General features: G+C 37.1%; 8 protein-coding genes across 19 annotated transcripts in view; 4 read left to right on the forward strand and 4 right to left on the reverse strand.

The window, feature by feature from the left end:
* Window positions 1-7201: 7201 nt before the first annotated feature.
* ADAMTS6 (ADAM metallopeptidase with thrombospondin type 1 motif 6) lies at window positions 7202-155833 on the reverse strand. Of its 5 annotated transcripts, none has more exons than XM_063180314.1 (25): window positions 155549-155833; window positions 150005-150374; window positions 148924-149072; window positions 140826-140994; window positions 135469-135686; window positions 134883-134966; window positions 134241-134386; window positions 97810-97853; window positions 94270-94375; window positions 75433-75579; window positions 66227-66368; window positions 56211-56318; window positions 51022-51167; window positions 48696-48759; window positions 41645-41747; window positions 40529-40662; window positions 38647-38770; window positions 37466-37546; window positions 35393-35556; window positions 33480-33618; window positions 24393-24522; window positions 20730-20934; window positions 17115-17291; window positions 15745-15901; window positions 7202-10643 (listed from the first exon to the last, which is right to left on the reverse strand). In XM_063180314.1, exons 2-25 carry the CDS (start codon window positions 150099-150101, stop codon window positions 10534-10536), a joined length of 3144 nt encoding a protein of 1047 aa, XP_063036384.1. In that variant the 5' UTR covers window positions 150102-150374; window positions 155549-155833; the 3' UTR covers window positions 7202-10533. The 5 variants fall into 5 exon arrangements, with proteins under 5 accessions (XP_063036384.1, XP_063036381.1, XP_063036382.1 ...); XM_063180311.1 differs by having other exon boundaries at window positions 148924-149288; XM_063180312.1 differs by lacking the exon at window positions 155549-155833 and adding an exon at window positions 154884-155020 and having other exon boundaries at window positions 148924-149288.
* A 17068-nt stretch (window positions 155834-172901) lies between these two features.
* Window positions 172902-195549, reverse strand: CENPK (centromere protein K). Its single transcript, XM_063181047.1, has 10 exons — window positions 195485-195549; window positions 192656-192754; window positions 191621-191677; window positions 188358-188430; window positions 184122-184168; window positions 181228-181310; window positions 181022-181120; window positions 180606-180747; window positions 177086-177139; window positions 172902-174186 (listed from the first exon to the last, which is right to left on the reverse strand). The coding sequence occupies exons 1-10, from the start codon at window positions 195485-195487 to the stop codon at window positions 174028-174030; spliced, it is 816 nt and encodes a 271-aa protein (XP_063037117.1). The 5' UTR covers window positions 195488-195549; the 3' UTR covers window positions 172902-174027.
* A 4-nt stretch (window positions 195550-195553) lies between these two features.
* PPWD1 (peptidylprolyl isomerase domain and WD repeat containing 1) lies at window positions 195554-208399 on the forward strand. Its single transcript, XM_063181046.1, has 11 exons — window positions 195554-195712; window positions 197040-197142; window positions 197745-197845; window positions 199057-199177; window positions 200986-201433; window positions 202025-202215; window positions 202700-202889; window positions 203883-204064; window positions 206227-206308; window positions 206880-207062; window positions 208033-208399. The coding sequence occupies exons 1-11, from the start codon at window positions 195565-195567 to the stop codon at window positions 208174-208176; spliced, it is 1893 nt and encodes a 630-aa protein (XP_063037116.1). The 5' UTR covers window positions 195554-195564; the 3' UTR covers window positions 208177-208399.
* Window positions 208400-212826: 4427 nt separating this feature from the next.
* Window positions 212827-235641, reverse strand: TRIM23 (tripartite motif containing 23). 2 transcript variants are annotated; one of them, XM_063181411.1, is made up of 11 exons: window positions 235536-235641; window positions 234717-234879; window positions 226818-226939; window positions 225696-225974; window positions 224889-225071; window positions 224162-224377; window positions 222973-223107; window positions 218014-218143; window positions 217801-217911; window positions 216263-216387; window positions 212827-215923 (listed from the first exon to the last, which is right to left on the reverse strand). In XM_063181411.1, the coding sequence occupies exons 1-11, from the start codon at window positions 235623-235625 to the stop codon at window positions 215744-215746; spliced, it is 1734 nt and encodes a 577-aa protein (XP_063037481.1). In that variant the 5' UTR covers window positions 235626-235641; the 3' UTR covers window positions 212827-215743. The 2 variants fall into 2 exon arrangements, with proteins under 2 accessions (XP_063037481.1, XP_063037482.1); XM_063181412.1 differs by lacking the exon at window positions 225696-225974.
* A 219-nt stretch (window positions 235642-235860) lies between these two features.
* On the forward strand, window positions 235861-239359 carry SHLD3 (shieldin complex subunit 3). Its single transcript, XM_063180628.1, has 2 exons — window positions 235861-235992; window positions 238161-239359. Exon 2 carries the CDS (start codon window positions 238287-238289, stop codon window positions 239034-239036), a length of 750 nt encoding a protein of 249 aa, XP_063036698.1. The 5' UTR covers window positions 235861-235992; window positions 238161-238286; the 3' UTR covers window positions 239037-239359.
* TRAPPC13 (trafficking protein particle complex subunit 13) lies at window positions 235882-262398 on the forward strand. 4 transcript variants are annotated; one of them, XM_063180621.1, is made up of 13 exons: window positions 235882-235992; window positions 242385-242453; window positions 243317-243416; window positions 243975-244059; window positions 245345-245472; window positions 245602-245674; window positions 248856-248900; window positions 251280-251297; window positions 253519-253652; window positions 254769-254967; window positions 258245-258345; window positions 259003-259153; window positions 259246-262398. In XM_063180621.1, the coding sequence occupies exons 1-13, from the start codon at window positions 235947-235949 to the stop codon at window positions 259348-259350; spliced, it is 1254 nt and encodes a 417-aa protein (XP_063036691.1). In that variant the 5' UTR covers window positions 235882-235946; the 3' UTR covers window positions 259351-262398. The 4 variants fall into 4 exon arrangements, with proteins under 4 accessions (XP_063036691.1, XP_063036692.1, XP_063036693.1 ...); XM_063180622.1 differs by having other exon boundaries at window positions 259006-259153; XM_063180623.1 differs by lacking the exon at window positions 251280-251297.
* Window positions 260717-284662, reverse strand: SGTB (small glutamine rich tetratricopeptide repeat co-chaperone beta). 2 transcript variants are annotated; one of them, XM_063180625.1, is made up of 11 exons: window positions 284563-284661; window positions 282933-283055; window positions 277758-277861; window positions 277263-277332; window positions 273671-273770; window positions 271254-271358; window positions 268131-268269; window positions 267982-268044; window positions 265915-265952; window positions 265575-265658; window positions 260717-264100 (listed from the first exon to the last, which is right to left on the reverse strand). In XM_063180625.1, exons 2-11 carry the CDS (start codon window positions 283030-283032, stop codon window positions 263989-263991), a joined length of 915 nt encoding a protein of 304 aa, XP_063036695.1. In that variant the 5' UTR covers window positions 283033-283055; window positions 284563-284661; the 3' UTR covers window positions 260717-263988. The 2 variants fall into 2 exon arrangements, with proteins under 2 accessions (XP_063036695.1, XP_063036697.1); XM_063180627.1 differs by lacking the exon at window positions 267982-268044 and having other exon boundaries at window positions 284563-284662.
* A 49-nt stretch (window positions 284663-284711) lies between these two features.
* The window catches only part of NLN (neurolysin), a 35773-nt gene continuing 32126 nt past the window's right edge, over window positions 284712-288358 (forward strand). For all 3 annotated transcript variants that reach the window (XM_063180618.1, XM_063180619.1, XM_063180620.1), the window contains exon 1: window positions 284712-284895. In XM_063180618.1, the coding sequence (XP_063036688.1) occupies window positions 284864-284895 (32 nt within the window). In that variant the 5' untranslated portion in view covers window positions 284712-284863. The remainder of the gene's footprint in view (window positions 284896-288358) is intronic.

Here is a 288358-nt window from a genome sequence, read left to right on the forward strand (position 1 = left end):
ACAGCCCAGACATTTTCAAACACAGCAGGCTATTGGCTTAGGCAGTGATGGAAACCCTAAAAAGAAGATAAATATTTTGAAATGCACTGTAAATCAAATTTGTGCACTGGACTAAGAATGGATTATCTGCCTCTAAATAGCAAAAGATGTTTTAGCTTGAGGGGTTTTTTCCATGCTTATTTACTAGAAATGATTTTAAATTGTGTCTGTGTGATTTATTTCCTTTTTTTTCTCAAGATTTTTAACAGCTGATTTGTAATAAATGCTCTACTATAATTAGTTCTACATACTTTACTCATTACATTTACTGATGCACAAGAATCCACTGTTTCTCAACCTTTTAATAAAAAGTACATTTTTCAGCTTAAGAACAGATTTGGAACAACACTCTGTTGGCCTAAACTGCTTTGCAAGTATTTATAGCAGATGTATCTAGAGTCTCAACTGGGCAAATTTTGATGATGTTTTTGATGCCTCTGACAACAGAGGCATTGATTAAGAACGAGATCTTGAGGAAGATTATTATATTGTGATCTACTATCTTTTGGTACTGTGTTACCAAGACAAAATTAGCCACTTTTTCTAACCTTCATTCCAGAAAGTATCTGGGAGGGGGAAAAAAAAGGCAGCCCAAATGGAAGCCAAAGGCACTGGTTTTGTGTATGTCCACTCCAACCTGGTTATGAATGATCAGTTTTCTGACTTTGAGCCAGATTCACCTCCTGTGGCACAGCAAGACTATTGCAGGGCAAAGACAGTGCTGCCTGTGTACCTTCTGAGGAATCCTTCAGCAGAGCACAAGCTCAGGTCCACTGTCTTGAAAAAAGCTACGTCAGTAAGATAGGATGATGCTAGATTGATGTTGATGGTTTACTAATTAGCACAGAGCTGGAATTGCAGCCTTCCTTTGCCTAGCAGATCACAAAGACAGCATGAGAAGTTTACCCTGGACTTTCAGAGTTTCCAGCTGGAAGACAATCCCTTGGAATGACCCAGAAGGAAGCAGCATTTTCCTAAGTCAGGTCATTATTTTTATTAAATGGGAGTGAAAGCCTAAAGTTTTACAAAATTTGCCTTCACAGAGAAAGATGCCTATCACTTTCTTATAAGTATCATGAATATTTTGTTCTTAATCAGAATGGGGTATTATCCTGTTAGCCCTTGTAATATGTTAAAGTATTTGTGTTTTCTAGTGAAAGACTTCAGTTGCATAAATCCAGCTGTTGAGTTTCCTACCTTTCCTTCTTCCCCTTAGAAAGTGATTTTCTGGCTTTTCACAGTATATAGAGCAGGAAAATATGAAACAAGCAAATCATAAGACTGGGAAAAAAAATAATAAGAGAATGGTAATTCAGAAGTTTGATTTTGGTTTGGTGGTTTCTTTCTCACAGACAGTTGCATGATTTTTTCTAAATCCTGGCTCAAGTGTTTTTTGCAGTAGGGCTGATCATTCATCTTCCAGCCCCTTTCAAACTTCTCTGCATTATATCCAGATAACAATGGGCCATACCTCCAAAACCAGCATGAACTCAATCAAAACAAAGATAAACATATATTGTTGAATGATATATATGTATAATAAGGAAAACATAATATACATGGTATAATAAGGAAAACATAAGCAAAATCAAGGTGAGACTTCACATGCAACCACAAGGCTCTGCTGCACAACTCTGGACACCCTATGCAAGGTCACTGCTTTTGTAATCAAGTTTCTCAAGCCAGACAGAGGAATTATCAAAATTTCAGTCCAAAGTTACCAAAATATGTCACTTCACTCTTTTATTTTTAAAGGACATTCAAGGTTCATTGTTTTGAAGTCTGTAAGTGTCATACTCTTAATGAGCAACATATCCCTTGGCAGCCCTTCACTATCTTGATTACCAGCTGGGACTCAACACACCCTGTAAGCATTCGTTCATCAGTTCAGCAGAATTACTCAGGACCCAGTGAGCATCTGGCATTCAAGAATGCAGCTGTCTTTGTGGCAGGCAAATTTACAGACATGATTTTTGCAACTGCTACTTTTTGTGCTCATTTGCAGTTCACTCATCTGCTAAATACAGCATGGCCAATTAAAACAGGTTATCCAAAGTGGTATAGAGTTCTGCTCACTGCTGTAACTCACTGAGAGACTCATAGCTTCTTTTGTTATTAGTATATATAGCATTCAGGAGTTCACCAAAGGGATTAAAATGACCCTATCTCTGCAGGCTCTGCAAGGACTCTCCACTCTCCACCCTGAAGACTGAGCTTCTGCAAGGATCGTCTCTGATCTCAAGGTGTTTCTGCATCTACCCACAGAAGCCATGTTCCTCTCCTCTGCAGGGGTACCTCTGGCTGGGACCTGTGGTCTTGACCTTTTTACCCAACTCTTGCTTCAGGATCCCCTTGCTGAGATTCCCTCAGCTCCTTACACATACATCCCCCAGCCCCATCTCATGGCCTCACTCTTTCTTTCTGGTCCTGGCCCCTCCACAGCTTTCCCAAACTAGCAGCCTCCACATAGCTCCCCCAAAACCACTGTCACTGGTCTTCCACCTCAGCACAAGCCATCCTGTGCCCGTGCAGAGCGCTCTCCCTTTGGAGCTGTCACGGCTGCTCACTGGGGCAGCCCTTCACCTCTCCAGCTGAGAGGCAGCTGTTGTGAGCTGCAGGCTCTGTGTTTGCAGCCCGGCCCAAGAGAGAGGCTGAACCATGTTCTCGGCCTCGCTTTGGGGGCCAGCTGCTCACAGGGCAGACTCACCGCAGCTCAGAGCTCAGTAGCTCTCCACACCAACATGGTTGACTAGGGATTGCTGGCTGCCATGGCAGAACTGCACATTCCAGCATTCCACACCCACCCTGGCTGCAGTTTGGAACAGCCACAAGCCACAGCTGAGCCCCAAGAGAGGGCTGAGGCACACCTGCTTCTGTAGACCTAGAGGTGGCTGCTGGCCAAATTTGAAAAATGCTCTGGAACCCTGTCCCCAGCAAGAAAGCCAGGTGACAAAAAGACCTCATTCCATGTGAACCAATTTTATGCAGTGCTGGTCCAAGGCACCTGTGATACCTGATGCCACAGCCATCCACTGAGTATCTGTATCTGCTGAGTATATGCCCATGCTGCAGATGAGCAGGCAGCAAGCCTGTGGCACCAGAAACCTGCTTTGCTCATACCGGGGAAAAAAAGGCCACATAGCAGTTTTCCAGCTAGAGGAGAAGAGAGTGAGGGGACACATCTACAGCCATGAGACCAAGGCCTCAAACCCATAATTCTTAGTCTTCCTCTCATTAAAATTTGTGATCATCGCAACTGCAAGAAGTGAGAAAAAAAAGCGTAGCAAATCTGCAAATCCGGGAGGGGGATGCTTCACAGAATGGTGCTTTCCTTAGATGGATTAGGATAACAGAGTTAAAAAGCCCCAAACCCTCCATGGAAATAGAATTCAGGTCATTTGTCTTCAGCTTTAAAAACATTTAATAGTGCAGTGAGCAACCAGTGCTGATCCAGCTCTTAAACCTCACTGAAAATCAAAATGGAATATTCTTAAGTTGCGTTTTCTTTTTGAAAAGCTTGTATAGAATGCAGTTTAATATCTTTTCCTCTTTTAATAATTTAGGCTGTTCTGCACTTTATTTCACAAGGACTCTGAGCAAGTTATAGTTAATTGATACATGTAATTATAGCCATCATACCTTCCCTTCTCTCTAGAAAATCAGTTACAAGCCCTATCCTTGACAAAATGCTTTTGAAGAATAATACATCTGAAGTCAAATGTTCTTGCAAATTGACAGGACAGTTTCAACAATGTAACCTTATCTTAGGTAAATAAACTTCCAAGGAAACTTTGAGCCAGAAAGGCCAAATGAGATGTTTGAGATTCTTTTTTGCTGCTGAAGATCTTGTTTTGATAGTGCATTTCAATACAAAGACTACATGTGAAAAAGAATCTGAGACTAAAAGAGAGGCTTGGTTCCTCCTCTTTGTATTTGCTCCTAACTCAGTATTTTTCATAATAGGAAAAAAGTTTATTACAGCGGTAGAAAAAATATTATTTTTACTTGAACTACCGTTTGAAAAAGAATTAATGCATTTTTGATTTTTTCTTTAAATTCTGATTTAAATTTTATATTTGTTTTTACACTTCAATAAATAACTCACAAAACCAGCCTAAAATGAGCATTTTAACAAAAAAACTGCATTAAATTACAGATATGAAAAATCCCAATAACATTCACATTAAAGTATCTGATCAAAGACAGCAGTACTGTACACCAAATATGACATGCATAGATGTGTAAAAGCTGTGAGAAAGAGGAGAAAATAGCCACCAGGGGAGATGATGGAGGGAAGAGATATCCTGTACCAGTGTGTGGATTCTGAGGAGTGGAGTCTGAGAAATGAAAGAGTGTCCTGGAAATGGATTGTAAACTTTTCAACCACATATTGTCATTCATACACAAGATCCTGCCCCTATTTCTGGTCAGTATTCAAAGATGTTAGAAGGCAGTGACCCTACTAAGCACACTGCACTTCTGTAAATTTATTTGCTTAATGAAACATAGTTGACCTCAGAACAAATGCGACAATAATAACTTAAAATGCATTCTCAACTGAAGTTTGTCTTCCGAAATCCCCAGAGTGGGTCTGGGTCTTTTCATAGAGATATAACTGGAAGATATTCGCACATGTCTAGAACTGTTATCTCACAGTTAATTTGGAGAGGAAATGTTACTCAGAAACATTACTCAGCATTGCTTCTCAGGGGTGGTAGATTCTATGCAGAAGAGTGATCTTCCTTGCAAAAAATAAATAATATTGCAAGATGGGTTTTTCAAACAATGTGAGCGATAATTTTGCTGTAAACACTGCATGAATATGCGCATTTGTAGACTTTGATGTCAAGGTGGGGTTGGGGAGAAGAATAAACAAGTATACTTGTCTTGATGCAGATGAAGAAATCCAATTTCCAAAATCCACAGCTTATTCCTTATCAGCCAGGCCAAATCTCATCTCTCTGTGTGGTCATAGCAACTGAAGCTTGGAGCACTCACTGGCTGAGTCTTCACTTCCAGCTTCCAAAACACTTCCTTTTCTATCTCAAGCTGTGATCTGATAAATTTATTTCCAACAGGATTACTAACGAAGTGAGATTATGTATTTACTGATCTTGATAGATCTACTCTGAAAAGGCCTTCCTGTTTGTAGAAATTTAAATTTCCAATCCTTAATGAAGAAATACATGTTATCTTTTCCAGGACAGATTTCAGTAATTTTCTGATGGGCAGCTACATGACATCATAACATAAACTGTGTCCTGTAGCCTGTCCAGCTCAATGAAAATGTCAGTCCCATGCAGAAACAGAAGAAAATAAATGGCATGTGGTGCTTAGGTGGTATGCCAGTTTAAGGGATGCAGTATCCTTAAATGTACAGCACCCCACATTTTGAGTGGCTTATTTCCCTAAACTGGACATGTACGTCCACTTTATACATTGGGAAATGACCAATTCATTAGTTTTGTAGTGAACCTTGTTCCATGGCTGATTGAGCCCTTAGAAATTTGTTTAGGGTTTTATCCTGATTACTGCATGGAAATGCTCTTACACCATTCTGTCTAGAACTTACATTGGAGGGACCACACAGAAGCAGTCATCTAACCCTTCCACCTAATTGTTCGTGGTGAAGGGAAAACAGCCAGATAGGGTGTCAATTCTTGCAGAATGATAGCCTCAGCTTAGTAATGGCCTTCTGCAAGACTCTTGGATTGATGACTGACTGCCTCCAGATAAGGCTCACAGGACTCATCCAAAGTCCATTGCAGTAAACCTCCACAGAAGGGGACCCAGAAGAGTCCTGGGTCTTAGTTCCAAGGAACAATAAAGAAATAATAAAGAAGTCAGGAGAATAATGAAAATCTCTTCAGAATTCTGCAGAGGATATGTAAAAATGCTTCTTGTACATCAGAGAGCTTCAGATAGAATAGCAAGTATCCTCAAGAAGGAACAGTATAGAAAGGGAAGTCAGGGAAAGGAAAAGGCAGTATCTCAGGTAAAAATAGTGTGAATTTCCTCAAGAAATAAACTGAAAAACTGTAACAGAGAATTATGATAGTAGGATTTTCCCCAGAATCAAATTCTGGTGAAAAAATGCATTTTAAAAAGACTGGAGGGAATATTTTGTGTCAGGAGCTCTACAGTCACTGTGGGTTATGTCAGATTTAAGGCAGCAGGAGAAAAGGAGGGAGAAATGCCTCTGTTTCAGTGCTCTCAGTCTGTCACTATAATACCAGTGGGGAAAAAAGCAACACTACAAACTGAACAATAATAGGAAATCTATCAGATTATAACTAGTGTGAATGTATGGGAAGAAAGTCAGTATCTTTACAATGACAGAGAAAATTGTCATGAAACTGTGTTATTTACTAAGACTACTCCATCTTTAACTTCTTTTCCAAAGGGCAATAAAATTTTGTGATCAAGCACAGATAGAAATACCCATATTTTTAAAACAGGCATTTGGTTTTTGAATCCTTATTTGTAAATAGAATAACAAAGAATAAACAAAATTAATAAATACCTCATCAATACATTTAAGGTTCTCTGTACTTTCTTTAACGTCTTATTCACAAGAATAGAGTGTTTATGTTCATCAAACCAGAAGCTAGATTTTAAACCAGAAATAAGAAATATTTCATAGGACTTGATCAGAGATTTCCATAGTGAGTTATTTACACTGTGCCAGTAAGAAAGAAAGCATCTCTTGGCAACAGTTACCCAAGCACCAAGTCTACTGAAATTACTTTCTTCTTTATATCTAAAAACACCATGGCTTCAGATAAACTTCAGATAAAACCTTAAAAGCTCAATGCAAGAAGGACATTTTATTGTTATTGACTGGCTGTAAACGAAATAATTCCAAGAAGTACAGAATATTTTTGCTGCCATTAATTTCATTCTTGATCTACATCACTGCTTAGGCTAAAATATTACTTAATAATGTACATGACCATATTCTTGATTTTTCCTTTTTGTTCTTTCCTTATTTGCTAATATATGACAAATATTGCTGCTGCCCAGGACAGGATTCTAGCATTACACAGATGTTGCTTCAAAGAAGACACCTTATATATATTTTGATGCATCGGATGAGGCAAACATTAAGCATATAGAATTCTAGTAACTGTAAGTCAGGGAAGAGACAACTGTACCATGGGTATCAATCTTAAAAGCTGCACTTTTATTTTACTAAATTATCTATGTTAAAAACAAATCTGTGCCTGGTGTGGAATTTCACTGCATCAAGTGTTACAATATTTTTGTTTTTATTACAAGCAGGAGAATGCATGTAGAACAAGTGTTAAGAAACATGACAATAAATTAGAATATAATTTACAAAAGCAAAAATAATAATAAAGTAACAGTGTACCACATTAATACTGAGTATAAAATAATAAGCAACTAATCACAATAATACAAAGGTAATTTCAGTCTGTATTATTAAGGATATCTATGTGACATTCACTCCTTTATAAAGTTCCTAACAAAATGGACTATTTTGGATGTATACACCTTGAAGGATTAATCTTAGATTTTTATTTCTGTTTTGATCTTTATCAGCTGATAGTATTGCTCAGTGGAAGTACTGGCACCAGGTTTCTGCATCTTGTATTTTACTATTTGATTCTAGGTCTGTTATATTTATAGCCTGCACAAAGACTCCTTTTGTCACTATTTAGGAATATAACACTATTTAGCTTAGATTATATAGATGGCTACAGTGTAGCAGCAGCAATGAACTGTGCTGTTGAAACCAATTATTTTTCTTTGAATTAGGTTTCATATTTCAGTCTTAGTGTGTAGTGTTGCTTAGTTTGCAAATCCATATACATTCTGTGTTTTGTTCCCTTTAACAATACAATTCAACCTTGCTCCAGGCAGTTCTTTAAATTCCAGCCTCAGTGCTGTTATATTGCAGAGTAAACATCAGAATCCCCGGTGTTCTAGCACCAGTAAGAGAGCAAAATGTGTCTTTGGAAACATTCCTTACAATTTGCATGTCCTAAGTGAGGTAAAAAAAAAGGGGTTTCTTTTCAATACAGAGAAAACCCTTTTCTCATTAGCTGAAATGACACATTAGCTGATAAAAAAAATCATGCCCTGGAGAAAACTGGACCTTGATACAAAAAGGCCTCATGCTTAGGGAATGTTGTAACAACCCCTTACCCTTTCATCATACTTCTGATCTAACCAGGGCATGTTAGCACCAAGGTGTTCTGTCAAAAGGATACAGGAAGTCAATTCACTTAACTGACAAGCACTATGTACTGCCCTTAATCTCTATGTGCAACTCCCAAAAATTTGGGATGTTTTTATCGACTGGTGTCAGTTTCAACAGGAGTTGTTTACATGGTGATGAGAGCAACAGATAACAAGCATATGTGAATACATGCAAGCCAACTGAAAATTAATTCCACTGGTCACAAGTGTACAGAAGTGGAAATACTGGCAAGAGGTAGCAGATGACAGAATTTGATGGTCATGAGTATAGACATGGGGCTACACAAAGCCCCCTGACAGATTGTCAATATGTTGGGAGAATTTCATAGTATGAGTCCTCTTAACATAATCTATTGTTCCATGTTAATTCACATTAGTAAGTAGTGTGCAACATATTTGGTTTGTTATTGGTAAAATACATTGGTACACTTCAATCTCGTATTTTGAAATTATTTTTCACTGAAAAGATTACCTTTTTTTTAAAAGTGCTATTTGAATTAGAATTTGTAACACATATTATTGTTCACATAATTTTAACTGCTTTACGACAAAGGAGTCATAGTTGGACACACAATCACATTCATGAAGGACCTGTTGCAAAATGCAAATGTTCAAGTACAATATATTATTATAAAGAAATACCTACTTTCCTCATCTCCTTGTTGAGACTGTTACTGAAAAGTGAAGGGGAAGAGGAGCATGACAATTAAGTTTTAAATGTTATATTCCTGATTGTGACTTGCCTAAGAAGTTTGGTTTTACTTTTAAAAACACAAAGTATTTGGTGAATATTAGAAATAGGGTAATATGAATGAGTGGAGCGTGGCAGTGAATAGTTAAGGCATCTAGCTTCTAATTTACTGGCATGAGTTTGTTCCAGTCTCATGCTGAAAGCTGTCCCTTGTTTAAATATGGTCCAGCTTCACACAGGTATGTGGCCATTTAGGTGAAGGTGGCCAGAATTCACTACAGCCATCCCTTTTCCAGTGTGCCTTACTCCTGATTGTCCTACAGGCCTCTTGGCTCAAGCACACTTTTGACTTCTTGTTTGAACAGAACCTAGATACCTGCATGAGTCACTTATTCTTTGGTTGCAATCCTTGCCACTCAGATGCAGTCTCCTGAATAGAACATTCACATATTCCTTCTCATAAACAGTACCTCTGCTATGGTATCAAAGGAGGGAACATCTGGAACCCATTTTAACTTTCAGCACTGCAAAGGATAGTTGCTATTACACAGTAGGCTTATCTTTTGCATTCAAATTCCTTACTTTTGGAGAATCAAAGCTAACATGTAAACCATGTCTAGAAGCCTACAAAGTTGTTTCTTCTTTGTGGCTGGTGTTGTAAACAAAAGTGAGCAGGAGTCAAAGTGTAAGTCCTAAACAACCTTTATGGTAGTAGTGAAGGAACTGGCAATCCAGTCTTCACCACTGCAGGGGTCTGCCTCCCCCATGATTCTGAAATATGTTCCTTTCAGTGGAGATCTGTTTCACTTGTACAATGGTAAGATGGCTATAAACCTGCAGTGAAGATTTCATTTTGTTTCATAGCACACTTGTATTTCATGCATCACTGCAATAACTGTTGCACTTCTTAAAACTAAGTCCCTCATGGTTGTTCTATTTAGTATAGTTTTATATATGGCTCACAGCAGTGTTCAGGAAATATGGATTAGTCCAAAGGGAAATAGGTGGAATGAAGGAAAAATACTTTTTTTTCTAAAAAATTTCTGCTCCTTAAATAACATTTCCAAGCTCATTTTATAATTTAAATTGTGGTGCTGAGTCAAGAGATAAAATAGTTAAGATTTTTAAGCTATGACTTAACTTTTTTTTGATTCTTCTTTACTTCCATAGTAAACCAACTCATAAGAACTACATTTTAAACAGTTTTAAATAGAAATTGATTCAGTGTCATTGCTAAGTCCATAATAAAAGTTATTTTAATGGTCCATGGATGTAAACAGACTATTGGATTTAGTCAAAAGAACACAAATGTTCCACAGTAAGCTATTCTATATGTGTTGTGTGAATTTTTCAAATTTGGGATCCCCTCATACTGTGTCCAGCACTTTGGATTAATAAATCCCACTTCACAGAAGTTAAAATAATATTGAAATCCTGTCAGCTGGGGCTGACCAGTGGTTATGTTTTCCACAGGGTAATGCATTTGCAAGGACGTCAATCTTATTCCATTGTGTGGCTCTCTTCGATGGACACTCTTCCACAAAGATAATAACAAGGCACATTCTTCTGCTTCCTGTGGGTCAGTGTCCTTGGCAGGTCTTGCAGCACATCTGTCTGAAGTATGCTCGACTGCAGAACTTGAACTTCAGCACCAGCGGGCAATAGGCCACTTTGTTCACATCTTTGCACTCTAATAATTAAGAACATTAAAGAGAAAAAAGTCAGATATATATAAATTAAAGTACAAAGAAAATCTGATGTTTAACATGCTTCTCATCTATCCATCTATCTTGCTTACTTTGTAACTACTCTTTCTAGTACAGTCTTGTGCATACAATATTGCAAATTTTAAAAGCCATAAAAATATTCGCAAGGTTTTCAGACATTTAGAAGTGCATAGTCTTTGCCTTGGAAGAGCTATCATTTATTGGGATAAGTGGTTACTTTACACAGTTAGAACATGTGAGTCCGTTTTTTTACATTACTTTTAACTTCCTTCTCAGCAGTTATTTTATTCACCCATAAGAGGTTATCATTATGATGATTCACACTATTTGATACCATGCCTGTTCATTTGTAAGAATCCTTAAAACAGAATGAGTTTCAGCTAACAGGGATGGAGAATATTACACAAGCGTTACGAATAATGGTACCAACAGGGTGAGTTCAGTGACCAAACTGAATGGTGGATTGTACTTTAGGCATGGTTCCACACATCCACAATTGATTTTATGCTAGAAGGAAAGCCACTTTTATGCCTGTAATACACATAAAAGCACTTTCTCAAGTTGTGTTTTCCTATATGCCGAGGCTTACTGCCTCAGCTGCCCTGTTGTGCCAGCATGCAGCTTTCCCAGGAAGGGAGAACAGAGCTCAACCCCATGGAGGAGGGTTAAATTCTTTAGCATCCCACACAGGTTGCATATAAAGTGACTTTGTGAGTACATTACAGGAGCTGGAATATGCTGTAGTTCTCTTCTGGCTCATTTTTTGCACTTGTAGAAAGAAGGTGGGAATGGGGAATGGAATAGTTTGATCCGTGCTCAGTTCTTATCCTGATACAGCTTGAGAAAGAGCTACATCTGTAAATTCAGTGACACACTTGGGTTCTACAGCTCTTCAGTCTCCATATAATCTCCTAGAACATGATTATTGCTGTGGAACAGGTTGTTACAGATAGTGGATTAACACTTGCAAGGATACTGTAGTAGCAAATTGAGTGCAGATGAGAATTTTTAGTATTTGAACTTAGGAAAACATTAATGAGGCTGAATTTCCAGGTCTGTACTGACCAGTATTTCTGATAATATGCATGCTTTTAGCTAAGCAAGAAGTGGTTAGGAAATTATTTAAATTTTCATTTCATTAACACAGACATAGTGCTTTCATTGCAATTCTTTCGCTCCATCTAAATGATGTTTGACATACCGCTTTTCTAGTTTTTTAATTCTTAATGGAAAAATAATTGAGTGACAGGGAAAAAGACATTGTGAGTAGCTGGTTGAAACAGATATATTTCTCTACCAGCAACCACACATGGTCACTTTATTTGACTGACTTTCAAAAACTCTTCACAAAAGAGGTCAAGACTCTTCCAGAAACATTTCAGGTACTCATGTTCATGAAGACTGGGAATGTAAGAGAGACAGATGGTGAATTATAAATGAGGTGAAAAGTCTAAGGTTCACTTCATCTGCACAAGACATAAAAAGTTCACTCAATCACAAAAATAACCCTCAAACACCGTGTTTGGTTAAATACAAGTAAAGCCACTAACTCAATTTTTCCTAAAAGTAGGATTTCAAATGATTCTTTTTCATGTTTCTTTTTTGTTATTGTTCCTCTTGAGTAAAACTGGACCCTGTTCAGCTGATGCCATTTGGACAGCAATGAGAGAATATTCTTGAAGTTTCCCAAAACTTCTGGTTTAGAAATCAGCTTTGAAATAGATAATGGTGGCTGATGAAATAGCCTATTCTTCATAGGATTGTGGTTGAATGGAGAAGGTTTACCAGAGTTCTTTTTGTTTCTAGCAACAAGTTTTAATGAGTTTCAGTATGCTACATGCAGAAGCTCTGCCTTGCTGAACTTTGTGACTAGATAAGGCGATAGTATGATATTAACCATCATTTTAAATTAAAAAATTCACAAAATGTCACTGTGCCTCCAGCTAAAGAAATTGAAAAGATGTATCATATAAAATACAAGAAAAAAATGAAATTATATAAAAATAGACAAAACAATTTTCAGGTAGATTTTTAGATGGGCTTTAGCAGCATAGATTCAGCAGACATATATGTATTTAAGAGAATAGAAAAATTCTGAATAGGCTTCAAGTGGTGTGGTAGATGATAGCAGTTCACTTCCAGCAGAAAATGCAACATTACCCTCATTAGTGGCAGCCCATCAAAACCACATCTACAATATTATAAATCACCAATGAAAAGTCTGAAAACCCCAGAGGTAAAGCACATGTAAAATATTACAAGATTCAATGTAACTTTCTTCTAGTAATTCTGTATCCCCAAAATTTTGACTCTTATTTTAAGCAAACAACATGTACTTTCCCAAAGAAAAATTTTCCAAGCTTCACCAACATGACCATTATACTGCGGAGCGGCTCAAGCTTCCTCAAAACCCTGTATGATTTTACCTTTGGGTAGCAAAATTAAATTGCTAAGAAATTGTTGAACAGGCTCCATAATCTGCAAGCACAAAATGGACAAACCCTTTCTCTGAGAGACCTGATTCCTTCCTTGAAACCCAAATACTGATAGTCAGATCACATCCCACTGTACCTGCAGAGTGACAGAAGTAAGCACAGAGGCACAGCATGCCCCTCTCACAAATATATTCACGACAAAATATCATTGCTCCAAAATTTCTCACAGAAGATGCTACTTTTCCAAAAATAGTTGTGGTTTTTAGGATTAGTTAGCTCTTGAAATCTTTTCATCATCTCCAGGATGGTGAAAAAGATAAGCCTCACTGTTTAAAGGCTGACACTTTACTGAACTAAAAGATGTCAGGACTTTTTGAAAGCAGAAAATGTGTCAAACCTGCACATTATTCTGCAAATTCTGTTTGTGCTTCTCCTATTCACTATTTAAGAGCAGCTGTAAAATGTATAAATTAGAATATATATATATATATATATATATATATATATATATATATATAAGAAATACTTGTACAAGTATTGAAAAAATACCTTGAAGATAGAATTTTTGCCTAATTTTGGAATAGGGCAACGTTAGTCTTTCACAGTTTGCAACAAAATTCTTCTGAAATGATCAAAGCATTCTAAACTGTTAAATGAACTTTGAGATAAACACCTCCAGCGTGGGACCTAAACAAAAATGGGATGCTAAGTGGCAATGTGTTGGGAACTATATCCTTCAGAAGATACTGTACTGTATCTTTTTCCCTTTGGTTCTCCTAAGTGTGCTAATGAGCCTGGATAGCTGTCAGTAAGGAGCTGGCTTGCACCTGGCTCTCTCAGAGTGCAGGCCAAAGAGCTTACAGCCATCTGGAATACAGTATAGGTGTTTTTCAATATTTTCTATTTGTGGACCCTAAAAATTTTCCAGTGAAGGTGTGGGTCCCTAAAAACATAATTACCAACAGACTCACTGTACATAGCTAGTCTGCACAGTTCTACTGTAGGAAAGTTCAGGCCACCCAGTGTACAGAGATCACACACAGAAAACCCCAACTGCCTTCTTCTACAAGAGATTATCATATTTTCTGAAAATATTGAAGAATTACTAGTGTAATTACTATAAATAACAATATGACCTTGTCATCTAGAAATTAAGAGGAGACTGGAACTTAATCGTGTCCACTTATAAGTAATTTATTACCTTCCTTACTTTGGACTGAAATCAACATCTGTGTTTGGAAACAAAATAACATGTAGCCTGTGAGATTTAAAAGGCAGAAATTTTCCTAGATTGATAGTTATCACTTAAAGATTTGATGAGAGCACTAAACAGAAATAATGCAAACTTTACCAAAAATAGTGAATTTCAGTGTTCATACATTGAAGCATAAGTGCATTTCTGGGACAATTTTAGTATGCTCCCATTTTATCACAGACTTTGCCATCTCTATTTGCCAGACTCTTATAACAATTTTGAATCTATGGCTTGGACATTGATGGATAGAGTAGACACTGAATGACCACCAAATCTGAGTAGACTACAGGACAAACTTGCCAATAAAAAAATTTTAATCAGAGCGTTTGTTCCACATAAACAGGACATTAAACCCCAATGTAGTAGGAGATTTTGTGTAAAAAATACTCAGTTATATACTGCACAGACATGAGTTGTGTTAAAAGCAGCAGTGCTAGCAACCTTGCGGTCATGTACTCAAAATTTAGGGAATATAAAAAATTTGGGAATAACTGTTTTAGAATGACTGCTTTTGCTGAGTAATCTCTTGATAGTTTGGAGAATTTTCTATTCCTTCTCCCCTTCCACACAAAATGAATTGTACTTATCTCATGAGCAACTATTCCCAATTTTATAATCGATGAGGAAACATATTTTTTACTGCCTAGAACTCCAAGTCTACTTTAAAGTCCACATTTTCTAACCTAGCTTGGCCTAGACCACTTACACGTTCAGATCTGAAGTATTTAATAAATATGAATAAGCTTATTTTCACAATATTATCTCATATATCCACTACCAAAAACACATTCTGATGAAGTTAGTTAATAGTCTGATTAAATTGGACTGTATAATGCAAAAAATACTATAATTATTTTGAACAGGCATTATAATTAAAAAAAAATTTACAAGTTAGTTAGAAGAAGCTGAAAGGATGTCAAAGTGTAAGAACAGACTTGTTCTTCCAAGAACCATGTAGCACAAAATCTATGGTCCCAGTCTTCAAATGAACAGGGAATTTACTATTTTTTGCCACTACATTGTTGTGTTTAACACTGATTAGGCAGACAGAAGGTCAGTGGATGAAAAGTGTATCATGCTCCCCCTGCTATTATGAACATTTCCATTGAACCAATAAAGAGATTAGAAAATCAATGACACCAACAATAGTATTTTTCCATTACTTAGGCTATGTATTTTTTTTTCAAACAAACAATGTGTATTTAGGTTTTCATTGACTTTACCATTGAGCTACAATGACTAAACAGAAAATAATTTTTAAAAAGTTATTCACAGCCTGAGAGATGATGTCATCTAGACTTTTACCAATGCAGCAATGCTCACTATGCCACTTTATTCTTTTCAGAATAAATTATATTAAGATGTCAGACTTACCCTCTGTGTTGGAAATGGGAGTACTGTCACATTTACTTTCACACTGCTGCATTGATGGAGGTCTGAGAGTTTCTGGACACTCACTGGATGCTTGTCCAGTATATGACAGGCACTGTACTGTTCTCATCTGTTGCCCAAGACCACACTGTGCAGAACACTAAAGAAGAAGAAAAAAAATTTAAAACCCCGCATCCAAATTTTAAATATAAAATAAAGCAACAGGAAGCAATCAGAAACACACTACATCCCCAAATTTTAAAGAAGACAGGCATCTGAAGATGTTTGATTAATAGAGAAAAGAATTATCACAAAATATTCCAGAATTTTTTACAATACATGTCAGTACTCATCTTTCAAAGAAGAGAAAATGCAATGCAATATTGACTCCCTGAAAAGTTCAGATCTGAGATATTAGAATATAATTTACTCAATTTCATGTGGCATACTAAGACTTTAGAATAAAGAAAGAAAAAACAAAGAAAACAAGAATCCAAATCTTCTACAGGACTTTTTTTAAGGGAAAAGTAAACGTCTTTCAAACAAATAGACTTTGCTGTTTCAAAATATTTTTAATTTCTGCAAATAAATAGTTAAAATTTTAGTACAATATTAGTTAAATATAAAAGTGGATCGGAAGAATCACCATGAAGAAAAAGCCAACTAGACTGTAATATTGCAAATGATTTTCCACTGGGTAATTAAACTAAAATGTTTCATTTTCATTAGAGGAAAATTGCTCAACAAACAGAAAATTATTCATTCATTTAATATTCTAAAAGCAGGCCATTGATCACAAACGAGAGGCAAAAACATCTTGTTTGTGATCAATGAAGAAGGAAACTTAGTAAATCAGATTTTGAAGGAAAGTTAGTAAATCATATTTTGAAGCACTGCATAAAGGTGGCATTATTCGGCCTGTCCTGGGGTAATTTAGCTCCCTGTCTGGCAACTCAATATCTTATGTAAAAAATCATATTGATCTCAAAGTGTGATTTTGTTGAGAGACAGATATATACACAGATCTGCTACTACAATAGGAATTGGCTTTATATTTCCACCATGTTTCTCAAAGAAGTTAAGCATGTTTTAAGGATAGTACACCCTGCAACACTGTTGTATCTCCAAAATACTCCAAAAATGTATGGATTTTTTTTCTTTAAAGTGCTTGCAGAAACTCATCCAGTAGAAACTAGATTGCTGTCAGAGAAGCATCATGAAGAATCACGTTTCTATCTGACACAAAAGGGGAGAATCTTTTTGTTTCCCTCAGCCATAGGAACCGTCTCTTATACACCTCCAAGGACACCCTAGGCTACGAGGTGCTAATGTGGGAGACTAACAGCAATGAGGATGTGCATGAAGTATCTCACCTGTCCCCAGTCTCCAGCAACCCAGCGAGGAGGAGGACATCGGCCTAAGCTACAGCGGATGCGCACTGGCGGCTTGTTCTCATCTTGGCATTGCGCAGCTGGAAAGGTTTTTAGAAGATCACTGCTTTTGCACAGGACAATTCGGTGTTTGAATCCTGGGCCACACTTTGGTGTGCACTGAAAAGAAATATTTATCCAAATAAATAATTAAAATCTCAGCAAAACAGCAATGAAACTCTCAGAAATGCTATTTGTAAAACAGGACATGATGATTTATGATCTTACAATTCAGCTATAATCACAATACAGTAATAATAATTTTTAAATGTTTAGAAACACAAACAAGCTCACTGAAGATTGTTTCATTATGTACAAGTTTTTCTAAGTTTTAAATTTCCTTTGCTGTTTATATTTAGACTACAACGTTACTATTTATGTCAGGCCTAAGAAAAACACTGTAAAGTAGAAAGGCCTGCCACACATAACGCTATTATGAAACCAGTCTGACTATTAAAATAATTAAAAATAAGACAGTCTGTTCTTAGTATCACCTTAGTACAGTCTTCATCCACTTCACTTTATCCACAGATAATGAATACATTTTTCATCAATACACAAAAGGAAAGAGAAATGCTGGATTTGATTTCATAGAAACCACATAATTTAAATACATAAAATATCATACCCTCTCCTACAGTGTATGCTTTCCTCTCCTTTCCTATTTAAATTTTAACACTTATTTCACAGTTTTCCCTTCTTTTATCACTCTTGTGCTATTCTGACAGCAAGCAGACAATAAAACAGCCACTTGAAAAAGGGTTGATGATCACTTTGGCTTTTCGCCATCTTCCTTCACCATGGTGCTGCTGCCATTCTCCTTCGGTTTTGCTACTGACCATTAACTGTCATACACAGTAGCTTAACTGCATAACGAGGAAGAGACGAGTGCTAGCAAAATTGAAACTCAAGAACTTTCCCAAATCAGTCCCTTTGTTGGCATGTTCACCTTTATTCCATAAGCATATCTGCAGTATTTGCATCAGAATCAGTGTTCAACAGCATAAACTTTACATGGAGATTACGCTAACCTGTTCAAGATTGGAAATGCCTTTAATAGGTAGAGACAAAACATTATTTGGGAAACAACATTATGTGGAACTGGAGAAATATTCAAGAAATCACACACCAACGGCTTTCCACACATCCAAAACAACTCACTATATCACTGGGAAAAAAAAGAAACATCCCTAAGATTAATATAAAAAAATTACTTGAGTGAGGTAAACTTAATAGTTTTATGCCTAATCCTGAAGCATCTTTGAGTAATTTATAGAAATTTTCAAACAGCTCCACATTATTATGTAAGGATATACCCTATGAATATGTAAAATTTTATATCTCTATCTACATATACCACAAAACAAGAAGAAAATCTCCAGAGGGAGGCACCTAAACTAGTCCATATAGAATGAAAAGGTTTATTCCAAATGTTATCTCCACTTGGATCTAGGATGTCAAACTGGCCTGCATAAAAAGGAGTCTTGCATTTGAAATTTATAATCCAGAATGCAAAATGCATATATAATCACTTTCCTCAAAATGTAACCTTTTCTACCCTATTCAATCTTTTTCTACCGAGGTACATCTCTTTATATACAGCAGTTCAGTATTCAGAATTTTGATACAGACTAAACATATAAAGTTTCAAAGGTCCTTATACTTCAACACTAAATCTTGTGCACACTGCCTACTAGAAAACCAGATGAAGGAGGGAAGTAAGAGATCTCTGGCAGAACTACACAAATTATACTAATGATAGAGACCAAAACCCAATTACAGTTAATATATGAGGTCTTTGAAGTCATGATCATGACTGATCAGTTGGGATTCAAATTCCAAGGAGTGTTATAAGTACATTCTCCCACATGTATTTTGTGCAAAACATTTGACTTTTTAAGTAGGATGTTGAAATATTCGCCCCTTCCCAGCTGAGTGCTTAAAAATCACATCAGTCTGTCAAAACAAACAGAAAAGTGACAATGTTGAAAGGACTGTGTCAAAATGTCAAAACGCAATGGACCTGTGAGGTTCCATAATCTATAGAGGATGTCAGCAAACAAGAAACAATGACTAAACTTTGAGTTTAGGAGCATCTTCCTTATAGTACTAATTGAAGACACAATCTTGAATCTAAATGTAGGATTCCATCTGAGAAGATCTTTCCAGCTGAGAAGAAAATTCCATCTTTCTCCAGCTACTGGTACCAGAAGAAAACAACACTCCCTTTTTGTGGAGTTATAGCAAACATTCTACCAAGATGGACTACACTGCATCCCAGAAATGCAAGTGAAAGAAGGAAATAAGTTGCCTTCAATAATACTGAATCACTAAAAATAATAAACCCCACAAAAATTTAACAAAAAGACTGTAAACTTCCAAAGAAAATGAAAAGAAAATACCCAGATAAGTCAAACAAGGAAAAATTATCTTCCATTACTAAATGCTTCTAGAATTTCATGCCTTTGTGGAAGTCATTAAGACAAGTTATATGTGCTTGTCTGAGACGGCTCTTCCCAAAAATTCCTTAAAATATTTTTTCAGGTTTTTTTAATAATTATTCTGAAAAATATAAAAGGAGTAGTTTAGAGAGGGTAGATTAATTCTGTCAAAGCTCAGTGGGAAAGACATCCTTAGTTTTCATTTCAATTTGATAAAAACCAGGCTTACATTTTCCTAAGGACTTCATCTAACCAATATGTTTGCAAAATGTTTTTGTTTCTCTGACCAAAAGGATACACAATTTCTTGTAAATAATCACTTAAAATATTAGGAATATGTAATTATATTGTGTGTCAACAAGTGTATAAGCAGATAAAACAGTTCTGTAATTGTTTTATTTGTAATATGCATTGTTTTGAGTATGAAATGAAAACTTCATATCTTGCATTCCACAGAAAATTAGCAAGGTTTGTCATTGGTTTAAATGGGAGGAATATTCAAGTCTTCATTTTTTAAGTTCACTCTTGTTTTCCTTTTCATGTTTCTGTCAAAAATTCATATAAACACATATATAAAAATGTTTATATTTATAGTACTACAAGGATTTTAATATATTATATTTCTGGAAAACATTAACAGGGAAAAAAAAAGGCAACTTTTTTCATTCTATTAAAATGGTATCATCAGTCAAAACAGTCTGCCAAGCTACACAAATAAAATTCATACCAGAAAGAAGCCTGGTAGTTTTTCACAACCCTGATTAATTATCACAACCAAAAGTTTAGCGGAGTTTGAGTCTTTAAATTAGAATGATTTTGTTCAAAATCATTACATGACCTTTCTGCATAAAAGCCTAGACATGATAACAGAGTGAGAAACCACTTTAGGTAACCAGTATGTGATACCTGGAGGAGAGAAGGAGCTAATTTAGGCTATAATGACACTGTAGGTCACGGGCAGGAAACAAAACAATGAGGCACAGCTGAAACATCCTCTGGGAAATTTTCCTACTAATCCTTTACTTAGCAAGCCCTGACAGAAAATGTACTACTATTCAGCAGTCAGAGGTCCTGCCTCCACTATCACCAGTGAGATAGCACAGTGAAATCTCCTTACCTCTGACCAGTCCAGAGCAACCCACTGTGGGGGGCAGGACTGGTTGTTGCAGGGCTCTTTCTCAACAGGCCGGTGTGTTAAGCAGTTGGCAGCATCCAGCGTCTCCTCCTCGGAGGGGCCAATCTTTCTGATGCAGAGAACTGTCCGCGAACGCATTCCTCCATCACACGTCTTAGTGCACTCGGACCAATCTCCTATAAACCATCTGGATAGTAAATGTTAGGAGGCTCAGTTAAACACATTTCAGAAACAGAGTTGATAACTACACAAACCAAGAATGCAAATAGTTTAAATCACTAAACCGAAGTAATTTTAACAATACACACATTCATGGTGAAATAAAGTAGAAATTTATGGGTCTTTTTACTAAATATTTTAATTTATGCCTCACTGCAATCATATCTTCCAATAATAACACCACTTTGCATTTTTCAAGAGCAGCAATTTCCATCCTAGCCCACAGTAGTTAGAAAGGAGTGCTTGAGCCTGACAAATCTGAAGCTATTTATGTAGGTTTGTATTGGACTTGCCTGAAATAATTTCTGTGAAAGTGGTTTGCAACTGGAAATGTTTGTGAACCATTGCTGAAAGTTACATCACAAGTTAAAAGCCAAGATGTTTGCCTCTTTGGTATCATTACAATAAAATAATTTGATCTCAAAATTGGGCTTTTTGAGAGTTAATTCTCATCAAATGATGAGACATTTGTAAACTTATTAATAAAAGGCTACACTGAAAAGTAAATATTCTCATCTTTTAAACTGAAGCAAACACTAGTAAGACATGAATTTATTTGATAAAAACAATCAACTCAACAAGCTCCTTTAAAATTTAAAGAATTGCACTGTAGGTTGTAGAGGGAACTTCTGAGTGCTTCTGCATACATAGTAGAAACCAAGAATTGTAAATAATATTAGATTGCTTTGTGTTGCTGCAGAGATTAAAGCGGCTTTTAATCTGGCTGTAATATTATATATTTCTACTTATGAATGACTAATGCAGCTCAATTAAATAGAAATATCTCTTCATATTGACGAGCACATTTGGTCTTCAGTACTTAATATGTAGGTTAGTTACTTGCCTGAGCCATCCTTGCAAAGGATGAAGTTGAAGTCTAGTATGCTATCAAATGTTGCCAAAATGCCAAAAATGCCAGGCATATCAGTCACTGTGGATGCTCCTGGAGGCATGCCTGGAGCTACCTCATAAGATGTCTTTTCTCAAGCTGCTGTCAAAAAAAAGTTCTGCTATCCTCTTTTGTGTTACATTATGTGTAATATATCCTACATTACGTGTAATATATCTTAACATGAAACTAGATCAACGCAGAGATGGAAACAATTATGTCACATTCTGTTGTTACTTTCCCAGCAAAAGGAAGTTAATTTGCGATTCTTAAGAGGCATAAGATCAAAAAATCTTATGCCTTTACCACAATAGGGAGAATCTGAAGCTATTCAGAGCTTTCAAGTGGCTGCAGAGTTAATTTTTAATTGATATTATAATTTGCTCTCAGGTACCTTTAATATTTATAGTGTATGATAAGACAGCACTATTCATAATTCATACAAATATGAAATTATATTTTCTTGAAATCTGAAATGTAAGAGTTACTTATTGTAATAACAAAGTATTGAAAATAAACATAGCCTTCTGCTGTTCAAAGACATCAAGTATAATGTAAGTGGCACTCAGCTAGAAAGGACATAATTTTCATTGCTTTTGGTATGCACCAAGAGAAGAGTAGAATTGTGCTAATTAAAAAGGGAAATATTTGGTCAGTCCATGTACACACAAAGTCTTACTGCATGATAAAACTTTCTGTCAAAACAGCCAGACTTCTTAGGATAACTATCTGTTACTTGAACAGCCTCCTACTAGACTACTTACAGAATCAGGAATTGAGAACTTTTCCTTAGTTTGGCACCACGTATTGATTCTGGAGGGAACATCATAATGGAGGCAGACATGGATTGAATTGCTCTGATATGTTGAAGCAGATGCTAATTAATACACTCTACCCATTTTCTGAACATTGATGTCTTGACTTTCATCATTTTAATCAATGTCCCTGTTGTACTGGATGGGGAATTCAAAAACTTCCCACTTTTACTCGGTTTAGTTAGTTTGTGGGGGTTTTTTAAGTAGTGTCAGTGAAAAACAAAAACAAAAAACCAAACCAAGCAAAACAACAAAAAGCCCCCCGAAATTAACCTAGTTTGGAATAACTTTGTTAACATTACTTTCTAAAACGCTAATTTGCTAATAGTTAAGCCACACAAAGGAATGTTTTTGGTAAAAAGGAACTGATCGAGCCTGACTGCTTTTTAAGTCCTGCTCTCAGGTGCACATAGTTGGTACACTCAAAGCCATGTCAAACAGTGTTATCTAAACAGAGGACAAATGCATACCCTTCCAGGACAAACACATTTTTACACATAGACTGTGGGGACAATGATTTGGACCTAATTTAGACCTGTCTGACAGAGCTTGTTCACACTCAAAGGCAACAGCAGTGCAGTGGCTTCACTTGGCTTTATGCCAAGTGAGTGTGTTAGGTGACACAGGGACATGAAGCGAAAGAAACACTGCTCTGCCATCCTGCAACCAGGCACCATGCCAGGAAAGCAGTGGGAAGTTCATAGACCTGCTGAGATTTAATCTTGTCTTGTTCTTCACAGTGTCCTCCATGCTACAATTTAGCAGTTTCTAAGAGACATTTACAGTTAACCACAATATTGTGCAGTATCCGCATTTAATTACCATTAAGGATTTTCATACCCATTTGGAAAACAGCTTCAGATTATCACCAAAATGAAATTAACCAGAGCTTGGGAATCAATGAACTGTTGTATTGGTTCCACCTTTTCCACAAGTTTTACTTGTCCCAAAGCATAAGGAAAGCTGTTGTCATATGTTGATACTATTTTCTAGTACAAAATATCACAACTGTTTCTAAACAGGTAAACTATGCTTTGTGTCTTTACCAAACTTCATTTTTGATCAAATGAGCTGCTGGGTTTTTAATTATCAATGCATAGCATACAGCTATCTTTAAAAATAAATCTAAACAGAATCTAAGCACCTAATCCTAAAGGCATACAGCATTACTCTTCAACACTGAATATGCTGGAGAAAAAGTTGACAAAACTATTGCCAGGAAATGGTTTGGTCCTCTTAGAAGTTTCTGTATTTTCCACTTCTCATGTGAACGCTTCAACACAAATGTAAACATAACATACTTTAGAATATGCCAAACATTTCAGATGCAATATTAATAACTAGAGTAAAGTTAAGTTTCACTGCAACATTTTTTTATCATTATTGCCTTAAGAATGGTCCCCAGTTCCACTCTGTGCATTACTCACTGCATATGACACTCATATCGTAAAAACTGTTTTGCTAGATTCTATTTACTTAGAGTGTTTGGTGCAGTTTCAAACATCACTATTGTTCCTCGGTCAAGCAGAGATTCTCAATGCATTTTTCAGAGCTGATTTTAGAGGAACAAGAAACTAAAAACCAAACCCAAATACCTTTTCTGATACGGCAGGCCACAAATACTAGATGAGAATCTTATTTCGTTAACAGGATTTATTACATATTATGAAGACTTATCTTTCTATGCAAAATGATGTCCATCTTAAATGACTAATGACTTACTCAGGTGGGCAAGGCTCAGTGTTGCAGGCTCTTTGGTTTTCTGGAGGCTTACTGTCAGGGTCACAGTAATTGTTTTGTACAATAGAGCTGTCATCCAGCCTTTTACACACCACTTCTTGTTTCTGTACACCTTGGGATAAAATGAAAGATCATTAATTAATCATTCTTGCTCTTCTAATTTTTGAGTATAATTGTACTTCACCTATTGATTATTAATTCTACCATCCCACTTTATTTGGCCAAAGTCCACAGCAGTGAGAATTTAAATTGACTGAATGCCCCCTAGCCACAATAATTTTTTCATTTCCTTCAATTTTAGGCTATCCCACTCAGAGATGAATTTAGAAATCTGTTGTTTTCTAAAAAAAAAAAAAGGAACATATTTATAGATTTACTAGAAGTTTGTTTTTATTTGCATATTGCACAAAATCCATTCTCTGTCTGCCATCCTCTCCTAGTAAAGACACTTAAATTTCCAAACAAAACACCACCAAATAGAATGTGGTCACCACACTTCAATGCAGAATTATTGTTTATATGCTCTGGTTTAAAACAAAACAGCAATACTGAGAAACAGTGTTGCATTTTCATATATTTTCCTACAATGTTTATTATTTTATTACATTTTTATTATAATTTGTTTTATTATATTATTTTTAAATAAAACAATAGAACTATAATTCATTCTGAAAGAGGCAGTTTGTTTCTGTGAATACTCATTTTGCCTGGCACTTCCAGTTCCTCTTTCATTGTTAACCATCAACACAGTAATTTGGAATTGATCATTATTGCCAAAACAGGGTATATCACTGCCAAGGCAACATTATAAGGTAGCTTATTAAGCATATTTTCTGAGGTTTTTTTTTTAAAAGCAGTAAAGAACTACTGATATGATGACAGTATATTGTTTCAATAACACTGCCTTCCTCCTCTCTTAAAAACATGCTGTAAGATGTTTATTAGAATTTTTAAAATGTATATTTGAAATTCGCGTGCAGTTCTTATTGAACATGCATTGTTATAAAACTGAAATAATGGCATTATCTGTACTTAAAAGCCTCAAAAAGTCCTGTACCTTTCTTAAAAAGAGAAGCAATTATTTCACTTATTCCAAAACGTGAAATGAATATAATTAAATGGGGATTAAAACCTCCTGCTTCAAATATTTGCTAACTTTACCTCACAGCCATCTCTTAGTTTTTAAGACATGAATAGAATCATAAAATGACTTGGTTGTAAGAGACATTAAAGACCACAGAGTTCCAAAACCCAGGCTGTGGGCAGGGACCCTTCTACTTGACCAGGTTATCCATCCTGGCCTTGAACACTACCAGGACATCCACTTCACTGGACAACTTGTTCTGTGCCTCACCGACCTCACAGTAAAGAACTATTTCCTAATATCTAATCTAAACCTGCTTTCTTTCTGTTTGAAGCCCTTCCCACCTTCCCCATCAGTAAATGCTCTTTAAAAAAGTCCTTCTCCATCTTTTTTGTAGGCTCCCTTTGAATCCCAGATGCCTGCAATTAGGTCACACCTAAGCTGTCTCTCTCTCAGGCTGAACAAATCTTATACTCTCAGCCTTCCCTTGTAGGAGGAAATAATATCCTCCTTTGGCTCTTGGAAAATAAGTGAAAGATCTAAATATACGAGAAGCTGTGACAAGATTCACCTTGAATACTATAATCAAAGCAAAAACTGCCAACAGAAGACAATAATTCAAATCAGACCTGACAACCTAAGCAGGAATATTTCTAGCAATTTTCTGCTCACATTTCACCACAATAAGAAATAGTATTTAACAAGTCAAGACAAGCAGCAATGCCAGTAATGTGCACAGCTAGGTGATGTACAATTCATGTTGAGTTCTGATTAATAATTTATCCTTTCTATTACAAACTGCCTTAATTCTCTTGGTTGAATAGGCTGAATGTGGACTTCATAATGATATTTTCCTCAGATATAATTGATTCAAAATAATTTATACACACTTTAGAATTAAGCATTATAATTATGCAGACCATTCTCACAAGTCTACTTATTGGATAGCAATGATATTAATGTTATATTTTTACTGCATTTCCTACTGGCATCAGACACGTTTCCTTCTCGAATTTGGCTAAAAACTGGCACTCCTAACAAATTCATTTTTGAGGAATTTTGTAATAAGAAAATATTCTAAACTTCTATGATTGCAAATTATCACTCAGCTTTAAAAAAATTTGCAAGTGTGTTATTAGCTGAATGTTGTTCAGGTAGCGCATCACCTGTAAGAGAGTACACACCCTATTCACTGACAGTGAAGAATCTTTAATTGATGCCAGGAGATACATCAATCCATTTTTTAAAAGTTCTGCAGCATCTTGTCACACAGTATATAAAATTAACATCATTGCTGTATAATTTAAATATTATTTATTAAAAATCTCAGATAAAAAACCCAGATAATAACTTTTAAGACAAGAAAAATAAATGGAAAAAGCTAGAAGTGCTGTTTTTATCCAGACAATAGATACAACTTGGTTTTGCCCCATATTGAGAAACTATTTTTAAATTATGAACTCTTCCCTGAGTATATAGTCTCTTTAAAAAGTAATCTAAATAGCGCAGATAAATATGTTCATTTAAATACTGGGGGGAATCATTACAAGCAGTTTGACAGAAACATTCTGCTTTCAAATCTACAGATTTTTAGTTTATAAAAAAAGACATAAAATGTCCTCATGACTGGTCAATGCAATCCTAAGAAAATAAAAACTCCAGTGGTTTAGTGACCATAATCTCCTGAGAACTGAAATGCTCTACAGATTTCAATTCACAAATAGTCTGCATTACTTTCAGCAGCCAAATTTTAAATTACATGGAGCACATTTTATTCTTGAATTAAAATTGCAGGCATGTAAATGCTGTAACTATTTTTAAAAGCAATCCCAAAAATTGTGGTTTGTGATTGCAACAGTTAATTATAAAGATGCCAGTACCAATACATAGTGAAACTTGCATCTCTAAAACTAGTGCATGCTGGTTAACCCAGACATACTTTCTGAGCTCACTCATCAGATCACAAGATGTTCACCTCAGAGCCAAACTTATATTTTCTTTGATGAGGAAAAGTATGTTTTATTTGCCTAAAGATAGTCTCACAATTCATCTGAGGGCATGAAAGAAAAATATAGTAGGCATCACTCTAGATGGGTTATGAGCAGCAAAGAAAACTGAGCAGCAATCAATTTACTTATGATAGTAATAGTATGCTATTTTATAAAAAACCTATGAATTTCTGAGATATTTAATCCATCTGAAGATAAACTCTAATAGAATTAATGAAATCCAAACCAATTCTTAGGACCACTGGCAAATTCCAGATAATAAATGCTGTCATTTATTGCCATAATTAAACATGAGAGAAATTAAAAAGGGAGTAGGCAGTTATCTGAGTTATTTTGAAATGTATAAAATATAAAAAACATAAAGAAAGACTTGCTAGATTTTTTAAAACAATACCACCAGAAGTTCACTGCCTTATTAAGAATACTTGTGGATCTTAACAGAGTAGTACTCTTTCTCTTGGGAAGTTACAAGACATAAGGAGAGTTAATAAACTATAATTCTGTGATCTACAAGTGATATAAGTGCCCTTTCCTTTCACTTTCCAGAATTTTCATTGTATCGCTGCATATCTTCTTTTTGATTTTCTCTGTGTTTCTCATTAAATACTATTCAGGTCCTTAAAGAAAATGTTCTGTTGTTGCCATTAATTTTTTTCTGATTTCCCTGTGTTGTCTCCTTTCCCACTCCTCTCTCTATAGAAAACTTAGCACTTAGTACATTGCAGTATTCTCTGGCATTGTCTTCACATCATCATGTCCAAGCTTGACACTGGCTATAAAGACCTACCTATATGAGATAAACCCTTACCTCAGAATAGAAGAGTTTTTACTGTACTTTAAGGAAAAAGGGGAATTAATATGAAGAATACATGTAGATCAGCTTCACATTATTATGTAATGTGTGTATATATATATATATATATATATATATATATATATATATATATAAAATGTATGTTATATAATTTTTTCCCCAGAAGAAAATACAGGTTCTAGTGCACAAAAAGAAGAGTTGCAATTCTGAATCCCGAAGCCTAAGAAAAATACTGATATTAAAAATCAGTGAAATTATATCCTCATTCTATATATGAGCATAGGAATCCTACATAAATAAGACTACTCTGTCATCAGACATGCCTTTTTAACTATCTGGTAAATCTGAAGATCCTCTTTTAAGGGAAAATAAAAGAAAATATAAAAATAGATCTCAGACTTTGGAGATTTGGTTCCTTCTTGGCTCCCTGTATAGCGAGCATCAAGGTGTCAGTGGCCGAAAAATTATGTGTACCTTTCTCCTTTAACTTAAGTGACACTACAAAATACATGATTTACAATCTCTCATAGAATGGGTCAGTTTGGGAGGGACCACAGTGAGTCATCTCTTGCCTACTCAAGCAGAGTCATCCTGGAGCACATGGCACAGGACTGTGTCCAAACACTTCTTGAATATCTGCAATGAGGGAGAATCTACAACCTCTCTGGGCAACCTGTTCCAGTGCATGGTCACCTGCACAGTAAAGAACTTCCCCATGTCCAGCTGGAATTTCCTGGGCATCAGTTTATGCCTCTTGTTCTATTGCCTCTTGTTCCATTGATTAGTACCACTGAGAAGAGCCTGGATCCGTCCTTTTGTCAGCATCCTCCAGCAGCTCCATGTCTCTGTTGTCCTGAGGAGCCCAGAACTGGACACAGCACTCCAGGTGAGGCCTCAGCATGGCTGACTAGAGGGGCAGGATCACGTCCCTCCACCTGCTGGCAATGCTCTTCCCAATGCCCCCAGGTTACCATTGGCCTTCTTGGCCACCAGGACACACTGCTGGCTCATGGAGAGCTTCTTGTCCACCAGGACCCCCAGGTCCTTCTCCACAGAGCTGCTCCCCAGCAGGGCAGCCCCAGCCTGTGCTGGTGCCTGGGGTTGTTCCTCCCCATGTGCAGGACCCTGCACTTGCCCTTGCTGAATTTCAGATGGTTCTTTGTCCATTTCTCCAACCTGCTGAGGTCCACCTGAAGGGCTGCACAGCACTCCCGGGTATTTGCCACTGCTCCCAGCTCTGTGCCCTCAATGAACTTGCTGAGGAGGCATCTGCCCTTCAGGTGAATAAGCTAAGTAAAACTGGGCCCAGTATTGATCCTTGGGTGACACCACCAGTGCCAGGCCTCTAACTAGACCCTCTGCCACCGATTATGACCCTCACAGGCTGTTCATCAAGCCCACACTTCCTGAGTTTGCCTATGAGAATGTTGTGAAAGGGTATGGAAAGCCTTGCTGGAGTTGAGGCAGACAATACCCACTGCTGCGCCCTCATCCATCCAGGTAGCTCTTTCATTGTAGAAGTCAATCAAACACCTGATCACCTTTAGTGAACTCTGACTAATCCTGATCACCTTCTTGTCTTCTATATGGACAGAGATGGCCTCCAGAATGAGGTGCTCCATCAACTTCCCAGGGATTCTGGCCTGTAGTTCCCTGGGTCCTATTTCTTGCCCATTTTGAAAACTGGGGTGACATTTCCTTTCTTCCAGTCCTCAGCATCTCTCCCAAGCTTCATGATATTTCAAAAGTGATCATGAGCAGCCTTGTTTATGCCTCCTGTTCCACTGCCTCTTGTTCCATTGATCGGTACCACTGAGAAGAGCCTGGATCTGTCCTTTTGTCAGAATCCTCCAGCAGCTCCATGTCTCTGTTGTCCTGAGGAGCCCAGAACAGTTACAGTGTGCACCAGCTCTCTCATCACTCATGGATCCATTCCATCAGGGCCCATGGACTTGAGCAGGTCTGTCTAATTGTTTCAGATGAAATCGTCCTTCCCTAAGAAAGTGTCTTCCTCCCAGCATTCCCTCACTCTGGTCTCCTCTGTCAGGGATCCCTGAGGCCTGGTCTTGCCAGGGAAGACTGATGCAAAGGCACTCAGGAAATCTGCCCTCTCATCTTCCCCTCTTATCAGGGCCCCATCTCCATTTAATAATGAGCCCACATTATCTTTTTTATTTTCTTCTGTTATTGAACTCCACAGTTATAATCTTTCTTGCTGGCCCATTGCCTCTTACTTCAATACAGAATACTACAATCTCATGGTCACTACAGCCAAAACTGCCTCTCATAAAAGATCTTCTTCCACTTTTTAGAGGCAATCTAAATGTAACTGTTTCTTTCATAAGCTCTAACTTACCTCCTAGATCATTCTATTGAGAATACAGGGGGATAGAAGGTATAATGTCTACTGTGAAGAGCCCATTGATTTCAGGTGTCTGGGTGAGTTTTCATATGAGATGATGAAATTCCTTGAATCCCTCAGAGGACAAAAATTCCAGAGAGCTATACATACAATAATGAACTCATAATAAGCTAGTAAGAGTGCAATATATGCTTTGAGTTGTTAAATACCATGAGAGAGGAGGCAGGAATGGAATCCAGAGTTCTGGCATTGTATTAAACTGTCACAAACAGGAAACCTTTCTTCTACTTCTTATGATTCCACTTACTATGCTCTTCCTATTTTTCAAAGTCAAGACAGGCCCTAGAAGAGAGGTCCTGTTTCAAAAGTTAAAGCATTTTTATTCTTCTGATGTGAATATTCAACACTGCAGAGATGAACATAATATAGAAGTCCAATGCAAAAGACAGCACGTTACTATTCAGTCAAAGACTGTAGGTTTCTCCCAGCTTGCTTTTAGCTCGTTCCTTGACTCCTGACTGCTCTAGTCACTAAGATAAGGCATACTAGTAGGTCTAGAAAGAGCTGAATGCAGTGGATTGCTCTTAAAACACTATGAAGAAGAAACAGCACAAAAATCAGACACTTCTGCAATATAAAGTACTCCAAAACTATATAAACTTTGCACTGTCACAATGTCTTCATGACATTCAACACATATGCTCAAGTTCACTTTGGTTACTTCATCAAGTAATACCCATGTTTCAGGAGTCACTAATTAATTAAGACACACTTCAGTCATTAAGCAATGAAGATACAGACAAACTGATTCAGAAAGAGCTGGACTTAAGCAGTGCACAGGGACATAAGGCAGCCTGTTAATATGGCCCCTGGTCAAGTCTCTGCTTAATAAAATATTTACATTAGCTAAATTTTCTAGTTAAAGTTTCTGCTCTTCAACCTTTGTTTCCCTTTTCTTTTTCCTGACTCAGGTCCTCTTTAGAATTGTGTCTTGTTTTGGCATACAGTGAAGTGCATTTCATAAATTGACAGAAATAGCAGGAGCAGGTTCTCTCATGGAGAAAGTAGATACATGTTTCAACATGAATTGTAGCTACAATGAAATATATGTTTATGAGTAGAGGGCTCAGTGAAAATAAATGATCACAATATATCCTTTTATTAAACTGAAAGAGAGAAGATGCCTGGTTCAGCCACCATGAGCTAGCAAAGAAAATCTCTCCTCCACTTCCTCTGAGTTTAAAGTAATAAACATATGCCACTTTAGGGATTCACAAATCTTCACTTGAAATCTAAATAATTACATGCAAATTTTTTAATCTCTACAAGTGGCTACTCATTCAGAGCCAATTATTTTTTTTCCACTGTATTTTGTCAAATGCATTAAATGACAATGACATTCATGACAGAATATCCATGGCGAAAATCTGGTCTCTACCAAAATCAATGGGAGTTTTCCCAGGATTTCGGAAAGATCATTAGCACATTACCATCACAAGAAACAGGATCTGACAATACATTTAAGGTTCTGATAATTGGAACTTAATTTCTCTATGAGCTAAGCACTTCTTTTCTTTATACTTCTCCTTTAAAATTGATTTTTCACTGCCACACTTACCATTACTAAAATTGTGTTTTAAAATCAGTCTGTTACCCAACAAAGGGAATCCAACAGAGGAATCCAACAGACAAATAATAAAAATACCGGAGAAAGTTGCCATCATTTATTTTGTTTCAAGACTTTCTCTAGTGGCACAGAAAATAATTCATGCTATTCTTTGTGTACTATGTGTGGTTAGGCTGTATTTAAACTGCATACAACTAGTAACAGCCACACCAGCTTCCAGCAGAAAGGTGAGGCGTGATGAATACCTCCCACAGACAGAAAAAAGAAGAAAGCAACAAGTATTTGGTCCAAAGGGTCTTTACAAAAACACGGTATCTTCTTCTTGATAAGGGCTGTCTATCGTGCTGTAGAAACCGAAATTCTGGGATACATTTAAAGCACTCTCCCATATCTTCTGGAACAGAGATGTGTTGGGGAGATGATTCATTCAGTCTCCAGAGAGAAGAAAGATACTGTTCACACAGCACTTCTACTCACCAGTTCTTGCAGCAGCAATGGTGTTGGCTTCGAAGGAAGCCAACTGTCCTGCTCTCCCAGCCAGAGGTAAAGAATTGCATTGGTGGCCACTAGAGGGAGGATTAGGAATATAGTAAGTTGTCGGCAAAAGCCACCCATGATGAACCACATGGGACAACCTACAAATCCCCCACTGCTGCCCAAGGGCAGCAATTCTCAGATTGCTAAGGGCTGGCAAGTAAAATCCAATTGTTATCATCTTCTACAGAGGAGCTGCCAGTGTGCATCCTAAACTTTGGTGGCTGGAGGATAGGAGGGCTGACTAGGATTGTGTGAAGGACACCTACAAACACACACAGACACATCTCTATTTACAGATGCCTATTTTGCCTTCTCGCTTTTTATCTCCTTTCTTAAAACTTCTGATGTCCTTTATCAACAAAGCTTCTGGGAAAAACAAACATACCAGCTTCAAGAGAGTCTCAGAAGTATCAGCAGAGAGAAACACTGTGCCAAGACATGCTGTATTTAACGAAAAGATCTGAACATATTAAAGGTACTTGAAAACAACAAAATCCGCTGTGATTAAAATAAATGTTCATTAAGATCTGAGGCATACCTGAAAGAAATGTTTTCAATTAGTCACCTAGACAATTATACAGTGAAGTGTATCTTGCAATTCAGTTTACCCTGTACCTTGACTGTCTGGTGTCTTACCTCCTGCACAAGTGGCAGAACATTCTGACCAAGGCAGATGATTCCATGCAAAGCCAACCTCATTGTCTCCACTGCCAGTGCGAGAGATCGGAACATTGAATTTATATTTTATCCCCAAATTCTGTTCCTGCAGCAGAATCTGTAGTTGAAAACAACTGGTTATACCATTAAAGCTGGCAAGCAGAGGGCAAACATAGTGATATTTATTCTAGGAATGTGTTATGTTCTGCTGAATGCGAAGAAAGTAATAAAGGAAGTCATGGTAGTTCTTTTTAGATATTCCCCAAAAGATTCTGTACCAGCTTTTAAAACACATGCAAAAGAAAATCATTATTGTCCAAGGTGAGGTTTATCCTTTTTTTTCTTCCTTAACACAACTTTATTATTTCTGTCAGTTCCTTATTCCTGACAAAATTTCATAATTCTGCTAGTTTCATAAATTTTATAAATTTTTAAAATTTTTCTTGTTTTCATAAAATTAATGTCTTCGTGGAAACTAACTTGAGAGCTGAATAATTATGGGAGGTCAAAGTTGGAAAAGCACATTACTATAGAAACATGCAGCAGTTCTAACTGAAGTCTTGTGAGCAGTACAGCCCACATAGTTTTGAAACTATCCCTTCCCTTGTTAGCACTTCTAGTGACTACAGTACAGTACATTACTTCTAGTAATAATAGTAACACCAACAGACTGTTGCTGAGGCCCTTGTTTTCCCCTTATGCAACAGCCAGCATCTTAAGGTGTGATTGGTGGAACCACACCAGTGATTCCTTTAAAAGAATAACAAAACTCTCACTGCAGCTATATCACTGCAGGCAACATAGGCAAAAGTGCATCACCATGAGTTTTTGCCTAGCTTCACTCTTGAACTGCATTCTACAGATTACCTGTCCAACACTAGCCTTTGATTCTCAACCAAACTTTTTTTTTCATTGCTAATAGCAAAAAATCAAGTTAGACGAAGCAATCTGAATGACCCTAGAGGTACTTTTCATGCATTTCTACTTTCTCTTACATATTACAGAGGCACATCTGCCTATTTCCACATGGCAAAAGAGCAGAGAACTTTCAGAAAGAAAGTCAGTGACACAGACTGAATGAAAGAAGGCATTATAATTGTATAACTTATTCCATATGGACTGTCTAGCTTATGCACAGCTACAGAAGAAAAAAAGATTATTCAAGAGTTTGAAGTGCTGCCTCAAATGTGGATATCCATGCAGCAATTATTCTCTACAAAATCATCCTATCTGGATGCAATCACTGAACTGCAAATCCGGCAGCTGACAGAATATACTGGGAAAATATCAATTTGTTCCCCTACTCCTTCTCAACATAGTAGTGAAACAGCATGCTCACCATTGCCTGTTGTCAGAGATGGCATCAGGATCCTGGTCATATCTTCTGTTACTTTCTCATACTTTCTCAATAAAATCTTTTGAGAGCAATGTATGTCACAGTGACATTCTTTAACATGGGTCATAACATTTCACTCGTTCTTTGGTTATATATATATATATATATATAAAAATATCACTCTCAGGCCAGGCTTTAAACTAAGGAAATGCACAGAACTGTCAGGGACTGTGAAGTGTCAGCAGTATGCAGAGATACGATACATTGCCCATTCACAATTTTCACTACCATTACTGTGGACCACTTTTAAAGAGATGTGGTTTATTTTTTGTGAGTTTTCCTGGCTCTTCTGACTTTATTCCCATTTCATCACTATGTTTGCCAATCAATTTTGAAATGTAAGAAATGTGCATTAAAACACTCATATAAAGTCCCAGCTAAACAAGTTGTATACTGTTTGTAAACCTAACCTATTTAATTTCATTCATGGCATTGTCCTTTCTCAGAACACAAATACATATTACAAATTTCAGAAATATATTTATTGTAACTTTACCATGACTATGAGGTTTTCTGAAGTAGGGCCTAGTGCTTCCAAAGACTCTGGTTCATCTGTTGGCCTCTTGTAATGGAAAGCTGTTCCAGCAACATCAAACTTTCTTGGCCAGTCAATAGTCCAGGCACCATTAATATAGTAGTCATCCTCTTCAGATTTTAAAGCTTAAAAAAAAATACAAGCCACCTAAAAATTGGAAGCAGCATTTATAATGGAGAAGCCATTGTAAATTAATCTACTAATCTGCTAGAAGTATGTGAGCTTCAGCTCTATATCACTGTTTTTTCAACCTATATAAAGCTTTTTCTTAAGCTCTGGTGAAAATATCCATCATGTAATTCAACAATTTTGCCTCAGCAATAATCTTCAATGTCCAGATTATTTTGCAGGTTTCAATATGCAGATGCTGCATGAAATGAACCAGAATGCCTCATGCAACTAGAACTATGACATATGCACATCTGAAATGCATAATCTATTATCAACCTCATCTTTACATTAAGAGGGTATGGAATAGGTACCACAGACAATGTTGCAGAGGAAAAACAAAAGAAGAAACGTTGAGTCTGACATATGGTACCAGTCAGCTGTTGTATTGTTGCCTATGTCCACTAGTTCTTTTTTGCCTTAAGAAAGCACAAATACAAGATATTTCTACTAGAAACTGAAATATTAGCTACTTAATCTGATAAAATTCTCTATCCTTCTTAGTTTACAGCCTTGAAACATGAAAGCGCTATAGACAAAATACAAACTTCTGAGCTAATCAACCATTAGGATAGGCAAGCACATCTTATTCAGGGATCTGAATTTGGTTTTTTATTAATAATATTACATTATGGTTCTAAATATGAAACTGACGTATCTTAAAGTGAATATTCAGTTAATTAAATATTGACTTCTTGATTTAACGTGAAGATTACCAAGTTTTACATATTTTATTTATTTTAAATAGATCATGTTTTTAAAGGAAAAATTATGGTAGGAGCCCCATGGTCAAAGAGTATGTAATTTTCCATTGAGACAAACAACTGATTTTACTGGATAGGGGAAAACTTCACATCATAATGCTAAGGAGTAAGACAACTTCAGTTATATGCCATTTTACTCTCAACTACATGTGTGTGGACAGTTGGTTTACCTTAAACAGTTAGGGAAAATGCCTCAGTGATGCTTAAGTTGTCTAAAACAGATCAGACAGCATTCATGTGAGCAGGAGATAGTGAGAGAGGCAGTACTGCTCTACTGGTGACAATGACATTCAGCAGAAATTGGTAACCATTTCCATTATCACCACAAGGTCTGAAAATTAACATACATATGCTATATATTCTTAAACTAATATACATCCAGAAGCAAAGCAGTTAATTTTTCACTTGTCTGCCAAAGAAAAATGGATTTTCATTCTTTAAGTACATTTGCCTAATGTCAGTTATGCACAGGTGAAGGCCACAGTCTGAAGGGCAGTCCAATTATTACATGACAATAATTATGCAGTCGCATAATGCTAGTAGCATATCAGACAGAAAGAACAAGTTCATGTTCCCAATGAAATCATTTTTGAGGACCTGAAATGCAGGAAGCCCACAGAAAATTAGCATAAGAAGAATATAAAGCCAGCTGTCACCCTGGATCAAGCCATTTAAGTGAAGTTAACAGCACTACTAAATATGCAGTTCTTTCTGCAGCTTTGAACACAGATAGTTTTGTTACTGCTGGATTATCTGTTGGAGTAATCAGTTAAAATACTGTAGTATTTGTGCAGCTGCAGAAGTGGGCTTTTGACCAATTTTGTCACATAACTAGGAGTGATACTGGTGAAAAAAATGATCAGCCAGATCAAGGTGAGAGAGGACAGGAGCTAGCTGAGCTAATTGAATTGCCTAACTGCACTCCAAACTTGAGGTCATGGATTTCAAAGGAACTCCATTCCAGTTTAAGGAACTATGTAATGGTTGCTGTGAGTTAGTTTGAAAGTCTTAGTTTGAATAAAGGAGTCAGTGTGACAACTACAGAGGAAGAGGGGTTTACTTTTTTTGGTATGTTAGAATGATATATAAAGAATGCCCTTACCAATGTAATTTTTTGACATTGCCACTTCTCTTATTTCAATGTGCACCGAACCTCTTGGAATTTGAATCACTTCCATATATCCTGTAAGATAAAGATAAATTTTATTTAGGAAGGAAAACTCTCTAAACTTCATACAAAAACTTTTAACTGATAGCAAGAACTTAAGTATTCAGGAATTCCTTTTTTTTAAGTGCTAATAAAGCATTTTCAACAGTGTATCTTAAGTAATTAAGCCATTTAAAAATGTCTTCAAGAACACAGGATAGTTCAAGTGTTAGAAGACTTCAGTCAATCATTTAGTCCACCTTCCTGCTACAAGTAGGAACAGCTAAGAGATCAGATTGAGTTACTCAGAGCTTTATCCTGCTGCTGGGTCATGAAAAACTCCGAAGATGGAAACTGTACAACCTTTCTAGGAAATCTGATCCACTGCTAGACTGTCCTCCTGAGGAAAAAGTTTTTTCATCTATTTGGTCAGTCACCCTCCTTCTACGAGTTTGTAGCTCCCACCATGTACCCACCAGTGCAGAGCCTGGCTCCTTTTTCCCGTGACCTCCTCATAGTATTGGAGGGCTCATACCAGATCCCTATAAACCGGGGGATTCTCCAGGCTGAGCAAGCCCAGATCTCTCAACCTCTCCTCACAGAGAGTCAAGACTTCCAGACCACCATAATCTTGCTGGTCCCCCACCAGACAGAACTAACTGCAGTGTTTCATTCATTTTCCTGAACTATGGAGTCTGAAATCTGGTAACTATAATACTACAAGATTAATATTTTTTGAGCTAAGCTTTAAAATAATAGCCTATATATATATTTCCTGAATTCTTAGTATTATGGACTTCTGAGATTTTTCTGTATTCTTGCTATTCTAAAATTTCATGCATGACTATCAGATTCTACCACACACAGTAAAATAACACAAAACATTACTCTTAATATACCACCATAACTAAATAATTACAAAAAACTTCACCAACAGACCTAAGCATTCAGTAATTAAACACATAGTTGTATTCAGGATAAATCCAAACTAATACACAAAACCAGGAAACAATAGGAAAACAGAGTCAAAATGAATGATGAGCAGCAATGCCACACTGGGAAAGAAGGCAGCATTGGTATTTGCTAAAGAGTGATCTAAAAGCACTGTGCAACAGAATGGACACATATGTACATACCTCCTCTGGGCAAGGAACCATTGAAGAAACCTTCAATGGCTTCACATGTACTCCCATCTCCTCCACAAACACGGCATCTATCTTCCTTAGCATCAGACCCCAAAATATTATCACAACCTACATGCTGAAAACAGATCAGAAGAAATATTTTTACAGGATGATGGTCATGCACCATTATTTCTAAAGTTTCTTTAAAGTGTTTCTTTAAAGTTTGAGATACTCAGTTCTTATTTTTATCTACCCTATTGTTGATAACTAGTACTTTAAGTGGGTTTTCACTTAACAATGAAAGAAGATAAAAAAAGAGAAGAATTTGCATTTTGGGTTGTTATCAAATCTTGATTAATAAGAACCTTGCATTTCTACTATGACTTTTAGGAAGGGACTTCACAGTGTTTTGCATATTATATAATAATTATACTTATCAAAAAGTGATTCCTGATGTTGTAACTTGATATTGCAACAGCTTCATGCCATCTATATTGCTTTTTTAAGGTCAAGATTTGCTGTGTGATCCTTAAATATTCAGACAGCATAAGTACTATTTTAAGGCATTACACCTTAATAGACCTTATTTCCATATGCTGCAGAGGAAACTTGTAATTTGTATAGGTATGAATGTAGAGTGTAAACACCTAAATGATTTCATAGTAAGAATAGATGCAGAATGAAACAGTGAAAAGCTGAATTGCATGCTGTATTAGATGAAAAAAAATTAAATTAAAATAAAGACAGGACCTCGGGGAAAAGAAAAAAAATAGGATGAAACAAGGAGGTTGTGAACAGAATAAAGACTGCAGCTTGCCAATATTTTTCTAGAACTCATACAAAGAAGAAGGTAGCTACTTAACTGTCCAGCTGTCTTTGTTTCCTGTCTAGCACTATTATTTGTCATCTTGTAAACAGCTAATACACAAATTACAAGAAAAGTTAAAATACATTCAATAACTGACAAAATATTATTATTTTAACTCTTTACATTTCAACTTACTGATTCCCTAAGATGACAGAAACCAAACTTTCTTCACAGTTCATTCTCAACTTGAGATTCTTTTTACTGGTTTACTAAAACATGGCAAAACTTTTGATCTCACTATGTCATTAGTGAGATAATATATAAACATACATGTTCAGGCCTCCATTTAGCAAAGCAATTCAGCATTAAGTTAAGCTTTAGTTATGTCAGTGGTTTTGTTGAAATCAAATAATTTTTAGAGTCAACAGTACTATTAAAATATCTAAACCTAAGTACATAACTAAACGCTTTGCTAAACTGAGGAAGAAATGGAATATTAATAACCAAAAAATATGGCACAGAACCCCAATCCTATTTAAATTCTTATAATGCAGTTCTATAGGTATCTTACAAGATAATCAGATTTTTAGTAAAAGGCAAATACTTACATCATTATTTATTTTTCCTAGAACCACAGGGCAATAGTGATGACTTTCTGTAGCAATTATATTAACAGCATGATTTTTTGCAATAGAATGAACTAGTTAAACAGATTAATATGTTCACATTTAGTGTTTTTCAGCCAGAGTAATGTTCTAACCAAAATGATGGAACAGGCCTTGGAGGAGTGCAAGGAGCCTGTTCACCTCCTGTTGCCATTTCCATCAACTCTTCAACAGAAACCATGAAGCAAGAAAAAAGATAAAATGGCAGATTCTACTAATGTCTCTGAGAAATTACTGAAATTCAAATTACTTGTCTATTTTATGCAATACTTTTTAAACTTTCTGTTTCAATCTTACATTTTTATTAACAACTTGACCTGTCAACACTCCCTTTCATGTAACATTCAAGTACCTTAACTAAACATAGGTAACAGCAGACACAACAAAGAAATCCAAAAGTACTTTATAAAACATTTGTAACCTTGCATTCTCCATTGATACAGATATCCAGTGAATCAGCATTGCACTGAGTCCCATCTATTACTGCAGGAGCACGTTCAGTGTAAAAATTATACCCTTCAGCCAAGCAGTTTAATGCACATGGTTTAACCCCACCTGGACAACAAAATCAAATGAAAGGGGGGAAAAAATTAACAGAAACCTTACAAATTTAAGGTTTAGTTAAAAATATTATACATAAACAGATCTGTAATTTACAATCTTATCTCATACCTGACATATACAATATATATACATTATTTAACTACTCCTTTAATGATTTGTCTACTTGACTCTTCTCTTCTGCAAAAAGAAGTTGTATGTTATTTCACACAGTAAGATATGAAAAGGTTGGCTGGGTCCATAATGATGCCATTATGCTAGTACAATCCTAATGGGTGTTAAACAATTTAAAACAAGGATACTACTTCACTATTTCAAAAGGAAGAATAGAAACAGAATACACTACAGCTCACACCAGATGATCATGACAACCTTTCTTAGGCTTTTAATCTAAAGACCTGTTTGTAAAACCATTCAGGCTGTTAAGCTAAAAATCACTGGTAAATCATTTTATTCAAGTCAATAAAATATAAAAACCACAAGTTATACCCTCTTTGAATAGGAAAAAAAATATTAAATTATGATCTTATAAATAATGCAATTATTGAAGTAGTCTTTAGAGACTCCTACAAATGCTTTTACTTCTTTCTCATTTTCTTAAGATGTTCCTGACTTTAGTAAAGGCAAACTTATTGTGAGATTACTTAATACTAAATTCATCAGTAGCATAAGAGGCACTTGCAGATCACCTATGGAATATTTAATTCTAGTACTAGCGCAGGTGTCTCCATATTTTTAAAGTGGCGTCTCTACCATGATGGTGACTCATGTTCAGACCAAAAGAAAAATTTACTAGAATAAAGAAATTTTGCTCTTCAGTACCACTTGCAGCAACGGACAAAAGTACAAGCTTAAAAATCTTAGCTCATGCTATTTTTGTCAAAACATAATATTTACAAACATTACCCTCTATAAAACATTTACATAATATCAAAATCTTCACATATGATAATGGTTTTGCAATGCTAACCATTACCTCCAGTGTAGGGTTTCCAGTTATAATACTTTCCCCGGAAAGGCATATTGTCAAAATCCGCACATTGCTTCTCTCTAAAATCACGAGCCCCTGAAGGACATGGCTAAAAAAGTAACACACAATAGTTAATTTATTCCAAATATGAACATGAAAGGAGATGCTTAGAAGCTTATACTGCAAACATAATCATGCAAGTGCTTAGAAGGTTTTGTCTTGTGGCTCTGACTCTGAAACTTGCTTTTTGTCTTGTGGCCCTGACTCTGAAATTTGCTTTATTACTTTACAGCTGAAGTGTCCATTTGCAATCCTAGGCTGGCATGAAATAGCTGAAGTAATTTAAAGAAAGGTAAGTGTTACATAACAGATTCCATAAAACTGGAAAATCAGGATCCTGTCAAATGACGTGTCATAATCAATCCATCAGCTACCTTCTTATAAATACATTTAAAACAGCTGGAAAAAAAATTTGGTTGGAGCTGTAGGTTCAATTATACTGTACTAAGCAGTTGTACTGAGACACATTATTAAGACATCAAGGAAAAAAATAAACATTTTCTACAGAACTATATCACTCCTGCTTACTTGTAGCCTTGACAAAAGTACTTTTTTAAGACTGAGAAAGAGAATAGATAGTATGTCTGGCTCTGATTACCAGCCTCTGTGGGTCAAGAAATAAAAATTTCCATTTAAATTTTCATTGCTTTGCATTAGCAATTACAAAACTATGAAGTAACTTTTTTTACTTGGAATGAGGGTAGATTTAAGTAAAATTTATCTTGGAAAGAATTACAGGAGAAATAGAATTCTTTTCTATTTATAACATTTTTATCAGCAGATTCAAAGTTATCTTGAATATACCCTCATCTCATTAAACATTGTTATCAATGTTTAACTACCTGCTGAAATTGAAAGCTTCATCAGAAAGTATTTAAAACACATTAAAATCCTGTTTAGAGTGATAGACAAAAGGATTTTTTGACAGACATCAGAGGTGTTAATAAACATTACTACTTTATGAGCAAAAGAAGAATCCATTTTATGGCATTTTGATTGTCTTCATGTATACCTAAGCCAGTTAGCTCTTCCCAGGAATCTGAAATGCATTCAAGTGAAAGGGACTCTATTAACATGGATGCTAAAAATTTATCACACAATGTAAATATAAACATAGCAATTATAAGTCCCTTTTTACATTAATCAAGATCTCATGATAGCCAGCCCATTGCCATATGATTCAGGAGCTTTAATTTTTTTTTTTCTGCTATTCTGGTGCAATATAAATTTTAAAAGTGAACATTAGACAGTACTTATATTTTTAATTTTCTGTATTACTCTATTAACTCTATTAATACAATTACTCAATTGTATTAAAAATACAATTTTAAATACAATTCATTAGCTGGTAAGAACAGAGCAGTGCTTTTATTACTTTTTATATGATATAAAAGTTTGTATTATTTATTTATTTATTTAAAACTATACTTTATATTATACTTTTATTCAAGAATTCTTTGGATTATAACAACAAGAATTCAAAATAACCACATAAAGTTTTAAAAAATTTATTTTGGGGGGTTCTTAATAGTAACTAAATTGCCTCTTTGCATCACATCCTCCAAGCAGTGGAAGGATCAGTCTTGACATCCCTCAAAGCTAGAGCCTGAATCTCTCAGGTACTGGTCACTTCACAGTCCTTCAGTCCCATTCGCTCAGCTCCTAATCTACACAACCGGTATTTTAATTGCACTGAATTATCCTTACAAGTTAAATAATGAAACCCTTTATCTAAATAGTTATACTACAACAAAATAATAAAATACGAAGATGAGTAAAGAAGGATCAAGATCTTCTTTTTTATACTCTAAAAAATATTCTTGCTACCTGGTCTTTGAGATGTAGTCTTGTTGCCTAATTTTCCTATCTTTTTTTAGTATCTCACCAATATCTGACAGGAGGTAAAATTCAAGGCCATGATCTCAGGAAATGCATTCAAAACTGTACTGGACAATCCTGGTTGCCTTCTATGACACAGTAACCTTCTTATTTGCTGTTGGGTGAGTGATGGACACTGCTTGTCTGGATTTCTCCAAGGCTCTCAGTGTGCTTCCCACAGCCTCCTTCTGCAGAAGCTGTTGTGTTATGGCCTGGACAAGGGGTCCCTAGGGTGGGTGGGGACCTGGCTGACCCAGGGCAGTGGTCAATCACTTCTCTCCAAACTGACAGCCTGGCTCAAGGGGTGTTCCCAGGGATTGATACAGGGCCCAGCACTGTTTATTTTTCAGAGTGATTGAGAAGATGGGATCAAGTGTAGTGATGCACTGGTGCAGTTTTCCAGTAATAATATACTGGTTGAGGAAGCAGATGCTTGTGAAGGGATCTGCAGAAAGACCTGGATTAGCTGGAACAGTGGGCTGATGAGAGCATTGTGAAGCCCAGTGAGGACAAGTTTTGCACCTGGAAAAGCAAAACCTTAGTCCAGGAGTGCAGCACAGACAGGGATCTCCCCAGCTTGGGAGCAGCTCTGTGGGAAGGAGCCTGGCGCTCCTGGTGGCCTCAGCTCCATCTGAGTGCCCGGTGTGTTCCTGCAGCACAGAAAGGGAGCAGATCCTGGGTGGCTCCAACAAGGGCCTCACCAGCAGAGATGAAGTCCTTATCCCACCCCACACAGTGCTTGTCAGGCCACACCTGCAATTCTGTGTCCAGTTTTGACTCTTGGTGGATGTAGATAGGTTGGAGAGGCCCCACAAAGGCGATCACAGGGCTGGGGAGCCTGGCACGTGAGGAATGGCTGAGGGAAATGGGTTTGTTCAGCACTGAGAAAAGAAGGCTTCAGGGAGGCCTTATCCCCATGTAACAGCATTTGTAGGGTGGCTACAGAGAAGATGCAGATTCCCTCTTTTACAAGGAGTCAGTGCATAGAGGAGATGTAATGTGTACAAGTAATTCCTGGGCAGATTCCGACTGAACACAGAATAGAAACTTTTCGCAATGAGAACAACTGGTCATTAGAATAATTTCCTCAGAACAGTGGTAATTTCCCAACCAGTGGACGCTTTTAAGTTTTGGCTGGACAGGGTGCTGGGCCATCTTGTCCAGACCATATTTCTGCAGAGAAATGTTGGACCAGATAGTCCTTGAGGTCCCTTCCAACCTAAGACTCTATGAAAATCCTAGGCATAGAAATGCAAAAAGATTACCACAAAGTAAGCCAAAAAATGAATTTACAAAATGTCATATCTTTGGCACCAGCTCTTTGTTTATGTGTTCTTTTCCTAATGTAAACATGTAATAACTGCTTTTCTTTACTGGGTAAGATATTTCACTTTTTTTCATCCAATTATAGTACATGGATAACTCCTCTCAAGCTAAAGACTGCTTGTGTCTCCAAATGCTCCTTTATGAGACTGCAAATTGTGAGGTAGGAATCCAGCAAGAATATGAGAACTTAAAATCATGTCTAAAGAAAGTCCTGAGAAGAAGATGTTTTGAGTTTAAAAAGTGTTAACAAATTATTAAATCAACTCTGACACACCTGTTCATCTTGGAGTTTGGGGTCAGGCAGATTTCAGCAATTGAATTTTGTTGTTTCTTATTAACAAAGGTCTATACAACCCGTCAGAGAAGACGAGAAACAAGCCAGAAGAGCAGCAGTTCGAACTCAGGTACTATTACATTACGTGGCTTCTCACATGAATTAATTTCAGGAAGAAAAAAGGCTTGAAAATACTAAAATTATGAAAGCAACATTCTGCTAAGAGAAAGGACTGAAAAACAATAAACTTTTAAAAGTATGTCTACACACATATATGCATAAAACATTTCCACAATTTGTAAGCAAACCATGTTTTTCATAATATATATTAAAAAGGATAGTTACAATTTTAGATGTATGTCAAATTAAGATTCACATCCTTATAAATACTTTAAATCAATTAGTTACTATAACTGAGAAATTATGTTTCTTGCCATTCTACTAGAATTTTGTACTTTTTTTTTTATTAAAAACACTTTGGTTGGAAAAATACATTTTTCTTTTAGAGATAATGTGGTTGGTGGTAGAAAACAATTTTCTGATTAGTGTGCTCTTTCTACTACCCTTATGCTTCCAGAACTTATTGGCTAATGTTATTTTCTGCTGATCTCAATGTTTCCATTAGCAGATGCCTTTTAAATTAAGAAGTCATATATGGCTTTGGAAGTGCTTGATGAGAAATAAGTCTAGTAGGAGTGTGTGCACTGCTTCCAAAGGATTAAAATGGTAAAAAAAAAAAAAAAAAGACAAGAGAACTAACTCATGTCTGCAAGAACACTGAAGTCAAAATGAGAGGGTTTTTGTGTTAGGAATGGTAGGCACTTTAGGCAGGGCTATGTTGAAAGTTACATATGGGCAATGAATGTTGATTCTACAAAAGAAACTTCAACAGAAAAAATGTACAAACAGCACATTACTCATTAAAAAAATAACAGATTTCCATGCTCTTCCACGCTCACTTACATTAATCAACATATTATTCCATTAAAACTATCAAGGACTAACTATCAAGCACTAAGGATTAACATAAATCTTGAAACAAGCATCTCACTAGTGTCTGCTAGGGTCTCTGATTCTTAGTGACGTAGAATCCTAAATATTGATATGAAAGAAATGGACTAGAATTGTCAAAACCATTAAGAATGTAAATTTAGACTTCTGTAAGTACCAAGACATTCACACACTGGCAAACCATACCAAAAAACATGTTAAAAAATGGATCACAAACTGTAAGAATGGCATTTTCAAACTGCCTGGCTTGAGTTTGCAATCAGTTGTTTTTCAGATCTAGGCAATGAAATTAAAAGCTCCCTTTCCTATTGAAATTACTGATTGAAATATGAGAATAGGTAGGAAACCAGTACCTCAGAATAGAGTGCTGTAATTTTTAAATATTTCAATAGATTGTTGCAGTGGTTTGAATGGATGCAAATTGCTACATTCAGGTATGAACAATTGGCTGTGAAGGCACAGCTGAAGAGTGACCTCCTAAACAGCCCTTTCAAGAAAGAGTTTTGGGCACTTGGAATCCACTTGGACTAAATGAACATTGCCACTGCCATAAGAAAAATTAACAAAATACTAAAATGAATGAACAGAATTCCATCACTAAGGTGACAAACTAAGTTTGAAATTGGAGTTATCTCTGACAGGCCTCAGCTAGTGGTTTGTGCACCGTGCCTCAAGGCGTGTGCTACTGGGATCTCGGTTACCAACACAGAGATGGTCTGGTGTAAAGAAAACTAACAGACATTATAGTAATCTGCAAACAAAGGAAATGTTACAATCTAGGGAATAATGCCAGTTATCTTCTTATTTGGGTTAGGGGGTAAGTAGGGATCTTAAAGGATTGAAAAACAAACATAATATTTTATGAAAATTGTACTGACTATAAGGATATTAAAAATTTTGAATGTTATTTCCTGAACTGGAGGTATTTCAAAACAGGTCAGGTGCCTAACAATCAGTTAAGAATGGTTTATTGAGAATTATTTTGGCTTATAACAGGTTTTTAGGGAATTATACACTTTCAACAGGCAAGGGATAACTTTTCTATTGGTTTACCTTCTGAGTTTCCAAAAGCTTTGTTTCTAAAGATAGCTGGAACTCATGTTCCATCTGCACCACATCAACTGCCACAAGTTAAAGTATCCTCCGTGAACCCACTTTTAAGCCCTCTTACACTTTTTATACCTTTGTAAAATTCAGTGCTAATGTGTTACACAGTCATCTTACACACTCTGTGCAAATGTATTCAAAACCTGCTGTTTTGCCACCAGGTATTTGCTAATTACTCTATTACCAGAATGATCCTGCAGCTCCACTTTAGAACTGAGCCCATTGGACAGGGACCCTGAAGGGGTGGGACACAGTATAAATGTATAAGGTCAAATTATGAACCTAAATTATAAATTCAACTAACTTAAAATTCAAACCAGGAAAAAAACACACATTATAAAGAATTTCACTAATAAGTTTCCAAGTCAAATTACAGGTCAGTTGCACTGCAAATATAAAAAAAAACCTCTCCTACTATTTTAGCTTTAAAATCATATTAATTTTCATCTTAAACCACGGAAGTTTGTAACACTGAAATAATCTAAACCTAGAGACATTATTTCACCTATTTATCTTTCAATATATTCAGGAAAAATAATAGTTTATATAATAATCCTTTGAAAAAAAATTGCATTTATGATCATTATTAATTTTTTTTCCAGCAAATTTCTCTGTGGAGGTAATTATCATTATTAGGCAGTATTAAAAATTTCCTAATTAAAAATTACTTTCTTCTTTTGATCACAGCTGCCCTGTTCACACAGCCAAGAAGTGGCCACGGTATAGCCAGAAAAACTGAAGTTTGATAGTGTCCAGTAGGAGCAGTAAAACTTCTCCAGTTATCCAACCTCTAAAATCCAGTGCACCATTCTGGAACCTTGACTGTTATTTTTTTTCTGTAGATGTGTATCTTTGCATTTGTCTGCCTTGCTACAATTTCAGTTTGAATGGATCTGGTTTATCAGATGATAATCAGTAATTAATTTACCTTTCTCTTTACTTTCACTCAGGTAGTATTTTGTAATAAGAATATTTCATAAACAAGAAATATTTTTGTAATTGTAGTTCACATAGGAAAATATTGAATTTTATCAGGTGTCTTTCTAATTCTTATGGCTGATAGGAAATGGGCTTTCAAATTTGGCAACCACATGATAACTGCTTACTGAAATCTGTCAGTCAATATTTAAAAAATTTCACATATGCTTTATTGAATTACCCTTGTTCACATTTTCCGGGGAAACTCAAGTGGAACTCACTCCAGGCCTTAATGCAAAGGCAGTCGCTAGACACCACATCAAGACAGGATCCTAACATTTACCAGAACACACAGGGTGCCTGCAATATAGATGTGCCTTACAGGACTATTCGCTAATTAAACATAGAATCCATACACTTTCTGAACTGGAGAAAAAATCATAAACCAGTAAAGCTGATCACAGTAGAATAAAAATTACTTACATCAGTATTACAGGAGCGATAACGTTTCCTTTCTCCAAGACAATATTTGCCTCCACCTGAAGGCCTGGAAAAACATGTTTATATGTTAGGATATGCACTAGAACAAATATAACCGCATGAGATATACTAATGCAGTTAATTAATTTAATTAATCCAAGTCCAAGAGATATCCATTACATAAATAAAAATAAAAATAAAAATATATTCAAGTTTTAAAATGAGATTTTGTTAAGAATTGTATCTTTGACATGCATTGGAGCAGACACAAAATATTACTTGGTACTTGAAAAATCATTACTCATAATATTAATGTAGTTTGCATAAGTTCCAAACAATAAAGTTTAATTGCATTTTGAACATTAAAAAAAATCCCTTTTGTTTTTAAGTATTTACTTGGTTTATAAAATTAAAATGAGAAATGTGTAAACAATCTATATGATACTTCTTTTTTCAAACATCTCATCTTACTTGAAAAGCAACAAGGACTTACTTGAAAACCAAGGTTTTATACTCAGAACCAGCAAACACGGTATATTCTAGTTCAGAAATTTGAATCTGATTTGAGTTAATCAGTATTAAATCTGAAGAAACTCCAGATTAAGCAGATTTGTATTAGTTTAGGTAATTGACTGTTAAATTCCCAAACTGCTCAAGAACATTATCTAACTTCCATACAGGTCAAATATTGAACTAACTTAGACTTATATGGAAGATTAATCAGACATCAGCTCTTTGGCTTGCAATTTAATAGCAAAAAGAAAAAAAATACTTTGTGAGGGTTTCATAATAAAAAATTTAAATATTTACAATTTAAAATTAACTATCAAATCAATACTATTTTTCATATTATAGTATTTAACCAGGAAATGTTATCCTTAATCAACAGGGTTGGTTTTTTTTCCTATCGCAGACATACCCTCTCCCAAATGCAATTGCCTGTTAAACACCGAAAATTTAATAATTTTAATCATACGAATCAAAATATATGGTGACAGAAGTTGGAAAAAATCTTAGGATAGTATTCAGGCTCCAAACAAACATTTCACTAGGCATTTTAAACACCGGTTTGGAAAAAAAAAAATTCTTATTCTCTCACTAACACAGTCTGACTGTGTTATTGATGCATACAGATAATTTCTGCTTTTGCATCCATTGAGTAAGTAGTGCTATTGGCCAGATTTGGTAGCTATTGCTAAAACAGGGGACAAACAGACCACCTTAAGTAAAAGCCATATGACATTATGGTAACTGTCTTGCAGAGTGCAGTGGAAAGCTGATGGACGGCCTGGCTTGGAAAACACAGATATAAGAAACAAATAACCCGAGCGAACAGAGAGCAGAAGACAAGAAAAGGAGTGACAAAAGACAAAGAATTAATTCCCATGAAAGAAACACAAATGACATTCAGAAAAAGTGGTCTTAAAAACCAGTAGTGGCAAAGGAGATAGTGATTATGAGAAATGACAAGAAGAGAACATGGAGTAATAGAACTATCCTGGGAAGGCCTATAGATGTGGTGAGGTAATCAGAACAGGTAAAAGCCAAAACAGAAAAGAGCAGCAATTCATTCAGCAATGAACAGCAATAGAAATAAGCATTCCACATTTGAGAAGAGAAAATGACAGAGAGAGGAGTTCTGACCTGAGAGAACTTCTCTGGAACAGTGCTCAGGGCATTGGAAAACAGACAGATTGTAAGACAAGTACAGAAATATACAACAGATCAAGCTGTAGTGGAGAAGCTGGCCCCTCTTCAGAGAGGGCAAATACACCCATAGAGAGTTGTGGCAGGCAAAAAAGATGTTGAATTGATTTTTAGGAGTCAGTAGGAAGTCACATGTGAAATGTGGGACAAGGCAGCATATAAATATATTGTATGCAATGCAATATTACTACCTGTGGTTTGTATGTAAGCAGTTATATTGAAAACCTTGGAAATACTGTGTTGGGTTTGGGGTTTATTTTTTTAATAAGTAACTGGCAATTGTTATTTTATATCTGAGACAAGCATTAAAGGAAATATGCCCTAAGAAAGAAACTTCTCCAAGGCATGATTTAAATATATTTTGATGAACAACACATCGCATAAAGAAAACCATTCTAGTTACTGCTAAATATAAATCCAGCTATCTTTACAGTACATAAGATACATAAAAAATGTTAGAAGCATGTCTAGTGAACTCCTGTTTAAGCATTTCTGTCTGCTATTTTGAAGACAAATGTTGGCAAACTAGCAAAACATTTTTACAGATAACAAGTGAAACCACAGTTTTGAATAATATCCAAATGTGTCCTTTTGTTGGCTCCGGCTTACTTTAGCTACTTACGCTGGACTGTCACAGTGTCTTATAGATGAGGAGACTCCTCCCCCGCAGGTCCTGCTGCACTCTCCCCATATTGACCATGGACCCCAACCCCCATCTATGCTCTGGGGCCAAGTGCCAAAAGGGACGCACTCTCCCTGATAACACCACTGAAAGATTTCACAAAAGAAACACAAAATTAGCTTGGAGGCTGACAGAGTTATCAGGACAGAAAAATATAAGGGTCAGACAATGACCAATTATAGGCATTAGCATTCCCTGTACAGATAACAAGGCTAGTATTTTACTTTTTCTAGCCATGTTTAGACATTGGTGAGGGTGTGTGTGATTTGTTAAATGTCTCCACTCAGTCCTGAATTACAGGTCCCTAACATACACCAGAAGTATTTTTTATTTCATCAGCCTCCTTAATGTTTCACAATTAAGGAACTACAAGTTGCTTACATTCTTTTAAACACTAAGATTCATTTCCAAGCCTGGTTTGGTAAAAAACCCTCTACTGAAGATTTATGTAGAGGCTTCATTACAGAAAATGAAAAATTCCTCTGATAACATTTTTAAGGAAGTATTTATTGTTATAAAAGAAAATCTGGAGAGCATTACAATGAAGGAAGAATTTTTCTCAGCATTTCATTCACTAACACTAATAATAAAAGTCATAATAAAAGTCATGCTGAAGCATTAGACATGACAGAAAATCACTTTATAATAGTAACTGGCCACTTGTTTGGGGCAGAATGGACACATGTACTTCATTCAAGCAAACATTTAAACTCTGCAATATTATTACTTAAATCAGAAATACAAAATGACAGACAAAATTCACTCAAATTATTAACTATTAATACAAGTTTATAATTTAGTTCATCAGAGACCTTTTCTAAACCATTCAGAAATAATTCTAGAGCCCGTATTTTGATTACATTCTGGTGTGTACCATATCACTGAGAATTTGAAACAGCTCAATTAGATACCATTTCCTCCTACTGCAGGCTTAGGTGACAGAGCAGAGCATGGACTCAGGTCTACCATGACCTGAATCTGCACATTTCCCTTCCAAAAGCTGAGCAAGTGCTGTTTTTAAACTCCCTCAAATTTCTGTAGTATTGATCATTTCCAAAAAAAAAGACAACTCCTGTGTCCACCCCTCATCACCACAGTGTTTTGCAATGCCTCTCATGACACAATAAGGATGGAGTATAAAGTGAGCTAGAAGAGTCCTAAAATCATATGGTTTTCTTCTCTTTACAGTGATAAATTGATAGAAATTTTATTAATAAATGCAAAAATCTCCTTGTTAAAATCTATTAGAGATGCCACAAAAGTACATGAACAGATATGCTAAAGTCAAAAGCTAAAAATGAAAATGCTTCTAAGAGTAAAACTGTAAGCAACTAATCTAACTTAAATTACACTACATACATAACAAACATATCAAGATCCAAGCTAAGAAATGCAAGCTACTCAGATTTAAACTCATAAGAATATCACAGATATAGAACTGAATAGGTAAACCATCATAATTCCATACTATTAGAACTATAGAGACAATAGACAGGTGCATTATTTTTCCAAAGCTGTATAAAATCCCTATAGTGTATCATTTTCACTGTCATGCAAACATTGTCTTCCACATTCCCATGCTCCCCTGTAAAACCTCTATAAACGCTGCGTTTTCTCATCTACTGAACTTAAATCTGATTTAATGCTCACCTCTCTGTCTCTTTATAATTTTCTAGTAAAAATGTATCTTTCACTAGAAGCCAGTGAAGCCAGCATACAATCTCTGTCATAGTAATTAAAATTACAAAAGTCTGTCATAGTAATTAAAAATTACAAAAGTCTTCATTACTTCTAATGGGACTGCAGAAATGTGTTTCCTTCAAGAATGACAGCAACTTCATCTCCTATAATGAGGTTAGGACTACTGAGTAATCACCATATGAAGAAAGAAGAGGATGTGACAGCTATTTTAAAAGACCAGTTCTACACAGAAGGTTTAGATATGAAATATTAATTCTTCTCTAATTGTTGAAAGAATAATTTTCCATTATTTCAGCAGAAAGATGACAGTGATGCATTCAAATACGTATAAAATATGCAAATCCTCTGTGAATAAAAGCTCTCTGAAATTTTTCCTAAAGAAATAACTAATGAAAATAAAATATGATACGTGGCACATTTGAGATACTTTTATGAGTATTAGCTGCTTTACAGAATTAACATTTATAACACTATGATTTCAGAAAAACCACACAATAAGTACTCTAACATAGAGAAAAAATTATTTACTATTTTGTATGAGGAAGAAAAATATTAGTGCAAATTTTAACTACTAATTTTCAATCATCGATTCAACAATTATTTTGCAAGGAAGTAATATTCAATCATAACGTACACTTATTTTATGTTAATGTCCAAAGACAAGTTAAATCATCCCACAATGTAGCTAGATAAACTATCCTTTCAGCACTGCACTGTGTTTGAATTTTTTGCATGGTTTGCCCCTCATTTCCATCCCTAGCATGGATGTAATCTATGATCTACAGAAAGGGTCACCTTTTTTATTACTTTAAATTAAAACACAGCATAAGTGTTCCTATCAGTTTTGTCTTATTGTTTTATACACACAATTTCTTAATGACTGTATTTTTAAAAAATCGATCAATTAATTTACCTTCACAGCCACATCTCTGGGAATACCACAGAGGAGCTTCATGCATATTTAAAATTCTTATTACAAATTATAAAAAGTGTACCTTTTTGAACCCAGCTGATATGTAAAACCCTTCCCCAGACCATGAATATATTAAAGTTTCAGAAGAGAACAGATAACAGTTCCATCAACAGCAAGAAACAATTCTATTTTTTTTCCCTGTATGCAGCTAACAGCTGAATAACTCTAATGGAAAACATTGCAAAAACCTTCCTGGGTAAGCAGATACCTACCACGGAAAATTTCAACCCAAAGGGTTAAAAGCTTGGCAAGTCTATAAAAACAACTGAAAGAAGGTTTTATTATAGAAGGTTACGCTGTTTTAATTGTAGAAATCCCTACACATTCTGCCAATAAGGTATTAATATATATTCCATCAAATTATGGTTTGGACTTTTTGGCACACAGAATACATAAGTAAATACACAAATACAATTAAATACTCTGAAATCTTCTTAGGCATTTAGAGCTGGAAATTTAATTCATTATATATTTGCACAGAATCCATCAAAATAGGGCTTAACTTGGTAGGGGCCTGTAGGCATGACTGCATACTAATAATAATAATAATAACAATAATAATAATAATAATAATAATAATAATAATAATAATAATAATAATAATAATAATAATAATAATAATACACTAAGAATGTGTTACAGCACAGTAACCTATTTATTTCACATTACTCTTCGGGAAAGGAAATTACATATTTGGAAAGAGCTGATGATTTCTGGTTTATTGTTACCAGGAACTATTAATTTACAGGAAGGTTTTTGGATACAGTTTATAGACACAATTCTCTGCTGTTAACAGGCATATTTGGTTAACAGGTTTATCTTTGTAAAATGGTATGGATTCTCTCACTTCCCTCTAAAATCTCACAATGGAACAAAATACTGGTGGCTGGAAAAAGATGTTTGGCAGAGAGCAAACTGATTAAAACTTCTTGACAAGGGAATAGATCCACAGTGTCTAAAAGAATCTCAACTTATAGTCTCATGGTTCAAAAAACATAAATTGAGGTAAATTACTCTTTGTCATCAAAAAGGAGGGTGGTTCCAAAATAAATCTAGACTGCTGATTTAAGAGCAGGGCTTCTAACATTTTCTATTACTCTAATATTGGGTAACATTTTTGGTAAAACTGTGAACGTCCCTCTATTTTTATTGGCTAATTCTATTCACTCTATTTTTTTAAACGATCAGTTCAATAAATTTATTTAACATGGCTTACCAATATTTCCAAACCCAGCATGGAAAAACCATCAGGAAAATACCAGGTCATGGGCCCTGAATGAAGCCGTCAACATGCATTAATAAACTGTGACAGCTGCCCAAAAGCCTTCATTCTTGTTGTTTAAACATCAGATTGCAAGTCAAAATGCACTGTTATCTTTGTTGAAACCAGCTCAGCTAGTATGACAAAAGTCAGAGTGAGAATAGATGTTCAGAAAAAAATCCAATCTGGATCACTGAATCTCATGAACAGATGCAACCACTCTCAGACAGAGACTGGAAGTGGTTTAATGTAACAAACTCTCTTCACTTTGTACAAACCTGCATAAAATAGATTATCTTGAAAAAAGGTACCTAGAATGCATTTTTTCCTCCCTAGTATGTATCTTTAATATCAATTAAAATATTTTTCTCTCGTTTTCAAGATCTGTATAGATTTTGCCTTGTAACTGAGAAACAGTCTTCTAATATTCTTGTCTGAAACTACTGATATACAGAGATTGTTTTAAAATCAAAATTCTCATATTCAGACAGATATTGTAGTGCTAAATGTATCTATTGCAACACTATCTTTCTGTACTTTTCTGTTAGGTGGAAGAGTTTATCTGACTCTACATCAGTCTGTTAAGCCAAACAGTTATGCAAGCATAACCAAATAATGAAAAAATAATTCAAAGTCAAAATAGAAAGGTCACTGGGAAATACAGGCTTTTATAAAATCCCTTTATGGATTCATTCTTTTTTCTATATGCTTGTATGATTTGGTATATACAGGGAAAAACAAAATTCTTTTCCCTTCTAACAGAATTACATAGTTCAGACTCTAGATTATGTTGCACATTTTCAAAGTCCATGGCAGGTCAAAAGTGTAACAATTCTTAATGGAGGAGTGGTATAAAATCAAATAAAGATTAAACTGGAAAAGTTGTTTTTTTTTTTTTTAAATTACAAAAATTACTCAAAAAGTTCAGAAGAAATAGAACATGTTTTGGGGTTGTTTTTTGATCCAGGCTCTAGAGTTTTACAGAAAGGAGAAATAATTCTATTAAATTACACATATAAAATAATGGTGAAAAAATTCTGTAGAACATTTTCCATTACAATGTACACATGATAAACTATGTTTTTGTTTGAACTGTTGTAATTGCTGTGAAATACTTTGACTTTCTAGTTCTTTTTTCTTGTAGTCTTTGAACAATAAATTCCTTCTTCAAACAATAAAACTTTATGTACTCACCCCCTTTTCAATGCTCCCTGTTTGGCAAAGAGTACCTTCTGCTGCTGGAATGCTGTTGGTAACACAGCGGTTACTTTTGCTGAGGCACCAGAGCTCTCTACACACTTCCTAGGAAAGAAGGCAGAAGCAAGTTGATCAGAATAAAAGCCTAAAATTTCTTCCAGTCCTCATAAACACATGTATGCACAAACTTGTTTTGAACAGAGAGAATTAAGACGTCGTCTGCAGAGAAACATCTAAAGATAGCTGTGATAGCAGCAATTTTGAAGCTACTATATTTTACCTAAGAAAACTCTGCCCAAAAAAATCATTTTGGAAGAATCAAAACTAGACAATAATATGTTTTTCACACCTGCAATGTAAGTAATGTTCTATAATTGCTTTTTTTCTTGACTTTTGCTAAGACTGGGCTTAGTATATTTTAGTGTTATAGAAGTAGTCTTCAGATGAGCTGTAGTGTCTCCATGAAGGCTGCTATCTGCCTCAAAATTACCTGCCAAAAAGGATACCAATAATCTTGAGATATGAAACAGCAACAATTATTTTTCTTTCCTTTATGTAAAAAGAAAGTTTTTGAGCTCAGACTAGTCACATTCCTCTTCTGCAACACTTGTTAAAGCAGTGCATGTTTAGTTAGAACTAACTAAGGTACACACTCAAATATTTCCTTAAGGCTTTTTAGATTTGCAGCTGCTCTTTCATACATGATTTATCCCACCCTATTTCCCTATGTTGTCAGTGTTAAACTAACTGAGATCTTCAAATAATCTTTTTGTTCCTACCATACTTTCTCATTTGGTTTTGCCCATTTATTAATTTAAATTAAGCCAGTTCTGCTGATATTGGAGATAAATTGTTAAAACTAGCAAAGGGTTGAAATTCATAGTGTGGGCATGATCCAAAATTGGGTGAACACCAGAAGTCTTCACAGTTGCTTCAGCTGCCCCTGGATTCAGCTCTGTACACATAAAAGAATGAAGAGATGTTTGCTTTTACAGTAAATTACTTACATAATAATATTTACTGTATTACTTTGGGATCTGTGCAAAAGTTCACAACTTCCTTACACATATTCTATATTTTAAAATATTATTTTAATATTTGGAATATAACAAGATCTTTAAAATGATCTTATGATAATCCTTACTGTTTCATTTTACTTAACTGCTGCTTGAAGTAATAGTCTACAAAAAACAGGTTCTATAGTGAAACTTGAAAGAAAAAGAAAGAGGAAAAGACAGTGTGAATGAATTAAAGTTATTGTCCACTCCCCTCCAGGTTCATTGTTTCTCTGAGGTAATGAATAATTTATCTGGCACCTATATACCCTATATGATGTGTTCTTTACACATTAACAGGAACAACTGCTATGTTTTACCCCAAGATTCATATTTCTTGCACTGTATTGCATATAAAAATTTATTTATTTATACATTAATCTCTAGTGGCTGCAGCAACAGTTCAACAGTAGAATCTTTTCTTGACGAATACAGAATTATTTACAAAGTTTAAAAACAGCTGGTGCCATTCTTGCAGGGATGTTAGTACAGTGTATTTAGTTTCATGATTGGCAGAAGCAAGGTATCTTCTGTACAGTCCATTAAAAAATAGACAATAGGAACGGTTTGAAATTAAACTGAATGAAAACTGGTGATTCCTGGACTTTCCATCTAATTTTTGACAATTAGGCCTAAGTTAATCAATCCTATTTAGTGTCTGACTCTATGAAAACTTAAAATTATTAAGCCTGTTTTGGGAGATTGACTGCTCCTTGTAAAAGTCCACCTGTAGCCAATGAAGAACTTTTCAAATTAGTTTTCTTTCAAGAAAGACATGTAAGCAGTATAAATATTTATGTAAAACTCTGAGCAAATTTGTTTTTCCTCACTCAGCTGAAAAATTTTCAAATTAAGATACAGATAAATAAATATACTAATTAAAATAAAACAGAGAAGTAACAGAAGATACATCACATACCTTCTTGAAAAATTTAGCTTAATTACAAATTTGACAGCAACCAACTAAGGTGCTAAAATTCAACACTAAATCAATTTCACATCTAAATCAACCATGAATCCAAACTTCAATACAGTACAGACTACAAAATTAAAATGTAAAATGAATTATTTTCAGACACAGCATGTGGTCCTCCTGTAATAATCCTGCCTTATTTCCATTAACTTTTAATTTACTTCCTCATTTTGATGAACTAATTGGGTGTAATTTACTCGCTCATTCTTCACATGTGGTTTATATTGTTAAAAAAAAAGAGTCAGACTGTGATAATTCTACTTGTGACCTTCTATTTTTTTAGATCTCACCAAGTTCAAATGTCTAAGTTAATAGCTGTTCTTACTCACAGAGTTTGCTCCAATGTTCTGAAAAGCAAAACATTCAACCGCATTAAGAAACAAAAGATTTTGAATAATCTGACATGGACAAAAGCAAAAAATCAGGTCTGGATAGCAGTCTGGAGTTTTAAAACATCTATGTTCCAGGATTATTTGAATCTAGAATTCTGGTTTTTGCTCCAGAGTTTATGTGCAGAATCCCCCTTCTGTCACACCTACACAAGTATACCTTCTATACTTCACATAAGTGGAAGTAATAATTAATGTCTTTGCCATTTTTCTCTACAAATGAGAGCATTTGACAACTTCCTTTCAATAGGATTCTTTCTATATATTTAGACTCCTCTGGTGCATTAGACGCTTCTAATTCACTGATCTAATATCAGCCTGACATTTTAATTCAACAGTGTGAAATAATGAATACAGCACTCCAAAACTATTTTAGTCATTCGTCTGTTTACCAGAAGATAGCAAGCAGGTCAACCCACCTCTCTACTTCACAAAATGAAAAAAACATTTATTCCTAAATTGTTTTGAGAAGCAGTACATCAAAACTAGATATTATTACTGACATATTCTGATAGTCCTTTTTCAGATGGTAATTTCAACAGGAATTTATCTTAGTAAATCCCTAAAGACAAAATGATAGCGTTGAAATATTACTATGGGCTTTATCATACTATTAATGTGTGAGCAGAAACCTCCACTTAAATCAGAAAGGAGTTCTGTTTGAGACAGATATACAATAGCCTAAAATCACCAGAATATTTCCTCACAGAGAAACTATTCAAAGCACCAAAGACCCACAAAAATAACAATGTATCAATTTGTAGATGTAATTTATATTAAACACAAGAAATGGAAGGATTTCTGTAATATCTTTTGAAGATAGCCGAATTTAAGATACTGTTTATTTTTCCCCACTGTACTGCATTTAAAAGAAAACACAGTCTCTGAAGTATACTCTCCATCACCCTGTACATTAAATGAAAGATAACATTAATAGCCATTTGAAAACAAATGAGATACCTAACAAGAAGTAAAAAATCCATCTGTGTTGTTTGATTAAATGAAGATGGATTTAGACCAGGTGTTCCTATGGCTAAGTCTTCTTTATTTTCAACTCACCTTGGAAAGTTAAACAAAGCAGTTCTGACTAAGATTCATAAAGCTTTCTCTTCTCCAGCTCAACCCCATGAACACTATACCTGCTCCTACTTTAGTTAGTGACAAAAGCTATTTCCTTACTACTACCATTATCTGTAACACCTCTAAGCAATGGTTTTTAATAAGCTGGCCATACAAGAAACTGCCCCGAAAAAGTCAGGCCCAAAATAACTAATAGAAAGTATAGCGCTTTTTTTCCACACACACACATGCACACAGGCACACAAACACACGCACCCACCCACACCCACCCACTAACAGGTGACCCTTTTAGGGTAGTCTTTTCTTCCTCAGAAAAGGATGAAGCTAATGTGTATTTGGCCAACATTATATTTGTTTGAATAATTCAATGAAACTAAGAGAAAGGAGCATAATCTGAAAATTAAAAAATGACTTGAAAGTCAGTCTCCAAATTTCTCGATTTAGAAACTACTAATTTGTAAAGTAAACAAGGGAAAAGTTTTAAAAATCCAGGAAACATAAACTGAAGCTGAGGCCTTTCACAAGATCAAGACAAGATAGATGACAACCTGTAACGGTGTATCTTAGGGTTCCATGACTTCAGTTTGGAATTCGGATGCTTGTATTTGCAGTAAATTAAACAAAGCTGAACCCATCTAGAGAAAAAAACACAGCAAATCAAATTACCTTCATTTTGCCTAAGTATTATAAATGATGGAGCCTCTTTCTGTTGCATCATGCAGAGTTACATATAGTCATTTCAAATTATGTAACATCTAAGCATCCTATATCATAATCATCATAAATTGTTATAATACAGCACAATGAAAACTCAGTAATATGAGCAAAGATCAAACTGCTGTGCTGTTCTTGTTTTCAAAACCAATGAAAGCTTCCAACAAATATTAGTAGTTCAGCCTATAAAATTGAAATTTAAAAAATTATGGTAAATACATTCATAAGGCATATTAAATTATGATAATTTGGGAGGTTCATTTTTTGCTCATAAAATTTTAAAAATCCTAAATAGGTTTGTCTGTTACTTCAGCATGTTTATTTATAATATGCTGCACCTCTTGATGAGCATTTGCTAAAAGAAAGCATAAAAACAATTAGCTTGAATTGCAATTCAGACCTGAAAATCATCAACAGAGTATTTTCAGGCTCATTGCTGAAATGAAGATGACAACTTGACTACAACTAAAAGACCCTAATTAATAAGTGAACTTCAGAAGGTTCAAAGTTTTATCCAGATAAGAACCCAAAAGTTACCATTTTAGTGCTTCACTACCAAAAGCTCCTTAAGTGGTGAATCACACCAAAGAATGTGAAATAGAATACAAAACTTAAGACCCACCCTGTATTATGTTTCCAACATGCTTTAAGAAACATTGGGTGCCTATGTGAACCTTAAGGAAACTAAAGGAACCCTACAAGGTCAATCACCTCCAAGTACAACATCTTCCCTTTCAAACCCATGCAACCTATCCATCTTTACTCAAACAACATTCTAGTATCTGGGATCTCATCCATTATTGCTTCTATGATCATCTAATGCATTTCTCCTGTTCTCATCATCAGCTTCTCTTTGCACTTTCTTAACAGCATTCATAAGAGGCAGGCACATTGGTGTTGGTATCTATGTCTCTAAGAGAGACAAAGAGAAAAACAAAGACAGAAAGGAAGGAAAAAGAGGGGGGTTTGAAGACAAGATAGTCATAATGAAGAAAAAAGGGGACTGCAGGAACTCGTTTGAAAAAGGATGCAGAACTGCTTTAGGTTCCTGAAAGAGGAAAACTTCTGGGACTTCCCTTTTCTATACACACCATAAACTTCGAAAAAAGAGTGAACAAAATTCATTTCATTTCAACCCAATCCTGTAAGTCCTTACACAAGAAAAGTTTGAAACTTTAATCATTTGCAATGCTGAAGGCCTGCCCAACAGCAGCAAGAGTTCTTTCAACTGACTAGAACAAAAAAATAAAAAGGTTGACAAAAATGACAGAGTATGATACCAGTATTTTCAATTCATCTCTTTGCTTACACGTACTTTTAACATCACTTTGTGAGCAATGCAAAATAAATCCAGCCGATGAAACTACATATGCTCAGCTAACAAGCATAACGGCAACTTAGTTATGGTATGATATATGAAACTGGGGTCAAAAAAGGCACTTTACAGAAAGTTATTATTATGCCGAAATTCAACTAAATGCATGATCCTAAGCATAGTATCAACAGTGAGGGAACAAAAGGAAAACAGTAGCTTTGGTGCAAAGATAGAACAGTGGCTTCTCTGCCTTTCCTTGTGAAAGATCACCAGCTTCCAGAATCTGCTTCTCTTCCTATAAAACCCCTACCTCAAGCTCAATGCTACTGCTCTTCCTTTAACTGGAGTAAACCACATCCATATTTCAAGAGAAAAGTGACAATTTAATTAATGAACGTTAAAATTTGTATCACCCAATCACTAGGGTCAATTGCAATTCAGGTTTCTTGGCCTAGTGGAAATTTTAGAACTATATAGTAATATATTTAGCCTCCTGGATTTTAAAGTCAGCTGATCAATGCCGGTAGAAAGGCATAAAATGCAAGAAAAATATACCAAATAATTGTAAGCTACTATCTCTGAAACCCTGCTGCTAGCAGCCAGCAGCTTCACAGATCGTAAAATGCAACACAGCAATATCAACCATATGCATAAAGTATTAACTGCTTTTAAAATGTCTGAGGTTTTAGCCTCTCTCCTAAAAATGTAGGGACCAGCTCTAAAGCACAGCATTATTTTGAACCACAAAATCAGTAAGTTAGGTATTTTTCAGGTATTATTTAAACTCATAAAGCAGAGAAATCAAAAGACAAGACTGGAATTGTTTGCTGAGTTAACCCAGGGACAGCCAACAGCCAACTGTTACTCGGCAGATGCTCAAAAGTTAAGGCAATCAGAAGTCAATGAAAAAGTTTCCCTTACCTAAACCAAATTACTAAAAAGGAGGTTCTGAACTATTAGTGGAATTAAAACGCAAACAGGGCAGAGAATTGACACACATCTGACAATCAGCAGAAGAAAATCCACACTGCATCATCCTAGAAGATGTAGGTTATCCAGCGGTTACATAATTGAAGAGGAACTAGCACTGTTTCTAACAACCTCAAAACTTTCCACTGCAGTGAATTCAATAAGATGCCTGAAAGCATGTATTGTCTTTAGGAAAAAGCTATACATCAGTATTGAATGGGGCAATTTCCATCATTAGAATTTGGATCACTGTAAGCCATAAATTTAACATTCTCCTGAGTGTGAAAATATACCCTAAAAATGAAATATTTTGAATAGATTGAGCCATTGCCTTTCACTTTTATATTCAAAATACCATTTCTTCACCTAAATTCTGAAACATTTTCCCTGTATCAAAAGGGACACAATATAGTACATAGATCAGTACAATATAGTATAGTATAAAGAACAATGCACAAGTAACACTAGAAAGAGCAGTGTCTACTTGCTAAAATACAGCTTTATTTTTTTCAGCTCAAACAGCTAAGACACCTTGACTTCTTGTCTCACTTAATATGCTAAACAACACAGAGAAATCTGACCAATAGCTGCAGTGCTTTTGCTACAAGAGTTCTGTCTGAATGCAACTAAACAGTTTTATTAGGAGTAGTCCTCAAAACAGTACCAAAACTGAAGAGCTCCCTTTCATGCCAGATTGTCCCCTCACCAGTAAACAAACACACACAAAAGCAGAAACTTGAAGTCCCTTTAGTAATTGAGTTCTGATGCTTTACTTGTTCAAACACCTCTCATGTTACTTAACTTCACATTCTTAAGTAAGAACAGCTCCAACTTTAACAGTGAAAAATTCATTGCAGAATGATGACAGGATATATGATCTAAAGCAACAGTTTAACTTAACACCCAGAGGAAGCAGATGAGGAAATAAGGGAGAAAAGGCAAGAAACACAGACTAGCATTAAAGCTATGTGGTTGAAAGAAGTACTTTTTCTAAAGGTGAGAAGAATGTGGCAGAATTCCTAAGCAGAAAGAATGTGAAGATTTTCTAAGTTATTTTAAAAACACCAATTATATCAACAGGTTCATCACAGGCCACAGAAGATTTTCTGCGTGCATGTATTTTGATTTGAGAGTTCAAATATGTCTCTTGCCATGGCTTGCCACTAAAAACCAGTAAAGAACATGAGCAAGAGAAAAATGCAAGCAGTTTTCTCTGAGACCTGGAATTTATTTCCTATTGGGTCATGAAACTCCCTGTTGGAAAACCTGCTCTCTACCTTTTTTTATAAGATGCTTTAAATAAAAAGGGCTAAAAGAAATGTTTCAAAGGAGCTGGTATATGAACTACATTCACTGTAAATAGGTGGTTTTTGCTGTCGTCTTCCATCATAGTTGCACATGTGTGTGTTCGAAAAAGATCCATGAACTATTAATGGCATCTTCATTGAATAGTACATTGAGAAGAAATAGCCAAAGCACTGACTGTTTACTCTTGATAATAAGAGAGTTGAGCAGAGTATTCAATTTAGCTTCTCCTGGAATTTAGATCCAGTTTCACTCTTCAGTCCCGAAACCCTTTCATACATAAAGAAATCATTTCTAACTAGGTTATTTTGTGCACTAACTAGGTTATTATTTGCACTACAATCTCCCAAAAGCTGTTTCCCCCCGCTTCAAAATTATCACTTCAAATCTCTAAAATATTAATCACCATGGTCACCTTGAAAGAGCATTATGGCCGTGGCAGATAATATTTTAAATGTATATATTATTTTAAATTCATATTATTTCTTAGAATGGATACTACCAGACTTTTACAATAACTTATATATTAATAGATGCAGTTTGAATCCTGTGATCAAAACAGTGTGGTTATTTTCTGAGACACTTGGAAGTTATGTTCATATTGATGGCATACGGATGGAACACCTCACCCTATATCAATTCAGAGGTCTGGTAATGAAGACATAGCTTCACTTCATGAAGACATTGCCTCAATTAAGTGTCAACATATTTTCCATAACTCTTAGGGAATCCCAAAAAAAATGTTTAAAAAAAAAAAGAAAGCAGAACGCAAAAAGCAAAGATAACCTATATGTCTTCATTACTTCCAGTTATTTCTGGTTTAGAAACTGGTTTAAGAAAGAAAATGCACTGTACAGTATGATCATCACAACAATGGTTACACAGTTTAACAGTGTTTAAAAAACCCTACAAATATGTGGAAAAGCCAGGTTTTGCACATTATGAACTTTCCAGTTTAATTTAGAATGCAATATGTCTCCAAAAACTGTGCTATAAATCATAGATTAAATAGATGCAGATTTCCCTAGTCTGCAAATAAAAGATTATGGTGAAAATTTGTAAGGAAAAAAGAAAAATAAAATGGTATAATTTAGATGAAGAGACAGGAAATAGGGCCATTAAGAATAGTGATGGGAAGTGAGAACCTAAAGAGGAACAATATAGGCCAAAAGAGGGTTGACGAGGAATCAGAAGACTCAGGGCTAGTTAGCCAGCTACATAGTTCTTAGAGCCTTTCCAAAATGCAAACTGCCAAAGAGGCATCCCAAATAATATTGTATTTATCACCCCAGAAATATTAAAAATGGAATTTCTTGTTTTATTTCATTATTTTATCTGAATAATCTAGAAATTTAAAATTATTAAAACTATTTCCTTTTAAACCATAAGATAAGTTCTCAATGTTTACTTGGTGAGCTCTCAGCTGATTATTTCATAACAAGCATAGCAGAATGCTTTTTTGCCTTTAACTGCATACTTTTGGCTGGAAGATTTTAAGTAAATATTTGTAACACAATGACCTACATGTGAAGGTTTTTATTTCTACTGTAAATTTATTTACTTTAATTATTGCAGACTGGTACTTGCAGCCAAATCTTTGCTAGTACTTTGCTACTCAGTATTTTATCCAGCTATCTAGCTTCATGTTCAACTATTTCCAGAACCATAATTTACCTTTCAAAATAGATATCTGAATAATGTGAGATGCAATAGACTCAATGTCAGGGGAAAAACAAACAAACAAGCAAGCAAACAAACAAGAAAATAAAATCATATCTGATAAATTAATACAAGTACAAAAGGAGCTCCAAAATGTCACTTTATATGGAAAGATTAAAGCCAAAAAACCAGACTTCACATTTCAAAATTAATACAATATAAACCTGATCTCAATCTAGTGAAATCAGTGAAAATTCTCAATTACACTCAACAAGGATTGGGTTCGAGTGTTCTGGGCTCTTTTCCTCCCTACAATTAAAGAACAGCTTACCCAGCTCATCGTTACCCACATTTAGTGTACAGCACACACAAAGGGCTCAAGCAAAAGATGCAGCATAAGGATTAAAATTAACCCTTTGCTTATAAATGATGGCACTGGACATGCTATTGGAAATCTGCAGCTCACTACTACAGCTAACTACAGATTTATGCTACAAAGGAATATATACAAATGACTAAGCAGAACACTCAGCATAAGGATTAAGACTTCTTACCCCATATTTACATTGGCGGGATGTTGCTCCATACTGGAAGCGACACTGTTCATCAGCATCATACACCTGACCTGGGGCCACAGCTGGATAAAGAAAGTCACGCTTGGGAGGCTCATTATCAAGGCAAGTACCACGGCCCGAACTGTTCAACATAAAGGACCAAATCAATTAGGAATTCTACTGACTGTAAATCACAGTAATGATATTATGTATGTATATTATACTTTTAACAGTGCTGGGTGTGAAACAAATATGATTGCAATAAACAGACACTAAGAAGGTACACCCATATAAACAAGAGAAAATATTTAGACGTAATTAGGAAGTTAAAATAATTTTTCATCATTATTATTTTTAAAAATGCTTATTTTAGATTGTGAAATAATTTTATATATTAACCTTTTTAAAAGTGTGATAATTTCTGAGCCACACAAGACTGATTTTCATTTTTGGTTTAGGATTCCTATTTGTTTTCACTGAAGAACAACTACATTTAGTCATAGAATGAAAAAAAAACAAATCAAGCAAATGCAAGAAATTCAGTTTACAATTTGAAATTACCCTTCTGATCCTTCAAACAGCAAAATATAATCTTATCGATAGAAGCAGCTCAACTGGTTTTCATAAAACTAAAACACATTCAAGTTTCAACATGACAAAATGTTTATCGGATCAGGACCTTAACATGCAAGCTTTTCTTCCATTCGAGGGAAGAAAATGGTTACGGAGGTAAAAATTCTGCAGGAACTTCAAGTTTAGCTATACTACGATAGTGAAAAGAATTGTATGGGTCCAAGATCTTTTTTTACTGTATTAATAGTTAGTCCTAAAAAATTCATGTTGGAACCAAAAGAATCATCTTTGCAAACTTCAATATTTTCTTCTTTTTATATTCACTGTTTTGTTCAGTGGTTGATGATTTTTTCCCAAAATATGCCCATATTCAACCACAATATTTTAGTGTAGTGGAATAAATGACAAAGAAAGCCAAAACCAGACTGAGCTCTGTTTAGAAAACTTTGTACTTTGCTAAATACAATTATTCAGTTTTATTGGGTCAGTGTGCATAAAAGAGGACAGATGCTTTTTTACTTTCATTTCACATGTGAATAAGTGAGGATTTTCAAAGAATTCTTATGGCAACACTTAAAATTTTTTTCCGACATTCCTACCAATTTTGCCAGCACTTATGTTCTGTTTTTTTCCAAATCTTTTCCATGCACCTTGCCAAAGGAACGTAATTTCAGAAGTGAATGTTCTACACTGTTTTTTGGAGATCTCCAATTTTCTATACTTTTCATCTGCAGATAAAAAAAGAGCAAAAAGCGTCCTTTAACTACACATTTTATGTTCTTATTTTAAATCTATTGTGATCAAGTCTTCGAAATACTAGAAAAGATCCTTTGGAGAAATAAAGGAACAACGTCTGCCAACCTTTAGAAGGTGGCAAATAGCAACTAATGCAAGAACCAGGTAAATACTGGGAAAAATATAGTATTTGATGAAAAATTCCAAGGATTTTGGTGTGATTCACCTGCATGCCTGCACACACACCACACCCACGCATCCACTCAGTTGAAATCTACTTTTAAAATATCAACTGTGTGGTTCTGGCATAAAAAAATCATGTACTTTCCCCTTTACCTCATGTAATTGCTGCAAGTATATATATTTTCTCGCAGCATAAACTGGGAAAATATCCTTCAATCTTTTCAAATATGTCAGTGTTGTATGTTGCATATATGAGGAATGCATGTTAATAATTCCAATATTAAAAGAACCGATATACAGCTGATTTTTCCGCATCTGGACTGAACTACAGATAGCATCTTTCCTTAAACAAGCAGTGAGAAGTTTAGCATTTGGCACAGCTTGAGCTAGTATTGCCATATAATGGGAACACTTCCATAGATTCCAATACTGTAGATTACAAGATGACTGTAAACTGCTATCTTGTAAACAGACAGCTGAGGGCACAGCATTTGAAAAAACTTCATTACCTTTGGTGACTTCCCTCCACAGGCATATGTACCCCTGCCCAAATTAGATTACAGAACCCATTCTAAATCTTTAAATTTGTAAATTCAAATCTACAAGACATACAATGGCAGAAAAGCAAGTCATAAATCCTTGCATTGAATACAAAAATATTACTCTTCTGCTCTAATTACCAGATTTGCAGCATAATGAAAAATTGTTGTAGTAATTGGGAAAGTACTACTGAGAAGTTGTTCTCTTACTAGTTACATTATATCACGACCTCTAGACTGAAAATTTATTTCTGACTTTCCCTCTGCTTCAGTTCTATTATTTATCTCAAGCAGTTGAGCAAAACTGACCCTTGATTCTGCATTGCAGGAACTGAAGTATTGTGGAAAAGAAATGGCATGGTCTTTATAAACACATTAATAAAACCAGAGACTTTCCATTGGTAATGAAAGGTCTGACCAAAGCTGTGCAAAGAATGAATACAGGCTGAGGATCATTTAACCTTTCCAGAAAACTTTTACAGGACTTGGGAATGGTCCAATACTCTTGTGCTCTTGTGTGTATGTCCCTGTTCTCTCTTTCTTTGTTCCATCAAACCAAAGCCCAGATACTTGAGAAAAAAAATTATGTTAAATCTAGGGGAACGAACCAAAAGGGTCCAAGAAGATTCATGGTTTTGGAGAACTTTATAAACAGAGATCTAATAGTTATTATCACTCAGGCATATAAAAGCGTAGATGTAAAAAAGGATTGGAAAGAATGCCCCAATTTTTAGAAAACTTCTACTTATAATTGCTTTTATGCTATGTGATTTTATCTTCTACTTTATCAGGTAGTATATACACCAAGTCAAAAAATCTACAGGATATCCCTGCAGAGCATTTGCATTTTTGAACATGGCATGGATAAGTCTTTAATGCCTACAACAGAAATAAGATGATCTCGAACTGACCATTACATTCTATTACTCTACGAGGTACTAATAGTACTCACAGTTTTTCTCATTTTCTAACTTTAGGTTAATTTTGTGAAGTTTTATGGGACATACTGGGACTTGTTTCAATTACAAAATAGCTAAGCTTGATGTCATTTCAGCCCAGTATTCCAGTGTAGTGTCTCCAGAGATCATTTTAAAATACTCTACAATATAATTTAAACTTTTTTTTTTTTTGTATTTTAATATCACATGACAGCAAATTACTCTTCTGTTTGAAAATATAACAAGGATACTAGAACATTCTAGGAAAGCTTAAGATTTCAGGCTGTGATCACTACTAACTGATCAACCAAATTAATATCAACCAGGGATTAAATCTTTACAGACTGAATACAAAACTCAGGATCACCACCTCAGCACAGATATCACAGTTGCATTAAAGACCAATAATGAGAAAAAGCAAAAATCATGGATGTAGATCTCTCAGGGTTTATGTTCCTATTACAGTATCTATTCCCAAATATTCCTACTTACATAGTATAACCCAACTCCTTCAATGGCTGAAGAAAATATCCCAGAACACTGGCTCTGAAAATTGGTTTTGAATGTCGCCCAATGACTTCATTCATAATAATTATGTGGACTATAATGCAAGCTACACTTAATGATCACAAATTAAATGTAATATTTGTGAATATTTGTGAATACCTGTTATAGCTAAACAATCATACACATAAATACATAAACTGCTATCATACATAATGATTTATTTAATTCTGATCCCAAATTAGTAATAAAATATGAAAAAAGCAATAGTGAAAATTATTAACAAAAACAGAGAGCATTTTTACATATACATACCATTAATTATTTACATGCCAATATATCTGACTCCAAACAGAATCCTTACTTCATATTTATAAGTATAAATTGATCTCTTAGAAGCACTAGGTTACAGTTCTCTACAGGTTACAAAAGCTGCTTTACTTGACATTAATGGGTCAACTCTGCACATTGCTCAGTAGTCTACAGATCTAGGCATAAATATTTGTAGAATCTGGACATAAGTAACAGACTGAGATTTGGATTTGGTGTACTTTCAATTAAATCAAGCCAAATGCAATTACTAAATAAAAACTTTCTTGAATGTTACGGAAATTCAGATTTACCTCTCACTCTTCTGATAAAATCTAGTTCTTTCCATTCTTTTATGCCAAGGTTGGCTCTGTCTTAGTATCTATTTTATACAAAAGACTCTGCAATTTTGCACAATCTTTTCATCACACTCAATGTTCCTTGGAGCTCCTTTGCTTGGAGGTAGTAATTTGCTGTTTCTTTAATGCATACTATCCCCCATGCTTTCCTGTGTTCCAAAGCTAAATTTTATTCATTGGAATATCCAGCAGCTGTACAAGGAAAAATCTCTTTCTTCATCTATCATAATCATCCTCCTACCAAAATCCAATTTTAAGAGTTCATGAGATACTAACATATAAAATACTGGACCAATCAATTATTTCATCAGATATTCTACAAATAAGTTAATGGAAATCTGAGGCTGATTCTGCCCTTTACAATTTCCTTCTATTTAAATAAATCAAAAGGTAGACAAAGAGTAATACTTGCAAAGTCAACACTCAAGGCCATACTGCTATCCCATAATTGCAGAAACTCTTAGATCATTTTATCAACTAAAGAGTCTTTTAAGTAAAACATAAGACTTTCAAAGTTTCAGAAATCTATACCAAAAGAGGGCACATTTTTTTTATTTCATTGCCTGTTAGCAAAAAATAATTTAGATCTTAGTATAATTTAAAGAAAATAAGCAAATTATAATCCAAAATATAGGTCAACACATGCAAATTTTGTCCACTGATTTGTAGAAAGAGATATTAAATTTTATAAGATTGATCTGATCTTATCTTTCAAAGCTATTCTTGGTTTATACTTTTTTTCAGAAGTTACTTTACATTTCTGGAGTATGAGGGAACTGGCCAGTGTGCCATAGATAATATAAGAAGTATATGTAGACATATCCTATATTTACTTTGCATATCCACTTGTACATTTAAGATTCTTGGGCAGATGATAACTGGACCAGAACACTGAATGATGGCTTTTTTTCTTTCCCTATATTGTCTGCATGGGCTTGCTTGGACCAAGATAGTTTTGGCTCCCTTCCAGAGTTAGAAAGTTGTAGTCTAAGATCTAAATCTTGCTGTATGGCAATCATAGAGTGTCTCCAAGAATTTCCTGTGATAGATCTTAATGAAATAATTTAAGATTGTTGGTTCTCCTCTATCTTCAAAAGACAACCCTGCCTTTGAAAGACAGAGCTGGCCATCTTGCTTCTCTTAACTCCTCTCCTATTACTGCACAAGAAAAACAAACTATGATTCCAGAAATCACACAGTTTTTTTATAACAAAATGTAGAAGTTATATACACACACACACATGTTGAACAGAATTAAATTCATACTAATTGTTTTTCAGCCACTAAAATTTCAGGCTTGGTTCTTTTCTCCTATGAATAGATATTACAGATTTCTACTCATTTCACAGAAATCTCTGTCCCCTGAGACTGCCCTCCGAGCCTCCAATTCTCAGACAGTACTACAGTAATTAGTTCCATATAATGTTAGTGAAATTAAAGCCATTGCAAAGCACTTATGAACAATCCAGTTGATAAACTGAATTATGTCAATCTTTCACTGTACCTAAAAGCCTGATAGACAACAGCTATTTTAAGCTTGGCAGACAAGAGCTTTTATGTGCTTCAAGGAATGTTTTATCCAGAAAAGAAGTACTTCCTTTCGCCATTTCAGTATCTGTGCTGGTTGATCATCCTTACTGAGAGTTTTGGTAGACCTATTAGCATTGCAAGTTTGTTTTGTCTTATGTCAGCCTTTGAGCCATATTCATCCTTTTTCCAGCACTCCTGAAAAATAATTTGCTTTCCCAACTACTATCTGACCGAACCCCCCAGGTGATACTTCATGGCTACTACTCAGTGTAAAACTGCTGTAGCAAGCAGTGACCTGAGCTGGTAACTAGTAAATTCGCATTAGCATTCCTTACCATAAAATACTGTGAATGTGTAATGAAATTCTATCAAAACTCATTCCAGTTGCATTAACATGGTACCATGACAGTATGGCCCAAACGTGGGCAAAGGTGCAAAGATATACACTTAAAAGGTCTCACAGACCTGGTTTCTGCTTGGTTATCTGCATTTAATACCCTCAAGTCCTACCTGTCTTGTTACACACAGCTAAATGAATTCCAAACCAGCTTGGCCTCTAAAGATCTAAATCAGCATTTTTCTCACCCGTTGCTAAGTCATCAAGAAAAATTAAGGGAAAAAAAAAATTCTGTGAGGATGCAGACTCTTCTAAAAGCAATCACAGATATGTTGCCACATGAAACTTGCTATTATTTTTTTTATTCTTGCTAACTGTTTACTACCTGCAACTGAAATATATCTGCTCTCAGAGCTGCCCTGTCTTAATGAAAGGTGTAAACGGGTAAAAAGAGATTTTGGGTTCTGGCAGTTGTCCTGAAGGTATGTTTTACTCTAACAGATGCCTGTTGTCATTGAGATTGTATAAAATCTGGTGAGTAAACTAGAAACTAGAGAAACAAAGTACAGTTTTAGAGACTATCTACCTTATGAAATAATAAATCAAATATTTTAAGGAAAAAACTATCAATTCATTTATAGAATATTAGATCCACAAACCAGAATAAGCACAGATTTATAATGAATAGATCATGTTTGAGAAATCTGACATTTTTGAAAACAGATTCCAGGATTAGTAGATGAAAGAAAAGTTATATTAAAGTCATATATAACACTGTATTCTATACAACAGAAAAATCTACAAAAATTGTGATGTGTAACATTATGTGTGTCCAAGGTGGCTTTGAAAAAAAATAGCATCTTTATTCCAGGTTACAAAAATACAGCTGACGTACTATGAAAAATAATTTATCATTGAATCTCCTATGCATAGGTTGTTGTTTTTCTCTAGTTCAAATATCACTTAGTAACTTCAGTAATGATTATTTTTGTGAAATTCATTTTTGGTAGTATTTTGAGTAGAGTTGCAAACACTGGCAATGATAGAGAAGTATCTCAAAAAATCTGAAGAGATTAGAACTATGGAACCAGACTCAACAGAGTACTTCTGGCTTTATAGCAATACAACTACAATTTCACTGCCACCCCACAGATTTCAAAATTAAACATAAATCAACCTATGGAATGGAAAAGAATAATAGAGATGCTAACAGTAAATAATAGACTAAATCAATTTTAAAAAACAGGGTAAAAATGCTCAACATAAAGATGTTTTTAATTGGCACTAAAAATTCAAAAGACTACTGCATGCATCAGGCTAAAATTTGAAACTGTGCAGGAGCATTCTGAACAAATCTTCAGCTCTATTATCTTTGCAGAATAACACACACACAGAATTTTATCATGTTCCTTTCCTTTAAGTCCATAGATAAGAAATAACTTCTTCACTTTATGTTGAATTATGTCCTCATTAACAGTCAAGTTATTGTCAGGACAATTATGGGATCAAAATTTAGTTTTTTGGCGAAAAGCAACAAATAGAAGTAAACAAGACAGAGAACAGCAGAAGTGTAACAAGAAGAACAAGCTCCCAAATACTACAAAGAAATACCTGAACAGTAAGCTTACAGTTAGAACTACAAAGCTGTGAAATAATCTTGGGAGATATATGAAAACCATATTCTTTTTCACAGTTAAAAAACCAGACTGCAATGACATTTTAGAAAGACTACTAATAGGAACAGCATTGAATTAACATAAGTAATTGGTAATTATAAAACAAAATAGCTATGTATATTTTTTTTAAATAATGCTAGAGTTAAATTAATACATATATATATATATATATATATATATATCCCCTTAGCAAATGAAATTATATTGTGAGAAATGTGTACCACACATATATGGTAAAGATGATTTACTCATTTACTGCTTTAGTTTAGACTAAAATATTCATCTTAAATATGCCAGTATATGAAACTGCGAAGGTGCAAGGTTCAGAGTTGTGATAAAAAATGCCTTAAACCTATTACAGTAACTGATAAGAAATTTTCTTCCTCTGAATAGCACCAATACTTAAATGTTAGTGTCTGCCCACTGACTCTACAGAAGTTCAAGCACCTTGACAGCCCAAGTCAGTGATTCTCTGCATCCTGTGGGAAACTACATTTGAACAAACCTAAAGGCTTGGGTCTAGATGAGTCCCTTCAGAAAAGATACAGAAGACAGCATCTTATTCTGAAGTTAGATCCCTAAAAGAAAAGGAGATGTTAATTTCTTTGTAGCCTCATGGTTAGACAATTGACTGGTTAAAGCCCCTCTCTTAAAATACAGAAAGTGTCTGAATTTCTGAACAACCTGTATTTCTAAAGGGCAGGATTGCACTAATGACACTGAAGCTGCCAACTAACTGTTATTTGCTTCCAATAAAGACTATCTTTCAGCATCTAAACAAATCTGCTAAGAATCTGTTCTCAGTGAACTCGTGGTAATATGTACTTGTCTTCAAAATTTAAAACACATACAAGGCTTCATTATGAATCATCAATAGATATAAATGTATATATTGATACATTTCTGTGAATGACATATTTTGATTGTCTGATTTTTTTCATACTGAAATTTCATGTAGCAAACTACTTCTGGATAAAATCACCACAGAAGTAGAGGTTTTCAGAATTTTAAGGTACTAATATAAAGATCTATGCCATCCTCTTCCATAATCTTTATATTCTCGCCCATAGTACCAAGGAACATTGATAGGTAAAAACCCACAAGATTGCATGAAAAATATCTGACAAATGAAATGCAAAACAAACAGGGCTATGACCATCTTCCCTTCATTAGATTCCCTCACATTATGTATGCTAACAAAACATGATCCATAGACAAATCCTGCCCTCTTTTATTTCCCACTCTCAGATTAATGAAGTAATGAGGTATGATCAGAACTTCAGAATCTTTTGAGAAGATTAAAAGCAGTGGAGAACTGTTAAGGTGGTGAATGGAGCAAAAGAAGCTTTTGCCATTATATTGAAATAATGCCCTACAGAAATAAAGAGTTTTAAATGACTCACTGTATTTCTGTCTATTCATTATAAAAACGTAAACCATCAGAACAGGTCAGTATATTGCTACAACTGATCCCAAACGGTGTCAATTTTTTGAAAACTCATTTTTCTTGAGAGATTACTTACTCTAAAAAGCTGGTGATGTAATCCCGACTGCAAGCTGACCAGGAGAAAGGATTGGTGTTTGCTGTAATATGAGCTGCCATTAGCTTTGCTGCTTCATGACCTTTGGTCCCACAGGAATTGCCAATTCCATCATGATTCATACCAAAACTGCCCAAAAGAATAGGAGAGAAACAGCCCATTACTTTTCTACAGCATCATATATAGCTTAAAACATAATGTCACCTTTACAGCAATCGCGTTGGACCTAAAAGAACACAGTGCAGGAGAACTCCTAAGTAGAAAGTCAGTTAAGTTCTGTTTAATTTATTCAGGTCTCATAATACAGCACAATGACATAACTGTCTTGCCTTTTATGGATTTTTGGAAGCATTTTATTGGTTTATTAAAGCTTTTAAAGAAAACATAACAGTATTATTGCAAGACAAATACAGAGCGCTCAAGCCTTTATTTGGTATGGTACCTGGATATGGAATATTTATTACAGTGCAGACTCTTGGATTAGTGAAAAAGGACTAAGAATAGGTACTGTTGCTGTAACAATACACTATATATAGGCACAGTGCTATCAATGATAATTCAAGTAGAACATGGGTTTTGCAGTTCCTAGGACCATCCTGTACAGACACTCCCTCTCTGTATCTACTCACAGAGGGACTTGAATCCCCCCTGTTAGAGCTTTGCTTTGTCAAAGAAGGTCAAAATGAAGACAATTAAAAATCAGCAGAAAATAAAATAAGAAACCTCTGGATGGAACTTGGCCAAAAGAGATTTTCAGGAAAGAAATTAACTTTCAAGAAAAATTATATGACCCTAGTAAAAAATTATCTTAAAGAATCCTTATTCTTGTTATTATAAAACTCTACGTTCTTAGTCTTTGATCAATTTCCATTCAATCACTTGGAGAGAAAAATGTATTCCCTCATTTCTTATTTTTTAAAATATTAAGCTTTATTCAAATTTACTCCTTCTCAAAAGCTTACAAAATCAGAGGGGCAGATAGTGAGAGACACAGGAACTTCCCTGATAATGAGACAGAGAAGTAATTAAAACAGTGCCAAAACTGAGATTCTGAACTCCCAGAATCATACAGAGAAGTCTGTCTTTGAAGTCTTCTGTATGCTAAAAGGACTGACTCTGATTTCTTACTCATCATTCAGGAAAACAAATGGATTGAGGCACTCAGGTTTGATTTTCTGTTAACATTTAGGGCTGATGCAAGAACATACAAGAAGTAGTAGCAAAGAAACTGACCTTTTTTCAGATGAAAATACCACTTCATACCAGCTCATGCCACTTTATTCACTGAAATCAGTGCAGTTGTGTTATATTAATCTGAACATATTGCTCAAGATCGTGGTATAATGCCCCAAGAATTTAATGTTACCCTGAATTTCAATATACTGAATACTATTTCACCTCTTCAGATGATCATAACAACCTACAAGTGAAAGGTGTTGGCAACCATTCCTTCCAAAAAAAAAAAGAACATCAGTGAAGGATGGATGATTCCTACAGGATCAGGATGGACTTCATGATCAAAAATGCATGGCTGCCTCACCTATGGGATATGTCCCTATGGAATAGATATTCAGCAGCAATGCCCGCATGTATCTGGCTCAGTTTGTGGTATCTCACAAATGCAGAAGCCATATACTGTATTATACACTGCAAAAGTCTAACTGACACCTTACACTATTATATAATCAAATAAAGGGTGTCCCTTGCTTATAAAAACATAGCTTTAATCAATTAATCTGAGAAATGTACATAATGCAATGAAACTTTCAGACCAGTGTTATTTCTTAAAATCTTATCAAAATCCATTTGTATTAGGAGATGAAAGAATTTAGATATCCTGTGCAACAAACTGAACCAGAATTTTACAATTAAAAACATGTTTTATTTACCTTTTCTCAGTGGCAATTATTTCCTAGAATTTAGGGTACTTCAAACAGAAACATTAATTCTTCAAATGTCTCTGTACCATTTCTGAAAACAGAGAACCTTATTTTTTAATAATCTCCATGAATTACTCTTTTATAGAAACTATTTGGATGATTCTTATATTCAGCTTATCTCTAGTTAGCATATTCCATTTGTTAAAAATCTTACAGACTTCAGTTCTCTGGGAAATGAAATTTTTATCTTTTGAGTGTATAAGTAAAAGAACAAACTTCATAGTTTAATAATCTTCCTTCTACCTGCTCTGCTTGTGAAAAAGACAATGTTGGTGACAGTGGCAGTGATATGCCTGATAAAAAGCATGTCTGTGAATGGAAGTCATAATTTCTGATGCACATGGGAACTCAATCAATGCCTTTCCAATGATCTTTACAAATATTCATTCTCCTAAATCATCCATCCCTTTCCAAGAAGGCTTTTCTACTTGTCCTTGCTTCTGAATTTAAGGGGAATGTGATCATGAGGTGCAGGTAACTTTTTCTGATGTTTGCAGAAGGGTTTTACAACTACTGTCATCATTTCCAAAGATGGTAGTGGCAGCATGCCATTACAGTCCAGTAACTTGCTCTCCTGTGGGCAGGATTGCAGATGGAAACACATTTCTGACTAAATTACCAGTTTTATTTCCACCAGAACAAGCTGGTCATATTTGGCCATCATTACATTAAAACTATGTCTTTACAAAAGCATGCTTGCAATTGGATTATCATGGAAAGGTAGGGAAGAAAGTAAGGAACATAAAATATTCTTTGTGGAGCCATTGTTATAATTTGCCTACCTTTTTCAATCTCACTAAAAAGACACAGACTTCTTCCTTTCATTGGCTTTAAAAGCCTGCCTAAAACTACCAGTATAATTTTGCAAGAACAGCCAGATGGGTGAGCAGAAACTGAAATCTCCTCAGCTGACACAGAAGTCATTCTATGAAGTTATCTTTCCACCTGCCCTGTCAAGGTAGGATGTTTAACCCAGAAGCTCTTGCATTTTCATGCATTAATGCTCCTCATTTCCAAGAGAGCACTTACAACACATTAAAGAATTGTGCAAAACAGGAACACTTAAGAACTTTAAAATTATAACTAAAACTATCCTGCAAATTATCTGTAGTTTGTATGTTTCTTAAAAAATTCTAAAGCAGCACATCCTAGCAGCGCTCACTGCCTTGTTTCACTTACTAACATCTGTAACTGAATAATTTTTTTCCTTTGGCAATATGTTTTACATTATATCTGAAAAAATTATCTGAGGGAATTATTTGTAATAAGCATCCAACTTACGATCCAACCCCAAAAATCACAGGGGAGATAACTAGTGTCAGCTGCATTGAATAAAAGGGCAATAGATAAGCAGAGGACCTGGAGTCTAAGCAGAGGGAAGGATGTGAATATAAACTTCTTGTCTAACCTTCCTTAATCTTGCAAGAAAACCATCACTGTAGGTAGGTCCCTACAGTTTCATTTGGTTACTGACATGTTTGGTAGTTCTAAACAATGATGGTTATGGCTGCCAAAACACTTATTGCTGATACATATGAAATTACAGCAGTCATTTTTGTGAGACAGCCAGAATGCTTCTGTCCTTATGTATTACTCAGACACTTCAGATCCAGAAAAGACAGATCCACACTAATCTGAATGCATCTCCATATTCTTCACTGAGATCTATTTTGTATTCCATGCACTTTATTAGCCACTAAGTTACCTCAAAAATGATACTCAGGTGAAATGTTATTTCTCAATCAATTATCTCTGCTATCCAGCTGAAGTATTAATTATCTTCATATCAAACAATTTCCTAGCTTTCTTAGGGCTTGGAGGACTCAGAAAAGCACAGATTGTTTCATTTCTTTAAATACAATAGAGAATGTTAGGATTTTTTGTTTCTTACCAATTCATGAGTTATATGAATTTGACCCTTCTTTTTTAAAGCAGCTTATGTTGCTCTGCCACTTAACAGCATTAGGAAGAAGAGCGCCAGACAGAATTGTGAGTCAGGTGATGGAAAAAAGTTACAGGAACACAAGCAAGAGAAATACTGTAAAGTCAAGCACTGGATCTTCCTGTCCTTTATCTGAAGCTGATTTACAGCTCCAAAAAATACATACCCTCACAACAAAGAATTGGCATCCTTCTCCTGAGAGAAAGAAAAGCAACTTACACCTAAAGAGGTTTGATGATACTAATCATCTGTACTAGGAGATGAACATACATGCTAAGAGTGAAATGGGCTATTTTCAAGTGAGTATCTTGACCCTAGGTACATTGCTAGTAATTACTCCAGTGTCTCACGCTGACCTAACATTTATGGAGATTGATATAAAGGATAGAGAGGAGTCATAAAGTCTATCAGTGAAAAATACTTTAAAAGTTTCTAAAGTAAAGCTCTGCCACAGTGTGGGCATGCTTATCAAGTATTCTTGTATTTGACAGAAGACCTAAATAGTGAATCATAATATGCTTGGAGAAACTGAGTTTATTATATTAGAGCCCAAAATTTTCAGAAAATTTGTATTTAAGCAATTTGCCATTGTATTGTACTTATTTTCGTAATAGTTTAGAAAGTGTAATTTAAATCTATATATGTATTTCATATAGCTTAGAATGTCTATTTAGGGCCTACATTGAAAAATTAGAACTGTTACCTTCCCTACTTCTGTAAATATAGGCATGGCTTTAAATATGCCTTTTCTTAGTGTCAGTAGAAAATACATGAGGGAAGAAAGGGAAAACTACCATTTAAATTCACCCACAGCAAAAGTGGGTGAATCTGAACATCAACTACTATTAAAGAATAGTTGAATTTTTTTCCCTACAGTATCAGAGCTATGAGCTACTTCGAACCAAGCACAATTTCTATGTGAACATGGTAATTTTATTAATTATTCTTGTGTCTACTAGGAGTGAAATATTTGTCAGTTTTTATGAGGTTATCGTAAATGTTGGAGACATTACAATCATCAGATTTTATGCTTTCCCAGTAAAGAAACTAAGCACTTTTTCTTTACTCTTGTAAATATTTTCCCCATACTGTCTCTTAAAAGAGAATTTTCCTCTTCCCATGTAGCCCTCCATATAATTTTAGCCAATGTTATAAAAGTGTTGGTTGTATCTACATAACAGCATGAAAATTAAAATTTACTGTTAAATGACATTACAAATGAAGGGAAAAATAATCAAAAAGTATTATCTTGAAAAATTGAAAAATCAATTTTCTTATTTTAGGATTCCAAACACTGATAGCATGTATTGAAACTACCTAACACTGCATATTCCTGAAGGGAGGAATAAAGGGTAATTAGTTACATCACTTTCTATTTCCATGTCTTAACATGGATTTTAACATTAACTACTGACCTCCTGCATTTGGACATCATTCTGAGGTTTGGAGTATCCCTAATGCTTTATTTTGAAGTAATGCAGAATTTTAAACTTGGGTGAAATACATTAGCGCCCTGAAAACTTAGGAAACAAACTAATTCAATAATAGGAGCTTTAAAAAAAGCATAGCTGCCATGAAATTCAACATAATTTTAGCACACTTCTATCATAATTTCTCCTACTTACTTCCTAAATATAGTTCTTCTCTTCAGTTATGGAGAATGACCAAACACCCCAACACAAACAATTTTTATAAAGGAGCATCATTTAGTATTAAATAACAAATGAGGCTCTTAAAAGCACAGCATTTCTAAATTACTAAAAAACAATGCAATTCATTCAGAAACCTGAACTTTTTTACAGGGAAATGACAAACTTCTGTGAGACTGTTACAAAAAAGCAGAGCACAAACTCTTCCTGGATTACACTGCCATAGCTTCACAGCCTTCATGGCACAACAGTAACATCAAGTAAGGCTTGTAAGCTACACAAAGCCAATAATGCAAATTCATCAGGTCTTTACGCTGTAGGCCAAAGTGCAAAGTATTTGCTCCAATCAGGAAGCAAACTTCTGAGATCAGATGTCCTTTGGAAATTCAAGAGGCCCTGAAGGTTATGATAACCTTTCACTTCATCCCCATTTATTCTTGCACTTTTGTTAAGACCTGTGAAGTGCTACAATGTTCAGTTTCCTTGATAAAAATGCTTTGATGTTAGAAAAATTATTTTAGTATTGCAAATTCTGAACTTCAAATAGTATTTCAGATATGCAGAGAAAGACTTTTAAAGAATTTTTAAAGTCTTTTAGAAAGACTTTTAAATAGAAAGGTATTTTAAATATAAACACGTCACAGAATTGGGGGGTTTTGCCATTTGTTTATGACATTTTATTTTATATGCCTGCCACTAAATCTGAAGTCTCAAAGAAAACTTTTTAAAACCTGCAACATTATAAAAGCAGGCATAAAACAGTGTTCCTTTAGCAACAAATGGAAGGGCAGGAGATGCAGGGTGGAGAGTGAGGGAGAGAAATATTTATGTATGGTCTTATGTGGCTTGTGGACACATTTTGCTTATGGTTTTTGTTGGTTTTGTTTCATTGGAGTTTTTGTTTCTGTGGTTGGTTTGGTTTCATTTTGTTTCATTTCATTTTGTTGGATTTTGTTTTGATTTGGTTCAGGGTTTTTAAACTAAAAAAGATAGTTAAGCTGTCCCTAAAAATACACACCATTTGAACTCCATCACTCTTAGACCTCTGGCAGGAATAAGCTTAATGCATTCTGTTTGCTGTTGAGGTGTTCATACATTGTAGATTTGAGAGAGACTGCTATAGTTTAAGACAGAAGACATCATCACCTGAGACAAAAAAATGACACCTGCATCAACCAGAGAAGTATAGGAGGTGACGTTAGTACAATTCATTCTAGCTGTGTTTCAACTAGTTTTGAAAAAGCCATTATCAAGTTTGGTATATGTGTCTCTAGTACCTCTGACTGGAGTATTTTCTTTCTAGTTGTCCAAAAAAGACACTCCTTGACATGCATTTCCTCTAGAAAACATCTCAGTGAAGGTTACTTTCACTAAAATGCAAGTCTTGTAATGCAGCTGAGGTTTGACTAATAGTAGTGAGTTGACCCTGGCTGAATGCCAGGTGCCTGCCCCTCTCTTCCTCAACTGGACAGGACAGAGAAAATATCAGGAAAGATTTGTGGGTTGAAATAGGGACAGGAAGAGACTGCTCATCAATTACGATCATGGGCTAAACAGATTTAACTTGCAGAATTCAGCTTTATTTTATTACCAATCAAATCAGAGTAGGAGTATGAAAAATAAAAAATAAATCTTAAAACAACTTTCCCCCATCCATCCCTTCTTCCCAGCCCCAAATTTACTCCTGAATGGAGAATGGGTGCTAGTCATTACACATCACTGCTGCTCCTTTTGCTTCACACTGTTCCCTTCTCCAGCATGGAGTCCCACCCACCCACTGTGGACAGTTCTCTACTAAATTCTTCAACATGAGGCCTTCCCATGGGCTGCAGTCCCTCATGAACTGCTCCAGTGTAGCTCCCGTCCTCCAGGCACAGCCAGCTCCTGTGTGGGTCCCCCACGGTGTCACAGGTCCTACAGCATGGGCTCCTCTCTCCAAAGGGTCACAAGTGCTGCCAGGACCCTGCTCCAGCACAGGCCTCCCACAGGGTCACAGCCTCCCTTCAGGCATCCACCTGCCCCAACAGAGTGCTCTCCATGGGCTGCAGGTGGATCTCTGCTTCCCTGTGCTCCTCCATGGCTGCAGGGGCACAGCTGCCTCACCATGGTCTGCACCAGGGGAATCTCAGCTCTGGTGCCTTCTCACTGACCTTGCTGTCTGCAGAATTGTTTACGACACATTGTCTCTCATTTTTTCTGGCTGTTGTTGTATAGCAATTTTCCTACCCCTTTCCTAAAATGTGTTATCCCAGAAGTCCTACCACTGATGAACCCACTGTCCTACCATTGTGACTCCATCCTGGAGTCTCTTGGCATTGTCTCTGTGGGACATGGAGGAAGCTTGTGGCAGCTTCTCACAAAAGACATCCTTGTAACCTGCCTGCTGCTAAAACCTGGCCATGCAAACCCAATGCACTGCTCAGACAGGAAGTTCACTGGTCACTGAAGAATGAGGTACAGAGAAGCACCTCCTGAAAGTACCACCAGATTACAAGTTTTACTCCAGCACTGAAAACCATCCTCCTCATATAGAAGGAGAGGTATTCATAATATTTTTCATTTTGTGTACAGACTGAAAAGAAACTTTGAAAAGTGCTAGAATTGCAGGCACACTTTAGCTGTATGAACTAATTAAGAACTAAATGTCTGCTTGAAAGTATTGCTGCTCTTCATTTTGAAGACAATTTAGTCAATCGGACTACATGTTCTTATTTCTCACATTTTTTGTCGAATTGTCAAATTTAAAGTTATTACATCATCTATAAGTCAAGACAATTCCAACTTTTCCAAAACTGTTTTAGCTACCAATCTTTTCTACCTGGTCCATTCCTACAGCCCTCAATGGTTGTCTGTCATTAGTAAATTATTTTCTTACTCCAAGTTTTATGGGCAACTTTCTGTCCTAAGCCTAGTCCACTACCCTCATATTTTGACACTTCCTTTGTTAACCCATTTTTATTCTGTTTATTCTTTCTCATTCTGTTTTTCACTTTCAAAATCTCAGCCAATTCCTGAACAAAACTGCAACAGTGAATGGTAAAATACCTTTCTTTTCCTGATACACCTCTTCCAGCAGAATCTGGAATTCCTTACCAGTTTAACTAAGTATGCTTTACAGCATGCACAGGACAAGCTAGACATTTTAGAATGTACCCAAATATAAAAGAATAGAGCAGAAGGCCACCTAAGCCACCTTCCTAAGATTTCCTCTCTTCACCAACAGAAAAAGTCAAACTTTGACAATTTAGGGGATACACACTCAATTCTCACTCCTGGTACAAGCAGTTACTGTTTGTGATTTTTGCTTACCAGACATCTTAAGCATCTTTGGTGTGAAATATATGATACTAGGAAAGGAGACATTCTGTATGTCAAATACCAAAATTCAGTTTGCTAGAGAAATTGTTCTGAAGTCTAAAGGGCCAACTTTGAATTTTATCTAATTCACAGAATTACTAAGAGTAATACAAGGCTGTTCTCTGAATCATGGCTAGGGAGAAACAATCATAAAATGTTAGTTTCTCCATTGTCTATGCCCTCAAGAAAGAAACTATCACTGTGTACCACCATCTTCAATAAAAACAGCTGGTTATGATCCTGAACTGCTCACACAGCTGAACAGTACCAAAACTGGTTTATATACATATGAACACTACAAGTGGTAAGGAATGGAAGCCAAACAAAATTTTTTTAAAAAACTGTAACTATTTAACAGAAAGCATGACTGACTATTACAATCAGACTACCCGTTCCTTTAAGGTTTCAAGAAGTACTTCCCTAGTATTCTTCAATCAAATTGAACTAATTTGAATCAATACAAGGTTAAAAGAGTTAAATTTAACACACTATGATATACAGGAATTCAGACTGAAGATCTAAAGCCTTCTCATCAGGGTATTCAATAAAGTACTAACAACAAGTTCCGCCACTTCCTCAGGGAAGCTTATAAATGGAATTTTGGAGAAATTGTGGATAATCTATCCAAAAAACTGTATTATCATAATTGTTCTCTTTTATTCACTAAACATTTTGATCTTCAATTCAAAAGTTTTTTTAAAAACTTGGTATTCCATAGCAACTATACAATTAATAAAAACATGATCTTTCAAAGTGCAATTGTCCCAATCTGAGCTAATTAGGAAGCTATCCAGAAAAGCATTTCTCCTTGAAAATTAAAAGACTGATAGTCTGATTATAATGTTCAGTCATACCTTCTATTACATATTTATGGGGGGAGAGAGGCATTAATTTCTTTTTGCTTACTTTTTGTTCCTCACTACTCTTACATTTTTTTTATGTGTATATTCATCAATCATATGGATGAAGAGGTGAATGAAGGGCAGATGCCTGCTCAGCAAGTTCATTGAGGACACAGAGCTGGAAGCAGTGGGCGATACCCCAGAGGGCCGTGCAGCCCTTTAGAAGAACCTCGGTACATTGGAGAGAGGGACAAAGAAGATGGAGGGATGGACATCTGAAATTCAGCAAGGGCAAGTGCAGGGTCCTGCAGCTGGGGAGGAACAACCCCAGGCACCAGCACAGGCTGGGGCTGCCCTGCTGGGGAGCAGCTCTGTGGAGAAGGACCTGGGGGTCCTGGTGGACAAGAAGCTCTCCATGAGCCAGCAGTGTGTCCTGGTGGCCAAGAAGGCCAATGGTAACCTGGGGGCATTGGGAAGAGCATTGCCAGCAGGTGGAGGGAGGTGATCCTGCCCCTCTACTCAGCCCTGCTGAGGCCTCACCTGAGTGCTGTGTCCAGTTCTGGGCTCCTCAGGACAACAGAGACATGGAGCTGCTGGAGTGGGTCCAGCAGAGGGGTGTGAAGATAATTACAGGTCTGGAGCATCTCTCTTATGAAGAAAGGCTTAGAGGGAGCTGGGTCCCTTCAGCCTTTCTTCAGAGAAGAGATGACTCAGAGGGGACCTCATCAGCGCCTGTACGTATAGGAATGGGAGGTACCCAGCCAGGCTCTTCTCAGAGATGCTGAGTGATAGGACAGAAACTGATGCCCAGGAAGTTTCACCTGGACATGAGAAAGAGCTTCTTAATCATGCAGAGTAAGCACTGGAACAGATTATCCAGAGAAGTTGTGAAGCCTCCCTTATTGGAGATATTCAAGAACAATTTGGGTACCACCTGTGCCATGTGCTCTAGGATGACCCTGCTTGAGCAGAGAGATCGGACCAGATGACCCACTGTGGTCCCTTCCATCCTGACCATTCTGTGATTCTGTGTAATTGAGCACTCTTTTGTTGTATGTTACGTAGTCAATGTAGATATGTCCTTAAAATGCTTCTATTTTTCACTTAACAATGAAATCAATTTCCTATTCTGAAAGGAGGTACAGCTAAAGAAAAATGTTTACAAGGCTCTCAGAAACAATTCTTTTACTCACACATGCAAATAATGTCTAGTAGGTACTGGAAACTAGGAGATTGAGAGGAAACAACAACTTTGACATTTGTAGAGGCATTCAGTCACCACATGGATAGAACGACAGGTGATGTGGCTATCACAAATCATAAATTCGAAGATCTTTTACCAAAAAAATTTGTATAAAAGATAAAGGAATATTATTTCTGCATCTTATCAAATTAGTATTTGACATATCATGCCATCTCAAGAATTAGCTGGAAGCCTCAAAGAGCTGAGATTTCAGAATTTTAAAATACCTTATATACAAGGAGCCAAAAGATATGAAACACAGAAAAAACAATGATAAAAACATTCCTATGATCACAGAAAATATGCTATCATTATATGTTGCTGCATATATTAAATACTTTTGTGTGGGAATATTATGTACAAAACATATACAAGTATATGAAATAAAGATGCCAAGTGGATGGTGCCAGACTCTCCCCAGTGGTGCCCAGGAACAGGACAAGGAGCCAAAAACTAAAACACAAGAAGTTTCACTCAAGATAGTTCCTTCCAACCCTAGTAATTCTGTGATTCCATGAATATGTAGATGAATGAGACAGGAATTGGAATGAAAATACTTTATTGGAACATTGGGGGTTTTGTTATATATGTGACAAATTCATAGCAAGGTCACCTACACAAAACAAAATTTCATTTACAGGAATTTGAGAACTATTAATATTTAGTGATTGAAGGAGCTCTTTCTTCAAGAAGGAAGGAAGGAAGTGTCGGAAGTGTCGGAAGTGTCGGAAGGAAGGAAGTGTCGGAAGGAAGTGTTGGAAGGAAGTGTCGGAAGGAAGGAAGGAAGTGTCGGAAGGAAGTGTCGGAAGGAAGGAAGTGTCGGAAGGAAGTGTCGGAAGGAAGTGTCGGAAGGAAGTGTCGGAAGGAAGTGTCGGAAGGAAGGAAGTGTCGGAAGGAAGGAAGTGTCGGAAGGAAGGAAGGAAGGAAGGAAGGAAGGAAGGAAGGAAGGAAGGAAGGAAGGAAGGAAGGAAGGAAGGAAGGAAGGAAGGAAGGAAGGAAGGAAGGAAGGAAGGAAGGAAGGAAGGAAGGAAGGAAGTGTCGGAAGGAAGTGTCGGAAGGAAGTGTCGGAAGGAAGTGTCGGAAGGAAGTGTCGGAAGTGTCGGAAGTGTCGGAAGTGTCGGAAGGAAGGAAGTGTCGGAAGGAAGTGTCGGAAGGAAGTGTCGGAAGGAAGGAAGGAAGTGTCGGAAGGAAGTGTCGGAAGGAAGGAAGTGTCGGAAGGAAGTGTCGGAAGGAAGTGTCGGAAGGAAGTGTCGGAAGGAAGTGTCGGAAGGAAGTGTCGGAAGGAAGGAAGGAAGGAAGGAAGGAAGGAAGGAAGGAAGGAAGGAAGGAAGGAAGGAAGGAAGGAAGGAAGGAAGGAAGGAAGGAAGGAAGGAAGGAAGGAAGGAAGGAAGGAAGGAAGGAAGGAAGGAAGGAAGGAAGGAAGCATCGGAAGGAAGTGTCGGAAGGAAGGAAGGAAGTGTCGGAAGGAAGTGTCGGAAGGAAGTGTCGGAAGGAAGGAAGGAAGTGTCGGAAGGAAGTGTCGGAAGGAAGGAAGGAAGTGTCGGAAGGAAGAGTCGGAAGGAAGTGTCGGAAGGAAGTGTCGGAAGGAAGGAAGGAAGAGTCGGAAGGAAGTGTCGGAAGTGTTGGAAGTGTCGGAAGGAAATGTCGGAAGGAAGTGTCGGAAGGAAGGAAGTGTCGGAAGGAAGGAAGTGTCGGAAGGAAGGAAGTGTCGGAAGTGTCGGAAGGAAGTGTCGGAAGGAAGTGTCGGAAGGAAGGAAGGAAGTGTCGGAAGGAAGTGCCGGAAGGAAGTGTCGGAAGGAAGTGTCGGAAGGAAGGAAGTGTCGGAAGGAAGGAAGTGTCGGAAGGAAGTGTCGGAAGGAAGTGTCGGAAGGAAGTGTCGGAAGGAAGTGTCGGAAGGAAGGAAGGAAGGAAGGAAGGAAGGAAGGAAGGAAGGAAGGAAGGAAGGAAGGAAGGAAGGAAGGAAGGAAGGAAGGAAGGAAGGAAGGAAGGAAGGAAGGAAGGAAGGAAGGAAGGAAGGAAGGAAGGAAGTGTCGGAAGGAAGTGTCGGAAGGAAGTGTCGGAAGGAAGTGTCGGAAGGAAGTGTCGGAAGGAAGTGTCGGAAGGAAGGAAGGAAGGAAGGAAGGAAGGAAGGAAGGAAGGAAGGAAGGAAGGAAGGAAGGAAGGAAGGAAGGAAGGAAGGAAGGAAGGAAGGAAGGAAGGAAGGAAGGAAGGAAGGAAGGAAGGAAGGAAGGAAGGAAGGAAGGAAGTGTCGGAAGGAAGTGTCGGAAGGAAGGAAGGAAGTGTCGGAAGGAAGGAAGGAAGTGTTGGAAGGAAGTGTCGGAAGGAAGTGTTGGAAGGAAGTGTCGGAAGGAAGGAAGTGTCGGAAGGAAGTGTCGGAAGTGTCGGAAGGAAGTGTCAGAAGGAAGTGTCGGAAGGAAGGAAGTGTCGGAAGGAAGTGTCGGAAGGAAGTGTCGGAAGGAAGGAAGGAAGTGTCGGAAGGAAGGGTCGGAAGGAAGTGTCGGAAGGAAGTGTCGGAAGGAAGGAAGTGTCGGAAGGAAGGAAGTGTCGGAAGGAAGGAAGTGTCGGAAGGAAGGAAGTGTCGGAAGGAAGGAAGGAAGAGTCGGAAGGAAGTGTCGGAAGTGTTGGAAGTGTCGGAAGGAAATGTCGGAAGGAAGTGTCGGAAGGAAGGAAGTGTCGGAAGGAAGGAAGTGTCGGAAGGAAGGAAGTGTCGGAAGTGTCGGAAGGAAGTGTCGGAAGGAAGGAAGGAAGTGTCGGAAGGAAGTGCCGGAAGGAAGTGTCGGAAGGAAGTGTCGGAAGGAAGGAAGTGTCGGAAGGAAGTGTCGGAAGGAAGTGTCGGAAGGAAGTGTCGGAAGGAAGTGTCGGAAGGAAGGAAGGAAGTGTCGGAAGGAAGGGTCGGAAGGAAGTGTCGGAAGGAAGTGTCGGAAGGAAGGAAGTGTCGGAAGGAAGGAAGTGTCGGAAGGAAGGAAGGAAGAGTCGGAAGGAAGTGTCGGAAGTGTTGGAAGTGTCGGAAGGAAATGTCGGAAGGAAGTGTCGGAAGGAAGGAAGTGTCGGAAGGAAGGAAGTGTCGGAAGGAAGGAAGTGTCGGAAGTGTCGGAAGGAAGTGTCGGAAGGAAGTGTCGGAAGGAAGGAAGGAAGTGTCGGAAGGAAGTGCCGGAAGGAAGTGTCGGAAGGAAGTGTCGGAAGGAAGGAAGTGTCGGAAGGAAGGAAGTGTCGGAAGGAAGTGTCGGAAGGAAGTGTCGGAAGGAAGGAAGGAAGGAAGGAAGGAAGGAAGGAAGGAAGGAAGGAAGGAAGGAAGGAAGGAAGGAAGGAAGGAAGGAAGGAAGGAAGGAAGGAAGGAAGGAAGGAAGGAAGTGTCGGAAGGAAGGAAGGAAGTGTCGGAAGGAAGTGTCGGAAGGAAGTGTCGGAAGGAAGGAAGGAAGTGTCGGAAGGAAGTGTCGGAAGGAAGTGTCGGAAGGAAGGAAGGAAGTGTCGGAAGGAAGGAAGGAAGTGTCGGAAGGAAGGAAGTGTCGGAAGGAAGGAAGTGTCGGAAGGAAGGAAGTGTCGGAAGGAAGTGTCGGAAGGAAGTGTCGGAAGGAAGTGTCGGAAGGAAGTGTCGGAAGTGTCGGAAGTGTCGGAAGTGTCGGAAGTGTCGGAAGTGTCGGAAGTGTCGGAAGTGTCGGAAGGAAGGAAGGAAGGAAGGAAGGAAGGAAGGAAGGAAGGAAGGAAGGAAGGAAGGAAGGAAGTGTCGGAAGGAAGTGTCGGAAGGAAGTGTCGGAAGGAAGGAAGTGTCGGAAGGAAGGAAGTGTCGGAAGGAAGGAAGTGTCGGAAGGAAGGAAGGAAGAGTCGGAAGGAAGTGTCGGAAGTGTTGGAAGTGTCGGAAGGAAATGTCGGAAGGAAGGAAGTGTCGGAAGGAAGGAAGTGTCGGAAGTGTCGGAAGGAAGTGCCGGAAGGAAGTGTCGGAAGGAAGTGTCGGAAGGAAGGAAGTGTCGGAAGGAAGTGTCGGAAGGAAGGAAGGAAGGAAGGAAGGAAGGAAGGAAGGAAGGAAGGAAGGAAGTGTCGGAAGGAAGGAAGGAAGTGTTGGAAGGACGTGTCGGAAGGAAGTGTTGGAAGGAAGTGTCGGAAGGAAGGAAGTGTCGGAAGGAAGGAAGTGTCGGAAGGAAGTGTCGGAAGTGTCGGAAGGAAGTGTCAGAAGGAAGTGTCGGAAGGAAGGAAGTGTCGGAAGGAAGTGTCGGAAGGAAGTGTCGGAAGGAAGTGTCGGAAGGAAGGAAGGAAGTGTCGGAAGGAAGGGTCGGAAGGAAGTGTCAGAAGGAAGTGTCGGAAGGAAGGAAGTGTCGGAAGGAAGGAAGTGTCGGAAGGAAGGAAGTGTCGGAAGGAAGGAAGTGTCGGAAGGAAGTGTCGGAAGGAAGTGTCGGAAGGAAGTGTCGGAAGGAAGTGTCGGAAGGAAGAAAGGAAGTGTCGGAAGGAAGGAAGGAAGTGTCGGAAGGAAGTGTCGGAAGGAAGTGTCGGAAGGAAGGAAGGAAGTGTCGGAAGGAAGTGTCGGAAGGAAGTGTCGGAAGGAAGTGTCGGAAGGAAGGAAGGAAGGAAGGAAGGAAGGAAGGAAGGAAGGAAGGAAGGAAGGAAGGAAGGAAGGAAGGAAGGAAGGAAGGAAGGAAGGAAGGAAGGAAGGAAGGAAGGAAGGAAGGAAGGAAGGAAGGAAGGAAGGAAGGAAGGAAGTGTCGAAGGAAGTGTCGGAAGGAAGGAAGTGTCGGAAGGAAGGAAGTGTCGGAAGGAAGGAAGGAAGAGTCGGAAGGAAGTGTCGGAAGTGTTGGAAGTGTCGGAAGGAAATGTCGGAAGGAAGTGTCGGAAGGAAGGAAGTGTCGGAAGGAAGGAAGTGTCGGAAGGAAGGAAGTGTCGGAAGTGTCGGAAGGAAGTGTCGGAAGGAAGTGTCGGAAGGAAGGAAGGAAGTGTCGGAAGGAAGTGCCGGAAGGAAGTGTCGGAAGGAAGTGTCGGAAGGAAGGAAGTGTCGGAAGGAAGGAAGTGTCGGAAGGAAGTGTCGGAAGGAAGTGTCGGAAGGAAGTGTCGGAAGGAAGGAAGGAAGGAAGGAAGGAAGGAAGGAAGGAAGGAAGGAAGGAAGGAAGGAAGGAAGGAAGGAAGGAAGGAAGGAAGGAAGGAAGGAAGGAAGGAAGGAAGGAAGGAAGGAAGGAAGTGTCGGAAGGAAGGAAGGAAGGAAGTGTCGGAAGGAAGGAAGGAAGGAAGGAAGGAAGGAAGGAAGGAAGGAAGGAAGGAAGGAAGGAAGGAAGGAAGGAAGGAAGGAAGGAAGGAAGGAAGGAAGGAAGGAAGGAAGGAAGGAAGGAAGGAAGGAAGGAAGGAAGGAAGGAAGGAAGGAAGTGTCGGAAGGAAGTGTCGGAAGGAAGTGTCGGAAGGAAGGAAGTGTCGGAAGGAAGGAAGTGTCGGAAGGAAGGAAGTGTCGGAAGGAAGGAAGGAAGAGTCGGAAGGAAGTGTCGGAAGTGTTGGAAGTGTCGGAAGGAAATGTCGGAAGGAAGTGTCGGAAGGAAGGAAGTGTCGGAAGGAAGGAAGTGTCGGAAGGAAGGAAGTGTCGGAAGGAAGTGTCGGAAGGAAGTGTCGGAAGGAAGGAAGGAAGTGTCGGAAGGAAGTGCCGGAAGGAAGTGTCGGAAGGAAGGAAGGAAGGAAGGAAGGAAGGAAGGAAGGAAGGAAGGAAGGAAGGAAGGAAGGAAGGAAGGAAGGAAGGAAGGAAGGAAGGAAGGAAGGAAGGAAGGAAGGAAGGAAGGAAGGAAGGAAGGAAGGAAGGAAGGAAGGAAGGAAGGAAGGAAGGAAGGAAGGAAGGAAGGAAGGAAGGAAGTGTCGGAAGGAAGTGTCGGAAGGAAGGAAGGAAGTGTCGGAAGGAAGGAAGGAAGTGTTGGAAGGACGTGTCGGAAGGAAGTGTTGGAAGGAAGGAAGTGTCGGAAGGAAGGAAGTGTCGGAAGGAAGGAAGTGTCGGAAGGAAGTGTCGGAAGTGTCGGAAGGAAGTGTCAGAAGGAAGTGTCGGAAGGAAGGAAGTGTCGGAAGGAAGTGTCGGAAGGAAGTGTCGGAAGGAAGTGTCGGAAGGAAGGAAGGAAGTGTCGGAAGGAAGGGTCGGAAGGAAGTGTCAGAAGGAAGTGTCGGAAGGAAGGAAGTGTCGGAAGGAAGGAAGTGTCGGAAGGAAGGAAGTGTCGGAAGGAAGGAAGTGTCGGAAGGAAGTGTCGGAAGGAAGTGTCGGAAGGAAGTGTCGGAAGGAAGTGTCGGAAGGAAGAAAGGAAGTGTCGGAAGGAAGGAAGGAAGTGTCGGAAGGAAGTGTCGGAAGGAAGTGTCGGAAGGAAGGAAGGAAGTGTCGGAAGGAAGTGTCGGAAGGAAGTGTCGGAAGGAAGTGTCGGAAGGAAGTGTCGGAAGGAAGTGTCGGAAGGAAGTGTCGGAAGGAAGGAAGGAAGGAAGGAAGGAAGGAAGGAAGGAAGGAAGGAAGGAAGGAAGGAAGGAAGGAAGGAAGGAAGGAAGGAAGGAAGGAAGTGTCGGAAGGAAGTGTCGGAAGGAAGTGTCGGAAGGAAGGAAGGAAGTGTCGGAAGGAAGTGTCGGAAGGAAGTGTCGGAAGGAAGTGTCGGAAGGAAGGAAGGAAGTGTCGGAAGGAAGGAAGGAAGTGTCGGAAGGAAGGAAGTGTCGGAAGGAAGGAAGTGTCGGAAGGAAGGAAGTGTCGGAAGGAAGTGTCGGAAGGAAGTGTCGGAAGGAAGTGTCGGAAGGAAGTGTCGGAAGTGTCGGAAGTGTCGGAAGTGTCGGAAGTGTCGGAAGTGTCGGAAGTGTCGGAAGTGTCGGAAGGAAGGAAGGAAGGAAGGAAGGAAGGAAGGAAGGAAGGAAGGAAGGAAGGAAGGAAGGAAGGAAGGAAGGAAGGAAGGAAGGAAGGAAGGAAGGAAGGCATTGCTTTTGAATTCCAAAACTCATCTATACTACATGTGTATGGGCCTTTTAATACATAATATAAATGAGAGGATAGTTGCCTGGTCATTATCAAATATAATAGGTGGGCTAAAAATAACTGTTTACTTCCAACTCCTTTTTTTGATCAGCAGATTGCTAGCTTTCATTTCAGTCCACACCGGATCTTTCAACAGTTCCATCCTCTAATGGGTGGAAAAGCATGTCAACCATAACTCTGTATTGTTCAACCCATGTACATAAAAAAGAAAACCTCTTGGAAAAGAAGGTGTCCAGTCTTTTTAGAATCATCACATGGTACTATGAGTGCTGCCTTTTGACAGAAGGCCTGAAGTATTTCCAGACCAAAGACTACTCAGATTTTATCAGTGTCATAACAACATACTCTTTAAAACTATACGCTAATACTTTAAATGTAAAAAGTGATGCTGAGTTCTCTATGCCTGTTTTATACAAATCATGCTTGAGTGAAAGAGGACTTAAAGTATATGAATATTGAGAACAGAATCAATGTTTCAATTATAGAAGTTTGACTTATATTAAAGACAAAATAAAAATAGAAAAAAAATCTACCTTTTAACCACTTCTCTTTCATAAAGAAAGGCAAAAAAAAGTAATGGGGGAGAAAATATTTTCAAAGCCAAATATTTAAAAATATGAAACAGAGTAGGAAGGTAGTGAATCAAGTCTCAGAAGGACAGATTTAACTGGAATCTGAAATCAAAGGGTATATAATGAGTCTTCAGTTCTAAATTTAAAGCCCCTGGTAATACATACTAAATAAAATGAAATGATACTCATGAATAACATATACAGAATCATAGAACATCAGAATAGAGGATGATGCAGGAGAAAAAATTATATTGATTATTAACTAATATTAAAAAGGTGGTAAATTAAAATGTATTCTTATTTTAAACTCACTCACTTGTGACCAATCTCATGTGCAATGGTAAAAGCTGAACCTAGGCCAATATCTTCATTAATGCTGCAGCTCCTTTCAGGCTCACACATTCCAGCCACAGAGGCCAAGCCTGAATAAACAGAAGGAGACACAAAGGGTCATGCCAAGGTGTTTCAGTCTTAAAAGCCCTAGTTATAAATGCCTGGATTCCTTTTAATAACTTCTATGCACAGAAGGAGCAGTTGGCAAAAGGTTAACTTTCTAGTCATTTGCAAAATCACTGGGGGGAATTTCACTTTGCCGGCTAGACATTAATATTTTTTGAACTGCAGTCAGTGCTGGAAAATGTCTAGACTAGGGGTTAGATTTATAAATTTTACTTCTGGTAACTTGGGACCACCTAGTAACTTGAGCCAGGAGAGGGAATTCAAGAAAGCATTTCTATTTTAACATTCTTGTGCCTGAAGAAAGCAAAATGTATCCACATTATTTTTCTAAAGAAATCTGTTTAAGTTTAGTGGGTTCATAAAAACATAGAAGGAACTTTTTCAGCTATGAAAAACCTCACATGGTACATTAAAAAAATTTAAAAAACAAAACTGAATGCATCAGTGAAAAGAGAGGAGACGTTAATAACAAGCAAGCATTTAAGCATGGAAGTCTTTTCCATTTATCACCCATTATCTTCTGGCATTAAAACCTTATTGTGTTACAAGGGCTTTTAAAAACTTTCTTCAGAGAGAGGACACCACTGGCACTTACTGACTATGGCTCTTATGTATCTTACACATTTTGCAGCAACAGATTATTACAGAACATACTGCAGTCATAATTTAGTGCCATTAGAGAAAGCTTTAAATATCAGGTTTATTTAACATATTTCCCCCCTAGAATTTCTGATCTGAAAGAAGCAGCAAACCTTTCTTTAAGGAAGTTACCTGATGAGTTAACTACATTACCAAAGAAAAAAAAAAAAAAAAAAAAAACACCAGAAAAAAGAATATTTATAAATAAACAAACAAAGAAAATCCAAACAACCCCAAATATAAGAATTTTAAAAATTGAAAAAGCTTAACTTTGGGGAATGGAACAGGGAGTGGGGAAGAGAGAAAGCAAACTATTTATATGAATAGGGACTTCAAATTATTCTATTTAGCCTAACAGTAAGGAAGTCATAATATGAAAAGTGCTCCCTGTTGCGTCCACATTAGCAATTAATTTGAAGACATAGGAGTGGATCAGCACAGTGAAGCACAGAAGTTGGGGCTCTTCACATATCTTTGCATGCTGATTTGGCCATTCTGGACTAGCTGAATCCTGTAGGCAGAACATTACTACACATCTGACTCAAAGCTTCCTGAAGGGAAAAATTATTGCAGAGGTATCATGCGAACACACCCCATGGGCAATCTCAGGTTTCCTGTAGGCACACATAGAGCATTTGGGGGGTATGTCTTCTATGTTTTCTCCCAAACAAATCTAGCTGGGACACAGCAAAACTCTGATAGCCAAATTGACATGGGCAAAAGCTGACAATGTGTGTCTGGAGGGTTTGCAGTGTAGAACATGCAAAAAATGCAATAATTATACTTCACCCGTGGTGTTCAAATTGAAGAATTCTGAAGACAACATGGCAATACATATATATACAACTATCATGCTCCCCTGCAAAGTCCACCATATTTGAATAAATGATAAAGTCCTCTCTATCTTCATGTCTTATAACTGAGGACTTGCTTCAGCAAATGAGAAGACCACAGTAAAATAACTCCATACCATGCTTGCAGAAAGTGACAAGAGATCAAGCTAAGAACTCAGTCAGTGACTCAGACTTGAAAAGGACTTGTCCTTCACTGGAGCCACAGACACACTGCACAGATGTCTGAGATCTTTTCTAAGGGGTTCCATGAAAGGTTCCCTGCCTCAGGTGTCTGAAATAGGATACAGATGTTCACGCCACATGAAATCTCTTACATCTGTCTTTTCCTAGAATATCAATTATTCAGGTTTCTTTTGACCTTCTGAGACCTCTCTGTGGCTTTTTTCACAGAGTCCTTTATATATATGATTAACTTTAGTTATTGGATGTCAGTACAACTTAAGCATATCAAATGCCTTGCAAAAGAGGACTACAGGGCCTAGTCTCTTCTCCAATTCAATGCCTATAATGCAGAAAAATTGTCATGGTTTAGTTGCCAAGACCCCTATAACAGTAAGTTGGAACTGATACCATATGTGACTCTTATTTTTAATTTGTTTTTAATTAAACTTCTTGTTTTATAAAATATTTGCCAAATCTATCCTCTGTTACACTGGATTCAAGTGAAGCAAAATTTGCCTTTATGTCAAAATCTGATAGGGTAAGAGTTAGTACATTTAGTATCTGTGTCAAGAGTAAAAATATCAAATAGTTCATGCATGAATTTATTCTCTTTCAACCTTTCCTTTTTAACACTTGCAAAGCCACTTCTAAGGCATCATCTCTTCAGTTTCATGATTTCCAATGTCAAATAAAATCAATTACATTTGGAAATTCATGATCATGATTTGCCTTTTACTAAAGCATGCTGTGGGTTTTGTTATGTTTATAGCAGGCAAAAATTCTGATACCTTTCCCCATGTAAACTACACTCCTTTGCCAGAAGCAACGTACTGACTTGTGAGAAACTTACAGAAAAAAATTAACATGGGTTAAGGCTATCAGTAATAGTGATATACAGTAATACAGGGAAAGACAAAGCAAATAAAATCATGAATTCTGAATGAGAAAAGTATTAATAATATGAAGTAGCTGAATTAGAATTTTGTCTTTAATCACCTTCAAGAAAGAGGCTTATGAAAGGATGCAAACTGAAAACAAAATCTAAACAAGTGTTATGTTAATCTTTGAATAATGTTCCCTTTATCTGTTAGAGCACCATTGGAGGCCACAACCTATACTAACTATCTGTAGTTATTTATATTTACTGGCGACATATTGAGGAATGGAGAGAACAATAGCTCTCCATCCTTAATCTAAGGTTGACGTGCACTTCTCCATTGTCAAAGCACTGTTTTAAGTAGTTTCAATGTTATTGTATTTTCTAGCACTGTACTTTTTTTTTCTAAGTCTGTGAAAGGAAAAACATGAAGCTGTACTTGCTGTGTACAGCATAGCAACAGTGTAAACCTCAGAGTCCATTCCTTTTGTAAGGTTTATGGGGTAGTTTTATAACCTTCCTGAGGATTTTTACTTCTGTTTTTTTTAACTAGATTATGGACACCAGTAAATGGAAGCAAACAGCAAGTTCTCTTCTGTAAGAAGTAAAATTGAGTCATCTGCTAGGTTTTATCAGTTTTACAGCTGTCAGTGATGAAATGCACAGCACCAGCTCACACAATTCAAACTCCCAGCAATGTATCAAATCCAAAATCCACCTAGATTATTTTTATTTTTCATGTTTATAAAACTGCAAAACCTTGAAAGTAGAAACTTAAAAAGATCTAATCAGTCAATAAACCAATAGTTAAGTATAAAGCCAGGAAACAGCAAATATGAGCTGAAATTTCTCTTTATAATCTTACCCAGTGTTCCACAAGGCTTGTTTTTATAAGTGCAGATATCATATCTGTTAAGAAAAAAAAAGTAGATAAAGTATGTCAGTGAATCAGGTTGTAAGATACTTTGTATATTTATCACATATCTGTATCATAGTCCAAGTTGTCAGACCACAATCAGTTTAATTATGTGCAGCCAGCTGGTGTCGGCCTTTTCTACACTCTGGTGTAAACCACAAGCTGCAGTACACTCACAGCCGCTGGCCTCAGGCCAGTGGGACACCTGCCAGCAAGAAAAAAATGGTTAAAGTGGATCTTTGTAATCACCAGTTCCATAAAGCAGTCTACCATTCTCTTATGAAGTTACAGCAGCATGGCTACAGACTGCTACTGATTCTTAAACTCTAAGTTTTACTGATCCAGCATAATTGGAAACCTCCTATGGTCTCACACTTATCAACGAAACAATATTAAGTGTAAGTTGTACTACTTAGTCTTTGGTTCTATTTAAAAAACTTAATTATTATACCATTTTTAAAAAACATCTTATGAACTGTTATTATAGTGCCATTCTCATTACCCTTCCGTAATTACAGTGTATCTTAAGAATACTTGCTAACAACATAAAATGAAAACCAATGCTGCAAAAAGCTAAAATATTTCCTTAAAGGAAAAGTTTTGTCATTGTAGATACAATCTTTGAAGCACAGAAGCTAATGATTTTTTGTGTAGTTAATATGTAAATATGTGGAGCTAGCAATGAAATTAAAATGTTTTCTGTGGCATAGTTTTTAAAATAGCAGTGGTCATGCAGTCAATTCATTAATTACACCTTCATATTTTAAATATGCAGTCCAATAATATGGATAGTGATAAAAGTACACTCCCATAATGCTATTTATTTTCAAGGTTTTAAACTGACTTCCCTTATTTCTGAAGCATACTATGCTTCAGAATAATTTCTACTCTTTAGAAAGCCAAATAAAAAAAAAAGAAAAGATACCATCTTTATGCTTTAATTTTAAACCCAAATAGTTACTAATTTTCGGCCACCAGACATTGTCTGTAAAAAATACCATAAGGACTGCTATCACATAGGAGTCTGATCACAAGATATATACCTTTCACTGCTAAAAGAGTTATGGTCTGTCTGCAAGCCAAATCCATGGACAAAATAACAAAGCTTAAAATTTGGAACAAATCCAGTAAACTCTCTATGCATGCAGACTGCTGTGACCACATGGAATTCCTTTGATTTTTAAAGGGTACTGAATGTGGAGCAGTTTGTGGGATTAAGCTATAATTTTGAACTTAAATGTTCATGTGCATTAATTTCATCAAGGTGGTTCAAATGTGCACTGATTTCCTGTTTGCTGTCTGGAGGAGGGGAAGGTAACCAAATCAGCATTCTTATAGACAACATTCTTATAAAAAAGCATTCTTATTTCTCTTGAAATGTCCCTAAGTTCCAAGATGACACGTATTCAAGTAATAGAAGGATTTTTACTGAACATTTCCTGCCTTCTACATAATTAAGGAACCAAACTTATTCCTGTGCTCAGGAGAGTGTCCGAACCTAATCCTATTGAAGTTCAAGCAAAATCTGTTGCTCAGAGAAAGCAGATGGCTCAGTCTTGTTTAGTGAGAAAAACCCTAACTAAATTCTTTAGAACATAGTTGAGAACTGAATGGAAAAAAGTCTCTGAAATACACAAGTTTTCTGCTTTTAAATATCCAATGGCAGTAAGGAAAAACAATTGAAGACATACATCCTTAGATAAAATGGATGCTTGAGAATAAAGCCAATTCCACTCAACTCAAGTAAATTGTTGTCCCTGACTTCAGCAGAGCTCAAAACTTTCCTGATGTCTGAATCAATATATTTTCCTACAGGAAAGAACCTGAAGTTACTCCTCACCTTAGGCTGAGTTTCACAAAGAACTGTGACAGGAGAGAATTATATAAATTAAGTCCCTTGCTTCTGTTATATTTTTGAAAAACAAAGACCACGGTATTCTTCAGTTTCTGCTGGGAACTGTGTGTTCTTCATTGTGCATAACCTAGCATTTTTAAGAAAATGTGATTATAATGAAACTTTAATTAGATAATAAAACTATGGAAAAGATAACTTTTTTTTCTAATACACCAATTATTTCTGCAAGAACATACCTGGGTAGTAACATATTCTAAATACACCATCACTAAATATTCAAATTTTATAGACAATGATTAATTTCCTGTAAGGGTATTCATACACTCTCCTAGCCCCCAGTTCACCAAGAACAAATTTTTTGAACTTTTGAAAAAGATTTCAGTCTAATGACTTACTTTATCTACATCATCTTCCAGCTCCATTTCTTCACCATATTACTTTCATATGAATGGTTGTGATTTGTCTGAAAGCTCTCAGCATTCTTATGAACCAAATTGCTTGCTCTCTCATTTGCTTCTCTATATGATTTAAAAACAGACTAACTTATCTTTTTTTTTTTTTGTTTTGACACCACTTCTTCCAACTTTATTTTGAACCTTCAAGGAATCCACTTAGTTCTCAGATGTTGGGTTCCAAATGCAGAAGACTACAGATGTAACACTTGACAGCTAGTAATTTTAAGATAAGAAACCCCTGAAAATACAAATAATCAAGACTGCTCATGAGATTAGCTAGGTCTAGTTGCTATTGGAAATAAAAAAATAAAAAGGCAACCCACAAACAAACAAAATCAAACAAAAAGCCCACACTCAAAAAAGCAGCACAAAGATGCAGTTTAATCACCAGGAGCCTAGTAAATACTAAAGGAGCTAAAGAGACCCAAAAGGTAGAGTCTCAAGCAACAACTATCTCAACCAACCATTAAAGATTATGAAAACAGTCACAATTGTGACAATTGCAAAAATGTTGGTTCAATTCACTGACAGATAGTGTAAAAGGGATACCACGCAAAAGTTGAATGAAAGAACACAGTTACATAGGTAAATAACTTGGGATAAGATGGCAGCCAGACCATTTTGAGACAGACAAGAAAAATCTGTGCCCAAGCCAAAAAGGAAGATAATATAACTCCTAATAAAGTGGGTGCAGTGCCCCTGAAATGTGACCACACTGGGGAAGTGGAATGGAAAAGAGGTAGGAGGGAAGATGGTTGATTACATGGCCATGCCTGCCCTGAAGAAATCAGAAGATGTTTCATGAGGCAGATGGCGAAGTGGTCTGGGACTGCTGGGCATTCCTGTGGGGCTGATGAAGAGCTGCACAGACAGACAGGAAATGCATGATGAATGTACAACTGTCACTGACAACTCTGACTGACACATCAGCCAGAAGGAAACTGCACAGACAGACCTTTATCTGTTCAACAGGCTGGTCAAGGACTGGAGCAGCAGTACACTCCTGTCATGCCATGGATCAAACAGCAAGAGTTAGTGCACCATACAGGGAGACCATAAAAAGAAAAAATCCTGGTCTTTTTTGGCAGGATATACAGGCACCATGCTAAAATATACTTGCGCACTGTATTAAAAAGTGAAAGGGATCACACTGGAGACTGAAATTCTACTACCCGCATTATCAAGCTGTTTTAAAACTCTATCACAAGTTTTTAAGAAACTCCTTGTGCAGATTTGACTCATGAGAACAACTGATCTCAAAGAACTCCCACGAGAAGTTGTGGAGATGGTCATTATTCTTAACAGGCAAAACACAGAAAACTAATCCATTTTGGAGACACCAGCTTAGTAGTGTGTCCACAAGATCTGTGCCAGTGGTACTCAGTGCAATAAAAAAGCCACTGATGTGTTTATTTAATGTATTAGTGCAGATGTAAGCTACAGACTATCTTTTCAAGGAGTCTCTCTTATCTGTAACTCTAACCTGAAAAAAAGTCCATTTCCTTTGCAAATCTGACGACTGGCATGACACTGATTATTTAAGCAGGACACTTAAGTCAAACAGGTAAGAAAGACAAATCCTCTGTGAACATTGTAAGCACTGCTCAAACTTGTCATTTAAATTATCTACAGTTACAGCCAATCTCAGGCACCTTAGGGGAATACAGCCATTTGTCTCCTGCAGAGAAAGGAGAGAAAGTTCTTCCTGATCCCTGCAAAGTGTCCATTTTCAGGCCTGATGCATGCAGTTGTGCAACTATGTACCTCACAGAGAGTTCCATGATTGCAAGTGTATTCCCACATTAAAAAATAAAAATAAACTTTAAAAAAGAGACATACTAATTCACAGATTTGATTATATGAAAGCATCACAATGATTCAATTGTACCTCCACCTACCCTTAGCATAAAAATGTAAATAATCTATTCTAGAAGCTAGAGAAGTTAAAAAATACTCCTTAAAAGCTATTCAGTCTCACATTAAGAATTATTTAGAGCATAATTTGAGAGCAACTGGATAACTGGGGTTTTCCAGTTATCTGCCCTTCCCTGCACAGCAGTCATTTGCGAGTGTTTGCAAAGGTAACAGGACAGCTCATACTGATGCCTCCCCTGATAGAAGTCCCCAGCTCTGTGGCTTAGAGTACTTCACAGACAAAGATTGCATCTTATCATTTAATTGATTTTTCTTTTATTGTCATCAGCCCTTTGTTAAATCCTCTTTATTCTGAAAAAAAAATTGTTTCAGTGTCTGTCTGGGGGATATGGTCATGCCTTTATCAGCAAAGCTGAGTCCCACTGATTCAGTAGAGCTTCTTCCCTTTGAAATCACTATTTAATTTTTTTTTTAAATCAGATTAATATATGGGATTTCTCAGAATTGTGCCATTACACTGGGGCCCTTCTGTCACCACCATGTGCACTCACGGGACTTTCCAACTTTCTGAAGTGTGCGTATTACAGTCTCTAGTATTAGATACAATTTAAAGAATTTCATTGATCAACAAGAATAACTCACACAATGTCTTTGATTTAAGTACAGTAAATGAGTAAAGAATGAAAACTCTTATTAGAAGGGCAAACTGTTCAAAATCAGTATGAAACACCAGCTGTTTGCTTACACATACATCAGACTATTCCAAAACTACTCTGAGAGCCACCAATAAGTATGAATAACATTTAAGATACATATTGACATAAATAACCAAGACTTTTGAAGGAATATTTCTTAATGAAAAATATTTTACGAGACCAAAATACAGTCACAGTGAATGAGGGAAAACCTACCAAGACGGATGGAATTCAAATGTAAAAAAAAAAAAAAAGTAAGAATATTCAGGTTAGGCAAAACCAAAAAAATATGTATGATTGGACATGCAGCTCTTTATAAAAGTTTCAGATAGGTGAACACATACTTCATGTATATAATACTAGACACTTTGCCAGTTAATCTGCTTGAAAGGGTTGTCAGAAAATGAAATTAACTAAAATATAGATAACTGATTCTCTCCCAACTAAAAGTAAACAGAGCCAAATACTACCAATTATTAATATTTCATTTTTAGGGAATATTTCCAAATGTTATCTCTGAAAGCAAGGTTCTATTTTTTACTTTTAAACCAAATTATACTTTTTGACACTCACTTTTTAATTATTATAGGTTTTATGAACAAGCTCTTTAAATAAGGACTATCCTTCTCACACATTCATGCTCAACAATAAACCTAACAAGTTTATTAGGTTGCATATTTTTTATTTTTTATTCTTCATGCTGTGCAACATGATTTATCTATGCACCCAATCATAGTTGTCCCATTTTTGAACAAAGGTAAAAGACCAGGCAAAAAGGTACCTCTTACAAAAAATTAAATTAACCTGGTTCCAAAACCTATGACTATAAACTGAACAGATCAGACTGAATCAGACTGAATCTCAGATTTCCCTTGAATGGATCAAAACCTTCAGACTATCTGACAACTCCAACTTGTATTTCTGAGGCATGGAAGATCTAAAAAAGGGAAAAAAAGCAGTGACTGTCATATACTTTCACCTTTTTTGGTTTTTTGGCGTGGCTATATTAAAAAAGTGGTCATTTTGCAAGAGCAGAAAATGTCACTAATGCTAGAGAACTGGATGTTACTAATACTAGAGAACTGCAATGGAATTAATAAGTCCTAAGAGAATTTGGTCATTCATTAGATTTGCACAGGTTACCAATAGTAATACTCTCTACTACACAGACAGTAGCTTTTTTATGTCTTTTTAAAGGTTTACTTCAGCACATCCTTTGCCTTACAGAAAGTGGTACACCAAAACAGCATTCTGCCCTAAAATAAAGAACATGTCTTATTTGGTTCCTTCCTCAAAAACCTCAAACCAAAAAGAGCTATTTAAACCAAGGAAGGAAAAGAATAACATACATGTTACACATCACTCATCAAAAATAGCTTTTTCTATTATTAGTTTTCCATGTCTTTAATGCTGCCATAGACAACCAAAGTCTGTCTCTATTGGACTTTATTCTGATACTTAGCTTGGGTGGATAAATTCTGAGTTACAGCCAGAAATACTATTGCTGCCATAAGTTCTAGTTCTCCTGATTTATATAAATATTTCAAATAATTGCACTGTAAATGAAACACTTCCATACTACTTTTTCTAAACGGCAAACTGCAAATGCAGTCAAAAATGCAAAAATAAACACAGTTGTGGAAAAAAAAATTAAGCTGCCATTTGTATTCATCAGTTTCGGCAATATGATAATAGAACAGCAGTTGCAAGTTTATCATAATCAGTAGTATTATTAGTGCCCTTAGGACATTCAGAATAACTCCTGATCCACATAAAAATACTATGAAAGTGCATCAGAAATATAGAGCCACCTACCTGTGTGACAATGCTGATTTCAATAATATTCAGGGGTAACGTAGAGATTTGGCATTTGCACTATCGCCAGAGTGTAGGAAATACTTGATGATTTGTCGCATTCTGAACCTCAGAAGCATTTTAAACTTTTATTGCATTCTCAGTGTTGAGCCAAAATTTAGATGGAGTTATACAGACGTAGCTAGCTCAAACTGAACTAGAGAATAAACTAGAAACTTCTACATATCTGCTCTAAGTACACTGTTAGTAATTTCTCTATCAGTACATTCAGGATAAGTCCAGCAACTAGCACATAAAACTGTTTTTCAAAGGACATTGATACTGAACAGCTTAAGCAGCTTTTAGGGCAACGGTTTTTTTAGAGTGTGCTAATGTAACCGAGTCTGGGGAAAAGGAAAGCTAGCAAAACTAATTACATAAGTGTGGTTGGGGGCATCCTGCCACACAGCAGAAAATAGGAAGCAACTAGTCTAGACCTCTGGCAGAAGGGAAACACAGCTAACAGCTATGATTACTAACCAAGTTTTAGCTCTGTTGTATGGAAACAAATTAGGTAAGTTAGAGCAATAACATATTGCACATATACTTCTAGGTTCTTCTATTATTTCTGTGATTTTAATGTGGGTATGCCTTTTTCCTAAATTTCTGAACATTGTAAGCAATTAGTTTACAATCTCTGAGAAGACCACATATCTTTACACACAAAATGTTCACTTTATTTACCCTTACTCACATTGCATATGGCATAAAAGGCTAAGCCTTGGCTGTAAAGAGTATCAGTTCATTAGGATGACAGACCACACCTGGTACAGAAGAACCTAAGAATTGCAACATGGGCCAGACCACAGATTCCACTATCCAATAGCTTGCCTTCACAACGAACTCAGAGAAGGCCCAAGAAAGAATAACACCACTGCAAGCATAAAACGTCAATTATACCAGTACTCTCCCAACTATTTTTGGCCCAGACATTTTGAGACAGATGTGCTTCTGTGTATTTAGTACTTTCAATGGATTTTTCTTCTGTGAACATGCCTAGCCAACCTTTCAACCTATACATATGTCCAGCTTCCATAAAGTGACTTGCCAAGAAGTTTCAACATTAGCTAAACCTTGCATTAAGAAGGGCTGCCTCTCTTCTCCTGGTTTTGAGTCTTCTATATTTTCTGGACAGCCTCAAGTTCTTGTGGTGAAAGATGCTATGAACGATTTTTTCCTCACTTATGCCCCCCTCACAATCATGTAACTGGTTAGATCATTGTAGTACTGTCCCAGATTTGCCTTTTCCAAAAGTTGACTTCTTCAAGTAAAAGTCCTCAATTTAGTCATTCCTTGTAAAGAAAGTCAGATTTTGCAGTCATCCTTGCTCCCCTTCTCCAATTCTCTGAAAACCTTTTGAGAGGAGCAGGCCAGAGTGATACAAACTATGCAAGAAGTAGGCATACCATGCCCAGTTTAACCAACTGCATAATAAGGTTCTTTATTCTTTTCCCAATAATCTTTAATAGATTTAATTTGCTGGATTAACAATGTATACTTGACAAGTAGTCCAAATGTTCTCAGGAAAATAATAATATTATCTAATAATAGGAGCAGTGGTTGTGTTTTGCTACTTCTGGTTGATATTTGTACAAAATTTCTAAGAAAAAGATTGAAACTCTTACATATACACTGTCACAACTTATTTTTCCTGAAAATAATGAGAACCCTGTTCTTGGACTCAGTTAAAGAATCACAAAATTATATTTACACGAAGAGCTAAATTTCAGTATTAATTAATTAATTAAAACCTTCTTCAGTCAATGCAATAATGTTTATTTGCGGACTTCTTCTAAAGGTCAAAAACAAAGACAGTTACTGCACCCAAATGATTTTTAACCCGGAGTAGAATCAAAATAATTTTTTGTCTTAAGAGCATACTCACAGCAATACATTTTACAAGTTTAGTGGGTTTTTCCATAAGCAGTGTTACAATAAGTTACAATAAAGGATTTCTTCTCTTCAAAAAATGTCAGCAAACAATTTGATCTGATTGCTTAAAGAACAATACAAAGCCAATTGAGTGCTGGACAATTGAGTGGTAGTTTTCCAGATGACATGCAAAATACAGCTAACAAAGTCTGAAGGTAGCACATTCTTTGGTCTGCTTGTGAACGGAAAAGAAAAGAAATACGTAGAATTAAATGGCAGCAGAGGCAAAGACTGCTCTAACAAAGAGGATCCATTTAAAAGAAATACACAAGTTTACAAGTAAAGAAATATGTCGGAGATCTTGTCTGAGTTTGTTAGAGCACACCAGCCTGTCATGTTAAGACCAGAAGGAACTTAATTTGATTTTCTGTGTTTTTTAAAAGGGGCTGGCAAATGGAATACCTGCGCTTCACATGAATCTTTGAAGTGTGTCTGTATGAAAAGCAGAATCCATACAATTCAGAACTGCTTGCAAATCTTTCTTTAATCTTCTTTTCCATGTAATACAAGCCAGGAAGAAATATTAGCTCTATTGAAGACAAAAAAGTTTGTGTAGTATCTACTATCATTTATCATTATCATTTTCATTTCAGGAAAAATAACTTATTTTTTACAAATCATTTAAATGTCAACAGCAACTAACTGTTGTGAATGAAGGGCTGCATACCATGAGAACATAAACTGACTTTACAGCAGTCACTGCTCATAAACCACACCATTCTTATTGTATACAGGTTAGGATTAATCAACTGTATTTATCCAGACTGCAGGCATCTGTCCTTGCTTCCTCTTACCTTAAAGAAAGTAAGAGATAAGCTGGTGCAATTTATTTTATTACTCCTGACAAAAAGAAAAACAATCACAGAACTAGATAGGAAAGTGAATGGGCTTCAGAAACCATGATCTATCCTGCAAAGGGACGCATGTGTCAGGGTGCTCTGTAGATGAATTCTTCAACCTAAGCTATTAAATCCGTATTAAAACTACATGATTTGTCAAAAGGAACTTATTAGTGATTCCTTGGGTTTAAAACTTCCATACATGATTCAAGCCTTCACTTTGAAAACTAGTCTTTCAAAGCTAACCTATCTTGAGGTGGGAAAATAAGTTAATAAATTCCTCTTTATTACATTTATTAGGCCCACCAAGTGTTTAGCCACTTTTGTCTTTTGTGAAAACTTTTACAGTTATATTTCCAAAATTAGTTTGGTTCCCCCCACAGATGTTATGAAAGAAAAGTTCCATTACTTTTTTAAATTGACAATCCACTCCTTCATATTAAAATTGACCTGAACTTCTGTTTTATTTTTTACCACATACTGCATATTACCATGAGACTATTAAAATAATTATTCCCATGAGTTTTATAAAATTTTAAATGCTGAACAGAAATTTTGGCTGGCTCCAAGGAGACTTTATTCCCATGTGGGCAGTCAAGCACTAAAGTGGTCTGCCCAAAAAGGTTTTGCAAGATTTGACTAAGTAAAGTCTTGTGAAACCTAGTTTGATCTCATAGCTCGCTCTGCTCAGAGGATAACATTGGACTGAAGACCTCCAGAGGTTCCTTTCAGACTGAATCCAACAGATTCTAAGTAAGAGTTACCTAAAAATCTTCATATCATTTAATTAATAATGATGAAAAAACAAATATTACATTTTAACACAACTCTTCAGAATATTCATTGGAAAGTAAATTACATTTAAATTACATTACTCAAAATAGAAGCAGCATTAAACCATAGTTATTGCAGTATAGTATAGTACAATATAGTATTAATATATTAATAATAAATATAGATATAACTTTTTCAGCAGTACAGAAAACTGGGGGAAGAGGTTCCCTCTCCCTTCCACTCTGAGTTGGAATAATACTATATCTTCCTAATAACCACACATGAAAGCTCTTGAACTTCATTCCCCAATTAGTTGACTGCGAAGTTTTAACCTGACATTGTTCTGTAAAGCACATTCTCTTCTGCAATGCCAACACAGTCACCCAAAACACTAACTGTAAGAAATCCAGGAAGTTGAAGCTGAAAGAAAAATAAGCACGCCTGATTTCTTTTTGCCTCATTAAATTTTAGAAATTAATGTAGCTAAACCATAATAAATAATGCCAGGTAAATACCATAAGATCTACAAACAAGATCACATCCAAGAAAATATTTCTTTCAATTGTGGCTGAAGAAATGGGGAGAATTTCACTGTATTAAGGTCACAAAATTATTATTTTTTAATTATTAATTTCATTTATGTAAAGTTATTGAACTAAAACACTTAAATTCTCTCAGATTTATAGAAAAGGAAGGCTCAATTTAGAAGTTTAATAAAGTAAGGACGATTTAAAAGAGGTTGGATAGCATGTAGGAACTACCACTATTTGATTTTCTTTTTAATATATTAACTGTAATTTCTGCTTTATAAAGTACTCTGGTTCTCATTTGCTCAGCTTAAGTTATTTTAATGTTTCCATTATTGTCAGGCATAGCTTTATTCAACAAATACAAGTCATTTACAAATGTAAATACTTTAATCAAATTCCCACTTTTGCCTGGAACCTGTAAAAAAACGTGGTGTTCCTCAGAACTGTGTTGGGGCCAGTCCTGTTTAACATCTTCATCAATTATGTGTATAAACCTCTGCAAATTCACAGGTGACACCAAGCTGGGTGGGAGTGCTGATCTGCTGGAGGGCAGGGAGGCTCTGCAGAGGGATCTGGGCAGGCTGGATCATGGCTGAGGCCAATGGTGTGAGGTCAAGCAAGGCAAAATGCCAAGTTTTACTCTTGGGTCACAACAACCCCAGGCAGCTCCACAGGCTGGGGCAGAGTGGCTGGAAAGGAGCTGGGGGTGCTGGTGACAGCAGCTGCCCATGAGCCAGGCTGTGCCCAGGGGGCCAAGAAGGCCAATGGCATCCTGGCCTGGATCAGCAATGCTGTGGCCAGCAGGGCCAGGGCAGGGATTGTCCCCCTGTGCTGGGCCCTGCTGAGGCCACACCTCCAGTGCTGTGTCCAGGGCTGGGCCCTCACTGCAGGAAAGGCCCTGAGGGGCTGGAGAGAGCCCAGAGAAGGGCAATGGAGCTGGGGCAGGCTCTGGGGCACAAGTGCTGTGAGGAGCAGCTGAGGGAGCTGGGGGTGTCTAGCCCAGAAAAAAGGAGGCTCAGGGGAGACCTTGTCAACCTCTACAACTGCCTGAAAGGAGGCTGTAGAAAGGTGAGGGTCAGCCTCTTCTTCCAGGCAACAAGTGACATGATGAAGGGAAATGGCCTTAAATTGTGCCAGGGGAGGTTTGGTTTACATATTAGGAAACATTTTTTTACAGAAAGGGTTGTAAAGCATTGGAACTGGCTGCTCAAGGAAGTGGTGGAATCACCATCTCTGGAAATGTTCAAAACACATGTGAATATGACACTTGAAAATATGGTCTATTGGTGGTGATGCTGGGTTGACAGCTGGTCTTGATAATCTTAAATGCCTTTTGAACCTTAATGATTCTATTATTCTATGATTCTAACTTGTAAAAGCCTAAAGGAAAAAAATCTGAATTAAAATGTTATTTTTATTAGTTAAAATTTTATATAATTAAGAGTTCTGAATCTGTTTAAGTTCTTGAGCTACTTACGAGAATATGCAAGAAAAGAATTTCCTTCCAGTAATGATGGGAGAGATGGTAATTTCAGCAGTGCACAGACTATAAAGAAGACCCACATGTTTCAGTGAAGTTACTACCTCTAGCACTGCATCATACTCTTTAGAATGCCATTTTTAGGAAGGGACACATACAGGAACAAAGTTTTTTGGACTGCCAAACAATCTGCTTAATTGACTCAAGACATAACCAAAAATAGAATTGCAAAACATCACAATTCTCCTGATCAAGTGCATCTCATACTATTGTTATTGTTTTATGCTTGTTTTTTTTAACCACTAAATAATTAGCAATCATAACCAAAATTACTAAAATGGAATAGCTTCAAAACCAGTCTTGGTCAAAGACCCATAAATGCTTCCATGGCCTAATATACTGCATCTCACATATCTGAAAAATTCCTTGGTTTTTGAAGTACAATTTCTTGTTCTTAACTGATTTCAAACACACTGTTCACAATTGCATAACATATCACTCTGCTTTGGCAGGTGGTTGAAAGAGCTCATAGGGTAGAATTTTCTTCTGAAAGAATCTGGACAATGAGCATTTGTCAGCATTACTTATGACCTTGCAATTTCTAAGCAGGACTAACTGTCCTAAAATAACAATATAAGCAAATACCTTTCATTACAGCTAAATTAATGTGCAAGCTAAGGAACTGCCTGTACCTCTTCCTGCCTATTTATCCAATAACTTAGCACTCCCTTTTTCAAGCTGCTGAGAGTAATAAATGAGAGATTTACATGGGTCTGGCTGAAGTAGTGAGTAGGGAATCCAAATGCAACCTCAGTGCTATCCAAAGAGCCATCTTAAAAGGTCTAAAAAAGAATCACATACATTTGGAAGCTGAATCTTATCAGCTCCAAAAACACAAGTTCTACAGTTTTCAGAACACAACCTGAACAAAATGTTCAGAAATAACAAAAATATTAACTTTAATAATTTACACCTGATGTCCTAACATAATGTTACAAATACCTACAGCAGCAATTTGATTCAAACAGCAGTATTGGATAGTCATTCATTCTGTAACTCACTACAAAGCTAATTTTAAAACAAGGTTTTGTTACTTGCCATATGGAAAAGAAAAAATTAATTTTGGCAGTTTCTATCCTTCCTGCCCTGACCTTAAGGCATCTTGTCCTCCAAGATCGTAACTGCATTAACTCTCAGCTTATTGACAGTGAAACAGTCAGCCTCATGGACTAAGCTAACTTGTATTATCTTGTTGCTTATATGTCTAACTATTACACAGACTCAAATTTCTCTGGCATGAGCCTTACTCTATGCAGATCTAGGAGTCTTCCCATAAAAGTCATGTTGGTCAACATGTAGTTAAAACACCAAAACATGCAAAACTGTAAGTTATTTATGAACTATGTCTCAACTTCAGAAAGAATCCAAACAAAAACATGAAAAAATATTTTTTGTTAAATGATCTGAATATTTTTTCTTCTCCATTAGACTGACCACGATTTGACACTCCAGTTAGTCTTATACCAAATCTAAAGCCATTACTAAGAGTTCCAAAATTTCATCACTTGTGAATGAGTAACAAGTCTGGTTACACAAATTCCAGACTACCAAATAAAATCTCACTGCTAAGATATGCTACTGAATACATTTTAATTTTTTTAAAACAACAAAAGATCAGAAATTTTGTTGGTCTTCTGAAAAACACTTGAGGAGGTCAAGTGGGGGGAGGAGGCAGGCAGCAGGGGTCAGAATTAAAAAAAAAAAAAAAAAACAACAGGTAAAAATTAAAGAAGTATTTGACTTGAAACAATTTAATATTTCATGGGGTTTTTTTGTTTCTAGATATGTAAGTATTTTTAATGAAATCTCTTATTCCTAAGGACTTGCTTTTACAAGGGAAAAACATCTCTCCATTTATTCACAGACTTGCTTTAGTACCTGTTATGAACAAGAACAGGTGTTTTCGCAGCATCCCTCCAAAACTGATACAAAACTCAAAGATCATTAATAGATTAATGCAGTTTAATTGCTAAAAAATTATGTCAGTCCCTGTAGCAACTTCTCTAACATGGACACATTTCTTCTTCTACTTGGAGAAGTACTAATTATGTTAATTACAAAAAAAATAAATAAAAAAAATTAATTAAAAAAAAATATATCTATATAGTGCACATGAGTAGAAACATCCTTTTATCCTTTTTATGCAGTACCCAGGACACAAGTGTACCTTGCCAGCAAACTGCAATACCACATGCCCAAAAACTCAGACTGCAGACTAATAGTAAACTGTCAAACTCTGAAAACTCATTAAGGTACTGATTCAAAATGATTGTGGACTTAAGCTGTGGGGACATATTCAGGATAGTCTGTTTGCCCAAGAAAGGCTTGGGCAGAAAAAACAAGTAATTAACTATTTCAAGTAATGTGAAGATTTCTTTGGCAGGGGGCAGGCAGGCAGTAATCTAGAAACCTAGAATCTAGAAATCACATCTAAAAGTCTAAATCTAATCTAAAATTCTATAGAAAGAAAGATGGTCCACCATCCAAATTGAAGAAAAATGCAAAGTGTAACTGGTAGTGCATTAAAAGAGCATTAAAGGAGGAAAGGGCACAAAATAACAATTCTGCTTTCAAAGTCACCACAGAAAGAAATTTGATTCTGGGAGAATCTACTCCTCAGTGCTTGTCACCACCTAACAGATCACCAGTCCCAGGGGCAGAGAGCTGATAGCTTATAGTAAAGCAACCACAGATTGCTGGTTGAGAATATATCACAGGTGTAAGGAACAAAACATCACAAAACATCAGAGGAGCACACTGTAGTTGTCTTTTCTGTTTGGGAGGCTGAAGAGCATTTATCTTTTCATTTTACTGGATTACAAAGAGAAAGAAAAACTCCAATTAAAAAATAAAACTAAATCCATGAGGAACAGCAGAAGATAAATCAAAGCACAATTATAAACAGTAAGCATATATCATTCTTTTCTGCTTTGTGGAAGCTCTCACTGAATACTATAAAAAGCTTGTCTTTCCTGATTTAACTGTCCTCTCAAAAAAATAAACCAACCCCCCCCCCCAAAAACCCAGCCAAACCAAAATCAAACCAAACAAACAAAAAACACAAATGAGCAAGCAAAAAAAACCAAAAAAAACACCACAAACCAAAAATCCTTGGATGTGTCCAATAATGCTACTTCAAATCTGTATCATAAAACAGAATGAGCAGCATTACAATATGGGCATATTTCTAAACCTGGTTCTTATTTCATCTGTAACTTGCTAAATTCTCTTACTGTGGAAAGTACAGAAAAAGTATGAAAAAGGTGTGGATACTGTTTTTCAATGACCAGGCTGCACAAAAACAGAAGAATCCAGACTACCCTAATCTGCTATATAAAGTGCTAAAAGAAAAAGCACGTGGTGTAGAAGTCTGTGGATGGTATAAAAGTACAGTATCTTTGGCATAAGTACTAAGAATAATGAAGAGATAATAAGACTTTTTCTTGTTGCCATGGGTTCAGGGAATGCAGACATCTGCAGCATGGCATGGACAAAGGTACTAACATTCAAAACTGTAAGACTGTAACTTTATATGACCCAAGCATACTTGCAGTAAAATTCAATTTCCAAGTGAATTTCAATAACATGCATGTGAAAAGCATGCATTTAAATACTATACTTCATATTCAAAAGGATTTACAGTTTTTTTCCATTTATGCCTGTATACCTTTTAGCAGATAAGAACCCATAGTAAGAGATCCTGTTTGGATACAGCAAGTGGAGAGTATCAACACAACTGAACGTGTATGTTTCACACAGATAATTTTCACCTTGGCATGAACACAACTCTATCAAAATCATAAGACTTAGGTGACTAAAGATTTGGCAATCAGGCCCTGTTAGATGCAAGCTGAGGGGTGAAGGGTGGAGGAGTGTATGTATGAGGGGGCTTAACAAGTATTTTAATACCAACACACACAGCAGTCCACAGAAGAAAAATGTTATCAAGCAGCCAGAGCAAAGTCTGAGACAAGGAAGAATGTAAGAGTTAAACAGAAATTGTGTCAGAATATGACAACTGATACTCATGTTCTAATGAGCAGTGGGAGTCAGGATCAATTCCATACTGTAAAAAAAGGGAACCTTACATACAGATGACCCAGCACCTTGGTGACTCAGAGGGAAGAGTGCCATCTACTGAGGCAATAACTTAATTATAATACAACCAGCAAATCCTATTTTTGTTGTGAAACAGAAAAGAAGTTTTAAAGGCAATATTTAAGTGTCTTCTATATCCTATTGAAAATCCAAGCTTTTTATTTTGAAATATTACTACAATTTATATGATGGTGGTTCTGTGTTCTTAGTAGGCTAGTGTTTTAGCTGAATTAATACTTATAATATGCCTGAATAACTTCTAAGGGCTCTATTTCTAAACAACCTAGGAGCTTTAGTTTCCAAGTAAAAGATGTCACTTTCTGAATATTCTGCCTCTTAAAAAAGCCTCATATTTGGACACAGAAACATGAAGATACTCAAAGGGACAACTGAAAAAGGACTTTATGCCTTTTTATTTTCCTTCATATAAGAGTGTGGTGTTGAGTATTACTGTGCTGGAGGACAAAAAATAAAAAATAAAAACATAAAGAACCAGTTACAGAAGATATTCTGAATTTATTTGACCTTTGGGTTAATAAACTTGTTGATAATCAATCTGAAGCATACTTCTCAGCAAAATTTACTTCTAGAAACATGCAGTAGTCAAAGAATAGTACATAACCTCTTAGTGTGTTCTGTTTGACACTCTTTGCCAAGTATAGCAGAATATTATTTGTGTACAGATTTCAAATTCTTTAACTCAAATTGTATAAAGCAAGTGATTAGTTCTGGATGGTTGTGAACCAATTCCTCCTGTGTTTTATATATTTGCTAAGTATACAATACAGTCTGAAATCTGGTCAGTGAAAAGTACTAGAAATGGATCACAAATTGCGGAGTCAATGTTTCTTTAAAGGTCATAGGTATATGTTAAATTTTGTTCTCCCATACAGCATAGTAAAACTATAGCATAGCAAACTGTCCTACTGGAGCCCTTGCCAAACTTAAAATCTGCATGAAGACCATTACAGTACTTGTAAAATGTTCAATTTCTTTTTTTCACCTCCCTGGTTTCATTTTTCAAATAGCTTGCCTCACTTGTGTTTTACTATCTTAATGGGAAAACACATTCAAATGCATACACATGGTAGTTTACTCAAGTACAATAAACCACAGCTTTATGATGGCTATTTAAAAAAAATTTCAAAAAAATTTTATCTGTGGAAAGCAAAACTTCAGAAATCTGACCATGTTTCTACAGTTACCTAAAAAAAGCTGTATTTGAAATATGAAGCAATCATGAGCTGGCATTCTTGGACTTAACCTCACCAAATGTAACAGGAAATTACTTGGTAACTATTTGGAAAAAAACAGATGCATTGAGTAGGAGATCATCAAGAATTTGGGTTGAGAGCAACAATAAAATTATATCTCCTATAGTGCTCAGGGAGTCTATAGCACTGAAAAACTAGAATTCTCTGAGGTGCATCTCATCAAATCCTATAGATTTATGTATGTTCAGGTTCTCCAGATTGTCACAAACTTGCATTTCTCTTAGAGTGGGCAGAACTTTGCTACCCCAGTCCTTGTTCTGCAGTCCATGACAGGCATGAAAATATTTTTCAACAGAGCTACCATAGCATACATGCATGATAGAATGAGTTCTGAAATGGAAGGCAAGGTCTTCCTTAGCAGACCACTATCCATTTGGTAATTTTAACTAAATTACTGTTATTCCAGATCTTTCAGTTGTAAAGGCAAGTACAAAGAAATTTGTTTGGTTTTAGTAAATTTAGTCATATATAAGCGGAACTCTTCACACCAATTACATAAAAAGACATTACAACAAATACATAGCAAGCTAAGAGAGGGTAGGCGTGCCCTTTTAGAAGAAGAAAATGGCCTGTCTCAGCCTAGGGTAATTAAAAGGAAAGGAGACAGACTGCTCTTAATGAGTGGGGAGGTCGTAGACGTGGGTTAGGGCAATACCATGCACAAATATGGCTGGGTGAAGAATGAATTGAGTAGCCCTGAGAAGCACTTGGGGGTGCTGGTGGCTGAGAGGCTGGACATGCCCCAGCCATGGGCACTGCCAGCCCAGAGAGCCACACGTGTCCTGGGCTGCATCCAGAGCAGGGTGGGCAGCAGGGCAGGGAGGGGATTCTGCCCCTCTGCTCTGCTCTGCTGAGACCCCACCTGCAGGGCTGCATCCGCTCTGGGGGCACAGCACAGCAAGGACAGGGACCTGCTGGAGGGAGTCCAGAGGAGGCCACAGAAACGATCAGAGGGATGGAGCACCTCTCCTGTGAGGAAAGGCTGAGAGAGTGGGACTGTTCAGCCTGGGAAAGAAAAGGCTTTGTGAACACTTTACTGCAGCCCTTCAGTATGTAAAAAGAAAGCTGGAGAAAGACTTTTCACAAGAGCTTGTTGTGATAGGAGAAGAGGTAATGTATGAAATCGCCTCAAATGTATGAGATAGTCATGACCTTTTCTCTGTTGTGTCTTTATAATCCCCTTTGTTCAAAATACTACACTAAACTGCCACATACATATATATATATCTTTGATATTGTGTTACCAGACACAAAATCTTTGGGTTTTTATTATACCCTTTTCTTTAATTTCTACCTATTTCTAGTTTTTAATCTAGCATCTTACACACAGTAGTTTACCTAACAGTATATGACACAATGGAAACAGCAATTCCAGAACCAAAGTGTTTTACTGCGAGCTAGAAGAAACCACGCACACTGAAACAGTAAAGGTAAAAGATAACTTGGGAAAACAGGTCCACTTAAACTGATTAAGTGTCAAGTGATGAAGTGAAAAAGTCGTCTCTGAAAACACACACTGATAAATTTCATCATATACCTGTCATTTACAAAAATCAAATACATTTACCAGAGTGTCTGAAATCCAAAATTCAGGCACTCATGTGAAGGAAGTTCACACACTGAGGACTGTACATTGTCTTAGTATAAAAACATTTTTCCTCTGAGCCTCTGAACAGACTTTACAGACTGCATACTTCTAACTATGTAGAATCAAGGGACAACACTATTTCCAAAGTTGAAGACATACAGACTGAATACTTCTAACTATGTAGAATCAAGGGACAACACTATTTCCAAAGTTGAAGACGATATAACAACAGAGAGGTCGAAATTCCTTAATGAAATACCCTATGGGAATGGAAAGAATTTTAAATGAGAAAAATCTGTCCCAGTTGAACATGACTTCTCACTGCCAAATCTTCCACAAGACTACAGAGTAGCACAGGAACTAAAACCTTAGCCAAAGGACCTTGATGAACCTTTCAGTTTTGTGAGTTTTTATTATGTACCTATTGTCTCTAGACTTTAAAAACAAAATTCCAAAGTACACATTTATTTTACACTGCCATGGGTGTATGACTCCAAATAACTGTTTAACAATAGAGCAATTCTCTTTCTACAGATGAGGTGATTTTAGAAACAGGACACTCAAACACATCTGTATTACCAGTCCCACAAAACATTGCTCCAGACTACCTCACAGAAAATACTTTCATACAGCTGCACCAGACACTTGGGACACAAGTGATTTAAGATTTGTATGGGAGAAGACTCTCTTCAACACACAATGAGAGAGCAAAGGATACATCTGAATCTCTAGGATGGCGGAAGAGCTTATGACATACAGTATTTGCAAGATACAAGAAGGTCAGTAACAATGACCTCTAACAAAAGAAGGCACAGTGAAATAGCATCACTGAAATAGCAGATATAATTTTGCAGGCTTAATACCATTAACATTTTTATTCCCTTTCCTCGTTCTACAGAAGTCATATAACTTGAACTCAAGCATGGCAAGGGAAAAAACCTGTCAAGGTGGGAGACATGTTTTTAAAAATAACACTATACATTGTAAAAGAAGTCCTAATTATTACATTTTGTTTTTAGAGTGACACTTTGGTGATTCAGGCTGAGGAATCTGCATGGTTTTGTTTGGTTTAAAGTGTGGAAGGAAAAAGTGGGTTTGGTGTCATTCCCCACACATGCACACACACAAAATGTTCTTTTGTTCCTCCCCCTCCCTTCCATACACTAAATCTAGCTGTTATCACCTATAAGCAAGAAGAAAGTACTCTGCCCTCTAAATGGCCTAAATCTTTCAATATGATATACTCATGCAGAGTTAGTTTCTAGATATATATAGTTGTGCAGAGCCAAGTTAATATTTAAGGCACTTGGCATAAGTATTAGAGTTTGACTTAGAGATCAAAATACAGGACTGCAGCCACAGTAAACACTCTTCCTGATAACTCACTAAGCAGGAACACTTAAAGAGAAGTTACATGTATAGAGGTCACAAAGGATGATAAAATTATGCATTATAATTATATAATTACATATTATTCTGATGGCAGAAAGGCCTTTTGGATGAGATTGAGAAAGATTAAAATCTTCTTTTACAGCCAAAGCAGCCACACTGCATTTGTGTGTCTCTAACAGCTCAATGTTTTAATATATTCTTGATTCTTTTAATGGTCAAAGCAATTTCAATTTATCCATTACACATAAATAGATATATTAAATTTATTGAAATAAAACTGCTGCATGTAACAAATAATGATTTTTATCCAACTAGAACACAATATATTTCACTGCACTGTGCTACCACAAAAAAATCATACGGTGGTATAAAGGAAATTAAAGGAAATTTTAATCTTCAGGCAGGAAAATACATATTGAAAATAAGTACCTCTCCTCTCTCTGAAAGAATGCAAGTTCTCCACTACACCCTTCCACACTAAAACACTTCATATATTCAGTGCTTGCCTGAGTAAGTTTCAAGTAAAAGCTTCTATAAACCATTAAGAAAAGCATATGTCAGTTTGCAAGGATGTACAGTGATAACACCGTTCAAAGTAGAGTAAAAATAGAGAATAATACAGAATAAACAGACAAGGTACAGAAGGAATTCTAGTCAAAATTAAAGAATACTTTCATAACCATGCATGATGAAAGTAGATGAGAAGAGAGAGAGGCAAAGGTGACGAAAAAGTTCTTTGGTTTTTAGCTGGTTAAGACTGGTCTTTGCAGATTACTTATTTTGTATACAAAAGTAAGAACAACACATTTTAGGAATTGCTCTGAAGATACAAATAAGGTATTTAAAATAATTTTTAATCATGGATTAAGGCTTGGGTCCACAAATCAGAGAGAAAGAGAAACAATTCTCACATAAAACCAGAATGGGAAAATTACTATTGCAATATGTTCTGAAAAATTAGTGATTGTTGGGTCAATTTTGCAAGTCAAATAATCAGAAACACCTTCATGGCAGTTTGAGTTGACAAGGGTTCCCTGTGCTAGATCGAATATTTTCCATTATTTACCCAAGGGTTCCCTGCCCTAAGTCTAATGTTTTCTATTGTTAATTGCCACATTGCTGGAATTTACCATCCTAGCTGTGTACAAAAATAAATGTTAAAATAAAACATGGACGCCCCTACTTATTTTAGTATTCGTTCCACTTATATAAGACCTTAAGTTTATAGGTACTATGCAAACCCTAAATATAAAAACCTCCTTGAGCATAAAAGCACTTTTCACACAAAGCAGCATTTTCCTATTTGTGATAGTTGATGCTGATCATGACCAGTGTTCCAAGTCTAGTTCAACAGCATCTATAACTTAAATTCTCTCTGGATATAAAATATTCACAAAATGCAACAGAGCAAAAGTACATGAAACATTCAGTACAAAGGATCTAAGCACAATGTGGTGCCATATTATCAAATATTAGAATACCCATCACTGTTGAGAAACTAACACTTTGATTCAATAAACCATTCTAAATTGTTTGAATGTAACTGTTGCCTATTCATGAAGTGACCAGTCATTACTCAAAAGAATATACATGCATATAATTTTTTTTTAATTAATTCAAATTATTGATTACATGTATTAGCTTGAGGTATCACTACCACATGTGTCAATGGTGGCAAGCCTTGGCAATGCACACACAACAACTTTGGGCTGTCTCCACAGGGTTCACAGAATCTCAGACGCTATGGATCATCCAGTTCCAACACCCCTGTCATCACCAGGGAGACCTTCCACTGGACCAGATGCTCAAAGCTCCATCCAACCTAGCCTTGAACACTTTCAGGTATGAGGCATTCACAGCTTTGATGAGGAACATCTAACAGCGCCTCACCACCCACACAGTGAAGAATTTCTTTCTAGTAACTAATCTAAATCATAGAATCATAAAATGGATGGGATATATAAGGATCATTGAGACCAGCTCCAGGCTCTGCACAGAACTCCCCAAAAATTACACCATGTGCCTAAGAGCATTCATTGTCCAAATACTTTCTGAGCTCTGACAGACTTGGTACTATGATCACTTCCTTGGAGATCCTGTGCAAGTGTCCAACCATCCTCTGGTTGAGGAAACTTTTTCTAATACCCAATCTAAGCCTTCTCTTTAATGCCATTTTTCCCTTGGGTCCTATCACTAGTCATCAGAGAGAAGAAATCAGTGCCAGTCCTTCTGTTTCCCCCTGGGAGGAAGCTGTATACCACGATGAGTGTCCCTCAGTCTCCTCCAAACCAAGTGACCTCAGCCACTCCTCATATGGCTTTTCCTCTATATCCTTCACCATCTTTGTAGAACTCATTTAGACTCTTTCTAATAGTTTAATAACTTTCTTATACTGTAGCACCCAAAAGTGCCCCCCGCACTCGAGGTGAAGCTGCCCCAGTGCAGAGCAGAGCAGGACAATCCCTCCCTTTTCTGGCTGGTGATGCTGTCCCTGAAGGCCCCAGGACACACATGGCCCTCCTGGAGGCCAGGTCACACTGCTCATTCCTGTACCTACCTTCTGTCAGTTTAGAGAAACACAGAATAATAAAGCCTGAAAGAGGTCTTCAAGATCATCTGTTCAACCACCAACCCAGCACAACCACTGTCACCTCTAAACCATATCCCTAAGTTCATATTGAGAACACTTCCAGAAATGAGGACTACCTCCCTGAGCAACTTATTCTAATGCTTATTCCACACTTGCAGTGAAAAAATATCAATATTTTTGATAATATCTAATCTGAACCTCCTTTGCCACAACTTGAGACCATTTCCTCTTGTCCTTTTACTTGACACTTAGCAGAAGAGATTGGCCCCCACCCCAATACAACCTCCTTTCATGTAGTTGTAGAGAGCCATGAGGTCTCACCTGAGCCTCTCTTCTCCAAACTAAACAGCTCTAATGTGCTCCAGCCCTCTGACTTACTTTGTGGCCCTCCTCTGGACCAAATTCAAATATGATAGAGGCTCCAGAGCTGGATGCAGGACTGCAGGTGGGGTCTCACGAGAGTAGAGGAGAAGTACCTCCTTGCCCCACTGGCCACATTTCTTTGGATGCTGCCCATGAAAAAATTGGCTTTCTGGGCTGTCAATGCACATTGATAGGTCATGTCCAGCATCTCATCTGCTGATCCCCCAAGATCCCTTTTGTAGGGCTGCTCTCAATCCATTCTCCATTCAGCCTGTGTCCATGTCTGGGACAGCCCTAACCCATGTGTAAGATCTTATACTTTGCTTTGTTGACCACCATGAGGTTTGCCCCGCTCCAGTTCTCGAGCCTGTCCAGGTCCCTCTGGATGCCATCCCTTCCCTCCAGCTGTGTCGACTGCCCCACACAGCCTGGTGCTGTCAGTGACCTCCTGAGGTGTGCTCAATCCCACTGCCCACGCCAGAGAAGTTAAAATGTTCCGGTCCCAGTATTGACCCCTGAAGAATGCCACTTGTCACTGATCTCCATGTGTTCACAAAGCAGTTGACTAGTCATCTTTTTGAGTGCAAGCCATCCAAGATCATTCCTCATCCACTGGGTAGGCCATCCATCAGATCCATGTGTCCAGTTTAGAGATAAGGATGTCGTGGGGGACAGTAGTAAATGCTTTGGAGAAGTCCAGGTAGATGACATCACTCACTCTTCCCTTATCTATCAAAACCATAACTCAGTCACAGAAGGCCACCAAATAGGTCTGGCACAATTTCCCCTTGGTGAAGTTATGTTGGCTGTCAACAATGACCTCCTTATTTTCCTTGTGTCCCAGTATAGTTTCCAGGAGCATTCAATCAATGATCTTGCTGAGCACAGAGGTGAGACTCACTAGCCTGTACTTCTCCAGATATTTTCTTTTTCCTTTTCTAAAAATGAGGGTTATGTTTCCCCTTCTCAGTCACAGGAAACTTTACTGAGCTATCATGGTTTCAAAAATGCAATGAATAGTGGCTCAACCATTTTCTCTACCAGTTCCCTCAGGACAGCTGGATACATCCCAGCAGGCGCCATGGACTCATGTACCTTCAAGTTCCTTAAATGGTCTCAAACCTGATCTTCTCCTACAGCCAGTGATTCTACATTCTATAATGATAGTCACTGATATTTATAGCCAGCAATATACAATTCTATATGGCCTCCTGCAATTCAAGCAGTGTTGGCTGGAGGACTTGACACTGAAGACTCAGAAAAAAAATAATTGAGTACTTTGGCCTTCTCCATATCCCAGGTAACCAAGTCTCCTGCTTCCTTCTGGAGAGAACTCACATTTTCCCAAGTTTTCCTTTTATCTTTGACATACTGAGAGAAGCTTCCCTTGTTGCCTTTGACAGCCCTCAGCAAGTTTCATTTTATCAGAGCTTTAGCTTTCCTAATCTGATCCCTGCCTGCTCACACAATCTCTCTGAATTCCTCGCAGGCTGGTTTTGCCTGCTTCCACCCTCTGCAAGCTTACATTTTTGCGTCTGAATTTGTCCAGAAACTCCTTGTTGATCTTTGAAGGCCTCCTGGCATTTCTGTCTGACTTCTTCTTTGTTAGGATGCATTGCTTCTGACCTAGAGGAGATGACACTTGAATATTAACCAGATTTCTTGGACCCCTCTTCCCTGTGCAAGTCTTTATCCCACAGTACTCTACCACTATGCTGTCCCTTCAACAGCTCTCTTAGTGGCTGAAGTCTCCATGAAGACCAGTGCTCAGGAACATAAAGCTGCTCCTATCTGTCTATAGAGGGCCTCACCCACCTGGTCTTCCTGTTCAGACCCCCCACTATAATGTCACCTGCCTTCCCTTAAATCCTAATCTGTAAACTCACAGTTGGCTCTCCACAGATGATCAGGCAGAGCTCTGTGCATTCTGTGTCTGGTCACTGACACAGAAGGCAACACCCTCTGCTTGTCTCCTCTGTCTTTGTGAAACAGCCTCATCATTCCATTCCAGCACTGAGTCAAAGGAGTCATCCCACAACATCTCTGCGACACTGGTAAGACCACAACCCTGCAAGCATGCACAGGACTTGGTTTTGTTTACTCTTCATGCTACTTGTGTTAGCACAGAGGTACTTATATGGGTTCTTGGTGAAGGATGAACTTAATTTACTGGCTTGAGCAGCTGGAATTCCTTCATGCTGCTCTTCACGTGTTCTCCTCCTGACCTCTGGTCTCTCTCCAAACTCTAGGCATGTCTTGTTGGCCCTGGGATCAAACTGGTAGGAGTGGAATGAATTGACGTTTCTTTCCTCCAGCAACTTTTGCCTAAAGCCCTCTTCACCAGCCTAGCAAGTCTATGACTGAAGATGCTCTTCTCCCTCTTTGACAGATCAACCCATCAGCCCACATGAGAGCAGGTGCCATGGATTGCTTCAATACAGACTTGAAATACTATATATAGTGCATATTAATAGTTTAAATTAGAAGTATCTAGAATTTGGCATAAGTGCATGTTTGGGTGTTTAATAAGTGACTAATGATTTAAGAATGACACTCGATTATGCAGTATTAGAAGAGATTTTTTAATTCACAGTGTTGATAATGTTATTGCGAGCCCCCATTAGATTGATGAGAAGCCATACAGCAAGGAAAGGACAAATCAGAAGTTCAAAGATTTACAAGTCTAGAAATCAGTAAGAATTACAGCATTAAAAAACCCAAAAATTGTTGCAACAATGGAGCATATTCCCACTTAGAATACTCCCACTGCCACAATTTCACTTGCTGATAATAGGTCAATGTGGCAGCAATAAAAGTGAACTGAAAAAAATAATGGTAGGAGGAACTAGAATATAGTGTATGAAAGAGTAAATCTACACAAGACTTCTAGTCATTACAATTGCACATGTAATTCTTTACAGTTTGCCAGACCACTGCTTTTTCCCAGGCTGTGACAATATAAATTGTTTTGACCAGAATTTCAGTTAGTTCTCAGCATTATCCCAGTCTTCGTATTCCAGCAACCATATTTTCCAGAGTTAACTTTATATAGTAAAGACGGTATAGCATGTGTCTTACACTTAATTCATACAGTAATGACTATAAAACATGTATCTTTAGAAAAGTAGAAATGCCAGTCAAGGAAATAACTGAGAATGCATATTCACAAATAACTGGGAATGCAGTTGTTTGTGAATTTTTAACATAGGCAGTAATTTAATTCTGAATATACCACATGTAAACAAATGTGGTTTCTTATTTTCTATATCAAATTTCTCATTCATTAAAATATTTGTATTTGAGCTGAAAACAAAAGACTTTGATTTTATATGAGTTTAGAGAAAAAAAATTTCTCTTGTTTAGCAAATCTGATTTCAAAATCAACTTCAGTACCAATTAGCCCTGCACATGTGGTTAGTCCAGCATAGCAATTACAAAATATTCAAGTATATATACGTTTAACTGCAGATTTTTACTTTACTTCCACCATCCAGGTCTGGAAGAATTTTAATAGCTATTAAAGTTACATTTCATCATACACTATGAAAGTGAAACAGAAGAGTTACAATTGCAAATAAATTCAATTTATTTCTTTATTTGAGATGACTCTGTAATATCCTGCTCCTGCCTATTCACACCTGTTCTTTGAAAATAACTACAAAATCTCCAGACACTTCCCTTGAAGTGTCACTTCTTTGCTGTAGATTCACTGAGAGCAAGCAAGCAAGGGAAAAATAATCACCAAAAAACCCACTGTAAATAGTGGTAATCACTTTGGAAAGTACACTTAACACATTGAATATGCTTAAAAATTAGATGAGAAGTTTATAAAAGCTATTAATTTAATACAGAAATGGGTAGCTCTTTAGAGAAAATACCATACCTAATTTAAAAAAGGTTGAGACACTCATGCACATTACTTCATTATTCCACTGCAATGTTTTTCAGAAAGTTTTAAGCAGCATGGAACACAGTGCTCAGTTTAGGTTTTACTTCACTATTTGCATAATTAAAATGAAATAGCCATAAACTCAAATTGAAATCTTATCCAGATCCTACTAAAATAATGGTCATGCTGCAAGTGATCTCAAAGCATAAAGAATCATGCCCTCGATTAGAAAGATTGGAGTAAATTATCAAAAACTAGAGAATAGTGAATACTAAAATTAAATAGATATGATGTTGCCACTAGAAGAATGAATTTACAACCAATGTCCTAATTAAAACCACATTTTTAATGTACTCATACATAACCAATCTAATCAAAGGTAGCTGTAAAGTTGAGCTAAATAGTCCAGACTCATGTTTAAAATGTGAAGAAAACATGAAATTGTAATACATACATATTCATGTGCGGCAAGAGACAGAATTTATGCAACAGATCAAAATCCAAAACTGGTCAAAATCCAGGGAATAAACTGGCCTAATATGTTTTCCTGGATTGTTAAGAATGAGAAAAAAAAAAACTCAAATACTGGCAAATGTATTATTCTGCCAGTCATTGTAGGTTATGAAAATAATAACATCCCCAAGAGAAGGGAAAAACATAGAAGAAGGTAAGTATTCTACTTGGACTACTAAGAAAACTTAAAAATAAGATGTTTTTAAACAAGTGTATGTACTTCATTAAAAAAAAAAAAAAAAAGCAAAATACAACATTTGAAACTGCTAGAAAGGCCTTTGTCAGATATCTGGCCAAGCAGTAACTGAGTGTTCTAGCAGATATCCCAAACTATTACCACCAAACATTTCCTGGAAAAACTATAATTTGAATAGTTTTATGACCCTTTGTGCAACTCAGAAGGTGAATGCCTGGATGAAAAAAAAAAGGGGGGGAAGGGGAATAGGCATAAAAAGGTATTTTTTTTTTTGGTTTTTTTTCTTTCTCTAGTAAGTCTAGTGTACAAATGGAAACGTTTATTTATAAACTACAGAAAGCATTAACATACATTACTATCAACAGCACATGTAGTTTGGTATTTTATAGGTTTATCCTGATGCATTATTAATTGCCAAAAGTTTCACTGCCACATTTAGAGGAAGACTTTAACTGGGACAGTTATGAGTTGCATTGCTCATCATGTGTGCTGGTAGATATTCTCAAATCTTCCAATTCAGAAAATCACCAGGTGTCTAACCAGCTCCCCTCAGTGAGCACATCTTAAGATAAATTTGTGGGATTACACACAAAATTTCTGTCTCTCCTATTTCAGTTGAGATAGGAGAACATTATTTTTATTGATTTTTATTGAGTATTTTTATTTGGTACTATTTATTTTAATCAATCTAACAACAACAACCAAAAAAAGAAAAGAGCTTTCAGACTTCAAGTCAGAGCATGAAAATCTGAGCTTAACTCCATGACATTAGTCACTTTTCTGGATTTGGTATTAAATAAAGCACAGTTTGAACACATTTTGTCCATCTGGAATGGATTAGGCAAACTCTGGGTGTACCTTATACCTTTTCCATCCTTTCACCCTCACAGACTAAAATTTTATGAACTAAATCAGAATACACATCTTGTAACTAACCAGCTGTACACTAAGAGTCAACTAATGGCATCAGAAATTAAAAACAACAGCCTTTTTATTAATTAGAAAACATTCCACTCACACGTTGTGCTTGTTAATTAGCTGCAAATAACCTGCTGGTTGACATTTGCCATGCAATAAGCAGTTTTTCAGATTCACATTCTAGCTACTTTATTGTTCCACATGAGCTCCCTCAAATCCCAGAGAGTCTATTTGATTCCCTTCAGCTGCAAAATCTAGGAATAAAGTTTAAAGACAAATTTACCCCCATCTACCCCTCAAAAAAATCCAACCAATTAACCAACCAAACAAAAAAGCACTCATAAAAAAAATTCTCAGCCATGAGTGGACACCTGAACAATATTTCCAAACTTATCCTAAGAAACATGAGATGGGGGAATAAAAAAACCCACCCAACATGTTTATAACTGCCACAGAAAGAGGAATTACATAATATGCCAAGGGATTTCATCCATTTTCAACTACTTCCTATTTTCTTCTATTGCCTGTTTTATCTACTGATTTCTATCATGTCACAGCCTACAGACTCTCACCTCACAAAAAGACAGAAATGGGTAATAGAGAATTCTTCACTGAGGTCTTTGAGTAGGTTTCCCCCTCACACGGAATACACAATGCTTGCAATCGTGGAACCTGGCTCCAGACCCAGGTTTACCTGAAGTGAATCATCTACACACTAGATCACAGTTGTTATGCCACATGTCTCAGTCACAATTTCTCTTTTATCAATCTCTCATTATTCCAAAGAATATGCCTCAGCAGAGATAGTAAAGACCCCCAACATGTTTTTGACACGGAAGTAAGAATACAAAAGCTATGACAGTGGTGCCATATCTAGCAACATGACTGATTCAAGTGGTCAATAGCAGGTCTCTAAAATGGAGTGTAAGGAATGCATCCTGTAGAGAAACCCTGGAATAAACATTCCTACATGAAACACTGTACACAACATAAAATGCCTCACTTTCCTCAGTCTGCTGAGCAAAGCCCTAGAAGACTTCAATTTTGTTTGGGGTTTTTCCCCAAATACATCATTTTAAATATGCAAATACATTTTTTCCTCTTAGAACCCTTCAACTCCCTGTAAACAAAGTTACATGGGAATTTAGTACTACTATTTGGAAGCTGGGTCCTTACATTTTATATATCTGCAGAGACAGACACTAGGGGCAATATATGCCTCTCTGCTTTTCAAACCTCTCCCTCAATCTTACACGTGGTCACAAGAAAACCAGGTCAATGGACACTGTTGTGATTTTTGCACAAAAATCAAATCAGGAAACATATTCTCCTGTCAGGGGCTTAAATTCAACTCAATGAACTCCAGTAGAAAAAGCTAAAAGGTTACACAAAAAACAAGGATGAAAACTGCCTAATGGACTTCAGAGTCAAGTAAGTAAGAAACAAGGCACAGAATTAGTGCTTGAAATTGGAGCTCTTCTTACAAACAGAGGAACTAGCCACAGGATGAGGATCCAAGACAAGGCTACATGAGAACAGAAATGCTTTTGATCTGCAGATTTATTGGACAAAGCTAGGACATTGTGCTCATGGAGCTTGATAAGAGTACCTTGTATAAAAGAGGAATCTTGCAACAACTTAAGAAGCCCAGAAGAAAAGTGGAAAATGCCTCAGAAAAGAAGCATAACAATCTTGGACCTGCAGGAGTAAAGGAATGTGCAGAGTCCTAGCTGGCTGGCCTTACCAAATGCCTTAACTAGTACAGAACCTGATGGGGCAATGCTACTTACTATTACATAACAAAAATATACTACTAACCTATAAGTTTGCAACTGACATGCAAAAGGAAAAGAGTATCCATTAAACAAATTTTCTTTTAGGACTGTTATCTGGCCAATGCAACTACAAAACCATCCCTGGCTGCCTAAAAACTCTAATGTTATTAAAGGCGTGATTGTGGTCAGCTCTATACAGGTATGCAAAATGAAACAAGAAATATTTTGTTCCTCTTGAGTATCTACAGCAATGTCAGAAACGTTTCTGTTCTTAGATTATGAACCACAAGAATTACAAGGGTTTAGGATTGCTGCCATTTAAATATACTTTCTGTATCCTAAGAGAAACTGGCAGCACTGGCCTGCACATTGGTTGCATCTCACAGACAAATGGAAGTGCCCCTTACCCATAAGGACACATGAATGAGCAAACAACTGATTGAAGCATCATGAAATTAATGTTATGCATATACAATAAACATAAACCAGGTCTGTAAAATTCTGTCCTTGAAACACTCAAAAAATCCACCATGTAATAATGCTAATGCCTCCCATATGGGCTTCAATAGTGTTGCTAGAGAAATGCTGCATACTCATACTGGTGTTAATGCCAATAGCAGCCATATCACACTGCTTAGCAATACACCTACTTAACTAGTTACAAGTACCCAGCAAAAATACAACTGTCTGTTAAGAGAGAGCTCATTTACAGTCTCAAAATATTAACATATACAAACCCACTTAGGACCCAGACAAATAGAAAAAATATACCATCTGGGATACTGAGCATTTTTACTCTCATCAGTACAACCTGCAAATCGAGATGTATTTGACTTAATCAATTATCAAAATTTATATTATATCAATTATATAGCTTACATCAAAATGAAAACATCTATAGCTGTCATTCTTTATTCAATCAAATAAGGATCCTTCCAACAGAGCGTATCAGTTCAGTGGAGCTGTGGAATTAATTGTTGCTAAAGCAGTAAACCACTTGAGAACTTAGGCCAAGTGGATTTCAATCCAAGTAAAAGATTTTTGTATTTCAAGGTATTTTAAGTCAAGAATTTCAGAAGGTGTATCTACATAAAACCACACAGGTTTACAGTCTTTAAATTAAGCCTAGTAAGTTTTCTGCAAGAAATTTTTCCATAAAAGCGCCCTAGCTGCAAAGAGATCTCAATGTTTTTGTCAAGCATAGTGAATTTGTTTTCGTTTTAAAATGTAAAACAAACTCATGGTGTGTGAACTACTAACAGTAGTGACATTTCATTCAGCAATTACTGAGAAGTACTGTTTCCTTAAGTGACTGAGGTTTCAAATATTTCTCTGTTTAAAACAATTGCATCTCACAGACTAGATTCTGTCCCTTTAGAGATACACACCTCAAATTCCCACCAAAACCTTCCTTTCTATGGTACATCCGGTACACGTTTTTACTTGATCTACTAGCACACCAGGAGGCAAAGTAATCTTCCATCTCAGCAGCAAAGCACTCCATTGCTGCAATGTTTAGACAGTCAGCCACACATCGTTTGGATAAACAACTACTTAGTACCTGGACAAATCAAACTAACCCTCTTGAGCTATAGAGAAATGTAGCACTGGAGAACACTTCCAGGGTAAAGGAAAAACAAAATTTAAAAAAATTTTTCACCTTCTCAATACTGTTCCAGAGTGTAAACTAGAATCCAACCTTCTGGCCATGCAGGTACACAGGAAAAGGAATGGTTCTGTTCACAATGTTTGGTTAACAAAGGCATTCTTAAGGAATGCCACAATTCCTACTTCATGATCTTTAAGATCAAGAGAAGGAAGCAACTAATCAAAATGGAAGGAAGCTTAGTTCAAAAATATAAATCAAAATAAAATAATAGCTTTACACTATAGCTTTTAAGTTTTGTGGGTTTGCAATTTATGGAGACCCTATTTCTTAAAGAGTTTCTGAAGAAACAAAAAGAGGAAGCAGCTTACCAAGGAAGGCTCAAAAAACAAATCACCAAACAAGAACTAACTTCAAAAAGGCAAATTGATACCTCTACATTGGGGTGGGATGCACAAGCCTCAAAATTTACACTGGCTTTTAAAATTAAATATCTGACATTGTGCTAAAAAGCAACATTATCATAATGCAAGAATGCATTATCAAGATGCAAGAATACAGAAACCAAATGCAAGAGCTCTGTCTTTATCAAAGGACTTGACATTAGACATCCATTCAAGTTTTTCTCCTATTTTTATTATTTTTTAGTACAAAATAATTTTAAGGATTCACTAGGTTTATCTAAAATCTTCATGAAAAAAAAGGCGACATTGTCTTAACAGCATTACACCAACTATCAACCTCATAGTCCAAGTCTGTGTGCTTAGTATTTTACTTCCACCGGCCTCCAAGAACCCAACTTGGACAATTTCAGCAGAAAACATTGAATTCTGACACCTAAATATATTCTCTTACAGGAAAAATCTAGGTGATATACAATATAAGGACTTACTTAGACCAGCCTCTGGCCTGTGTATTTTTAATTAGCAAACAAGAAGTTTTCTGCAAATTCCCTACCCACTTAGCAGACTGCAGGGTGGCTGCAGCACCACAACCCATAGACCAGGCACACCAAACACAGGTAGGCTCTTGTCCAAAGACTGGTGGCTTAGCAGGCATGGCAACGCCTCTGTGGGACTTAAGAGATCAGTTTGACATACCTCCACTCTAGTGAGGCTACCTGGTTTTAGCACACAGCTTAGTTAGCATACAAAAGTCTTTCTGCATCGGTCAAGCAGATACTCCTAGAGAATGTGCTGCCTTAATACTGTTTTTCCCAAATCAGACCATGACATCTTTAAAAGCAACATGAAGGGACATCAAAGAAAAGGTGAAGTGCTGTCTTAATTTACATGGTTGAAAAGAATGACTCATTTTCTTAAATCCTCTGCCCCACATTTCAGATAAAGATTGTTGTAGTTGCAAACTTAAATACTTAGATAGGACTCAGTAATATTTTCAAATGCATCAATACTTACTAAAAAATCTGGTTTTAATCAACACGAAACTATTCATAATGTTGAATTGAAACTTTCCTACTTTCCATAAAGTAGAAGTACACACAATGAGCAAAAAATTTATTCCAGTGTCAAAGTCAATAAAAATGTAATTACTCCATGCAAAGCAGAGCATCATCAGTTGGACAAATTCAGGAAACTGCTTTCAAAATACTAGTGGAGTGGCTAATAAGTATTCTAATTTTTGTGGTAGTATAGGCTCAAATTCCTTTGGATAGACGTGGTCATTAAAGACCTTTCCAGTATATTATGATTTTAAAGAACCATAGCCATATCCTTTTCTTTCTCATACAATGTCTTAAATCTGATTTGTCAAGTGAAAGATAGACAAGAGAATGAAAACTAGTGTATCAACATTTCAGCAATTCATTTAGAATTATTAAAGTAGTGGATTACATGTTAATATGAATATAAATTTGTCCTTACTCATTCCAACCCCAAAAAGAACTATTGATTCTTCACATAACCTGATTCATTTTATTAATAACAGCTGGGATAGCTAGTTCTCAGTAAAAGCTGAATTTATCCACTCAAATTGATTAGTGCAGCCCTTGTGATTATATTAGGGAATCACAATTATTATATTACTATATAATATATTACTATATAATTACTATATATTACTATATAATATAAATAAATATTATTTACTATATTATATACTATATACTAATATATACTATATATTATTTACTATAATATATAAATAAATTATTATAAGAATTTTGGTGTCTGGAAACACAGATCTATTCGGAACTACACTAGGAACATCCCACTGGAACACTCTACCGCATCAGGCAAGCCAGTACGGAATACAGAGTAATCAAACACATTAAAGCACAGCTGCAAAAGACAACAACTGTGATTTGTAATGCCAGAAAACCACCAACAAAGTGTCAGGTTAGTCAGCTGTAGCAGTAAAAATACAGAGTTGCCAATACAACTTATCCATACCTACATTAAAGAGCTTCAACTGACACAACAATACCACCCAAGGATTACCCTTTTTCATTTCTCTAAATTATACCAGTGAAAGTCTCACGTGCAGCAAAACTGTGATCACATAGTCTGGTTCAAAAGTCCTAGTGAAGGTAGTACTTATAGGCACAAAACTGATCATTAAAAAAAAGCCTCTGTGAAAAATTAAGACCTTAGAATGCAACTATTTTCTTTTTCATTGCATTTGATTTATTTGTATCAGAGTTTAGTCTTTTTTTTACACTTCTTGAAATCTAAAAGCTTTCTGAATTACTCTAGCATTTAATCACTCTGATTTTTACTATGTACTATTTAGGATCATAAGTAATTATATTGTAATCATATGTATTATATTATACACAATTAATACAAAATACATGCAAGTGATTCACTAGGTTCTATTTCCTCTCAAAAATAAAAAGATTTGTGCATTATGCAAAACAAAACCAGAAAAAACACCACCTCCCTCAGAAAAAAAACCAACTTCCACAAATGCTATTCAAAATTATACAAAAGATACATTATTTTAATCACTATTTCAATTTTTCTGCAGTGAATGCAGAAAAAAAATAGGTTACATACAAAGCAGTACAGAATTTGTCCTGGAAAGCAGAAATCACAATTAAAAGATCCTAATCAAAATAAGAACATATGAACCTGCTGCTACTTAAACAAAACAAAAAAGAATAAATAGTATCCTTAAATAACAATGAGAATTATCTTCTATTAAAGTACAGTTGCCTACACCAAACTGCAAAGGGAGAGACACAAATGCCTTTATCAGGATCACAGGATTACAGTGCAGGTTATGTTGAATTTATCAGAGTAACAGGGAAATAGAAGCAAACAAATAGGCACATATGCAGGCTTTGAAACTACCTATTAAAATTGTCAGTTCTCATCTTAATTAAACATAATAAATCAAACCAGCTACAAAGCAGAGTCTCATATTGCTGGAATCTGCAAGAACCTGTTTTAAGAGAAATACTATTACACCAGTTGAAGTTCTGGCTTGAAATTCTTACAAAAACACTTCACATAGTTAACAATACATTTTTCATTCTCTTTTTTTCTCTGCGATCTTATGAATTCTTTTCAATTATTAAAGTATAAAATGTTCAATAGGATTCATCTTTTCTACTGTAATACTTCGTATTGGCAATTATGAAGTGAAAATAACAGCAGAAGCAAGTGATTTGCAGATCTTACTTTTCCAAATTCTTAATCTAAACTTTTATAATCTGATATATTTAAGACAACCCATCCATTAATTTTCCTCCTTTAAAGGTTACCTACCAGATATATTATTTTGCAACTAGCCTCTAGACATATATATGCTAAGAACAAGAAAGCTACAAGAAATAAAATAAACACAATACTTATAATGACCATACCTAGTAATAAGAACCGCATTATCATGGTGGGCAATCCCATTTTCTGGAATGGTGTTTCCATCACTTTGGTGGGAGAGAATGGATTTCTGCCACTTACAGAAGCTATCGAGGGACTTGTCTGCATGGTGGTTTATCTCCAAGTTTGGCTGCAATACAACATGCATACCAGAAATGTTCCAAACAAATTACTAAGGTCAGTTGTTAAGCCTTTTGAAAACTAAAATGGGACTATAATTAGAAGCAGTGGTTTCTAGGAATAAAATCTTCTTGCCATATTTTATTTCTGTAAAATCTGACCCCCAAGTTCAGCTGTGTATTACTGAACCATCATTCTTTCTGCTCCAACTTTAATAATCATTTTGTCAATACAGAAAAAAAATAAATCAAAATACAAATCTAAAAATAAAATTGACATCCCCGAAGGTGTAATAATAGTCACCTGAAGTAAGAATACATATCTTTGAGATGATACGCGAGGAATATTCCTTTGAACTGCTTCATCTTGATTAAAGCAGTGAAAAATTACGTGATAGGTTTTGAACTCAGAGGCAGCCACTTCAATCTATAATTAAATAACTCTACATTCTATAATAACATAACTTGTATTTCACAAGGTATAAAGCTTAGCACAATAGCTCTTACCTGATCTTCAGTGAGGACAATCAAACGTGTCACTATAATATTCACAACGTTTCCTAGACTGGAATCACGATAAAGTTTGGCAACCTGACCTCCAGAAAATAAGAAAAGGCACAAAGTCAGACAAGAAACACTACTTGCTTCCTAAATGGTTAAAAATTAGCCCAATTTCCTCATGTAGTTCCATAAAGCACATCACCTAAATATAAGTTATTAGACCCAAATATAAGACCCCCAAAAAATGACCATTCTGTTATTGAGTCACGTTTTTCAATTGAAACTCTTTATACCTTGTTTCATAATTCATCCAGCACAATGAGCATTTAGTGTTGATATAAGCAGAATAAAACTGTATAATCTGAATGTAATTATTTGAATTCAAAATTAAAGACAACAATTTAAAAGTGATCACAACACACTTCTTGACATTTTCCCAAAATGCCAACATTTCCAGTATTTAAACTATTCATTTCTGCAAGCTAGTACTTATATTAAAGCATCATTCATGGCAATAAATAAACACTTGGCAGGTCCATTATCATTTCCATACAGAGGCATTGATACGAACACAGAGAAGGATGAAACTTACAATATTCATTACACTCAAAATGTAGTGTTCAATGTCTTTGCGACCATGGTATCCCACCATCATTTTGTCTGCTACTACCAGCGTTTCCACAAACCGTTCAAGGCTCACAGATCTCTTCTGTCGACTGTGACTACTTCCTGTGCCATTGACGGGACGTGAAGCTGGAAGAGCAGATGCATCATTCATCCACCAAGGTTTGCCACTTCTTGTGTGGTCTTCTAGGAACCAAAACAATTGTAACACTTAAGAGGGAGTCACTAGTAAAACTCATGCAAATGCAGCTGGTTTATGTTGAGATTGCCATCTCCAAGTTTCTAGCAAATAAGTCTTTCTTGAGGCAAAGAAAAATTAAATTTCTTTCTTTTCAAAATTATTTTTAACTAACTTATATATTGGAAAGGCAAATTTGAGCACCAATAATCTCAATTCCCCTTAAATTTGAATTAGCATGATAAAGCAAAAATCCTCTCTTAATATGTCTGATCTTGCACGTTCATGTTATTATTAAAGATTAGTTATAATTAACCACAAGAACACGTCAGAATTTTAAAAATAAGAACAAGACAGCTGTAACCTGTGGAAGAAAAATACTAGAAACCAAAAATTCAAAATAATTATAAAAGTTATCTAATTACTAAGGACGAAACATGCTCATAACACACTAAAAAGCTTTTTCCCTCCTGCAAAAGTCTGTAATTTTTAGACAAATAGGCTTACATGCCTAAAATGAATAAATTTTCACTTCAGAAACTTATCTTTTATCTGCCTTGTGAATTAACTGTAATAGAAAGTTTTAAATGGTCTGACATGGGATACTTGCCATAGTCATTTCAACACAAATTTCAGTTTAAATATGTTGGGTTTTGGGTTTTTTTCAGGTAAATATATAGAAAAATATTTCTTGTGTGCAAAAGATAAATTATTAAAAATTCAAAGAGCTGTAATTATCAGCAAAACAAACATTACAAGATGACTTTGAATTCTAATTCCTGTCCTCAGAGAGGACAAAGGAAGGGAAGGATGGATTCAATTTTTTGGCTTTTTTAGTGTGTATCATATATCCCTTTTCCACAAGAGCCAGCAAAGATCTCAAGCTAAAATTTAGCAAAGTATATTGTTAGTCTGGTTTTATCCAAATAGGATCTCAACATATCTAAGTTATTCTTGGTATTTACAGATGAGCACAACAACATTAACAGATACATTTATAGCTGTCTGAACAGGACTGCTGAAAAGAGTATTTTCTTGCATCATTACTTCTACTAAAACAGGGTCAGCTAAGGATGAATAGAGATAGAAACAGTACCTCCCATAAAAAACCAATGCTTTATGCAAGTCAGCTAAGCACACTGATTTCAAAGAGAAAAACTACACCACAAAGAATGTATGTTCAGGTCAAAACCAAGAATACAAACCTTCAGCATTCCTACTGTTGCACTGTTTCATAATTTTTGAGGCTATGGTATTGGCTCTAAAAGGTGCATATTTTAGAAAAGTCAAAAATTTAAGTAAACCTGGTAGTTATAAAAACACCAGTAACAAAATGGTCCTCATTCTCCAATGGTTATAATTCATTCTAAAAAAATCCTGTACAGAGTATTAAAAGCCCAGTTTGGATTCTATAATGACTATTAAGCTTTCTCCTGGTTTTCACCTCTATTCTAGAAAATTCAAAATTGCTTGAATTGTTCAAAGACTTTCATCACACCTATTTGTCTTAGAAATGTCTGGAATTCTCTCTGACAGCTACTGTACTAAATTTTTTTTAAATTCATTCTTTTTCAAATAACAAATGCTGATAGTTTCTGATGCTCTTGGAGTGCTAGAAGTATTTTAGAAAGTACTGCTTCCACATTAATTCAACGTTTTCACTCAAAATTCATGCAAACTATTCCAAAGATTTAAAACCTACCGATTTCAAACATAAAACTTTCAGAGGAAAAAAAATATTATTTTGGAATCATTGTCATACTATCTTTCAAACAAAGGTCTCAGAGGGCTCCATAAGAACAACCATATCTCATTTTCTTATCAGATGAGAAGCTTAGGCTTTAGCTGATCTCAAAATTGTATAACTGCTAAAATATATCAATAAATAAAGATATACTATTTATTTAGTGAAAATAGTTATGTGGCAACTTACATCATTCTTTCAACACATAAGTTAAAAAAGAAAAAAATTAAGCTCCACTAACATTGAACATAATTATAAGGAAGTAAAAAAAGGCAAAAATAAATGGAAAAATAAAGAAAAAAAACCACAGAAAAATACTACAATTGATCCCAAAATAATTATTGCAGAAATGTGGAATTCAGTTTTACACTGCAACTGAAAAGAAATCCAAACCCATGTAAACATGGAGTTCACAACTACTGTACACAAGTTTCCCTAAGTCAGTCATCTAAGATATTGGGTGGTGGTCAAGGTAGAAAGAAAGAAGCACAAATGGAAAAATATCCTAAAATGTAATAGCAAACTTATGTTAAATGCAACTATGAAAATATTTTGAAACAAAACATTATGCTGGGTTTTTTTCTAAATATTTTAGCACCATTATTTCATGCTTTTAACAAGCTTTTATTCCATATTTTAGAATATACCAACTGTAAAGTCTGACATGAGTGAAATCACTACATAAATCAAAAAAATAGGACATAGGACAACTATCCAGAAATAATCTGTCACACTGCAGCTTTCATATGACAATTTTTGTTGTTTCTCAATCGCAAGATAATCCAGTGATCGCAAACCCCACTGAAGCAATTGGAATTTGGCAGTGGAAAACCTCTTACCAAGGCCTAAGTGATTTCAGCTATATTTAATTAAACATAATTAATTGGTGACAATATATCATGAAACACAAATTCAACATTTTATATTTTGAACATTTTTATGTTTAAATGCTTAAAATCTAATTTAAATTATGAAAATGTATCCTGTGCTCTCATCTGATTCTTCATGCCTCTCCAATTCTCCTCTTGTATTACCTACCACAATTCTACCATTGATTATACAGTGGCTCATTACTTACTGATCCGAATCAATTCTGATCATGCTTTCACCAAATTCTGTACTCCACCTTCTATTCTATTATTGTCATTCTTCTCAGAAAGGTCAGAAACTACACTCCCCTTGTCTCTATCAACACTTCAAAATCCTGACTATTTCCCTGATGGAGAAGAGGTACAAAATAAACTCGGTTACAGTAGGGGAAACTTGACAAACAATGAATAGTGGCACAGTTTCTCAAGCAGATTCCTCCTTGCATAGAGTGCTAGGAAAACTGTTCTGAAGGTAAAGTTAAAATCAGTCTCCAGACAAAATAAATCATATACTGCCAAAAGGTACTTACAGCTTTGTGACGTTTGCATTTTAAAAGACAAAATTGGACTATTCAAAACTTCCAAAACCAGTCAAATTCCCTAAACATCACTGAACACCTGGATTTAATCCTTGGGTGTGAAAGCTGCAAAACTGAAAATTAATATTTGACTTTATTTTTTAGCCTTTTCTTTTAGGTATTTCAGGATGCTTTGTATGCTATTTCCCTTTAAGATAAAGCTGCAACAATGGTCAGAAAATGAGTTTTAAATGCTTTGGTACCCATGAGGGTAAAACAGAACATCGTCTGGAAAAGCAAGACCTTGCAATCTTGGCAGAGAGTGAATTTTTTTGGACATTTTAATGGAGTGGAAATAGTGTACAGAACAACAGGAAAAGGAGAAACTGAGATGAATTAGCATCATAATATTCTCAGGCTTGTAAAAAGCAATACTTTAGTACTTCAATAATTAAGGACTTCAGGCTATGAAAGCTGAGGCAATCCACAGGAGCTTCCAAGAAAAAAGGTACCATCAGTTATACTAAGTAATAAACGATAAATATTATACCATGTTTTACAAAAAATGCAGGCAAAATGTATACCTCTGATCAACCTGTGATCCATGTAACAGATACGACCAGAATAACTGAACACAACCTGACAAAAGCAGCTGCCTCTGCTTCATGGCTTGCAGAAGAATGACTTCTAAGCATTACTCTAGAAGATAAGACCCAACAGAAGCCAAGATCCTTTCTTTTTGTAGGGATATAATAATGGTAAAAATTACATGTCTCTACATTTCAAAACCTTCCACTTATTTCAAGCGGCTTAAGTGAGAGCTCTCCCAGTAAAATGAACACATACTAGTACCCTTATTTCACAATCAGTTAGCAGGCAGTAATATTTAAGAGATTTGTTTTGCAATACTCTAAGCATGTATATTGAATAATGCTCTCAAACTAAAACAGAAGTTACACACATGAAGTCTGACATTCCATAAACACAATTAACAGAAACTCTCAAAAAAAAGCCATCTCCCAAGAATGGATCTTGCAGACAATCTGTACTGTAAGCTTAGACAGCTGGTGCCACTAAACATTATAAACTCCAAAAGAAGCTAAAATAAATTACATCAATGAACAATTATCTTATTTTATTTTAAGATTAGTTATTGTCAGTCTGCTCGATGCACTGAATCTCATGGAATACAACTGCTTGATTGAACTTTTGAGAATGACTGAACTTTTAAGAATAAGCTATTACTGAAATATAAACAATTGACAAGGTTAAAACATTTTTCTAGCACGTTAAAAAATTACTTTTGTGTTTAAAAAAAAATTGTCAGATTTACTCCATGCTGTCTTCAAGAAGTTAGTTTTCAGTTTAATCAAGGGTTATGTCAGAGTACTCAAAACCTGTATCTATAGAGGTTAAAACTACTTTACAAAGAAAATGCCTCTCCATCAAAACTATATAATCCTGCCTATAAGGCACAGGTAAATCACATACTTGACTATAATGGAATAATGTCAACCAACTGGACCAAAAACAAGCACCAAAACACTATAAACCTCTGTAAACAGAAAAGATATGGACTCAGTTCCAAATGTATTGATAATCATAATGCTGACATATTTATTGCATATCAAGTTTCTTCAAATGAGATTGAACACATACTAAACACTGAGCTGTAACATGCAGTCATTCAAGCATGCTTTCCTGCTGGGAAGTGAAGTACATTTATTGACATTTTGCGGAAGCCTGTGCTCATTTCTACCACTGTACACAATATAGGCATTAAACAAGACTTATTCCTGCTGTCTTAGTTTTTGAAATACACTATATTCTCAATCGGAATCTGAAAAAAAAAGAAAAAAAAAATCAAAACTACTTTTCAACAAGACATTACATCACCCAAAATGAATATTCTCATAGCTACACTCTTCACTATGTCTTAAATGTGAAACAAGCAAGATCTTAAAATATATCTCAAATTACCATTTTTTAAAAGGAATGACACTCATTCTTGTTTACCTGAGACTCCACAGTGACTGTGATCATAGAGGTGCTGCTGGTGCATGGTAGATTTTTTGTATATAACATGAGGATGACCATTCTCATAATTATAGTTACTAGAATCTTCTGTTATATTTCTTAAAGGCTCAATAAAATATTCATCATCTTCTGTAGCAATGACTCCATGCTTAAAGAAGCAAATAAGAAAACAAAAGCTTACAATAGACAATATGGAACTACTATCACAAATTTTAGCTTTAAAAAACATTCTCTGTGGAGAAATCCACAGCTAGAAGCTAATACATAAAACAGTGCATGAGCCAGCTCTCGTCTGCTGATTTAGTATGAGCAGAGTAGGTGCCTATAAACAATACAGTGAGAAAAAATAAAACTATCATTGTCCTATTTGTGGAGAACTTTCACCTTTTTTTGGTAGATGCAGTTAAAAAAAACAGGAGATAGTCTCAGAATATTACAAATAATCTCTTCACCAAGATGTTCTGAAATGACATGATTGATATCCATTAAAAATTCAACAATCCCAAAATGGTATAAATGGCAAGTCCAATATCCCTCTGTGATGCCACACTGCTAGATGCTTAAAGCCAAATACTTCATCAAAGACAAACACGAGGAAGGATTAATTTTAGAACACATATTCAAAGAAACCAATTTTTACTTTACATCCAGACACAACCCCAAAACTGAGCTGGTTAACAGAAATCAAATTATTTATATTAACTTAAGTTACATTGTCTACATAGCGTTTATTCCATAAAAACTGTTGCCATAAATCTAGCAAACAAGAGCTATGGCAGACTGTACTAGATCTCATTCTCCATAACAAATGAATATTGTTTTTCCTCATACTGCAGTGCAGAATAGTAGATATTCTATTCTCATAACTTTCACATTTGTGAACTTAGCTTCTTCCAAACAGGAAATGGTTTATGGAAGAAAGGGGAGACTTCAGGCCAACTATGCAATTTCCTGAACCTTCAGCAATTAAAACTGAACTTTAGCAGAAAATCCAGGTTTTGGATCCTTTCAGATATAGAAATATTGGGGAATAAGCCCTGACAGACTCTACACCAATGTTCACTAAATAAAAAATTCTGATACCCCATATGTAGAAAATTCTGAATGTACAGACTTTCTACACAGGGAAGAGCTACCCATCAGACAGAAGCAGGAACTTCTACATTCGTATCCTGACTTGATGAATCACAAATTTCTACCACACCTTTTATCTATGAAACAAATACTACACATGAATCTTTTTTTAAGACCTCTATGATCAGTCTTAAGACCACTTGCTCTGTATCTGCTCTACAAATCCTAAAGCTATTTTCAAATATCAGTTTGTCTTTTTACTCTTGGTCAAAGCTCTTGTCCTGTTACTGTTTTGTACATAAAATGCCTACAGTTCTTTACTTCTGAAACAACATATAAAACTTACAAAATAAAAAATCCTATGCAATACATCAGAAACAATGGTTTTCCAAATAGAACTCTATTATAAATGGTGAAAATATATGTATGAACAGACTGCAGCTTTCAATTACTCCTTCCTTACATTGTGAATGCAAAAATAAGCGTTTCTCTTCAGTGGTATTTTTCATTATGAATTCAATTATTAACTCAGAAGGCAACATCAGGGTCTAAATTCACCTGGAAGATGCCAGTATCAAATTCCTCTTACAATGCCTCCTTGTAACTTGAAGTCTAGGATTTTACTAGAAAATAAATCATTTACTGGTATACTGCTGCTTAAACAGTATTGAAAATATAAAACAAATTGTAACTGGGCTTGCCAGATGTGCAGAAAGAACCTTGACAGTTTGGACTGCATCCAGTCTGCATGTCAGACATCTGGGTTCAAGTGAATCCTGAGCCATTGTAAGCTCTGGTATTATGTTCCCACAGGAAGAGAGTCCTGTGGAGCGGTTCAGCCCATCAGGCTGTCTGCCTCATGCCAAGCCTGAGAAGACAGAGATACCATCCAATCAGTGGCACTGTCTCTGAGACACAGTGGGTCCTAATTTAAATTCCTCCAAAGCATACATCCTTCCTGTCTGTACTCAAGTCCAACCATGTTTGCAAATCTAAGCATAAATGAGATTATTATATCAGATACTGAAACTAAGTGGCAAGACTACCTCAACAGAACTAAGTTAATTAAAATAGCATAAACTCTTAATTGCAGCACTAATTCTCTACACAAATCGCATATTTGTTCCTGCAAATAACTAAAGAATATCTGCAAACAATGGTCACAGTTCCTTCAGGTACCAGCTATGACAATGGTAATGACAGCATCACCACTTTTTCCAATGCCTAGCTGATATCTGATGTCATTTGCCCAAATGCTAGGGTGCATAAGAAAAGACATTTCAATAACACTTTGTTAAGGAAATACAAATAAATTTTAACATAGAACTACAAGGAGGAAGTGAAAACATTTGTGGTCAGTTGCTGCAGTCAGACAAGTGATTCAATTAGCACTGGAAATACAACGACCCTGCATATGCTCTTCCCAAAAGCCTGCTTAGGTAGACCATTTTAAGCCTAACAGTATTTTTGCTTGCAAACAAAATTCTTCCAGTGCTAAATTAATGCAACCAGTCTTGATGAATCACCATGATTCAACAGTGAAATGACTGATTTTTAAGAAGCACTCTAAATACTGCAACTAAAAAGTACCTTGGTGATGGCCAGCATATCTTCTAAGTTTCAAAAATTCATTTGGCTAGAGATAGTGGCATTGTTTATGTATTCAGAAAGCCTGATTGATACATAGTGGGAAGTATACTATTATATCCAAATCAACATTCTAAATACCAGCTTCGATTTATAATCCACTATCTGAGGAAAACAAAACTTCATTTGAAAAAGGAGTTTGAAATAATGCCCATTTAAAGCATTAAATAATATGAATTAATAAAATGAATAAATTTTAATTTTCTTTTTAAGTGTTGCTATTGTATTTTAAGAGTTCATAAATTTAACTTCTGCTCCAAAGCATCAAAAATATCATTAAGACATAAGAATGATCACAAAAGGTTTTGACATAATACCATGGATATAAGAAACAAGCTGAATGCACCAAGTATGTTACTACAAGGAACATTCCCAAGATTATTATCTAAAACAGATTGTTTGAGGTCCTGTGTTATCCAATCTCACTACAGATTGCCAACTCATGCTAACATATACAAGGTCTGGTTCCAGCAGTTTGACATGCTCAGACAAATCTGTGAATCCACATGGAGTTCGCCTGAATTTGTGAAAAAGAATCTTTCTCTGTCAGGCTGTCCAGCCAGGGCCTTAACCTCCTTCAGATAGGGGACATCCCTCAGTTGCAAAAACAAACTGAATTATGGGGGACAAGTAAGCACATGCCTCTTCCACACAGCACTATAGTTTCACAGTTTTTCCATGCCTTGAATCTCTTTAGGCTTTATGTTTATCCATCTCTAATATAAAGTACTATTAATGGAAACGTCTGAAAACAAGTCAGTGTTGTTCAGTATGTCAACAGCGGCTATACTACCGAGGAAGATTGCATTAACTTACTGCACTCTCAAAGATGGAAAAAATAATGATCTGGCCTGAGACAGCACATCATGGAATCTAACAAAAACTTAAAACCTTAAAACTAGGAGAGGGACAGTTGGTATATAATTTTCTAAATACTGATGTACTGCAAAAATATATGAGTATCAAAGATAGCCTTAAAGACCCTGATGTAGAATTATTTCACATACAGTGAAAAATATCATAGTATACGTAAACTATGATCCACAAAAGTAGATGCATTCTTTAGAGTAAAAATGGCATTCAAATGAACTAACTCTTAAGAAAAATATTAGTAATTTATAAATATATGTATTTAGGAATAAACAAAGCAAACATTAAGTCTTCCAGCAAAATAATTCCCCACTGAAAAAGTAAGCTCATGCTCTTAATCCACAGTCACCTACCTGCTTCTTCTTTATCATTTCTGTTTGGATGGAGATAACTGTGCTGTCCAGCACAAACACTGGAATGCGTGAACTTCACATACATGGAAATACTGCATGTTTTAAATTAACCATTTACTTGGGACCACAGTAGCCTCAGAATAGTTCCTACTACAGACCTTTTCAGCCCAAAATTACAAAATTTTCTACCATGCAAAAGTTGTTTGAGCACTCAGTTAAGAGCTTTGACACATGGCAGAAGACAAAGATGAGTCAAAATACAAAGTCTGGGGTTGCGGTGTGCTGTATTGTCCCATTTTGGCCTTCCAGGTCACTTTCCCAGGTGTGCCTATACTCTCTCCTTTCCCCCTTGCCCCCATGCTGAGTGAGTCCTGTCAATCAGGCTAAACGTTCCAGCAAGGCGTCGTGTGGTTGGTCAAGTTTAAAGGATGCCACTCAGGCCCAGAGGTCATTGGCCTGACTGGGTGTCATCTTCCCCTGAGACCCTGCCCCTCTCACCTGGTTGGTGGCTCACCTGTACCTCCCCTCCCCCTGTCCCTGAGCTTAAAAAGGTGATCAGACCATGCGGTCAGGATTCTGTTGGAGCAGTTGCTCACGTTCAGACCTCTGTAACCATGGAATAAACCTCTGGACATTAAACCCTCCAGCAGAATCCATCCTTTTTCTCTTCACCATCGCCTGAAGTTCTCCTCCTGAGGTAACGGGGTTCCTAACAAGCCTGGACTTGTTCAGTGCCCAGCTGCAACCACCAAGGTATCTCTGGGGTGATACACCACAGTTGCTGCCTTTGGCCCAGCAGCGAGGGTCAGACCGGCCCAGGCACAATCTAACTGGTAATATTGGGAGCTTTATTCCAATAGTCTGGGTTTTGCTTGATTCCATTACTGAAGGCTCCAGAACTCCTCTGAGATTTGCTCCTCCCAAAGTCAGTCCATGGAGTCCTCCCAAACTCCATTCCCCCAAGGCGAAGTTTCTCTCTCCAGCTATTCTACCACCATTTCTTTTCCTCTTTCCTTCAGTATGAAATAGTCAGCTTAGAAAATGCCTCAGTCTGCTGCCTTGTATCCAACATCCAAACTCTCTAAAATGCTGTTCATTGTAGGCTCTTTCATGATGCACCCAACCTACAATCCACCCACAAGTGTAGCATCCACTACAGTAAACATGAGTTTGGAAGCCAGCAAGCTTGTGGACAAGACCTTCAATTTCCTCACATGAATGCTCCCTGGATTATAGAGCATTACTCACAACTTCAGACAATTTATACCACATCCAGGACCCAGCAGATGGAAGCTGCTGGACTGAAACTTCAGTAAGTAGCAGGCTGTAACTCTAGGGCACTTGGTAATGAGAAATATAGAGGGAGAGGCTGAAACAAGAAACAGTGATAGGAAAATCAACTGAATGCTTGTCACTTTTATTATAATGAAACTGTGAGAAAGCCCTCCTCACTTTTATCTCAAATGTAAGTGTTCTTCAAAGACATACAACATATGTTATTTAAATCATGTTCTCACAAAACCACTCTGAATAACTAATAAGAATAATTAAAGACATTCACTAAGGGGAAGAAATTTAACCTATTTGTCAACAGTGAAACCTAACAGAACAACTGGAGTAAATATATTGCATACATTTTGTTTGTGAGCAACATCCGCTATTAAATACTACTTACTACCTGCAGAAGAGACAAAGAGTTAAACTTACAATGACTGGCTTTAATACAGATGTTAATCAAGGACTATTAGACTATGATTGGCAGTCATTAACAGACTAATCAAACTGGAAAATACAACAAATGCCTTAAGTACAATGCATTCTGAGCTATTGCTAACTCTAAAACAAGTAATATTGTCTTCAATATTCACTGCCAATTGCCTTATTAAACATGTTCTAACCAGCAGCTGTATAACAAAACATTCATTAGTAGAATCATCATTTAAAAATAACTTTGTGATGCATTTATCTGAATGGAGTGGTAACTCCCATACACTGTGCTCTGGAAGGCAATGCCAACACTGCAGAGTTTCCATACAGTAGAGCATGGTACCAAGTCAAGACTACTGCTGCACCCTCTGCTGGATTTATGTCTCTGAGATAGAGCCATGCATCATCCTGCTGATGTTTCTGGAGCAACACAGGAGCCTCACAAGCTTGTGACCAAATCTTCCTAAGAGATGCTATGCACACCTGATACGTGAAGTCCCGAGTAAAGAGGCATGACCATGAAGAATTTGTGTGCCCAAAGACTAGATTAAGACTGCCTTAACACCTGAAAGACACACATAAGGACTGACAACAGCCACAGCCACTGATGATAATGATTTCAGCGGGAAACACTCTACACAGAAGTTAACTTACAAAGACAAAGCTAAAACATACTGACACCTAGAACTACAGGCAGCCTCACTCCAGCAAAATAGACAGCCTGAGGGCAAAGGGAAAACATGCAAAATGTCACCTCAGGGTGTTGGGCACAAAAGAAAAAAAAACCCCAAAGATTCTGCTTCCTCATGACATCTTCCATGCTTTTCAGAAGAAAAGAAGTGCCATTAGGAGCAACAGATGGGAAAAGACAATGGGAACATACAGGCTTTTTTGTGCTTCATCCCACCTTTATTTTCCTACCATGAAAGGAAAACAAGAGTCAGCTATAGCAAAGGCAGGAGTTCTTGGCTCACTCCCTAAGCCAAGGTAAAAGAGAAACTGAAATGGGATACCATGGCACTTATTGCAGTCTCCACGGGGACCAACTAGTCTGTGCAGCAATTAGCATAAAGAGGCTTGCAGCCTCTTTTAAAGAAATGAGTCCTGAAAGAAGGGACTTTGTCTCCATCATATTTTGAGCTGAAAAGAACTCAAGCAAAGATGGAGTATACTTAGCTTTGAAGCCTCAATGCGACCAGAACTGTGACCAGAAACAAAATGCCATTAGATGGAAACTGCAATCAAAGAGAAAATTGTACTAAATTCAGACCTATCTGCTATAAGTCTACATCAACCAAACTGTATTACCACACTCAATGGAACATCATTTTAACTCCATTTCTTTGAAAGTGTTCACTTAGCGCTGGAAATCCCCATTAAATACTTTTCTTCAGGAACACTCTGAAATGGCATATCACAAGTAGTTGGGTGTAATGTAACCTATTTGGGTCTGGAACAGCTGGCTTTTTTTGAAAGTAACATTTCAAGAGGCATTGTTCAATAGTGCTTCCAAGGACAAATGGGAATTAGTCTAGCAAGTCTGTGTAAATTTTTTTTTGAACAGCAATTAGCTAGATCACCTATTCCTAACAAGGCCGACCAGCATTCTACCATAATAAAAACCAGAATGTGTATTTTTACTACAGATAACACTGGTTCTTGATTTAATGTTTCAGAGTCATGCCTTGCTATTTTAGTATTTTTTACTCAATAGCCTGCTTTTTTACTTTTTTGTGTTCATTTTCTAATTTTTTTTTCCATGCATGTACTATTGTCATGTGATCACAAGATCATGAGTAAGAGAAGAGATGAGAATAAATTAGGTAAGAACTTATAATTCTACTTCTAAATGCAAAAATTTACGATCTGTAAACAAAATCTTTCTGGTAAAATAATTATATAATTGTTTTCTAATGCTGTTACTTGCTAAAGACTTCTCACATTTTGAATTCACAGCAATGATGATGTCTACACCAAGCAATTCCTCTTCTTTTACTTACTTAGTTTTTAAACCCAAATACTCAAAGTGGGTGTTCAGTGCAATCAACATCTCCCTGCAGAGATTCAGTACCCCAGAGGATCCAGTGTTTCCTCCTCCCTGCCCCTTGAGCTTGGAAGGCTTTTATAACTGTAAAGATCTCATCATAGACATAGTCCTGTAACCCTAGCATGGACACTATGAACACTACAGAGGTTGCCTGCTAGAAGACTGCAGAATTGAGTCTCAGTACTTAAATTAAGCTTGAGAAACTGACACCTATTTTTCCCCAGGACCTAGATCAGGTTTTAGGGGGTTTCTACACCTTCCCGTCTACTTGCTTCCCACAGGGACTCAAAAAACTGCAAGATACACCAATTTAACTCTTCTTCTGTAATTGAAAAGGGACAAGCACACTATTAGACTATAACATGTAATAATGACTTACCAGACCATTGCAGTTGCTTAAGGCCACTTTAGTTGTACTGTGTTGGTCTTGCAAATATCCTGTGTAATGACAGTGGTCTAAGAAATCATGCTTCCATTGCGGTCCATCTTTCCCCCAGTACTCTACTGTAAAATGTCTGGACACCAAATCTGTGTTGAGAGTCAGGTTTAAATGAAAGTGCTTGCCATAGGCAGAAAGTTTAAAAAATAATTTAGATGCTGCCAGTTCTTGGTCATAAGGGTCTGTGCTCCTCCTCCTTCTTGAGGGTTTAGGATTTTTCACAGTAAAGCTGAGGAAGGCTCCATTTTGGTCAACCCTTATTGGGATTGTTAGTTGGTAGTGTTCAAGGTAAGACAGGAATTCCTCTTTGTAATCAATCACAAGGTAAGACAGTCCAGGGAGTGGGCATAGAAGAGAAGAAAATATAACAGGAAACAAAAAGTAGCATAAACATAGACCATTTTTGGGTAAATTTCATCACTCTCATGAGTAAAAGTCACCTTCAGGTAAGTGAACAATGCAGCATTTTACTAAATAAAAAAAAAAAACATTATTTTCTTTCTTTGTAAGTCAAGAAAATGTGTTTGATTTCCTATTAATTTGCTTATCACTTTGGAAATAGAAAAGCTATTTAATACCTTTTCCTCTTGACCAAAAATATGTAAATAATTTGGGCTAACTTAAGAAGGGCATATTTTTCCCAGTGCTACCATTCAAAGACAAAAGCTATAAAATCCACTTGCAAGAATACAAACAGTAGTAATGAAAAGGATTATATTGTAAAAACAAGATTAGATTCTTACTTCCTAGTCTAAAAGCATGTTAATTTTATTATGGCAAGTCTCTCAAATATTATCAAGTACATTTTATGAGATTTAATTTGCAAGGCTTTCCTACAGCTAAAAGTAGACAGAGAGAAATTAGAACAAGGAAATTTTATCTGTATGACAATTAATCATGATAAAACTAAGAGCAGAGCCCAGAGGAGCTCATGAATTATATAAACACGGTTTAGAAAATATTACACAAATACAATGCAAAAATACACACTTCTTGCCAACTACAGAGATCAGACCCCTACCTTGAGAACTGTATGAAAGCCTGCTGTTACTGAGAAATTCCGATGAAACCATGACTAGGCTCAAAATCCATGTCCACGTCTTCCAAAAAATTTCCATAATTTAGAAAAAACAGAAAAGTTCTTTTCTTCTTTCTCCTTGGACAGCTACCTGTGTGCTATAGAGTTAACTTCACTCCAGAATCGCACCATAACAGGTATATTTATTTTATGCCTCTTTCAAATTAACTATAGGATGTTCCACTTTCTGGACAGGTACTTTCTTCTATAGCTGCAGTCATTTTCTCAATTCAAAGCAAGTATTTGTAAGATTCCTTAAGATATGAGACAGATGTTAGATTGGATAGTTACTGAAATTGTTCCATTTCTTTTCCTGAAAAACAGAAGAATATGAGTCAAGGCAAATTCTTTCTATTAAAATAGATCTATGCTGCAAAATATTAGGCCATGACAGTGAATTACATAGGGCAATATTTTGAAATAATATTCAGTGTCAGTTTTACGGTCACATCCAAGGTCACATCTTACAGAAAGAAAAAAAGAGAAAAAGAGTTGCGATTAACCTTGAAAAGCAGATCCATACAGCCTATGATGCACTTATTAACTTCATGTTATTTTTATGAATTCTTACACCTATTTAGTGTTTCTCATAGCTCAAATATTGTGTTCAGACTTGTTCCATCTATAACCAATGCTACACGCTCATTTATTTCAACTGCTAATAACATATCCCAATATACTGGTAGGTAAAGGAAGAACCTGGAAAGGAATCCAGAGTAGTTATCTGATCTTTCTGAAACATGTATTTTGTTATTACTAGGGCGAGGGTTCTGCTTATGCAGGCCGAATTCCCATTCACTTAGATAGGAATGCTGTGTGTTAGAATACTAAAGAACAAATTTCAGTATCTAAAGCTATTCATCATACACATTCTAATATTTCAAATATTTGTTGTCAGGGTTTTTTTTCATTTACAACACTATTGCAATAATAGTCTTTATTTTACTAGAGCTACAGCTCTAGGTGCAGCCGGGGATTAAATGGAAGATCTGTGCAGTCAACTAACAATCCAGTACCATGGGATACCAAACTATGTGTTGTGTCAGCTGGTACTCATCAGTCCACTTAAACACTCTCAGCACACCTGTGCACAAACTCTGCTGAAGCAGACAATGGAGAAACAGAACACCTAAGAAGGCGAGCTTGTTTAAAAACCAATTTCCACAAGCATACAGAGTCACTTACACATGCACCAGATAAATCTGCCTTTCTAAAACTCTGGGAATGATTTACAACATTCATTCAGACAGGTAATAGAGCTGGAGCTAATGGACTATTTATGAAGGTTTTATAAAGAGCTGTAACATAAAATATTAAGAAAAAATCATCACCCAAATCCTATTTACCAACACTGCAAAGAATATTTAGATAACATCTTAGCCAGTTTCAAACCCATCTAATGGGCAAATGAGGTTAATCTGACCTTTTAAAAATATTTGAAGGCAGCATGCAGGATTTATTCAGGTTTGTATAGAGACTAAAAGACACTTTGCAAATATGTTTTGTGCTTAGTAGTATTTTTTTCCCAGGGAAGCATAAAGAGTTTGTGATGCCATTTACATGTGGCAAGGCCTCAAAGCACATTATTAAAAAAGTTCTCTGTTTGCATTGCTATGTAAAACCTTTATTTCTGAGCTAATATTTAGTTACATTTCTTAGAATTTTGCAAGTTTTGAAGATACATATTAACCCCATACTCTTTCAACTACATTAGTACAATAAGTAATGTGCCTTATTTCTAATCTGAGAATGTATAGTTTCAAATTCTTGTCACTGAATCTTGCTTTATCCCCATTTGCTAATGAGCTGGTTTCTTTTCCTTGTGTGCACAGTTAAAATCTGATACAAGCATCTCTGGACACTTCCTGATAAGCAGCTCAACCTATTTGGTTTATCTCATTCTGTATAATCCAATTTCCAGATGACTGAATACTTCTGCAGTTTTTCTCTGAATCGCTTCCAGTTTGCCAGCATCCCTTTTTATCTGCAGACACTGGAACTGGGAACTGTAGTCCAGTAATGGCTTGTTACCACCATATATAGAGGTAATATTGCCTTACAGCTTCTACTTAGCCAAAATATCCTAACAGGGAGCTCATGTTCAGACTATTAGGCTGATAAAAAAGTTATTCTAAAATAAGGATCTCCTGAAACTGCAGTACCTAAGGAGCTAGATAGATCAGAATATTGGACACAAATTAACAGTACCCATTATTTAGTATCATTATTTATTATTTACCCATCCATGGCCCACATGATGGACCATAACCATATGTTAGCCAACAGTGTCAACCAGTCACTCATGTCTAGTGTTCTTGCAGAGGTCTCTGAAGTGGTCTCCCTCATTTCAAGCTTCACACAAGACCAATCTCCTTTCATATCAAGCATTCTGAAAGTTTCAGCAGAAATTTTTACCTCTTCTTGGTAAATATTTATTGCCAGCTTGACCATGGATACAAGCGGACCATATAAAGCTATATTAATGTTTCCAATTAAAGAGTGGTAATGGGTGCGAATGATAAAGCACTCAGGTAACTTCAAGATAAAATAAGTATGATGTTTGGTAGGAACATCAAAGTCTGGACTCTATGCCCTTTTTGTTTTATCTGCACCTTATTCGGCAACCTATTTTCATGGCAGCCTGTAGACTGTTGTTAAGATGCAAGATTTGGTCAATATTAAGCTTACAACAAGAAACTTCTAGTGTGTCATGTGGTGAACTACACATTCACCCACTGGTTAACATAGGTGTGGCTCCGTGTCCTCAAGCACCACCTAAAACCACAGATCCCATCTAACTCTAAGAGTTCTGCCAAACAGGAAAGGAATAGTACAAGATGTTTTCTGATGACAATGATGAAACAGCTGCATGGCACTGGCCTTTCTGTGAAAGCACAGATAACCATGTCAGTGGTGTCATGAGGTTCCCACCCAGTGACACCCAGTGAGGAGAAAAAAGGTCACAGTTATCGTGAGGTGGAAGTCCTGTGTGAGGTGGCTGAGGGAGGTGGGGGTGTTTAACCTGGAGAAAAGGTGGCTCAGGGATGACCTTATCACTACCTACAACTGAAAGCGTAGACAGGTGGGGGTCGGTCTCTCGTGACAAGCAACAAGTGACAGGAGAAAACATAGCCTCAAGCTGCAGCAGGGGTAGTTTAGGTTGGACATAAGGAAGAGTATCTTCACGGAAAGGGTAATTAGACACTGGAACGGGGTGCTCAGAAAGGTGGTGGTCACAGTCCCTAGAGGTGTTTAAGAAAGGCCTGGATGGCACTGGTTTAGTGCCATGGTCTAGTTGACAGGGTAGTGTTCGGTCATAGGTTGGACTCAATGACCTTAGAAGTCCTCTTCAACCTATAGAATTCCATGATAAAGTGGACTACGAAGAGGCGACTAGCCCAACTGCTCAGAGCAGCCACCATGGAAGCCTCCATCTAAACAAATGCCTTGGGCAACTAAGGCATCACTTAACCTGAAGGTAGCTCAAGATTTACGACAGGGCAGCATGTGAGACCGATGTCCCGGGACAACCGGCACACCAGGGGCGCCCACCGCAGAACCGAGGGGTTCCGGCGCGTTCGGCGGCGGCAGCGCCGAGCTTTCCAGTTAGCAGCCGCGGCGCCAGAAAACCCACGGCACGGCACGGCACGGCACGGCACGGCGCCGCCGGACCGCAGTGCCCGCACCGCAGCTACGCCTCGGGGCGGGGTCGAGGAAAGCGACGACCGGGAAAGGGACCCGCCGGCGCGGCGGGCGGGACAGGGGGTTGTCCTCCAGGCCCCCGCCCCGGCGGCTCGGCCCCCGCCGCCTTCCCGCCCTCAGCGGCCGGGCCGGGCCGGGCCGAGCGGGCGGCGGGAGCCCGCGGTGAGGCGCGGGCAGGGGCGGCCGTGCGCCCGCCCGGCACTACGAGTGGTTGCTAAGGAAATGGGGAGGGCGGCGGGAGGGGACGGGGCGGGGGACGGGCATCAATCACACAAATTCAATTACAGGTATCGCGGCTGGCCGTGAAAAACTTCGCAGGGCTTCAAAAGCCGGGGATTAGCCGTGCTCCCGGGGGCTTCCCCGGGCGAGAGCTGCGACGCGCAGACCGCGCCGGGAAGAGCTCGGTGAAAAAGAAGGGGGGCCGGGAGTGGCGGGGAGAGGGACACGTACAAAGGGAAAAGATCGAACCCTCCTCCCCGGGAATTAACCAGAAGCCGAGGCGTGAGGAGTAAAATCACTGCTGTGCGGGTCCCCGGTACGACGGGGCCGCCACCATATGACCCCCCCGCCAGCCCCCAGGCTCCCCGCCGGCCGTACCGAGGGGGCAGCTGTCACTGCACCTACCGAAAAAGCAACATCCAGCCCCCCAAAACGAAAAGTCAACAGGCTAGGAAAATACACGGCTACACACACAGTTAAACACGTACACACATGCACATTATCTGTACACGTCTGCACACACAGAAAGTTAAAAACACTGGTACTGCGGAAAATTGGAAGTCGCCAGACACACATCCCTCAAAAAAAATTCAGAAGGAAAAATCAAAAAAAATCCGTCCTCCCTAGAGAGGCTGAAGGGGAGAGTCTGGTTGCTGTGGTGGAGCTGATCCTAAAGTTAACTTTCAGCAGCCCATTTCCAGACAGCAGCGCTGAATCTATTTGGATAAAACGCGTGTGACCCAGACACTTGGCGTTTGGCCCAAACGCGTTGCACCGGCAGCCCAAATAAAAACAAGAGTCTGACTCTCCCTCTCTCTCCCTTCTCTCATGTACAACAATGAAAGAAAGTAGCGAAGACAAAATCCGCACACACATCGCCGGGGAGCGAGAGCCCACTTACCTCCTCCCACCAAACAAAGTCCCTTTGAACCCTGGGCGACTGCGGAGACAGACATACACCGACAAACACGAGTCCGCGGGGTTAAGAGTCTGGCAAATCCCAAGCGGCTCGAAGTAAATCAAAACCACACGCTTCCATCTTCCTGATGAGCCCAGCGAGAGCCCGACATCCCCGCCAGCATCGCTGCGGGACGGCGGCCGCTCCGACCCTCCAAGCCCCGGTACAAAGTGTGCACTTGTCTGACCGCGGCAGCGGACACCGCCGGACACGGCACGGCCGAGAGCGGGGCGTCCTCGACTCAGCAGCAATCCGGAATAGCCCTGGGTTGTCGCTGGGGTTTGGGGGCTGCTTTGGTTTTCATCTGTTGTTTGGTTTGGTTTTGTTTTTCCTTTTCTGCTTCTACCAACGACTGAGTATTCAAAGTATAAGAAATCTTTTTAAAAGTGCACTATTCGAGATGGTACTTCATCAATCACCTCTCTTATCGGTTGAAAAATCCTCGCACCCCCTTCCCCCATCTCAAGGTTCCTCTCTGAAATTACTCCAAATGCACCTCGCCTAATGCAATATAAATCTCCCCCCGCTCCCCAAAGCCCTGCACGCACCATTATTCGGGACACAAGAAAAGCAAAAAGTTTCATTGAATAGCGTGAAATCTTCCTTACCGTTTTCATCTTCAATTTCTGATATAAAGTAAGTTTCAAACAATAGAGATTGCACAGGACGATTCCCGTATTCCTCTCTGCTTTTCCCCTCTGTGCAAGCAACCATCAGGGTTCTATTCTCCAACAGAATAAAATTCTCTAGCCTTCCTAAAGGGGTTTTTAGAAAACGGGTTGGCTTGGCAGGAGGAAGGATGCCATCAATTCACCGAAGCTATCACCCTGCACATTTTGTCTTTCCAACAAAAAAGGGGGGGAGAGGAGGAAGGAGGGAAAAACAGGCTTATATTGGGGTGGGGGTGGGTGCCCTCCTCTTGAGCAGCCTCCTCTGTGCAAAATACCATGTGAATATCATCTGAGTTGGGGGGGGAGGGGGGACCGGGAGACAGAAAGGGGGGAAAGAGAGGGGGAGCAGAGGGGAGGCAGGCAGAGCAGGAAGGACTCAGGAAAGTTTGGTTGAAGTAGCCCCAGACCTCCTCTGGCTGCCGGCGCCGGGCCAAGCCGAGCGCGGCGGCAGCGGGGGAGCCTTGGCAGCCTCGCCCGGGGGACGGCGCGGGGCCCGCTGACGTCAGCCTGCAGATGTGCCCCGCACCGCCGCGCATGCGCCCCCGTCACGTGGCGGCGGGGGGGCAGGGGCGCAGCCGGGGGCGCGGGCGCGGGAGGGGCGGCGGGACCCTCGCGCGGAGCCGCCTGAGGGGAGCCCGGCCCGGCGCGGACCGGCCCGCCGGGGGAGCCGCAGCCGCAGCCTCGGGGTGCCGGCGGCAGGCGCCGGGCACGGGCGCTGCCGATGGGCGGCGAGCTGGGGCGACCCCCTGCTGCCATGGCCCTGCTGCCGTCGCGCTGCTCGTCCTGCTCCCCGTTAGAGGCGTTAATAAAAGGAAAGCTCTTAAACGCCATCCCCAGCGGAGCGGAGGCGGTGTCTGAAGCCCGCGCAGCCGGGGCCGGGGGTCCCGGGCCTGCTCGCACAGCGCTTTCCGTTTAATTTGCGGCGGGGGTCGGTGTCGCCTCGCAGCCCGGCAGGGCAGGAGGGTGCGCATGGGGCGGGCAGCTGGCGGCCTGCGAGCCGCCCCTGCTCCGGGAAGCCAGCGCTGCCGGAGAGAGGGTCACAGGGAGAGTGGGCTGCAACTCCCACTCGCCCTCTAAGTTAATTTCCGATTGACGAAAAAAGAGAAAAAAGGGGGAAAAAATATATCCTTCCTAAACCTAGGTTCTAAGGTTTCAAGCTTCTGCTAACTGTATTTCCCAAATGGTGCGAGCGCGGGTTTTCCTCCCCAGCCGGAGGTAGTAGGTGTAATTGCAACTTCTGGTGAATCTTTAATAACTGGCTGGACTGTAAAACGATTGCAGAGAAAAGTCCAAGAGCACAGCTACTCCGGGACTTCTCCGAGCATCGAAACAGCAGGATCGGCCTGCAAAGTCAAACAGTCAGCAGGAGTCTGATGGTCAGCAGGGGCTGGCTTTGTGCCCTCTGAGATGGTGAAATCAGAGCCGTGGCTGGCATTCATCGTTTCAAATAAACTCTACACAATTACATTTGAATATGAAGCAATACTATAGGTAAATTGCATTTCGCATACAAGTATGTGAAAATGCTTTTAACTGCAGGTCTAACAAAATAAGCATAACATCCTAAATAGTTAGTCGTCTTTGTCACTATTCATTCTGAAACAGCACAGTGAACACTTACTTGAGAGATGCTTTTACCGTCGCCGGGCAAATTAATGTAACAATGGTTAGGGGAGTAGTAGAATGTATCCCTGCATTGAAAACCGGAGCTATGAAATCAATGCTCTTTGGGAATAGGGGCATTCGGAAAGAAACGCTTTATTCTGGAAATGCATCTCCAACCTGCTCCCCCCGGGTTAATTGCTCATACGGAGAGCGCCATCCTGCGTCGGCGAGCGGGGCGAGCGCCCGGGGCGTGCAGGGATGCTGGCTGCGCCCGGGGAGGCAGTTCCGCCCTACTTCCTCCTCATCCTGTACGTGCAGGAGAAGCTGCCCTTTCATGAGTACGTCTGGGTACATCCACTTCATTAAAACAGCTATTTCTAACCTTGAGAAGAGTATTTTTTGTTAACATTCCACAGTTCCTGCTCCTGTAGCAAATCATTGTGTGCGATGTCCGCATGGAAAAGCCGCAGGGCACGGCCTGCTCAGATTGCAGCCAGTTGTACCTGAGTCACATCACCTGTCCATGGGCAGGCATTGTAACAGGTTCTGCTCAACCTTTTCTGCAAACTCAGTGGTTCGTACAGAGAACTAGGACAGCCTCCATTGAAAGGACAGACCGTGAAGAAACTTTTTTTTACACATTCTTCATCAGAACCAAATAACCTTTTGAACAGACAGACACGCATCACAGCCAATTGCCTCATGGCTATGGTATCCTCGGGGGATTTAGGAGACCTGCCTTCAAATCAGACCCTGCCTGAATCACACTCAGGAATGTTCACGTTGCTGTCTGACGGCTGAGCTGTGGACTATTCTGGTGTTAAAGACTGGCCTCTTCGTGGTTGGATCTGCTCCATTGTGTATAGCTGAATAAATACTCATCAAGCTAAAAAGAAAGACAGCTTATCACTGTCTGGTTAGGGTCCTCACGTGGATTCAGCTCCCTGCTCTAAATCCAGCAAAGCAAAGAAGAGATATATGGACTTCACAAAACCCAGCTGCTTGCTCAGACCAACAAGTTATTTATTCCCTGTTCCAGACAACTACATTTTCTTGCCTAAGCCCACTGGTGTATATATACCAGTCAAAACTGGTCTATTACCAGGAAGAGCTTTGGCTCATCTTTAGAAATTCCTGTCTGTGATTAGAATTTCTGACAGAACTACCATTGCAGTTTGACTTAACTTCTTTGCTTTATTGTATAAAACAATATTTCAGAGTGAACCTCATTCAGATAAAAATAGTGAGCCCATTTGGTGACTTTTTTTAGTGTCCTCGCCCCAAATATTATCCATATATATACATTTTTATGAACTGCAACTTTTTAGAAAAGAAACTTACACAGGAAGTCGTACACAGATTCTTAGTATAAAATTTTCTTTGCTGCAATTAGAAGTGTTTCTCTGAGAGATAGTAATTTTTCTCTGAATTCTAGTACTATGTATAAACCATTTGGACAACTGGCAACTCTCAGGAACTCTGGCAGGATTAGAAACTTACTGAGCACAAAGCATATTACTCTATGTCTTAACCAGTTTCTTAGTGTTTGCTGACCATGGACATAAGTAGCTAAAGCAGTCTTGGCTTCAAGCTTTTGAATCCTTTAACTTGTTAGCCAATAACTTTTAAGACTGGGAAGCACTTTCTTTTGTTTAAAGAAATACTCATATTGAACTTGAATTTAGAATTGTGAGATGTATTTGGAGGTATTTGGGGTTAATTCCAGAAATCTTGCTTTTTACTGAAATACATATAGAAGACAAAGAAAGAAGTTACCAATGTTTCTGTAATATGAGCATTTTATTACCTGAACATTTGGACGTATATGCCTGAAAGTGTGTTTGTTTTGGTTTGGTGGGTTTTTTTCAAGTAGTTTTACCTGATCAGTTAAGATCTGAAGACTGTAACCTATCTTACTTTGAAATATCCCAGCAGGGTTAGTGGAGAGAATAAACCTGTTTAAGAATTATATATATAATCGTGTTATAAATCACATAAATACTGTAAAATTTAAATGCTGTATAATTAAAATACTTCAATTGACCATAGGGTTGAAAAAGTAGTAATGATGAACTTGCATTTGTATGTGCTATACTTTCTGTGCTTGTACGGAGAAAAGTTTTTTATGTGCATAAGGGCTTAATTTTTAGTCCCCTGAAATAAAAGATTCTAGGGGTACTTAAAGGTAATAGTGCTATTGGCATCCAGTGTCTTTCACTGACTCTTCTTTGTAAATAGTCCGAATTCAGACTGCTTACAAATCCCACCTTCCCTTGCAGGAGGAGATCTAACAGCATCTCTAGAAACGACCCGAGGCTATGTATGTTCAATTGTGCCTGGTACATTGCATTTCAGAGGGAGAATGCATATCAAAGTGTACTTTCAGTTGGAAAATGCATCCCTTTTGAGTTGAGCTCTTCTTGATGACCCTCTAAAACAAAATTCACAGTGATGCATTTGGTTTCAAGTAGGGCTTTGAGGCTACCTCTGCCCAGCAAAGCAGTATTGCCAGGAATGTCTTCATTTAAATAAGAAGAGCCGTGCCAAACACAGCACCCCCACAAGCAGCTCTGTGTGTTGTATTGATGTGGGCTTATATAGTCACACAAGCCCCTTTATGTTTCCAAGACCCTGTGAAACTGACTACCCGATTATTTTAGTTTTAGATTTAGAAATAAAACTAGAAAACTTAATGTGAGCTTGACATCCTCCATAATGTCCAGGCCAGTTTCCTCCCTGTTGAACACAGATGAGACAGAGCAGAGAGATCAGAGAATATGAATGCAGTGAGAGTAACACCCCAAACTTGCTCAAAACTTGGGAGGGATGGACAGTGAGAAGGGTAAGATTAATTATCTATTAAACCTGAGATAAGAAATCTTAGACTCATCAAATTGGTTAGGGAAATGCTATAGCAGAATGGATCGCCTCAAATTTTGCAGGCAAATAAGATGAAACAGATGCTATCCTCATTAAAATTAACGTAGAAAATAAAGAACGCAAATCCAATAAAGTTCCACACAAGAACAGGAACAATAGTAAACAGAAAAAAATAGATAAAGCAGATGAGGGAGTTAGGGGTTTTTCTGAGTTTTTCCTGTTTTGTCTATTTCCAAATTTCCAAGTCAAGAGAGAGATACCAGGAAGATTAGGTCAGTAGGCATGTTTAAAGGGAGCATTTCCCAGCTATATGTATTATAGTTTTTCTGTGTATTCTCGTTTTGCTATTTTTCTATTTCCAGAGAAAGTTGTTCATAAGATCTGAACAATCTGTGAGACTTAGAGAGAGCAAAGCTGAGACAAATTATACAATATGTGGAAAATGTGTATGTGGAAAATCTCTATGAAAAAAATTGGCAAATGGTATTCCTCAAAGATTCATGTACACAGAAACATATAAAAGCTGTGCAGAAAATCTTAGGAAATACATAAGAATTCAGTTATTTTGGTTTTAGAATGAAAAATCTGGAATTAACTCACAGGAAAACCTGGCTATTAATGTGCAACATTTTGCAGTCTGGCACTCAGCTCCAGGAATGACACTCCTAGTGCAGAATTAGGCATCTTGGTCTCTGGTGCCTGAGTGACTTGTTTAGTTTCTGAATTGAAGGAGAGCACTGATGAGCATCACAGACTTCTCATTTAGTATCTACTGAACCATGTGGTGATTCCCCTTTTCTTGATATGCTTCATATAAAAATGTGGACACATACACCAATGTCAGAGATGGTAAAACTGGATCATGAAATGAGCACAGATTTATTTTGAATGGAAAAATTTTGGAGTTTCCATATTCCTGGACTGTATAGGTGGAAAAGATTTATTAAAGATTCTGGAGCATACTGTGCATACTGCTTTGGACACAGATTACAACTTTGTCTAATTTAGGTGGTTTTCTGGCATTCTTTTTATCACACTGTCTTGCAATAGTTTATAAATGGAAATATCTTTCATACATTATGTTAAGACAATGGCTTGAGAAAAGAATTGAAAAAAATCCCAGTACCCACTGCTTCTCTTGTAACTTTTCTGTGTCACTCCAAAATGCAAAAACTTATTTTGAATACTGTAAGGTACTATGTTAATGTGGTTAGTAAATGTGTTTCTTCCCTCTTACCTCTCAAGTAATTTCATTTTTCATTTTACAGGATTATCACAGCACTAACATCTTGTGTTTAAGGAAAATAGTGTTCTGCTTTGAAGGAGTTTATTAAAGCCTCTTCAAAAAGTCTGACATTTCCCTTTTGTGACTTATTTAGGATTGGCTGGTTTTGCATAAGGTGGTCTGTGCAGTAGTAAGTGCTCTGACCCTCGTCTATGTGTCTAACCTGGAAGTGATTAGGCACTGCAGATTGGTGAATAGAAAGGAGAACTGCCATATATGCTTGTCCCATTTTTTGTCCAGATAACTCAAGTTATCTCCTTGTAGGTGCTGTTGGAGTCAAAATCCAGGGCCAGATGAATCTTTTGGTATGACCTAGTAGTTGGTCTTACGTTAAAAGCAATCCTCAACTCCTTCAGCACAAGTGTAAGACCAATAGCATAAAACCACCTACCACTTCCACTAGTTCCCACTGCAATCCACAGGCATTCACACACACAGAAAAGAATCCACTGTGCTGTTGACTTTCATACTGGAGCAGCTCAGGAGCGTGCATATATTGTATTTAGCTGCTCTGCTGTGAGACCAGTGATCTCCCATGAGAGCACAGCTATAAAAAGAAGTTGTAGAAAAGATAGCTACTGGTCCAGTAATGACCACTGCTATTTGTCAAATGAACCTCTCAAAGACCTCTGACATTTATACGAAGCTTGAGAGAAGGAGCAAATACCACGATGCTTGAGATTTAACATCTTCATAGTAATTATTGCTATATTTTGTTATTCCTCTAAGTATTCTTGAAGTACACTCAGTGTTACATATATTTCTCTTTGCTATTTAGTAAAAGGATACAGCTACAGTCTAAATATAAAACGAGAAGACTTGAAATAAAGATCAAAGGTCACAATGTAAGTTTTTCAGCATCAAAAATATCTCTTTCACATTGACTGAAAACTCAGCTGTACATTAAAATCACAAATAAAATTTTGTTTCTAAGGAGTGGAAAGATTACCTTTCTTAGCTATAGGCTTAAATTCTGGGCACCATCTACGAACTGAAATATGAACTGGGTTTGGCATACTTCTGTTCCTGCTAGAGCCATCAGGGGACTATTAACATCAATATGCAAATTACACTGCAAAAGGATAATATTCAAGTTTTCTCAAAAGTTTTCAAGATGCCTAATATTGTGATTAAAGTGATTTGTAGAGTCTATGCTATCAGTTTGGTATTTTAACATGAAATAACCATAAAACCATTCAGAGATATGAAAATAATGGTGTGGGACTGTTCAAAGATGCTTGGGGCAAAGGAAGAGCAACTTGATCCTGTGCTTGTACATACACATACTTACATGATTAATCCAGATCAAAAGAGGCCTCATCCTCTATGTGGTCATCACTGCAAACTCTGGAATGGATTCACATGATTCTTGCATCAACCTTCTGAGTTCTTGGAAGATTAGTTTCTTCTAACTTCAGTTTTTCTTTTATTCAAAACCAAACAAACAAGCAAAAAAAAAATCTACCAACACCCCTTCTCTGTATTCCCACTATGCCTGAAACTCAATCAATGGTAATAACTTCTGTGTATTATTTTTGTAAACTTTAAAATTAATATTATATCAGGAGATTTCTCAGCCATAAAAGTACTCAAAGAAAATGGAGTAACAGCTAAAAAAATCTACGAGTGTGGAGAAAATTCTGCACATTTATTTTTAGCTCATTGCATCCACAGTTGCATCTACACAATTTCACTCACAGATTATGTTATCTGACAATAAATTCTGTGTTAATTATTGCAAGAACAGTTTTCTGCATAGATTTAATTGTACACTTTACACAACTCTTCCCAGACTGATCTTCTGTATAAAGTTTGTCTATTTTGCCAACTTAACATTGTATTTACAAAAAAAATCAGGTAAACACATAAAGAGCACAAATACAGAGATATCCTACCTGCAGCTGTGTATCTATGATGATTTTTTTCCTGCTGTCTTTAAAAGCTGATCTTCAAGTTTGCCTATATCCCATGCCAACTACTGTTTGAGTAGTGCAGAAATGAAAGTTTAGTTTTGTGCTTTACCAGATATCATTGGTGTTTCGTAGCAGATTAAGGGAGGTGTAATTAAGCTTTTTTTCATAATCCAAGGATCTGCATAACTCAGTTTAAATTCATGCAATAACCCATATTCATTACAGGTGGTACAAATTTTAAGGCCAAAGTATCTTTTGATAAATTTACAAAAATGTTGTACAATTTGTAAAAATATATTTTACAGCTATTTTCTCCACTGCAGGGCTGCTTATTCCCTTAACATTGGCTCATACTTCTGATGTATTATTTTTAAGCATCACTAGTGGGTATAGCCTGTCCTTTCTATATAAAGTCTAGACACAGGATGTTTCTATTTCTTATCCTCCAAAAGCTGTCCCTGGGCCATTCTCTTTCTCTGTCCCCAGACAGTATATCTGACTTTCAGAGGTGAGAATTGGGATTCTCTCTGAATAGGCTTGGGGGAGGGTAAAGGGGTAACCTTTGCTCTTGCTCTGTCCCAGAATCTCGGCTTTGCACATGAATGAATACTTTTCTATTGGGGTCCTTCTTTTGGGGGATGAAACAAAAGAAAGAATACCAGGGATTTCACTTTGTGCACTGTCTCTGCAAAGGTTTGCTCTGTGACTTCATGAAAAAGAGAAATTCAGGAGCTTGAAACGCCCATGTAAAACTTTTTGAACAAGCAGCTTTTCAGCCCAACATTTGTCATACTGTACTCTACATTAAATCACGAAAATAAGTTCCAAATGAAAATTGCTTACTAGCTACATGGTTTCTTACCAAAGATGGGATGTAATGTGCCTTAGTGTAATTCTTCTGAAATACAACTATAGTTTTGAAGATTAAAAATTGTCTGTTGGTTGCTGCTCTCTAAGAAGGATGGAACCAGGTGGGGTTTTTTGTTGTTTTGGGTTTGTTTTTGTTGTAGTCTTGGTTGGTTGGTTGGTTGGTTGGTTGGTTTTGGGGTTTTTTTCAAATCAAGAATTTGGGGACTTGACTGAACTGTGATGTGCAGAAAAGAATACTTTTGTCTTGAGAACAGGACTCTGGATGACTAAATGAACATTCCGTTAAGTATAATAAGATACTATGATTGTTTTAAGCAAAAAAATCCTCCTTGTGCTTGTGCTATAAACATGACATATGTCCTAGTAAATGTGCCCGGATGCATGCATTGCTACTGAAGTGTCTTCTGCCCCGTGTAACATTTAGGCCTCTAAGCCTCAGAAGCTCCTCCAGTTTTTTCATTACATATTTTACGTGAAAGAGAGGAATTAATCTTGTATGACTCAATATGAAGAAGCTGTAGAAAAGGATACCATTTTGTTTGTGTTTTCTTGGCTATAAAGTATTAATACTATACTAATGAAATCTTACAGTAGTCTCAGATGAGCCAGTGACACTCTTCAGCAATACCAACAATAAACACCCATCAGCTGTGGGATCAGCAATATATCATGGCTATTCTCATTCTGGCTCTCTCTCTGAACCTGGTTGAGGAGAAAGTGAATTCTTCCCCTGACCTCTGAGACATATTAAGAATATGAATGGTAAATACGTGCATTACTAGTGGTATGTGTATCTAATCCAGCTCTCAGCTTGTTAAAAAACTTTGCGCACACAAAAAACCAGTTTGCTGTAGATGAGCTGGCAAGATCTTGTGGGCTTAGTGACTTCAATATAATGAACTCATATATTAAAAGAATTATACTCTTTTAGTCAGGTGTACTTACACAGATTTAAATATAGATTTTTTTAGTGAAATGATATATAGGTAAAAATGTAATCTGTACTAATGCTGGTATTGGAAAGGTAAGCAAGGCTACTGTTTAATTACTTTATTTTCTATAAAATACTGCTTTGCTATATTAAAAAATCTACTAAACCTGACCCTATCTTATGGCTAAAGTACTGTCTTAAAATTCAGATTCCTCGCTTTTCTCATCTTTGTTTTTGGACAGGCTTTTCCCGAAACATTCAGATAGTTTCTAAGCAGTGTGTATTTGCAATCAACAAGTTCTTACAGCTGAGAATGGGGAAAGGGCTCTCCTCTTGCTGCTTATGCATTAAGATTCAACTTTTCTGACAGGTGCACAGGACTTTGAGATCTAGATTACCCACATTATTTTTTTAACCCAAATTATTTTTTTTAAACACAGTCAAATGTAACTTGAACTAATTAACTGTATGGTTGGATACTGCTTTTTACCCATTTTGGAAAATATAAAAGTAATTAAAAGCAATTACCTTTTAAAATACAGGAAGGGTGTGTGTGATGTACTTCTTATCCATCTTTATTCCTGTTATTTTACTAAATTAAACATGCCTGACTGTTTTTTTCATAATACTGGTAACAAGATCAGAATCTCTGTACAAATATTACTACTTTGTCAGAATAGGTAATTTTTATTTCCCAACTTCACACTTGGTCATCAGGCAATCATCCCACATCAGGCAGCATAATATTTTAAACCTCTGAGCTATAAAGTCATAGACTAGCCAGCTGGAAGCAAAATAGGTTTCCCCTTACCCATTGCCAATGCTTCTGGACTCAACCAATTCCCTGAAGAAAAATGACTATATACTTGGCACAGAGCAGCTGCTAAATTTAAATTCCTCCTGCCTCTATATACTAAGTTTTCTATCTGATTAAACACTAAACTCCTATGATTTGGCCAGCTTTTATTCAGAAAGGGATCTTAGCCATAAATAAATTTACCAAAAATGATTCTTTGCTTTTCTTTCCTTCATAGGACTAAAAAGAAGTGTCAGTGAAATAGAAAAAGTGGCAGATGCAACCAACCTAACATCATGCCATCAAGAAAAATTTTGGCTGTTACCTGCACCACTCCACATCTGATTGCACTGCTTCATTTCTCTTATGAACTACAGGTGTCTGTAGCAGTGTGCATATTTAACCAGCAAATCTGAACTGAACGCAATTTTTATAGAAAGGTTTGGAAGAGGAAAGTAGTCTGACTAGTCACTTTTATTAAATGAAAACAATTTTATTGAGGGTCTCAGCTATTTCTGGGACTACATAAGATCCATCCAATATCTTGTGAAAGATTGTTGTACCTTTCTCTTGTGATTCTTTAAAGTGCCACTAAAATTAGGAAATATTGTCTGTGTGATTCAGTAGACATTTATTTAACCCACACATTTAAGATTTTTCTGAGATCCACACTCTAGAGAAAATTTAGTTGCAGGATTAGTATCTTTATCTCAGATTATGTTATAAACTAGCCATGCATGTTGCAACCCTGATGGAAACTGGATAGCAGGTGAATAAATATCAATAACTTTGGCTGAAGAAATCCATACTAAAATGCGACTGTTATAGAAGCAGAAGTATATTTCTCTGATATTGTACACGAGTTCTTTCTCTATTAATTACTGTGTGTGCAATACACAGACTGAGATTTTAACATCATAGAAACATAATTTTAAAAAAATTAATTTACTAAAAGATATGGAAGTGCTTCTGTGTATTGAGTAACATATAAAAACAGTATCATGCTCTTTGTATTTCATTGTGTATCGCCATGCCAAAAAGGAGAAAACAACTTTCTAAAAATGATCACATCATGTCTTATCCTTTGTTGATTTTTATTAAAAAATTAGTGATCATAATAAAAAACAATCTACTTTAATATCTACTTGTCATATATAACATTAATAAATAATTGCAATGATTACTTACTGCTTAAGTTTAGTTGAAACAACCTCTATAAAAAATAAAATTTTGAACTCTTTTGCTTGTCAGGAAATCAAAGGATTGCCTTAGCTATGGAAAACATAGATCTTTGAAACAAAATTATTTTGTGGGAAAATACATCACTCTCATTAATATATTAAAAATATTCTCTTTGGTCTGAATAAGCTGAGTTTTGTCTTACAGGCAACTGTGTAGTTTGCTGATAATTTGCCAAACACCCATATCTGAAAATGTTTTTTCCTATAAGACTAATCCCTGTCATACATATGCATGCTCACTGGAAAGCCTCACATTCATATTATTCATTTTTGCTTCTTAATTTGAGTTCTGAACTGCAACCACATGTCAGTTGTTGGAGATGGTAACACATCAACTTGAGTTCAATTATTTCAGTGTCTATCTTTTTCCTAGGCACTCTTGCTTTTTAGAATTGGCACTGGGTTTGTGTTCTCTTGAGGAATTATGTGCATGTTGGCAACCATCCAGATTTTATTTTTTTAATAGAAGCAGCTTCAAAACAACCTTGCTAAAATGTTGCAAAGATGACTTTGTTCAGCAGTTATGATAATGCTTCTTTGATGCTGCAGTAGTACAGGGGGATGGTTTCATCCCTGGTATAGCCCCACAGACAGTCTTATCTCCAGTGGAAAAGAACTTCAGCAGGAATTAATTTGTCTTGAGTAAAATAACTCTCGCTTGATTTAAGGTGAAGGCATACATCTAATTCCTGGTAGTTCTACATGGAGTTAACTGATTTGGTTTAGGACGTTCCTGGAACAGTATAGGAGATTTCTTCTTTAAGCTCAATTCCTATTGTACATCATTCTGGGGCTCTGTCTGTCCTCCCCCAGTTTATTTTGGTTTATGTGGCTTGGCTTTCTGAGAAGTGCTGCTTCTCTCACAGTAACTCACAGTTGATGTAGTGATGTAATATTTCATGAAATTAATATCTGTGTTACATTATAAAATTTGAATGCTGCTGCAGCTACACTCCTCTTGATGTAGAGCAGACACTGTTTGACTAACAGTCAAGACGCAGTTGTTATTCTCAGCTTCAGTGTTCTTGAACTGTAACCCATACATGAGAGCTTGCTTTCTTAATCATCTCTTAAATTAGCAGTCCAGAGACTTGAAAATGTTTCTTAAAATCAGCTTTGTTGTTACGGCCCACTTCAGTTCTAGCTGTAAAGGGAAATTTACATTCAAATTTTTGTTGTTCTTAGCAGAATTCTGCTGGTACCTTCACATATGCAATTATGGTATTATTTTTATACTTTTGCCAGTTCTTCAATATTTTGTCTTCCCAAATAATAGATTACATGCAATGTTGCCAGAACCCTGTCATATACAAGGAACTTTGATCCAGTTACAGAATTTTGTCAAGCTTGCACTAAGTCAAAGAATGTATTGACTGCGCAACCTTAGCCTTCATAAGCAAAGAGCATTAAAACTAAGCTCCTGTTTGCAATCAGGGCTTCTCCTGCATTTCGAGCCATCTGGCAACTACCCAATAAAGTCTAGATGGATTTTTAATATGCAAAACAGGTAGGAGAACTATTCTGAATAGACTAACTAACTTTAAATTCAGCTCAGCTGAAGAGTTTCACCTCTCCATTGTGAAACACACATTTGCTCCATTTCTGTTAAGCAGCTTAATTCACATCAACCCCAGTCTTTGGATTCTTCTTTTAAATAAAACAAAACATTCATCTTGTTTTCTAGTGCTGCAGTTCACTTTTGCAGGACTAGAAGTAACACATTCCCAAATCTAAAAAAACTTTCATTGCAATGAGTTGGACAAAACAAAACCTTTTAAGAGTGCAATAGACAAAAATTCAGAAAGAAATTATACTGAAATAGAAGCATGCTGCCCATTCAAATAAAAACTTACACATCACTGCAATTGGTTACACATACAGAGTAGCATTGTAAGCTTGTTCTTTTACAAAATTTAATTTAAACTGATAACTGTAAGAGTTTTATAGTTAGTGTAAATAGTAAAAAAACTGATCAGTCTGTTAAATAAAAGCAACAGAAGTAGCAAAGATTAACCTTTATGACAGTTGTCAGCTTTGAGCACTGTGATTTGTTTCTGTGGATAAGTTGGTGTTTTAGTAAAGATGTGTCTAGATCTTGTAAGAGGCAAGAATAATTGCTTGCCTCATCACCAATCAAAATGGTCCAGTGTTCTATTAAAAGAAATAAAACACAACCACTGTATAATCTTAAGGAAACTTGACCAAACAATTGTCAAGGAAATGAACGGACTAGTTGTTTATCAAGTAAACAACACTAATCTAGTTTAGTTTGTATTTTAAGTTTTTCTGCTTGAAACTATCTCAAGCAACTAATTTAATGCAAGCTAAATTAAAACTAGAATAGGAATACCACCAAAATTACATTTGTCTTGGCTAGCTATAATCAAAAGCTCATTTGCAAGCACCTGCAAGCAGCATCTGTTGCCAAATAGAGAAGGAAATATTATGTTTCATTTGACACAATAAATTTTCTGAAGTACAGAATTTGAAACGTTTGCAGAACAAAGAACTTCTTATAACCATGACTGATTATGAGTAGTTCGGCACTGCTGAGGTACCTTGGAATGCTCATTGTTTAACCTGGAAACAATCTACAAAAACATGGCGTATTACCTGACAATATGCACAAAATAAAGAGTCTCATTGTCTTAATCACTAGAATGTCTTGCTTGGAAATAAATAGAAGTATTGTGATCAAACTATTTTGTGCTAAAACAGTTTGAAGCAAAAAAAAAAAAAAAAGCCAATAAAGTAAAAATGCAACAAGAACAAAATCCCCTCCTCCAAAAAAACCCCCAAAAAACAAACAAAAAAACCAAACTAAAAACCCCAGAAAACCAAAGACCCAACTCCCCCAAAACAGCAAATAAAACAAAACCAAAACCAAAACAAATACAAACAGAAAATCCCCACAACCCTCTCCCCCAAAAACCATACACCAAACCAACAACAAAAAAACCAACTGACCAACCAACCAACCAACCAACCAAAAAACACAAAAACCCTACCCAGAATAAATCCAGTAAACTAAACTGAAACCAATAACTTTCTCTCAGAAAATACAAGAACTGGTTATCTCTTGTGAATACGTAACTATAGAAGATGACTTCAAGACTTAAACAGCTACTAAACTGCTATCACATGCTTTCATTGGAGTTTTTAAAAAAAAGCCTCAAATACAATCTAAGATACAGAAAATATAGCATCATTTTACCAAAATACTAACGAACATTCAGGAATTCAATATAGGCTTACTTTTCCATGGTTATCTGTCTGTAACTAGCTACAGTTACAGACAGATTAGTATCACCTACACTGTCTCAAACCCCAAACAAATCTCACGTATATTTCTGCCAAAACTCTACATCCAGAAACTTTTATGCCAAACTCTCAAAATCAGATTTTTTTCAATACAGCAAAATGCAGATAAATACAGCAGTTGCATTTAATGCCACAATCAAAAGTTGAAAATCTGCAGAACAATTTAGTTATTTCACTAGAAAATCACATCAGTAAGTTTGACCCAACAGTCCTTTGCAGAGTTTGTGAAGGCAGGTGTGGTTTGCTCTTAACCTCTTAATACTATGTGCAAGAAGGTCTTCCTGTTGCTAGATCAATTTCCTCACAATAAGAAGTTTGCTGTACTGATGTATTCCAAAAAGCAAGAAGAGATGGGGGCTCTGCACAGCATGCACATTCCAGAAGAATCGTTACTGTATAATGAATTTTTTTCCTCTTCATGTAAATGCACATCTGATGTCTAGACCACAGAGTGGCAAGTAATGCTCCCATGGGGTGAGATTTTCTACTGAAACAGTCACAGAGGAAAGCACCACTCCCAAGGTTTGGCCTCTGATTCAGCAGGTGACTGCTGGTCCATGAATTATGCCCTGGCTGGTGACACAGTTGTGACTAACATCTCACTCTTAACCATACTAAAACCACCAGCTCTATACTGGGAGAATATGGCATGTGGTAGATGGAGAAGCTGCCTGTTTATCTGGTGAGGAGGCAGAGCTGTGAGAGGCAGTGCCAATATTCCAGAGATATGGGCCTAATCAAACAGACCCAGCCAAGTTCAATACTTCCATACTGAGCAATGACTGAAATCAGACATCTGTCCTTTTGCAGGTTGTTATCCTGACATCTGTCTTGACCTGCATGGGTTATAACACACAGATTTAGGTTTACCTGATTCTCTCTAGACAGGCATGGCTGAGTAGGGAACCGCTGGTCAACTAAAGGGAAAGAAGCAAAGGCACAGGCAGACAGGCACTGATCTTCGTATTTGCACCTGGGATATCATTGGCCTTCTTGGCAAAAAGGACACACTGCCTGCTCACAGATCAGTTTGTCATCTTACTCAGGCTTGGTAGCTCCAAATGTTCATTTAACATTCTGGCTTTTTTTTTTACATTACCTTTGTAGAGTTAAAAATTGACAGTAAGCTAAACAATTTCACAGAATGCACACAGAGTCACAATATTAGCATTTAATAGAGGTGTTAATTCCAAACAAACGACTGTTACTTAGACATGCAAGGAGACAAAAAATGGAGAAATTATCCTACTGCTTCAACATACACCCCAACGTTCCTGATTGTTGAAAGTACTGATGAAAGAGCTTACTCCTAGCTTTTTTTCATAAGGAAGATCTGTTCTTCATCACTGCCTTGATTTGCTTCAATTTACTTGTCAGGATTTTTCTAGGAGCTACAGCTTTCAGCTAGCTCTGTTTCAGTCTAAACCAGCTTCTCTTAAAAACTGGCAATGCATTTTAGGCCATGAGAGAAAATGTATTGTCTCTTTCTACAACTTTTCTTCTGCTGCACTGATTCAATCCCTCCTTAGGAAAAAGCTCTACACCGAACCTTTGGGTTCTGAGCATATCCAGGGCCTAAGCAGAAAGGCTTCAGAGAATGCTGAAGATACTGTGGAGCCGCAGGAGGATCTCAGGGAATATCTATGTATCTCCTCAGGGTCCAACAATTAGTAGGATAGAGAATTCTGGACCTGCAGACTGCCAATTTTCTTACATAATCACAAATCTGAATTCTGTAATATTTTTTTGCAAGTTCATATATAATCTTACAACATATTTTATGAGTGAGTGAGTGAGTGAGTTCAATAATTTAATGTAAAGCTTTATGTGAAGTACTTTCATTTAAATCTGTTCTGGTATTTTACTTGGATGAGATTTGATTTTGGTATGAAGAATAATGAATATTGCATCTTCTTTAGAGGACTTGTTTATAGACGGTCCTATCTCCTCAATTCTTTGGTTCGGGTTTGGATTTGGGAAGTGGGTGGTATGGGTTAGTATTCTCCTTTTTAAACACAAGAGGCTACTGAGTGTTTAACATTTCCTCTTCTACTTATTCATGTCAAGACAGAAGCAGTCATCCAGTGTCAATGAAGCATTTGAGCAGTGTTAATAAATAAGCTGAAAGGATAGCAGAATACAAAGCATTTAAACACAAAGCAAGGAAAAAACCCTAAAGAGACAATGCTATAAATGTAAACCAAAAAATGCAGTTATTAAAATTCTTAATTAAAAATACTGTAAGGTAAATGTGTATAGATTAGTCAGACTCTAGAGCTCATAAGAGAAGATAAACCACAACAGAAGGGTAGTTACACAAGGAATATGAACCAAAAAGAAGTCAATGCTCATGCACAACACCACACACCACATTATATACTTATGCTTAATCACCAATTGGAAGGGTAAAATGAACAGCATTCACTCAAAACTACACAAGATGAATGATTGTTTTTTGCTTAACTTTTAATTGGTCTAAAAAGAGCAATTCTACTGGAACTTAGACTGGTGCCCCTTACTTCTCCCATGCATCCTGACATCATCTTTACAAGTCATCACACCAAATCACATGAACACCATTCTAAAAACAATCACACAAAAACATTATATGATAGTACAAAACTCTGTATTTTTCCATCAATTAAAAAATCACCCAAGCTCCTCCTTTAATAAACAACAAACTGGTTAATAAAGGATAATTTAGTCACTACAGATAAGCAAGAGTAAAATTTTTGTACTCAATACAATACAATAAAAATGGCTACAGAAAAGACTGAGATTGCAAAAAATGCCAGCATTGAATCAGAAGGTAACTCTCAACTGACATAACTTAGAAGCTGTAGAGATCAACAGAACAGAGACCCATTAAAAGCCTTGATCAACTAGGTCTGGAAAAGTGAAGACAGATACTCTATGGCAATATAGCATAACACAAAGTAGGCCATTTGGGAAGTGTGCAGTGAAAGGCACAGACTCAACTTCTGCTGCACCTTGCACAGAAAGATGTGTCAGCTTTCCCCGGTGTTTATCATGGAGCCAGCAAAACTGTTTGCAAAGGCTCTGAGAAACAAACAAGGCATAACACATTCTTGACAGGATACCTCCCTGTTAGTTCCAAATGTTTGTAAGGCCATGTACAGGAGTGGTGTTATTCTGAATTTTGCCTCTACAGAATACAAGAAAATAGTAAAGGAAATAGAGACAACTTCGAGCAATCTAAGAAGTCTAATCTAAAAAGTAATGTATAAAGTATGGTTTTTAAAGTAAATAAGACTGTTAAACATATTTGTCTGTTACATGAATTGGCATCTTACAGAAGCAGTGATAAAAAGCTTCCATAATGTAAATCTTGATCTAACACTGAAGGCCAACTGTAAGCAGTTAAAATAGATTATTATTTTTTCTTTTCCTATGTTTTATGCTCTTAAATATCCATTTTAATGTAAAAGAAAAAGATCATTCAACAAGAAGTGATGCTTGATACTAAGAAAGCCTAGTAGGAAACCTAAGTATGTCCTAGCCCCGAATTAAGAGACTGGTGTTGTTTTGTTTTCAAGTGCACATGTAGGTCACACTACTCGTGATAAGCTTGGAGGCGTATTCTGTTTGGATCCTCTGGATGTCTCAGGACCACTCCATATCGCAGCAGCAGCTCAACATAAGGTGGCCAAAATGACTGATTAATTGTTATATAAGGTTCATGTGGTATGGTCATTAATGTGTTTATCAGCATCTGGAAGACGAAAAGGGTAAGATTTAGGAAATTAACAAAACAGCTAGATTTTATCTCCTTTAACCAAATTTTTACAAATTACTGTGATCTAGGCAATATAAGATATAAAGGACTATACAGAAGAAATATGAGACCTATACAAAGTAGAAGTAAAGCAAAGGACTTCCAATTAGCTACATAACATCTTTTTTGACGTAAAAATTAGAACCAGAATCCTCTTTTATTCCAGAATAAATGTAGATTAAATGCTGTATCTAGATACAGAATTAGTTAATGGAGTTAAAAACAAAATCAGTTTTGTCATTTTGTTTCAGTTCATGGAGATCATATTCAGGCCCTCACGATATTGCTCATGGGGAGTACTGCACACATTACAGATTAAATAATCTTACCCATCCCATGGTGCTCTTTCTATTTAACCTAGATATTTAATCTTTCTTCTCAGAGCTTTTAAATGTTATACTGTCCCAATTTCAGTAAGTACAAAATATTTTTTGCCCTTTAGTGCTAAAGTCAAATTCAAAATACTTGCTACCAGATTTTATATTTTTGCATCCAGTGCTGCTAATAAAAGACCCAAATGAATGACTACTCTTATTTTTCAGAACATTCTGAAGAAGAATTGTTCCAGTTAATATATTTTGTACTTCCAATTATGAGAATTTACTCCAAATGCATTATTCTAGACAAATTTTTACTGGTTTTTTTTCTGACATCTGATACTCCAAAATAGCTTTCATGGCTGTAGCTTATGTGTACCTCAGAAAACATTTTTCACATTTAACATTAGGGTCTTGGGTCAGCTGTTGATACTCTCTGCCTTGAGATGTGTAGGTTGTCTCTGCTTCAGCCCGTGCAACTGAAGAATGAGACTGGACTCTTCACTTTTCAGTCTTCAGGTTGTTTATTAATTCTTATCTACAAAATTTTCTTTCTGCCCAGCCAAGATTTGAACAGCAAGGCAGCCAAAGGCACTCTGACCACCCCCGAGGCGGTGTTGTCTTTTCATACTACAAACTATGTATATCATATTTACTCTTAATTCCCAATACCTATCACTTATGTTAGACAGTGCACTTCTACTCTAAACCAATCCCAAAGTGCCAACATCACTGCAGAAAACGGAGAACAAGAAGAAGAAAGAAGGACTAGACACGCCCTGATTCCTCCATCTTGTCCCCATAACCCCTATACCAAAAATCCTAAAATCTATATTTCACCCATTTTATTATTACACTATTCAAACCTGTGTGACTTTCATGTCCTCATACAAAGCTGGTAACTTGCTCCAGGGGTTAAAATCAAATCCCCAGGTGTTCTGGGCAGCATGCCAGGGTCTCTGAGCCCCTTGATGGGGTCCTTGGCAACTCTGGACATCCAGAGGGATGTACTGAGTTCCAATAAACAGGGACTTGAAGCTAGAACAACATGACTCAACAAAGAAAAACCTTCCGGAATACAAAGATAAGGGACATTGACACTTTAGGTCAGGATGTTGAAATTCAAAATGAGTCTAAATTTTTCAAATAGTGTGTTCTTCCAAACAGAAGTCAGATATTACATGAATATGTTCCCATTTTTAGGAGATTAACAATATCAGAAAAATATGAAGGGCAATTTTAAAGCATTAGAAGAACTTCAAAATTCTTTTTCCATAAGGACTGTGTCCACTCTGAATTCTGATCTGTTTTCAAGCTCTGCCTAATTTGGCATTAAAAGGTATGCTGAGATATTTGAAGCATGTAAAATGATTTTGATGATGTAAGCCCAAAGCCTGGGCTTTAAACTGTAGTACATAGTGATTAGATAATAGCATCTTAATACCAGCAAATTTTTATACATCACATTTGGCATCAAGAAAAAAATTTTCCCCAGGGACATCTTACATATAGAACTTAGAACTATCTAAGGAGGGGGAACAGAAAATTTCACTTCATATGCTACATTTAAGACAAGAAGAAAAATTATGCTTTGCAATTCACATTCATAAACTGCACTGTAATTAAAAATTCGCACTAAGCAATGCTTCTATACTGATAAAATCAATCAGAAATGCATTAATCGGATTAACTGATTTCCTTGTATGAGTTAATAATCCAGTTAATGCACAAGACTATTGGTCTGAGGCTACATATTTAGTCCTTCTGTTAATGTATATTTCAGAAATATTTTTCTTGAAACAGTATAAAATAGATCATGAAATTTTTTTTTTTGTTAAACACAGTATTTGTCTCTCCCAACATGAGCCACTAACGCACATAAAAAATGTCTTTGAACCAAATATTGTAAAATCAAGAAATAAGAGACAGCCATTCTCCAGCCTAAACTGAACCAGTTAATTATTGCCACACCTCTTGTAATAATGTGGGGTTTACTTTGATAGGAATTAAAATAGAAAACTGACCTAGATTCACAGAATGGTTTGGGTTGGAACGTACTTTAAGATCATCTCATTCCAAGCACCTGCCATGGGCAGGTGCACCTTGCACTAGATCAGATTGCTCCAAGCCCCATCCAACCCGGGCTTGATCACTGCCAGGGATGGAGTATCCACAGCTTCTCAGGACAGCCTGTTCCACTGCCTCACCACCCTCACAGTAAAGAATTTATTCCTGAAAGCTAATCTAAATATCTATTCTTGTAATTTAAAACTATTCCCCCATGCAAAAAGTTGCTCTGCATCTTTTTATAAGCCCCCTTTTAGAACCAGAAGGCCACAATGAGGTCTCCCTGCACTCTTCTTGTAGACACAACATTCTTAATCGTTCTAGATTAACGGTCTTAACTAAATACCACATACTGTTATTTATATTAGTAATAAACACTTTATCATCATCACCATCACTACATCTGAATATTTAAAAATTCCTCAAATCTCTACATAGTGAAAACGTCTTACCTCTAAAAATTCTTGCAATGATATCCGTTCTACAGCTGGCTCTGCCAAAGAGTTCTGGAAAGATAAACATCCCCCAGCCAAATTAACAAAACCCCAAACCAGTTAAGAAAAACTTTAATTGACAAAATAATTACACAATTATTTGATTGCATAGTACACAAAAGATGAAAACTTTTAGTTAGATTTAAATCTACCAGTTCAAAATCCTACACTTCAAATGTAACATTTTTTGAATTATCAAGAGAGATTTATCTAAAGTGATCATAATGTTTTCATCTGTGTTTACATTTAAATAAAACCAAATACATCAAATTTATAATGTAGTGCAGAATTTGTTCTGTGAAGAAATTTGTTGGAGGAAAAAATATTTTTCATGAGCTTTAAATAAATGTTTATAATAGAAATTTGAAAAAACTCAAGACTTAATTTCATAGTGCCTCAATATTTTTTTTTCATAATTTGACAATGAATACTTACTTGCTTTGAATTCAACTAAAACATTTATCTTATCAAGGCTGAGAAATAGAATAATTAAAAATTTTGGTGGAATAAAAGGCAATGATAAAATACCACTAAAAGATTACTTCTTTTCCTTTGTAGCAAGCAAATCAAGCCATTTGTCTATAGAGATTCCTTTGGCAGCAATGTCAATGGATCTGCTTGTACTGTTGCAAGGTAAACGTGATTCTTTAATTTTCCAGTTTTATTCTTTTCCCCCATGCACTTCAGTTTCAACAAAATAAAGGAGATAATATTCCACTGGCTTTCTCAGCATTGCTGTTGAATACATGAATTTAAGACCCAAGATATTACCAGCTGTGCAGCACCTTATACAAACTTCACTTCTGGAAGAGAGGAAGAATACAAGCAAGAAAGAAGACTATTCTGAAAGGCAAGTTCTGGATCCTTTTTCCCAGTCACAGTTTGTAATAGTCTCACCTGCAGACAGTCAGAAGTTTCAGTTTCCAGGGAGAGCCTGCTCCATGGAAGCTCTGCAAATCCTCGTGCTATGACCCAATAACATCTATCTATATGCCCTTATCTCAATATTTAGCTGAGGAAATAGAATCGACATTACCTATCAGCAAAAAGTTCCTTAGAGCAAACATGAAACTTCACAACCTTTACTGATATATTTCCCTTGTCAAAATTACAACTTAGTGGTCCAATTAAGGACCACTAATCACTTAATGCTTATAAAGTTGTTAAGCAGGATGCTCAGCATTTCATTATTTAGCCTGAAAGGCACCTTCTTCACCCTTCCTATCACACAGATTTGCATAAAGAATATTCCTCAGCCTCTGATTTTTCGTATTATTATCTTGAAAAAAAAAGTAGATTTTTATCCTAGATTTAAAATGCAAGATCATTGTTACTACAGTCACTACCTACATTGAAGGTGTTGGGCCATGGCAATGGAAGCCAACATGAGCTGTTATGATGCAGTCTTCACTCCCATTCCCACTCCCAATCCCACATGCATGTCGCCAGGTGAAAGGAGGGTGGAACCAGACCAGTGAGGCTTGGAGCAGTTCAAACTATATTGCAGCCATGTCCTACAGACATCAACCCTGCACATTTGCCCTCACACAGAACCACTGTGAACACAACATCCTTCCACAAAGTGAAGCAAAATTGCTGATGTGCAGAGTTTGGTGCTGCTAGACTGCTGAACCAAGCTGATAGGAGAAGTGAATAATGTGTTCTCATGAACCAACATAACAGCTAATTTCATTGCTAATTCATTTCAGTGATTACAATTTGTATTTTTTACACCCAATAAATGTAGGCAAAAATTGCTTGCTGTCCTGCTTTCCCAGTCAATTACTTAGATGTAGATTAAGAGGTACCTGTAGTTAAGCCAAGTGATCCAAGTGAGTCAAAAGGTATAGAAAAGCTATGAATTCACAAAGAGTGAAAAGAAAGAAAAAGACTGTCAGAAAACAGACTCTGTTTAAGAGTTCAGGAAATGTATAAATAAAATTTAAGCTAAGAAAACATAAAACCTTGTGTTGAAATTAATCAAAGTAGTTTTTTTTGTTTAAGTAAAGTGATAGGTAACAGCCAACATGGTTTCACTATAGACCATTTACACCCAACAAATTTAGTGGCCTTCTACAAGAGTTACAGTATTTGTGGAAAAGGAAGAACAACTGATGACATCTACCTGGACTTTTACAAATCATTTGACACTGTCCCACATTCAACTGTTTCTAAAACAGAGAGACTTAGACCAAAATATGTCACATTTACTAACAACAGGAAAGGAAAGCATTGGTATGAAGGAAAACTAAGATTCAACAAAATAAGATATTTGAATAATACTTTGAAAATGAACACCATGTCTTGACAAATCCACTGGTATTTTTATATGCAAAATATGCACTTATGTGCAAAACAATTTTTTAATTAAAAGATCAGGATTCATTAGCTGCAAATTACAGAGAGAAAAGACAAGGGTGTACTTTGTTGCTTTGGTGATGGGTGTGAGCTAGTACTTTTGTTTATAATATTGTTTCTTAGCAGGTTGTAAAAAAGATGAATCCAAGTGAAAACGAACAGACAATGGTTATTACTAGGATAAGCTAGAGAATTGAAAAATATTATCTTGCAGGAGAACATAAAGGTGTTCCTAGTTCAATTAGCAAAACAAAGAAAGAGAGGATATGAGATTGCTGCTGTAAATATATCAGGAGGAATAAACACAAGAAAGAAAAAGAGCTATTCTGAGGTGCAAGAAGAAAAAACACAGGAGAAACAGTAGTAAAAAAATTATTTGTTCTAAAATGGAGCTCAATGATAATATTGAAGAAATTTTTATATTATGTAGTTACCCAAAATAATAGGGAACTGGATTAAAGAAATAATTTCAGCTTCTGTAATGTTAAGTGTTCCTGAAATCAAAATCAAACCCTGCCTTTTTTTCATAGCTTTTTTAAATCTATCAAATACTAATGGTAATAGTTTTATTTTTACTGCACACTTTGAATTTATTATGTAAAATACTCCCTGGCTGCCTATTCTCCCTGAGGTTTTACGATAATTTTTGACCCAGTTTGCCTGAACAAAATCTGATGGTTAACATTCCAAACTACTCTGTAATTATAAACACTTTTCCTTTTTGTTCCAAAAACATTGTTAAACAATTAAAATTTGCTTTGCCAAGGAAAACAGGAATCTACTTGCCCAGTCAATTAAAAAAAAAAAAAGAGCAAATTTGGACTGAACCTCACACCATTTCCAAATGTGGCATAGCTTGCAGTTCAGTAAGAAATACAATATATTGCTATGTATCTCATTGGGTAAGGGATATATGCATTAAGAAAATACCCAGCTGGAAACAGCCTTAAATAATATAAAACAACCTGAAAATATAAATTAAACCTAGAGGATCAGCTGTAAAAATTATGCTTATTTCAAATACAACTGCAGGTTCAATGCTAGAGACTTCAAACAGGTACTGAATCTAATTAAATATAAACTCAACATTTCAAATTTAATAGGTAAAGAAAAGTCTTACCTTTTTTTTAATATTTTCATCTTCCTCTGGAGGGGGAAAATGTTCATCCAGAAATTCACCCAAAGCACTCAAGAGTTCTTTCTTATAGGTTTCTAATTTCAGTAGTTTATTTTTCAGCTCATTGAGTTCTCTAGTTTTCAAACTAACAGTAAAAACACAGCAACAAAACAAGGGATCAAATAAAGTAACTAAAAAATCCCTCCTAAGTAAAAAACCCCCTTATTATCTGTTGTTAGAAATTTATCATCTTTAATCAAAGGATATAGTAGCATTACTTTCATGTTTCAAATATGGATTACTGAGCAATTATCTGATCCATTAAATAAAACAAAGAATAAATTTTAAGAGTTTGCTTGCTCATTTGCTCCTGTTGATATTTAAATTCTTGAATTTGTAACTCAAAAATGTAGAAATACCTTTTCTTGGAAGGATGTTCAACTTCGGTATTTGCCTCTTCTTCCATTTTATTAAGAGTCTCTACCATCTGTTTCTGTTCCTCATTCCACTGCTGCTCTCTTTGAAACATGAAAGGTATGAAATGGCACAACAGATAAATAGTTTCCCTGGGTAATCAAAAAAGAAAAAAGCTCACAGCGTTCCAAAGTCCAAATTACTGTATTACCTTTTCAGATCTTCTTCCAGTCGTTTATTCTTTGACTGAACTGTTGACAGCACCATTTCAAGATCATTTTTTACTTTCTGCACCTATAAAAGAATAGAAATTAAACTGTTTGCAGGTAGCCTGGACTGTAGTATTTGTTCTATGTAAGGCTACATTTGTAAATCTGATAAAAGGGAAGAAAATCATCTGCAATTCCTTAGTAAACATTAAAATCCAGTTTAAAATGCAGGAGCTATTGAAAACGTCACTGTGACCAGTTGCTCATTAGTGTCTTCTTGAAGCTCACAGAGCTTAACAAAATACTTAATTTTACCTGAAGTACACACATGAACTGCTCAGCGAATGAATGGCTGAGGAGACAATGTCTACAGCACCAGGGCTCTATTGTCTAAACTATTGCAGCTGCTGGCAAGAATGAATCCATGCTACTTGCACCACATAAAATGTACAGAAAATGAAGATGCATCAAAGAAAGACTAACTGCATCCATTAATTAAATGATCCCCAGTGCTATGACATATCTGGGACAGGAAATACAGAGAAATAAAACTACTACAGTCAGAAGCTATAGGCATTGCTGAATCTAGGGAACAGTGGACTCTCAGTGGGCTGGGTCTTCCATTATAGAAATCACAGAATAGGTAGTGTTGAGGAACACATTCAGTGCAGGTGGCTCAGGGTGCAGCTGCAGCAGAACTGCAGGTTGAGCTCTGGGCTGACCTCTGGCAAGAGCCCCAGGCAAGAGGCCGTGAACTGCTGGCTCTGTAGAGCAGGGGACCTGGGGGCCTGTGGCCCTGCCAGGGGAGGGGACATGGAGACACAGCAGAAGCTGATGACATCTGGATTTTTCTGTGTTTACACTGTGAGGACATAAAGCCTTTTGGCTTTGAGGGTATAAAATATGCCTCTGGGTCCTTCCTCAGAGGCACCCAGCTCAAGCTGTTATTCTGTTATTATGCCATGATTAAATTATTTTAAGGATCAGGATGTGTGAGCCTAGGAGAAGAAGGAAACCTAGGATTGAGCTGGTAAGGACACCTGATCTGTGTGAGTGTGGGTAGCTGTGAATGGGCTTAGTAACTGATACCACTGCTCCTGGACTGTTGGATGTGGAAGTTTCCTTAACCATTGTGACAGGCCACAGTGGGTCATGTGGACCAACCTCCCTGGTCAGGCAGGGGTCATCCAAGAGCACATGGCACAGGTTGCATCCAGACAGTTCTTGACAAACTCCAGCAAGGGAGACTACACAATCTCTCTGGGCAATCTGTTCCAGTGCACAGTAAAGAAGCTCTTCCTTGTGCTCTTGTGCATCCCATGGCCTCTTGTCCTACCGCTTGTCATCAATGAGAAGAGCCTGGCTCCATTCTCTTCAGACACTTGTATAAATTTATGAGATCCCCTGTTACAGCACTATGGTCTTGTACAAAATAATGTTTCTTATATAAGCCTATGATCTGGATGTATTTTCTCTGCTTCCATACAAAATAAGAGCACCTAGGAATTTAGCTCAAAGAAATATACATTCTGAAAATATGCTACAAATATGCTCGATACATATAACATCTGGAAAAAACGCTGTAATCCTCAAATATCAGATCAACATGCCAATCAAAGTGTGTAACCTAACAACTTTTTGATAGTGACTCTTAACAGCAGTCAGATTTGCTGTTGTGAGTGATACTAGAAGGCATTACACCCAGGAATATTCTCAAGTCACACAGCATTCCTATGTGCCATCGATCTAGTATAATGTTACCCACAAGACATTATTGATTTGCTCTTTCTTCCAATGGAGGAACTCAACAAAATATTTGCAAATTATTGCCACAGAACTCAATGTCTAAGGTAACTGACTCTTCCATGTAACACATAATATTACATCATTTTCTATTAAGTATGAAATGCAATGTATTATAACATTTTGTTTAAAAAAACACACACAAATATCTTAAAGGCAGGTGTCTTTTCCATGGTACAAAGTGATAGCACAAGGAGCAAGAGGCCCAAACTCAAATATAGGAATTTCCATCTGAAAATTAGGAAAAACTGCTTTACTGGAGGGTGACTGAGTACTGGAACAGGCTGCCCAGAGAGGCTGTGGAGTGTCCTTTTTTGAAGATATTCAAAAGCCACCTCGACACAATCCTGTGAGGCACTTAGGGACAGGGTTTAGTTGTGGATTTGGATGGTTGGACTCGATCATCTTAGAGGCCTTTTCCAATCTAAACTATCCTATGATTCTATCTCCAGAGGTCCCTTCTAACTCCAGCCATTCTGTGACAGATTAGCAATTAAAATTCAGCCACAGACAGATTAGCAATTAAAATTCAGCCACAGATCACTTGAAGACACAATTCTGAGTGGATCTTCTTGCCCTTGAGCCATGTTAACTGAAAGTAATCTTGAAAAGTACAGTGTGAAGGCTTCAGGCCTAGAAATGGATGCTGCTGCACAATGTTACAGATGACGGTTAAGTCTTTGCAAGGCATGGTCATCAGTCAAGATTTCTGTCTCCTGGTAGCATCCAGCACAATGGGACTCCAATCCTAAGTGAGGCCTTGGAGCATTAATGTAGCAGGGATGTCGATTGTCACATCATTTTCATTGCACACAGATAAGTTTGCTGAGCTACTGTGATTAGATGGTGTGTCCAGAGGCAAAATACTGTTTGTTGTGCACTACTCAGTTACTTGTGCAGTAAGTCAGTTTAAAACCTCACTCATTAAAACTAGGAAATTTTACTAGTTATACTAGAGGGGGAAAAAAGCATTAGAACAACATAAATGGCTGAAGGAAAATACACAGCATTTTAGCACCCTAGGAACTGTCATAGGAAAACACAGCAATTGCATGTATTGTTTTTTTTCCCAACACAATTTTATTAGACTTACCTCTTCTTTTCCCAATTCTAACAGTACATCTGGATTGGTAGAAATTACTGAAAAATAAAATGAATTGTTTATTTTTTCCATTGGATGATAAAGATTTATTTATACTGAAAAGCAGCTTGGCTAGAGAGAAATTTGTGCAGCTTCTGAAAAACAGTTTGGCTCTCAGTAGGAGTTTAACCACATGCTGTGGTGTCCTGCCGGGCTAACCTACTGTCATTATTAAGCAAATTAAATTAGACTGAAAAAAGTGCAGTGTTAATGCTTGTGTGTTATTTTTATACCTGAACTGGCTGCAAATACATTGGTGAGGGTGCATAATGAATAAATAGCGTATGTCTATACATTTCAAGACAATCAAGCCTGATTTTTTCAGCTGAAGGCATTCCATCAACATTACCAATGTGGGCAATCAAATTCTTCCAGTCCTCCAATTCCTTGTTAAATAGCCTCCTAGCTGCTTGATCAGGACTACAGAACCTAGTTTTAATAACTTCAGAAGCATGTCACCACCCTTACTGTTCACAAAAACAGTAGGGAGATGAATGACCCAGCAAGGCCAATACCCAAACTCAAAACACTGAGCAACAGCAATATCTAAGTGAAACCAAAGTACAATTCAAGAAGATGAAAATTTTTCTCCAGAATGCTTCTACAAAATGCAGTGATTTTTGACTCATGCATTTTCAGAATAAAAAGTTAAATTCTTGTTTTTTACAGTGCTCAACAGACTCCAGTCAATTCTCAGATCCATGTCCACTTGCAGCTTGCGCATAAACATATGACTATTTTGAACTATTTCAATTCATTCAATACAATGAATGATGTTTCATTCTCAACAGGAGAAATGAAAGCTATTCTAACAGACTAAAATCTTTATAGGCAGATTTTTTGGTGGAAGTTTGGGCTTGAAATCTCTAATCTTACAAATAATTACTTAAATAAAAATTCCTTAATCAAAAAGGAAATCCTTAAACCTCTCATGACAGCATTAAACATCTCCTAAATACACACAATCCATTTAATAAATTCAGAAAAGTACTTTCTTTGGTAATGTTATAGTACTTACCTGAAAAATTTTAAGGAGCTTAAGATTAGTAGTTTTAAAAGCACTGTTAGTTCTGAGATGAAAATCAGAAAAACTACTGAAGCATCAAAAAATGCATTAAATTCTTCAATAAAACTCCTTTCAGTTCCAAAAAAATTGGAAAATTGCTGTTTCTAAATCTTGACACAAAATTTAAGTACTGTCCTCCCACTTAAGCGTAAGAGCTGCAGGAGACGGTAGTCTGTGTTTCATCAGAGTAAGATTTCTTTATAGTATATAGTATATATATAGTATATATATATATACTTTCTTTATTTCTTTATATGAATATACTACCTACATGTGATAAAATTAATTGGTGAGCTTTTATTCACATTCACTAGTATATTTGAAAAAAACCCATCCAATTCTTCCTCCTGCCACTTCCTGCTGACATGATCTTTATAAGCCTTCCCTTACCAAATATTACCATTTTTTACAACTGCCTCATAATGCTTCTTTATTTCAAGATACCTAATCCTGAGTTCATGCTTGCCATTCACTGTTCATATTGTGTGAGTATCAGAATAGAAGGCCCTGTGTTCCTGGGAAAGAAATCACTAGCCATAATTTAGTGAAGGAACAATGCAGATCTAAAACACTGGGACAACACACTTATGCCAGCTGCTGCTGTAAATTCACTGCTTGCTCAATCCACAATCAATTAAATCTTTTTCAGTTTTGTTGAATCACTGCACTTGCAAAAAATCAAATGTGTGAGAGAATTGCCTAGTGATACACAGTACAATTACTAAGAAAAATACTACCAGATGCTAGGAATGTAAAAGCAACTACTATGCACATGTTTATACAGAAACTCATATTAAAATAAAACAAAAAGGTATTTGGCAGAATACTGCTATTTTGCAAAGAAAAACAGAATTTATGCAGAGACCACAACTGTTTGAAATGGTTTAAAATATGGTTGCTTTCACTTCCTGATTTTGCAAAGGTAAAAGTTAAATTTTATTTTTATAAGCCAAAAGCTTTTTTAGAAGTTTTAATTCAGCTGATTTAGCAGATCTAGAGCTACATAAATAATACCAGAATTTGAGAAAGAAAAAGACATTAAAGCAAAAGCTTTGCAAAAATAAAATTTGCATTGTGAATTCGAGTCTGTTTGCCAATATTGTGCTCAAAAAAATGTAGAACTGCCAAGCTATAACCTCTGAAATGCTGACAGGTCCTCATTTACAGGAAATGAACTGGCCACTACTAAAAGCTAAAACAAAAGTTACAAGACAGCCTGACTCTATTAGTTAATTGTATTAAATAAGTATTTCTGCTGTTTTTATTTAGATATAATCAGATAATGTTTTCAATTAAGTAATTCCTCCTTTAAAACAAATAATAGGTAGAAAGGAGCCAAGACAGAGAAGTAAGCAAAGGGGATTCCTCATTTCCATACAAGCACCATAACTCTATTCAAATTCTTAGCAGGATTTTTTTCTTCCACTGGAAAGGGAGCCAAAAAAGGCAGAGATCTGGTTGTAAAGTACTAATTATAGACAATTCTCTATTAAAAAATTAGGATTTCTAATAAGAAATATTATCATCTGGGAAGAAGTAAGAATGGTTGAACAAAGCAAGTCAGCAAGCCAAAAAAATAGGCCAAGGACATTTTTAAGCCAATAGCTTGAAGTTTAATATACATATTTTAGTATGGAAATCTAACAGCCTCGGGTATTTTACCCAGATAAAAACTAAGTTCTTTCAATTAATTTGCTTTAAGCCCACAACTTATTCATGAACAGCAGCCAGGAACCAGTATGTTCCAAATTCATTCAATGACATACCTTTGGTCTACATACCTCAGTAGCACTGGAGGCTGACAGTTCTTGGAGTGAGGCTTACAACACTGAACTATGAATTTATTCTAATACAGCAACAGTATCTCTTTATACAAGAAAAAAAAATCCTAGCTTCTCTTATTTAGTGATGAGATGCAGCAAATACGTAGACTTTGAAAAAAGTTGGAGAACTGCTTCTGATATTGATCTGAAAAGGCATTTCCATTTGGCTAAATGACAAAACATTGGAAATCACCACATGCTGTCTATAAGACATTCCTATAATGTTGCAAATATTATAAAACCAAGCCTTTACTGACATAAAAATATTCAATTTAGTCAATTTATTAATTTAAAGATTAACTAGAAGTTTTACTGGATTGAAAGGTGCTAACAGGTCCTTGAAAGGAGACATAACCATGAGTACTACCAGAATATTAATGATAGTGTAGTGTGAACTGTTTCAGGAATGTCCACATGGGACATCTGGAAACAAAGATTACTTTAGTCACACTTAGATCCTGAATGCTTTTATTTCCAGTGTCTGGCCACATCAGCCTTGCAAGAGGGTGGTGCTTATGTACAAAGAGAACTTTGAAGAACTGAGGAATTGATACCTTTTGACTGATAATGCCTAACAAATATAAGAACTACCACTAGTCTCAGTGGCTTGTGCTTCTCAGAATCAGTAAGTGTTCTGGATTCCTGCATTTTTAAAAAATTCTAGTTGCTCTTACCACTTTATCTTGACTTGAAATCTCTAATCCCTGTTAATTCAAAATAGGTATTTCACTACAGTGTATAGGGCTTAGCACTAAAGGTCTATTTTAAAGTTTCAACTGTCACATCATAATACTACACACCTTTAATCAGAAAAACAATCAGAAGATGTATAGTTAATGTATCAGCTTCTTAAAAGACAAAATTATTTGCCAAAATATTTCTGTTCTAAAAACTAAATACAAATAAAAGATAGAGAAAAAACAATCACTCAGAAAAGAATATGAAGGAGGGTAACAGGATAATTAACTTTTTTTATTTGGTTAGGAGATCTGCTAATAGTGGTTTTTCCATTTAATTGACTGATGAATTGTGACATGAATCATGCACTTATTTGTCCAGAATCATAGGATTAAGTTTTAGTGGAATTCACTTTTAATTTCAAGTTGACTTAGAACTGAAGTGCAAAAATAATGAAGAAATGAAACATACATGCTACTTTTTAAAGTAGCATTATTTTAATTTTTAAGTAGTTACGGAATGAAAATACAATCAGCAGACATTCAACATACTCATGGCCTAGATGAAAGAAACTTTGCAGAAGGTTATACAAACATTCTTTACAAGGAAACAGTTACTCACCTTCAGGATTTCTTGCTTGCCACTGATGAAAATCTACTTTTAAAGCTTTGCATTGCAGCATTAACAAGGAAAGCTGTGTAACAAGAAAAGAAGGATCTCTTGAAGTGTGCTGAGTTGCATTGGCATAAAATGAGGTGGAACAGGATAGAAATCGAATTGTTAACTTAATACAGCAGAAAACAAAAGAGCATCTATTACAATAGAACACTACTTTCTTCAAAATATTTTACAGTAATTCACAGGGATCATGGAACGTTTGTATTATTTTTTCAAAAGGGGGAACTGAGGAGTCAGAATTGGCAGAGTTGTGAAGGCCCTTCAGAGGAAGGTTCATACAGGTAAAGAAATACTTTCTAATGTCATTTCTGATCCACCCTTTGCATATCTTTGAACCATTCCCACACATAATATCACTGGATATCACGGAGAAGATATCAGCATCTCCATCTCCACTTCCCTGAGGAAGATGTTGAACATAATCAGAAAAAAACCCTCAGCTCCTTCTCTACAAAGTAGAGAAGCCCAGAGTCCCCAGCAGTTCCTCACAGGACATGCCTTCCAGCCTCTCACCAGCTTTGTTGCCCTCCTCTGGATGCACTCAAGGGCCTTCACAACCTTCTTAAACCGTGGGGCACAGAACTGCACTGAGCCCTGCAGGTGAGGCTGCACAGCCCTGAACACAGGGACAATCCCCTCTCCTGCGGCTGGCAGTGCCACGCTCCAGGCTCCCGGGATGCCGTGTGCCCTCCGGGCTGCCAGGGCACGCTGTGGGCTCTGTCCCCTCTCCTGTGGCTGGCAGTGCCACGCTCCAGGCTCCCGGGAGGCCGTGTGCCCTCCGGGCTGCCAGGGCACGCTGTGGGCTCTGTCCCCTCTCCTGTGGCTGGCAGTGCCACGCTCCAGGCTCCCGGGATGCCGTGTGCCCTCCGGGCTGCCAGGGCACGCTGTGGGCTCTGTCCCCTCTCCTGTGGCTGGCAGTGCCACGCTCCAGGCTCCCGGGATGCCGTGTGCCCTCCGGGCTGCCAGGGCACGCTGTGGGCTCTGTCCCCTCTCCTGTGGCTGGCAGTGCCACGCTCCAGGCTCCCGGGAGGCCGTGTGCCCTCCGGGCTGCCAGGGCACGCTGTGGGCTCGCCCTGAGCCGCTGTCAGCCAGCGCCCTCAGAGCCCTTCCTGCAGGGCTGCCCAGCAGCCACTCCTCTCCCGCTGGCTTGCTGGTATTAGATGTCAAGCCACTGAGGACTGCCCAATGTTCTAAGCTAGCTCCATCCCTCTGCAAGGCCTCTGGTCCCTCCAGAGTGCCAACCATCGTCCAGTTTGGAGTCATCAGCCAGCGTGCTCACGGTGCATTCCAACCTTCATCCAGGTCACTGATAAACACGTGGAACAGAGCTGAGCTGCACCCTGAGGAGCACCGCTGGTGGCTGGTGACCAGCCAGATACAGCCCCATCGCTGCACCCCACTGAGCTCTGTGCTTCAGACAGGTCTTTACCCAGCACACTGCGAACCTGCTCATCCCACAGCTGCAGTCCCCAAGGATACTGCAAGGGATAGCACAACAATGACATTTAACAAGAAGAAATTACATATGCACTGATTAGGAAAAAGTCCAAACACGTATTAAGTTACACCCCCTTCTCCTCCCATTTTGCTGCCTATGTTAGTTATTTATTGGTTGCATTTTTCAAACTTAGTAAGAGAAAACCTGTCCTGATCTTGATTCCTGAAGCTTCAGTTATATTTCCTCTCCCCTGCCCAGATGAAGAGGGGAGTGAACAGCTAAGATGGCCAGATAGGATTAAACCCAAAAAGTCATGGCAGTCTGGTGAAGAACCCACCAACTGGAAAAGGAGACACACAACCCATATTATTAAGAAGACAAAAACAAGTATCCGTAAACTACAGATTGATCAGTCTCGCCTCTGTGCCCAGCAAGACCAAGGAGCATATCCTCCTTGAAATTATGCTAAGGCATGTGGAAAATTAAGAGGCAATTGTTGTTAATAAGCAACATGAATTTAAGGGCAAATCACACCTGACAAATTGGGTGGCTTCCTATAACAGGATTAGGGCATTGGCGCATAAGGTAAGAGTGACTGATGTCATCTATCTGGGAGCTGTGCAAAGCATTTGACACTGTTTGGAACAACATGCTTGTCACTAAACTCTTGAGACACAGATGTGACAGACTGCTCAGTGGGTAAGGAATTGGCTGGATGGTGACACTCAGGTACAGTCAACAGTTCAGCATTCAGGTGAAGATCCGTGATGAGGGGGCATTGCATAGGCCATGTTTCTGAGACAGGCACTATGTAACATCTTTGTCAGGGACATGGACAGGGGGATCAAGGGCACCCTCAGCGAGTCACTGACAGCAGCAGGCTGTGTGGGACAACTGACACACTGCCGGGAAGGGATGGCATCCAGAGGGACCTGGACAGGCTTGAGAGCTGCACTAGTATGAAACTTATGAAGTTTAACAAGACCAAGCACAACGTTCCATGCCTGGGTCAGGGCAACCAACCCCCAGTATCAATACAGGCCGAGTGAGAACAGCCCTGAGAAGAAAGATCTGGGAATCTTGCTGGATGAGAAGTTGGACACATGCACTTGCAGTCCAGAAAGCCAGTCATAACCCTGCATCAAATACAGCATGGCCAGCAGGTAGGTCAAGGAAGGGGATTCTGCCCCTCCACTCTGCTCTGGTGAGACCCCACCTTGAGTGCTGCCTCCAGCTCTGGGGTTCCCAGTATAAGAAGGATGTGAACTTGCTCAAGTAAGTCTGGAGGAGAACCACAAAGATGATTGGAGGGCTGGAATACCACTCCTATAAAGACAGGTGAGGTGAGTTGAGTTTGTTCAGCCTGGAGAAGGCTCCAGGGAAACACTATAGGACCTTCCAGTACCTGAATGGGGCCTAAAAGATAGAAGAGAGACTGTTCACAAGTGCATGTAGTGATAGGGCACGGGGAAATGGCCTTAAGATGATAGAGGGCAGGTTTAGATTAGATACTGGGAAGAAATTCTTTATTGTGTAAGCACAGAGACACTGGAACTGGTTGCCCAGAAAAGCTGCAGACGCCCCATCCCTAAAAGGGTTCAAGGCCAGGCTGGAAAGGGGCTTAAACCAACCTAATTTAGTTGAAGGTGTCTCTGCCTATGCCTGGATTAGAACTGGATCATCTTTAAGGGCTTTTCTAAGGCAGGCCATTCTCTGATTCTATGGTCTTAGCAGAAAATGGAGCATTTTTAAAAACCCACTTTCTTACCTTGGCATCTGATGGTGGCAGTGTCTCTGTTCCTAGAAGCATTAGCTTGCTCTGAAACTTGGTAGAAACAAAAAGAAATAAAACACAAAGAAAGTTGTTTACTCTTCTCTTTTGTAAGAACAAAATGCAATTCTTAGAAATTTAAACACAACTTTTTAAATATAGAAATAAATTAATTTTAACTTGGATCCTTCCACATCCCCTATACCCTAACCCAGAAGAGCAACTTAAGAAAAGTTTTGAAATCACAGCACAGTAAAGTAACACTTAATTAACTCTGAAGGAGAGAAGTAGCACCTAAAGAAAGATGTATTCTTTGAGTAAAAAGGCAAGTTATGAGGGAAAAGTTCATATGGGGAAAGGCATTGAACAGATGAAGAACATGAGAAACTGAGAAGAGAGTCATGGACAAGGCTGAACAGTATTCCCTAAGAACTGACAGAAGTTTATCTTTTCTGGGAATCCAGAAAATAAAAATAACCACCCCTAAACTGTTATTTGTTAACATATTGTGCTATGTCCGAGAGAAGTTCTAACCATGACAATGTAACTGTGAGTTTGCAAGGGAGTAAGCATAGGGAGACATCACTGTCCTCCTCTGCCTCTCTCTCATCCTATTCTCTCTCTCCTCTAAGATCCAAAGGACGTGTAAAATGGAATCCCACCTTTTGTGAGGATAAAGAGAGAAGGGTCTCTTTACGCTGGTTCTACCGCAACACAAATAGATTCCTTCATTTTCCATAATTTTAATATACAGTCCCACACTAAATAAATAGTAACATCAGCACATTGACTTTACAAAGCATTCTCCACCCCTCCAAGAACTTCTACATTTGACCTAACTGAAGATACTATTTCCTTTTTTTTTCTGTTTGTTTATTTCTGATTTTTTGCTTGTGTGGGTTTTTTCATTGGTTGCTTGGTTTGGTTTTATCAGAGTGGTTTCTTTGGAGAGGGTGGGGCAAGCATGTGGTGAATAAAATAATTCTGAAAAAGCACTATAATAAACCTTGTCTATCATTGATATTTGCATACCTCTTCAATCTGCTTCCACACACTCTCACATTCATCCAAGACTTCTACCTTGGCTTCGACAGGACCAGCTGTGTTACTGATTTCTGATGCACATTCAGCCTATTAACAAGCAAAGAGAACCTGTTATCATGCAGATCTACAATAACTGATTACTTAATCATCCTTGCCATTTCAGATCAACTATGCAACAGAAAAAAATTCTCTTAATCCAAATCTTTTAGCTAACTCCTCCATAGTTTTAGAAAGCACCCAGCCATTAAGTAAAATCTGCTAACTATATAACTAAGTAGAATCAGTGTCTAAGAAGAGACTAATAATTTACTTTTAAAATTGAATGACAAAATCTTAAATTTTCATAACTGCTTTGATTATTTGCAATGGCTTCTTTATTTTCCAACAACTTTATTATAGAAACAATAAGGGAGTCTCACATCTACAAAGCCACGCTCTACCTCCATTTATGTGCAATATTTATTATGTATTTTATATATATGTTTCTTTTCAGGCACTAACTTCTGTTCTGTCAATAAACATGGTAATCTATTTCTCTTTCATTTGAATTCAGAATATTTTTGATTAACAAATTAAGCACCCACAAAGTTACTAGAAAAACAAACAAAAGAACCTGAAAGAACATACAGACAACCAAGGAAAGAGAGCACCTGGGAAGCCAAAATAAAAATCAATCCAAGTTAAATTAAAAACTTTGAGAAATTGTTGGGTCAGAAAGAAACAACTGGAATTAATTTATGAATTTCTATGCTTCTCACTTAAGAGATACCAAAATGACAGCAGCAATTAACAGGGGAAAAATAAGAAGGAGTAAAATTTTTTTCCCAGGGAAAACAATCAACAGGCTAGATACCAGATGCAGGAGGCCTTTAAAAATGCCTTAATGGGTCACTAGACCCACCAAACACAGAAACAGAAATGTTAAAAATAGATAATGATCTAGAGAGGAATTACACTTTTCTACCTTCTGATTGAAGCATAAATTACTAACTCAATCTTTTGTTCTTTTTCAGTACAAAAACACAGCATCAGAGAAAATTATTATTATTCTTTAAAAGGAGTGAAATATTCTACTAGTACTTGTGAAGTTCAAGGACCTCATAGCAAAGTGGATGAGGAAAGAAAATCAGAACATCTCACTGAATGCTGGAACTACACTAGAGAACTCACACACAGCCAATACTTCTACTAAGTCTTCCTGGCAAATTTCTTGCATTTAAAACAGAGCTCTACAAAATCTAGGTTACCATGATCTTATAAGAACTAATGAGCATAGATTTTGGAAAGCAAGATCATTATCTTCTTAAGAGTCTTGGAATGGCTCCATAATATAAAACAGAACCAGTTCCCATAATTTATTAAGACTTCTGAAATGCCTCCAGCAAAGACTGCCCAGAAGGAAGAAACTAAGAAAGAAACTAAGCAGTCTTAGTTTTTTCTCAGACAAAAAAAAAAAAAAAAAAAGAGACAAAGAGAGTTTGGGGGGATAGTGGGGAGACACAAGAATAAAAGGGAGAAAAAGAACCCCATGCTTTGGAAATTTAAAGGGGTCATGGGGTGGGATAAAAACCTATTCTGCCCATATGCCCTGCAATACTATAAGTCATCACTATTAAAGCATTATGTGGAATAATAATGCTTTCTTTTCTCTGAAGAGAAAGACAGAAAACCTCTATCGCACAAAAATGATGAAATGATTCTGTTGATAACTTTAAATTTCTGGGTCAATTTCATACAACATTTCAAAATATACATATTGTAAGACATGACAGGGCTCTCACAAGCCAAACTGACTTGCCATCCTTAATGCTGTGCTCTTATCTACCTTACACAGTACACACAATGAAATGTCACTTTCAGATCTTATTTTCTTGTAGCTTGCAGTTTTCCCCATTTCAGTATGGTTAAAATACATTTTTATTTCCACACCATACCTGAAAACTTAAAGTTTTTTTGGCATTAATACTAATGTCTTCCATTTTCAACAAGTTATTCCTTCTTACTTTGTTTCAGGACTATATAATTAGGTAAGAAATACACACATGTGCAAGTGTAGGCTCTATGCTAGCCAAGGCTTTACAAAAAAAAATTACAGGATGGGTCAGGTTGGAAGGGACCACAGGGGGTCATCTGGTCCAACCTCCCGTTTGAAGCAGGGTCATCCCAGAGTACATGGCACAGGATTGTGTCCAGATGGTGCTTGAGTATCTCCAGTGAGGGAGACTCCACACCCTCTCTGAGCAATCTGTTCCAGTGCATGGTCATCTGCACCGTAAAGCTCTTCCTCATGTCGAGGCGGAGCTTCCTGGGCATCAGTTTCTGCCCATTGCCTCTCGTCCTACTGCTGGGCACAGCGGAGCAGAGCCTGCATCCATTCTCTTGGCACTGTCCCTTTCATACCCGTACACACACATGAGGAAGGCGAAATGCGTCCTGTGACCCAGCACACAAACACCAGCTGCGGGCAGACGGCGAGGGAGGGGAGAGCAAAGCGACGGAAGGTTTGTGAAAGAGACACGAAAGCACCTTAGGAAGCAAAATATCGGCAAGGTACAAACAACTCTCAAAAGCGGTGAGACAGGGAGCCCCCACCGCCAACCCCCGCAGCACAACGGCGGCAGGACGTGAGGCGGGACATTCCCGCTCACAGCCCAGGCATGAACCTCGCCCCTTCCCAGCCGGGAAGCCAGCGCCCTCCCCGCAAAGCAGCCCCGCGGCCGAGACCGCCTCCCGGCGCCGAGGTGTCGGAGCGCCGGGGTGCCCTGAGCGCCGGGGGCCGCCCGGGGCTCGCCCGCCGCCCCTCCCGCCCGTTACTACCATGGCCGCTTCCCGCCGTCCGAGCCGCGGCGCGTACGTCACTCGCAGAGCGCCCGGCGCGGGGCACTGACGTCAGCGCCATGGCGTCCACCGAGCCGGAGCGCAAGCGAAAGCCGCCAGAGGTGGAGGCGGGTGGCGGCTATTCGGCGGCAGCGGACGAGGACGATGAGGAGGAACGCTGGGTCGGGCCGCTCCCGGGGGAAGCCGCGCAGGCGAAGAAAAGGAGAGGTAAGGGGAGGAGTGAAGCTCTGCCCCGACTGGGGTCGGGGCGGTGGGATCGCGTCCGGGCCACGCCGTGCGGGAGGGGCCGCGGGGTGAGGGCAGCTGTCGGGAGCCCGGCTCCTGAGGCTGCGTCTCGTATGTAAAATGAGCACACTGGGGGGAAACCTTCAGATGCGGAATTACAGAGCGAGGGTGCCTGGTGCTGAGAAACTTGTTCAGTCTGCAGAGGAGGAAGTTACGTGGAGACCTCTTAGCAACCCTCCAGTACCTAAAGGGACTTAGAAGGAAGCTGGAGATGGACTCTTCGACAGGAACTGCAGTGATAGCATCAAGACTAGTTGGTGCAAACTGAAAAAAGGAAAATTCAGGTTAGCTATTAGAAAAAAATTCTTTACTGTGAGGTGCTGGCACAGGTTGCCCAGTGATTTTTTTGGGTACTCCAACCCTGGTAGTATTTAAAACCAGGCTGAATAAGGCTTGGAGCAGCTTCGTCTAGTAGGAGGGGGCTAGATGGTATTTAAGGCTTATTCTAGCCCTTTAACATTCAGCACAGCCGGCTGAAGCTGTGCTGTTAATTGTTGTGGAGTTAATCCATCTTTCAGATCACCACCCTAAGCTGCAGCAGCAGGAGAAGCCTCCGGGCTGTGTTTTGGCATGAGGTGTTGATGTGGGCAGCAACTTCCAGCTCTCTGGGTATCACTTAAAGTTTTCTTTAAGTATAAAAAACAATGATCATCAGATGTAAACATGCAAGTTCAGTAAAAAATACTGTTGCAAGGGTGTTAACAAGTAGGATCTAAAGATCAGAAACAAAACTCAAAATCAGATTATTTTAGATTGGCCAGTTAAACAATGAAATAGCTGTATATGCTTAAAATTTAGACTACAGGACCTGTGTGGGATCACAAATCTTGTAAAAACAAAAGGCATTCATGTGGTTTTAAAATGAAATGAGGTTCAGATGACCTTCTGTTTTCTGGCAGTAACTTAAAAACTGCTGATTGATTGTTTCTTTTTGAAACAGCAAGACAGTTACTGTAACAGTTGCCTTAAGAGGATGGAGCAATATGAGTTAAAGCAGCATTTGAGTGGCTTTATTCCACAGAAAATGTGTAAGTCTGGGTGCAATGCCAGACCTAAAAGCTCTTTAATTATGTTTGCACAAAATCCTGCATATTTTTGACTAAACATGAGTAAGCAATAAAAGGATAAGTAAAAGAAAACAGAATGTAGACTAAACATGAGTAAGCAATAAAAGGATAAGTAAAAGAAAACAAAATGTAGATGTAACTTCATGAAAAAAAATCCTGACTTATCTTTCTATTCTGTGTAGTTCTTGAATTCGAACATGTTTATCTTGAAAATCTTCCATCAGCTTCAATGTATGAGCGCAGTTACATGCACAGGGATGTTATTACACACGTGGCATGTACAAAGTAAGTATTTTTGTTCTCCATTGTATTTCTTCATCTGGGGTGTATTTTTGTGTTAGCTAAGAAGTTTTCACTGTAGAAGCTTTATAACAGAAAGTTGCAGTGTCCTGAGGTGGTTTTTTAAAGATGGTGGGTTTTTAAAAAAAAAAAGTTATATCTTGCTTACCTAGAAGCAAGATTCAAGTTGTTTTTATAGACTAAAAGAGAATCTTAAAATCCTTGTTAAAATATGCAGGAAATGCAGGAGTAAGTAATAACTTACTCCCTCTGAAAAAATACCGTTCACCAGAATTGCAGAGATCTCACTCACAGACATTGTAACTACCATGAAACCAGACTTAAAATAGGAGTTATATTTACATATTCAAAAAGGATAGTGTTATATTTTTCTTCATTTTGACTTTTCATGGATTAATCCAGAATGCACTAAAATACCTGTTGTGTTTTTCCAGGAGTTAAAGTACCTATTCAGACAGTCTTTCACAGTAATTTCTTGAGATTTATTCTCTGCACAATGTTAATTCTAGTGCAAATTACTGACCAGTGGGAAGGTGCATAGTGTGTGCATCTGTTTTCTTTATTTTATTTTTCTTTTCTAATTGTAGGACAGATTTTATCATAACAGCCAGTCATGATGGACATGTAAAATTCTGGAAGAAAATAGAAGAAGGGATTGAGTTTGTTAAACACTTCCGAAGTCACTTGGGTGAGAAGTTGCTCTTTCTTATCTAAAGGAGTTTACTTTTTCCTCTCCCTTGCTCTTTGTTGTTTGAAGAGAGAGTGCAAATAGAGAGAGAGCTTCTGGGGTTCCTTTAGTGCAGTCAGAGATTAAATGATACCTACCAATATTCCTTTTATTCCTCTGTCCTGTTACATTTTGCTCCCAAGCTGTAGCAGGGATAGGATGAAAATGAAACATGAAAATGAAAAATGAGGCCTTTGTATTGCTTTGTGCCTGATTGTGGGAGAATATCTGGAACATAAGTGAACAAGATATACAAAAGTGTTCATAAAATCCAGAGAAGTTTAAAAATATGTTACTTTAAATAAGGATACCTCAGTCTTTTTCTTCCCCCTTGCAGTGTGGAAAAAAAGTAGTTATTTTCATCTGGAGTACTGTAACTGTAAATTCTGTCTTATTGTTGTAATTATCAGAAGAATTGCAGTTAAGAGAAACTTTGACCCAATTTTCTGAGCTAATAAGTACGCAAAGGTTTTCAACACTATGCTAAGCATTAAATAGGCTGGACAGAAAATCATATTCTCAACAGTATTAGAAACTATGATATGCCTGAAGCAAAAACATCCAGTTTGATAGGCAGAATGTTACTGTAAGAAAAATATTTAATAATAGGTAGTAAAAGCATGGTTTCCTTTTAGAGTGACAAGAAATACTAAAGTCTGGTTAACTATCAGCTTCTTATTTATATATAGAAGCAAAAGGTGTGAACAAAACCTACCATGTGAAAAATCAGCATTGTGAGAACTTTATGGAAGGCTCAGTTGCAGAAGAGTTTTGAGTATCATGGGTGTAATAATCTGTAGAGTTCTGCTTCTTTTACCCTGTTGAGAGATGCCAGCTGAGGAGCACATGATGTTTACCCCATCATAATGTTCCCAATTTTCTAAAATCAACATTTTGAACTAAATTTACTGCCATTATAATATTTTACTATGTTTTTCGTAAATTTTTGATTATCACATACCTGAGTCTAAATACTGGTAGGCCATCAAGTGCTGTTTTGTGAATTTTATTTTTTTAAATAATATTTAATTGAATTCAGGTGGAGTTTTAAATGAAAAAGGTGACAAAACAGTCGGGAAACAGGTTTCAGCCTCTGTAGGTTTTCCGTATGTAATACTGGAACGAAGGATGTCCTTTCCTATTTCTTAATAGTATCTTAAATTAATTTACAGGTGTTATTGAGAGTATTGCTGTTAGTTCAGAGGGGGCATTGTTCTGTTCTGTTGGAGATGACAAAGCGATGAAGGTGTTTGATGTAGTCAACTTTGACATGATCAACATGCTGAAACTTGGGTAAGTTACTTATTTCTCAGAAGTGTTCTTTTGAGATTATCAGTTTTGCTAAGAGATTAGTCAGTAATTTGGGGTTCTTGAGTTCTTCCCTTTCCCCCATGCCTCAGTCATATGAAGTTGAGTAAACCTGCATCTGAAATTAATCCAATGGCTGGAGACTGCCTGACTGAATAGAAAAAATTACTACTGCAGCACTGGAAGAGAGGAGTAGAAAAGGAGCTTCCTCAGTGTTACATATTATGCACAAAGATGTGGGGTTTCTCCAAATATTTAGCTAGGCATAATTTCTCTCTGTTGTTTGGCACTGAGTTTAAAAATTACAGTCTGTTAGTAGTTCCAGTAGGGAAGGGATTTGTCCTGCCTGTATTGCCTCATTTGTTGTCATAGGGATACAATTTCCTTTTTCTGCTAGAAGCAATATTGTTTTTTTCTTTAGTCTTATAGTTACACATTATGTACCTGAAGGATCTGGGAGAAACAGGAATGGATGCTACTGGAATTATAACAATACTAGAGAAAAATAAACACCACACCATGATGTATTGGTTAGTTTTGAAACTGAATAGAAGCGTAAAGCCAGGGAAAGAAGCCTTTACAAGAACATGTAATAAAAGCATATGCTATCTGCTTTGTTTGTTGCAGTTTTAGTGTCATCCTCCAGATAATGTACTTCACCTGTAGGAATTGCTTCTCTCTGTCTGTTCTGGAAAAATTCCAGTTAGGCTTAAGCTTTTTGATTTTGCTGTCATTTTTGACATAGCCCTGTACTGTTATTACAAAATTGGTGAAATTATAGAAAAAAGAAAATTATATTTAAAAAAGCACCCCTGATCTTCAGAGCTTTCCAGTTCTACAACTAATGTATAGACCATGGCTCTCTGCAAATCTTTAGCTCTCTGCTTTATGCTTCCATCTGGAAAACGTTGCCTATTTCTGCAGACTTCATATTTATTTGATCCTGTTCTTCCTAATGAATTTGAGACAAAGTATTTGTTTCTCTTTACAGACAGAAATTGAAAATCTAAATTACTGGTGTCTTGTCATAATGTCAGAATATCATCAGTCCATCAGCATTCGTTAGTTCAGTTTGTAAAAGGATACTAAACATGTTTCCTCTGGAGATTGTATAATTTTTTGCTGTTTGCAATTTAGTTTGAGTTCTAGTTTTCAGAATCTTTGCTTACAGACTTTAAAACAGACATATTATTGACTGTATCTCTGACTTACCTTATTTGTAGATTTTTGCAAGTAGCAAATGAGTTCCTTCTTAAATGCACTCACAACCCTTATTGAATATAGAGGGCCTGTCTTAATTTGGTTTGTATCACTTCTTGGAGATTTTGTGGGTTTGTGGGTTTTTTTTCTGGCAAGATCTAGTTGAACTTTTGCAAAAGTGTATGGCAGAGGTGCAGTTGTCTTCAATACTACTGAGTCATTACTCACTTAAAAGATGGATGAGGAATGGTATTGACTTACATTATATATTAATGCCGCTTGGGCTTTTTATCTGAATTTCTATCCAAATTAGTCCTTTTTACCCACTTTCTACTTGGACTATCACAGCCTCTTTACAAAACAATATGGAAGGAACAGAAATTGGTAGTCTTCTGCTGAATGGTATTTCTTGGTAAAACTTGCCTATAATATGCTCAATATTAGCAAGATATGTATTAGCAAAACTAGTAAATAAATTTTAAAATTTGCTTCTGGTGTTTGATTTCAAGTTTACAGCATAATTTGACTCTTACCTAATTAAAACCATTCCTACTTTATTTTTAATTTTTTTTCCTTTCTGCTCTTTGTTGCAGCTACCACCCTGGCCAGTGTGAATGGGTATATTGCCCTGGAGATGCTATATCTTCTGTTGCAACATCTGAGAAAAGTACAGGGAAAATATTCATATATGATGGACGAGGAAATAACCAGCCACTTCATGTTTTCGATAAACTCCATATGTCCCCTCTTACTCAGATACGCCTGAACCCTGTCTACAAAGCAGTTGTGTCTTCAGACAAGTCCGGAATGATCGAGTACTGGACCGGTACTCCTCACGAATATAAATTTCCCAAGAATGTGAACTGGGAGTATAAAACAGATACTGATCTCTATGAATTTGCTAAATGCAAGGCTTACCCATCCAGTATAAGTTTTTCGCCCGATGGCAAGAAAATGGCCACTCTTGGGTCTGACAGAAAAGTTAGAATTTTTCGTTTTCTGACGGGAAAGCTCATGAGAGTCTTTGATGAATCTCTGAGTGTGAGTTTTGTCTTGTTTCTCCTTCTTGAAATGTTTTCTCTACTTACTTGCATTTGTTTGCCAGCGCATTCACCTAAGCTATAGTTTATTTCTAAAGGGAAGCTTCCTTCCCATATTTTCCTTGCAAAAAAGGCCTTCTCTCACCAAGAGGTGTTCTCTTGCTTGTCTCTTAGATTGCTTTGCCCCAAAATGAATTCTTACTGGTTATGTTACCTACATAGTGAAACAGAGTTGTTGATTTTCATTTCTGTTTTCATGCTGCTAGATTACACTTAACTAGAAAGCAATTGTGGAAGATGGTGGACAAAGCCCATTGCAAGTGACACCATGAAAATGAATTAAATTTGTCATCTTCTAAGAAATTTGATAGACAACTGCACATTTTCTCATGCTTAAGCCTAGTCCTACAACATGCCCGTTGTATCATTAAAATAAAGAGAGTATTCCTTGTATTTATCTAAATCCTTCAGTTAAGTTTGAATGGCATAATCTCACTTGAATTCAGTATTTTCTAATCATGTGAATCAGTGTTTTACTGGAAAAAAGTTTAAAATATGTTATTATAGTAGTGCTGGGGTTTTTTTTTGGTAGATGTTTACTGAACTTCAGCAGATGAGACAACAACTGCCTGACATGGAGTTTGGGCGGCGTATGGCAGTTGAGCGTGAGCTGGAGAAAGTGGATGCAGTAAGATTAATTAATATAATTTTTGATGAAACTGGACACTTCGTTCTCTATGGAACTATGTTGGGCATTAAGGTCATAAATGTAGAGACTAACAGGTAAGTTCCAGTGACACACAGAGAGATAAACTTCTGTTTTAAAGTCTTTATTCAGTCAAATTTAGAGTGTATTTAAAACTTGATATGACTGTGGAGGTGTCTAATCTTTTTGTGTTCTTATTTGAGAGCCTTGCATTACACTGTAAGGCTCCCATTCTTTGTAAGGAGTCGCTGGAGATTACAGCTTAGACAGATAGCAAGCACATGTATTAAAAATGTGTAATTAATTAATTTCTATCTAACTGGATGGGATAATGTAAATGTCAAGTAAAGATGGATCATTTAGTTGGGATTTTTATTGCATAAGGAGGCTGACTGGTAAATTAAGGTACCAAATTTAAATAGAGAAACATCATAAAAATTATTAGTAAATAATTATTTTGAGAGGATTTTGAAATTTTGCTCTGAATCTAACATTCAGAAAGAAGATATTTTCCGACTGTTAGCAGCTGAACGTTACACCTCTTTACATCTTGAATTTCAGGTGTATTCGTATCTTGGGAAAACAAGAGAACATCAGAATGATGCAACTGGCTTTGTTCCAAGGAGTAGCAAAGAAACATCGTGCAGCGATCACTATAGAGATGAAGGCATCTGAAAATCCTGTTCTCCAGAATATTCAGGCAGATCCAACAGTAATCTGCACAGCTTTTAAAAAAAACAGGTTTTACATGGTGTGTGGAGTTTCTATTTAAGTAGCTCCATTCTTGTATTGATTACTCTACATTATTTTTTGTTTTTCTCTTTGCACCTTTCTAGTGCTTTTTGTAGTTGTAAATGCAGCTTTTACAAAGGAGTCTCGTTATGTTGCAGGTATATTTAGAATTTTTATCTTGAACTATCTGTATGTTAACTAGAAACAGCTGTGATTTTTTCATAAATTTTTATTCCCCCAAGAAGATATCCTTTTGTTCTTGTTGAAAAAGGACCTAAGTAAGAGCACTTTAAAAACTAACCAGATTTTATAAAGAAACAATAAGCAACTGTATGCATAAAAAAATATAATAGAAAAAAAATTTCAGACAAGAATCAAGACTTGGTAACAATAAGGACATATAAGCAATAAAGAAAGGAGTCATCTTCCTGTTCACAGTTGGGTTTTTAGGTGAGATGGAACCAAACAAACAATTTCAGAGTGGTTAGTAGCTCATTTGAGAGGTCATAGCCATAGAGATTAGAGTTTGGACTGTCTGTTATGCCTTAAATTTGCTGGGTCTCTGTAGTTTTATATTAATGCAGTATTGGAATAGGAGGATTTATTTTAACTTTGTAGCACAACTGCAAAGCACAGCTAATCCTTTTGGCATAAAACCTGCCAGTTTCATTTTAGTATAGCAAAACAGCCTGGTATTCTCCACCTCATTTTAAAGAAAAGATGCTGAACTAGTGCAGACTCTTGTTGTAAAGGGAAAAGTTTAAAGATAACAGATTATTAAAGTTACTTGGATTTGCATGTAGTTTTACTGGAATTTGTGACTGTGGAAATGCTGGTAACATAACACAGCAGTCCAAGGAGAGACTGTCTATGAATTGTCTTTGTACATTTCAAATTGAATTGGGTGTTCAGCAGGTTGAATAATGACATTGATGTGTTGGGTGCAGGGCACTGTGTATTTTAAGAGGAAAAAAGAAAAAAACAGTTAACCTTCTTTTCTTTTGTGCTTCAGTTTACTAAACGTGAACCAGAAGACACAAAGAGTGCAGATTCTGACAGAGATGTATTTAATGAGAAACCTTCTAAAGAAGAGGTCATGGCAGCCACTCAGGCAGAAGGTCCCAAAAGAGTGTCAGACAGTGCCATCATCCACACAAGCATGGGAGATATTCATATCAAGCTTTTTCCTGTTGAGTATGTAGTTGCTGTTTTTTCTGGGTTTTTTGGTTTTGTTGCTTTCTTTTGCCCCTTGTGGTTGCAGTGTCCAAGACTTATGCCAGAAATAATTATTTTCTTTCCTTTTTTCTACTGTTTTTGTTTCCTGACAGTTTCTTAATATGGTAAGGGAGGAATGTGACTCTTAACAAACAAAAATAAAGTAGGGTAAAAATAGTCTGGGGCACAGGAGTTTTTGGAATTGTGTTTGCGTTTATTTAGTTATTGATTCAGGGAGGGTTTTCCTTTCTTAACTTTTGTTCTTGAACAGATAATGATACTCTTCTGTGTAAGCTCTGTATTGTAAGGCAGTGCTGTTTGCACAGATCTTGAAAAAGAAAGATGATGTTGGCGGCAGCAGCAGATTTGGCAGCAGGTCTGTGCGAGCCAGAAGAATAGTAGTTGCAACTTCTGAATGTGGCCAGTGTACTACACTTTGTTATTGCAGCTCCTTTAAAAGCCATATAACATTTATACCAGCATATAATACTAGTGTTGTGTATATGCAAAACCAGGCAAAGAATTGAAAAGTTTTTTGCATGACAATTGCTAAAATCATTATGTCCTTCTCTCTCTTTTGTGATGCAAAAAATTGCAAATAATCTGTTATTTAACAGGAAATTTATATAATATATTGCTATACATAGAAACCTTAATTATGTTGATATATTCCATGCGTCTCCAAAAGTAAATTCATCTTTGGTCTTAAGCACAGGAGGTCAACCTCAATTCTACCCTCTAGGGCTACCAGACTTTTACTGCAGTCTTTACCAGTATTTCCTTGCATCTGGCTCTAGTTTCTGGAATTCATAATTATAGCATATAGGTTGTAGTAATGGTAGAGCTCTTGCCAGCAAGTTACAGGTCAAGCTACATTAATTCTTTCTTTAAATTGTCATGCTGATGTGTCATGCATGCACAGTATTGCAAGGTGCTTCACTGCAATGTTCTGTATGCAGTTTTAAATAGAGCATTACTAGGGTTGGTTCATCCATTGTTAGGTTTGTCCTTTCTTACTGTAGTATTTTCTCCCAGCTGAGCTTTAAATTAAAATCTCTTCAGTGTGATTAAAACTTTAAAGAAGAGCATATAGGATATGGCTCTGTACATCTTTGAATTCTTCGGTCATGTCATTGTGATATAAAGTTGTGAATGACTCTGTACTGTTCAGCAAGAACTGGGACTATAATCTAGTCTGTTCCATTAGTTATGACATTGGTGCTCTTTTTCACAAGATAGCTTGGAGTGTCACTAAAACCCAAGCTAATACTCCATTTCACAGTTAGACTAGAGTAACTCTACACCTGTAGACTCAGCTTGGCCATTTTCTCCGTATCGGGAGTGCAGATAGAAAACTAGGGAACCTATAGTCAGTGCCTTGAACTAGGCCTTCAGGAGACAGATTTGGTTTCTGGCTCTCATGGTTTAACCCCAGCCAGCAACTAAGACCCCCAGAACCACTTGCTCATGTCTCCCTTGGTGGAATGGGAGAGCACTGGAAGAGTAAGAGTGAAAACACTTGTGAGTTGAGGTACAGAGAGTTTAATAGGGAAAGCAAAAGGCATGCACCCAAGCAAAGCAAAATAGGGAACCTGGACAGGCAGATGTTCTACTATCTCCAAGAAAACAGGTCTCCCTCACATGGAGTGGGTACTTGAGAAGGCAAATCACCATTACTCTGCATGTCCCCTGCTTTTTCCCTCAGCTTTTATGTGCTGAACATAATGCCATATGTGCAATGGAGCATCCCTGTGGTCAGCTGGGTCCAGCTGTCTCAGCTATGTCCCCTCTCAACTCCTACTGCCCCAGCCTCCTCACTGGCAGAGTGGGATTAGGAGCAGAAAAGGCCTCAACAGTGCATAAGCCCTGCTCAGTAACAGCTAAAACATCCCTGTGCTATCAACACGGCTGCTGCCTTTCTGGGTAATCACACAGCTTTGTAATTCTCAAGCTTTTTGCTTTCAGCTCTTTTTAAGCTTAGGTTTGAGGAGTTGGAGATGTGTTTTTTCCTTAGGTGGCTAAATCCCTTCCTACAGAGTCCTGAAACATTGCACAGCACAAGGGGGTCTTAGTCCCAGCTGAAATCTTTATGGCCCTGTCACCAGACAAATATTATTGTGTTTTCGGTTGAATGATTTTAGGTGCCCCAAAACAGTGGAAAACTTCTGTGTGCACAGCAGGAATGGTTACTACAATGGACACATAATTCACCGTATCATCAAGGTAACTTGTAACATGTTAAGTTTTTGTTAATTTACGTAATGTACTCTGCTGGTCAGTCCTCTGTTAACAATTCCATTTCCCTTTTGCACACAGGATTCTTGGAGTACATTTAGAGTTCCTTATAATTCTGAATAGCTCCGATGTCCTAAATAGCTTTAGCACTTACTAAAGTCGTAGTAGCTGTTCTGCAACTGATAAGGTAGCAGAAAACTGAAAATTGAAAGATGAGTCCTGCTATCCTGCTTGAACTAAAACTTTGCTTCATGTCAGAATACCTTTCTTGTAAGGCTTTTTATTTCTGTTGCACCAGAATCAAGTGACAGAGCCTAAGAATTTGCAAAAGGTAGAGGCAGTCAGGTTTCCTTCATTGGCAGGTATAGTGAGTAACCTTGCTTTTTCTCAAGTACTTGTTAGACACAAAAAAGTCTTAAATGCTTTCTCCCTTACACACAACATTTTAACACGTTTTGTGGATATGTTTGAAGTAAGTTTGAAAAAATGTCACCTAGCACATAACACTTATGATTATGTATTCTATGCAATAATGTGATCACTTAAAATTTTTGTGCAGGGTTTCATGATTCAGACTGGTGACCCAACTGGTACAGGAATGGGAGGTGAAAGTATTTGGGGAGGAGAATTTGAAGATGAGTTTCATTCAACTTTACGACATGACAGACCATATACACTCAGCATGGCTAATGCAGGACCAAATACCAATGGATCCCAGTTTTTTATAACAGTAGTCCCAACTGTAAGTAATGCTAAAAGCTCAATTTAAGGCCTGAGAGGCTACCTAGATAGTAAAAAATCAACTTTTTTCTCATGAAAAAAGGAACACATTAGTGCTTACTTTACAAATAAATGATACACGTGATGTGTAGTGTATAGGCTTCACTGAAACTGTCCCTTACAAGATAGAAATACTTTTCCATCACTTGTGATCAAGAGGCCTTTTGCCTTTAAATGGAGTGAGGTTGGTATAAAATTCCTAGGCATGTTTGCGATTATGTATTACTAGAGTATCTTATGTTAATAATAGTGGTTTAAACTTGATGGAAATCTAGGTATTGCTTAGATTGTTTGGGGTTTGGATATGGTGCCAGGATGTCTCTCTAAATGTGTCTGATTGTAGCTATACCAGGAAGCCAGTGTTCAGGTTTAAAAATTTCATTTGATCTGTGTATAGATTCAGAGCCAATAAAAACGACAATAAAAATTTTGATATGTGAATCTAAGATATAGAAACTTAAAAGTAACACTTATAAAAACTGCATTCTTATAGGATTTCAAAGTAATATATTAAAAAAAAAAACTAACTACCATAGTTCTGAGGTTTATTAAGTTGTATGAGGGCCTATATTGAAATTGGGCATACCGTCTCAGTATTGAATTGGATAGTATTCTGTACTGACACTTAAAATTCCTTTGTGAAAATAACATGAAACGGAGAGACTGAAACATTTCTGTGAACTGAGAATGCACTTTAAAATTAACTATACAGTGCTACTGCACTGGTAGAACATGACCTCTGTAGTACTTTAAGAAAGCAGTGTTAGCTGCATTCTAGTATTTCCTTGCATGCTAATGTTTACAGGGTGTTGGCTTCCATAGTCTGGACACACAAAATGTATCCATGTACACTTTATTTTTGGTTTGGTACCTAACCTCCATGCTGCTTTCTATTTAATATGCTTTTCTTTTCCTCCTGTGCTTTCAAACAGCCTTGGCTCGACAACAAGCACAGTGTGTTTGGACGGGTGACTAAAGGAATGGAAGTTGTTCAGAGAATCTCAAATGTCAAAGTCAATCCCAAAACTGACAAACCCTATGAGGACATCAGCATCATTAATATAACAGTGAAGTAAGGCAGGCATTGAAGCTTCCAGCTTAAGCAGAAAAAACCTGAGCATGTGGGACCCAGAGAGGGACCTAGGAAGAACAAATATTTTTCATAGTTCCTAAATATGGCAAATACCAGGACAGAGCAATTACCAGTTCTACTATTTTTAATGTACCTAAAGTGCCCTAATTCTGCCTTTCTGGTAAATTTGTATTTTGAAGTAAAAACATCTACATGTTTCTTACAAAGCCTACTGTCTTTCTTGCATCTCTTCTATGCAAAATTAAAGAGAAAAAACCCCCAACATGTCCCGGGACAGTGCTTGTAACTTTTTCATGTTTACTTGCATCTTTCATATTTAATTAATCTGTATCATGGTACTGAAATCTTTGACAAAGGGAAAGGCCAAAATACTAAGTTGAGTAAACTTCTCAATCCTTTGTACATGTATCAAAAATTTGATTAAGTTACTGTACTGTTGGCTATGAAAAGCAAACAATGTAACCTACCTCTATTCTTTAAAAATAGTTGTGTACACATCTCTCCCAAGAGCAATTATCAACTCTTAAAATGCCAGTGTCTAAAGTCCTTTGCAATTTGTTTGTTTTTTCCAGTGATTTTTTTTCATTAATGTTTGCTTTCTCTTTATTTTAGCCTAGTCAATCTTTTTTTCTGGCTTCATTTTTAACCAACATCCTAAGAGCATTACTGCTTCTACTAAAATACTTAATTTATTTTAAACTGAACTAAACTTTGTATCAGCTGTTTTTGATGGAGTTATAGAACAAAATCAAAGCATCATTAAGGCTGAAAAAACCTGGTAAGGTCAGTAAGTCAAACATTAACCCAGCAACATCACCAACATTACTATTAAACCATGTCCCCATGTTTTTTGAACACTTCCAGGAATGGTGACTCCACCACTTCAGTGGGTGCTCTATTCCAATACCTGACTCAATGATGAATTTCAGTGATGAAATTTTTCCTAATGTTTAATGGTAATCTGAGGCCATTTCTCCTTGTCCTGTCATTAGTTAGCTGAGAAAAGAGGCCAACACCCACCTGGCTACCTCTTCCTTTTAAGCAGTTGTAGAAATTGCTAAGGTCTCCCCTGAGCCTCCTTGTTATAGGGCTTGCAAGGGTTGCAGGATGAAGAGAGAGGCGAGAATGTTGACCTCATGTTCAGAAGGCTTGATTTATTATTTTATGATATATATATTACATTATAACTATACTAAAAAGAATAGAAGTTCTCAGAAGGCTAGCTAAGCTAAGAATAGAAAAGGAATCAATAACAAAGGGCTGTGTCTCAGCAGAAAGCGAGACCCAGCTCTGCCGTGAGTGGTTAGTAAATCCAAACATCCACCCGAGACCAATCACGGATCCACCTGTTGCATTCCACAGCAGCAGATAACCATTGTTTACATTTTGTTGCTGAAACTTCTCAGCTTCAGCAGGAAAAATCCTAACAAAAGGATTTTAATGAAAAAATGTCTGTGACATGTCACCTTTCTTTTATTTATTTAAATTAGAAAGAAAAGTGTTTGTAATTTTCTATGCTGTGCACATGCAGAGGAAAGAACAAACACTTGACAGGTTATCTGTTGCTAATCCAAATCTCAATCAAGTGCTGGTGTGGAATGAACAGGGAATTTCTTCACCTGTAGAACATACAATTCTATCAAATCACTAAAACAATCTTACAATATAAGAAAATGCAAAAACAATGCAAAGAAAGTTCAAGTCCAAGCAGCTGAGCTTCAGGAAAAAGTCCATGGACTGAAGATGTTCCTCTTTGCCATCTCTGAAAGTCCCTTTTGATCCTGAAACAGGCTTGCTGCAGAAAAGTCCATCAATAGTTATCAAAAGTCCATTGACAGTCACAAAACAATTTCAAACAATTTTGAAACAACTTTTGGAATGTCCTGGCCACAGCCCTTTTTGAACAACTTGGGCTGAAGGTAATTTTTGGCACTTCAATGCTTCAGAGCTGCTGTCAGCTATTTCAACTCTCTTAATAAATTTTTGTTTTTTTTTTTTTTTGGTGTGTCATTGAAAAGAGCAGCAGAGCAGCCAGAGAGAGGCCCTGGGGGGCCCTGGCTCATGGAGAGGGACCAGGAACCCCAGATATGGCCCACAAAAGGCGGGCCAGGGCCGGAGAGGGGAAGCAAAACCCCCAAAGCCATCAGGAGGCCGGGCGGTGGCCCTGGCCCAGGAACCTGAGCCCAACAGCCCAGGCCAAACTCACGAGGCAGACTCTGCCTTGCCACAGGCCTGCACCCTGCTGCCAGTACAATGGCAGAGTGGGTGGTGAGACGCTTCCTTTCCCCAAAAAAGGCATGCCAGCAGCAGGGAAATAGACAAAGCCCCAAGTATCCTCATCTCGGGTCTAGGAATGTTTGTTCCCCAGAGCAAGCAAGCCATGATTGCTTCCAGCTCTGCCCTCTGCCTCTGTAATGCAAATGCATCGGGTGTGTCTCCCATCTGCCTCACGGCATCCCCCCCTCTGGGCCGGGGACCAAAGGCAGAACTCTCGGGACGCGCCTGCCCCTCGCCGCTGGGACGCGCAAGGGGCGGCAGAGATGGCAACCTCCAAGGGGCAGCAACTGACCAAACACCGCCCAACCCGCCGAGAACGCTTATTTTGAACGCAGGGAAACGGGCTGCACCCACAGCCAGCTGGCGAGCCCCGCCTCCTCCACAGAAGGAGAGGCCGGCCGCCAGGGCCGCTGCTGCAAGGGCAACTGGCCCAAGATGGTCCTAGCTCGAACAAGCTGCCGCTTTCCAGGGCAGCCTCTGACGCAGACACGGAGGACAAAGTCGCCGACGGCGACAGAACTGCCGGGGCGGCCGGTGGAGGCGGCGGAGTGGCCGAGGCCGGAGAGAATGCCTCCCCCGCCGAGCCAGAAGCAGCAGCCGCGTCCTCGTCGCCTAGCAACAGCGGCTCAGCCACGGGAAATGGTGTTTCTGAGCTCGCAGGCTCTGCCGGAGGGACGGCCAAGGGAGACGCCGTGCGGGAAAGCGCCCGCAGCCGCGGGGCGGGTTGAGGCGGTGCTCGCGGCACTGGCCGGGGCGGCGACACCCACTCTTCATCCCCCGCAGAGAGAGGAGGGAAGAGAGACCGCTCCATCTGAGCATGCTCTGAAGACGCAGAGAAAAAAACTTCGGCTCCCGGCGAAACTTCGCCCCCCCGCAGGGATGCAGCGGGGCTGGGAAGCAGCAGATCCTCCCCTAAAGGGTCTCCTGCTGGAGACGGGGGAAATGGGGCTTGCCCTGTGCAGTTAGCAATCCAGGGAAAAACAGCTGCTCTCCGTTCCAAGACCGGAAAGAGTGCCTTAAATGTTAGGTAAACTCTTGGGTATCCGAATCTACGGTCCAAAACGAATTGGAAAATGGATTCCATGCAATCCCATACGAAAACATCCAGGGCATATAGCAAATTACATTTATCAATTTGGAGTCACCTCCCCCATCAACCGAGACTGTGGTAAATGATTTGAGGTGTCTTCTTGGTGCCTTAAAATTATTTACAGCTCTTCCAACCAGAGTCATCAGTAATCTTGGTGGATCCCATCTGGTCCCACAGACTTGCAGCTAAATGGTTTAGCAACTACTAGCCATTGCTTTGTGAATTATGAATACTTCATTTTGCTCCTCATCACTGTCTTCTACTTCAGGGGACTTGATACTCTGAGGATAACTGGGCTTACTGTTAAAAACTGAAACAAAGAAAGCATTAAGCTTTTGCTTTACCCTTTGTTACTGTTTCCTTCTGCATACACTAAAGGATGGAGATTCTCAGTGGCCATTTTGTTGCTGATGTAGTTGCAAAAACATTTTTTGTTGTCTTTTTCACCAGTATTCAGGTCAAGTTCTAGCTGGGCTTTGGCCCTTCTGATTTTCTCCCTGCATAACCTCATAGCACCCTTGTAGTCCTGATGAGTTACCTGTCCTTTCTTCCAGAGATTATAAAATTTCTCTCTGCCTGTTCCAACCGGAGCTCTCTGGTGAGCCAGGCTGACCTCCTTTCTCACCAACTCATCTCTCAGCACCTGGGTAGACCCTGCTCCTGCACCTCTTGCTAGGATTTCCTTCTGCTTTCCTGGACTCTTCCATTGCTCTTAAGGACTACCTCCAACAGGACTCTCTCAATTAGTTTCCTGAAGAGGCCCTAGTTTGCTCTCTGAAAGTCCAAGGAGGCAGAGCTGCTGACCTGTATCCTTACTTGTCCAAGAATGGAAACCTCCTTTTGCCCAAGACAGCCTCCAAACATCACTCATGCGTTTTTCTCTGTTCACAAACAGTAGGCTCACACTGAAAGCTGAGACAACTTCTCAAGCTGCAGTGAATGTGGTTCAACAGGGCCCTGTTACTATGCTGCTTAGTTAAATGTACTCTATAAACAGCAACATTGATCATGGCAGTTTATGTTCACCTAACACCACTGCACTCATAAAAGACTTGGGAGTTTACAGTTATGGTAACTTCATTTATGAATCGAGATATGATGCATAATAACCAAATATATTTCCACAAAAGTTGCTGCTACCATCAGGAAGTTTATCTTTAGTGAGATACACAATCAGTAAGAAAAATTCCACAGGAAGTTAAATGTAGTGCACCTCTATTCTCAGAGGACCTTAAAAAACAAAACAAAAAGGCAAGTTTATTAAAATTAGTTCTCAAGGTTTTACATATTTTATTGAAAAGAAATTATTTTCTGAGCAATGCAAATTGCAGCAGTTCACTAATTTCTTCTACTAAAAGAGCTCTTTCTTCAAAGAAATCTTCACCTAAGATCCACATCTACTCAACACTCTCAGAACAGACCCTCATAGTCCACGGTAATTTTGAAGACAGAATACAGAAACAGTGATAAAACATGACTGTTCAGTTAGCACAGACATACTATTTTTGAAATGAGGTTCTTTAAAGAAAGCTACAACACAGTCACTGGATGTTGCATTTACTCAATTTTGAAATTACATCAAGACCCTTTGAAAAGTTAATTCAGTCTTTCTAAACAGTCAGCAATGCTTTAGCGAGTTCTAGTTCAAGAAATATTCCAATTACATATTCCATAAGTCAGTACACTAAAAACTAAAGTTCAGTAAAACTGATGAAACAAGCTTAAATTTATAACTAAAGCCATTTATATCTTGTATTAATGTATAATACGAATAAACCTCTTAGTGTACTCTACACTGAAGAGTTCACAGACATATGCAACACTTTCACATTTACTTCAAGTCATCTTAAATAAATTCAATTTAAAAACACTTTCATGGTAGCATTCCATGTGGCACAAGCAATCACTTGTACTTGAAAATATGCATGAGTGAGAATTTTTCCTCTCCTCTCAAATTTAATGTTATTTAAAATACCAACTAGTCACCATGAACATTTTGAATTAGAACTATACTGAGCAGCATGTGTAACTGAAGCCTAAGCCAGCTAAAATGAAACTAAATCAAGATTCCTCTAAAGAATGCATGTCTTCTGTTAAAAATATTACAGGAAAAGATATCTACCATACTTAGCAGAACTTGCTCATATTTCAAAAAGAGCTGTTAAGGGACAGTCAGCCCTAACTAGGTCAGGGGTTGCTCTGCAGCACAGGCTAAGCAGATGCTGAAATCACAGCCACCAACTGTGTACTGTGCAAGAAGTTACAGGCTGGGAAGGAAGAACAATTTTAAGTTTGGTATGTGCAAAAACCCCACTTTTCACTCCATTATAAACTGTTTCCAGTTTTATCAGCTTGTCTAAATAAAGACTAAATACTCTGTCTCAGTACCTGTACATGTGTAGGCATTGAAGACCACTTCACAAACATTAAACTACTTTAAAGCTTAGTGTTCCTTCAGGTATTATTCACGTCATTAGACTTGCTGAATCTGAAGCTGCATTTAACATAATTTACCTGAAATTTAAGTAAGAAGAATACTACAAGTGTTGTAATAAGGAAGTAGTTACATTAACTGCTTCCTCTAGAAGAAAAGTGCAAATGTACTAAATTATTCGTTTACACATTCTTGGCTTTACCTAAGGTATGTAGCAGGAAAATAACATAAAATTTCTAATAATACAATGAAAGCAAAGCCACAGACAATGGAATACACTTTCTTTACTAGGCGAGGTTCAGAGCTCTTACATGTAAACACTTTTCAGCATGGCAAAAATATCTCCATGTCTGTAAAAAACCACTATTCACTTGCACTATCAAGTTCTCCTGACTCACCTCTACTCCAGTAAGAAAAGTTATGATACAGAATTTTGATCTACTGCTCAGAGTCATTGTAGCTTCTCTACCAACAGGAAGAGAGTCTGTGGCATAGCTGCTTCAACTGGCAGTGGCCATGGACTTAGAGAAAAGGGAAGAAGATTCTGGTGTGCATACCAGACAGATAAAATTGTTCACAAAGTTGCATGTCCAGCAGAAAAAAAGATATCACTGGGTCATTGCAACCTTCTCTAAATTTAAACAGCACTACACCCATATTTCATGGGTTTGTGAATGAGTAATCTTCAAAAACAGAGGCATTGGTGACAATTTCATGTAGAAGATACAGTAAAAACTGAAAATCTAATTATGGAAGTTTTATATCACATTTTACCATCTACCCTTCCAAAGACTTACAATTAGTGTTCACTGGTTTTACATTGTGTTATTGAATATTTTAAGGCCACTCCCTTATTCTGGAATCATGACTTCTACATAAAAGCACATAGCTGGACTGACATTACAACACTGTACTTCTTTAAGAAGTTGTTTTTTTTAAAATTTATTTTGACTTCTTCAGGAATAAACTTAATCTCTAAAGGCAGATTATGTCCCCAAGTATGCACAAAACACTTTCACCTCAGTATCACCATAGTATGTCCCTAAATAATTCAGTGTGAAAAACCCAACTAACCCCTACCCCAAGATATAAAACAAGTGCCTAAGTAATGCCAAAGCCCCTTAGTTCTGCAATACTTTTCTCCAATTCTGAATTTCCTTTGTGCAGTTATGCTGCCTTCCTGTAACAAACAAGGAGGTTAATAAATAATAAGAGAAACATTTTCTTTACATGGTGTAGCTGCATGTAAGTTTCAATGCCACCTTTGTATTAATGGATTCTTTTGATATTAAAGAGTAGCACCACTTATCTCTAACTAATAGAGCTGTTCTAATAAACTTGAGATGGATGTTGGAATAGCTTCATGGGAAAGTATTTCTAAACTACTCAGAATTCTTATAATACTAATTAACTACTGTAACTGCATTATATCTATTACATGAAATCCAATGCATATTTTATCAGGGAAAAAAAATTAAATTTTAACAATATTTCAAAAGTAATTTCAAGGCATCCTTGTAACACTCTTCCATTATCCACTAAATGTAGATGTATCAACTTTCAAAATCACTAAAATGACACAAGTTTACTGAACCAATTATCCAATCTAGGATGAAAGGTTATATTTTTTTGTAACCACCAACTTATATGAAGTCCCCTCTTCAGGGACCAGACCTGGTGCCAACACCCTAAATCGTGCAAACAAAACAAAACCATGAACTACCACATCAAATTGCAGCTGATGTCAAGTTAAGCCACATCCAGGACACCAGCAGCCACTAGCTGCCTTGAAAGCCAGTCCAAACCTTCATAAAGTCCTGTACCACTTCGGGCATCACAACCCTGAATATACCAGCTACGGCCACAGCAGAGTTTGTGGAGACTCAACAGTTCTGTGATTTCTTCCACTGGAAGAGCACCTGCTACATCCTGCAAGAAAATCAAAAACTCAATTATTCATCTGTATTATATTTGAAGCTATTTCATTGGCTTAGACTGAAGCTACAGATCACAACTCTTCAAACACAAAAGACAAATCAAACAGTTAAGCATTTACTACTTGCTACCATAAAAAAACCCCTGACTGATCAATCTACTAAGTATGCTTAGCACCAACACTTACTCAACCAGCATTACACATTACACACAAGGAAAATATCTCCATTTTATCTTTCCACATTAGCACTCTCTACCCATAGCAGAGGGTTCAGAAGGTTGGAATTGGATATACAAGCTGAGGAAAAGAGAGTAAAACCAAATCACAAGTACCTGTTTATTAGCAAAGATCAAGAGCAAGGCATCCCGCAATTCCTTCTCTGTTAATAATTTTGCAAGTTCACTGTAGGCTTCACTGACCCTGTCTCTGTGGCTGCTATCAACAACAAACACCACCGCTATGAAAGAAGAAGAGAAATGTTTTACACACATTCACATATAAACTGCAAAATTAGCTTTTAACTTACACCATTCCTTTTTCTAGAAGCTTTCTATGTGAAGTTCCTCAGTACACAGCTTCAATTTTAAATCCAGGACGACTGAGAAATTCCTTAAATATTTCTGTATTTTAAACAGAAGTCTAGAATTCATCCTAAAACAGTGAAAGAATCTCTAATTCTTTTTCCCTAGTCTAATATAAAGGCCATGATATTTTAACTACTTAGGTCTAAAACCAGATTTACTATGCAAGGAGTAAGTATCTCAGTTTAAACCATTTCTTGATCCATTTATACTCCATTAACTCCCATATGGCTGTCTCAGTTTCCCTTAATGGACTGTAATATTCACAGGTTCAGCCAAATCAGCACAGCTTGCTTCAACTACAGACTATAAAATCCAAAAAAGATGGCCAAGGACCCGACATAGCAGCATTAGATTTTACTATTCACTAGAGAGTAACTAAGATGGCAGAAAGACTGGGGAGTCAAGGGAGCAGAGCTAGAGGACAGAATATAAAATTAAGGGGTTTGTGATGAGAAAAACCCCAACACCAAAACTAAAAATAACCTACTGCAGATATGTACCAGGGTAACTGCTTATCTTTCTTTCCAACATGGAGTTCCAAGGCAGGCATGATTCCATGCTATTTCACACAGTATGTTTTAAGAGGACAACAGCAATCCCAAAATACAACTTTTAAAAGTTTGAAAAAATGAGAAATTTCAAATGTTAAAGTTTGTGTTTAAGGCTGAAATAAGGCACAAAGCAGAGCACATAAGCTGGCGTTTGTAATTCCTAAGTATTTTAGATAATTGTGAATGAATCAATCAAGAGGAACTTCTGTCTGAACTGGAAAAAACCTATGGAGGATTTACAAAACAACAACACAAATTTTTAAGTTCATCAATGCTTTCAGACTCAATCTAGTCTATAATCAGATACTACACTGCAATAGCAAGTCAGAAGTTACAGAACTTGGTAGAATTTTTTAAGCTGCTATCTAAAGGCTCCTAAAAGCTGAGTATTTTCAAGTGCTATTTATATTCCATACCTGGCAAGTACTGCTTCTCACTATGCAGACTTTGGGACGCTGTACCTTGTCTGCTGTCAGCTAGAACCAATTTAACAGAGGTTCTAATTTTGTTTGGCTCCATGAACTGTCTGATGGATTTACAGAGAATGTACCTTTATCATCCAGTAGACATTCTGACCAACTGGATTAAAATTTATTAGCTCATGAATCTAACAGCTGTATTTTGCATTAGATGAACAACTTTCTACTGTCATAAATTATTTCTACTAATAATCTGTCTGGCTTTGAAACACAAACTAGAAGACAAAATACATTTTAAGAGCTGTATCAGTATTACCTTGCGTATTGAGATAATAATGTTTCCACAAAGGCCTCAATTTGTGCTTTCCTCCTACATCCCATATAGTAAACTTTAAATTCTTGTATTCTACTGTTTCAACATTAAAACCTGGAATAAAAATATATAAGTTTTACAATCCTGCTCTGTATGAACATAAAATAATCAAAATTAGTAGATAAAAGTCATTACATTTAAGTCGTAGCTACTAACCTATGGTTGGAATTGGCTGCATGAATTCATCTTGCTTTAACTTAAACAAAATAGTTGTTTTGCCAGCTCCATCTAATCCTAAAGTAACAACCCGAATTTCCATTTTTGGTCCAATATGTACCCTGTTGTCCTGGAAGAAACAGAATATTACGTATTAATAACAACATCAAATTTTGGAAATTCAATCTAGAAAACCCTTATTTCTAAAACATGGATTTTGTCACCATTTCTAAAGTGACTAAATGGATGGTCTTTAAAAATACAATGCATAAGCACTCGCAGCAATAACAGAAATAAATAGAAACAAAAATATCCAATAATAGAAATAAAAATATCCAATAATGTCTGTAGTGAACCTGCAATTTTTACTTGATCTGAGTTACAACATATCTTTTAGAAAGCCAGTTTCATGACAGTATGTCTGTATTTGTTAAAATTTCAAATTCTTTCATCATTCTTGGCTGAAACCATGTGAAGAATTTTTTTTACAGCAATTAATTAGAGTTCACTGACCAGGAAACTCTTTTTTTCCCCCCACTTTATTAATGCCTCTACCTAGAGAACTACTTCCTTGCTGGAGGTTCCACAGCTTTACCTCTTCACCCTAGGCCTCTTCCAATCCTTCGCAACAACAACATTACTAGCACTAAGCAGTAATCTGAAGTAGTAGAGAAAAGCAAACAAAATCCCCCAGGTCTTGCTTGGAGACAAGAAATGAGAATCAACTTCCCTATTTGTAGTTTACACCAAGCTATTGCTGAGGAGATGAAGATGACACTGACAACATGATCAAATGGCAAAGCATAAATTCTAGTATAAACACATAGGCTGAGATTAGTACATATTTCTGAAACACATTTTGAAGTACTGATGAACTGCTATCTTGATGGAACACCGGGGTTTCAATCACCAGAACTATGTAGCAGTATATTTGTTTTCTTGCAAAATCCAGACAGCACTGTGCCCACTCCACACAGCCTCTTATTTCTTCTCACAGAAGAAATACTACTGAGTGCAAAAATGCTACATCATCTCTTGGTAAAAGACCAACAGGTTGACATTGCAGGACATTTAAACATCTCTATCACATGACGTGATATATCTAACTATTTATCTTTCCATATACACATAGATACACACAGAGGATCCATTATGTATCTGGATATATTGTCATCATGACAAGCAACTGTTTTCTCCCTTCTGTCATCAGAGAAGTAGCATACTTTCAGAATAATCAATGCAATTCAATGACCTCATGCTATCACAATCCTGGAAGAGAATAAAAATACCTTGAGAAACTGCTTCCTAAAAAAAAAATTAAATATAATTGTGCAATTGCCACAATGCAAAAGTCAGCAACATAATGACTGTAAGTGTAAAAGCCAGACCAAAGGTTCATCTCATCAAATATGCTCTCTGAAACTAGGCAAAGATGGACATGAATTAAGAAAATAAGAAATAAGAAATAAGGGAGGTACATAGTGATGATAACTGTCCTAAATAACTTCCCTGTGCTTAAGAGCTTGCAGCTCATGTGAATTTCCTAAGCCAACTGTGAGGTTTCTTCAATCAGCAGATCTTGATGCATTATTCACCTATGAATAATGCACCTTGTCTGCTTGCTGCTTGAAACCTAAATGGGCCCAGATGGTCCTTATCATAGAACTCCACAGACTACCTTTTCAGTATTAAATAAATTAATTACTTTATTTGAATCTGTGAAATGAACTTGGATAAGCTCAGCAGGTTCAGTACTACTATTACAAAAGGCATATGCTCCACAACCAAAAGACTATTTGAGATTTGAAAAATGAAACATTGAGACTTAACTGCTTTTGAATAAATTTTTGTCCAATTTCTAGATATTTGGAGTCAGAGCTGAAATTCAGTGACAACACTGCAACACAACGTGATTATCAGAATAGGTTATCTCATTCTGGAAAAGAAGAACTTGTGGGCAGATTTTTGACAAGGTGCAGAGAAAGAAAAAACAAAAAGAAGTATGCAGAAGGGTCTGAAGAGTCTAAAAATGCCATGTCTCCAGCACTCTTTTCACACTCAAACTTTAGTTCTGATTTTATCCAGAGTTTCTGGGAGTGGACCTCCCCAATTCTTCTCTGCACCTGAAAGAAAGAAGGAAAAGCAGCAGCTCTGGATAGAGCTGCTCAGTTCACAGGTTTCTTGCAGAAGGCAGTACCCTGGCTATGGGCAGAGCTTGCTAACAGTGAGCCAGTCCTCCCACAGCACCACCCGATGTACTGGTCACCTGACAGCTCCCATGGCTGGAGGGCAGAGGCAGTACTACTTAAATCATCAGGGAAAAGAAGGAGATGAGTGAGGCTGTCAAATTTAGCCATCCTGCTGCAGTTTGCCTTCTCCAAGGTTTGGAATGAAAACAGGCTGTTCTCAGCATGTTTGTATTCTCTCAGAAGGAATCAAAATGTGATGGACGCCAAATTTCCACTTTTTGCACAAGTAGTTCCGTCACTTCAAAAAACATTGCAAGCAAAGTTGCTATTTAGAAAACTGTGTGTAGCATCTGCAATATGAGTCAGTAATAATGAACTATTCACGATCATAGCTAGAAACGGACATGAAAGAAGTCTCTCACTGTCAATTGTATCAGCACCTTTAACTAAAACGTTGCTTAAAAATGACAAATAAACACCCTTTGTGTCTGTTTTTCTGGCAGGTGCATAACTTGATGGCATACTTAAAAACAGGTAACCTTAGACTCCTGTTTAAGTAAAACTTGTTTTATTAAATCTCAGTGCAGAAGAAAAATGCACAACTATGAGCTCTTCACTTTTTTATCCTTGACCTCTTTCAAGAAATTTGATGAGACAAAAGCCCTCTGTACAGGTTTCCTTAATGGTTCCTTAAAGAGCTTTCTCTCTGAGAGAACACTTCCTTCTCAGATAGTCTTGATGTTGGTAAGGGTTAGTTGCCCAGAGTTAGTTTAACATCATAATGAGAATTTATCTGTCAATCTCAGGCACTGCTTCCTTAATAGTTTTCTCTCTCTGCAGCATGCACATATGCATATTCATGATGACCACATGCTTTTCTTTATATATAAAGTTCTACAGCCACTGCACTCATTTAACAGAAAACTATCTTTAAATAAGGATCACGATCCTGGGTAAGGAGAATTCTCCAAATCCTCCCTTCAGAGCTTTGTATCTGGCATTTCCCTAGCTGGTTTAGAAAGAGGAAATGGCACTGTGACTGTTTTCTTGTGTCATCAGTGAAACAAAATATAGATAGAATTTACTCATTTTCAAGAATGAAAAGGACTTCTCCCTCCCCTCCTCAAATGTCCACAACTTTCATTTGATATTAAATGCTCCTCTGATCTGGTACTGTCTGAAATGCTTTTTTACATTTTATAATGGATGCAGCCTTCAGTGCATGCCAGCTTGGGAGGGAGACCTTTCCAGTAATATAGTAACAGTTTTATAGTTTTTTGTCTGAAGATTTTATTTCTGCCTGATATCTGTTGCCAGATATGTACACCAAACCTCACTGCAAGTCACAATAGTGGCCATCAGCATAACAGTAATCTAAAAACACACTGTTAAGAAAGAGAACATTAAGCTTTATCAGATGTGAGGAAACAAAAAGTAAGAGGCTGCAGGAATTACTTTCAACTTATTTTTTCATGGCTTCTGCTGTTTTTCTGAAGAATGACACTTGCTTTAGCACCTCTGAAGTTCAGAAATTAACCTTCAGAAGACTTCAAAAAAATACAAATTGTTACAAGATAAAACTAAGTCTTCTGGGTTCCCCAAGCCTATTTTAGGGCTCCTGTAACACCTTAGCTAGCTCCTATCATTCTCGTTCCAAACGCTCAGAAATTAACAACCAAAATTTTCCAAGTCTGACAAAGAGCTCTGAAAGCCAAAGCTTTCAAACATTCAAAATGCCCCTCTGACTCACAATTCTTCATCTGTGAATTGTGATTACTGCTTCATTCATGAAATAATGAGGGTTTGCAGAAGAGGTTTCCTTGGCCCTACGAGCTTTGGTCTCTGCTAAATAGGAAAGAGACAGGCAGACGTGAAAATGCTGCATTAACATGGAAATTCAAATATACTGAGGTTACAAAATGAATGATTTTGAAGAAATCTAATTTCCTAAGTCTGTAAGAACTGACATAGAATCTCTATGGAAGCATTCATTTCTTACAGTAAATGTTTCAACAGCTACAGTTAAATTCTCATTTTTGTCTCAGCCACAATTGATCCTCTTCCTCTTTCACCCATTCAGATGCAAAAAAACCCCATACATCAAAGTACTTGTTCCTTTGAGTTTCAAACTTACTTACTTTCATATGAGGAAAGCATTATATATAATAAATACCATATAAATACACCAAATAGAAGTAACATTATCAAACTTTGAATAATTTAATCCCTTTTAATGAAAGTGGTAGTGAAATTATATTGAAGCAATAAAACCCCAAACTACTTAGAAGATTAATAATGTATTAGCTAAGCTGTGAGTGAATACCAAGCAACTGTAAAACAAATGACTGTTTAATAAACTGAAAGAAATATATTTTTTTAATATTATAAACTGAAAGTTATAATAGTAGTATTCAATTTAAAACAGGTGAGCAATCTCCAGGAAATAATCAAAGAAAGAGGTTTCTAGAACTCCAAAATGCTATCCAAATTCTTTAAAAGAAAACAGCTCATGTTCAAACAAAGTTACTGATACGGTCAATGACAAAAGAACATTTCCCACCCATATTACAGCAGCACGTGGTTTGTTGCTCAAATACCAGATTGCATTCATCATGTGATAAGACAATGTGGCTCTAACTGATACTGAATTGCCTCAACTTGTTACAACAAATACAGCATAATAATGTACATCAATTATTCCTGCTTTATTTTACATTAGATTTGGGACTTCATAAAGTGGGTAACTGCACTTCCATAAGATTAAGAATACCTTTGTAAAAGTGACAGGTATGCTAGCATCCAGCTGTACATGATCTGCAAGTTCTGTAAACTGCTGCTGCTGTTTCTGTAATGTCTCTAGCAATCTTGTAATTTCCTGTTTGGCCAACACTACTCTGCAGTCATCCTAAACAGACAAAGAAAACAAAAGCATGCCTTTCCTTTAGTAATTTACTTTAAAATACCCCAAATATAATATAAACATCATTGCTAGAATGAAGGTTTTTTAAATAGAAATACACTACTTCAAGAAATTACAAGAAATACATTTACAAAAAATGTATTTTTGTAAATAATTTTTGTAAAAATTCATTTATTACATTTACAAGAAATAACATTTACAAAATAGATTTATTTAAAATTGCAACACAAATATGAATATCTTAACAGTTTTCCTTAACACTAATAGATGTTAAGTTGTTCTGCAGGTTTATGAAAAAACTAACAAACTTTCTTTATGAGCCAATTAAGAGTAATACAAATTATAAGAAACAATAATATCAATGTAACATATAAAGAACATTTATATTTTTCATGTATCATTTAAACAGATGGAACAGAGCAACTGTTTTGCAACATATGGCAAAACACTTAATAGGAACATATTAGCATCCCCCCTCTCAGGATTCAGAGAGTTAAACCTGACTACACAACCAAACAAAAGCTCTAAACAAATCTGGAAAAAAGAAGTACAAATAACACATTCATGAAGTAGCTTCTCACATTCAGTTTACTATTTGCTACACATACTATTTACTTTTTCCTATCATTACACTGAATTAATAAGAGACCAATGAAAAATTCACACACAGCCACTTTCTTCATACATTTAAGATGTAGAATTACCAATATCACAAGTGTAACTGTAAAATCCTTCCAATATGTTCTGTAGGTTTTGGGTTTTTTTGCTTCAGTCTTGTCTTGCCTTCCCACTAACCTCACAAATATCAGAAAAATCATGCCACAGGGTTTCCAGTAACGGGAGGACTCTACGCTTTTGGACTGACTATCTTTGGCTAACACTCCCTTGTAATGAATACTTATATCTCATGTTAGACCATGACTGATTTAATCTTATAAGAAAATAATGCAGAATACTATACATCTCTTTTTTTATAGTCTAAAAATAACTTGTACTTCCATGTGTTTTGCCATATGCTACAGCTCACTTGCCAACCTACCTGTTGCAAAGTCTTTTCACAGTGAAGGCAAGCTGTTGAAACCTGTGACAGGAGAATGGTCATATCTTCTTGCTGTTGCCTAAGCCAAATCAACTTCTCTCTCACATGAGCATCAACAACGCTAAGAGCCATTTCTTCCTGACGACAAAGGGTTTCATGAAGATCAGAAAAATAGGCTCTGACACATGAGCGAGCATTCTCTGCAGTTCCTGGTACCTAGAGTGTTGCAGAAAGGAGATCCAACAGTTTAAGGACACCAGTTGATTCCAGGAGCAAATTTTAAATTTTATTCCAGATTCTAATTTATTTTCACATCTGCCTGGCTACATCACAGTTCATGTCCCAGTTAGGGCTGATAAGACTTCCTGAATAATACCAAAACACTTTTAGAAGTTACTCCTATAATCACACAGCTCATTTGCATGTACAAACACCTCACTAAAAATGACCAGGGAAAAAAACCTGAGAACATACACAGTCTGTACACTAGGAGTCAAACAACTTTTTCCACTGCCTCCACATTTCCATATAGCCTAAAAACATGGTAACACCAAGTTCCCATCTATCTGCTGATCTAAGCCTCAGTACTGACGTGCTAGACAGAAGACCCTAAAATCTTGCCCTTCAAAACCTACGCATAATTTCCAAAGAAAGTCTTTATCCAGTTATTACAGAAAAGCCAATAATCTGTGCATGTGGGGGAAATAAATATTTTTTAAAAGCATACATGTTCAGTATGGGCCATTCCAACTCCATCTTCAACAATTTGTTCTCCTCCTTCTATATGCTGAACAATTCCAACTAATTTTCTGGAATAATCCGAGATTTCTTCTGTGAAAGTTCTTATACAGTGAGCCATGTCTAAAATGGATGCACGAATCTGGTTTGCTTCTGGTTCCAAGACAGAATGCTATTAATTAAAAGCAACATATCAAACATCAATCATAATTATCTTCCTTAATAATCTTTTATATTTTACTACATATTTAATATACATGTGCAAGTATATGGGCATATATTTTACACATACATATAGTATAGCCAAGTAAGAACTGAAAACCATCTTGCAATTTAAAAAAGCAGTCAGGACTTACAGGTTATGCTGAAACTAACTCATACATCTAGCAATTACAGAAGTAAACAAAAACTTGCCTGTTTATCATAATTTATTATAAAAAAAGAAGAATAGTTAGATTGCACCAGTGATGTGGTGTGTATGTAGTGTCTACATTGTGAAAACAGCTTTCTAAATGATGGCCCAATGTCAATGTCATGAAAACTTCAGAAAAGCGGCAGATAAAGGGACTGTCCTTCTTCACATATACATATTCACATTAGTAACTCATTGGGTTCTTAGATTTTTTTTTTCCTTTATTTTACCATGGCAACTGTCTGACACAAAGGGAAAACTAAAGAATGGGATGAACACATCAAGAATCTATCCTCCTTTCTTGACAACCTTTTTTACTTTATTTGGATAAATAATTATGCAAGTTACCCCCTGGCATGACTAGAAATTAACTACTAGCAGTACCTTATGACCTTGATGCTTCCCATATTCTTTGCAGACACAACACATGAGAGGACTCGCCTGACAACCTTCTTCTAAACAAACAAACTCAATGGCATGCACTTGGTGTTGGGAGCACATCGTCTTCTCATGAGGCTTATCAGCTAGAGGTACACGCCTGTGCTTCGCCAGAGTCTTAGTAGAATGAGTAAGCTGGGAGCAGTCTGCACACAGGTGAGTGGCACAAACAGTGCAATACACAGATGCAACATGGGCTTCATCTTCATCACAACGAATGATACTCTAACAACGAAAACCAAGCAAAACTCAAGTGGTTAACATTTAATCCCAAAAATGGAAGAAAAATTAGAAGACTTGTCAACAATACAGTCTTTGTTTAAAAGTTATACACTAATAAATACTTGGACTACTTTGAAACTTGATTATAAGTTTTCAATAACCTTTTTGAAAACGTAAGTTTAAAGCGTTCAGTAATTTTATAAGTCCAAGCTTCAGTGCAAGTTGTAAAGGTTTGGAGGAGAAAATAAATCTGGCTCTAGGAACTTCCTCCAAAGCAGTTATTACAGACCAGAAAATTACTTACAGGAAAACAAAACACCAACAGTCAAATAAGCACTTAGGAAAGTTATCTACATCTAGAAGAGTACTGCAAGATATGTTGCACAGCAGCTGTTAATACTGAAATGATAAAAGCAGCTACTTTTGGTAATGAAGTACCACATGATATAATAAAATTACTATAAAAGGCAACTACTGACAACAGCTAAAGTCTTTAGGAAGAATTTCTGAGGAGTTTCTGAAAACTGTGCTTATACGACTAAAACTAATATATCAAAATAAGTAACCTTTTCTAAAAGCCCTAAAGGCACAAAAAGGGGGTGAAATAGTATGCATGTTTATTAATACCAGTTTATTTTCTGCTTTATTTAAGTACAACTAGCATTTAATTATGAACAATTACCTGAAGCCTTAATACTAGATACTGGAAGAAAAGAACAGTATTATTGGTGAAATTTGCCAAAGAACTGATTTTCAATCTTTTTCCTATTTAGAGATAACTTCTATCAAATGAAACCTTTTTTTGTTTGTTTTGTTTTTTGGGTTTTTTTGTTTAAAACTCAGTACCTCTCCAGATAGACCAATGCCTTCTTCAGCTGTCCCATACTGCCCAGCAGGTCCATTTTGCAACCGTTCCAAGAGTTCCAACAAAGCAAAGTTCTTTTTCAATCCCCAGACACCAGAATCTCCTATTTTTGATGAAGAGTAAACAAAGGAGAGAAGAGGAAGAAAAAGCTCAAGCATATATAATTTTGAGAAATTCCACAAACCACAGCTCAGATTCGGACAAATATTAAGAGCATATCAAGTACACTAATATTAACCAAATGAGATACAGCTATCAGTTTTTCTCCAAGCTCACTCCATCTTCTTCCTTCCTTTGATCATTGAGCTATTTAATATTTATGCAGATCTTCCCTATCAAAAGATGCCAAGATTATTAAAAATTTAGAGAAACTTAGTAAAATTTTCTAATTAATTTTAAAAAATTCTAATTTAATTTACTTTTTTAAAAAGTAAAATAATCTGCAATAACTAACAACTAAAGAATACAAGGAACACACAAACACTGTGTATTATAAAAATTATTGTTTTCAGAGGTATAGTGAACATTTCTACCCTGCTAATGGAAGCCATGAAGAATTCCCTACCGAGAAAACTTATTCCCTGTATCACAAGATGCAACACCAATTGCAGATCCCATGCCAGCAAAATCTAAGAGTTAAAACAATATTCAGAAACAAAACGCAAGGTGCTACACTATTTGATAAAATGGAAGATCACTTATACTCCCTAGAGCAAAGCAGAAACCCATGTCTACTCCTGCATGATCCTTATTTCACAGAAGTTAACATGAAGCAATGAGATGAGAAGCAAAATCAGAATGGGATCCCAATAACTGCTGCTAAATGGTAACCATATTGGCCACATAGCATATGAGAATCCTAGCAGCTGCTTCTTCAAGGAATTGCCATCCCTTGACTCTTTTCTAGTGTAACTGTCATAAATTTAATGACATTTTCTCTATTTCAAGGAAAAGGTGACTCATGAGATCAAGCATCATCTTTGAGCACTGGATCATTACTTTTTAACCATAACAAAACCACAAAATTGTTGACGTTGGGAGGGTCCTCTTCATCACCTTGCCTAGGTCACCTAGAGCGGGGTGCCCAGCACCACACCCAGGCATCTTCTGAAAATCTTCAAGGAGGGAGATGCTATCACCTCTCTGGGCAACATGCAGCAGAGCCTGGTTCCTCTTACAGTCAAAACTGTTTCCTTATATGCAGACAAAACTTCTGCGTTTCAGTTTGTGCACATGACACATCAGCTATCTACATGAACTCAAGGAAACAGTATTCCCATGTGTTTTCCCAGAGAGCCCAGACTACTTGAATTGTCCAGTTGTTTCATGTTGTTTCCTAACCCCTAAAGTTGTTTCATGTTGTTTCCTAACTCCTAAAGTATGCTGCCCGGTGGCAGTCTCGTATGCCCTTCATCCTTCTGGAATGCAGAGTCATCTCACTGATCTTTTACAGACATGAAGTTTTATTTCTTCAATATGGACATTTATCAAACACTCCATAGACTCTGATTTATCATTAGAATGGGTGCAGTTCTCAATGACCAGACAGACAACAACTACACAGTTATGAGAAATACCCAGCTGGTAACCACACTGCTTTATGTAGCTTCAACTTCATGAAACCTTTTTTCCCTAGTCCATCTTCCTCACAGACTATAGACTGTAATACTCTGTTCCAAATTTGGTCACTGAGAATTTATGTGCCTCACAGATGAAAGGCAATAAATGGATTATACTGTTTTTCTATAGCAATAAATGGGAGCATTTTAAACTATTTTATGCTCCAACACTCTCAATGGGTATAAACAACACTGATAACCTGTTTTAAAAAAATATGTTTACCAGTAAAGACCATGCATTTGCTGCTTGCAGAAATGGGCCTATGGAAGCACTAGCCAGTAACTAGTGCTATCTAACTGAAGTTAGATATAAAGCCAGATGCTTTAAAAAGTCTGTGCTTTTAAAGTCAGGGACCTCTGCATTTATCAGTTCCATGGTGGAAGCCTTCCCTGCTCCAGAGAGGCACTACATTGCCAGCACCCAATCTAAGATCAGTGCACTCCACAAAATAAGCTGCAAACAAACAAACAAAATATTTTGACTTTTCTTTATCACAGATCTTGAAGGAGTTTACAGAAGGTATGTTCTGTCCCTCCAAAATTACACTAAGCACCAGCAAAGTCATCTGCTTTGATATATTCTGACCTCAGAGCTTAGTAATTTTTTTGGTTGAGCACTCCTAGTAAGATCGAGTCACCTCTTATTACCAGCTGAAGAAATACAGAGCACTATATATATACTTTTAGAATTTAATTAACATCAAAACAGTTTCTAAACAGTTTGGATTTGCTAAATAGGTATCTAGACAGACTAACTCTCAGAAAACAAAGCACTGGAAAGTGGCTATGGGGTTCCCTTCTAGGGTGTTTAGCACTTTCCCACAGCAAACTAACTGTGCACAACCTTCAGTTTCTACAGCACACAAAATAGTCACATTAACAACACAGCAATATAATGGCTAATACTAACACACACCTTCTATTTTCAGATTAGCCACTAATCCAGATAGCCATTAATAGCCCAGTATAAATGGATGTACATGTACCAAAAGGATAAACCTACTTAAGCAAGAGATTATAGTTCCTAGCCTTTAAGCAAACATTGTCTTAGCCTTTAGGCAAACACTGGGTAAGGCTGCAAGAGGAACAAGCTACTCAATCATTACAGAGTTTCTTACAAAAAGTCTTTTCTTTCACAGGTTTTAGTGTTTATTACAAAAACCCTAGAAACTGAGAAGTACTCTTCTCAGTTTACAACACTGTATGTGATTTAATCATATTAGTTTTGTTCCATGTCTAGCAGTGAAGAGAAAGTCAAAACAAAACTAATTTACTGAATTGTTACCAAGAAGATCAGAAAAGATAAGTGAGTAGCTATTATGTAGTTGTTTTTTTGGCTATAACTCTAAGATGTCATGAGAAACAAAGATACATCGCTCTTACATTCTTTCTATTATGTATCATGGGATTTGATAATACAAGTACAAGCAATTGTATAACATGTCCATCTTGGCACAGCTAAAAAACAAGTGAAGCTTACATGCTAACTTTTAATTCACTAAAACAGAATTTATAACCAGCTAGCATCCTATAAAACACAGAACCATGGAATAATCTTGAGTTGGAAGAGACCCACAAGGATCACCGAGTCCAACTCCTGCCCCTGCACAGGCCATTCCCAATGACCACACTGTTTGCCTGAGGGCATCCTCCGAACACTGCCTGAACCCTCACAGACTTGGTGCTGTGACCACTTCCCTGGGGAGCCTATTCCAGCACCCAGCCACTATCTGGGTGAGGAACCTTTTTCTAATATTTAACCTAAACCCCCCTGACACAGCTTGAGGCCATTCCCTCAGTCCTGTCACTGCTCACCACACAGCAGAGATCAGTGCCTTCCCCTCCTCTTCCCCTCAGGAGGAAGCTGTGACTGCAATGGTGTCTCCCCTCAGTCTCCTCCAGGCTGAACAGGCCAAGTGTCCTCAGCCACTCCTCATCCTGCTTCCCCCCAGTGCCCTTCAGCCCTCCATGCCCTCGCTGGACACTCTCCAGTGCTGTCCTTCTTACACTGCAGCACCCAAAGTGCCCCCAGCGCTGGAGGTGAGGCTGCCCCGGTGCAGAGCAGAGCAGAGCAGGACAATCCCTCCCTGCCCGGCTGCTGATGCTGTCCCTGATGCCCCACAGGACACGGGTGGCCCTCCTGGCTGCCAGGGCACTGCTGGCTCATGTTCAGCTTGCCATCAGCTTGCCCAGGGCCCTTTCCATGGCACTGCTGTCCAGCCTCTCATTCCCATCTGTCTGTACATTCAGTGTTGCCCCTCATCAGTGCATAACGTGGCACCTTCCCCTTACTCCTGAGCTTCATGTGGTTGGTGACTGCCCAGCCCTCTCTGCAGGGCCTCCCAGCCAGAGCCAACAGCTCCTCCCAGTTTTGTATCATCTGTGAACTTCGGATTCCTCCCAGTCCTGCACCCAATCATTTCTGAAGATGCTGAAGAGCACAGAGACTAAGGTGGAGGCCCATGGAACCCATCTAGTGACAAGGCACCACTCTGATGTTACCCCACTCACTGCAACCCCTTGTGCCTGACCTATGAACCAGCTGCTCTCCCAACACCTTGTCCAGCAGGACACTGGGAGAGACAGTACCAAAACTTCACTGAAATACAAAAAGACCACAATTGGCTTCCCCTGTTACACTAAGTGGATTACCTTGTCACAAGCATGCATTCTCATTAAAAAGTCATGTCTCGTTTTGCTGGTATCTATCATGAAGTTTACATATTTGCACAAATGGGACTTTGCTCCTTTTTACTTTAAATCTACCTATAAAATTTTTAGGTACCTGACCTACACATTCTCAACACAATTGACCAAGTGTTTATTTCATATTTGAAATCATTAAACAATGAGTTCTGTGTATACATCCATTTACTCTCTTGGACTTCACCTCAAATTGTGCTTTGATCACAAATGTGAGAGTCTAGTGATCTCATCCTTGTGCCTACAAAGAATGTTTGTGTCCATTAGAAAAATTATTACACATTCTGTCATCTCAAAAGAAGAAGAAAACATGAGTAGCAGGAAATGTGTCAGCCAGGAATGAGAAAGTGACAGACCAAAGATATCAAGACTGACTCCAGCTAACAATACAAACGTCAATTTCAGAAGCATGAAGCTTGACTGCAAAAGTATTATAAATAATGAAAGGGATAAAGGAACAACTTTTGTCTAACTGTTTAAATGCATTTTCTTGCACAGCATTTTTAAGCTTCAGCTTGGCACTCAAACGCTAGCAAAGGCATGTGTAAATCTAAGCAAGACCAATCAGATGGATTACATGAAGGATGCCATCACCTGCATATCTTTGTGAACAAGTTTTCATGATAGAAAATAATTTCAGCTCTGCAGTAATGGTAGATATAGAGAATCTCCAAAGTGCATTTTTCCTAAAAATACCCTGGTCTGTATAAATTAAAAAAAACACCCAGAACCCAACAGAAACAAACAAACAAAAAACCCCAACAAACAAACAAAAACCCCACCAGCCAAAAATGACCAGTGAGAGACAGGATGCGAGAAAACAATTTGCAAGAAATTATTTGCCTTTTCTCCCAGATCAACATACTTTAAGGAAAATCTTTGAGAGGAGCCTCTTTTTCTACAGACACCATTTATTGGATTTTCCCTCATATAAACTATCTGAATCAACACTCTCCAGCATATACGATTTGAAAAGTTTGAAAACTTTTCCACTGCACCTTTTTGGTTGAGAAAAATGTTAATCCACTTGAAGACAACAGTTCACATACCTTCAGCATGTACATACTCATTCAAAATTTTCCATTAGAAGATTAAATCACAGGGAACTTCATTAAAGAATTCTTAAAAAACCCAACAAAAATCAATGTTTTATCTATTCTGCAATGCAGAATGGTTTGGGCAAGCTTTAGTCCTATTTGTTCATTACAAAATGTTTTCTCTTGTAACAGGATTCTGTGAACTACTAGAAAATTTTGCTAAGCATGCAAACAACATTTCAATTTTCAGTTGCAAAATACATATTTCCAAAAATCCTGATTCATGAAGTACTTCTAACCCTGCCTTCACATGCAGTTATATATAGAAAGAGATAGCTCTGTATATTTAAACTGAGTCCAGTTCAAAAAAAATGCAAAAAAAGTATCTACCCATATACAGATCCCCCAGTACTTATTTGAAAAAGCTCCCAACATTACCTAGGAAAACTTGGATGAATATAGTATTAAGTCCTTTAGTAATAAGAGCAATGGAAAAAAAGTACCAGAGGTTACTTTAGACCAACTAAAAGTCTCCATAAAATCCATAGTTACTGATTAAGAAATTGTGTTCAGCAGAGATAGCTTTATGTCCTAATTTTACAGCTTTTCTTTCAACACAATTTTCTCTTGGCAGGGGTCCTTAGACACGAAACAGCTCTCTGAGACTAGAGAACATTATTTCATTAAATTCATTAAATTGTAGAATTGCTATAGGGTGAACATGGAGTTTGCGTTCTCATATCCTCAAACAGAGGGCAGAGAAGTATGAAAAGTTCCTCTGGGTCCTGAATTGTCCCTCCCTGCTCCTAAGCTCTAGAACAAATCAGAACTACAAGCGCAGCAAATTTAACCAATACCAGCAACTACTAGGTGATTAGAAAAAGGTAGCAAATGCATAGATATCTCAAAGAGGGGCCTGAGCTGCACTCCACAAAACTTCCTAGTTTTATATCCTATAACCAGCAATATGTCTCAATGGCGTTGCATATGGAAAGACTAAAGTGTCTATGAACTCCCTCTCCCTCAGATCACCGGGTAAAACTTTTATTCATAGAAGTATTTTTATTTTCAAGCTGTTTGGCTAAGATTTTCTACCCATTACTTTTGTGAGCAACTGCTGATCACAGTGCATCCTTCTTCTTTCTAGTGTCAAACAGCAGGATGCAACTCTATTTATCAACTCTTCAATATATAGGGATCCTGAAGCTTTTCATCCTTCTTCCTAACTGTAGGGGACTTGGAGATTTAATAACACAGCATTTCATAAAAAACTCATCAGAAAGATTAAAAAAAAATCCATAAATGCTTTTGTAAAGCTTTATTTTCATCAAACATGAAACACACTGAAAAATATGATAGGATCTTTCAGATGCCTGGGAAAAAGTGTGTAATAAAAACTAAGAAGCAACAAGTTCCCCATCACAAGAAAAAAAGCAGTGGTCTTGGATAAGAATGTTTCATAACAACAGGAGGAAGTGTTGTGCTCTAAGATTCTCCCTCTAAAACCATAGTTTAAAAAATCTTGCACTGCTGCATAGGCAAATATAAGAAGCCAAACAAACCATTACTCTTAACCACTCTACTAGAATGGCAATCATTCATGAATCTCACACTACCATTTCCCTCGCCCAAAAAAAAGCCCCCTCCTTCATACAAGACTGATTATTTCTTTTCCTGATTTCTACCTTCACAAAAACATCCTGCAGAGTGGCTTAATATTGCTAGCAGATTCTTGTACTTCACAGTCAAGTGAATTTGATACTTAAACAATTCTTTCACGGTTTACGAGATCAGAGATGTCCTTTCCTAAAGATTCTCCTTTCAATAGGCTCCTTTTTCCTCCAGTGTTATTCAAAACTGCTGGAGCCAGTTCTATTAACAAGTTCTTTTTGTTACATCTTCCTCTGATAACTTGTCTTCTCTATAACCCCCTATGGACTAGGTAATTATTATTCTGAAGAAATTATATGCACATGTCATCTTTTGCCTAAAATAAACTTTCACTCTAAGAAAAAAAATCTTTATCTTATCCTTTCAAATACCATGTGCAGACATTGTTAGAGTAGGGGAATTCCAGTTGATAGCCTGCCACTACCAATAATGCACGTATAGAAGTCATTAACATTGTAAAAACCAGGCTTGTTATCACTGATCCTTCCCTCTATACCACTTCATCATGAATTCAGGCAAATGTTAGACAAAAATTTACCTATTCATTTACATGGGTTTAGTGTTTAGGACAATAGGAAACTAATACTCATACTTAAGGAACCCTTACACAGAACCATTAAACAGAGTAGTCTCTTTTTAAATATAGGTGTACAAGAAGATGCCCAGGTATAAAGCATGCGAGCCCAGGTTCAAGAACATAAAGGCAAAATCTTTTCTTTCTTTTCCTTACTACACATTCATTACTTGGAAATACCATCACTAAGTGGAGAACTAAGAATCTATGACAAGCACTGTCTTCTAGATATCCATGACTGCAAGTTTCAAGAATGTCAAACTTCTATTTTCTTACCTAGTTCAGTAACTTGTCGATCAAAAGGACAACGAACTGCTCTGCCATGAAGGGGAAGCCGGGTAAGACAGTCATGGCAGACAGTATGGCCACACAAAAGCAGCCGGGGAACTTTGTCCCCTTGCAGAGAAAATACATCTTCACAGACCCCACACTCAAGAACCTGTAAGTTAAAAAAGACCATTTTTGGTTTTAAGCTGATTAAAAAGCAGAACTTCACACAGAAAGCTATACAACAATTTATGTTACAGATGTTCATGCAATCACAGTAGATAAGCTGAGTCAGTAATTTTGCTTTCTATGCACACATATAACGATCATACTACCGACTTTTAAAAAGTAAATAAATAATTAGACACAAACAGAACATTTTAAGTCGTCAGCATCCTGCCTGACCACCACTAGTTCCTACCAGCTTCATTTAATACACTGCCACAAGACAAGCCTACTGGTCAAGAGGCACAACCAGAAGAAACATCCTTGCAGGAAAAGGAAGCAGCCAGCAAGACCCTGCCAGAGCATTGTGTTGGCCGGTGGAGTTTCCCCTGGCTGCTGATGCTCATAAAGAGGTCAGTCACACCAAGTAAGCCAACTTGCAAGCTATAAACGCAGCACTGAGCTAGTGCGAGCAAACAGTTGCGGGCCGGAACATCTCAAGCTATAACAAAAAGCACAACTGATGATCATAGAGAAAGAAAAAAAAAACACCAAAACCAGTCCATAAGCCCGGCACCCCAGGGCACCACAGGCCTCCCGCCTCGTGTCCTGGGCGGGCACAGTCCGCACCGCCACAGGAGCTGGGCCGAGCCGCCGCCTCACCTTCACTGCGGCCCCCGCCGGGCCGCGACCGCCACCGCCAGCCCCGCGGCCACCCTCCGGCCCGGCCTTGTTTACAGCCAGGGCCGCCATCTCGGGGAGGGCGGGGCGGAGCGGAGCGGCCCCGCAGGAAGGAGCGGCGAGCTGCCGACACCTCAGGCACCACCCTGGCGGGCGCAGGCGCCGCCCTGCAGTACTGCAAAACTAGTGATGTACAAAAAACTACGACTCCCAGCGTGCTCCACAGGAGCACTGGCCGGCGGAGGAGGCAGCCGTGCCGCACCCAGACCGCCCAGGGAACCCTGGGGGCTGTAGTCCCTTCCGCCGCGCTGCAGCCTGGGACGGCCGTGCTTGCCACCGCCGCAGTGTGCGTGGCGCCTTCCGCTCCGCCGGCCATCCTGCGGGGTGAAGGCCATGGACGTCAACCAGCCCAAGCAGGAGCATTTGCTGGCTCTGAAAGGTACCAACAGCGCGGCCCCACCGGTTGCCACCCTCCCGGCCCCGATTCAGTGGTGAAACTGCGTGTCTGATCCGCAGCCGAGGGTGGTTCTCCCCCGGTTTAGAAGGAGGTGGAGCGGGGAGCGGCCCGGCGCTCAGGGGCCGCGGCGCTCGATGCCCGAGGGTACAAGGCAGCGCTGAGGGCTGCTCTGCCGTGCCCGAAAGCACAAAGGAGCGCTGAGGGGTGCTCTGCCGTGCCCGAGGGCACAAGGTAGCGCTCTGCCGTGCTGCGCTCACCGCAGGGTGTGCACCTGGCGTGAGGGGCTCAACGCGGCTGCCCGGCTGTGTCAGTGCTTTGCATAAGGCTTCAAAGAAAATGTTCAGCCATAATTTCCTTTCCAGTTCTCCTGCTGCCTCTTGTTTGTTTGTTTTTCAGGACGAGAGGACACAGTGTTAAACCGGGTGAGGGGAGGTTTAGGTTGTGCGTTAGGAGGGCTTCCTTTGCAGGAAGGGTGATCAGACACTGGCATGGGCTGCCCAGGGACGTAGTGGAGTCACCGTCCTGGAAAGTATTTAAGGAACGTGGACGTGGCGCTTGATGGTGTTCGGTTTTACGCTGATTCTATGATCTCAGACGTCTTTTCCAGCACAGTTGGTTCTCTTAGGATGGCTATTGCCCTTTTCACTTCATGCTTAATGTGCAATTGCGAGGCTTACCTCCTTGATTCAGGGATCACAGAGTGAAAATACAATTGTGTAGGTCACTTGCATGCCTCCAAAATTAATGTAGATATCAAGAGAGCCCTGTGAAGAATTTGATCATTTCTGAATCATAAATGCTGCTGGTTATGTACATATAATGGAGAGCTGTTAGAATCTCACCTCTGCAAGCATTCTAGATCACTGAGACTGCCCAGGTGGATAAAGTAGTGCAGGTATGAGTGATTTCAGAGACCATCTTCTCGTTTTAAAACTCTCCTGGACAAAGTTTTTAATGATGTCTCCATGTGCTGGTAAAATCTGTTAATCATAAATCAAAGCCCAACAAGCTCTTTTCATGTACATATACACACATGCAATAAGGGCAAAAAACATGAGAACGTGAAAGATCAGCAGCTCTCAAATGTGTTTTGGTAGTAATTAATTCAAAGTAAAAAGCTTTATGGTGGATCATTTTGCTTTTATAAGAAACCAGTGCCATCCTTAGTTTTGTATTGAATTTAATCCAGGTTGTAGTTTTTGTAGAAGTGGGGAAGATATGGGGATTTATTTGCATTGTGACTGTATTAAATAAAATCTTGACAGTGGCAATCCTAGATTTTGTTATTTTAATATCATCTGTGTTACTGCTCTCCATTCGGGATTGTGAAATGATTGCAAAATTTTTGTGGGTGCACGAGGAAAGGGGGAGAAGGATAGGAAATAGGAGAGCAACACTGTGCATGTTTTACGTATGCTTCATAATAGTGTAGTTCTCCCTTCACCATGCTTCTGAATTTAATATCATCTTTGTATGGAAATATAAAGACTTTGACAACTTAATAAGTTGCTTATTAAGCAAAAGTCTAATAAATTAAGAAATTATCAGTTTCTTAAGAATTAAAGCTTAGTTGCGTGTAATGCTTGGAAGCTTTGAGGCTAAAAATGTGTAGTTCTGATACAAAATGAAAGCAGGCACCTTTAATTTGCCTAGAACACTTCCCTTTTAACTTTTCACCTTAAAAATTACTGTATCAGTTGGCACTATTTTGGGAAGGGTTTCTGTAACATATATGTTTTCTAGTTACTTTATGTGCCTCTGCTAAAAGTGCTGATATAGAGGAGTAAAACACTTTAAAAAATTGTCTGCTAAATTTGAGAAAATAGGCAGAAGTAATTGTGTGTCTTTTAGCATGCATCACGACAATATGACAGAATAGCGATGGATGGCAAGTATGAGGGATGGTGACAGTAAAATAGTTCTCTTGGAAAAGGACTGTTTTGAGTAAGCAGTGAGCATGTGGATAATGTTTAGTGTACTGAAGTTACACTGGTAATGATGGAATACAGCCACTAATGTTCAGGCTAGATAAAATGGAATGTTCTGATATATATCTCATGTATTTTTACTACCTATTTCTTGAAAAATATCCTAGCAATGTTTGTCTTAATATGGTAGTATCTCATTGTTTTATAATACTTCTGCTTTAGGTCCTGTTTTCCACTGATCTATGCATCAAGGGGCAAGGAAATTCTTGTAAATAAGATGTTTCAGTCTAGATACAAGAATCAAAGAGACTGTTTTCCTAAGAATCACTGGATTCCTTCTGTTCAAGCATGGAAGTGGTCTTGCACTATCGACCACATCAGAGAGATCTAACAAAACTGCAGAAATTTGCAGAAGCAGCAGTGAAGGAGTTTCCCATTCGCCAGTTACCAAGATTTGCACCCTGGTTTCCAAATGATTTACACAGACTTCCCCTCAAACCAATAAGGCAGGCACCTGTTATTTCTTGTGAGGAAGTGGAAGAATTGAAACAGCTTTCTACACCTTCAGAATATGTTACAGGATCTCCTGATTATGACTGCACAAAAAGTCTCCTTGAGTTTCACTCTAGCATGAAACATGGTCCGACTTCAATCAGAGCACAGGCTGTTCACAGAGCAATTAACTTGGACTGTCAAGGAGAACCACCACCTAATGGAAAACAGAAATTGAAAAGGTCTTGGAGTGTCTCTCTCCCTAGAGCTAAACTCAGAGAGAAGATTCATCCTTTATCTCAAGAACTGCAGAATAGTTTGGAAAGACTAAAGCTGCATGCATTTTGTAGAGCCAAGTGGACAATTGAACAGTCTCTTTGTAAAAACCAGAATTTGGAGGACATATGGGTAAAATTGAATAGACTCATTAAACAGAATGAATTGCCATCTTGCAATGCTACTATCCAAAGATCTGTGGGACAGATATGGATTTTCTGTGATATATTATACTGTGAATATGTTAGAAATATTCTCAGGGAAAAGCTGAGCCTTACAGATAAAATGAATTTACTTGTACATAAATATGGAATTATATTTAGTTTATAACTTCAGATGTAATTTAATAATAACATTACTGTCAGAAATACTAAAGTTTTAAAACACTTTAGAATGTATAGACATTAGAATAACTGATAAATTAACAGTAAGAATACTTATGTTACTTTGCTATGGTTTTCTAACTATAATGATGTATTTCTTTAACTTTGTTTTGCCTCAAGACTTATAGTTCTGTTAAGATTAGTAAGTTTCTCTTTGGCTTAGTACTTTGTTTTATAGCTTTTCTCTACCTTGGTGGTCTGAAGTAAAAATTCCAAACTATTGTGGCAAGCTATATCAGATAATAAAATTAATGCTTTCAATTAAACAAAGTATGTCCTCTCTGCTTCATTGGAATTAGGAGAAGGAAGGATGTTTTTAAGTGTGTTGTAATAATTGCTATAATAGCTGTAACTGACGTTAAGATTTTCAAGATCTGATTATCTCCTGAAAGTAGTCTGTGAGTTTTTTTAATGATGGCATATCCCTCCCATGAAATACAAAGTTACTTTATGTGGGATATATGCACTGTCTTAGTAATGTTAGCTATATTTTCACAGAAGTATTAGTGATGGAAGCCGTGGGCTGAAAAATAACGAACAACTTAGTAATTGCTGCTTTATGCCTTTGATAATTTCTTTTCCTGTTGTTTCTGTTCTTTTGTCTCTAATTATATTTGGGAACAAGAAAACACTAGCTTCCAGGTAAAAGTGAGGAAATTAAAAAATGAGACATCCATCTGAAACCTCTTTTTCTTTGAGAATTTGAATGCCTTTTATGGTCATAAAAAGCAGAGTTCAGGATGACTTTTTGTCTTCTAAAAGAATGAAGTGTTCCAAGGTCATGCCGTCCCTGCTCATTTGAAACTTTGGAGGGTCAGTAGAGAAGTTAAACTGGGATCAATATGACTGCAAGGTTACGCATTTGCACTCCTACTAATTCTAGATAGTTTTGATGTAGCTGGAGGTCAAGGTCTGTAGCATCTGGAAAAGGGGGAAAACAGCATTTGTAGATTATTAGATTGTCATTATTGCCGCTCACACCAAAGTGTGCATAAGCATAACAGGGATCTCTCTGTAAAAAAAAAAGTGAATCCCCCTCAGACTTAACATTCTTATAACATCCTTGTGTTGGATAATTATATTTTATTGTAGGCATTACAATTTTTAAGATAAAAATTTCTCCATTTGAGTCCCTGACATGTATTTTCAAACTTTGACTGAATTTTACATTTGTAGATGTCTTATATTTATGTTTGAGATGTTTGTGACATTTAATATGACTACTTAGCAAAACTGATGCAAAATGCTGTCAAGACTGCATTTTAACTGCAGTATAGCTGAGGGTTGTTATGAGCTTTAAAGCCTATGTAGTCAATTTTTTTGCTGACAGTATATTTCTGAGCTCAACATTAATCGTAACTAAACTTTGTGCATCAGCATTTTTGAAGATAAAATGAAATAAAATGCAGTGTGGTCTGAGTTCTATTTAATGTATTTTGTATCTAGGATCTTGGAAGAGATGATACATTTTCTAACAATAATTTAGTACTTCTAATAAATATGATAATATATCTATCATAGTTTGTTTTGACTTCATTCTGTGATATATTTATTTTCTGAAACATGACTTAACTTTTCCTTTAGAAACAGCAAATACTAGTTATACAGGCATAGTATGAATTTTAATAAAATTTGATCATGCCAGTAATACAGTCTCACTAGATTAATTTGATATACCGACAAAAGTGCTAAACAAACATTTTACTAAACAGAAGGAGAGATTGTTGTCACTGTAGGTGCCAGCTTTGTGCTGCTTTGGGTTGGCTCGTATGTGAACAATGGTAGATGCGCTGCTACCTGTGAGCACCTCAGCTGGTAACTGAGGTCTTGTAAGAGTGAACACCATGTTTGATTGCTCTGCAGAACTACTGCAGTCTTGGTTAGCACCAGGATACAAGCTGAAATCCAGGCTCTCATTTTGTTCGCTTTGAGGAATGCTTAATTCATAAGCATGTGTAATTCAGTATCTTTTCTTTGTCATTTTCAATGTTGAATGTGGTTCACTATTTACTCTATTTTATATAGCTTGGGTTTTGTTTAATATACCTCGTGGTTCTAAGTCTTCAAAGGTCACCATAGCAAAGAGAATGTATCCTCTCTTTCATGTGAAAAGTGAGAATTCTTTTTGTCAGTGCTAATTTGCATAGGTCTGCTGTATGGTAGCATAAGTTCTTGTGAACCAAGACGAGCCACTGTACCCAAATGTCTGTCAAAGTAATTGAATACTTTCCACCACTGGGAACAGTGAATGCTGTCTGGATACAATAGCTGTACAAAAGTACAATAAAAATAAACCCACCATAACTGTGTCAGTGCAAAAGTATTGATTAACTTGTTGCAATCAAGAGAAATCCTTTTGGTTTATTTTTTAGTTTTAGTTGGTGTTATGTTTGTTGAGTTTCAAAGAAAAAAGCCCTAACGGTTTTTACATATTCAGAGTAACACAAGATTACAAATGCTTAATTTTGTTTTAAATGAATGCCTTCATGATAAGCTATATGTAAGTTTAGGGCCTTTGGTAAATTTGAAGAGGGAGAAATTCTTTTAAGTAGTAGCACCTTAAATCTGTCATTTAAGTGAAAATAATATAATTTTGAGTGTGAGTTAAAATAGCCTTTTAAAACACCACTTTCTGGAAGTAGCAGGTTTTTAATAGGAAAATATTAATGATTTTGATTTTGTCAGTATCAACAAAATAGCTTTGTTATATTTTCATGAGGTTTTTGTGCTGGTTTTACTGGTTTGAAGTTAAAGTTTGTGACTTAGAAAAAAAGCAGTGGTATAAATAATGAGGGCTTTTAGTATTGTTACTCTACCTTGTGAAAGTGCTATAGATTGAGATGTAAAGGCAATTTCTAATAGACTGGTGTTTGACTAAAAGGGTCCGTATGAGTCGTCACGTCCCATTCTAGGGCAGCAAGGATCACAGGATAGGCACTTAAGCTGGAAAAGTCTACAAACAAATGAAACGGACACACTTCTGAAGACCACAAAGCACTTAATGCTGTAGCAAGTGTAAGACCTCTAGCATATGAAATTGAAAGCAGAAGATGAGTAGGTTAGTTCACCAGGATAGAAAGCAAGAAGAAGCAATGACATTCTTGGATCTTAGAATAGCAGGGAGGTTTTTTTTGTATTGCGAAAGGCCATGTGATTCTTTTTGAATCTGGGACTTATTTGGTGGTAGTGATTTGTTGGGTGGTTTTTGTTTTTCTTGTGGAAGTTGAAAAACAAAATTAAAAATAGTTGTTTAATTGACCAATTTTTCTTTTTGTTTTTTTTTTTATTCTTGCAGTGATGAGGCTAACCAAACCTACCTTGTTCACTAATATTCCAGTGACTTGTGAAGAAAGAGATTTGCCAGGTAAGTCTTTTCTACTGACTGATTATTATGTGTGTTTTACATATAGTGTGACCATCTAACACTTGGAGGAGTCATGACCTCCCATAGACTCTTACTTGAAACAGCAATATACTTAAGATTTGGTAATAGTTAAGGGAAAGTACCAAGGTGCATATAGCTCTTGACTTGTATCTCTGAAAGATTGGTGATGATACTCAAACCAACACATGACCTCAAAGTCTGAGCAATTGATATACACACTGAAATGCATTTTTGTGAGAGAAATGTGTAAGTGGAGAAAGCTTGGCATTACTATATATATTTTTTTAATTTGGCAAAAAGGCCCTGATGGTTAGAACCAACACATGAATGTTCTGTGGAAAAACAATCTTGCAATAATCACTGTTTTTGAGGTGCATTATGCTTGGTGTGCTGTCATGAATTGGAAATCCCTGGGTTATCTCTCAGAAATAGTTGAAGTCTTGAAGTCAAGTATAAGAGAGTCAAAGGAGAGATTCAAGAAGGAGGGTTGTGTAGAAATAAAAAAGCAAACAGGGGAAGAAAGTAAGTGAGGTTGATTACTTTTGTTATGTGATGTGGTTTAGATGGAATTTTTCTCAAAATTCAGTGTTAATTTGAGCAATGGATTGTGCACTTCAGTGTGTATATACTGAGTAAATTATTGGACACAAGTGTCTTGAAGTTAAGTTATAACTTACCAACAGGCTTATGGATAAATGTTTCATCTCTAAACAAGTTTATTGTAAAAGAAATGTATCTAAAATAAACTACATCCGAGTAAGTGATTACGTGCCTAATTTAAATGTAGACAAAACTTGGCACTTAGCAAATACTTAATTAATAGGAACTTGATATTTTTACAGGTAATCTATTTAACCAGCTCATGAAAGATGACCCTTCTACTGTAAAGGGGGCTGAAACTTTGATGTTAGGAGAAATGCTGACTTTGCCTCAAAATTTTGGGTAAGAATAAATGATTCTAACTGTAATATGCAAGGTTTAGGATTAATTTGGTTTAGGATTGATACTTCTCTTTCTCTTTGAGTACCGTTGTTTTGCAACAAGATATTCAGTCATTTAAAAAATAATATGTGGCTCGATTTATAAATATATATGTATATTCTGCCTGATGTTTCTTGTCTGTAGCCTGACTGAACCTTATATGCATTGAAAGTTGAAAGAGATTTGCAACCGTGTGTGAATTTCTAAGATAATGCACTACTATAAATCATGTGTTATACTAACAGAGTTTACTGCTGTGATTTTTGTGGGTACTGAAATCCATCTTCTTATTCCTGCTGGGCTTTTAGCTAGAAAAAATTCTGATTTGTTCTCTTTTAAAACTGTTTGTCTTAGAAGGATGATTTCAGAAGTATGGGTATGCAAATACCAGTTGTCTTCTGCAATTTGATCTGGCAAATGTGTATGTGTGTGAACTTAAAAATGTTTCAGTGAAATGTTCTGGTTTTTAATAACTGTTACTAAAAAATCTTTTTTTAATTTTTTTTGCCTGAAATACAGAAATATATTTCTGGGAGAGACATTCAGTAGTTACATTAGTGTGCACAATGATAGCAATCAAGTTGTCAAGGACATACTTGTGAAGGTAAGTGAAGAAAAATCCACTTATAAAATATTTATTAAAAAATAAAACACAATTAATATATTCTCTGACAATATATTGTATGTTTGATGCTAATACATAGACTTTAGGAAAGATATGTCCCTTTTTCCAATCTAGAAAATATACCTGGAAATTGGAAAGAGTAAGAATAGAATTATTGTAATAGAATTATAATTCTCTAATAATTGCATAATATTAGCAATTATTATAGAATTCTTCAAAGATTAAAAAGGAAAACTAGGATTGTGTGAAAAAATGGATTTATTACAGAATCATAGTGTTTAGGTTGGCAAAAAACCTCTGAGGTGACCAAGTGGAAGTGTTAACCCAGCATTGCCAAGTCCACTGCTAAACTGTGTCCCTAAGTTCCACATCTGCACAGTCCCCTGCAGAGATGGTGGCTCAGCCACTTCCCTAGGCAGCCTATTCAATGCTTGACAACCCTTTTCGTGAAGAAATTGTTTCTGCTATCCAATCTAAACCTCCCCTGGTGCAACTTGAGGCCATTTCCTCTTGCTCCAATTGTTTGTTACTTCTGAGAAGAGATCAGCTCACAGCTGGCTATAGTCTTCTTTCATGTAGTTGCAGAGAGCAGTAAAGTCCCTCTCCTGAGCCTTTCTTGCCTGACTAAACACCCCCACCTCCATTGACCTTCTTTGGACATACACCCTTCTATTTAAAACTTCTCTGAACAATTGGTGTAGCAAAACTTCCACAGCTAAAAAATGGAGTTACATTCACTTGCCTTCACTTTCAATGAGATCTTCAATTCCCTGTGAAGCATACACTGATCTGTATATTGTATTAATTATTTTCTAGAGAGTTGGGGTTTTGTGTTTACTGAAAAATAAAGCAGAGTAAAAATTACAGAAGTCATTGTGTAACTCAATGTAGAAATAGCAATTTTTTAAGCTGTATGGTAAAGGACTGGACTATTTATATATAGCTTTTTTACAGCTTGTCTTTAGCTTTGTAAGTATCTCATAATATATGTCCCAGAAGGTGTCTGAGTCAAGAATATCACAGAATATTCTGAGTTGGAAGGTACCCACAAGGATAAGTCCAACTCTTAAGTCAGTAGCCCACACAAGGATCGAACCTACAGCCTTGGTGTTGTTCTGACCAACTGAGCTCTTACAATATCTGTGAAAGCATGTAGGGTACACAATGCACAGTAAGACCTTGTACTTTATAACATAAGTTACTTTTCTTTAACACAGGTTAAACAGATGTAGTTCTAACTTATGCTTTGTTTTTCCGTTCCCAGGCTGATCTTCAGACAAGTTCTCAGCGTTTGAATCTTTCAGCTTCTAGTGCTGCAGTGGCAGAACTTAAACCTGACTGTTGCATTGATGACGTGATCCATCATGAAGTGAAAGAGATAGGAACACACATGTAAAATTTTAACTTTTTCTATTAGTAAATGAGCTTAAATGAAACTGGAGTGTATGCATGCTATTCTGCTTTTGAAACAGTACAAGATTTAAAGTAACACAGCTTTTTTTTTAAATTTGTTTTTTTCAGCTTAGTTTGTGCAGTTAGTTATACTACGCAGACTGGAGAGAAGATGTACTTCAGAAAGTTCTTCAAATTTCAGGTATTTCGTGAAGTATTTTACTCTACTTTTAATAAGTGTGTGAGTCTAGAAGACACATTTTAAAACATTTGATACTTCATAAGCACTTTTATGTACCAAAAATCTGTTCCCTTTTCAAAGTGAACCATTAAGAGCCACCGCTTCAAACTTCACACAAACTGGTGTTTTCCAATTACCACACAGTTAAACATCTCAGAACTAATAAATATTGCATCTAATAATTTTTACTAATTTATTGAGAAAAAGATGTGCTCTTAAATAGTCCCTTTTTATAGCAGACAGTTCCATGACTGTTTTTAAACAGAACAAGTATTGGTCGTTCTGGCTTTGATACATCCAGTCATTGAGCTTGTATTGTAAAATTGTGTTTTTTCTTTTGGTGTGTGTAACCATATTAAACTGGAATTAAATAGTTTGGATTTTAGAGGAATTTAAGGAAAGAAGTCTATTGTGTTATATCTGATACCGACAGAATTTAAACCTGTTCTTCCATCAGACAAGTATCAAGACTTGCAGTAAGAGTGACTGAGGAAAGGAAGAAACTAATCTGTGGGCTGGTTCTGGCAAGAAAGAGACTAATGTGTATTTCATGGATGTTTAATTTTTTAGAGAAATATATTGAGACTTGGATATTGGTGGACTAATCTTCATGGGATGGAGGATTACATGACATGCTTGACTGAATACATTTTTAGATACTCTGACAGAGCATCTGCTAATGCAGGAGCAGCATATAGTTTCATCCTAAATCTGTTTCAGGGGAGGTTTGGGTTGGATACTAGGAGAAGGTTCTTCACCCGGAGGGCTATTGGACACCAGAACAGTCTGCCTAGGGAAGTGGTCACAGTGCAAAGCCTGACGGTTTTCATGAAGCATTTGGACAATGCTGTCAGGCATATATTCCTGGAGGTTGGACTTGATGTCCTTGTGGTTATCTTCTGACTCAGGATATTCTATGACACTATGGGGTAATTGCATTTCACTATTTTCTAGTATTTATCTAGATATTTCAGAAAAAAAATAATTTCAGTCTTTAGAAGGTTAAATTGCCATGTTTTAGAAAGAACAGTTGAGTGCTGTTAGTAGTCGTGGGCCTTGAAATGCCAGGTATTGATTAATCAAAGGTATATCCTGACAATCCTAGGTTCCATATAAATTTTTGTGTTGCCCTCTCTCTGAAACTAGCATCTCTAGAGTTTCTTCATCTTTATTGAGGTTAATTTTCATCTTTGTGTGTTTTGTCATGCTTTCCATACAACATTACTTCCCTTTCCATTTCTCCATTCTTTTCCTTTGTTGAGTGTTCTGTTTCTCTGTCCCTGCTAGGCTTTCTATGATTGCCTGCACATGCATGTGCAAGCTTCATATCTCATCTTTTCTCTGTTCCCTAATGTTCTTGTCAGAACTTCATACAAGATTTGTTTCCTTTGGATTTTGTATGCAAACTTATTTGTGCAGATTTTTGGGGCTTCTGCATGCATGTTTAATTGCCATGGTTTTCAGCTGAACTCAGCACAGGCAACTGAATTGTCAGAACATTTGTAGCTAGGTTTCAAATGTGAAGCCCTCCTTTCAAAGATTGTAGCATAAGTATACATACACTTCCTTATAAATACTCTAATCCATTATGAGAAAAGCATTGCACTGAGAATTTTGGCTGTTAGTTTTTAAATTTGACATAGAGACACCAGTAGGAAACCTGAGAATGAACAAAAAGGAGTTTTACAGAAAAGTGAACTGTGTCTTTACAACAGAAATTCATGGCTGCTAGTGATTGAGATGTCAGTAGCTATTTTATAATAAAAAAAATACTCTTTTACAGATTCTCACATTTTTCAGTTACATTTTCCAGCATCTTTTAAGCTGAACTGGTGTTACTTGGTTTGAATCAGCTTCTTTTTTAAACCAATATATGTAGTTTTATACTGATTGATAGTGCCGTTCTGTTCCAAAGCTTTCTCTAAGTAATTAACAGGATTATGTTTTCATGGATAAGAAATGATTCCTTCTAGGATTGGGTGGTTTTGAACCTCACAATATTTTTTTGTATTTTACTGGAATTCCAATTGAAATTTACTGCAATAAATGGAAAGACTGTTTACCAGAAGAGAGAAAAAATTCAGCATGTTGGGAAATTTATAAGCTCACTGAAGAAATGTACTTGACAGAAAAAATCATCTTTCAACAAAGACCTAAATTAAATTTTTTTATTCATTTTTTTGACTAGAGAAAGATAATTATGAATACTTGAAAGATTTGAACTTTATGCATTTTAAAATGGTGAAATATCTGTGAAGACAACTTTTTGATCTTGAATTCTTCAGTGCTAAAAAATTTGTTGACAGCTTGGAACATTAGAGGTCTCTCAGGATGCATGATATGCAAACAAAAACAGTTTCCCTTTGTAATGAGAAACAAGTGTCTCCAGAAACAGAATTTAAATTTGGTTTCTTGCAAGTATGATAGAAGATTATTTCTTTCAGTTACATCACTTTATATATGCTTCGTATTTGAATGTGTGAACTGCAGTAGCTTTATGCACAAAATTCAAGCATTAAGAACCAACACTTTGTAATCATATTTTATATCATTGATTTTTCATCTTTTACTGATTGAATCTCATGAGATGAATATGATTTATTAATTTATATATTATTATATTATTATTTTCTTTAATTTCTTGAAACCATTCCATTTTCAAGGCGGAAGTGAAGGCTAAGAAAGCTAAGCAAATGGATAGTTCTCTGCTTCATTTATGTTTAGAGAAGCCCTCAGTAACTTTTGTTACAAAACTCTGAAAGACTTGTAAATGTTAAATAGTTCTTGCTCACAGCTGAAAGCAAATGCAGGACCAAGGATGGATATAGTGTTATTTTAAACACACAGATCTACTTAGAGCACTGGATTTGGGCAGTTTTACATGAGGTCAGTGCTTGGGTGGAGAATTACTTGTTTTCAGTATGAGGAGACTGCTTAGTAGGAAAGCAGTCAAGTGTGCATAAATAAGAAGAAGCTAGGATATACTCTTGAGTGATTCTGTCATATATGCACCTGCTATGTGTAAGATCAAAAAGAAAAATAACACTTTTTAGTAAGAGAACCTGGTACTTCAAAAGAGGCTGTGCCAAAGATGTCTGAAAAACCAATTGTCAATCTGTCTTTTTTTTTCCATTTCATTCAGGTTCTTAAACCACTAGATGTGAAAACCAAATTCTACAATGCAGAGGTGAGAACTGTGTATATTCAGGTCTGTTTAGGCATGCTGGGTTTGTTACTTAGATTAAATTCAAAGAGCATTGTAAGTACACCTTTCTGAGAAAATTGATCAGTTCTAATGGAAAAACAGTCATAGATATATATTGCATAGTTTAAAAATAGATAGGCTTTTGATGAAGGGCAAAAGAGATGTCAGGATCTTAATGTAATTGACTAACAATTTTGCATATATTCCAGTTTCTCGTGTACTCAAATACTTTCAGTTATTGCTTGTACGTTTAGGCCAATAGAGTACTTACTGTAAGAGAGATTAATTGTTCATAAAGGAGATGACAGTTTATCAGAGTGGGGAAAATTTAAATTTAAATTACTTAAATTTAGATCTTCCCTATGTAACTATGACCCTTCAGTTCAGTAATTTAAGTTTTGGCTTGTGACAGTTACACAAAGTGCTTCTAAACTAAATGACCTTATCTATGTCTTGCATATTTATTTGGACATACTTACATGTCTGCCTTTGTCTCTTTATGGGAAGAATTTGGTACATATCTTTAGGCCACAGGTTTCAAACTGTACATTGACCAGGTGTGAGGTACCTGAGCAGGATTGGAGCATAAACACATAGCGCTGGCTGAGCCCTTTATAGAGCTACTATTATCTAAGTGAGAATGTCTGGAAATTTCTTCTGCTGTGATTTAAGAAGAAAAACAATTCTAAGAAATGAAGTAATTTCTCTGGGAGCAAAATATATCTCTTATTTAGTGTGTGGATTATATTATTGTTTCAGCTGTAAAGTATGTGGTAGGGAAAAGGGGGACTGATATCTTAAATGGTCCTGTCTCTTTATACTTCATGTGTAAAGTTTGTGATGAAGCACTTCTCTAAGGTAATTCTGGGCAAACTTTTTACATAGATAATTTTTTTTATGGTTTTCATAGTAGTTATACTGACCAGTCTTGATAAGGGTCTTATTTAACTCTTAATTAGCTACCAATTTTTCATGGTAAAAATCTATGAGAAGCTTTGCTCTTTGAGCTGGTACATGTGGGTTTGGGTTTTGGAGGTTTTTTTGCGTTTTTTCTCTTCCACTATAGAATTTTTAAGAGGCTCTTTGATACCTTTTGTTCTTCTTGGTTATGAATTTATGCAACTCCCATTACCATCTTACCCATTCAATTTATTGAAAAAAAAATTTAAAATTATTTTGGATGATATTAAATGAGCAATTTCCATTTGCCTAGCAAACTGGTATAGTAGCACTCCTGTCTAATTTCTGAAAGTATATAAAGTGTCGCTATGTCTTGTGACCATGGAATTCAATTAACTTCGAAATACCTAGAAATAAGTATGGTTTGCTGTTGTGTGTGATGCTACATTGCTGTGAAAGCACCACAAAATTTATCCTGACTATTGTCCTTGAGACCAGGGGAGAAAAAAACGGTACATGTCAGTTATTAGTTAACTAAAGATCTCTAAAGGTTGACTAACCAGTTAAACTTATTTTATCATTAAAATTACGGATGTGATGCTGTCTATTCATAATGTCTGTTACTAAAATTTATTTCTATTAATAGATTAATGATAATCCATAATTTAATTTCTTCTAAGACAAGGAATGATGCTGAACCTTAATCTTCTTGCTTATTGCTTATATTGCAATAGCACCCAAATGAAGTTGATCACTGAAATTTATGCACAGAACACATGCCCTGTTGCCCTAACCTGCTGCAATCCCGGGACTGAATTACTCTCTCACTGACTTTAATGTGCCTTGAAAAAAGGCACTATAAAAGGTTTGTTCCTGCAGGCATGCACAGGGAGGTAGACAACAAAGTTTGCAATTGAAGTTGGGTTTTTGGATTGATGAATATTCTAAAAAGAGTTTTTCTTGATATTATGCCAAATTTTGTTATAACTTGCAACATAGTGGCTTTTCTAAGACACATTACCACATTATTTTTGAGACATTATATATGAGGATACTTAAAATTATCTATAACTTGACAAGGACTGTTTTTCCATTTCATGTACAACCCATTGCATGGATTGAAATTCAGGACAAACTTTAAACTTACTCAAAAAACTAACTCTCTTTTTTTTTGAGTCAGTTTATTCTACCATATCTTGTCTGTGACTTGTGTGCCTTAAGCTCTACTTTGGATTGGTTCTGAAGCAAAGCTAGTAAATCATGTAACCATATAAGTTATTAGAAATGTAGTTGTCATCTTTGTTTGCATCCATTTTTATTTGTTTCTGTCTTACTAATGCTATCTTGTTTAAATGGTGCAAAAAAATGCAGAAATGCATTTTGTTTGGAAGTTAGCCTCCTTTTTCTTTAACATTTAACCCTAATTTCTCTAATGTGTTCTTTTTTTTATTTTCCCATTAGAGTGACCTCAGTTCTGTGGTAATTTTTATTTATTTTTTTATAAATATGTATGCTTTTTTAATTGCTTAACTATCTCTGTGCTCGTTATTGACATTCTTTACAAACATAATGGAAAAGCAACGTTTATTCTGCGTGTCATAAAGGGATGTGTTCTTGTCTTTATATGTGCAGCTAATCATTTAAATGGTTAGCTCTTTCTTTAATACCCATTGTTGAAACTAGAACTTGATACCTCCAGATTCTTGTGGGTGTCCTCCAATAAAATACCTCAAGATAATTTTATTATATATATATTATTTGAAAAAAGAATTTATTTCCTTCTAAAATGTTTCTGGTTTTGACCCATGGAAATGTCGGTTTCACTACAGCACTGCTTGTGTAAGCTGTGAGAAAACTTTTCACATCTGGTTGGAGACAGTGGGTTTGAGGAGAGAGCAGCAGTTGGATGTTCTTCCTTCCTTTGGCTAGTTGGAACTGCACTTCACAATTTTAACTGCATGTAACAGTTGATTGAGTTACTTAGTTACATCTGCAGAATGATTTCACTTAAAGGCGTGCCTTGTACTAAAATATACTGCCTATTTTGACAAGTTTGTTTTTTTTATAAAAATGTAATACTAAACCAAATTAGGAATAACACAAAACTAACTTGCTTTTTCATTATGCTGCTTGTTTTTTCTTTTCCCTTTCAAATTAGCTTTTTTAAACTTCTGCCTATGGTTGCTGTTTTGAAAACTACTAAAATTTGGGTAAACGGAAACTTTGAGCAATGGATTTATGGGATATAAATGGTATCAATTCAAGTGGCAGTCAGGCAGTAGTAGTAATGATTACTGAGAGCCATGTTTTAGTTCGGGTTATTTCCAGTTCCTACAAGCATGAAGTGTTTCTGAAACCTGTTGAGGTTGCACAGTTTTCATTACTGTATAGATGCTGCTTTGTATTTAATTTGTTTATAAGGCAATATAAAAAGTTACACAACCATTCTGTATTTCTCCTTCTAACACAATTTTTTGAGACTAAACATATTTTGGCTATTTTGTCACACTTTTATTTTGTAATTTACAAGCAGGACTCCATTTGTATAAAGAATAATTCATTTACAGTGATCAAAAAGAAACTCTTAAGTTTTGTTTCACCTTCCCCACAAAATGCTTTCTTAAAATTTATCATAATGAAATACTCAAACTGCCTCAATCTGAATCTGTAGAATGAACTATTTTAGTTTATTTAGTTTATTCTTCTAGGTCCCTAATTTAGTGAAGGGACATAGAAGAATCACTAAATCCAATGGCCTGAATCAGTGACTGTTGTAAATGCAAATTTGGTATCTCCCTTTTTTTAACTGGCACTTCTTTAATTATCGTTTTCACTTTTCTGGGGACTTGTATCTCTAATAGACTGAGTCTTCCATTATTATTCTATCCTGAGATTTTTAGACATGGAAAGTGACTTCACTAGTCTGCAATTCCACAAAAGAAGTGAGGCAAAAGCTTCTCTAGTGAGGCAAAAGCTTCTCTAAACTTCTGAAGATGAAGTTTAACAGCTATAGACTGTTAAACTTGATCTTCAGAAGTTTAACAGTCTATAGCTTTCATTTTTGTACTAGAATTTGTCCTTCAATACCACCTTGAGGCATTAGCTTCAGATGTTCTGAAGGTAGAGCACCAGTTAAATTGTTGGATGCATACTATATTGGTAACCTTTGGCATGATGCAGCTGAGTGAGAGAAGGGGCTGGATTTTGCATTTTAGCTAGAATGCTGGTATTTAATAATAAAAGCTCAGAGCATGTACCTGAACTGTTTTACTTCAGTTAAAGAAAAACACACACATTTACTTTAATTTTTTTATACAGCTTGATGCACTAGTGATCTGGCTTGGCATGTTCTTGTGCACTGCAATTCCTTACTATTTATTCCATTTTTAAAATAATTTGGATAAAAGCTTGAGTTGCTATTAAGTTGATGAAAGTCTTGGGAAGTGGTGATTTAATGCATTACAAATAAGCAATAGCTAGAACACAGCAAAATTATCCCACATCCATTGTTTGGCAAGATATCTGTTGACTAACACTTTTGCTCCTATTGTTACTGGGATTAAGGTTTTTTCTTGCATTAATTGATTTGATTTGCAGGCATGAACTAAACATGTGTGACTTTTTTTAACAATAGGACTGCCTATTCTTTTTAGTAACACTAATCATATTTTCATGAACTGGAACTTTTGATTTTTTTCAGACAGATGAAGTCTTTCTGGAAGCTCAAATTCAGAATATCACTACCTCTCCAATGTTTATGGAGAAGGTTTCTTTAGAGCCATCTATGATGTACAATGTTGCAGAACTGAACACAGTTAACACAGCAGGGGAAAGGTATGCTTACATTCAGGAAATTTGATTTTGAAATGCTTCATATTAATATTTCAAGAGATACAAGTATTAGTCATTTGTCTATAATAGGAGGATTGTATGTCTTTGCTTGCATAAAAAGTTCAAAATCCTATCCTGTGTTCAACTGGAAAATTTGTTACTGTTTTCTTTGTATAGAAACTATTCTTAAAAATCTATAATTCTACTTAATAGAGAAGTATCATGCGTAATGCTCAAATAAATTGTAACGATGATGACATAACATGAAAACATACTATTATTTCAGTATCTCCTATGTAAAATTTACCTCAGATGTGGTTTTGACCTGACCTTTGTGTACATACTTAGCCTTACAGGACTCATCTGACTAATCCTTGCCTCCTGAACAGTAAACTGCTTATTGTTTTCAGTTGTTCTAATCATGATATATCAAGACACCACTCAGAGTGGATCAGTGGTACACCCTCATGTAGTCATAGAGTATAAAAATTTTTCCTGCTGGAATAAAATAATTTAATTTTGTTAAACACCATAATAACTGACTACAGTGGATACAAGATCTTGTGAAGTTAACTTTGGCTGTTTGTGCCTTGCAGTTGCTTGGGTTTTTGGAGGTGATGGTTCAGTGCTTCAGCAGTAGGGGCTGAAGCGAAAATTCTGTCTTCTCCTTGCCTGTTGAAGGATTCACCTGCAGAATAATGAAGCTTTGTTTTACCAAGTGTTTGCATCCACTGTAATGGTTTTTCTCCTGAACAGGAATCTTAGTTTCATGACATTGAGATTTACTGTGAGGGAAAACAAATAGCAGAAGAAAAATGACCATCATTTTTGTTTAAATGCTAAGATGGCATATAATTAATTATAATGTAGCAGAGAGAAGTACTATGCTATTCCTCTCTCTGGCTGAGAAGAAGAGGTAATTTTATTTCTCCATGGTCCTTGGTGCTACATATTTTCTAGAAATCTTTTCTGTTGTGAAAACAAAAAATATTCTATGTGTTTTACCATTATCAAACTATGCATACACAATAAAACTTGTGGCGGATGGGGGAAAAAAGTTGGGTTCTCAATCTTCAGACTATCTGTTTAAATTAAGACCTAATTTTTTTTTCATTTCAGTGAGTCCACATTTGGTGCAAGGACTTACTTGCAACCTATGGATACACGTCAATACTTATACTGTCTAAAACCAAAGCAAGAATTTGCAGAGAAAGCTGGAGTAATAAAAGGTGTAACAGTGATTGGTAAATTAGACATTGTATGGAAAACTAATCTGGGTGAACGAGGAAGGCTACAAACTAGCCAGCTCCAAAGAATGGTAAGTTTAATTTAGGTTTTAATTTTACTTGACATTTTTAAGGAAACTCAATTAACAGTTTTAGTAGTGACTTGGAAAAGGACAAGCTGCTTACTTTCTAAGACTCATTTTTTATTCACACTTTTCTATAGGTATTGGAGAGTTATTTCATATATTTCTTCAGTGAAGTGTGAATAAGTTAATGGAGTGAGAACTTTGTCAGAATCTAGTAACCAGTGTAGCAAATTACATTTGTTAGAGTAAAATTAACTGCTTGGATACCATTTGGCAACAGACTGACAAAAGAACCTCTTTAAATGTGCCACTCTTGATATGGAAGTTGCTCCCACGTTCATACAGATATTTTAGATTGGAGTAACATTTTTTTATGGATAATGTTATGTATCTTTCACATTCACAGTTTTTATTGAGTCTGTCCTATTCTAGTTGATTTATAAATTGTTCTTGAATTTTGACTTGTAATTACTATCTTGCTTATGTCAGCTCCACAGTCATCTAATGCTTAAACCTGGTTTGCATCTTCTCACTTGAGGATGGTGAGAGAGATACAGAAGGGTAGTTAAAAAAACTTTGACAGTTGAATCTCAGTCTAAGTTTACAGTCTTTGCCCCAGTCCCCAGCTGCTAGTACATTGAGCAGTTCTGTGGGCAAGTCACACTGACTTGGAACTAGGCAAGCAAACTTAGATCCTGGAAATTCACAAGAAAGTGACTGAAAAGTAACTAAGTCACTGAAATGTGTCTTGATTTTTAATTGAGGTGTTGAATGTGTGTATAAACCCATAAAATTAGAAACTGCCCTTTTCCTTAAACTTAGTTCCTCTTGTTACTTTGAAACTTGTTGCTTATTTTTAACAATAAATGGTTTCATTTTCAATTGATCTTTTCTCTCATTGCTTTTCCCTCCCCAAATCAATATTGTCTCACTCTGTTGTTGTCATAGTATTGCAATCTTCTATACCTTCTCAGTGATTTCTCATGGTCATCTCCTTGCCGCACTGACACCTTCTTCTTCACAGTACAGTCAACAAACTCCAACTCTGTCCTCAACCAGCTAACCCACTCTCTTGTAGCACTCGTCTTCTTATTTATTGGGCACAGCTGTGGCCTATTAAGGGCAAGCCTGTTCCTAATCTTTGGTGATTAATACAGCTGCAACTCCTCAAGGGTGAGATTGCCTTCTGCATTATTCTCTTACATTCTGTCCCTCCACACTCTGCCTCTCTTTTATTTGAACTTTTGAGATTTGCATGTGAAGCACACACTTCAACGCTCCAGGATTAGTTTCGGTCATGCATAAGTTTGTACCTTGTGATTAACAGAAAAATGCTATGTTGTGAACTTTGAACATCTGTCTTTAGAAAAGCAGCAGGTAGTTGGTTTTTTTCTCTTCTGAGTTGCAGTGTAACTCCCTCTTTTCTCCCCTCATTTTGTAAGTGCTATCAGATTATTTAATTTCTTGACCTCACCCTTACTCATTTTCCTCTTAATCCATTTGCCAGCACTATAACCATTGCATCCCACCAAGGCCCAGAATTTTACCTCTACTATTACCTATTTACCTAAGTGTCATGGTTTGGAATGGGAGGAAAATTTAGGGAACTGACCTAGTTACAGGTCAGATCGGGAATACAGAAATACTTTGAAACAAGTATCCACATACCATAATTTGTTCGTTTGGTTGTTTTCTTCATTGGGTTTTTTGAGAGTGTTTTTTGTTTGTTTGTTTGTTTGAATGCGGCTTGGTGTTATAATTCACAACTACAGTCTCTTTGGAGACAATGAACCAGGCAGGTGTCCACAACATGCCAAAAGGCTCCACATGCTCACAGGCATTCAATACAGAACCACACTAGAACCAGTCTGAAGTTAAAGAGCATCATTCTTGAGTAGCACAAGTGGGAAATTGTCTAGTTGATTCCATAACCTGAGCAATTACCTCAGTTCTGGATAAAACCTGTTACTCCTCTTATTGTTACTTCAATGCTTTCGCCTCCAACTATGAGTTCTTGGAGGTGTCTCATTTTTGAGTTGAACAGATATGGTGTGGTATAGGTCTCATCTACTCTGATCCTGTTTTGATTTGGTCAGTTGATGCTAAGTTTATTCTCTAAAATACTGTTTTTATTGTAGGTTTGTGTTTGTTTTTTTTTTTTCTTAATGTGTATCTGGTTAAAGAAGAGCCTGATGTTAATGGAAAACTATCTGTTGTTTAGCATCATACGTATAATTGTTCCAGTCAATTCCTCCATTCACCTAATACAGTTGAATATATCTGCATTTTTCCAGTGCTGAATAATTACTTCTCTTTCATGCAAGGTTCCAAGTGCATATTGCTTGACTAATCTAAGTCCCCATTGGTTTGACATCCCTTTGCTTACTCTAATGTCCAGTTTAATATTCTTTCTGAAATGTCATCTGTCATTAGTCAGTAGCAAACTTGATGTGACTAAAACCTGTTCCTAGCCTGTCAATCACTGACTTTCTGGACTGCTTTGGAAATATCTTTCAATCACACTGTAAATATAACTTTCACTACAACATTCCTTTATTAGCAGAATTGAAACATATACAATAACTAAGCCTCGGAAGGCAGGACAGATTTTCCCCCTATTTTTCCCTCATTATCTATCATTTGTGGAGATTGAAAATCTAAACATGCTTTGTGATCTGCGGGCAACTATTTGAATCAGCCCTGGTTGGTACTAAGTTATTTACTATAAGTTTATTGGTAGACCATATGAGATGTGTTTAGCTCATGGATAATTGACAAGTGTTCATTTTGTGTGACTTTCTAACTGATGACAATTAATTATTTTGGCAGAGGCAGAGAGGACCGAAATAGCAGTTTCTCTTGTTTCTTAGGATGGAATAATGGTGGGTTTTCTTAGGATGGAATAGTGGGAATGTTTCTTAGGATGGAATGTAGGGAAGTTTTACTGGTGGTGTCTGCACAGATCTGTTATCTACCTAACAGAGGCCTTAGATTAAAACTGACATTCTCAGGAACTGTACATGGCTATTCAAATTTTAAGGATTTAAACTCTCCTGAAAATGTAATAATAAAGATCATCCTTATCTGATGAATTGTTAAACCTGTGAAGAAGGTGTTCATCAGTTGGGGAACTGTTGTGATTTCCATACTAATCAAAAGCACAGTTGATCTTCTTTCTGCAGGTTTGTCTTACTTCACGCGTCTTCTAGGAAATGAAAACTTCAGTAAAAACTTCAATTTCCCTATCCAATATCTGAGAATACACATTCTTGTTCCTTCCCAGGCTCCTGGTTACGGTGATGTAAGGCTTTCATTGGAGACAATACCAGATACTGTAAATTTGGAAGAACCTTTTGACATTACATGTAAAATAACAAATTGCAGGTAACAATGTCATGTGATTCTCTTACTTTTTCCTGAGTGGGTGAGTTGTGGCTGGTTTTGTTTTATGTTTCCATACTTCCTCCTGAAACTACTTAAACCTGGTCTTTACTATGATTTGTGGCAACACAAAACTACTTGAAACACAGAGACTAAAAAAAATTTCAAGTAAACAACTACAACTAAAAATCTTATATCATGATCTGTTAATATGGTACTGAAATGGGTGATAGGCCAAAATTCTGCAGAGAAATTCCATGCATCTGTTTGCAATATTATTTACGATTGTACCTCATACTTAAATCACAACTCATTTTAGGGTTGCAAGAATGACATTTAAATGAAGTAATTCTAAATAGAAGTTGAGCCCAGAGACTAAAGCATGTATCTGTCCTGCAGCTACTTCTCATGAAAAGCTTGTAGTCCATCCAAGTATTGTGTTATCCAGTATTGCTAAACCCATAACAGGATGCTTGTGTCAAAGAGACCTGTCTGCAGCTGAATTACTGTGCATCACAATAAATACTGCTTGCCACCTTATAATTATTTATGAATCTTGATTAGTAGTAACATGAATAATAATCAACCTTTTAGATGTCTTCAGTCTTTGAATGCTTAAAAAAGCCCACAGGTTTATTCTTGTTTTTTTATTTCCTCTAGCAGTGAAAGGACTATGGATCTGGTTTTAGAAATGTGCAATACTAATTCCATCCATTGGTGTGGAGTTTCAGGAAGGCAACTTGGAAAGCTGCACCCAAGTTCATCCCTCCATCTTGCACTTACATTGTTGTCTTCAGTGCAGGGATTGCAGGTAAGTCATTAGTACAGTTTTGTTGTAAAATAGATGTTTTATAATGTTAACAGCTCTTTCTAATAACTCTTATAAATATTTTCCCCTTCCAGAGTGTCTCTGGCCTAAGACTTACAGACACATTTTTGAAGAGAACATACGAGTATGATGATATTGCACAAGTCTGTGTAGTTTCTTCAGAAATCAAGCAAAACTGAGGGAAAACAAATCTGTAGTTTTACTGAGGTTTTTTTGACCAACTTCTTGATGTTTCTGCAGTCAACTGTTTTAAAATGAGTCTAAACAAAATCAAATCCCTATATAGCTGTAAATGTGATAATGATTATTTTATTTCTCTGAGCATTTCTTCAGTGTTTTCAAATCTTTTAAAACATGCATATGCATTTTATCTACTAAAAATAAAACCTTTGAAAAAAGTGTAGTTCTAGCAAATTATATTGCATTTACATCATTGCAGGATGGTGGGGTGAGATTGATAAAAAAGACTAGGATTTTGTGCTTGTTTTTCTTATTTTAATTTTTTTAAAGTATTTAAACCCTTTTAAAATCATGGCTCTGACAAGACTACTTCAGTTCAAAAGAATTGACCTTTTACAGACAGGTTCCTGGAATCCAAATCCTAAAAAATGTAATATGGGGTACCTGGCATGGCAATGTGTTTGCATGGTACATGTATAGCCATAGGAAATAAATCCTGATAAAGGCATGAGATGAGGGAATGCAGCTGGCACTGTTAGAGGCACTTGTAGCTAGGAATTGGAGCATAAGCCAAAGACTGTATTGGTTGTGGCTCACTCTTTGAAGAGGAAGCAATACAGCAAATCTGTCCCAATTATCTGCTGTCATGAGCAGAGTTGTGCCTCCCTGCAATACAGGACATGCTATCAACAGGCATGTTATTTTCCAATTAGTAGGGATCTGAAAACTAAAATAGTAGAATTCAGGTATTTTTTATTGTTAAAATAAGGTGGTGACAATTATTCTTTCCATCCCAGAGGCAATTAAACAGATTTTTCAGGAAAAAAAAGGTAAAAAACACCCTGCATTGCTCTCTTAGATCAGGTTCTCTAAAGCATATACAGGAAGAAGTTTTGGGCCTGGTCAAGCACTATAATGTCCTTTCCCCTAACTTTGTTTTGACAAAAACTGGAAATATTTTTGACTGAAATATCTATGGTTATCCAGAGGTAGGCATTTAGAAGATAAAATGGTGACTGTCTTTCCTAGTTTAACACTAGGAGAACTAGTGTTAAAGACTCTAATCAGCAGCTTGTATTTCTCAGCTACCATGTTGGCACTTAGCAACTTTATAGGTAGTTTTGACACTATTTTACTTAAGGCTTCCCTTGTATAAAATCTTAAGAGTAGTATTCAGTGTTAAAATATTGGATAAATCGAGGACCGGCTTTCTATATTTAGGGACTAAGTCCATACAGGAAAGAATAAATTAGAAATGTATCTTGACTATGTGATAAAATCCAACCAACATGAACTGGTCTATAAAGAATGCAATTTACCTGTTACTTGAGATACATAAAAAATTAAAACAGAAAACCACAACTATACAGACAAAAAAGTATATAACTTTATTTATAATATATCTTTGAGTTAAACTACACAAATTGAAGGAGATGTAACCATATGGCAGTAAGAGGTAGGAGAGATACAGAAATAGTACACAAGTTGCATTATGCCAGTATGACTTTCTGTTGCCATAAAACAATCTACTCAAAGTTACAGAGCTAGTTTTATCTCAGTATGCATGAGTGATTTTACTTTGCACTTATTACAAAACCAAGAGTGCAACTGAAACAATTTCTAAGCTGAATATTTCATTAAGTGTCTTTATGATTATAGTTAGAATATACTCCCATGCAAGCAGGTTACAGGAGTTCACAACTGATTGCAAAATACTTTCTTCTCTAACAAATTATTGTACTTATGCACTGATGGAACAGTAATGATACAAAACCAATTAGGTGTAAATGCAGATTTGCTCACTTGAACTGCAATTGATCTTAAAGCAATATTTACAGGGATTGTGGTTTACCACTTTATCTAGCAGGATGAAAAATTTTAGCGCAAGATACAGTGCAGTTACTACACGGGAAAAGCTTCCTTCCACACCCTGTGATTAAGACATGTTGCATGATTGAAACAGTCTAGGCAATTGAAAGAAAAGCAGACTTTAGCATAAATGATCTCTCTGTTCATGGTTTCAGTGGAAAAGCATGTAATGACAGCTCCTGTTACTGGTTTCACTGTTTTTTGTTCAGGCTATAAAGCCCTTTCTGTTAATACATAACAAACAGAGAGTGTTTACTAGTAAAGTATTGTGCCAGTCAGTTGTAGCACATTCCTGAAGGCTTAGCTAATGCTGTTAACATTTTAATATATACTCTGGTATTATCTGAAGTAAAACCTAAACACAACAATATTACAGCACGTGAAGTGAAAGTTACAACTCCATTAAGATGACTTCAAGAGTAGTTTTCTGGTAACTAACCAATGCTTCATTCCATTTAACCTTGGGGATTGTTCTCCCATAAATCCAGTTATCTATGGAGCTTGTACTTAACAGTAAAAGTACACAATTTCTTCTGCCCTCTTTGGATCTTAACATACTTTGTAGTTCTTAAGGAACTCTCATGACATTCTTGACAGTATCTCAAAGCAGAAAAGTAAATGCATGAGGATTGCTCTTACAAAGTGAGAATCATTTGAGTTTCTACAGAGATATTGGCAGAGCTGCCCCCTCCACCATGGATTTTATATTCCCCCTATCAGAGTTAGTGAAACACTCTTTGGGCAGTTGAAGATATGAAAGAGAAATAAAAGGAACTGTGAAGTTTAACATACTAGGTACAACGCTTCTCTCCTGACACAACACAGTATTCCAAGTAATACCTGTACACTTTTTGTAGCCCACCCAAAGCCTCCATAAAGCTTCCTTCTAAATGGTATTCCTGTCCTACTCAGTCTAATTAAACTTAAGTTAAGTTTCCTTGAAGAATAATATCCAGGATCTGAGCTACCTCTGACAAAAGATCCCTTTAGGGATTCTCTTTCTTGTCATCAGATGTTGAGTCAGAAGCTGTTACTTGAAAATGTATTTAATGTAAAGCTTAAGGATCTCTACAACCTGGAGAAAACAGTTACACCAACTTGAAGAGAGAATTTTCAAAAGCATTTTAATGCTGTACATAGGCAAGCTATTCAATAAAGTTTGAAATGTCTTAAAATTGTTCATGTATTAAGCCTTTACCTCTTTATTCAACAGATGGTAATATGGATATCCTAGATTTGTGTTTTCTTCAATTCCTTTCATTTCTCCTTGGATCAGCATTTTTCTCTCTGGTTTACTAGGGTAAGATTCATACCATAGATGTACAATGATAATTTGTTAGAATCAAGTTTATTACTTACCCTCAAATTTTGCATTTGCTTCTGCTGGGGGAGCTCTTTTATGAGCACAAGATCAATTGGATATAAAGTGTAAGGTTGAGGACTTTCTGTGTATTTCTCCGTTTGGGAATCTGTTGCTATTCCTCCAGACTAACTGGCCATGAGAGATCACTTTGCCTAAAAATTCAAAGCAGGCTCCTCAAATTAGTTTAGATATAGGAAGAGGACGCCTGTTGAGAAGGTCCCTGGGCTAAGAACAAGTGTACTTTGTGTCACAAAGCAGTGTGAACAGTAAACACAGTAAAAAAGTTAACATACTAGACATACAGAGGAGCAGCAGTCTTGCAAGAGTAATATTAACTGAGCAAGAAACAAATACTATAGAGTTGAAAAATCTTTAACTTGATTATATAATCATCATTTTAGATAGATATGTGTAATTAAAAAAAATCCCCAATTGTTTAAGCCAGTGATTTATCACACAAGAATAGAAAAAGAATCCTTCTAAGGCAGTTCTTTTTTAAAATTTTCAGTAATAGTTATTTGTACAGTCACAGGCTCAGTTTTAGCTTATTACAGTTAAGAATTTTAAGTTTATATTAAATACTGCATACATACGGAATGTAATACAGCTTGCCATGCCTAGGAACATAGTGCCATAATTGTGACCTCCAGGGCTACCATCATGATGAGGGTACATGGCAGTAGAAAACACTACAACTTTTCTTTCCTTTTCCAAGCAAAGTTTCATTTTGATTTCTGTGCATTATCCTGCCCAGAATTATTGTCTTCTCTTTCTCCACAAAGTGTGCTACTCCTTCATATGCAGTCACCTTCCTCTCTTCTGCCCAATGAAAAGTTGAAATGTATTTCCTGTTACTCATGAAACCCCCTCCACAGGATTAAGGAAACAGACTTGTCAAGCATGAATTTTAAGTACTCTCTATACCAACACTACTTAATGCTCATTATAAAAGGGCACATCAGATGGGCCCATTGTATCAATATTTCAGTATTTCAATACTGTTTAAAGGAGTACAGCCATCGTGATTCTCAGCATATGACTAACACATCTTTTACACTATCATTTTAGAAGTAGCTATTAGGCAAGATCAGCGCCCTACAAAACTCCTCCCCACTCAGCAGCCCCGGAGGTCAATCTGATGCACATACTGAAATGACTTTGACTTGGGGATTTTGATGAACCACCTATTCAGTGTATTGATTTTCAGAGGAGTAACTATACATAAACGCTATGTTCCAAGTTATGTGCAAGAGATCTGTTTACCAGATTTATTCTTGTTTGCAAACACACACAAAGAATTTTCTGTCTTCTATTCAAGCAGAAGAGTTACAATGGTGCTTTTGCTACTAACTATGGTATGCGTTTTAGGGTTATACATCATTCCAATTCATATGACTTGCTGAAGTCAGGAATGTTCTTCAGTACTGCCACTCAAATATCGGCTCCGGATATGATTTCTCAGTTGCTCTATGAGCTCAGGATTCTGCTGCTGTATCTGCTGTGCAAACTGCTGCCCCCTGTGTTGAACAGTTTTAAGTGAGCTCAGCAAGTAAAAGCAGCATTCGTAAGAAAACACGATATCACAATACAGCTGAAAGGTGCATTACATTAAAATTAAGATTAAAGATACCTTAATTTCCAGTTTAAGGTATTTGCAGTATTATGAATTTATCTGGTTGAAGTGTCTCCAAACAGGATCACTGTCATAGATTTATTTTCATTTTTTAGTACTATTACTTCTACTTGATAACATGGAGGAGAAAAGTATCACCTTACAAAATATATTGCCTTTTATGGTAAAATAACACATCTGCTACAGTGAATTACTACCTTCTTTTTGACAGGATCCACTCTTAACTGTTTAAAGTAACTACTCTTAGAGTTGGCATGCAACGTTATGTTAATGGTTCCAGAAATAGAGTATGCAGCTGCTGACTTGTACTTGTGAACACAATGTCATTAACTGAAAGCAAGCATACTATCAAATTTTTGTATCGTTCATGACTGAAGTAATAACAGATCTATCTATAACAGTTGTAGCTTAAGAATTAAATTAATAGCAGAGACTAATTCCATGTATAAGAGAAGCATAACACTTGTTTACTAATAAAAAAATAATAAGTAAAAAATATGATTTCACAAAAAGCCTAGCTTGTCGTCTTTGTTACTTCTACATTTTGTGCAAGTAGCAAACTATCAAGACCCCTTCAAACTGCAGTGCAGGTTGAAGGAAAGCAACATTTTTATAGATGTCTGCAAAGCACACAGTTTTTATGAAAATAGCCCTAAATTTTTGCAGCAAGACATTTCTATGTGTGATGTAAATCATAAATTACTTTTGCCCTGAAGACGTGAAACTTAAAAATAGTTTGGAATTGGCTAGAATTCTGGAATAAAGTAAAATTGTATGCCCTATTAGAGATCTTGGGATATAAGCAAATGGCATTTTTTTTGCAGACCCTTCCAGATGGGTATCATCATTATAGTACAAAAACCTTGTGTCCTGGATTTTGTAAAGGTATTCTTCATTATCCTGAGTTCCCTGAAACATTCCTCATCTAAATGAAGGGATGCCAGAGCAGAAATTGGTTTGACTTGTGCTAAGTAAATCTGTAGCTTTCCTAAATAGTATCTGAGATATTAGGTAGTTATCCACACAATTTGAAAGCACAAGTAGGAGTACTTAAAAGATTTAAAGGAATTTAGTAAGTGGCATTAGAAAATGCCACTTACTAAATGTGAGAGTATGAGAACGTATGAGAACCAGAAAGTGAAGCTGAGCACACAGCAGTTCAGTGATTCCAGCTGATGGCAATGTATGGAGCAAACAAATGCAGTCCTGGAAAATAAGTCTTATAGTTCCGGGTTTTAATAACAAACAGTGAGAACAGACCACAGTATAATTCCCTTGACAGTGCATCTTTTTAGACAGATGTTGCACAGTTACCCTGGTACAAATGTGATAGTTAAAACCATGCAGTTCTTACTTACGCATGGATCAGGCTGGACAAATCCGAAAGGCCACCAACCCCAGCAGCAGGGCCACCAATGGCATTTGACATCATCCCTGACATCCTGGAACAGTTAGCACAGTGTTTGCATTGGGGTGTGCAGGGACCTTTACTGTAAGCAATAAGCCCCACTCATTTTTTGAATTGCTAAGAGGAACTAAGTTGCAAGAAGAAGCTACACTTCTACAGTAAGCAAAATAAAATTACATTTTCAATAATATATCTACATCTCAAAAATATAGCTGTAAGTACTATGCATCTTTTATTAATTCAAACGTCTTAACACATTTGTTTTAATGGTAACCCAATTTAATACTTACAGTTGTTGAATTTGAGGATTTTGCATTAAGCTTGCTGCCTAGAATAGACAACATATAGCTGAAATTATAAAACATTTACTACTTGGCTATCACTGAGAAAATCATGCAGAAGAAACCCACATGCTCTGTTCTATTACAAAATTAAGTTTACATGCAGAGCAAAAAGAATCACTACAGCAACGTATTTCATGGATGAAGCTGAAACAATTTGTTATGTGTTAAAGAAAAAATAGTGGTTATAGATTCAGACATGAAAAATATGACAAGCCATTTAACATAAAAATCCCCGCCACAGAAAACTAAACAAACAAATGAAACATTGAAGAATTGCAAGGATAAATGTTTTCAACTGGACTTTTTGGACAAAAGTCTGTATTTTGTTGCTTCTCAGCCTGGATAAATTAATTTTGTAACTACTATTAGTACCAGGCATTAACAGTTAAGATTATGGCCACAAAATATTTCAAACCAAATTGCAATGTGGACTTACTTTGTAGTATGGTTTTGTGGTAACATATATCTTCTCTGGTAACTGAGTATCTTCTTATTTTGTAGTAAGCATGAGGCTACTTAAATTTCTCATTCATTAGATACCTCTAAAATTATATTGCTTTTACCATAGTGTAAGAGTGTCTGTGGACTGATACTATAGAAAAAAATGTGATTTTTCAATGTTAGTAATGTAATTCCTACAGGAATCAGTGTCTGTATGAATGTACCACCAGTAGACAAAACACAGTATGTGCTTTTAACTGTCCTGTTAAAGATATTACAAAAATCAGATATATCCAATATTCATTTTATTGATCAATACATCAACATATACAGATAACTCAAAAGTAAATAAACTTTTTTCTCTAGTTAATAGTTCGATATAAAATTGATAAAATGTCACATGCAGGTCTATTCTGTGCTCAATATAGGGTTAGTTTCTTCCATCAGTAATAACCCTTCTCTAGTTTAGAAGCCAAAAACTGAGGCTAATACCAATTTTCTCAAGGTCAGACAGTGAGGCAGTTTTTTCACCTTAACAAAAAAATTCCAAGTCACTACACCTTGGGAAAATAACTCATTCATTCCTAAATAAATGCTCTGTGTCCTATCTAGTTCACCAGGCATCTTCTGGAAACAATGTAAAAGATCATTTCCCCAAAGCCAGCTCCATACATCATTGATTTCAAACAGACAGAGGTTGTTTAAATACATCATGTGGCTAGTGAAGTAGTACACATAGATGCAGTGCTATTTAATCATGAATGCCATCAGAAAACTTGCTCCCTCTTTCCTTGCCTACTGTCTCTATTATTTGGACCATGTTACCACACCAGATATGGATCTCTTTTGAATGCAGTGCACTTCCACACAAAAGCACTGGCTGAAATGTGGTGTTCCATTGAAGCTACCAGAGTGCTTGTAAAGTTTTAGTTGCTTTCCTAAAGGAAGTTAGTAAGTTTGGGGGGTGTTTTTTGTGGGGATTTTTTAGTTTATTTTACTCGAAATTCCATTCCAAAAAGTTAATTAATTCTGTTTTGTTAAGAAAGCCATATGGATAAAAAAGACAACGCTGAGGGAGAAGTACACAATTTGTTATTGTACTGAACATAAGAAGAATGCAATATATGCTATTTATATTCATTTTTTTAAGTCTTAAGGTTACTAGGGATAATTTGAAAGAGTAAGAACAGAAAGGTCTCTTGAATAGTTCTCCCAAAAGAGTTACTTTAGTCCTTGTATCATTGTTAACTGTTCCGTGGAGAATTGAAGAAATTTTTATCATGTTGTTGACAAGAGCTTTCTGTCATAGCATACATAAAACCAGCATAGCTAACCTATATGTGTTTTTTTCTATAAGTAATAGAATCAACTGGAAATAAGACAAGGCTTTATTGGAGATACTTGCTTCACTTCTTGTTTTGTGTCTAAAATGATGTAGAAAAGTTTAAATTCAGTGTAATAAAACCATTGTTATAATAATACTCATTAAAATTGCTTGTGTTATTGAACAACAGTTGTTCTTAAAAGTTCAGTTTTTAAAACGGGATAATGCAAACCTTGAGATATACTCACCATGCTAATGAAGGCAGGATTGTTTATCAAACTTGCCATGTCAAAACTCAGTCCAGTTCCAGTCTACAAACAAATTGCAATTGAAGCTAAGTTTCCTACAAAATCCCAGTTTAAACTATTGCAAATAAATAGATACAGAGCAAACTTACAGGACTGGACACATCTCTTAGTTTCTGTTCTGCTATTTTCAAATTTGACTTGTAAGAGTCATTCTCTGGATCAAGATCCAGTGCTTTTTGATAACTGGTAACTGCTTCTTCATATTTATTCACAGAGGTCAGAGCCAACCTAATATGAAATAAAGAAATCCTGGTTAGAACATAAATGATCATCAAAAGCTAATGATATATTTTCTGTTCTAAATAAAATAGTATCTCACAAGTGATTTTTAGCTTGACCATTTAATTAAAACAGGTACTACTGCTTAGTGTTAACACATTTTTTTAGAGAAGGGGATCCCTCAAGAACACATTTTGCATTGTCTATTTCATATATATGCAAGTTACATTAAAAACTCTTTGGTATCATCAAGTGACTTAGTCACTTTAAGACCAGGAGCTGTATCTGGCATCTGTGCCTTTTTGCATAAGCTCCAAGTGTTTTTTCCAGTTCTTTTGACCTAAGAGATTATTTAGAAACTTACATGGGTAGGTAGGGCAAAGATACTCTTAATATGAGTTATGCAATGTTAAGAAACTAGACCTACAAATGCATTGTTTATTTTTATATATATTAAAACCCCATACTTTTAATGTGATAATTACTGTATTAAATATTTGAATAGAGAAGATGTTTCATGATTATATTGTTGTCTTTATATGTTCATATAAAATGATTTTTATTATTAACATTTTCATTATTTTAAAATACTGGACCTACAAGTTTCAGCATTTTTGTCTCAGGATCAATGTAAAGGTTCTCCTTTTGGATCTTGTACTTCAACATCTTGACAAATGAGTTATACAGCATAGTAGTAATATATGTAAATTGCTGTAAGAAACCCTATTTAATGTTTTGAAAAAGACTCTGCTTCAGCAGCTAATGAGAGCACAGGATAGACTTACTACTTTTAAGCAGTATTTTACTTCAAATTTGGTTAGCCACTATGCTTAAAATATCATCTTTCTTTGAACTATTCCAGAAGTCCATCTGGCTGCAGTTTCAATTCTATCTGCCACTATATTTTCAATTTATACTGACCAAAAAACTAATCTGATCTTTTCCACATTTTGTAGAAGATTCGTGTAACCCACATTCAGATATTTAGTACTTCAGTTCACCTTCTGATGCTGAACTACACACCCTGGTTTGATAAGCCTGTGCTTATGTCCACTAACAGACCTTGGTCTTTCATCTCATGCAAACAAGTTCAGTGTTTTAGATACATCCGTGATTGTCATGGCTCTCAGTAAGAGTATAAAACTCTAGGAATTTCCCATATAGCTCCTGGAGGAATCCACACAGTATTAGTATTGTCTCTCTTAACTCATTTTCCCCCATAAAACACAGTCTCTCCCTTTTGGCCCATTAACTTGCCAAAATAGTTTCTGCCCAGACAAGAAATGCAATCCATTATTTCTGTGATGCAATAGTGCTTCTTACAGAAAAAGTATTTAACAGAGAAAGTTTCTTGGAGCACAGTACAAGTCACAACAGCAGACATTTCTTTCCTCATGCCTCCTACCCAGACAAGTGGTCTTTCAGGATCATGCTGGAAATACCACCTTTAACTGACATTCCCACTTTAAAATGTCTCCCATCTCTGAATATTTGTGGCATTTCTGCATCTTTCTGTGACATACAAAGAATTTCTGTAAGATTCTGAGAAAAACTGGTATGTCTCCATAATGTCATCAGAGAGCACATCTTTTTCATAAGGACTTTTTGTTGAGAAGGTGTTTTCTACACTGGGGGCATGGGGGTGGGATTTTCACTTATTACTAAACAAGCACAGTTTCCTCAATCAGCCTATGCCAAATGTTTACTCATCTGCTGGGTTAAGCAATGGCTTGCAGCTCAAAATATATCCTCTATTAAAACAACCAGACAATAAAATAAAGAGAAGCTTGATTGCCTGAGGATGGTCCCACTTTCAGTGTGTATCAAAGAAACACTGGTCTTACACCCAAAACTCTAAAATAATCTCCAGTTAAATGAGCCCGTAGCATCTCTCCCTATCAGTGAAATCAAGGGAGCTTGGATGGTGCTATATGAAGAAACAATCTAAGGAGAGTTAAATGAAACAAAACTAATTCAACAACCAATTCAACCTAAAATTTTGAAATCAATTCATCATTTCAAAAGCTCCTTAGTCTAGGTTGGTATTAGTAAATCACCTGTATTATGGAAAGTTTTTTAGTGATACAATTCCACCATATTTTATCTTAAAATAAATGTCCCCTGCATGGTTTTGTCCCAAGCCAACAAGAATTATCATAGACAATTTCAGGGCATGGTTCAGAATTTAATACAGACCAATGCAGTTTAGCAGTAGGTTGTTTGAATGCAGTTTGGCCACTCCATACTGCAAAGTAAATTTTATTAACATGGACATAGCTGACTCAACAAACAATCCCAAGCAATTTTTAATTTACTGGTATAAATATAACCCCAAAAGACATAATGCAGCATTAAGTCCACTATTACAATGTGCTTGATTATTGAAAATGCAAAGCTAGACATCTTGGAAGAATGGCTTTTCACTCAAACCAACAGCCTGTTAGAGCATTCCTGACATTGTTTTCAGTTAACACTGAAATCCACCCTCAAGAGGCTATACAGTTAATCTCTCAGACATTGCTGAGAAAATCTGGCAAAGAGACACAGCTTATTCTTGCTAAAATATCTGCTTCCAAAGAACTATTTAAAGAAAAACTGAGGCTTTATTCCTGCTAGTGTGAAGCCCCAATGCTGTTCTCTAACAGCATCATTAACAGATTCAGTGTACCAACAGCAGAAATTTGATTCCTTTTAACTAGTTAGGAGGTAGGAAAAAACTATCATTACTTCCTAAACTAAATCCAGCAAGTTGAGAAATTTAAAGATAAAAACTGCAAACTGATGAAATCTGATGAAAATGCTGGTATCAACCACATAGAAAAAGAACTGACAGTCTGATAGGGTCACCTTCAGAAAATTGTTATACTTACACAACAACAACATTCTGTAAGTGAATTACAGTGAATTCTGTAAGTGTCTCCACATATTTCAGAAAATCTATGGTAATGTACACATGGGTCTTCAGTGTTTACCTCAGATTTCTATTAGCTTACCCCATTCTTCCATATGCTTTGCTGTACTTTGGATCTATTGCTATGGCACTCTCACAGTCCTTTATTGCTTCCCTGAAGTTGTTGAGCTTACTTTGAGCAGCAGCCCTAAGAGAAAGATGGTAAGGAAATGAAGCTTTGTCAAAAAAAACCAACCAATTAAAAAACGCACAAAAAACCAAAACCAAACCAAACCAAAGAAACCCAAAACAAAACAACCAAAGCCCAAGCCTAGATATTCAACATTTCTGACTTATTTCATCTTACTGACTTTTCATTCGCTATTTTGGCTATGCTTAACTTTCTTTAATGAAATAGGACAAGCAAATGTTATGAGTTAAGTATGTGCCTAAGTGCATTGCTGGACTATGGTTTTGGAGAACATGTACTCACCTCTGAGGACACAAAGGACAAACAATTCTAAGGAACTGTCTAAGATCTAGTATATGACTATGCACAGAATAAATCATAAAACCTATTATAAGAAGTGAAACTGTCAAGTAGTAGTTTATATAAGATCACTGTTTAGGAGGAATACTTTATGTAATTGGCGTTTTCCAGAAGTATAGTTTTACAGCCATTCAAAGGAATACTGTGATTTTTCCCTGCTCAGGATTTTATAATTCATCTCAATAACCTCTGCTTTACTAAATTACAGTTACATCTCTATATTGGAGAAATACTAAATGTTGCAGATATTAATACAATAAGATTAAAGACTTGACCAAATTAAAAAGGACACATTAAATGAAATGAATGTGACACAATTAAAATGAAACACACTAATAAGCAAAACTTCACCAGTTTGAAAGGTTACAAACCACTCTCATTTATTTTTCCTCGGTTAAAAATTAGAGTAAAAATTAATATATTTTCATTGCATAAAGAATATCTCCTTGTTATTAAGAATCCTTTGTCCTGTGACTAGCTCCATATTGCTTGGGGTTTTCTGACTTTGATTAAAATGTCTTCTGAATGGGACTACTTATCTGTTTTGGGCTGTTAAGCAGTAGTGCAACTCCGCAGATGCCAGTGAAGATTTATATATAAAAGCTGGGGGCAATGCTTGTTCTTACATGTGTTTGAACAGAAAACATTTTCCCATGTTCACAAGATTTACACAGCCAGTTAAAATTTTCAGGGCATATCAGTCCACTCTTTTTTGCACTGCTATGGATAAAAAGCAATCCCACTGAATGCAGCATGTCCCCATGTCTCCCTAACAAGCTTAAGATAAGAATAAGGTATATACTTATTGAAATATTCTTATCATCCACAAAGCTCCAAACAACTCCTGTTTTCTTTTAAATCATTACATACAATACTGTACTGACTGACAGTGAGATTCATTTTGGTTCTCACAAATGTGGTATGTGATGATGCAACACAAAAATTATTTCTGCTTTTGCTAATTAAAACTTTGACATTTAAGCCTGTACTAAGGAAACTTACAGTGATTTCAGGAAGCTTTTGAATCTGGTCTGATATTTCAATTTTGTACATAAAGTGACTCGTGATCAGTTTTCACAAGGAATATAGATTATTTACACTTTTGAACCGCCATCCTAAATATGTAAAATGTTAGCAAACTGCATAATTTCCTTTCTCTTCAAACTTGCCTTTAAACACTGAATCTCTCATTTCTATTTATCACAAACTAAACTCTGGAGCAATGGATGCAGAGCTTCAAAAATAGCACAATCCAGTGGGTACAGTGCCACAAGGCCAGATTTATAGCTCTTCAGTTAATATATCCTATATCCTTAAATTAATAAAGGAGGCACTCTAGAGGTGGGCTCATTCCAGTAGGCCCTAAAGTCGGGGCTGCCTTTGCTCTTTGGCTGCTCTTCCAAGCAGTGTTCCGCAAGAGCAGACAGCTGTGACTAGGTTACCATGCCCTTCCAAGCTTACCTGCTGCCAAATCACTATGTCTTCTTCATTCATGACCGTAAAGAACAGATTAGATAACAAAACTGTAACAACAGCATTGTTATTTTTCAACAGGTCACACATGAAAATATTATTTGCAAAATGCTTGAAATCTCCAAAATGGTATTCCTGCATTGATGATTTTTTTTTTGCCAGTGGTAGTTAGTATTCAAGGAGACAGAGAGAGCAGCTGAGTCACTAGAGAAAAAGGCTTTTACTACTCTCAGCAGGCTAGAAATCACAGCCTACGTTATGATTTAATGTAGACAACCTGACACACACAATACCTTATCTGAAGAGTTGTAAGTAATTTTAAAGTCCATTTTAACTGATACAGACATGCTGAATGAGCCCATTTTTACCCTAATTTTACAAATCCAGCAATAAATTTCTAAATAGGGGTTTCTAGCTTTTGACCTCCTTTACAACTTATTTTTACAGTAATGTTAACAAAGTCCAGGAATGAAAGGTGTGTATCATATTGGGTTTACCTGTTGCAGTAATAGACTGCATTGTTTGGATCCAGTTCTATAGCCCTAGTGTAACAATCCACTGCAGCATCATAATTTTCTTCCTTCATATGATTATTACCTGAAATGGATTATAAAAACTGTTAAGTAATTAGATGAGACAGTATGTAGTTAGAGGAGACAGCTGTGTATGAAAGAAACAGAGCAGCTACCTTTTAGCATCTACAGAAGTGAGTTATGACTGCACTTCTTTGAGATACATACTTTTAAACAGAAAAGTCACAGAATACTGCAAATGAAAATATCTACTATGTCTGTGAAGTTTACTATGTACACTGCAGTACAACACAGAAACCTTCCTCTTTCATTTTGGTATTTCAGACTTTCCAGCTAGTTTCTGCTGTTAAGGAAAGATCACTTCACTGAGAAGTGTAATTGTAATTGCAGTTCCTCTCTAGTAAACTATCTTTGCAAGCCCAATATGCTATGTTAATTTTTTAATCTCATTTTCTTATATGTCCCAACAACTTGCTAGTAACTATCTAAGTAACACAACCCAAAAAATCAAACTAAAGTAAAACTAAGTACATAAGCCCCATTTTTGTGACACTAAATAATTAACTCATTAAGATAATAAAAAGTATGTATAGTGTAAGCAATCCAAAAGGATTCAGAAGTAAAATTTCTCACCAAGGGAGCTTAGAACTTCTACTTTGTAGCAAAGTTTCACATTTCATGTATTTTAAGTCCAGTGGGAAAAAACCCAGAAACATTTATGTAACTTCTTTATGGACAGAAAATTCTGGACTAAGGTCTTTCAAAGCAAAAGACACCTTAAACATTCTTTTGTCCCCAACACAAGGCAATCCTGGTAGTTTTCCTCTTTCCTGATGACACAGTAGTAAAAAACCCTAGTTCAGTGCCCAAAGTTGTCTGTGGTTCTGTTACCAATTTTTGGCCAGCTAGATCCTACAGGAGCCTTGATTTCCTAGAAATGTCAAGAAATGGTCAGGAAAAATATAGACTTCCACTGACTTCTTGTATTTCAGCCAAATATTTAAACCTTCTCCTAAAATAAACAAGTCAAGGGATAGGTCAATAAGTTACTACTGATGTAGGCAACTGCGTAAGCAAAGGCTAGAAAAGTTCAGTCAGTGCAACAGTTTATCTCTGAGAGAAAGCAAGACCGGAGCAAGTCCTCAGTGCTTGCACTAACTGAAGCAACTGTACTTGCATTTATTCGTGAACACAAAGAGCTCTGTGAACAAAACCAGATTTAAGAAACAAAGTGTCATCAAAGTAGTACAAAATCCCATCCTCTAATATTGCTATATTAGACTGTAATTATAGTAAGCGGTCTCTTCCATGAGAACTCAAACAAACTGTACTTGCATGTATACCTTCAAAATACATGCAGAATGTAACAACATCTTTCTTGTTTCTAGAGGCCCACTGTTTATGCAGCTTTCCTTTGTTCAAAGGTAGAGATCTGTACACTAAATTATGTTGTCAGACAAAAAAGTGTTGCAAGTCAGCTGCACTCAGCAAGATTGCAGCAGTTAGTGTTCCTTTAAAACAAAAATGCCATCAATGTCTATCAACATTAGAATTTCCAATACTGGTCTGAATATGACCCAGTGTACAAGGCTAAGTTGGAGATAGTATCAGTGCATACGCTTCTTGTTATCTCTCTCTCCAGCTGCAACCTTGCTACAGGAAAACAGAAAAAATAGCTAGATCTACTAATTCTGCTGAGATAAGGAAAAGCAACTATATTATTCTATTTTAATGTTATACAAAATCCTTAGGACAAAAAAATTACACAAACGGTTATACTTCTGAGCGTGTATCCTCTATAGTGTAAATACTACCTATTGTTATAATTATGCTGTGGTAATAAAACACAGATCTTCTTACAATCAAGCCACCATTACACTATACAAACCTTCACATAATCTGTGCTCTTACACATCTTACACTAAGCTGAAGTGTCAAATGATGTACAAGGTTACGCGTCTAAATTCAAGTATTGAGTAGTCTGGTTGTGTATTACTTCCTGGTTACCAAGAAAGAAAATTTAGCTCCCTGATTTTGTTTTGCCATTCATTAGTGAAAATCTCCAAAGATTAGGGCTGGTTTGAAACTAGAGGAGCAGGCTGGTGGCCACAAAGGTGAGGCAAGTTGTTCGTTCCATTGTTGAGGGTATACAGATAAAAATGAGAAAAATCACAGTTATAGACTTATAATATTATATAAGATACACATCAAGTAGAGTTGTCCAGATTATATAATTTATTTCCTAACTCAGGCTAGAAAATACTCATAACTGAAAAGCACAATAGTGGTGATAGATAATATGTGTGTGAATATGCGTAGGATCAAAACAACAGAGAAAGCAGGACACAAAGTTTTAATTTTATTATGGGAAATTACCAGAGGCATTTCAAGCAGTTCGGAACTGCTTACTAATGCCCCTGACAGATGACACTGTAATCGGTCCTTTGTTACCAAGTTTAGACCCTTCTAGTTTTTTTCAGCAGAGGTAATAACCTTACTGAAACCAAGAGGTAGTCTTCACTTTCCATGAATTGGTAGTAACAGCAAAACAAAAAGCCAGCACGCACAGCAGGTAGGTTACAACTTACTAACACATTTTCACTTGTGACCTAACCGTGTTTTGAGCTCTCATTCTCAGAATTAAAAAGCTAATGAGCAACTCCAACAATTAGGGAAATTATTTCAGAGGCAGTAGTGAACTGCATTTATGATTACATATGGCCAGTTTTAAGGTAAGAGAGACATGGAATTCATTTGGAAAAACAATAGGATTTCTTCCACATTATTACAGAAATTTTGAGAGGATTATATCTGCCTTGCAATTAGAAGTTTACTTGTTTTTCCTATAAAACTCAGCTACCTGAAAATCTAACAGGTCATAAACAATGTGATTCATAAATCATCAATCCATAATAATTCATAACTGTTACCCGTGCTACATGCTTTTTATAATTTCTCTCCCCTTCTTTCTGAGGGGAAATAATATGGATTCCTTCTTGGGCAGCATTAGTGACTTCTGTGGTACAGCTGCTTTTCCTCACAGAACAGCAATAAGAGCTGCCAGAAGGAAAATAAACAACTGGCTTGTCTGCAATTTTTATAAAGCACACATAATTTCACATATGTGAAATATTAACCCTAGCAAGTCGACAAGAACTTTTCCATTGGCTTCTGTTGGGTCAGTTTTTAACCAATGTTCGACATCACATACCTATTTCAATAAGAGTAGAAACTTGTATTACAATGCACAAACAGCCAAACAATAGCTGTTCATTCTTTAAAGTTTCTGCTACCTAGGAATATTTCCAACTTTACATGTTCTCCCATAGATTTTAAGCAACCTGTAGAGCCAGGAAGAGAATAAACATTATTTCCTTTGCTCCCAGATGGAACAAATTACCTAGCCCTCTTAGGGCATAGCAGTCACCAGAGAATCTATAAGCTGAAGTTTTTTTTGTGGGGTGTGTGGTACCTAGCTGCTATACTGTCACTACCCACAATAATGCAAAAATATAATAAGAGCATAAGTAAATTTATTTCTGTTTTTATTACAAACCTTCATCCTTCAGTTGGTCAGCCTTTACAACTCCTTCTGGTAAAGAACGTGAGAGAGGCAGCATGTCATTCTGTATGGGAAAAAACCAAGATTTTTTCCTTTAATATATAAGCCCTGACTTTATCAAAAAACTTTCAGAAAGAAGTGAGAAACATCTGCAAACTATGAATAACCTTAGGCACATCAGGCATTTATCTCTGGGAATTGCAAAATGCTTAAATGAAGAATAAAAAACTTCAAGTGAGAATGAGGCATCCACTCTTTAGTGATTCTCTGAATGGAATTTTCCATGTCTAGCTGAAATTAATTCCTCCCACTGCCCCCAAAGATTCACATTATCCTAGCTTTTATGGAAATGTAGGTTTTTTCATATTTTCCTTAAATTTTCACATCATTTTGACCTATACAGAACTTTAATATTGTTGTATTCATATACAATATGAAACCTTAGTGCATACTAGAAGAGTAACTCTAGAATCTAAATTAAATTCTTACCTTTTGAATAGAATTTGTGAACATTTCTATCAAATGCTGTGAGGATGCAAGATGAGTATCTTCCAGGGTAATCTTAAACACAGTCTCCAGACACTGAATTGCAACTTACAGGAAAAAAAATTAATAACATAGGTCACCAGTTTCTCAATATAAGCATAATTTCACTAATTTATTTATAAAGTTGTGACTCACTTCCTTATTCAGCTAGTAAAATCAGCTCCTTGGAACATAAAAAAAAAAATAAAGAGAGGCCACCTGATCCCCACAGAATGAAAAAGATCTAAGATATACACAATCCACACATAGTTTGGCCGTTATATTTAAACCAATTTAAAATTTTATTTTAATTCTTTCACTCTTTTAAAGTTTTGGGGGTTTTTTGGCCAGCTAGATCCTACAGAATATATATAATGTAAAATATAATGATTTAAGAAGAGCACCACAACTCATAACACGACTAGAAATGTCCATGTGTCACACACCCCACCTCAAGGCACACAACTAGCATATATTTGTGTGCCATGACAGCTAGAAGAAAATGGTACATCTTTACTGTACAGAAAAAAGGCAAAATACTTATTTGTCTTATCTTTTTTTGGAAAAAAAGTATATTTATTTGAAGATACTTTATTCATCAAATGCTGCATTAATCACAAAACTTGGTCCTGTAGAAAAATATCTGCAATATCCTTTCACATGTTCTGTGTGTAAGGATTAGCCTGCAATAATATAAATACACTCACCTAAAAATGAAAACTTAAAAATGTAGAACCATATCCTTAGCTGAAGTTTTAAATATGCTCATAGTTTTAGACAAAAGAAGATTAGTGGCAATTACTATACACAATTCGGTCTATATACATATATATATATGTGCTTACACACAGTTAAACTATTGCAAATGATGTAATTATTTTCCTTATAATCTTAAGAACCTAGTTTTTATTAAGAACAATGTTTTTATTAACATACATCGTCTAAATGTTTTAGACTGAAAACTGAGGAGGAACAAAGAAGGGTCTTTGTAAAGCCTAGCTTCAACAGAAAAATGGGTGGTTTTGTACATATTAGGGATAATCACGAGTATCTGAATTCAAATTAAATATCAGTAAAAGCAGATTCTTAGTGTTTAAACTTACCCTCAATCTAATGTTAACATAATAAATATAATTTGAATTATGTTTTGCATTATGATGAAACTGAACACTGATCCAAAATTAGAAAAGTAAAATTACTGAACATTAAAAACTATAAGGCAAATTTTTATCTTATTCATCAAAGCCAGCAGGAAGGGGTCATAGGGGAGGGGGAAGAGATTTGTAAAACAGGCAGTAAAACCTGGAAGATGTAATTTTTTTAGAAAATGATACAATAGAAATTTCTTACAAACAGTATGGCATGACACAAAGTTAAAGTTGATAGCATGTAACAACTGAATACACTACTAAATATGCATTATACAAATTGGTCCTATAATCTATAAATCAAGTGACCAGGTTCTCAATCACCCAGTAAGAGCACTAAGGGATTCAGGTTAAGCTCATTTGTCTCATGCTATGTGAAAAACTTAATTCTTGTAAAGATTATGAATTTTGAAATATATATAAGCCTTTAATAGTACTTTTTATTACCAGGCTGATTATAAAATCAGTGAAACACATATAATTTTTCCTTATATGGCTTAATAGGAAGCCACTTGCAATAGTGTCTTACTAATTTTCCCTGCCAGTTTTTTTTACTGAAATCACTCCCTTGTTTTAATGCCTCTCCTCATTTGTAATTTTGCATAAATTTAAAATACAACCCAATCCCTTATCTTTCTTAAAGCATTAAATCTATGACACCAAATCTCTATGATATAGCAGAGTTTCACAAAATGCAGCAGTGCACATTATGTGTAAACAGAATTATTCTCACTAAAGTTTTATTACTACTCAGCATTTTCATCACATAATTAGTTGGTGCTGTAAATTCCCATATTTCTCCTTCAAGTGGAAAATGGAATTTATAATCCTTCTATCTATCACTTATAGTACCTGTGATATATATAGATATAATAAAATTAGGACCTCTTACAGGATGAATCAATAGGTTAGAATAACCACTAGCTAAATGCAAGCCAACAACAGAAACCCACATAGAAAGAAACATTGCTAAACAGAAACATTTTCAAATCAGAAAATAAAATATGTTGTGACAATGTCTGTAACTACCCTGTTTCAACACTATACAAAAACACAACTCCAGTAAAGTCAAAGGAGTGGAAACTTGGTTTTTGCCTGAAAAGTTTTTCAGGAGGCCAGACTGCCAGCACCTTGATATCCCATTTATCCAAGTAAGGCACTGTCAAATTCCGCAAGCTCAATAATTTCAGGGAAGGACTTGAAGCACCACACGAGCTATTCACCTGAGATTTTTCCTATGTCTGATATCAAAGGCCAGACTTATCTGTTCTCCCAGTTAGCTCTACCATCAATCCACCTAGGTGGCTGAAGCTTGAAGTGGCCACCTGGCAAACCACTTCGCTGCTGAAGAGCTGGGGCTCACACAAACACCCGCTGTCTGACAGTACCAGCACTGGGCCATGCTGGAACCCAGTGCCACAGAGCTCCAGGACTTCTGCTGTCCAAACACAAGTCTGCATCACCAAGCAACACAAAGGCCAAGACAGCCTGCATCACAGCCAACTTGCAGGCTGAATAATGAGCATTAATTGGGCTGCTAAGGCCCCCTTAGTACTTGCTGTCATCTTGCTTCATCTTACACATTGCCTTACCCATGTCAAGTATTATATGCATCCACTGCCTTCCTGTTTTGGAAACACTGCCCTACAGAAAACAGTTGTGGTATATCAATCACAGAAGTAAGAAGAAAATCACAGCCTTGGGTATTTTGTAGAGAGTTTTTGCTTTAATTGAACAGAAATAGGTAATATAGAAAAGAAGAAAGGGAGAACGAGATAAAAACCCCCACGCAGTAAAGAGGAAAGAGAAATAACTGCAATTTAAACAGAGTCTAAAATATAACTTGGAAGAAGGGAAGTTTCTAGTTCATACAAAAGAGTTGAGCACTAAGCATGGGGGATGTGTATCACTGCTCTAGATGCTAGGGGAATATATTTCTCTGGTCTACCTTCCAGTAACTCTGCTTTCTCAAAATAAGGCATTTTTACTCATCAAGCAAGTACAAAATTACTAAAGGAAATTCACACTCTCATTGACATGTCTGTAGAATTCAAACATGCAATATGCAGGTTATCACTGAGTACGAATACATCCTAGACCTGTATTTTATAAAGGCTCAATTTTTTTTTTGTGATGTTCTATCTCTTTTTTTTTTGTTGTTGTTTTATGGAAAGTGGGAGCTGTTTGAATTACTTCTTGGCACAGTCACTTAATCATAGTGTTTTGTCTTTTCACAGACACCAAGTAGGTACATAAGGTACCAACAAAAATTATCAGTCAATTCTTTTCATCCCTTATGTCTCCACATAACATTAAATGCTTCAGTGAGTAAGACTTGGCTATTGCTACTGTACATGCACTAAAGATATTTTGCACAACTAAAATGAGTCTATTTTTCAAAATGCCTGCCTCTTATCCTCTAACACATAGCATATGGTACCATGCTTGTGGCAGAGCACAAATCTAAAAATAGGATTTCACATCTATATTAAAATGGTAACTTTTGCCTTGGCTTTTAAGCACAACTGAGGTTTTGTAATATCTTTTATTTAGAAAAGTGAATCTTAAAATTGATTCTTTCATAAACACATTGGCTAAGGCTGCTCTAAGACATGTTATCAGGTAAATTTTCAACCATAACCCAATTTTTACCAGTTTCATTATAAAAGCAAAAGTATATCTCCTCATTTCTATTATATATGATTCCAAAAACATTTTTTTCTTTTATCAAATGAACGTGATCATTATCTGACACAGGTCAAATTTTTTGATGGCTTCTGCTTTTCAAATGTACAAAATGCCCCAGATTTTGATATAACCAAATCTTTTGGCTTTTATTCCTTTGGGACTATCCTTTGAATACAATGACACAAAGCTTTCTTTCTTGTTTACTTTGGTGAACAACTACACTGGACAACCAAGAGATAATAGAAAGAGGCACACTCCAGGTTTATCTTTTAATTTACACCTCTGAGAAGCAGGATTTGCTTTGCATCTCAGCAAAGTCTCTCCATGCCTAAGATTTCACAGAAATCAATGATCAACTGCACTGCTGTTCGTAGACTTCTCTCTCCAAATTCCTCCTCTAGCTGACAGACACAACCAAAACTGCTTGAAACAGTAGAGAGATCTTTTTAAAAGATGCTATGAAAAACTTACTGCAGTATTAAGACTTAAATCTTCTCTCAATTCCATATTCTGATAGCACCTGACATGATGTCTCCAGTAATTAGGGAAAAGGAATAAAAGCAGTGTGAAGGAGAACATCAAATACTATAAGGTTACAAAGACCTAATGAAATACAGAGAGAATATGTCTACAGATAAATGAACTTGGGTGTAGAGTAGAAGCTACATCATACTGAAAATATCCACTACCACATACTCTTTGGAGCCAGTACTCAAGTGAAAAAGAAAAGCAGAGCATTTATCTTATTTTCTTAGGATGTCTTTTTCCTCACAAATAACATAGAATCCTTGAAAGTAGGAAACAGTTCTTCTCATAAACCAAAACCAATATAGTAATTATTTTACTTCCTCTGTAACCAGCAGAGCTACTAACAGAAATGAAATGAAGAAAGAAAGCAAACATACAAGAGAGAAAGAAGCAGCAGAAATTTGTGGTACACATACACAAGTCATTACCATAGTCTGCATTATAGCACTGCTTAACTTAGAATCATAGAATTGTTCAGATTGGGAAAGACCTCTGCAACTGTAAAGTACCTGTTGCTCAAATTAAGGCACTACACATTTGTAGCTTTATAATACTTTATAAATGAGAGATGTCTTACAATTAATAATCTCAGAAACATTAGGATCACAATCTTATTTGCATATAATATTTGGTTTTTATACATACAAATTTTTTTTGTTATTATACATAAAGGAATTTAACATCTGTGTAGGCATTATATACATACACACACATATATAAATAAAAACACACATATATAAATAAAAAAACAAATGAAAGTACATTTGTTGCTTACCTTCCAAGCTTTCTTGTTCATCTGGAGTGAAAGTGTCCATCTGACTCTGTTCTCTCAAGAAATGGATGACTGCATAAACCAAGCGCTTGACTGATGACATGTTGGAATTGTTTTCTGTTATGTCTTAAAAACAACAGAATCTCTTATTTTAGAAAATTAATCCCTACAGTATTCCAATCTCCTAGTAACCTCAGTAAGAAGTACACACAATACATAAAACCTAATCCTTCACCAGAAAGCCCAATAACACAAAGTGTTGAAAAAAGTGGTGAATTTGCATGGATTAGGAAAAACTGCTACAATCATGTAGTCTAGCTATCAGCAGAACAGCACATATTTCCTCCAGTTCATTCCTGGAAGAAAAGTTCACCAAGGCTAAAATAACTTAGCAACTTATTTTTTCATTTATAGGTTTCTTTTAATAGGTTTGCACTGTATTTACACATATACTTGCAAGTAGGACCACATGCTAAAGTCAAAACCAATAAAAAGTCACTGTGATAAATGTAATGACATAAAGAAACACACTCCAGTAGAAGTTGTTTTATGATATGACTTGGTGTTACCCTTTGATAAAAGATGTTCTGCAGTGTGACATGCACAGTGTTATCCTTCAATGTAAGATGTTCTATGGTGTGACACAGTGTTATCCTTTCATAAAAAGTGTTCTCTGGTGTGACGTGCTATTATCCTTTAATAAAAGGTGTTCTATGATGTGACATGGTGCTATTCTTTCATAAAAGGTGTTCTCCGGTGTGACACACTATTATCCTTTAATAAAAGGTGTTCTATGGTGTGGCATGGTATTATCCTTTCATAAAAGGTGTTCTATGGTGTGACACGCTATTATTCTTTCATAAAAGGTGTTCTCTGGTGTGACATGGTGTTATCCTTTCATAAAAGGTGTTCTCTGGTGTGACATGGTGCTCTGAGCAATTTATTGTCACTTTGGACAAAGAAATGGAACACGGTGACCTCAGTGCATACTTGTGATTAGTGACACTACTGGCTCAGTCTGATTTCCATTCAGCATCATTTGGGAGTTATATAACTAGGAAGACAATTTTTAGTCACAACTTTTCAAGTTATTTTTCCTTAAACCATTTTGATTTAAAAGGACACAATCTTATCCAGTTCTCCAAGCAAAGCGGGTTTAAAATACAGCATTAAAAGAATGGCAAGATCAGCACCTGCTCTTGCTACCTTATTTTTTCTACAACCCGCGACCAAATCGGTGTGCGGTCAAACCCACACCAGGCAAATCCCGTCGTGGAGACGGGGGAAGCCGTGAAGACCACCGGCCGGGAATGCACACACGGGAGCGCTGGGGTCCGCTATCCGCCCCCATGAGGGACAGCGCAGGACCCACCGGCCGGGCCGCGCTCCCTCCCCACGGCCACCTCTCGGTCCCTCCCAGGCTCGGGTCCGCTCTCTCGGGCCCCAAGGACAACTCTGCACCACCCGCGGCGCGGGCCCCTCCCGACACCGCACGGACCGCGGCCGCACCGCCCGGGGCCCGACCCGCCCCACCGGCCCCGAGCTCCACGGACCGGGGGCTGCGCGGAACCGGCGCCCAGCCTTCCCACCCCCGGGGAGCTGCGCTCGCCGAAGGGACGGGCATCGCCCTTACCGTGCAAGATGCGGCGAGTCCGCGCTGCCTCCGGCTGCGAGACACCAGCGACGCGGGGGCGTGAGGAGGCGGCGGAAGCGGATGCGCAGGACCGCGGCGGAGCGGCGCTGAGCACTGCGCCCGCGGGCGGCGGGAGGGCGGTGAGAGGGCGGCGCGGCAGCGGGCGCGGGAGCAAAGCCGCTTCTTCTTCCTCCTGTCCTGCCTCCTCCTCTTCTCTGCAGCCCGTCCTTCCTCCTCCGGTCTTTTCTCCTCCTTCTTTTCTCCTCCTCCCGCTCCGCCGCCGCCCCCCGCGCCGCCCCCCATGCTGTCGCTGTGCGCGGGCGCGGCTCGCAGGTAGGCGCGCAGGGCAGGTGGCGGGGGCCGTGTCCGGCGCGGGGGTGGGTGCGGGGATGGGTGGGGGAGGGCCCGCGGTGTGGGGCAGGGCGGGGGGGCGGCAGCAGGGGCCGCCCGGCCCGGCTGGAAGCCGGGTCAGCCCGGAGCCGCCCGCAGCAGGTTCTCGCTCCTCGCTGGAGGAGCCAGGCCTGAGCCCCGGGCCGAGGCGGAGCTGCCGCGGGCGTGCGGGGCGCGCTCCGAGGGGCCAGGCGGACAGTGGGGCAGACAGGCAGACAGTGACTGCCTGTGGGGCTTACTGCCTCAGCTCCTGGAGCCATTCCCGCAGCCTGCCCTCCCTGCCGTGGGCTCCGTTATGCCCAGGTGGGCAGGGTGGGCGCGGCGAGTTCTCCTCTTGGTACTCTTTGCACAGAGTCAGAAAGAATCAATGCAAGAGAAATTGGACAGAGCACAATGGATTGAGGGATACTGCTGTAGCAGCGGGGCTCTGCAGCAAGGTGTACGTGAAGCAAGACCGGCTCGCAGTGTGCTCATAGTAGCTTTATAAAAAGGTGTGTCACTACTACACATTGTAGGACAGGTGAATCAGGTAGCAATGTACCGTCAAAAGGCTTTAAGATAGGAGATTACTTATTTTCTTTATAATGAACACTAGCTCTAAATCCCAGAAAACCGGTTTGAAAGAAGGCTTGTAGTAAATTCTAGGCAGACTAGACAAATGAACATAATTGCTTTTATTTTGGCCTCTCAGATTTTCTAAAGGACTGCATTTGATACGAAGCACTGAAATAGTAGGAGAGTACATTGTGATAAGGAGAATGGAGCTGAATTTCAGCATGAAATGGAAAAGATGGTTGCCTCACATGGTCTTTTGAGAAATTATAGTCATGTGCTTACTGCACAAACTGTACAGTTTTTGTCCTATTTCACAGCCTTTGTTCATTTCAAATTAGGATTGAGGGGTATTAGCAGATAGAAAATAAGAATCAGAATATTTTCTTTTCTGCTCCTGCTGCTGTTGAAAATCAAGTGATTTATTTTCTGGTGCTAAATAAAGTGCACTTCTATTTTCTTTTCCTAATTTACATTTACATTCCTTTTTTTGTACAGTCATTTTCACTCCTCTCCTTGACCATATGTGTCTAACAGATTTTTCCATCAAAAAGAACACAAGAAGGTTTTTTAATTTTTTTTATACAAAAGGTTTATCTTTGGTTGCAGCTTACATTTGGACAATGAGGATACCTCCTTCTTAAGTAAAAATCAGTGAAATGGGGAATGGTTGCTGCACTTCATTAATTGTGATTTTTTTTTTCTCAAGTCATCATTTCAGTGTGCCCAAATAATTGTTTCATGAAAGACAGTATTCTTGACTGTGTCATAGTGACCTCCCAACTTTCAAAAGTTAAGGAGCTGGTCACAGAAATCTTGAATAGGTTCTGTCCCAACTTCTATTTTTCCTGAGGGCATCTTAACATGAGATAAAAATGACCATTCTTAGCAAGTGTCAAGTACTGTGCCTTACATTATATAAAATGATGTTAGGGTTTGATTCTTTTCATTAAAATAGGCAGCTTTGCAGAAGGAGGCTTTTTCCAATTAATTTTTTTCCCATTCAGATTCAAAAGATTTAAAGATGTACATTTAATGTGATAAAATACATGGGGAAAAAACTGGCTAGATAATTAAGCATAGAAGTCAGATTAGTTTATGAGGATACTCCTCTATATGAAAAAAATAAAAGAAAACACACTGATTTAAGTAATTTTATTGTTCTAAAAAAATTCTTGAATTCATGAGTTCTGGGGTGTTTCTTTGAAAATCTTCAAAATTAGGTTTTGAGTATGAAAATGCATGTACACCAGTGAGACAGGTACCAACACACTGCACTATATACACAATATAATGAAAGAAAGTGGAAAGATACTGTGAACACTGTCCTTTCTCTTACTGAGGAAGAAAACCAGCAAGAAACTAAGGCTGGGAAAAGACAGAAGGGGGAATGACACTAGAGGACAAAGAAATGGGAAGAACTTCCATTGTAATTTTCTTATTTCATACTTAAAACAATAATATATCTGTTTCTTTCATTGAAGTATCAGGTCCAACACCTCCGAAATGGCAAAGGCCAAACAAGATATTTGGGATATTTTTTGCCTTTCCCTGTGATCTGTGGGCTGCATAAACTCTTCTGGGTATTGCAGCAGCAATTTTTCCTGTGGTCAAAAGCAACAGCTGCCACCTTTCTAACCACAGCAGGCTTCTGAGGAGCAGTTTGTCTATTAGATGGAATTTACAGAACAAAATTATTTCCTGGACTGGGTGAGACAAAGCTGTTGAGCTGGCAAGCATTTGTGAACTTTATTTGACCCATGGAGCACCAGTTAGTCCATGCTAAAAAATGTTGTTAATGTATTTTGAGGACATACCTGTTCTGTCATTCTCACTATAAAGCAACAAATGCCTGGCTTGTAAAGATTTCTTTAGAATAGTTTGAAAGTGTCACCATTGTTCAGCAGGAGTCAGGATAAGGTACCTTAGAAAACATGTAAAATGATATGTACATCTAGTATTATCTTTTCAGAACAGTCTAGGAATTAGGGACTTCTAGCAAAAAAACTGGTTTTTTCATATGATCTTGTATAAAAATCTGTCCAGGAATACCTTTTTATATTGAAACTTCCTCCTAAAACTCTTGCTGGTTATGTTGAAACTTACAGGTTAAAAATTGATCCTTGTTCTTTCTATCCATCCTCTTTATGATCATTTAGATCTTTGGAGTATTTCTTCAGTTGTGCTTTATTCTGTGATTTTTTTTCCCACTCCAAAGAATCCCACTCTAGTTAGTATTTGTACTTTGAGTGGAGTCCATTGCTCAATGCAGCTGATTGTTTCTAAGCCTTCATTGTTTCTAAGTCATCATGACTTGGTAGAACAGAAAAAGGTTTTGGCAAGTGGGTGAACAGAAGATGAGAGAGTTTAACTGTTCAGATGATCAGAAATGCATGTATTATGCACGTAGCATGAAATTCTGTGCTTTGTTCTACTCCATCTCTACTAAATCCTATCATTTCTTTCTTTGCAGCTGCTGCTTTGTTGTTGTTTCTGTTGAACTGTTTTTTCTCCAGAATGATTAGTTGTCTCACAACTCCTCCTGTGTATGTAAAGTCAGAAGTATGTGACATTTATTAAGATTAAAATTCACCTTGTGTTAGTGGTTTTAAACTTTTCTGTGTTGTGACATTCTTTTTCATCTCTTTGTGGCTGCCTTTAGTACACTGCATTGTCGTGGGTAAATAATCATTGGTAAATTTTGTGACTTTATTAATCCCAGCTTTTTGTAGATGATGTATAAAGACATGAAAGAATACAGAACCCTGCATGGAACCTTCCAGGCTTCTGCAAGTCACACAGTTCCATTCAGAAAAATAAGCAGCCATTTTTACCAGCCCAATTTTTATAACCA

The sequence above is a fragment of the Melospiza melodia genome, chromosome Z, assembly GCF_035770615.1.
Source record: "Melospiza melodia melodia isolate bMelMel2 chromosome Z, bMelMel2.pri, whole genome shotgun sequence".
NCBI classification, from domain to species: domain Eukaryota; kingdom Metazoa; phylum Chordata; class Aves; order Passeriformes; family Passerellidae; genus Melospiza; species Melospiza melodia.

Bases quoted from the DNA above. Each gene is read 5' to 3' on its own strand.
- ADAMTS6 (XM_063180311.1), bottom strand. From the start codon at position 150,101: ATGGAAATTTTTTGGAAGACGTGGACATGGATTTTGAGCCTAGTCATG. The intron at 41,748-48,695 runs GTAAGTAATTTT...TTACTTTTTTAG, and splicing joins ATCGCTCCTGTAATACTGAT to CCATGTCCTTCAGGGGCTCG. The intron at 37,547-38,646 runs GTATGTACATAT...TTTATCTTACAG, and splicing joins TGGTTCCTTGCCCAGAGGAG to GATATATGGAAGTGATTCAA.
- CENPK (XM_063181047.1), bottom strand. The intron at 191,678-192,655 runs GTATGCAAATAT...GTTTCTACCAAG, and splicing joins TGTGGAAGCAGATTGAAGAG to TTTCAGAGCAAGCTAATGCT. The intron at 177,140-180,605 runs GTAAGACTTTTC...TTATCTTTCCAG, and splicing joins ATGAAAATATTAAAAAAAAG to AACTCTTTGGCAGAGCCAGC.
- PPWD1 (XM_063181046.1), top strand. From the start codon at position 195,565: ATGGCGTCCACCGAGCCGGAGCGCAAGCGAAAGCCGCCAGAGGTGGAG. The intron at 199,178-200,985 runs GTAAGTTACTTA...TCTTTGTTGCAG, and splicing joins ATCAACATGCTGAAACTTGG to CTACCACCCTGGCCAGTGTG. The intron at 201,434-202,024 runs GTGAGTTTTGTC...TTTTTTTGGTAG, and splicing joins TCTTTGATGAATCTCTGAGT to ATGTTTACTGAACTTCAGCA.
- TRIM23 (XM_063181411.1), bottom strand. From the start codon at position 235,625: ATGGCGGCCCTGGCTGTAAACAAGGCCGGGCCGGAGGGTGGCCGCGGG. The intron at 226,940-234,716 runs GTAAGAAAATAG...CATCAAAAATAG, and splicing joins TCGACAAGTTACTGAACTAG to GAGATTCTGGTGTCTGGGGA. The intron at 218,144-222,972 runs GTATTCTTAATC...TGTTTCTTCCAG, and splicing joins TACCTGTCACTTTTACAAAG to GACAACAGGGTACATATTGG.
- TRAPPC13 (XM_063180621.1), top strand. From the start codon at position 235,947: ATGGACGTCAACCAGCCCAAGCAGGAGCATTTGCTGGCTCTGAAAG. The intron at 242,454-243,316 runs GTAAGTCTTTTC...ATATTTTTACAG, and splicing joins TGAAGAAAGAGATTTGCCAG to GTAATCTATTTAACCAGCTC. The intron at 253,653-254,768 runs GTATGCTTACAT...TTTTCATTTCAG, and splicing joins GTTAACACAGCAGGGGAAAG to TGAGTCCACATTTGGTGCAA.
- SHLD3 (XM_063180628.1), top strand. From the start codon at position 238,287: ATGGAAGTGGTCTTGCACTATCGACCACATCAGAGAGATCTAACAAAA.
- SGTB (XM_063180625.1), bottom strand. From the start codon at position 283,032: ATGTCATCAGTCAAGCGCTTGGTTTATGCAGTCATCCATTTCTTGAGA. The intron at 268,045-268,130 runs GTAAGTTTGCTC...ATTTGTTTGTAG, and splicing joins TAAGAGATGTGTCCAGTCCT to ACTGGAACTGGACTGAGTTT. The intron at 265,953-267,981 runs GTGAGTATATCT...TGTCTATTCTAG, and splicing joins ATCCTGCCTTCATTAGCATG to GCAGCAAGCTTAATGCAAAA.